The 243,793-nt window shown below is 36.8% G+C and overlaps 1 protein-coding gene across 3 annotated transcripts; it reads left to right on the top strand.

The window, feature by feature from the left end:
* Positions 1-341: 341 nt before the first annotated feature.
* On the top strand, positions 342-216,432 carry CSRNP3 (cysteine and serine rich nuclear protein 3). Of its 3 annotated transcripts, XM_058441538.1 has the most exons (8): positions 342-372; positions 19,666-19,835; positions 43,090-43,178; positions 103,057-103,305; positions 123,336-123,506; positions 185,616-185,875; positions 203,176-203,472; positions 205,626-216,432. In XM_058441538.1, the coding sequence occupies exons 4-8, from the start codon at positions 103,233-103,235 to the stop codon at positions 206,676-206,678; spliced, it is 1,854 nt and encodes a 617-aa protein (XP_058297521.1). In that variant the 5' UTR covers positions 342-372; positions 19,666-19,835; positions 43,090-43,178; positions 103,057-103,232; the 3' UTR covers positions 206,679-216,432. The 3 variants fall into 3 exon arrangements, with proteins under 3 accessions (XP_058297521.1, XP_032611428.1, XP_032611429.1); XM_032755537.2 differs by lacking the exon at positions 103,057-103,305; XM_032755538.2 differs by lacking the exons at positions 342-372; positions 19,666-19,835; positions 43,090-43,178; positions 103,057-103,305 and adding an exon at positions 101,263-101,467.
* The last annotated feature ends 27,361 nt before the right edge of the window (positions 216,433-243,793 follow it).

The following is a 243,793-nucleotide window of genomic DNA, read 5'->3' as shown; positions in this document are numbered from 1 at the left end:
TTTCAGGTAGGTGAGGCATTGATTAACTCTATTTTTCTAAATCCAAAGCAAGACTTTTTACTTTAGCTGAGGTCATCTGCAGACATTTTCCACAGTTTGGAGCTATTTTTTGAAATATCTTGCATCTCTGCTTTTCTCTCCATATTTCTTTTCTCCACTCCCTTCCTCTCTCCCAGCTGCAGGGATTCGTCCTCTAAAAGAGTGGAGGTGGGAGGGAACAAGGAATGGAAGCAAAGCAGGGAGCATGAGCTAGAGAATGCCAGGATCTGGCTTTTGTTATTGGTTGGCTGCCGCCTGATGGATAGACGAGGGAGGAGTGTACTCTCTTCAGTGTGTTCTGACGGAGCCGAAGTACAGAAACCATATTTACAGGTAAGAGCAAAAAATAAAAAAAAAAAAGAAAATTCTTTTTTTATTTAAAAGAGAATGCTTCTCAATTTTTACGGAAACAATTTTATGAGAGGAAAATTATTCTGAGGACGTTTTCCGAAAGTGTGTCCCTTTTATTACTTGAGGAAGCTTTGCAATGAGCTTGCTGTTCTTTCTCTCTGCAAAATCCTTAGCTGATTAAAAACAAAACAAAACAATCACCAGAGGCATGTCTTATCCTAAATAACTTTCTATGCAAGTGTCACTGAGGCCAAATTAATAGATAAAATGAATCATCATGTGTCTCTTTAAAAATGTTTAATTCAAGCTTGTTACTAGGAATCGCAGGAAGGATGAGAAAACCTCGGTAAATTCCACAGGTCCTGAGAAAATGGAGCTTTCTGTGAATATACAATATAAAATTTCATGTGATGGCTTTTAATACTGACAATACAGTAAAAGGCTTAGGAAAACTATTTTTGCAGGTCATAGGCTCTTTTAGCACTAATTTAGAATGAATGATTTGTGTGCATTTAAGCCCTTTTATTTAACTTACTTCTCTTGATAAATCTCATGTTGTTCAATAGTTGCATTATTTTATTCAGTAAACTTTAAGCTTATGTGATAATTAAACAATGATTTGTCTCTATTTGTTAACTTACATGGAGCCATTTTTATTTTAAAGCACAGAAACCTAATTTTGAAGGATTAAACATTGCTGTAAAAAATAGCATCTTAACAGTCACGTTTCCTTGGTAGTTTAATTTATCAATCAAACACATCTAGATAAGAATTCCATCAGAGCATTTATATTGTTGATAGTATCTCTAGGCAATTTTTTTTAACAATTTTACTAGGTGCTTGTATCTCCTAATATGGTCTTTTATATTGCCTTAGGGAAAATAGCTACAAGTTCTAAGTATGTAGAATAAATAACACACTTATAGTAAAAACATACAAAAAAATTGAACTCTCAGTCACTTAATTCTTTATTTTAATTCATAAATATAGGTCATTTAACGATGGTAGAACCTCATTAAAATTGAGCTTTCAAGAATTATGACTGACTTGAGTACACTGGCCATCAATTAATACCTGTTGATTATAATAATAAAATAAAAGTCTTTCAATGAGGTAAATAATTTGTTCATACATATTTTAATACCTTTTTGAATGAATTAAAACTAATAGGAATGACTATATAATTTCTAAATATTTTTTGCTATTGTTTTTCTTTTTGTTTATTGTTTTTCAAATTTTTTTATTTATTGTACTTTTTTTGTTTGAGAGAGAGATTGTGTCTTTGAATAAACAGACACAAATATAATAGTTCTTGTAAAATTAAAATAAGAGTGAGAAAATTGCTGAATATTAGTATGAATTATCTAAATGAATTGAGAATTACCTTAAATTTCCTAAATGTACTAAATATAGTTAATAACATGTTTATATGGTTAAGTGTCATAATGAACTAAGTAAATATTCTGGTATGGTTTATTTTGAACCATTTCTGGATTTCAAAAATTATTACATAATACTGAAATTTTGGCATGTTTCTAATTATTGATGGATCTTTCCAATTTTGTTTTTTTAAGCAAAACAATGGTTGAAATTAATCCACCCCTCACCCCAAGATTGAAATTCAAGGTGATCTATAAGACCAGATATTCATCTCCTAAAATGTATTAGAGGAAATAAATCAATGCAGCTATATTTTTTAGAAATTATAAATTCTGAGTAAAGCTACCTCCAGGAATGAAGGGGAATTGATGAAAATTAGAGAGCAGAGTTCCACATGGTTTTAAATTATTCTGTTTCCTTGGAAACCAGCTGCTGCAGATGCATTTTGCTTTCTTTGGCTAAAAATATCACCCTTTTAATAATCACTAAGGGAGAGGACTGAATAAAACCAGAGTATATTGTTGCTGCTTTTTATAATTTCCTTAATGGTTCACATATTTTGGATGAACAGTAGATAAACCCTTTCTCAATCAGCATTTCCTATCAGCCACTGGCAGACGTCTGCAAGTCTTATAAAAATGAGACAACTGGGATAGCTTTTACTGCAGAGTCCACAGGAAGAGATAGAGAGAGAGAGAGAGAATGTGTGCTGGAGTGGCGACAAGAGAGAAAAAAAAGCATGAAAGAAAACAGTTAAGAGGTTACTGTCCAAGTGAAGGATGAAACAAAGCAAATGAAAACCATGTAAGGGTTTCAGTGAGAAATGGGAAGGCATCACCATTTTTTTTTCCTTTGGTACAAACATTTTTAAGATTTAAATGTAGGTTGTTAAAGGAGCTCACTATATACAACTTTGTCCCCTTTTCACAACACTCTTTCCTTTTTCTCTTTCTGTTTGCAGTGGTTTGCAATATACTGAATAATACAATAAATTAAGAAGTATTTTTTAATGTATCAATCACTTTAATCATAAAAAGAAAAGCTTGATATATGTCCAGGCTATGGATAGTGAGGAGCATTCAATACACATTTTGACATTAGAATGAGAATTTTTTAAACTTAATGTCCAAACCATGTTTCATTAATGCAGTTATTTCCTTATCTTTGTAATCTATTTAATATGTATAAAAATTACACATTCCAACAACCTAAAAGCTATTTGTGTTAATGTTAAGGTAATTAATGTAAAATTTAATATAAATTACTGTAAATGCACACATATCCTTTTTGCTTTATTTGAAACATTTTTGCTTTCTTTGAGAATAAATGTTACTTTTATGTAGCTTTTCTCTATACAAAAAAAATCACAATTATCATCATATTCTACCCTAGGCAATTCCTTAATTTAAAACATTTTTATTATGAAATTACATGCTTCAAAGTCAGCACTGTCATCCCATACACCATTTTTTTCAAATCTCTCAGCTATTTCTTAAGAGGAAAAATCATCATAAAGCTGTTACAGCTTTCCTATTATTTTTATTATAATTCAGATGAGATTCCTAACTCTATTTTCTCTTTACAACTCATTTAAATATTTGCGACATATCATACTTTATTTTCATAATATTAACCTTAGTCTATTAGATTCAATGTTAGCAATGTAGCAAATAAAGCACCACATGCTTAAACTACGTGTTAAAATATTTAATATGTAGCCAACATATTATTTAAAGTTAAATTAATTTGGCATGTCAGTATGTTATTTTCAAAAAAAGCTAGGAAGGTGGGAAGTATTTTGTTTTTATCAATTAACATGAGCAAAATACTTCAGTGACAGCACTTTCAGCATAAACACTGATGACATTAAAAAGCAAGCTAACAGCAAATCAGATAGACTAGTAAATGGATTATGTGACCTGTGTAGACAACCCCTATTTAAGGCACAACCAAAATTATCAGTGCTTGCCAAGATCCTGAAGAGAATGCATTTCATCTCAACTACAGATAATTTAAAAATACAGTTTGTTAGTCATTTCTACTTACTGCTTCATGCTTCTTTCTTTGCTAAAAGTAGCTTGCCAGAATTGTGGGTGGGTTTTCATGGCCTCTTAAAGTCTCACAAAATATATTAAAGAAAACAAAATACTTAATTACTTCCCCTATAATTTAAGTAGAAACTTTACATCTGTAATGGAAATACGCTAGTTTGGCAAATAACCTCTTATTGCTGGAAATGGAGGGGTGGGATTTACAAGAAATGGAAATAACACGAGAGTAAGAAAGCTTGGGTCAGATTTCATAATGTTCAAGTTGTGCTACATACATAAAGTAACACAGTCAAATAAAAAATTACATTAATATTTGTACTATAGTACATCACAACTCAAAGGTATTATTCATCAGATGTTATTTTTGACTAATATATTTAATACCTGATAGTTTAATACAGGGCTTATACAGATATTAAAAGGGGGTTGGTTCAAAGCAGCATTACTGCTTTTTGATTAAGATTTTGTATGAAGAAGCAAGGAATGGATTTATCAAGCTAATTGTCACATTTGGATATTTCACATATCTCAATGAATCAGTTGGGCAGATCATTTGATTTCTCTGTCAATTACTTAGATTTCGGTTATTATAATGGTCTAAATTATTTGAGCTGAAAACGGTTGAATGTGCATGCCCTGAGAAAACACTCAATATAACTTTTAAGGTATTTAATTCAAGATTATAATGATCTAGATAAATATCGGTGCTATTTCTAAGAATTAGGTATAGTAAGGAAATCACTTTGATACAAGATCAACTTCATGATCAACTTCATGATCTCATATCATGGCCTGAAAAGTAGATAAGCATGCATGTGTCTTATTTTCAATAAGCTCTTACACTTTACTTACATCAAGAGCTTAATATATTATTTTCCAATACCACAAAGGGTGGTGCACACAACACATTTCTCCTTATCTCCTGACTTGTGCACATTCATAAAAATGACATTATTTTAAACAAAAATCACCAACACTATCAAATGTAGTTTTTAAATTTATATATATTTTTAATTTTATCTTCTTATTTTATTTTATTTTATTTTATTTTATTTTATTTTATTTTATTATTTTATATTTTAGAGATAGGGCTTTGCTATGTTGCCAGGCTTGAGTGCAGCAGGCTATTCACAGGCAAGATTATAGTGTACTGCAGCCTCAAACTCCTGGGCTCCAATGATTATTCTGCTGCAGCCTCCCAAGTGGCTGGGGGATTGCAGGCTTATGCCACTGTGCCTGGCAAAAGTAATTTTTATGCAAATGTTTATGTCTTTAAACAATATTTACTATAAATTCCTTGGCCAATACTCATTTAATTCATGTACTACCTTTTCATATTTTAGTCTTCTATTGCCCTAGAAACATGGGACTGCCCTATAGAGAGAATTTCTTCCTGGATTCTTCATTTTATGTATGACAAAATTAAGGCACAGAGAGGACAATGATCATATTTAGTGGGAAACTAAGTATTTGCTTATGCAAAATTACAACAGCCAGACACTATGTGTTTGTATTAAATATTAGATGTAGTGCATTAAACACTGGATGAAAGAAAAGCAGAACTTAGAAAGGCTTTGCATGGAGGTGAAAAAGCATGGTGTGGCCAGATGGCCTCTGATGCATAACAACACAGGGTTTTTAGAGTTGCATAGAACTCTCCACTTCAGACCTGCCCCTGATATCCAGTGAGCCTAGTGGCTTTGACCTACTATCACAGTCTCCTTGACTTTTTTAGCTTGCTGTCATGGTCAAAGTGCATTTCAGCTTTGTTTTCTAGCAAATGTGGATACAGTTAGTTGCTGTCATGTTGTGGATATATCACAATATATTTAATAATGAAACAAATAGTTTCCTAAACAGGAATCTTGAATGTATTTACAAAGATTTTCATTTGCTTTCCTCTCCTCAGGTTAGGCTAGCCATGAAAAATCAATATTTGTCATCAATCATTACCCACGTAATACTGGTTGTGATGGTGTCAGCATTTTAAAGCAGAAAGATTCTGGAAAAGGGTTTCAAAAGTGATTTAAAAAAAGACATCTTTGTTCCGTCTAATCAAAATTCCCTTCTCGTTGCTCATGAAACTCATACTTAAAATTTTAAATGATTTGCCCCCTGTACATCCAAATCAGTAAGGGCCCCAAGGGGCTGCTCTCATGCTGCCCACTGAAGTTACCTAGAGCTGACTATTAAATGGAAAACTGATCTTGGGGATGCCATTATAATCTATTTTCAGAGATCTTCCCACAACATACAGGCAGGGCCAAGGAGAGAAGCCGTGGGCCTGGCCTGTGCTCCCTGCCAGAGCTTCTTGGTGTGTGGTCATTACAGCCACTGTGTGATCTCTCAGTACCCTTTTACTCACTATCTAAATTATCGTTCTTGATGACAAGGAGTTTCCTTCATCTCTGCATCAATGCCTAATACAATGCCTGATACACAGTTTGTGCCCCCAGATTGTTTTGCCGACTGAATAATTAAGCAAATTGTCTTGTCAGATAGTCATCTAGCCTCCTCTCAATGGCAGACACTCCTTACATTCTAAGACAGTCTCTTCCTTCCATGTTCTTCTCTGTTAATGCATTCAATGTGACAATGTCCATGTCACCTAAATGTCATTAAGCCATGCAAGGTTTTGTCTTGCAGACTCTTTATTGTCCAAATGCTATCTGTGCTCTCCTACATTAACGGGATTTTATCTGCATGTAGTTCCCATTTCATGCTTTCCTGCTCTGTTTCATTATAATACTGCTCGGTTTCTGATACACACACACAGATTATCATATACTAAATCAATGGGTTAATTGTAAATTAATGTAATTAACTGTAATTGTTATATTAATATATAATACAAGTGTTAATTAATGTTTGTGTAAGAAAATATAGTAGTATATATTTAACCAATCTGAGTGCTCTCATACATCCACTCTTAGTCAATGAATCCCCATTCTCTTGAGTTAAATTTGTTGAACAACATTTGATTAAAGTTAAAATTGTTCAGCAATATTTTTATGCTGCTCTGGGCACACTTTCTGCCATTTGTGTTCTGTTCTGGTGAACAATTCTAAGCCATAATGCCTGGTAAGTGACAATGCTGAATAAGCTACAAAGAAAACAAGTGTGCGTGCTTTCATGCTGTGTGTCACTGGGGTTTACTATGCCTCAGGGTAAAGGTAAGCAGATAATATGGGACTGGTAGAAGTCCTTTGATATAAATATCACCACAACTAGGTAAAAATGACCAAAAGAATAACGAATGAAATATGCTGATGAATTTAATCTGAAGGAAAAGGAGTGCTTACCAATGTACCATAAACGTGTTCATTTACATGGAGCTATACTGTGGTATACATATACCCCTTAAAGGTGTGATTCAGTCATGCGGGCAGCATGCCTATTTCTAGAAATGCATCGTTTGAGCTAATGGGGTACTGTGACTTCGGCTTATCTATCTATTCTTTAGGTAGTGCAGGATAATCATTGATGGGCTTCCTAACTTATTGACTTTGCAATCAAACAGGCATACCCTCTTATTGCCTGTGTAAGTTTGGACCAGTTACTTAAACTATCTGAGCCTTAGTTTTCTTATCCGTAAAATTCAGTTATCTACCTGGGTAGTATTGTGAAGATTGGCAGGTGTACATAGAGGACTTTTCAGTGCAGAATTTGGAGTATAGTAAGCCATTGTGTACAATTTTTAGTTGTTGTTGTCAGTCATGCTTTTCTGTTTACAAGCCAAGAATGGAAGGAGCAAAATAATCCTCAGTATTTGTAATGACTTCCTAAGTATTATTGCTTGCTAGTGGGTGAAAAAAAATCCCTTTTGATTGGCTAGATTTTCTATTTTTTTCATATTAACTACAATTAAATTGCTGGGCATCAGCTGGCAAATTTACTATTGTATGAGAAAGTGCAATTGTGAAAACAAATCCTAGAATTATTAAAGAAGAGCAAAGATAGGACCTTCAAAATATTAATATCAAGCATTTTCAAAATTGGGGGATAGTTCTCAGAAATATAATTGAAGATTTCATAAAAATATTCTATGATTAAATAAATTTAGGGAAACTTGGAGGATATTTAAATAATATCCATTCCTGTTAAGTCTTTTCTATGCTAACGTACACTAAGACTTTTAACAAAGGGTATGTAATATTAAGAAATTGTAGGCCAGGTGCAGTGGTTCATGCCTGTAATCCCAGCACTTTGGGAGGCCGAGGTAGGCAGATCACATGAGGTCAGAAGTTCGAGACCAGCCTGACCAACATGGTGAAATCTTGTCTCTACTAAAAATACAAATATAAATATGTGTATATATATATGTGTATATATATATATATATATATACACATATATATTAGCCAGGTGTGGTGGCAGGCACCTGTAATCCCAGCTACTCAGGAGGCTGAGGCAGGAGAATCACTTGAACCCGGGAGGCGGAGGTGACAATCAGCCAAGATCATGCATGCCACTGCAATCCAGCCTGGGCGACAGAGCCAGACTCCATCTCAAAAAAAAAAAAAAAAAATTGTAGGCCAGTAGGCCAGACATGGTGGCTCACACCTGTAATCCCAGCACTTTGGGAGGCCAAGGCAGGTGGATCACTTGAGGCCAGGAATTTGACACTAGCCTGGCCAACGTGGTGAAACCCTGTCGCTGCAAAAGATACAAAATTTAGCCAGGTGTGCTGATGAGTGCCTTTAGTCCCAGCTACCTAGGAGGCCAAGGCAGGAGAATTGCTTGAACTTGTGAGGTGGAGGTTGCAGTGAGCTGAGGTCACCTCTTGGCACTCCAGCCTGGGTGACAGAGTGAGACTCTGTCAGAAAGAAAGAAGAAAGAAAGAAAGAGAGAGGGAGGGAGGGAGGAAGGGAAGGAAGGAAGGGAGGGAGGGAGGGAGGGAGGGAGGAAAGAAAGAAAGGGAAAGAAAAGGAAAGAAAGGTTAAAAAAAAAGGACATTGTTAAACCTACTTCATCATAGACCCCTTCCCAACACAAAAGTCTCCTACTAAAATCTTGCAGATTGTATTTTGTATATGCAAGCTTCACTAAGCATTTTTAAGACAGATGTATATCTACTGTGTTATTAGAGAGCCTCTAACTCAAAGGCTGAAACGTGGTCTACATTTTATAATTTTCAAACTATAAAAATAGCTCCAGGCCGGGCGCAGTGGCTCACGCTTGTAATCCCAGCACTTTGGGAGGCCGAGGCGGGCGGATCACGAGGTCAGGAGATCAAGACCACGGTGAAACCTCGTCTCTACTAAAAATACAAAAAAAAAAAAAAATTAGCCAGGCGTGGTGGCGGGCGCCTGTAGTCCCAGCTACTCGGAGAGGCCGAGGCAGGAGAATGGCGTGAACCTGGGAGGCGGAGCTTGCAGTGAGCCGAGATTGCGCCACTGCACTCCAGCCTGGGCGACAGAACGAGACTCTGTCTCAAAAAAAAAAAAAAAAAAAGCTCCAATGTTTCTAATACAAAAACACTTCCAAAATTATTGAATTACGTATGTGTTCATTCTTCACCACAGTAATATATTCAATTTTTTAAAATTTTCACTCCTTTTCTCTCCCCCATGTTGTGCTCTTAAACTTCAAAAAAGCAGCACGTGTACATATGTTTAAAAATATTTGCTGTCCAAAGAAGTTTTACTTCCAAAAGCATGATTCCATTTTGTTTAAACTTCTTCTCCATGAGGAAAATCTGGAAACTACTCCTTTTCTCTCATGTTTTGTATTCTATTTACCTTACTTTTCTTCTTCAGAAGTACCTGGTTATTTATTGAACATTTCTTGAATCTTTAAATAAGATCCCATTCTTCAGTTGCTCACAGTCTATTAAGAAATTGAGTAGGAAACCTATGCCAAGTTTTATATAGAAGGGGTGTAGCACGACCTTAAAGAGCACAGTCTATGGAGTCAGGCAAGGTGAGTTTTAATTCCAGCTCAGTTACTTAATTGCATTTGTCAATGTATGTAGGTTACTTCCATCCTAAGCTTCATGTTGCTCCATGATAAAAAACAGAAGCATAATGCTTAATTCAGAATCATTGTAAGGGCAAACAAGATAACATGTTCCCAGAATTTAGTTTCTAACACCCAGTAAAAACTCAAGAACATTATTATCATCTGTTTATCCAAAAGCGAAGCTATTTATTAACTAAAACTAAACAGGACATTATGGACAATATGAAAAATATCCCAAAGAATTCTCATTAAACCCTGTGAAGGCACCTAGTTATAAAGAGTGTTCATAACCTACTTTTTCTGTAAAGATAATTGAAACATACCAAAAATCACAAATGAAATATGTCTTTTTTATAGCTGTTATGAATGTTTATAAACAATATTTATGTATATTTTACCAGGAAGAGGAAAATTAAGTAACGCAGGCACACACATACACACAGAGAAACACATTAAGAATAAAAAGAAAGTATGTGGGAGAAAAAATGTAATTCTAAGTATTCAAAAACAGGACAAAACGATATCAAGCAGTGAGATATCGAAAGTCATGAAAGTCCATGATGATAAAATTATGATTTCAAGTGCCCAAAAGCCTGGGTTTGAATTCTGGCTCTAAAACTACCTGTGTGACCTTGGCCCCATCACCTAACCCCTATATGCTTCAGTTTTTAATCTCTAAATGGTATTATTAATAATAATGCCTATCTTATATGGCTATGAAGATTAAATGAGTTGATATGTATTATACTAATTTTCTATTAACATGTAACAAATTCCCATAAACTTAACAACTTCAAACCACGTTTATTTATCAGCTTATATTACTGTAGGTTAGAAGTCCTGCATAGGCACTTTGGGAGGCCAAGGTGAGAGGTTTGCTCGAGCTCAGGAATTCAAGATGAGCCTGGGCAACATAGTGAGACCCCATCTCTACTAAAAATCAAAAAAATTAGTCAGGCTTGGTGGTACATGCCTATAGTCCTAGCTACTTGGAGACTGAGGCAGGAGGATCCCTTGAACCCATGAGATTGAGGCTGCACTGAGTCATGGTCATGCCACTGCACTCCAGCCTGGGTGAGAGATGAGACCAGTCTCAAAAAAAAAAAAAAAAAAAAAAAAGAGTCCAGCATGGTATGGCTAGGTTCTTTGTTCAGGGCCTCACAAGGCTAGAATAAAGGTGTCACTTGGCTGAACTCTTATCTGGTCACTCTGGGGAAAAATCTACTTCCAAGCTCATTCTTGTTTTTGGCAGAATTCTGCTCCTTGGGCTGATAGAACTGAGGTTTCTGTTTCCTGCTTCCTGTCAGCTGGGTGAAGGCTGCTCTCAGCTCCTGGAAGCTGCACACATGTGCTGTCATGTGACCCTTTCCTACTCCACATCAGCCAGAGAATCCCTCTCTCATCGAATCCCTCTCAACCTTAGTATCTGACCTCTAGACCTTGATTTCAAGGGCTCATGTGATTAGGTCAAGCCCACCTGCATAATCTCCCTATCTGGTTTGGGTCTTTAATTCATGTGCAAAATCCTTTTTGCTATGTAACATAAACATAGCAACATAAACATAACACAATCGCAGGAGTGGTAGCTCACAGTATTCACATGTCTAGGGTTATATGGGAACAGGGTGTATACATTACGTGGTAGGGAATTTTAAGGGCCACTTTAGAATCCTACCTAGTACATATATGAAGTGCTAGAACAGTGCTTGGCACACAGTAAGCACTATATGTGTGTTGACTATAATTATTATCTTGAGTAGCTGACAAATTCATAAACAGTTTTAGAAAATAGCAATATTTTTTGCCACAGTATTGGCAAGAGTGAAGTAATATCCCAATGCACCCTTAAAGAAATGTAAATTGGCAGAAACTTACTGGCAGAACCAAATTGGCAATGTATATGGAAGACTCAATATTTCCACTTCTAGGAATTCATCCTTAAAGGTATAATAAGAGATAAGAGATATGCACAAATATATATTATATATATATAATATATATAATATATAATACAAAATATATAATATAAAATGTATATAATATATATATTTATATATATATATAAATATAATGTTGGCTAGGTGCAGTGGCTCACACTTGTAATCCCCGCACTTTGAGAGGCTGAGGCAGGAAGATTGCTTGAGCCCAGGAATTCAAAACCAGTCTGGACAACATAGTGAGATCCTATGTCTATAAAAATATGAAAAAAATTTAAATAAAAAAGGAAATGCTAATTATACTGTGATTTATAGTAACAAATACTTAAAAATAAACCAAACATGTCCCTTTAGAGGTTTGGTTAAATATCATGGCCTCGTTATTCAATGAAATACAATATATTAGACACAAAACCCAAAATCAAATAAAAGCACATGGTATTGGAAAATATTGAATGAGAAGGTTATATGCTCATGTTATTAGTGGATAAACTGCAGGTGTAAAATTGCACATACTGAGTTAATCAATGCACACCTCTTCCTGCAGTGTGAGGTGGACTCTTGGCGAGCTACGGTCACTTGATGAGGGAGGGAATATACCATGACAAAGCCCCTGAGATTACTGTAGTTCAAACCAGACTGCTGGTGACTACTTAGGGAGCATCAGCCTCTTTCCTGGAGTGTGGGGTGGGCTTTGACAAGACAGGATCACTTAACAAGGGAGTCAATGTGTCCTGACACCAACTGATCACACCCACCCACCAAAACAGCCAGGGCATCCTCAACAGGAAGACTTTGCACCATCTTTTCTAGTTCTCTGTGCTGCCTCTGTTCATTCCTACCTCAAAGTGGAAACGGTGTGGTGTGAGCCCTCATTCCTGATTTATAGTTCTCCTTTATGCTAAACTGGCTAGATTACACACCCAGACAAGATTTTAGAGTATGATTTTTGTTTTTAGCTCTAATACAAGGCATCCTGGAATACAAAATATGTACCAGTGGGATAGGGAGTATGGAAATTAGAACACCTACAACGCACGTTCTGGCATTATGAAATAGCTACGTGGAGGCCATTATCCTAAGCAAACTAACACAGGAACAGAAAACCAAATACCGCATGTTCTCACTTACTAGTGGGAGCTAAATACTGAATACATATGGACACAAAGACGGGAGCAATAGATACTGGGGAGCGCTCGAGGAGACAGTGCAGAAAGGTGGACTGGAAGGCTACCAAGTGAGTACTATGCTCACTACCTTGGAGACTGGACCATGCGTACACCAAGCCCCCGCAACACACAATTTACACATGCAACAAACCTGCACATGTACTCCCTGAACCTAAAATAAACATAGAAGAAAACAATAAAATAAAGTAGCTACTATTAGCCCCATTTGACAGGTAAGAAAACTCAGACTGAGAGAAATTAAATAACTTGCTCAAGAGATCCTATTCAGGATTCACCACTTCCTAAATGGTGAAACTGGGTTTTGAAGCTCTAACCTCTCAGATCTTAAATTTAAGAGATGTGCCCTTTTTTTTTTTGTTTTTGAGATGCAGCCTTGCTCTGTTGCCCAGGCTGGAGTGCAGTGGAATGATCTTGAATCACTGCAACCTCCACCTCCTGTGTCCAAGCGATTCTTGTGCCTCAGCCTCCCAAGTACCTGGGACTACAGGCATGCCCCACTACACTGGGCCAGTTTTTGTATTTTTTGTAGAGACCAGGTTTCACCATGTTGTCCAGGCTGGTCTCAAACTAGTGACCTCAGGTGATCTGCCCGCCTTGGCCTCCCAAAATGCTAGGATTACAGGTGTGAGCCACCATGCCCAGTCAACAGATGTGCTTTTACCTGAGGGATACAGATATCACTACAAATTCGGATTGAAGCAATTCTTCCCATTTACCTTTCAACCCAAAGGGAGATATACCAAAATTCCTAGTTTTTGAAACTATCGTCTACCCATAGACGCTACAACCCAGGCCGGTTTCTTCCACCTCTTGCTTTTCTATGAGTAAACTGATAAAAATCAATGTTCTCATTTAGGAGTTTCCCTCCAGCCTTCTCAGAATTTTTCTCTCGTGTCTCCAAATATACTTTCACCTTATATTCCCAGGACTGTTCAATCTACATTCACTTTTATTCTGTATCCATCTTTACCTTCGAGAATCTGTCCCCATTCTTGTTCTAGGTTTTGCCAGTTAACCTCCTGTAATCAACCTAAGCCCATGATTATATCCAAGCTATTTATTAAGTGTCCTTGCAGTGGCAGGAGAGGGAGAGAGAACATACATATATGTGTGTGTGTATATATATATATATGTATATAAAAATATAGATATAAATAAATTATGTATATATAAATATATAATACAGTTGTGGAGGTTTGCTATTCAGTATACCTAGGCTCTGGGCAGGGCATTCAGGTGCCCTTGTCCATAATCATAAAATCTTAACCATTGGATGTAGTAGTCTGCAAAACTTGCCTGGTAACAACACACATTTAAGGCCCTTGCAGGGGATCCATCTGAGCTCTAAACTATCTGATTTTTAGAAAAATAACTTATATTTGTAGAAAAGTCAATGTAGTCAACATTCATTGCAGTTCTTCCTTCAAAATGGAGATTTTAGATTTTTACCTTTGTATTCTGTAAGTGATCTGTCCTGAGTCAGTAGCTAATACAGTTGTTTCTTGTAACAACAGCATAAAAATCAATAACTTACACTTTTCTACTGTTACTTTTAAATGCTAATAATCTCCTTATATTCTTTTAAGTCTCTAGGTTTGTATAAAATTACTAAACTGTCATTTTGAATATTTTATTTCAAACAGTGATTATTCTATGTCTTAATCTGTTCTGGTTACCACGACAAAATATCATAGACTGGGAGAATTATAAACCACAGAAATTTATTTCCCACAGTTCTGGAGGATGGAAGTCCAAGATCAAGGTGCTGATAGATACCATGTCTGGTGAGGGACTGTTTTCTAGACAGTCATGTTTCTGCTGTAACCTCATGTGGCAGGAAGGCAAGGGATCTCTTCTGGGGTCCCTTATAAGGGCACTAATCCGCCTTCATGACTTACTTATGTCCCCAAAGCTCCAGCCCCTAATAACACCACTTTGGGGGCTAGAATTTCAACATATGAATTTTAGGGAGACCCTAGCATTCTATTGAATAAATATTCAGACCATAGCATTCTACGGAATAAATACAGCAATTGTAACAATTCTTATCTTAGGAATGCTAGTAAGAAAATTGTATTTTATATATGTCTCAAAATGAATTATTGTATATGGAATCAGTAATAATGCAACAATTCCCATTAGAGCAATTTTATTTTATTTTATTATTTTTGAGACAGAGTCCCACTGTCACCCAGGCTATCTTGGCTCACTGCAGCCTCCACCTCTCAGGTTCAAGCAATTTTTCTAATGCCTCAGCCTCCCAAGTAGCTGGTATTACAGGCATGCGCCACCACATTCGGCTAAGTTTTGTATTTTTAGTAGAGATGGGGTTTCACCGTGTTGGCCAGGCTGGTCTCAAACTCCTGGCCTCCAGTGATCCACCTGCCTTGGCCTCCCAAAGTCCTGGGATTACAGGAGATCTATTTTAAAAACCTAATAAGGTATCATCTTTTTGGACCAACAAAGGACTTGTGAGGGGACCTTGGAGTAGAATTGAGGAACTTCTGTCTTCTAACATACACAACAAATATAATTTTTCTGTGCTAGAAAATATAAATCAAGTCATCTGTATTTCCCTCTGTTTGCTAACAGTTTCTTCCAGCCATGTACTGTCAGAAAGAGCATTCTGTATTATAGGGTGTTTTTAAGATATTGTTTATGATCACTTTTGTTTGACTATGTGGATGGGACAAACTCAATAAAGAATGTTCATAATAACTGTCTTTTCCCGTAGTTTTCCTCCCTTCTCGTCTATTACTGCAGACATCTGAAAGGGAGTAGCATCCTATTCTCGCTCACAATTTAGCTTTCTCTGTATGATCTTGCTTCTACTGCCATGGAATCATTACAACATTGCAATTTTGGTAGTACAACCAGAGTGTACTACAGAATTAGATTGGTGAAAACAAACTAGAATAAAACAATTCCTTTCTCTCTCACTCAATCTCTCTCTCTCTCTCTCTCGCTTGCTCTCGCTCTTTCTTTCTCTTTCTGAGTCTCCTAAGCTTTGTTTAAAATTACTAAACTGTCATTTTGAATATTTTAATTCAAACTGATTATTCTGTGTCTTAATCAGTTCTGGTTGCCACAACAAAATATCATAGACTGGGAGAATTATAAACAACAGAAATTTATTTCTCACAGTTCTGGAGGATGGAAGTCCAGGATCAAGGTGCTGATAGATATTGTGTCTATCGGAAACTAAGGTGGAAAATATTTTTTCCACCTTATTTTTGTGTTTGCTTAGATACATAATCATACAATTCAATCTTTCTCTAATGACTTTGTGCAAGTATCTTCAGAGCTTCCAGGGCATAGAAGTATAAATGTGAGCAAATATATCACCTTGACAGAAATTATTTACATTGATTTTATATTAGATAAAGAAATCAATTAAACATCTATATAGTGCAACAATTTCCAAATAGTTTCCTATAACTGATAAACATAAGGTACAACCACATTTTAAAAAATCAACAATAGCTTTCAGTCTTTCAGAACTTTCCTGCAATATTTCTAAAACTGTCAGACATCACTTCAAGACGAGCATCTCTCTAACTAAATAAAGGTTACGTTAGGTCTAAAAGTGAGTTTTTAAGGTGCAGGCTACTTGGCTTTCAAACAGGGTCAACCCAGAGCCAGAGTCCTATAGTCCCTATTGTAGCAGGTAGTGGTGATTCGACTTTCAAAAATTTTGAATAAATAACTTTAGGGAGAATGGTAGATAAAATAGTTATTAACTCCATGCCTCCATCTTCCCATCAATAAATAAATCCTTGAGAATGATCACATATTGCCTTTTCTCTATTGAATTAAAAGAAATATTTCTTTAGAGTGATAAAAGAAAGCTTACATTTTTGTTGTTATTTTGCCACAGTAGCACCACAAGTGGTACAAACTATCTGGATGATTCTTATTTTAAATCTAGTAGGTAAGGTGCCTCCACCATCATCAAATAACTAACAATGCTAGAAACCAGAGATGGTCCTACGTGAAATTAAGTAACCAAATTCTTTTAGGAAATACTTTAACTTTCCCTCCACTTTGTCTTCTTCCTGAATTCTTATTCCCCAACTCCCACCCCAAAGGAACTATTGTCCTCTTTGGCCCTGTGACTTGTCAGATTTTCTGATTGTAACTGCTCATTGGAGCCACTAAATCCTCCCTACTAGGAATTTCCTTTTTCCCATCATTTCTACCTTCTACCTTGTAGACCCTCTGTTTTCTGATGAAATAACAAGCTAATGAGTTGTCCCTTTAAAATGTAAGCCAGATCTTGGCACTATACTACTTAAATTCTATAGTTTTAAATACCTGTAGTGGCTTTCATCTCAGAGAAATAGCCAAAGTCCTTGAAGGCTCTACATAGTCTAGCCCTGAAGACCTGTCTGACCTTATCACCCACTGTGTCTCTCTTGGGCTTTGGCACACACCATTCCTTTGTCCTAGACTGCTTTTCCCTAAGAAGCCCAATTTGTTAGTTCCCTCACCTCCTCCGTGTTATTACCTCTTGGTGGAGTGACATTAGTTCACTGATCAACTGAAAATGAAATGTTATTGCTCAGTCAACCCTATAGTCACCATATCACTTAATGGCTTATTTTCTCAATAGTATTTATCTCCATACGATGTTTATATATTTAATTTATTTTTTCATATTATTATTTGTCCACTCCTTTCCCTAATAACACCCAGTAAGCACTATTAGAGTAAAAAAAAAAAAAAGAAAAAGAAAAGAAAAAAAGAACAAAACAAAATTTGTTGCAATGTTGCTTCTTTGCCACTCCCCAGCATCTAAAATAGTCATTGGAACATAATAAAACTCAGTAGATGTTTACTGAGTAATGAATGGCCCTGAAACAAATGACAGACAAATAGATCTCTTTTCTATAGAACAGCATAAGTGACCAAAGGATGATACTCAAATTCCCTAAAAAAAAAAAAAAAGGAGTCACTGGTGTTCAGCGTAGAGGCCGACAGAATATGATGATACGATAAGGTAGAGGTAAGTCTGTTAGAAGCCAAAGCCATCTATAAGCTGGAAATACGAGAAAGCAGAAAATAAAGAAACAGAGAAAGCCAGTCAACAGAAAGACCTGGAATAAATATGCCCCAAGGAATTTTAGCATTAAAATCAAGGGTGAGCATGATGTCCATGAGTGGCACAAGGAGGGTGGTCAGTCCCTAGTTTGCTACTTTATTAAAAAAAAAAAAAAAGTCACTTCAGTTAGACTTGATTCTTACTACCAGAAAGTTATAGATAGGACCACCATGCTGGCATTTGATGGCTTAAGATGTCACCTCTCCTTGATATCATATATTGTGCAGGTGTCTTTTGTAAAATAAATTTGTTCCCCAAACTGATGCATCTCTAGGCAAGAGGGTTTCAGATAGTGTGTTGAGTTGATGGGGAAGAGACTGTTTTGATTCCCTAGTCTGTTAACCCTTCCAAGTTACTATCCAAACCAATCTTGGGCTATCTTGTAGAGCCAGTTCAAGTTGGGATTTAAATTGCAGTGCAGTCTAAAAATTGCTCCTTTGGCTTTGTAAACAAAATTAATAAGAGAAAGAAAAATGCAGAATCTGCATATGAACAGAGCATTGGCCAGAGTTAGAGGAGATTAAATAAGGAAAGCATAGAGCAAAATGACCTGGACCCAAGTAACAGCTTCACCCTTTGGCCTGAGCATGCTTTCTCTGGCTCTCCACAGGTCACCACTTCTTACTACCTACTGTCTCCTTGAATAAGAGGTCATTTACTATTGTACTTATGCTATCATTTTCCTTCAGGTGAAATATTTCTTGATATCCTTGTTGCAAATAACTGTAGGCAAAAGAGAAGACTAAGATGACTATGGTTCTATTACATATGACCCAACTTACTTATCGAGGTTACCTGCCAGTGTAGGAATTTTTGTTTGCAACCCACAATCACCTTCACTGTTTTTCTACATAGCTATGAAGAAATTACTACTCTCAAGTTTAGTGATTCATCTAAATTGACATAAACAAATTTTAAGAAATGTATCAGGCTACATATGACTGGCTTTCACTGACCATGTTAATACAGAGAGTGAAGAGGTTTAAATTAATATTTTATTCAATAAAATATTTCAGCACTCTGGTTTACCATGTATAAAATCTATTCAGCCAACCTCCTTGACATAGGACTCAAGTATTCCCTGTAGCTCTGCTAAATTGACTGGAAACATGATAAGGCATCTAAATTCTGCAGGTATCGCCATTCCTAGCAACCAATTTGATTTTTGATGGACAAAGAGCCCCAGGAAAATAGATGCCTTTATACCTGAGAAAAAAGAAATCCCAAGCAAGCTAGACATACTCTAATCAGTATGCTCTGGATATGACAGCATGCAAGCGAGTGATCTATTTTGTTCTGAACTCTGGCTCTGTCAATGACAACACACGATTTACTAGAACAAATCAAATAAGTGTATTTGACTCCCATTTTGACATTTCAAAACAGTAAGCCATATCTCCTCATGCAGCAAATATATTCATATTTTTAATTTTTACTTTTTCTTATAAGACACTGTTGTCAGAATGAGAATGAAAATAATGACTTAGGGTAGAATAGTTTTCAGTGCTTTCCAACATTATGGGAAGAATAATTTCTGCATGGATACGATAATGTGGTTCAAAAATTTACAGCCCCCCCCAAATGACTTTGAGACTTTGACTACGCAATCAGCAGCCAAATATTTCAATGCTCCATTGCTCCTGTTCCTGTTACAGGTACATGTGACAGCGCTGCAGCTATGAGTGGAATTTTAAAGGGGAAGTTTGAAGAAGTCAACGGCTCCTCACCCTGCTCTTCAGTGCAGGAATCAGATGATGAAGTTTTCAGCTGTGACAGTACTGAGAGTGTTGATAGTGTCAATCGTTCAGTTTTAATGATTTTACCAGTGAGTATCTAAAGCTCTGTTTCAGTTGTGCTCTAAATTGTGTGCATGGGCCATTCTTGGGGGCTTTAGCTTAATTCACTGGCTTGTATCTGCTCTTAAATTCTTCCTCATACCAAAATATTTGTAAAACATGACATAATTTTGGTTAATTAAACTTCAGCAGTATACTTCTTCTCATTTCTATGGAGTGAGTATATAGGAGGCAGAAATGAGTCTAATTGGAGGTAAGCAGACAGCAACTGGAAATAATTTAATAAGTGTCTTCAGCTTGCTGAAATAAATCTATCTTTTGACATCTAATCAGTTAAGCCATTTTGAACATCTATAGATTGGTCAATGAGTTACAGAATATTTACAGTGCTGAGTGTAACACATTTACTTCCTAGATGAGAAAATGATGTTTATTTTTTAAAAGATTGCTTATGTGAAATCAAGGCCTTGAAAGCCTTGAGATCCTATAGTTGTTTGGACACAGGTAAAACTCAGACTGAAGGCCAAGTTCATGCTCTTGAGTAAGGGCAGCTTTCTTCATGTGTAGACTTTTCCCAAGCAGTTCATGTGAATAATACCATCTAGCTTAGTATGATATGTTCTAACTTAAAAGTCTACCCATTTTCAAATGGCAGTCCTTGTAACAGATGCACATATGAAGGTTGTGAAATAGGTGATCCTTTTCCAACAGCTCTGTGCTCATTCAACCTCAATTTTTAACGGAAAAGGAATCTCAAATTATATTTTAGAAGAGTTAACATGCAAAGCAAAACTAAATGAAGTGAAAGCCCCTTACCTTCACCCACCCCCATGAGATGATAGTGTAACTTCCTTTTAACTTTGTATTCCACAAGTAAAGGTAAAAATTATTCAACATAAAAGAGTATGATTCAGGAGAGGCTGTTTTCACAATAGTTTTTTTCTAGCATTATTTTTCTGGGGTATTTGTATTTGGGGAGTTTAAACTCACCAAAACAGCCTTAATGGGTGTAGCAACCAACGTGACACATGTATACCTATGTAACAAACCTGCACATTGTACACATGTACCCCAGAACTTAAAGTATAATTTAAAAAAAATTACACTAAAGTTCATCCAATGTAGTTCTGTGACCTGAGATCCTAATTTTAATCCTCCTCCCTCTCCCCCAGGATTCAAAATTTTATTTGGTATTCATAATTCTCCATCATTGTTAGAATAATTTTGAATAAAAATGTTTATCTCTTGACTGCAGTAGAACCTATTTTATTTGGAACTTTTAGAAAGCATAAAAAAAGTGAGGAGAATATAAAAACACTTGGGAGAAGGGAAAATAGAAGAGCTGTTCTGAGGATATGATTCTCCAGTTACGTGGAAAAGTTATGGCCAGAGAGTAGAATTTCAGAAGATAGGTTTTGTTTGGGATTTATTTAAAGCCTTTTCACACCTCCCTCCAAGTGACTGTAACCTTGTGGATGGCACTGATATTGCCTTTCCTACTGGGCCGTTACCTAAAATGCCTAGAAGAGTACTGAGCACTGGATGATGCTTGCAGTTTTTTATTGAGTGAATGAATTATTTTCTGACAAATCTTAAAAGCTGGAGAGAATGAGTCCACTCGATATTCTCACCCTTAGACAAGCAATAGTACATATTTACATTCAAGACCCTTGGGAGCACTCTATTCATACCTTTTCTGTGTACTTGGGAGCGCTCTTCTTTTTCAAATCCTAGAGCACTGCAGGAGCTACCTGCTATTTCTCAATCTTTTTTTTCCTTTAGCCACTCCTAAAAATCATCGTCAGTTTAAAACCCTGTATCTTTGAGATGCTTCCTCATCTAGCAGTGCAGTGCAGTGTTTTCCACACCCCTGTGATTTTTTTTTTTTTAATCGTCAGCATGCTTACAACCTCCTAGGTGTCTATGACTTTCCTAAAGTTACAAATTGGCTCTCTCCTGGAAAAATCAATTGCAGGACTTCTCTATGCAAGACACTTATTGATTTCTATAGCTTGTAAGTTCACGAAGTACCTACAATGTTCATTTAAACACCATCAGGCCTTACAATTATGGCTCAAGATGCTTTCCAGATGAAAGTGATGTTCTGGTGGTTTAGGGAGGTTTGAAAAATTATAAGTCAGGCAGTTGTTCTGAGCACCTGAACAGTTCCCTGGAACTGTATGGTTGAGAGTGGTTTTATTTTTTAATAACTATTTTGACGTGTGGCTTTAACTGCTCCACTCCACCACCATTACTCTAGTCTAGAAAGGAGAAAACACATACATATCCACCGTGGTCAGAGGAGAATACTTAGGCTATTAAAGAAGGCAGCGGCAAAGTTCGATGAGTTTTTTCCCCCCTGTAGTGCTGTTGATGTACTTTTCTTTGTGAATTTTCAAGGGTTTTGAGGGAAACATTTGTTGATACTCCTCTGGAAGGGAATGGTGATATGTGTCATTGAACAACTTGTAATTGAGTGTGTAATCAGAACCATGACTTGAGATAAACAGTGGGGAGGAAGGGTAAAGAATAAATAGCAATATGACCTACGGAGGACTATCTATCACTATGGGTTACTCTTAGCCTGATCGCAAACACAAAACTTTATTATTTTATAAAGTTGGGAGAATTGAAGAGGAAAACCCACGTTAGTGTTTTTAAGAGGATCGAATGCTCTGTATATAACTGAGACAAAAACTGACAGTAAAGGGTCAAACACCTCATTTTTAATTCAAAGACTATGAGAACTAGTAGGACCTTTGAGAGTGTCTAGGCTGACTCCCTTATTTTGCAGATGTGGAGACTAAGGTCTAGGGGGAGTAATTTGACAAGAATCAAAATGTGAGCTGGTGGAAGAGGACTTTAATGTAGATCCCTAGAGTGTATCTCTCTACTAGACCACACGGATCTCTGATGGTTCAGTTACAAGCCTGGCTACTAAGTAGAGGGACACAAATCAAGTGAAAGACATGGCTGTATCTTATATGCCAGCATCTCTTATAAATAGAATGAATCTATCTTTTGGTAAATGTAATTGGCTTCTCATTTCTTATTGCCTTTTTGTGGCTTTAGGGCAGTGCTAGTGATGAGTTTAGGAACAAATTCAATGAGCTAAATGAAATAGTGGGCAGATAATTCAATTTGAGTGTGAAAGAACATTTTACTTTCCCTTTCTGTAAGTTAAGTGACAGGGCAGATTGTTGAGACTTTCCTTGTATGTCACTGACATTGATGGAAATATCTTACAGCAAACATGTTGTTTTACATTTACATGAAAGAAATTGGTTTGTCTTGGTGACATAATGCTGCTTGTGATAACGTGAAAATGTTACAATGAAAAGTAGGTGAGATGAAGTATGCAGTGTGAATCTTTAACAGCAGCTAACAAATCAAAGGTTAGTTCATTTACTTTAAAGGTAAAACCTTTGTATATTCCACTTTTGCCAGATGGATGAATGGATATCCTGGACTCCCTGAAAAAAAGATAGTATCTTTCTATCTCTTGAACTCCAGGACCTTGCATTACTTGTTCAATAATTCAAGAATTCAGAAACCCACTTACCCTGCATTTCAATTGGACTCAGTCACAGCTTCTGACTGAATGGAGTAATTATATTCAACTTTACTGGCTAGGGACAGAGTTGGATTTTATATTTGCTTGTTTGTTTTAATTCCCAACAAACTTCATTTAAATTTGGCTTTAAACTCAAAAGCACAATTGGACCAAATTTCAAATAAAATTTTATTTATCTACAACAATGAATCTAGAAAAACAACAATCACTGTGGTTTTAACGCTCAAGTAGCTGTCATGCAAAACTAAATATAAATTTAGTCCTGGTGATGTTAATGGTACTATCGCTCACATCATTTGAAGGATATGGCTTCATTAGCATGAGATCCAAAATACATCATAGAAAACCTCCAAATTTCCCACATCTATTATTTACTCAGGATGTTCATAGGTGGAATTGATAGTGTAGCTACATTTCATAAAGAGCACAAGAATTAAAGTTGCTATTAAATATTAAAGATACCATCTTCACATTAGTGATCAAAACATTTTCATCTGACAGTGTAATTTATTTACAAATAAATCTTAGAGTGTTTGTATTTTATAAACCTCTTGTTAGAGAATCACATCCTTACTTTGGGTCCATCTGGGAGTGGTCACAGGCAATAAATAAGTGATTGCCCAACCGTAAAATATCATGGCTTGAAAAATGCATCCAAACAAATCTAGGTGATTAAAATTCTACTAACCATCTTCAAAGTACCATCATTTTCTAGCTTTGGTTTGAATACCAGAGATTGACTTGCTTTATACTTGCTGTTTATGATGGTGATGATGAAATCAGCGCCTGAAGCAAATGTCCTTGTGTTTCTCGAAAGATTTTGAAATTCACTTTGCAGATCAGGCAGTCTGATGCTTTCTGACAGCTTGGAGGAAGAGTATTTGTGTGCAAGTGAATGCAGGAAGGAATTAAACATGGTCCTGCTTAAAAAAAAAAAAAGAGGGAGAGAGACAGTTGGTGTGATTTCTAAATAGGCTGCAATAATATTTAATCCTTTCACTCTAGGAAGTGCATGTTTGTATATAAAAAGAAATCCTTCTTTTTTGTTTGAGGAATTTGTAAATACGCTGGGAATGTTTTAGGGCCACAGAATTATTGTACCATATGTTTTACATGTTCGGCTACAGTGATCTTGCAGGAACTAGAATAGTTAAGTAAGTCTCAAAAATACTGAATTCCATTGAGAACTGGACTAAGGTTAAAAGCATAGTTTTTAAATGGAAGGAAGAAAGAGCAATCAGAATAAATATAACAAAACCAAAAAGATAACTTGCTTTTCAACCAAAAACCAGCACCTAAAAACTTGGAAAAACATCTTTTTAATGACATTTAATTTTCAGGTAGAAAACTATTTGCAGTGAGTTAAAATTACAATGGACTCTCAGTTTGTTGCATTTGCCTTTATCTCACAAATATTATAATAAGGGAGTAGTAGTAAAGACTGAGTTATATAATTTACAGTTCTAGACATTTGAATAAAATTTTATGAAACTTGATTTATATAGTGAACTCTTAAATCTCTTTACAATCCTTAATGTACAACTGCACCAGTCTTAGCATCACCAAAAAAAAAAAAAAAAACAGAGAAGAAAACACCAAAAACTCAAACTCAATTAAAATAATTTTCAAAAGCAACATGAAAGCTGGTAAAGATTGCTAGATAGAGTGCTAAAAGCACTAGATACTTCCATGGTGAGACCCAGTCTGTGGTGGGTCCCATTAATTGTGTCACGTAGATATGCAAAATACATAAACTGTTACATATTTTTATGCCATTGGATTATAATGTTGGTGGAAATATCATGTGAGATGGAAAATGCACATATTTTACTTACAAATAGTATAAATAAAGAATACATACATATGTATATATGTATATGTATACACACATATATGTATATGTGTATATGTATATATGTATATGTGTATATATGTGTATATGTATATATGTATACGTGTATATATGTGTATATGTATACACATATACATATATACACACACACACGTATATATATATATTTTTTGAGACAGAGTCTCACTCTGTCTTTCAGGCTGGAGTGCAGCGGCACAATCTTGCATTCTTGGCTCACTGCAACCTCCACCTTCGGGGCTCAAGTGATTCTCCTGCCTCAGCCTTCTGAGTAGCTGGGATTACAGGCATGTGCCACTATGCCCGGCTAATTTTTGTATTTTTAGTATAGACGGAGTTTCACCATGTTAGCCAGGCTGGTCTTGAACTCCTGACCTCAGGTAATCCTCCCACCTAGGCCTCTCAAAGTGCTAGGATTACAGATGTGAGCCACCGTGCCTGGCCGTTATTTATATTTGATCTTGAAATTTGTTCTAATGCCTACAACTCCCACATTTTTGAAAATGTATATACTTTAAATTTATCAGAGGCTAGGGTATTTAATTCCATCTTTGAGAACCTTGCTTTGGAAGAAATCATGGAAATTAATATTATATATAATTTTTCCAACATAGCCTGTCCTATTTTATGATTTCCTCCAAAGATGCTGTCCATTATCTTCTTGCTCTGTCAGATCCGACTTTCTGCTGTTTGCTGTTTCTATGACAACCATCATTTTGGCTTGGAGAGATTAGTACATATTCCGGATATATATACATTTATAGATATATATTTCAAGAACTCTTTACTTGCCAAAAGAATTGATGATTAGGCTTCCCATTATAGTGGTCATTAATCAGTTATAGTGAAATGCTATGCTAAGATCATGGTTACATAAGACAGATGTCATACTTTTGGCTGAGATTTTTATAAATAGGCATAAAGCTAGAGAGGCTGCAAAAGGAAACCTAGGGAGTTAACTAAGTAATTCATGAACATTAATAAGAAAAGTTATATGTTTTTAAAATGCCCTTCAATGTCTGATAAACAAATGTTTCATTGAAAAATTAAAGAATGGAGTCCAAAAAGGATAAACACAGCCTACATTAACATTATCATTTTCAACAGAGTAGCTCTTCTGTAGTAGCTTTGTAGTGAGAGTATGGAAATGGTTGAAATTTATAATTACAATTATTTTAAGCTCCTTGATGGCAGGACCTTTGTCCTATATTTTCCCCACATTGCTGAATGAGAGTAATCAGAATAGCAAGTGTTATTGAGCAGTTTATGATTTGGCAGGCATTGTGCTCAATGCTTTAAACAAATTATCTCATTTAATTCTCCTTACTTTAGTTGCTAAATATGTTTATTTTTTATTGGCATGTTCATGACTTTTTACTAAAAAAAGATTCAGTTGATGAAACGTTTTCTTCATCTTAAGTATAACATAAGTCAACTGAAATAGGCCAATTGTATAGCAATTATTAAGATTGTTAAATACAATATAATTAGGGTCTCCTTCAACAGGTCCAGATTTATTGAAAAAAACTTTTCATATCAGATGTTCATGAAGATTCCAATTTATGCGTACACTATTGCCAGTCTGAACTAGGTAACTTCCCAAACTCATCATATATTTTCATTAACCTTTAAATTTATTACTAAATCAGAATTCAGCATTCTCATTTATTAGTAAATTAGAACATTGAAATATTTAGAACTGATGTATTTAACATTTCTTTGTTTCTTTAAAAAGCTGAAATGTAGAAAAAAGTTTTAGCTTTAAAGATGATTTTTGCAGTATTTTTTCTTATGGTGAAAAAGTATACAAAATGTACATACTATGCAATTAGTCGAATAATCTTTGGAAAATCCACATAATTAATTATTATATAATCAACAAAAACAGCTGAATAAATGTATCTATTGACATAAAAATATATTCACATTTATAAAGAAGTTTGCAAAATTATATTAATTTCATCAATTTTTATAAAATCTTAAATATGTGGTATAATAAGATCCAGAAGGAAAAAGAAAAACACACATTTTCTATAGATGGTAATATTCAAAAAGTAGCAGAATTCTGGGTGTTTTTAAAAATCTGTATATATTTTCACAATTTATTTTTATATACTTTATCCTAACTAGATCTATTTTGTTATTAATATAGTTTTCTAGAATTTTCCACCAATATGATTATTGCTGTTTATGACTTACTTATAGATTAATCTTAGAGCAAATCTCTAAAGGTGGAAATCATAGTTAAAAGGGTGTTGTTTTTAATTGCCCTCCAGAAAACTTTACCAATGTATATGCCCACTTCTAATACGTGAGTGCACATTTCCTCAACACCTTACCAAACACCTTAGCAAAACTAGTTAGGTATTTTCTCTCTGTCTTCTGTCTGTCTGAATCTCTCTCTCTCCCCCCTGCCACCAGCTCTCTCTCTCTCCCTCTCTCTGTGTTTGTATAAATACATTCATATATGCACACATTGTAGACCCACACACATACATACATAGATTAATATGATTAGTGAAAACATACCAATGTTCGCACTTGAATTTCTCTGAATTCTAGGAAGCTAATTATTTATGTATTTAATCATTTGCCTTGTGTATGTTTGTGTGTGTATGTGTGTGAATTGCCTATCCAGGTTTTTTATTATGATGGTGATTTTCTTTTTCATTGTTTTATAATATTAAGGATTAGTTATTTGGTGAATGCATACACAATATCTTTCCTATTTTGTCATTTTTCTTCTAACTCTATGTTTGCTAGTGAAATATATTTGTACTGTCAAATATATTATGAATTTAGCTTTAGGAACTGTTTAGGCAAACTTCTACTGCCAAGATCAATTGTACACAAATAATTGCTCCTAGGATTTTCATAAATTTCTATATGTATTTAAACCTTTAGTCCATTTGAAAATTGTATTGGCATATTCTGTGAAATTTAGAGATAATTTTCCTGTTTTCCTAAAATCATGTATTGAATAATATATTATTTGTTATTTATTCGTAATTCTGTTCTTATGCTAAATTATCACATATAGTGTGATCATTGTTTGTGGTTTTCTTTTTATTACATGCTTTGGTTATTTTAAAACCAACATTAGTGTTACATTATGGCTTTGTAGTAGATTTTATTATCTCAGATGAGAGTTCTCAATTTTCCCTAACCCACCACTATTAACAGAAAAACAGTATACTACCATACTCTTAAAGTTTAACATTATCTCACATGATTATTATTTAAATTTTAGAAGAATATTTTAAGCTAATAAATAAACTTGTTATGCCATTGGAATTATATTAAATATGTAGATTAATTTAGGCAACACATTAGATATCTTTTTGTATTTAACTATTATTTTATGCACAGCAGAATTTTATGTTTTTCTTTTTGCAGTGCATATTCCCTGCTAAGTTTTTAACAATTGTTGTGTCTACTATGAATGGGATTTTGTAATTATATGTTCTGAAAGGCTTTTTGGGTACTAGAAAGGGTATATAGTGCTTTAAAAATGGAAATGCCTCTACCATTTCACCTTTAATTTAGTCATAGGATATACTTTGTCCTAAATTAAGGAGATATTCTTCCATTAATTCTTTCTAATTAATAATGAATGTAGAGTTGTATCAGATTCTTAATAGTACATAGCAAGGTAATCCTATTTTGACCTATTAATATGATAAAATGAAAAATATTCTTCCTAATATAAAACTATAATTGCCTTTGACTCTATTTCATTGTAAATTAATTTCTTTAATTTCACATGAGTATCTAATTAATCTGGCAATGTATGTGCATTAAGAGACCTTTAAAAATGTTCAAGATATTCTTAAAATACATTTTTAAACACATTTCAAATTCACATAAAAAAGAGATAATAAGATGAAAGTTATACAAGACAGCACTACCAATAACCCTCTTGCGTCTGATCCTTCATTTTAATGTTGAATGTTTTTGAAACATCATATCATTTAATCCTCACAAAACAACATATGAGTTGAGTAGGAATGGTAGTCCTAGCAGAGTTTATTCTTATGTGAAAGATAAGGAAACTGAGATGCAAAGGGGATAAGTAGCTTATGTAAGTCCACACAGCTTATAAACGCTGGCATTAAAAACTTAAAACCGGCTCAAACTCCAGTGCCCGCACTGTTAACCACTATAGTATGCTATACTTTCTACCAGAAAATAAAAATATTTTTTTCATTTCCATGTCATGTAACAAAACTGTTTTCAAAATCTTTAATTTAAAAAATTCTGGATTAAATACAAGCAGTCCTTTAGTTCTTATCTATAGTATTATTAATTAGAATAAAATGACGGTACCACTGGAAGTGATAGAGATTGAGATTCTGATGAAGTTTAACCATCTATGCTGATTACCATTAAAATTAGTTTTGTAAAATGCTGAGACTCTCATGTCCCTGCTTTTGGTCCCTCACATGACTGAAGAAATACAAATTCTTTACAGATCTCAAGAATTTATTAAAATTCTATTTATGCAAGGGCTAATGGAGCACACCACATGTTAGACTACACTGAAGACGTATTGCTGCGTATGAGCAGACTGAAAAGGATGTTTCTGTCCTAAGGAACTTATACTCTACTTCAGAAGTTCAGACTAATAGACATGACATGTTTTAGCATGCAACCATGCTAAAAAATATAATTGTCAACTAGTACATTGTATGGATTGGAGAAAAATTAACTCTCATTTCCAGAAAACTTCAACCTGGAGAAAGTACATCATTAAATGGAAGCAAATTTTGTGGGATTGGGGTTATAAGTTCATTCTTCAAACAAAATGTTTCTTGACAAGTAAGACCTGATTCTCAGTTTTAGGGAGTCAAAACGAACAAACAAGCAAGCAAAAACTACTAACCAACTTTGGGTTTCCAGTGATTTCTGTCCTATAAAGGAAAACCCATTTATTTCTGTCTATTTTCCACTTAATTGGAGAGTAATAAAAAGATAAAGGCATTGCTTCAAGTAGAAGAAGAAAAAACTCAAAACATTAGATTTCAGGAGGCAAATAGATACAGAAGTTGACTGGGCCTCCTGTACCTTTTTTTTTGCAAATGGGTTAAACAATAAATTATTCACTTACTTTATTTTTAAAAATCCTCAATTATTGAGGTAGGATAAAATAGAACAACACTGCTCTGTTTAGCATCTCATATTCTATAGCTGCAGATGAACTTCAGATTCATTTTTGTTTCTTTGTAATGAATTTTTGTTTTGATAGCCTTCATCTGGCATTAATCTGCATTCTTTTTGTCTGATTACCAGACATGAATCAAGGAATACAACTGGCTCCTCTATCTTAAAAGATAGAGAGGAATTACTTTTGTAACTTCAGGAGGTTTTTTTAATTTAAATTATTTATTTAAGATAAAAGAGAGAGAATTCATTCAGTATTGTGGCAACAAAGGCCTGTCAGCATAACCACATTCATTTAATTTATCTTGCTGGTAATACAAAACCACAAGCATTCTTTAATTTCATTTCTTTTACTGGTAATACATGGCATTTGTCCTAGCATTTCTTTAAAATAGTCAAAGTTAATGATTATGGTTATATTAGTCAAGACTTTTTATTGCAAATGACGAAAGCCCAATACTATCTAACTTAGATAAAACAGAGATATCCTAGCTCATGTAATCGAGATAGTCAGGAGTAGGTCACATTAGGCCAAAATGGATTGGGGGTTCAAATGATACCCTCAATACCTACCCTGTCCACCATGACTTGGATCTCTCTTCACTATGGGAAGGACTCATTTTCTCCTACTGTATATGGGATTATGGGTTCCCCAGATGATCTGCGGAAGATGTCTGTGTACTTATAGACATACACATTGCTCTCTTCTTGAAGACAAGAAGGCATCTCTTCCACCCCTAGCTCCAACAGTTTAGATCTCCAGGATTATTTTAATGTGTCAAGTATGTGTCCATTTGTGCTCAGATAGGATCTCTGTCAAATTGCATTTCCCAACTTCCATGCCTACTCCCTTCCAGATGGGTTCAGCAAATAAGATGCATTGGTGGGAAAATGGAGGGCAGGGGTAAAGGATACACCAGAATATTCTCACCTACCCATCCGTGCCTCAGATGATATATCCAGTGGCTGCCACATCTTCTCATGATTCAGGCCTTGTTGCAATGGCCCAACTTTTATATTCCTATGCCCCATGCAACAACCTCCCCAAGGATTCGGCTCCCAGAAGGCAGCACCCACTCTTGATCTCTGGTGACTTACATCGCCTCTTCCTTTGGGCCTCCAGTCTGAGGGGTGGCGGCATCTACCCACTGTTGCTAATATCTGAGTTTCTTTTTCCTTTTTTATTTGGGGTCTCAGCTCCCTCAAAACCATTGTAACTACTTCCTTGTATGAAATTTCTTCACACAGGAATCATTAGACCACCTGGCACGTACTCTATTTTCTAAACTGGAACCTGACTGACAACCCTAGCTTGGGCCGCATACCCTTCACTGAATCAAACACTGTCACCAGTGGATGAGGTCCTTTGATTGGCTGTCTCATTCATTTCTCCCTTGTAGTGGTAACAAGAAAGGAGACATGGAATATGTTACTAGAAAAAAATAGGAGGAAGAAAAATGTGTTGGGCCACAAATAACAACGGACCCCATATTAGTAATTCACTTTGATGTCGTAGTTCATAAACATGAAAAAAACGAAACTAAATATTTTTTCAAAACAACACTGCAGTAAAATTATTTGTGAGTGAATAGTGGAAATTACTCATAGCCAATTGCTTATTAAACTTATAAATATTCTATCACATTCTGTTCCGTTTTTTAATTTTCTGGTTAATAAAAAAACTAATATATTGAAGATATGTTGTAAGTCCCATGATATAAAAATAAGTAAAATGTTTTACTTATTTTCACTATATAGTATAAAATCAGAGTTCATATGCCCATATGAGAAATGAAGAGACCGATGTTAAGTAATTTGTTAAAAGTCACAGAGGTTAGAAATTTCCAAAATATGGCAACCTCTGTTTTTTGGTACTCCAGAACCTAAGCATCTTTTATTACATCATCACGCCACTAATATTTCTCTCTTGAACAGCGTTGAATCTGCAGTTCTCTAATGATATTTTTAAAAAATCTTCATTTAGGGCTCCTCTGTATTCACCCTATGGTAAAATCACTTTATCATAAAGGCATCTATTGTGATGTCTATTTACAAAGAGACTTCTGTGATAAAATTCCCTCCTGTGATATCCAGAATGGATATCATACATTTTTTCCTTTATTTACACTTTATATTTGACATTGGCATCATGTACTCCATGTTGTTACAAACAGACCAATTGGGGTCAGACTAATTACATGATTATATACCCCTCCTGTCTGCCACAACATGCAATGCTTCTGGGGCGTAATGAAAGCACTTAAACATGTATAAATACTTATTAGGTGCTCAGCACTTTCTACAGGGGACTATTTGGGATACTCCTAACATCTTATTGTGGCAGAAAAGATACGGACATATTATTGTTAGAAAGCTTGTGGTTTGTTTCACATTTTTTAAGAGAATGAATCTTGTCAGGGCAGCCCTAGCAACCATTCAAGAGCTTATTTGGGCATTCTTGTACTCCAGGACAAAAATCGCATGGTTTCCATGCAGGAACATATCCATGATAATACTTAAGGTAGGTGCCATTGACTGTTTGATTAACTAAAAGTTGAGCTAACAAATTCTGTAAAGGTCTCCCTCTTTTATTCCTAACAGTGGATGTCAGTTTTTCTTTTTTTAGAATAGATTTCTATTTTCTGCAGCTGAACATGAAAGTACACTGACTAACATAGTCTGCAGTTTAGCTGTGTTCCCAGGACCATCTGTAAGAATTTATGCATTTACTGGGAATCTGATCAATTCTACCAGCAATTCTGTTTTCTTTGTGAGATTAAGTAACCCTGCAATTAATTTTATATTTAAAAGTTGATGTTTCTTTGAAAAAATTGTGAGCCCCGTGTCCAAAAGCCATTCTGTACTTTAAAATTGACTTCCCTGAATAATTCTCTTTTATGCACACATACAAAGAATTTTATGTTAAAAGCATGGATATCATCATACCACAGACTTCGTTTAATATTTCTTCCTTTCTTTCTTCTTTTTTATTTTTTGGCTTGACTTCTCCATCTTCTTGCCCTCTGTCCTTCATTCTCATCTTTTGCCCCTGTGAGTAACTCTTATTGACAACCTAGTTTATATTCTTTCATGTGTTTTTAAAATATTGAATAATCATAAACATTTACATATTCTAAGAGGAATTTTTACTCAAAAAATGGGCTATATTTTCTATGAGGGTTTTCTGTCAAAAAAAAGATCATATCTATACATTTTTCTTCATCTTGGTTTTCTCATTGGACACCACCTTATGGAAATTCCCCAAGTTATTTGTCATAGCTGTATTTTAGTAACTTTTATTTGTTTAATAATTTCATAATATTACAAGGTATGGACATTTAACAGTTTAGTCTGTCTTTCCCCTGTGGGTGCTCATTTGTTTCAGGTTAGTTTTTATGTTACTATGAACAAGGCTGTAATATATATTCTTTAAAAAATATCCTTATAGACTTGTACTTTACCTTTTATGAGACAGACATTTACGGACTAACACTGACTTAACAGATATTAGCGTATTGCTTTTTCCAAAAGGCAGTAAAATACATACGCCTATCAGCTTTGGATAAGATTATACTTTTTCCCATAAATACCAAATAATAGGTGTTTGTTTATCCATTCAACAAGAGAAAGCCCCTCCCCTCATGATGTCTACATTAGTCATCAAGATGGATAATAACTAAATAGCTACATAATGTCACAAATGTGCTGTGAGGAAAAATAAAATAGGGTTAAGGAATAGGAATGGGGGTAGCTATTTTAAATAAAGATGTTTGTAAAAGGCCACTCCAAAAGGAATATTCTGGGGGCTCAATGAAATGAGGGAGTAGGCCATGCAATATGTGGGGTAGGAGGAGGCTTCCAGGAGAAATAATAACAAATGTAAAATGTCAGAAAAGAGCTTGACACTTGTGTGAAGACTGGATACAAAGTTATTGTCAGGTAGTGGAAGTGAAAGATGTGGGGACTTGGCCTAAGGTGGTAGCCGTGGAGATGCTGAAAAGTGGTCAGATTCGGGATGCATCTTGAAGGCAGAGCTGAAAGGCAATGCTGATTGTTTGGCTGTGGAGTGTGAGAGAAAGAGATGAACATGAATTATTTATAGGATTTTTAAAATAAGCACTTTATTTTCAAATAATGTTAGATTTTCGAAAAAGTTGCAAAAATATCACAGAGAGTTCCCATGCACCCTTTGCCCAGCTTCCCCCAGTGTTAACCTCTTACATAACAATAGCACACTTGTCAAGGTAAGAAATTATCACTCAGTATCATGCTATTAAACAAGGTACAGACTCTTCAGTTTTCACATTTTACCCATAAATATTCTTTTTTTGATACAGGATCCAATCAAGGATACCACATTGAATTTGGTCATCATGTCTCCTTAGTCCCCTTGATCTGTGACAGTGCCTGTCTTTCCTTGTTTTTTATTATCCTGATTTTTTGAAGAGCGTGAGTCAAGTTATTTTAGAATGTTCCTCAATCTTAGTTTTCTCTGATGTTTTCTAATGATTAGACTTTGTGTAAGGATTTTTGGGAAAACACCAGAGAAGTAAAGTACTCTTCATATTGAATCATATCGGGGATATATAATATCAGCATGATGTATCACTGGTAATATTCACATTAGTCAGTTGGTTGAGATAGTGTCTGCCAGATTTATCCACTGTAGCATTACTATTTTTATTTTTTCACGCTCTGTTTTTTTGAAACAACTAATCAAACCCAGCTCACACTCAAGGTCGATGGTGGTGATCAAGCTTTACTTCTTAAGGGATGATCTGTATATGTTCTTTGGAAAACTTTTGTAAGGAACAATTTTTCTCTTCTCTCTCATTTACTTGTTTACTCAGTCATTTATTTAGATCCATATAGACTCATATATATTAATTTTTTCTTGAGATTATAATATAATACTACCATTAATATTTGTTGCCTCAACTATTTCAACTCTGACCATTGAGAGCTCTTTCAAGTTTGCTCTTGTATCCTTTTGACATGCCTTGGTCTATCTTATTTTTCTTCTTCCTTACTTTCTGGTGTTACACAATGTTTCAGGTTCATCTTGTATTTCCTCTTTCCTGGTCCTAAAATCAGCCATTTTCACTAAGGAGCTAGGTTTTAATTGAGCACTTTAGTAAATGATGATGCCATTTCCTGACATAAAGAAGCCCAGAGAGGGTAGAAGCCTGGATTATGTGTCTTCTGTCCTTTGTTCCTTATTACTTATTATTGTTATTTTTTGGACATACTATGTTTGGGAAGCCTATTGGCCATTCAAATGGAGTTGCAGAATAGAGTAAACAGTAGATATGAGTCTAAAGCTCAGAGAAGAGGTTCAGGTTAGAGATCTAAATTTTGGATTCATCAATAAATGGTGCTACTTAAAGACATGGCATTGGGTTTGATTTCCTTGGACAGTGTCAGAGAAGTCACAGAACTGAATCTGCTAAAGGATGTAGAGTTCAGGAAGAATGGAAGAAATCAGGCAAAGGGGTTGAGAAAAGCAACAAATGAGGTGGGAAATAAGCTAGGAGTGTGTGGTATCCTAGAAGCCAAGTGAAGAAATATGTCAAGAAAGGAAAAGTGATTATCAGAGTCAAGTTCTGTTGAGAAATTCAGGAAGATAATGACTGAGAACTTACCATTGGATTTGGCAATATTCAAGTTCACTGCTGACCTCAATAATTGTTATTTCAGTAGAGCTGTGGAAATGAAGCCTAATTGAGAAGAATTCAATGTAGAATTTCAGCTGAGGAATGGAGAATGCACTCTTTAAAAAAGTTTTGTTAAAAAAGCAGAGCAGAGAATTAGGGTGATAGTGAGATGGTGAGCTGATGAAAAAGAAAATAACGATTTTAAGATGGGAGATATTATCACATATTTGCATACAAATGGGCATAATCTAGTAAAACAGAAAAAAACGATGATGTGGAAGAGAGAGGGTATAATTGAAGTCGTGAAAACCTAAGTTGGTGAGAAACGGAATCTAAGTCTTAAGAGAAGGGGTTGGCCTTAGGGAGGAGAAGGACGTTTCTTCATCATAACATGATTGAAGACAGACTACACGATCACAAATGCCAAGTGTATAGAGGATACAGTGATAAAAAAGGGAGGAAGTTTAACTGTGGCTCTTTCCATTTTCTTAGAAGCAGTATCATGAACTGAGAGTGAGGAGGTGGGAAGGAATGTGGGTTGATTGAAGAGGCAAAGGTGCCTCTTTAAGTGATATCATACAGCCAAGCCATGAATTACCAAAGAAAGTGTGATAAGATTGCCAGGCACTACAGGGGACCCGCTTATGTTTATGGTCATATACCAACAGTTATGTCTTATTTTCATATATCCTGCATTTTCTCTAGTTGCAGTCATCTGTTTAGCTTCTAGGGGGGCAGGTTCATAGCAGGAGGAGAACTGAATTTAATCAGGTGGGGTTTTTTGTCACCCTAGTTTGAAGAAGAGAGAGAGAAAGGCCTTGGAGGTGAGTGTATATGCAAGGAAGAGACTACCATGATGAATAATGGTATTTAGTTAAACTCTAAATTCGGTAGGTAAGGAAGTGTGAACATTTGTGGAATGAGTAAAAAATGTGTTCAGGTCAAGAAAATTTTTTATTAGTGAAGTATATCATTTAAGTAATATGGAGACCTACGTTATAAAGCTTCTGTAAGGCTTTATACCCTGTTGATCTTATTTACCTTTTCCAGTGGTAGAACTTGAAACGTGTTTTTCAATCTCTTCTATGGTAATCTGTCTAGTCTAGTTTATACCTCTTCTAGGGCCAGTCTTATCAATTTATAATTTTCTGGAAAATCATCTACTTCCTTAAGTTTTATAATTTTTACCTAAATTGTCAGCTAGATTCTCTTATAATTCTAACAGATTTCCAGAAATTGTAATACCTCTTCCTATGCCTTTAAATAGAGAATTATTACCTGAACAATTTTAGAAAATTGTTTGCACATTTTTGAACACGGGTGATTGAATGGAAGAATCCCATGGTGACCACCTCATCTATAAATAGTCTAAGATTAATTTGGTTATAGAACTCTTGTACACTTTACCGAAATAGAATGACTAAGTACTATTATTCTTTGTTTTTTTTTTTTTTTTTTGAGACAGAGTCTCGCTCTGTCGCCCAGGCTGGAGTGCAGTGGCGCAATCTCGGCTCACTGCAAGCTCTGCCTCCCGGGTTCACGCCATTCTCCTGCCTCAGCCTCTCCGAGTAGCTGGGACTACAGGCGCCCGCCACCACACCCGGCTAATTTTTTTGTATTTTTAGTAGAGACGGGGTTTCACCGTGGTCTCGATCTCCTGACCTCATGATCCGCCCGCCTCGGCCTCCCAAAGTGCTGGGATTACAAGCGTGAGCCACCACGCCCGGCCACTATTATTCTTTTGGAAACATTTTTTGTCATGTAATAATGTTTCTTATATTTCAACATATGTGAAAACAATGGAAATTCATTTTTGTTGTTTGGTAGATGAATCGATTAGGGCTGCAATATTTTTGTTAGCTGTACTTCAACATGTATGTGAAGGTACAGAATTGGAGTGGTATTGATATTTTAAAAAGAATTATAAATAGAATTAACATGACTGTCAGTGAAGTTCCTTCTCTTAAAAAGACAGGGTCAGCCAGGCATGGTGGCTAACGCCTGTAATCCTAGCACTTTGGGAGGCCAAGGAGGGCGGATCACAAGGTCAGGAGATTGAGACAATCCTGGCTAACACAGTGAAACCCCATGTCTACTAAAAATACAAAAATACTAGCCAGGTGTGGTGGCACACGCCTGTAGTCCCAGCTACTTGAGAGGCTGAGGCAGGAAAATCGCTTGAACCCAGGAGGCGGAGGTTGCAGTGAGCCGAGATCCCACCACAGCACTCCAGCCTGAGTGACAGAGCAAGACTCTGTCTCAAAAAGAAAAAAAAAAATAGGGTCAACTCTACATAGAAGATTGCTGTCTCCTGCTAGATTTCTTTGCCCCAGGCCCTTTGCTCTGTCAGGAAGCTGTCCTTCAGAGTAAATCATGCTTGAGCTGGTTGCAGGCATATTCATTATGCAATACTGTATTTTGAGATGCAATTGCAGATGCAATTAAACTATTTCACTGAATTTACAAGTTTTATTATCACTTGAGAACACCAGACAATTACTCCACTTGTGTTCATAGACCATCATTCCCTTTTGACGTATTTGGGCTGTGATGTGTGCCAGGCTTCCAGACATGCAGAAGTCATCAACTTAGAGGTCTCAGATTCTGTGATTCTGACGGGAACAGATTTATTCTCAAAACCCCAGCATTGGCAAAAGAGATGTTTTTAAAGGCAGGAACAAGATGACAGCCTTTCAAACAAGTTCTATTTCTTTATAGCTTATCACTGAATCATCTATTAAAAATATTACAAGCTAATTTTACAGTTTAGTCAATGCTATCATTGGGATATGACCTTCAGTAATCTCAGTGCAGGTTGGCTTGGCTACTGACTGAAACATACCAACAATAGCTATGTGCCTCACTGACCTACCAAAGGTACCCTTTTAGAGAAAATGTTGAAAACATGGAAGAGTGCCTTGACCATTGCCAATCAAGATAGCAGCTGGGATTTGCAGGACAATTTGCAGTGATTTCCATGGGCAACCAGGAAGCCAAAGAGGCTGGAACAAGAAGGTTGTCTTTACTTTCCCCACCAGCATTGCAATATTAAAGGAATTTCCACAAGTTAAAAAACTGGTTCTAGATGACTTTTTCAATTAAGCCCCAAATATTAGAAAAGAGCAGATGTGAATCATAGGAGTTAGATGCACATTTCTAAATGATGATATGGGTTTATGTCAGTTTTATTTTTCATTAAAATTATATTCAGACATCTGACCCTGGGCTTCTTTAAATGAGCATAACAAAGTTGTTTGAAGACAAATGATGTTATATTTATATAAGTATACATTTATCAGTCTTCTACAAGTTTTAAACTCCTCAAACATTTTTCATAGTACCAGGGATGATTATATTTATCTTTGAATCAGCTGTAGAGGACATTTGTCCCCGCTAAGCCCAACCATAGGGTGTGGATCCCACTCACAGGTGGTATGAAAAGGCAATGTTGAGGCTATCCAACTTGGTTGTGATCACCTCATAAAGGCAAGATTCCAGGAAAAATGGCAGTTCCTGTTGATCTTCTATGATGTGCCCGGGGGGCCTGCAAAGGAAGAGTAGCTGCCCCTTAATCTTCCTGAGGTACATTGCATCCCTGGATGATTCCTCTACAAAGTTGCCTCAGGGTGAGCGCTGTAGGTCTTAGCACAACTTTTAAAATTCTGTCTCTCACATGTGTGCACACATACTTTGTTTTAAAACAGTCTTACATAGCCGGTGTCCCCAAGTAACATCCACCCAGCACAGGGGCTAAACTGGAATGGTCACCTGCATCAACTACTGTGCATTGTGCACAGAACAGGCATTAAGCACCAGATCCCCAATACTTGGACCTTTGCATTGAATATGTCATTCTTCCCAACTCCTCCTCCTGCTCCTCCTCCTCCTCCTCCTCCTCCTCAAACATTTTTTTAGAGACTGGTCTTGGATTTCTGGGCTCAAGTGATCCTCCCATCTCAGCCTCCAGAGTAGCTGAGGTTACAAGGTTTGCACCACCACACACAGTAACTCCTTCTTCCTTTTTGATAGACTTCCCCCTAGTGGCTTCACTGCCCTCAGTTAGGGTCAGTTTTATGCATACGATTTATTTTTATATCCTTGACTTTCAAACAGGTTAGAGTTTGAATTCCTTTCTTCTATAGGCCAGGGTACCTTTGCCTCTGTCTAAATTATAGGTTAGTTATAGATACGTGGCCGAGCGCTGTGACTCAGGCCTGTAATCCCGGTGCTTTGGGAGGCTGAGACGGGTGGATCATGAGGTCAGGAGTTTGAGACCAGCCTGGCCAACATGGTGAAACCCTGTCTCTACTAAAGATACAAAAAAAAAATATTAGACAGGTGTGGTGGTGCACGCCTGTAATCCCAGATACTTGGGAGGCTGAGGCAGGAGAATCGCTTGAACCGGGAGGCAGAGGTTGCAGTAAGCCAATTGCGCCATTGCACTCTAGCCTGGGTGACTGGGCAAGACTCCGTCTCAAAAAAAAAAAAATATATATATATATATATATATAAAAAAATATTTAGATCACTAGATTTCTCAATATTTTTGCTTTCCTCAATAGAATATCTTAATGCCTAAAGAAAGACTTTTATTTATTTGGCTGTCAAATACAATTATGTTTTCGAATTTCAACTTTAATAATGGGTAGTCAAAAATACGTAATTTTTTTCTTTAGATTTAGTTACAGATCACAAATACAGTCAGTTTTCTTATTTGTAAAATAGGCAGCTTGAAGGAAATAACGTCCTCATTTTCTTTTTACAGCACAGAAACTTTTATTTCTAGGATGAAATTTTAAATGGTATCTTAATAAGAAATTACATTTAATAGGGGATTTATTTTCACTAACAAGAAAAGTTGACCTTAAATTATGAATGCTATTTATAGACATATTCAACTCAACATCTAATTTAATTATTTTGTTTTAATTGCAAATATGTTTTCCTTTTCCTTTTTTTTTTTTCTTTTTTTTTTTTAGACAGGGTCTTGCTCTGTCACCCAGGCTGGAGTTCAGTGGCATGATCTCGGCTCACTGCAACCTCTGCATCCTAGATTCAAGAAATTCTTGTGCTTCAGCCGCCAAAGTAGCTGGAATTACAGGCGTGCACCACCATGCCCAGCTAATTTTTATATTTTTAGTAGAGATAAAGTTTCACCATGTTGCCCAGGCTGCTCTCAAACTCCTGAGCTGAAATGATCTGCCCACCTTGCCCTCCCAAAGTGCTGGGGTTACAGGCATGAGCCACTGTGCCCTGCCACAAATATTTTATAACTTTTTAAAGTCTATATTTAGTGGACACAGAGATCTGTTTGTATCCTTGCTTGCTGCTTGCTTGTTGGTTTTTAATTTCTTGGATTGTAATCTCAGGATATTCATCTTTAACAGAGAAAACAGGAAAAGCTCCATTGTTAAATGTTCCTCAAAATAAGTGCAAAGGATGATTCAAGTTATGTCTTCGTTGGTCTTCAGTATGCCATCATTTGAATGTGTAATGTTCTCAATAGAATTTTAAGATACTTAAAATTATACCTAAAATTGTACAGCAAGGTGGCTATAGTTAATGATGCTATATCGTATTTTTGAAAAACGTAAACAGAGAGGTTGCTGTATACTCTCACCACAAAAATGATAACTATATGAGGTAGTATAATTTATTAATTAGCTAGAATTAACCATTCCATAATGCATATATACTTCAAAACATGTTGTAAATGATAAAAACATACAGTGTTATCTGTCAATTTTTTAAAAATCTAAAAATCATTAAAAATAATAAAATTGAATTTTGATTGCATTTTTCTGAGGTTTCTTAAGTTCATCTACCAAATCTGGGGTTGCTCAGAACCAAACTGACTCAATAACCTCTATTAGCTCTGTAATTCCAATCACAATTTGATATTTCTGTGCTATTGTTGTATCACAGTTAATCCAGTTTATTCCAAATCTTTATCTCAGCATATCTATGTTGATATTGATAAAGTTTAAAGGAAAAAAGAGAATCCTGGAGGTACAATTTGCCTGTGACAAATTTTTTTCTTAAAGATTGTGGTATTTTGTTTGCTCAAATTACAGCAGAATAAGTTGCTTGTGTAGGGTATGTGTTCATTCAGGTAACATATTTGTAGAATTTCTACACTAGCTATTGTCATTGGCTGTGATCAATGATAGCTCTGTTCTGCCTACTATGGAAACATAATCAACGAACAAGCTTCTCTATCTCATTTTTAAAGAAAATTTTTACATTTTTATGTGGACTTGGTAATATTACCTTGACATACAAGAGTAGAAAATTCATTAGTGGTTTAGAAAATGTGATTATATACATTTTAGTCTGGGTAAATAAAAAGTATATATCATTACTGCCTGGGTTTCATCATCTGTCCAAATGGTTGAACTAATCACTTCTAATTATGGCACTGTAATTTTAAAGAACAACATTTTTGTTAATGTATGTAATTTTAAAGAATATTTTGTATATTTTCTTAAAGCCTAAGTTATCTTAAATCATGAATATATGAATATTTGAGTTAATTTTATAATTAAATAGTTTCCTTTAAGCAAATCAAATAAATCAAGAACTCTAACAAATATTCATTGTGATTTTTATTGACTGTCAAAAGCTACAACATTTTGGTTGATTTCCCTGGATTTTTGTATGCTTCGAAGATATGAATCTCCTAAAGACTAGAAAGTTGCTTAAGCCTAGTGTAATGCAGTTAATAAAATAGATACATCTTTAACTTATTGTCCCAAATAATATTTGTTGATTGAAAACCAGATAAATAAATGAGTTAAACTATGTACGGATTATTAGAAATTTGCTACATTGTTCTAAGAAGAATATTCTTTCTTTGCTAAATTATATACTATATGATTATTCAGTTCTGTATTTAATGCTTTACTTACAGTTTAAGATTTCTATTGATTTTCTCCTATGTAATCACGATGTTGGCACCTTTAGTAAGTTTGCTCTTTGAAAACATAACCTTACATAACATGCTGAAACGTATTTTCTTTTTTAAGGAAAAAATGAGGAAATATCAACAGACTGAAAATATGTTTTCAGAGGCATAGAGTCTTCAGGAAAATACTGAAGTTCCTGAGATCTCAAGGTTAGCAGTTTATACATTATTAGTCTCGTGCTTTTACAGATTGGGGATATAATCTGTGCATCTGTTTCAAGTTTCTAATGTGTAACTGGATAATAAGGAAAAATGGTCTTACTTAAAATACATGTTTTAAACAAAGTCTCCTCAAGATTAAAAAAAAGTCCATTTATATCAGACATACAGTATTTAGTTTCATTAGGGACAATAAAAAGTTGTCTTAATAGAGAACTACTGGTTGTTATAATTTGCTTCATTTTAAAGGGTAGCACTATTAGCATAAAAATAAGTATTTGGCATTTCTATAAATTTTTCTTTCTGATTGTTAAATATAAACCTATTTAGTGAATTTTTCATTTCTTTTGTATCTTTGGCTGCAATATGCACACATATACACGTAGTTTAGAAGGATAGCTAATCAGCAATCCTTCTGAGATTCCTTGAATTCCATTCCCTGACTTTCTTTAACTACGGCCAAATAAATAATGCTATCATTGGAAAATGTGGCTTCGATAAAATGACAATTAATATGAAGGAACAGGAGGATCTTGGGAATCTTTTCTAAGTTGTTTAGGATGATATAACTGGAAAAGAAGAATAAGCCTACCCATTATTAAGCACCTTATTGTAATAACAAATTAATGTACAATATTCATTTAGAAGTTATAAATGTAGGTTAAAGTGGTTTAGTCTAATTGGATACCTTGAAAAAGTAGATGATTTTTGATGTGTTTGTATTGTGGGACCCGATATCAAATATTCATAATTTTAAAAGAAAAAAATGTGATCTTTCATTTTGATTGTCTTGGCCAGGCATGTCTTCAGTAGCTGTATCTATTTCTCATTCTTCCAAGGGTTTATTCATTTATTTAGGACTTAGCATATGCAAAGAAATGGGCTAAACACTTTGGTTCTTTCTAAATGAATAAGATATGGTTCCTGTTCTCAAAAATTTCCCAACCAATATGTTACTTAGAAATTAATTTTACTATGAACTCAAGCAACATATGATTAAAAAGACAAGCCGGATTTTATAAGGGCAGGTAATTAATTCTAAAGCTAAATGGGAATTATTTGGGGATTATTTGTATTTTCACATCACAGCTTCTATTAGCCTAGAATACTGGCAGCTTATACCAATGTGAATGTTGCTCCATTACAACCCACACCCAACTGATTTTTTTATGAAAGTAGCTCTTGAAGTACGACACGAGTAAGAAATATGAGATTCTAGGAAAGAAAAGTCTTGACACAACTGCAAATTTAATGTTATAGAATATAGTTGTGCAATCACCTATGAAAAGAGCAAAGGTGGCATTGCCTACATTTTTTTTAAATTCAAGTACATTGGATTTCCTTACTAAGCTCATCAGAGAATTAAATCGTCTCCCCAGTGACCTAGAAAGACTTGTAGGTTTGAAAGGGATTGAATGCTATAAATCTGTAAGGGATCATATGCAAATAGTAGGTAGGTGAGTACAGGGATTTGAAATGGGTGGGAATGCAGACTTAGCTTGAAATGAAGTTGCACAGCACTGTACTTTTCAAGAAAACGTTTTTAAAAGGGTAGTGACATAAGAAGTTAATGCAAGTAAAGTAATTTAAAATAGTAAACTTCTTTTTTGAAAAACCAGTGAAGAGATTCCTTGCCTCATTATGCCATTAGAGAAGCAGCTAAATTAATTTATATAACAACTATAATCATTCAAAAAATATTTGTCAAGTGCCTACTATGTGCATGGGGGTTTAGGGTGGATTGCCGGGGAGTGACAGCAGTGAATAAAATAAACTATTCTTGCCGGAGTGGAAATTACATTCTAGTGGATGGAAATAGGTAATAAAAAACAAAATTAATTATATCTTGTGTTTGATGGTTATAAGTACCATGGAGAAAAGGGGAAAAAGAAAGGGAATGTAGAGTGTAAGCAGAGGTAGAATTTTTAAATAAATCTAATGACTTTGCACGACATAATTTACACAAAAGAGATAGATGTCACTTCTGTTCACATAGTACCAACTAAAAACAAGGACGATGAAATACAACACCTGATGGTAAGTTTTCCAAATCATTAGTAAGATATATGTTGTAAATGTATGTAAAATCAGTTTCAATTTCACCAGAAAGAAAAAATATTATTTTTTAGAAATGGTGATACAGTTACTACAAGTATATGAAATGAGATAATATTAAAGGACATAGGTCTATCTATGTGCATTTTTATTAGAAAATATATAGAGTTGGAAATTAAATCAATTTTGTGCAATCATTAACAAATGAGTGATCAGGGTTTTTTTATGGTAATATGGTTGGAATATTTTCATTCAATGTTTGGTTCTGAGCACAGGAGTCTGGAAATATTGAAGGCCCAAATACTCCTGCCTGTTTTCTTGAAATCCATCTATAATTTAGAACTCATCATATAAAGTGGTGTTATTTTAAAAGCCATTCAGTCTTGACTTTACTAGTTGGAGTTGAGAGGTTTAGCTGATTTTGTATGCTGAAAAAGTAGTTGAGTCATTTTATTTTCATTGAGAATAAGTCAATGTGAATTAAATACCTGGCCATGCAAATAAATAAAACAAAATTTGGATTAAGAGATTTCAAAATCTTTTAAGTATTGTGTTTTTTTCAGTCTTCCAAAAAGCAGATATTGTAAGCAGTGTATCATCTAAAGGACATGTGTCCAACATTAGATTATTAAAAGAAACACAAAGTAAAGCTCACATTGTTTAGAGGCTCTCTATCTATCTATCTATCTATCTATCTATCTATCTATCTATCTATCTATCTATCTATCTATCATCTATCCATCTATCTATATATCTATATCTATATCATCTATATCTATATATATATTTTTTCTTTAAGGCAAGATCTCTCTCTGTTGCCCAGGCTGGAGCATAGTAGCAGGATCTCGGCTCACTGCAGCCTCAACCTCCTGGGCTCAAGTGATTCTTCTGAGCCTCCCAAGTAGCTGAGACTATAGGCATGCACTACCATACCTGGGTAATTTTTAAAACAAAATTTTTGTAGAGACAAGGTCTTACTTGTTGCTCAGGCTGGAAGAGGCTCTTTCTTAATTAAACCAAAGTAGAGAGTGTTTATTACATGCCGTATGGTGGAAAGAATTGATGGTCAGCTCTGTAAGGTTAACCACAAAGAGACAGCTTGTGTTGTCTGTTATGGCAAAGCCAAAAGAAAAAAAAAAAGAAAAGAAAATTAGAGATGCAGTGGGCTGGTTGAAGGTTATAGGGGAAACAAATACTTCTCATGCAGTTTTTCTCTGTTAGGGATAGATTCTTTCCAAACCAATATTGACCTTTGTTGTACTCATCTGGAAACGTCAATGGAAAGAACTAGAAACTCTGGTTGAGGATAACTGAAACTTGACTATTCAAAAGCAGGCAGAAAATAGCATATGCTTTCTTTAAATTCGCTTGCTTTCATCCTCCCTTCATTTGCTTTACAAAATTGCTAACCCAGGAATCATTTGCAACTCTGTACCACAAATCCAGTTCCCTAGGATTTTTCCAAATAATGATTCTTCCATTCTCTCACAAACCAACATCCACATGAATTTCACATTACCTGGTATGCCCATGCTCTAGGTGGCTCTTTCTTCTCTGACCCTGTCTTCAAGTTCTCCAAGTAATTTCCTAGCATTCTTATTCTTCCATCATTCTGGCAAATAATTTACCTAATACAGGGTTTTTCAACTTTAGCACTATTGAGATTTGGATCCAGATAATTCTTTATTGGGGGAGGGGAGAGAGCTGTCTTTTGCACTGTAGGGCGGTTAGCAGCATTTCTGGTGCTGGATGCCATTGGCACTTCATCTTTAGTTATGACAAACAAAAATGTCTTCAGGCATTGACCCATGTCCCCTCACAGCAAAAATTAGCCCAGATTGAGAAGCGTTAAGCCAGCCCTAACTTCTACAATCTCAGTAAACTTCCATCCACTCTACTACATCAACCACAAAACCTCCTTAGCACCTCCAGCATCTTGTTCTCAATTAAAACAGCTCAACAAGGCCAGGCATGGTGGCTCATGCCTGTAATCCCAGCACTTTGGGAGGTGGAGGCGGGTGAATCACTTGAGTCGAGGAGTTTGAGACCAGCCTGGGCAACATGGCAAAGCCCAATCTCTACAAAAAATACAAAAAAATTAGCTGGGTATAGTGGTGTGTGTCTGTAGTCCCAGCTATTCAAGTGGCTGAGGCATGAGAATCACTTGAACCTGGAAGGTAGAGGTTGTGGTGAGCTGAGGTCATGCCACTGCACTCCAGCCCTCCAGCCTGGGTGACAGAGTGAGACCTTGTCTCAAATAAACAAACAAACAAAAAACAGCTTAACAGATACACTTTAAATATCAGTTTCCCTTGCTAAAGTAAAACTCACCTCTATTTGATCATCTGTATGTTTTTATTTTACTTTTATTTGCTTATACTTGGCCTTGTATCTAAAACATGTTTTACAAAATAATACGACAACATAAAATAAGTGGGAAAACAATGGTAAAGAAGAAATAAAGTAAAAATAGATGAAGTGAAAGGAAAAGAGTTTATTACATATGTAACCTGACTCCACCCCTAATGCAATCATTGGGGTGATTACATTGAGACTGAGCTAGCCCCTCAATAGCATTCACTAATGTAATCAGCGGGGTGAAGTTAGGTTACAAATGATAAACTCTTTTCCTTTCACTTCTTTTGCTTAGAATAAAATTAGACTTTTAGTGCCTTTAATATTTCCATGTTCTGCTAGCTGTGCTTGGAAGTTTGCTTGGAAACTAGCAGCTTACCTCCCACAGCTCTCCAGCCACTCCTTTCTTACACAGTACATGCAAGCATGAACCCGAGCTATAGTGAATCCTTTGTTGTACTCATATTCATGAGTGCTACAGGGGCAATTACACCACTCTGCAGATTTATGGTGTTCTAATCTGAGGTAGCCCCTTAATAGCATTCACTAATCCTTTCATTCTGACTGTGGTTGGCCACTATTTCAAAAGTTCATTACCCCACTCAAGCCACACAATCTCTCCCTTTCACTCTTAGTGCACCTGCTATTTTAACAAGAAAATTGAGGTCATTGTGTGGAAACTACTTGTGAATCTTTGCAATCCCCTCCAGCATCAAATCAACTAGGTCTATAAACATTTTTTCTTTCCTCCAATCTCTAAGAAGGCTCAGGAGTCCTTCCTGCTATTCAAGGCAAAGCCGATGTTTGATTTTACTTCCCATCACTGAGGCTGAGACCTTTTGCCATTAATTATTTCTTTTTTGTCCTTTATCTCCAACTTTTTCTTCCTTGCTGGCCCTTTGCCTTCAGCCATTCACACTCCTATCCAAAAAAGCAAATTGACAAACAAAATCAAACCAACCTCTTTCTTCACCACCATCCAATTTCTGTCCTCTTCGACTCATTCAAGCTCTCCAAGCAGTAGTCTACATTCATTATCTCCAATTTCTAAGATTCAGTTACTCCTCAGCACAGTGCAATCTGATTTCTAACCCCATTTAACAGAGCATGCACTTTCTAAAGGCACAGATGACCCACAGCCCTTATCTTGACTGATTCTCTCATGGGTATTTGACATTGTTAACTACATTTTTCTTCTTTCACTGCTCCCTCTTGGTTTCCCTCACATCTTGTGGATCTTTTTGTAAAGACCCCTCTCACTGGCTCTTCTGTCTCTATTCTTCCATCCAGAAAGTCACAAACCACAAACTCAAACCCCAATAGGTGGCTATAGGTAGTATAAATGAGTGAAGTTGGCTAACTGAAAACAGTAAACACTATAGAGGTCAAACAAGATGCCCACAAAAGTTCTTGATACTTTACTCCTATTCAAATGACAGTGCTCCCTGGAGATGCATCTTCAGTCTATTGCTCTTTGGTTCTTCTTGTTCTTCCTAATCAAGCAAAGCTGTTATTATGACTTTGTTAATGACATAGAGGTCAATGCCTCCAACCCTCTTCTTCAGCTAAGCTACAAAATTATAAGTTATGCTAAATGTCTATGGAGTATCAATGTCTAACAAGGACACACACAAAAGCATACATCAGAGCAATAAAATAAAGAGTCCAAAACCATACATGCGATCATAAAGTGCACTGCCAAAATAATCATAACTCAGTGAAGAAGCTCTCCATGGGAAGTCAATTAACAAACCCAGGTACACACAATTAGTGTCTGATAAAAGAGACAATTCAAATAGGGGGAGGAGAGAAGGACTATGGCTTATTGAGTAGATGGTACTAGAACAATTCTTTAACTACTTGGGGGAAAATAAGATGTGATCTGTGCATTACACAATATTAAAGTAAAATTTAAATAAAGATTTAAAATAATATTTTAAAATATTATTGAACATTGAATAAATTCAATAGCTTATAGGTATTTATGTGACTTTGGCCTAGAAAAGTATTTAAGCAATGCAAGAAAGCCAAGTCGTTTATTTGTTTTTAAACTTATAAACAGTAAAATTCACACTTCTTGGTGTACAGTTTTGTGAGCTTTGACAGTTGTACAGAGTCATGTAACTTTCACAACAATCAAATTACAGAACATTTCCATTACTGTTTCCTGCACTTCCCCTTGTCAACTTATCCTTACCTTCATCCCTGGCAACTAATCTGCTCTAGGTCACTACAGTTTTGCCTTTTCTAGAATATCTTATCAATGGAACACAGAGAATGTAATCTTTACCATCTGACCTCTTTCATAATGCATTGAGATTCGTTCATGCTCTTGCATGTATCAATATTTTTTCCTTAGTATTGTTAAGTAGTATTTATTTGTATGACTGTACCATGGTTTGTTTATTCATCCATCCACTTAAAGATATTTAGGTTGTTTAGTTTTTGGTGGTTTGAATATGCTATAAATATCCACGTAGAAATTTGTGTGAGAACTGAAGTTTTTATTTATCATGGGCTAATACCCTAGAGGGATTGTGTATCACATGATGAGTGTATGTTTAGCTTTCTCAGACTGCAAAATTGTTTCCCAAAATGACAAACCATCCGAAATTTCTACCAGCAAAGGATGAATATTCTCATTGCTCCACGCCTTCACCAACACTTGGTATTATCAGTTTTTATTTTACTTATTTTAACCATTCTAATTATTACTCTGGCTTTAATTTGCATATTCTTAATGAATAACATTGAACATGTTTTCTTCTGCTTATTTGCCATCTGTTTGTTTTCTTTTGTGAAGTGTTTATTCATATATTTTGCCCAAATTATACTAAGTTGTTTTCTATTTTTGAGTTTTGAGAGTTCTTTGTAAATATTCTGCATAAAAATCCTGTAGGAAATATGTGACTTGCAAACATTTTCTCTCTGTCTGTGGTGTGCTTTTTTTTTGTTTTCTTCACCACATCCTTTTAGAGTTTTAAATTTGGTAAAGTCATGATATCAGTTTTTTTCTTCTGTGGATTATGATTTTGATTTTGATGTTATATATTTCTTTTTTTTTCTTCTTGGTTTTTTTTTTTTTTTTTTTGGAGACAGAGTCTTGCTCTGTTGTCCAGGCTGGAGTGCAGTGGTGCGATCTAGGCTCACTACAAACTCCGCCTCCTGGGTTAAGTGATTCTCCTGCCTCAGCCTCCCGAAAAGCTGCGACTACAGGCGTGTGATACCACGCTCAGCTAATTTTTGTATTTTTAGTAGAGACGGGGTTTCACCATCTTGGCAAGGCTGGTCTTGAACTCCTGACCTCAAGTGGCCCACCCGCCTCAGCCTCCCAAAGTGCTGGGATTAACAGGCATGAGCCACCACTCCCAGCCTGATGTTATATCTAAGAGGTCTTTGCTTAACCCAAGGTCACGATGATTTTCAACTATGTTTTCTTCTAAATGTATTATGATTTTATGTTTTGTATTTAGTCATATGATCTATTTGGAGTTAATTTTTGCATATTATGAAAGATTGAAGTTCACTATTTTACTTATGTTTACGGACATCCAATAATTTCATCACTTTTTTATAAAAGACTATTTTTTATCCACTAAATTGACTTTGCATTTTTATCGGAAAATCAATTACATTTGTGCAGGTATATTTCTACTCTCTATTGTGTCCGATTGATGTATATATTTATACTTTTTCTATTATCACACTGTCTTTATTACAGTAGCTTTACAGTAAGTCTTGAAATCAGATAGTGTGAATCCTCTTCTTTTACAAAATTGCTTTGGTATTCTAATTCCTTTGTATTACACTGTGAATTTTAGAGTTAGCTTGTAGATATCTACAAAAAAGCCTGCTGAGATTTTGATTGGAAAATTTATCTATGCACATTAGAAAATCCTCTGAATTCTATTTTCAAAATAAAGCACTTGAAAAAATATTCACTGCATATATGACACAAATGGCCAATATTATTAAAATATGGAGATTACTAGATATCATTAAAAATAAATATGAATCTCGTTAGGATAATTGGCAAAGGCTTGTGAGAGCTTTTCACAAAAAAGTTCTGATGACCTCTAAACTTAAAAATTAAAAGACTCAACATAATTAGGAATCAAAAACATTTGCTTTATAATGGTCATCTGAAAATATAAAGCTTTGGGAAACAATATAGCATATTGAGAGAGCATCACTGGTAAGGTCTTATTGAACTTTGAGTATACCCCTACTGTCCAATTATCTGTGAGGACTTAGGCAAACTGCTGAAACTTTATTGATGTTCAGATACTTCATCAATAAAGTAGGCATAGAGTCTGGCACATTGTAAACACTCAATGTAGGCTATCATAAATACATTCAACACTGATGAGGATGTGGAGAAACAGACCATATCATACTACAGAGATGGGCCAGGAATTTGGTTCAACTTTTCTAGAAGACTATTTGTTGTTATGTATCATAAAATCTTAAAAGTCTGCATGCTCTCTGACTTAGGAATTCCAAATATAAAGAAAAGATTAAGGCAATAATTATAAACACAAAGCAATATGTACAAAGAGGTTTATGAGATAATATTTAAAGTAATAAAATGGGAAACATTTGCATGTCCAAAAATGAAGAAGTCTTTAAATAAATTATTAAATATCTATGCAAAGTAAACCTTCTGAGGTATTAAATAAAGGTGTTTTCACAGCATATTTTATGATTAGGGAGTTATCTGAAATATACACATAAGTGAAAAATAAGTTTATGAAAACCGTATTTAAAGTATGATGCTATTTGTACTTTTTTTTTTTTTTTGAGACAGAGGCTCATTCTGTTGCCCTGGCTGGAGTGCAGTGGAGCTATCTCAGCTCACTGCAAGCTCCGCCTCCCAGGTTCACGGTATTCTCCTGCCTCAGCCTCCTGAGTAGCTGGGACTACAGGTGCCCACCACCACGCCCGGCTAATTTTTTGTATTTTTAGTAGAGACGGGGTTTCACCGTGTTAGCCAGGATAGTCTCGATCTCCTGACCTCGTGATCCGCCCTGCTCGGCCTCCTAAAGTGCTGGGATTACAGGCATGAGCCACCGTGCCCAGCCCACTATTTGTACTCTTAAATGATGTATGTGCATGTAAGAAAGGATAATTATATATGTACACACATATAAATGTCACACACACACATGCATAAATTAAAAGCGGTATGTCTGGATGGTTGGATATAGATTAGATTTATTGCCTTCTTGGTATTTTTCAGTAGGCTCCAAATTTCCTGAAAACATATCTAATTATTATTTTTAAAAATAGGTAAAGTATAGAATATGAAGGGATGGACAATCGTAAACAACATAAAGAGATAAACGGCCAACTACTTAAAGTATGTTTATTTCATAGATGACAGTGGAGTTTGAGTAGCCTTATTATTTAAGGACATCCACAAATTAATGAGAAGATCAACAAGACCCCAGTAGAAAAATGGGCTAAAAGAAAAGAAAGGGCAATAGAAAGAGAGAGAGAGAGAAAGACAGAGAGAGAGAGAGAAAGAAAGAGAAAAGAGAGAGAGAGAGAGAAAGGACAGGGAGAGAAGGAGGAAGAGCTAACAAATAATAAAAACTGTTTATACTGACCAGTAGCCAAAGAAATGGAAAAAAATAATGTAATATTCTGTCTATCAAATTAGCAAAGTTTTTTTTATTACATATTTGTTTCCCCATCATATACTGTTGATAGAAATGTTAAGTCCTTTGCCTATCTTTTAATCAGGTTATTTGTTTTTTAGCTATTGAGTTTTTTGTGTTCCTTATATATTTTGGATATTAACTCCCTATCAGATGTTTTGATTGCAAATATTTTCTCCTAATTTGCAGATTATGTTTTCATCCTATTAATTGCTTCCTTTGCTGTACAAAACTTGTTAGTTTGATATAATTGCCTTTGGCCTACTTTTGCTTTTGTTGCTTGATCTTTTAGAATCAAATCCAAAAAATCATTGCCCAGACCAGTGTCATGTAGTGTTTTCCTATGCTTTCTTCTAGTACAGTTACTGTTTCAGGTCTTAGGTTTAAGTCTTTAATCCATTTTAAGTTGACTTTTGTAACTAATATGAGATAAAAGGATAAAGATTGTTTCATGTTTCTGCATGTGGATATCCAGTTTTCTCAACACTCTTTTTTAAAGAGACTGTCTATTCCCCATTGTGTGCTCTTGGCAGCTTTGTGAAATATTAATTGACCATGGATTTTTAAGTTCATTTCTGGTTTCTCTATTTTATTCCATTGGTCAATTTTTCCATTTTTATGTCAGTATCATACTGTTTTTACTATTATTTCTTTGTAATATACTTTGAAGTCAGATAGTGATGGCAGCAGTGGGTCATCTGGAGTGGCTGCTGCTATCATGCTGGCTACAGCAGGGAGGTGCAGCTGGGCCTGCATGCTCCATGGGTCTGGCAGGAGCTGGAGACAAGTGTGAGCCCCATTCCTTCCAAGCTGGGGCAGGAGCTCTCTGGGTGCCACTGCAGCCACGCAAGTCATAGGTGTGGACTTGGGCATCCCTGTGATCTTGGGGCCAGAGCAGGTGGGAGCCCTGCCCTCCTGGGTGCAGCTGCAGCCGCCCAAACCACGGCTGTGGACCCAGGTGTCCCTGCACTCTGGGGGCCCAGGAAGGCCCCCCTGCCCTCACAGGCTCAGAAATGCCTGCTCCCACTGCTTGGCTTCTCCCTGCTGTCTGTGCCCACTCCAATCTTGGAGCAAAGTCTTGGCCAAGCCCAGGTGCTATCACAGCCTGTCCAGGTGTGCACATACTTGGGTGGAGCTGACACACCAGTCCTCTGCTGCCTTGGTTCTCTCCAGTCTTTGGGCACTGACAAGCAGAGGAGGGAAACTGATGAGGAGCTAAGGGCAGCTTGGTGCTGTCCTGCAGGTGCCCGTTAACACCTACAGCCTGGGCACCATGAACAGCAGCAGGAGGTAGACAGGTTCCTGAGCAGAAGAGGGTGGATCCCCTGTGAAGCCCCACCTTTAAGCCAGGGAGGGCCTGAAGGCTGGGGGACAGGCTGCCAGTCCCATGGACCAGAGTGCCTTTTCCCTGCTGCCCTATGGCCTCCCATGGACCAATCAGCATGCACTTCCCCCACTCTGAGGCCCATATAAGCCCAGGTCTCAGCCAGAGCTGAGCAGATAACTGGATGACCTACCTGCAGAGAGAAGCAAACCACTCTAGGGCCTACTCTCTGCTGAGAGCTGGGAAGACGATGGGACAATCTGCCCGCAGAGAGGAGCTACCTACTTCAGGGCCTACTACCTGCTGAGAGCTGAACACTGGATGTGATGACCTGTCTGGCAGAGAGGAGCTACGCACTCCAGGGCCCCTTCTGAGCTATCCTATCACTCAATAAAGCTCCTTTTTGCCCTGCTCATGCTCCACTTGTCCATGTACCACATTCTTCCTGGACACAAGACAAGAACTTGGGACCCCCAAAATGATGGGTCTAGAAGATCTGTAACACAAACAGGGATAAAACATGCCCCTTCTTCACCATGTCGCAGGCAAAGAGAAGGAGAGAAGAACTGCAGCCCTTCAGGAAGCCTAGACCTGGGAGCTCACAGAGCCAGGGCTGTGACTCCATCTTTGGGGTCTGTGATTTGTGGCATCTCCAAGCTTCTGGGCACCATCACATTCCCAGTGCCAGCCAGGGAAGCTGCTTACAGTGTTCCTGGTCCAGCTATAGCCTTGCAGAGAGCGGTGCCTATGCCGGCACCTGGAGCTGCTCCCCCATTGCAGCAGCCAGTGTCTGACTGCGCAGTGGCCGGACCCCGTGCTTGCTCACACACCCCTCACCACTCCACGCCTGGCTCACCCTTGGCAGGCATGGGATCCAGGTTGGTAGCATGAGCTGAGTGCAGCCTGCCAGGTTGAGTGCATGGAATGAACTCAATGGGCTCAAGCAAAAATCAGGCAAGGGCACTACTGGCCACAGGTTTCCTGCCAGAAAAGTGACACCCCAAGTATCCTGTTAACAGTACTGTGATGTCTCCAGCTTTGGGTTTTTTGTTTGTTTGTTTGTTTTGGTTTTTGTTTTGTTTTTTGTTCAAGATTGTCTTGGCTATTTGGTTTTTGGGTGTGTGTGGTTCCATATGAATTTTGGAATTTTTTTCCTATTTCTGTGAAAAGTGACATTAGAATTTTTATTCCAATACAGGGGATTGCATTAAATCTGTAGATCTCTTTGGGCAGTATGGAAATTTTTAACAATATTTATTCTTCCAATCTATACTCTTCTAGAAAAGTTGAACATAGGATATCTTCTCATTTATTTGTGTCTTCAATTTCTTTCCTCAATGTGTTATAGTTTTCAGTGCACAATCTTTTATCTCCATGTTAATTTATTCCTAAGTTTTTTTGGCACTATTATAATTGAGATTGTTTTCTTGATTTGTTTTTTGAATAGTCTATAAGAATGCTACTAATTTTTGAGTGTTGATCTTTTATCCTATAACTTTACCATATTTGTTTATCAAGTTTAATAGTTTTTTGGTGGAGTCTTTAGAGCTTTCTATGTCATCAGCAAACAGCAACAATTTCACTCCTTCCTTTCCTATTTGGATGCCTTTTATTTCTTGTCTTGCCTAATTGTTCTAGCAAAAACCATCAGTACTATTTGAATAAAGTGGCATGAGTGGAAATCCTTGCCTTGTTCCTGATCTTAGAGAACAAGTTTTCAACTTTTTACCATTAAGTATGATGTTAGCTGTGGGCTTTTTATATATGACCTGTATTGTGTTGTGTACATTGTACATGTATGATGTATTGTGTGCATTCCTTCTATACCTAATTCATAGAGTTTTTATCCTAAATAGACATTTCTTAAGGAAGACATAAAAATGGCCAACAAGCCTATGAAAAAGTATTCTACATTATTAATCACTTTAAAAGTGCAAAAAAAGAAATGCAAACTAAAATCACAATGAGATATTACCTCACACCAGTCAGAATGGCTAATATCAAAAAAATAAAAGATAACAGGTACTGGCAAGGTTGTCAAGAAGATGGAACACTTTTACACTGTTGGTGTAAGTGCAAATTAATGCAGCCATTATGAAGAACTGTATGGAGGTTCCCCAAAACATTAAACATTAAATCTTTTTCTGCCACTGTGCCATGTTCACCATCTCAGTTAAAAGTCGCCAGTCATCTAAATTAGAAAACTGCAAAATAGCTGAGATTATTCCCTCTTACTTACCAGTCACTTAACAGAAAATCACTACCAAATTCTGCTGGTTTCTTTCCTTATGTTACTACTCATCCCCTCCTGGGAGCTGCGTCTTCACTGCCACCACATTAATTCTGTTATTCTTTGTTTCTCAGCTGGATATAGAGCTAGGCTACCAATGAGTTTCCCTGGTGATATTTGCATACTTTCAAATCCATTCCCAATACAGCTGCCTAGAGGCTAATCCAAAACAAATATCTGATCATGACTTTCATTCATCCTCTTAAATTTCTTCAAAGATTTTCCATACCTTGATAAGATCGAAGCTACTTTTTAAAATTAACTTCCCCATTCTTCTTCAACATCATTGCTCCATCTCTGATTCTACATTTCATTAGTCCTGTATTCCTTTATAATCACCCTCTTGTCTTCGCACCATTTTGCTTTTACATAAATTGCTTGTACTGGTTGGAATGTTCGTCTATTCATTCTCTTTCTCCTTTTTTTGTGTTACTAGCTCCTGTTTATATTTAAAGGCTGGGCTCTAGTGTCTCCTTCTCCAGACAGTCTTTTCTGAGCTCTTTCCATGTTTAGCACTGTCTGTTTACTGTTAATCACATAAGTGACAACTTTATTGAAATTATCTGTGTACATGCTATACTCACCTCTATACCAGTGAACTCCGAAGCAGAATGCATGTCACTGATGGAATGAGCCAGAAGATCTTTGGAGGTAAATTTTAGAATATCAATATTTATATTTATATCATATTATCTCTAATTTCTATGTTTATGTATATTGCAAGTTATATAATATGCTTCTTGATATATTTGGCTCTTTGTCCCCACCCAAATCTCATCTTGAAGCTCCCATAATTCCCACGTGTTATGGGAGGGACCCAGTGGGAGATAATTGAATCATGGGGATGGGTCTTTCCTGTGATCGTCTCATGATAGTGAATAATCTGATGGTTTTAAAAATGAGAGTTTTCCTGCACCAAGTTCTCTCTTTGCCTACCACCATCCATGTAAGGTGTGACTTACTCCTCTTTGCCTTCCACCAAGATTGTGAGGCTTCCCCAGCCATGTAAAGCTGTAAATCCATTGAACCTCTTTCTTTGGTAAATTGCCTAGTCCTTGGGTATGTCTTTATCAGCAGTGTGATTTAAAAGTGTAAAACTGATTATTACAGTAAATTGGTACTAGTAGAGTGGGGTACTGCTGAAAAAATAACCAAAAATATGGAAGGAACTTTGGAAATGGGTAACAGGCAGAAGTTGGAACAGTTTGGAGGGCTCAGAAGAAGACAGGAAAATGTAGGAAAGTTTGGAACTTCATGGAGACTTGTTGAATGGCTTTGACCAAAATGCTGATAATTATTTGGACAATGAAATCCAGGCTGAGTAGGTTCCAGATGGACATGAGGAACTTGTTGGGAACTAGAGCAAAGGTGACTCTTGCTCTGTTTTAGCAAAGCAGCTGGCAGCATTTTGCCCCTGCCCTGGAGATTTGTGGAACTTTGAACTTGAGAGAGATGATTTAGGGTATCTGGCGGAAGAAATTTCTAAGCAGCAAAGCATTCGAGAGGTGACTTTGGTGCTGTTAAAGGCATTCAGCTTTAAAAGGGAAACAGAGCATAAAAGTTTGGCAAATTTGCAGACTGACAATGCAATAGAAAAGAAAATCCCATTTTCTGAGGAGAAATTCAAGCCAGCTGCAGGAATTTGCATAAGTAATGAGGAGACAAATGTTAGTCACCAAGGCAGTGGGGAAAATGTCTCCAAGACATGTCAGAGACCTTCATGGCAGCCCTCCCATCACAGGCCCAGAGGCCTAGGAGGAAAAAGTGGTTTCTTGGGCTGGTCCCAGGGTCCCCAGGCTGTGTGCAGCCTAGGGACTTGGTGCCCTGTGTCCCAGCAACTCTGGCCATGCCTGAAAGGGGCCAACATAGAGCTCAGACCATGTCTTCAGAGGGTTCAAGCCACAAGCCCTGGTAGCTTCCACATGGTGTTGAGCCTGCCAGTGCACAGAAGTCAAGAACTGAGGTTTGGGAACCTCTGCTTAGATTTCAGAGGATATATGGAAATGCCTGAAGGTCCAGGCAGAAGTTTGCTGCAGGGTGGGGCTCTCATGGAGAACCTCTGCTAGGGCAATGTTGAAGGGAAATGTGGGGTCAGAGTCCTCACACAGCGTCCCTACTGAGGCACCACTTAGTGGAATTGTGAGAAGATGGCCACCATCCTCCAGATCCCATAATGGTAGATCCACTGACAGCTTGCACTGTGTGCCTGGAACAGCCACAGTCACCCAACACCAGCCCATGAAAGTAGCCGGGAGGGAGGCTGTACCCTGCAAAGCCACAGGGGCAGAGCTGCTCAGGATCATGGGAACCCACCTGTTTCATCAGCATGACCTGGATGTGAGACATGGAGTCAAAGGAGATCATTTTATAACTTTAAAATTTGCCCCACTGGATTTCGGACTTGCATGGGCCCTGTAGCCCCTTTGTTTTGGCCAACGTCTCCCATTTGGAATGGCTGTATTTACCCAATGCGTGTACCCACATTGTATCTGGGAAGTAACTAATTTGCTTTTGATTTTACAGGCTCCTAGGCAGAAGGGACTTGCCTTGTCTCGAATGAGACTTTGGACTGTGGACTTTTGAGTTAATGCTGAAGTGAGTTCAGACTTTTGGGGAACTGTTGGAAAGGCATAATTGGTTTTGAAATATGAGGACATGAGATTTGGGAGGGGCCAGGGGCGAAATGATATGGTCTGACTGTGTCTTCACCCAAATCTCATATTGAAGTCCCAAAGGGACCCTGTGGGAGGTAATTGTATCATGGCAGCAGGTCTTTCCTGTGCTGTTGTTATGATAGCGAATAAGTCTCATGAGATCTGGTGGTTTTAACAACGGGAGTTTCCCTGCCCAAGCTCTCATTCCCTCTGGCCACCACCAGGTAAGAAGTGCCTTTTGCCTTCCGCCATGATTGTGAGGCCTCTCCAACCACATGGAATTGTGTGTCCATTAAACCTATTTTTCTTCCCAGTCTCAGGTATGTCTTTATTGGCAGCATGGAAATGAACTAATTCACTTGTATACTAATACATGTATAAATACATATACACACATGCACAGGAGTGCATGCAGAAACTTTTCTTTTTTTCAAACCAGAGTGGATGTATGAATTAAAATTTAAAATGCTGGAAGACCATTGCTCTGAAGTTTTTCAAGGGCAAGAAATATGCCTTATTTATTCAGAACATATAGCATAGTGTTGGGCACCCAGGTGACTCTGTGGAATTTAACCAAAATTAAAATTTTAGCAAACTCCTATTCCTGTCTATAAAGGTATTTGTGAAGTGTTTAAAGATTTGGATTAGGAGAGAAAATTATCTTGCCTACTAAATTTGATGTGTATGAGAGTTAGAGAGAATTTGAGAAAGAAATGGAAAGTAATAGAGAAGAAAATTAATGCTAAGTGAACTTTCATGATTGCAAATGTTTTTAAAAATCATGAGGAATGCAGTTTTAGCAGATATATCTTTGTAGTTTGCCAAATGTAGCTAAAATGCAACATTGTCATAGACTAGAAGATCTATGAGGATTTATAAAAGGGAGTAGTTATTTTTAAAGCAAATGAAATTTTGAAGGTAAAGTATGTTTGGTAACCTCAATTCTCCAAGCTCAGAACTACAAAAGTCCTCTTAAAATTCCCTTTACAAGGAGCTGCCCCAATTTATATAGTATTTATATATGCCTTGGGGTATCTGTCAATCAGTTTCAATTACTAATCTGAAAAAAGGGGCCAGAAGTCTAAACCAGAGAGAATTCCAATGAAATAAGTGTGATTATCATATAGCAAATGGCTCTCCCAATTTTAATAAAATTGTAACTCCCGTTATTTACAATTCCAGATGAAGAATGCAGAAAAAATGTAAAGAAAAGCCATATTTATGATTTGTGTAAGGATGAATGGATACACAAATGAATAAAGTATTTACAAGCTATATGTATTTTGGCGTTTTCACGGTAGAGTTGAATGTATGTATCTGCATATAACATGAGATAGTTGCAAAGGAATTTTTCCTCTCCTAATTAATTTTTTAAAAAGTCTTCATGACTATGATGAATTTAGGAGGCTCTCTAGCATTTTTTCCTTATAAAATATAATAGTCCTATCTTTTCTGCTGCTTCTGTATTTTAAGCACAGCTGATTCCAATTTAGTTGTTTCTTTAGATTTTTAACATCAAGCCAAAATAAATATCTAAAAATTTGTGTTACTCTTGGACAATTCTTTCCTACTCTAAGGCATATATTTCCTGAAACAAAGTTATTTTTATATCACTCATGATTACCTTTAAAAATCAAAAGAAGAAAATGTATAGTATGAGAGATTTCTCATTAAAAAAATAAAAACTAATGTTTGGGACTGTAATTTAGAACAACTAAAATAATTCCTTAAAATTCTTATTTTCCCTAAAATGATTTTTCAAGGCAGGATAATATGATATATTTTAAACGTGAACATTTGAGAGATTTTCTTCAACAGGGGTTTGATCTCCAATTGTCAACATTGTATAACTTTCTTTTACATCCAGTAGAGTTGGTAGCTTCAACATTTCTGTTAAATAGAAATCAAAAGTATTGAAAAAATGCCTATAGTTTTATGCCTCATTTTATGTGTAGGTGTTTTATTTTTTAAGTCACTGAAGAAAAAAAGATGGCATGAATAACAGTTGTAAATACAAAAGTTCAATTAGAATAACAACTCATTTCCAAACTCACTTTCCTAATCGTTGTCACCCTCCAATCTCAAATTGATGGAGGAGCTATTCTGCTTTGAAAGCCAATCCTCCATTTACACTGTAGCAATGGGAATCCCTTACTTAGCCATCTTTACTGACAATCTCATAAGGTTAAAGGACGTAACAAAGTGCTGAGAAGCCAAGCTGCTCCATGCTCACATTGTGTGCTCTGTGTTGAAACTTCCAGAGGTTTATTGATGCAGTGGGACTAGAAAAATGAGAGCAGAACCAATTTCCTCCATGGCCTTCACCCTTTCTCACAGACCACAGGATAACCACTGTTATCAAAAGGACACAAGAATTTTTCTCTTCTGTTTTTTTGTCAAGCTAAAATAATGATATTTCTTTTTTTCTATTCAAGGATGCTTTGGTAGGTTCAACATAAACCTTAGCAGCATATTGCTTATGTTTAAGACAAGTAATGTATTTTCATATTTTTTTTCTCTATTACTGATACGGGAATAGTAAGAGTATTAAAATAATCTTGTATGTGAGTTTGAAGGCTTTCTAGCAAGTTGATAAGTGTAAGAAAACTGTTTTTATAAGTGGGGAAATATAAGATAATACATTTTACTGTTTTCAACATATCTGTTACAGAAGATTTGTATTGATAAAAATTAATACAACATATAATGAATCCTGTCTAGGAAACAATGAATTCTTCTCATAACTGTAAATTTTGAAGTAAAAGTAAAGAAAGAAAATAAGGTAAAAGTACGATGCATCCAGTGAAATTAATCATCTCATCAAAGGTTGTATTGCTTTCTCAAGTAAAGGAAATTCTGCGCTTTATAAAATCAAAACTGGGTGTATTCCATTAAGACAAGGGCTGAAAACTGGTAGCCTGAGAACTGAAGATGTGTTTGTTTTGGCCCTCATACTATTTACTAAAATTAAATTTGCTGAATTTCTACTACTTCCCATTTTGTACTCTGTGCTAACGCACATTTTTTGGTATCTATCTGTTTCTGAAGTCATCTGAGTTTGTGACATCTGCTTTAGAAAGTTGCTATTGAATGAGTTTAAAAAAGTTGAAAAGTGTGTAGAACAGATTCTTTTATATACTACTGGTGAACATGTAAATTCCTTACAATATTTTTGGAATGTGTTTAGAAATATTTGTTAAAACATTAATTCCTTTGAATCTTCCATATGTCTGCAGCCATTCTACAGAAGGACTCATATGGGTGCATAAAGAATGTTCACTGACACATTGGTTGTGATTAAAAAATTGAAAAACTTCTGAATATCTATCAATAAGGTATTGATTTAATAAATTATAAATTCTTATAAAGAAATATATAGTTCTTTAACAAAAAAATGAAGCGGTTCTAATATACACTGACATGGAAAAACATCAAGTAAATGTTAAGTGAAAAAGGAAAGTGGTGAAATATTTTCATGTTTCTTTAAAAAACAATCCCATAATATTAAAATAATAATATCTTAGTACATTAATAATATGTGTTAAACTGATAATAGAAGTTGTACTTGATTGGATGGGATTATAGTGGGTTTCTTATATTCTAAACCTATATTTCTGTAACATTTAAATTATTAAAGCAAGTATATATGACACATAATAAAAAGTGTAAATGCAGATGTTTAAGTCACCAAAGCTTTCTATAAAAAATTATCAGATGAGAAGCCACTTTTCTATATTATACTTGAGACTTGGCTTGGCTATTGATACTGTAAGAATAATGGTATATAATATAGTCCAAATTTAAATACTTGTTAGATTATGTTTACCAGCTTTTTGATGCTTTTTTGTTTTCTTATTTAAATAAAATGCATTTTTAGAGATATAGGTAAAATTGCTAAATATGACTCATTCTTAGGAGGAAGAAAAATATTTAGATACATATTTTTCATAAACATAAGAAGAGAAATATTTGGAGCTTCATGAAAAGTAGTATGCTGGGGACTGGGTATATTCTAAATACTTTAGCTTGTTCTTCTTTTATTTTCCTTTGACCTACATTTTTAAACTCTGTAATAACCTGTTCTGGAAGGAAAAAAAGAACATATTCCTTCTGCTGCTAGGAAGAAAACCTTGTCATCTCAACCTTAATCACAAACTAGGCAGTGGGTTACAAAATAAGCTTGGCAAAATTTAGATGCCCTTTCCTTGTAGACCATTTGGTCTACAAATGGACAGATGATATACAAGATGGCCTTCCTGTCATCAAGGATAGAATCAAGAATGAGGCAAGCTTACTTGTAGGGAAAGGAATTTGTGTGCTGGCCTTGGCAAATTTTGTGTCTGACCTGATGACAATGGCAGGTTTATTGCTATGATGAGAGAGAATAAAAACCTTGCTGGCCTAGAGAGAAACTTGAAAGTCAAGAGGGGAGCACGGTCTGGAAAATGAGATCATGGCTTGGACTATTGTCATCATTATCAACAGCAAACATATTGAGAACCTGCTAGATGAAAGAAAATAAATTAAGTATGGTGAGGCTGATGTTATAAAATCCACATGGGAAGCTGACAGTATGATATATAGTTACACTGTTGATTTAATGCCATATTTAATCATTCTAGAAACACCAGAATTATTAGGATTTGAAAATTTCTGTTTCCCACGCAACAATGACTTCTCTTCTCAGAAAAATATACACAAAAGTTTGCATGTAAAATCAGAGGTCATTCATCCATAGTTCCCTGGTTCTACTTTAAAATAACGTTCTTAACACTAGAGATATGAAGGACAGTCTGGTTTTGAACTCCAAGCTATATGCACATTTGTGTGCCAATAATATACTTCCAAAACCATTGTAACTAAATCTCAACCAAATATTGTCAACACAACTTTTCTAAGCTTTTTTCAGTTTAAATATAGTAGTGTCTTATGTATGCTATTTGTCATTAGTTCAGTACTGGCAGCCTCAGAGTTTGAAAATGCAGATTCATCTGACCTCAAATTACTCTTGTTAATCTAGCTATAAACATTAACCATGCTTAAACAAGTTTCTTCCAAGTGCATCTGATTATGGTTTTTATTTCTTTCCTAAGAGTTGATTTGACTAAGGTTTCCACAATGTTTCCATAAATTTCAGCTGAATATGGTTTTCACATGATTCTGCCTGTCAGGAAACATGCTAGTACTCAATGACAGCATAAAAACCACACCTTATTATTTAAAGTATTGCTTTTGTCAGGTCACAAGTAAATAACGATGGTCTCTAAGATTTTTATATTCTTCTGGGTGTTTATTGACATCACCTTTATAAAATTACTTTTAGGATTTCTGGAGTGTTTAATGTTAAGCATGTGTCAAGTTCTTCAACTCAGTGCAGTGAACAGAAAATGTATGTAAGATTTTTTTGAATTCTGACTCTGCCATGGAGAGATACTTCTGGCAGAATCTGCTCATTCTTCCAAAAGTAATATTTAATCACAACCCACTATATGTAGTTCTTTCATGTGTGCCAGTTATTGAATACATTAAATGTTATATTGCAGGATAACAAGATTTTAAATTGTGTTTTCAATTAAATAGATGAATAAGATAATATGGATTAACATTAATTAATACATATTAAGATCTGCTATAAGACCACATGCTGCACTAGCTATAGTCATTGTTTCCATATGTATCCTATGTATGGTATTCTCCAAAGGGAAATTGAAAACAGGATACATAAAACAAACACTCAAACAGGAAACTCTGCCTTCCCTTTCCTCCCTTTATCTCTCCAAAAGAACCATCCACAGCAGTCCAGATCTCTATTTTTTGCATCATTCTATTGTCTCTGCTGCCCAGGACAGAAGATAAGTCACCTTCTTTAAATGTCAGGAGAGAAGGATGGTGGCTAACAAACCCAACTGTTACTGACACATTCAACTTCGTGATGTTTTTTCCTGTTTATGGCACAGGGACAAAGGAAGGGTGAAAGAAGCTACTCACTGAATGCCAGTGAGTTTATGGATCCTGACCTGGTGAATACTGAGCTTTACAGATTTGTTGGTAAAGACATTCAGAGAGCGAACCACAGGAGACCTAAAGGCCCTTAACTCCAGGAACCTCACCTTGAATTTTCCAGTGAAAATATCCCTGCATCCTAGGTATATAATGAAGGCTATTTATCCGATCTATCAAATCAATGTCATATTATAAGTAGCTCAAAGAAAAGGTTTTATTATCATCAATTAATATGCCAGTTTTATAAGTGTAAATGGAAAAATTATTATTACCTTTACATTGATTTGTTAAGAATTATTAGCCATTATTCAGAGTGTAACACCTCCTGTCAGAGAGCTCACAATTTTTTTTTAAATTTCATTTATAGTACATCAAAGAAATATCATTATATTGTTCACTCCAAACTTTCTTTTCTGTAACTGTGTCCTTTTCAAGTTATCATACTTCTTTTCTCTTGCTTTTGGGCCTTTCTCCACACCCCCATTTCTATTTTCTTCTCTTTGTATTGATCTTAGAGTTTCTTTACCTTACCTTAATTAAATGTACGACCTAGAATTATCACTTGCCTTCCATTTTCTTTTTGATTTGTTCAATTCAGAAACATTTATTGTCTACCATGTGCACAGGCACTGAGAATCTTAAATGAAGAAGAGGTAGCCCCTGCTTGACGAAACTAGTGAGCTTTTTTTTCCCTTCAGCTCCTGAGGACAGATGAGAAAAGTAAAACTAGAATGTCTGTGGATAAAGAAAGAAAACAGAGTTGGTCTGTACCTTTAGCATTATTAGCAAGGACCCACTGCTCCAGTAGTACCTTCAGCAGTTCACTGGTGGCTACAATTCCTTAAAGAGGCAAGATTATTCATCCCACAACACAGGAATATCTGCATGTAAAAATACCCCAGAGAGAAATCCAGTTAATTAAGCTCTTCTTATGTGCAATTCCCATGACACTTTGTATATTTTATTATTATTAATTATTATTACTACTACATACCACCCTGTCTCTAATTGTGCTATTTTCCCCAAAACTAGTAGGAAAGTGGGACAGGCCATTTTGAGGCTGTGGGATTCTAATTTTCAGTGATACCTTCGTGATTCTCACTAGCTTTCTCCTTCTTTGAAGATTATATCTGCTGCCTCTCTTTTCCCGTATACTTCATGAAGTAGCTAGGTGCATATTCTATCCCATTTACCCAGTGTCCCCACTTCCATCCAGCCTCTCACAACTCATGGCGAAGAAAGGACATATCTCTTTCTTATTTCCATATGGACTGAAAGAGCCATTGTGTGGAATTGCTTTTGAAATGAATTATTGACATTTTCAATGGCATCTTCCCTAGTAACTTACCTTGACATTTCTCCCATTTTTTTCATAGTCACCTCCAGTAATAGAAATAGATATTCTATTCCCTTACTTTCTGTTGAAGTGCCTCCTCCCCCTCTCAATTAAATGATGAAATGATTTATCTTTGCATTGAGTCTTGACATATTTTCTGGCATGTAGCAATACACTTGTGAATACTGTCTTAGAGATACACTTCTCACTTATGAAGGATCTTGCATTTTGCCACTGCTAGGTAGCTGTTTCGCCAATTTTCAAGTGGTAAAAACTATGTTTAACATTTCTATCACCACAAATACAGAGAGAGTTTTCTATTTTCCACATTTGGAAAAGAAATACTCCTAACGATAGCTCATGCTACAGGAAGCATGAGTTATTTTGGAATATGGATTGAAAAGGTAAGATGTTATTTAAGCAACCAAGACAGGCTCAAAATTTTCGTTGAGTCTTACTGTTTTCCTTTAAAATGTATGCAACCCTTTGCATTCAACCCGATGGTATATTTATGTTTGTTGTAATGCAAGATGATATTTTGATTACTTAAAGCATTTTCTCTAAGTATTTTTAGTAAAACTGACAGATCAATATGCGCTGTTTTTACTCTGTGGCTTCATGTAAGTCCAATATGCCTCCTCTCACAGGGAAGCAGGAATAGACAAGAATTTACTTTTTCTTTCACTCTGCCCAACTAGTACACTGAATTTTCATGGCTAACCTACTTGATTTTCTTCCCAGTCATACACACACCTACTTTTCCCCTCACCCCAGAATGAGCTGACTTTTTACCTGACATATAAAAGCTTCCTTTATTGTTTTCCAGTATTTGATTATTTTCCCCTAATGGCTATGTATTTTAAACATTTTTGCATAGCTCCTCTAGATGTTTTTGACTAAGAACTTAAAGAGAACAAAGGCTTTAGTCTGTTCCATAATTTACAGTGTGTCTCGAACAGCTGATGTATAAAAAGATGCTTAAGAAATGCATTTTGATGATGACTTTTTAATTCATTTTCCACTCCTCTCTTTCTGCGACCTTTTTATTTAAATTAACGTGAATTTATATTTGCACTCCAAGTGGCTGCCTGCTAGAGATATGGCTAACAATAAGCAAAATGTCAGAAGTAAGAATAACAGTAATAATTGCTGGTATAAAAGTGGTATAAATTTTCAAAATTAATTCAATTCTGTGCATGAGTTATTTTAATTTTCATGTGAGACTGATTTTTGCTAAGGGTGTTTATTAGCAGCTATGCTGGAGCAAATTGTAAGAAACTAGAGGTGCTGGAAATCCGAATAAATCTACAGGTGAAGACTACTCCTTGAACTTGGGAAAGCATCAGAGTTGCTGCTAATGCACAAAGAAACCCAAAGGATAAACTGCCAGTAGTGATTGACCTGTAGTCTATCTCCAATAAAACGACATGAAATGACAAGACTTTCCAGCCCAAACCTCTAACCTATTACTATTCCTGGATAGCAGAGTGCATGTCTGACTGAGGCAAGGCGTTGGCAGGCAACCAGTTCTCCCTCTCTTTTGCTCTAAAATGCATCGAATAGGCTGTTGAACTTGTTTATATTATTTGCTCCAGTGGCTTGCCTTGGCAAATTACTCCCTGTCTTTATTGTTAAATTCAGTGTACTGGTAGTGTTTTAATTTTGGTTTGCAGCCCAGTGTTTAACATTTCCACTAGTGTAAACAATATTGGATAAGTTGATATTCTCTCTGAGACAGAAGCTTATAAAATTTCTCTTTTCCTCTATTTGGTCGTCTTTTACCCAATAACTTGCAAGTCTTTATTTTTACATTTAAAATTATCTTAATTCTATGAGAAACATAATTAATACCTGTGATCCTGTCTGTGCTCTACTGCTGGGCAAGGCAGTCTGCTCCTTATCTCCTTCAAAAGCTTAACTGTGAAGTCAGCTTCTCTTCACTGTTCTCTGCACACTAAGCCCTGGAGACTCATGCAGACATTCCTTGTGTTCTACAACACACCTCACTGATCTTTCCCATATTATGGCACCAGTTCTTTTTTTTTTTCCCCAGGAATCTCTGCTGGCTTGTCCCTGTAAGATTCTGGTTACATTCTGAATTACCAGTTTAGTCTAAATCTCTAAAGCCTGAACTCTGGGTTCTAGTGACCTAGAGGGGTAATTCACCTGCTTGGCCCTGTCTGGAAAGGACCATCCATCTTCTGTACCTGGTAGTTTGGTAGTCCTTCTGTATTTATCTTTAATATAGTTTCTGTGTAATTTGTGTAATTTATGCATCTAGAAATAACTTCACAGGAACATTTTGTATACATTTGTAAAAATCAAATATTTTTACATGGCGGGGTTTTCTCTGAAAAGTATGGCCTTCCAAAGAAAATTTTACATTATAACGTCTTGTATTGCCCCAACTGCTTGAGCTTAGAGTCAGTATTTTATGTATCACCAAACAATCAACCTCTTTGATTTGAATATTTATCTGAAGGGTCAATTACTCTTTGTAGTTCGAATTCTAGCTCAATCCCCATCTAGAGTTTCTGCCCTTCTCTCTCTACTTGAATAGCTGCTATGTAATCACATCCTCTACACCAAATGCATTTTTTTTAGACAGTGAGGAAGGACTTCCAGGTTCTTTTTTAGTTGGATAATTCACATATTGGATATTATACAAGTTTATAAAGGAAAGACTGTTTTGCTTTATTCTTTACCAGATCACTTTTCATGTGGCTTCTAGAATTCTGTCCCTCAGTGGCTCGTGAGCATTACAGAGGTTGTCCCATAGGACACAGATTGTCCTAAGGCCTCTCTCCTCTGTCTTCAGCTACTTCAAAATGACTTGAAGCTGGAGGTCTCTCTACCACATAACGGGTGGTGCCTGCCTTCAAAGTTTTCTGCGCATGTATAGCACAGGTTCTTCTCTCTCCACTTTAGAGCCCTGAGGGACAGCCAACCCAGGTGACACACATCGTGGGATACAAAGGTGAATTAGATAATCTCTGCCTATAGAGAACACAAATCTAGATGCAATAATGCAATATCTCCTAAACTCTCATGTGACCACTGTAGACCTCACACCCATGATCAGCTCATTCTACTGTTAGAACCTGGTGTCATGATCTGAGCAGTTGTTTCTATCTCTCCTGTCATACACTTAATGAAGGCACAAGCCTTGATCACCCCAGTGTAGGGTGACTGCTCATACTTGCTAAGGTAATGGGGTATACAGCCAACAATTCCCTTCTACAGAGTTTATAGTTTTCTAATTATTTTTATCATGTCCTAAAAATAAGATCACATAGGTAGAGACCAAAATTGCCTTCTTATTAATGAGGAAACTAATCTTAGCCAGGTCTAGAAATTGAAACTCTGTTCACCACAGCACTGTCCATGCTGACAGTAACTAAATGTACTGTCACAACCTTTGAGGAATGATTAGAATTTTCAAACATGGTTTTTCAAATTGCTCATTGACTTCTAGAACTTTTGATACTTCATCCTCACTTACCTAGCACATCCTAATATTCTTAGCATTTCCTTCTCTGGGAAACTAGTTTGCTTAATGCAGAATATCACTGATGGGATTGATCTGTGCTAGTAAATGGCATGGGGAAAGTCAAAAGCTTGAGAACCAGGCCTTTGAGAATTAGATGAAGCTTTCGAAAGAAAAATGCCCATATACAATTTTGTGCGTATTATTTCCTAGTGCTTAGGAATCTCTTAAAACTCACTGTTTAGTGCATACCTTGTCAGCATTGGTGAAGATGCATGTCTGTACGTGTGTACGTATGAGTGTAGGCATATATGTACATAAACATATAATAAACAAAAGGGCTCCAACAATTCATAATATAATGTAAACTACTTCCTTAAGTTGTCAGTAGTTTGTGAACACCTTCACTATATCATGAAAATATCCAATGACCTCATAATTTTAATAGCTGCATAATATTATACTGTATGAATGTATCAAAATGTATGATCAATTCCTTGTTACTGAATAGTAAGGTTTTTATATTTTCCCACTATTAATAGTGATCTGTGAAGTTAAATCTTTAAATACATGTATGATTATTCTCTCTGTATAAATTCCTAAAAATTAATTTTAAGACTTTTGATAAGAAATGCCAAATCAATGGAAATTCATCTTGTATATTCTAATTGCAAGTTATCATAGTATTCTCTCTTAGTGATAGAATTTTTACATTGGAATAGATACGATTATGTAGGAATATTCACAGCTCTCAAGATCTCTGATGTTAAGTCTGTATGAAATATGAAGTAGCAAATCCCAATATTTTTTCTGAATTTACTGAGAATCTGTGGTTTAGTAAGTAGCAGTAGACTCTCATTCTCCTCTGAGATAGATCAAGCAAGCAGTTGGCTCTTATTATCAGTTGAAATATGTCATGTGGCTGTGTCCTTTCCTGAGTAGACTGAGGGTGACAGCTGGCTTGCTGGGATGGCTGAAGTATCCATTGACTCACGCTTAATTTGAGGCCTTGGGATTTTCTTCTACTTTACTAGACCAGGTTGCCTCATCTGTCTTCCTTAACTATACCAGAAATCTAACTGGACTGCAGAGCTCTTCTCTAAGCTCTTCGTGTATTTTTACATTGTTATTCTTTTATTAATGATATTTTTATCTAATTTGTTTACTTTTTTAATTAATAAAAGAAAATTTCTCATAACCATGGCATGCAAGTTAAAAATACATTTAGCTAGTACAGACAGAAACATAGGCTGGGCGCGGTGGCTCACGCCTGTAATCCCAGCACTTTGGGAGGCTGCGACGGGCAGATCACGAGGTCAGGAGATCGAGACCATCCTGGCTAACATGGTGAAACCCTGTCTCTACTAAAAATACAAAAAATTAGCCGGGTGTGGTGGCGGGTGCCTGTAGTCCCAGCTACTCGGGAGGCTGAGGGAGGAGAATGGCGTGAACCCGGGAGGCGGAGCTTGCAGTGAGCCTGAGCCGAGACCGTGCCACTGCACTCCAGCCTGGGCGACAGAGTGAGACTCCACCTCAAAAAAAAAAAAAAAAAAAAAGCAAAAACAAAAAGACAGAAACATAAGAGTTAAACGTATTTACCTACAATCTTATGAACATTTAAATGATATATTAATAAGATTTGAAACTGGATATATAGTTATTACCACATTTCCAATATTATTTAGTTGTAGCTTTTACAGTTCAAATACATTGTTTTCTATCTATTTTTAAAAATTTGGCATGGGAGATGAGGAATAAGACATCTCTATCATCAAACTAAATTCTTTTTTTCAAGATTATGTTAATACTCTTCTAAGAAATGTAGAAGGTGGTTATAATACTAGGATTTAGCTTAGTTTTTAATTTTTAATTTTCATGGGTACATACTAATAGTAGGTGTATACGTTTATAAGGTACATGAGATGTCTCGATACAGGCATACAATGCATAATAATAGCATCATGTAAAATGGGGTATCCATCTCCCCAAAGGATTTAGCTTATTTTGAAGTTGCAATAAAATCAGTGGTTTCCGGTCATTCAATAAATATGACTGAGCTTCTACTATATGCAAAGCACTTTTCTAGGGCCTTGAACACATCAATAAAAAAAGAGATCAAGATACTTGCCCTCCACTATCTTAACTTTCTAGTGATGAGAGATAGACAAGGTTAATGAAATATTATATTATGTTTGTATATTTTATATATATATACACACACTATGTTTGAATATAATATATATTCTGTATATGTAAAATATACAGAATATCATCTAGTATGTTAGAAAGTGATGTGGAATAAAATAAAACCGGAACTAAGTAAGTGGAATCTGAGGTGCAGAGTAGAGGGGCAGAGTGGCTGGACACATTAGGCTTTACTAAGAGAGGAAAAGAATTGAAAGAAATTGAGCAGGTAGCCAAGGAGTCATCTGGAGAAATAGTGCTCCAGGAAAAGGGAAGAATTAAAGCAATGGCTGTCAGGCAGGAGCAAGCCTGCTTCTTCACAGCACAGCAATGAGGCCGTAGGCGGCTAGAAATGGTGATTAAGGGGAGTGCTGTAGGTGATAGTCAGTGGACCTAGTTATATGGTTCTTTTGGCTAATGAAAGACTAATTATTACTCTGATTAAAAGGGAGAACCATTGGAGGGTTTTGAGAAGAGGGTGACATGATCTGACTTAGATATTTAAAAGGATCTACCTTGCAACTGTGTTAAAAATTGACTGTAAAAGAGAAAAAATGTAGGAGATCTTTTCAGGAGGCTTGGACCAGAGTGAGAGAGTAGAGGAGAAGGAAGTGGTTTGATTCTGAATACATTTTGAAGGTAGATCCAACAGGATTTGCTGATCGCTTGTGAGGTGCTAGAAAAGGGTGGAAAGTTAGAAGTTCACGTGAGAACAAAATAAGTTTAAAATATCCATTGTACACTCAGGTGGAGATATCAAGAAAATAGTTGTCCTGGGACATGCAGTTCAGGAGAATAGTCTGGAGGGAATATATAAGCTTGGGAGTGATTGTCATGAAAATGATGTCTAAAACCACGAGAGACCATAAGATCACAAAAAAAGTAAATGTAAATAGAGAAAGGAACCAAGAATTGAGACTTAACCCTCTACAATTTAATGAAAATGTCAGGAAGAAAAGGAGAACCAGCAAAAGAGAAAGAGAAGCACCAATCAGTGAAGTAGGAGGAAACCCAAAAGAATGGGTAGTACGGGCCACAAGTAAAGAGTGTGCATCAATGACAATAAAGCGACTGGTTGTGTCAAGTGTTTCTGATGGATAATAAAAGGGGAACTGAGAATTGACCATTGCATTCAACACCGTGGAGACCACTGGTGGCGTTGACAAGCACAGTTTCAGTGAGCTGGTGGTAGTAAAGGCTAATTTATATGGTTTTATGAGAGAATGGGTGGAGAAGATTTAGAGTGTGTATAAACAATTAATCCCAGGAGTTTTGCTGCAAAGGAGAGCAAAGAAAAGCGGCAGTCACTACAGGAGAAATGGTGTGAGAAGGTTCTTAGTATTATAAGTGGGAAAAATTACACCATGCGTAGGTTGAGAATAATCCAGTAGAGAGTGAAAAATTAATTATGCAGGAAAATAAAAGAATTGCTGGCCCAGTGTCCCTGAGCAGGCAAGTTAGGATGGGATTTGGCACAGAGGAGCAAGGAGCATATTAAATAAATTTGTAATATACATTGACCTTGACAGGGTCATTATGAGCAGTTCAAAAAGTCCAAAATTCCGGTGGAGATGGAAAATATGTAGAGACGTATCTGGGTTATTGTCACTTATTTCAAGGTTATGAATTCTTAACAGGGGCCATGGGGATGTGGACCATATCTGTCTTATTTACTCTGTGTGCCTGGTGCCTAGGATGAGTTCTGGCCCATTAAATAGATATTTAATAAATATTTGCTAACTGATTTGGTGATGGGAATATTTTATTTTCTTCCCTTTTATTTGTGTTTCTTAAATTTAGAAAAATGCATATGTATTACTTTTTAAATTAAATAATAAACATTGCTGATCTTAAAGAGATAAATAGATCCAGGAAGATGCAATTAGTCATTTCAAGTAAAATGTAATATTTGAACGATAATTTACCTCAGGTAATTTGCTAAACACTCTATAATGCAGAATCAAAATAAAAATTGACACTAGATTGCCTGTTATTTGTTATTATTTGTTTCAGTACATAAAGTTAATTATGTGTTATTATCCCCACTTTATAGATGAGGAAACCAAGGCTCAGAAATGTTAAGTGCCTTGCCTGAAATCATAACATGAAGTGGAAGACCTGGACTGCAGCTAGGTCTGTCTAACTCCATGCTCAATACCCTTCTTCACAAATATCTGTCTTCTGTTTGTTTGTTTTTGATTTTTTGTTTTGTTTTATTTTGTTTGGGACAGAGTCTCACTCTGTCGCCCAGGCTGGAGTGCAGTGGCGTAGTCTCAGCTCACTGCAACTTCTGTTCAATTGGGTTCAAGCAATTCTCCTGCCTTAGCCTCCCTAGTAGCTAGGATTACAGGTGCCCGCCACCAGGCCGGGCTAACTTTTATATTTTTGGTATAGATGGGGTTTCACCATGTTGGCCAGGCTGGTCTTGAACTCCTGACCTCGTGATCCACCCGCCTCGGCCTCCCAAAGTGCTGGGATTACAGGCATGAGCCACCAAGCCCAGCCTCTCTGTCTTCTGTAACGCTGGTACTCTACATACAAATGCTAACTAAAAGCTCAATGCCATATTTTCTTCGAGTCAGATTCATTCTAAACAATTTCTTCACCACATAAATTCAGAACTATTTTCTGGGGGTTTTATTTTGACTTAAAGAGCATTTTTAATTAGTAGTCTTTTAAGAAATGTAGAGCACATTTGAATGAGTTCAGAGAATTTTCCTCAAATGATGTAATGTATAACCAGGTTTTTGAAATAATAGGTACATATCGTTATTACCTAGAAGAAAGGAGGGATTTAAACTATGAAAACCTATCTATAATTTGGGATCCTGGAAAATATTACAAATCAGAAAGTGAATTACTTATACTTTTTTCCAAAGATGGATTTACAACTGACTTAGAGAGAAGTACAGAGTTTAAGTCAATTTCAGCTATGTTCTGATTTTCTTAAATTGAAGTACATTAGTAAGCATTGTAAAAATATTTTCAAATTATATTAAATACATTAAGCAAAAAGTGAGTTTCCTTCATATCCTTCTCCAATTTACTCCCTTCTTAATTGATAACCATCGTCAATGTTTTTTGTGCCTGTCTTTAAGTCTTTTTCTGTGGACCGTAAAAAATGCCTTCTTGGTATTCTTTCTGCTTTGAAACATACTGATGAACTTCATTCATTTTTATATGTGTAGACCATCCCTTATTATGATGTCACTATTCATTTAACTATTTCCATAAGGAAGGACACTTGAAATTCTTTTCAAATTTTCAGTATCACAAAGAATGCTACAATAAGCACCTGTGTAATTCTGGAGCGTGTGTTTCTGGACATGGAATTATCGGTCAAAAGTTTTGTGCTTCGAAAAACTTTCACAGACAATGCCAAATTACTGAACAAAAATACTGTATCACCAATGATGTAGACAAGAGCCTGCTTCCCAGTCCCTTGCCAATACTGAATATTGTCAGTGTTAATAACTGCCAGTCTGGTGTGTGTTTGTTTAATTGATATTTCTGGGTTTCAATTCGCGTATCCTTGATTATAGAGAGATTGAGCATCTTTTCATACATATATTGGCAGTTTGAATTTCTTTTTTTTTTTTATTAAGTACCTGCACAGTACGCAAAATGTGCCCAGTTTCTCAATGATTTCTTCTTTCAGGTTTTACTGAAATATTTCAGAGGGTACTCTAATTCCACTAAGGAAATAAGAGTATATTTGTAGTTATTTTCAAACTGGAAATAATTTCTTTTTGCAGGATATTTTCTCTTGACTACAAAAGTAACCATACTAATGGTAAGAAAAAGGATTCAGATATGCAGATAATTATAAATAAAAAAGTATTAAGAACACAATTAAGAAAATTCTGAAAACCACTTGCAATAATGACCTCAAGTTACCCACTGTTAAGGTTTGGGTACTTATACATTTATGCTTTACATGGGTTTTTAGTACATCATCTTACAAAGGTGACAGAGATTCTATGTGTTGTTTTCAAACCTAATTTATTTTGCTTTTATTGTGAAAATAATGCATGCTTCTAGTAAAGCATGCGAATACTAAAATTGTGTGATGTGAAATGCAAAAGTCTCTGCTCCACCCTTCCACTATGAAAACTAATTTGTGGTTTGCTAAATTCCTTCTTCAAAAACTGTCTGCCATTTTGGCATTCAGAACCATTTAGAAGGACTACTTAGGAAATAGTGAGGTGGAAATTCTCTGAAAATGTTTGCTGGAAATAATCAGAATTTTGCATCTCCAAAAATATCATGTTAAAACATGGGATTGGGGGTCTTAACATGATTGGATTCCCATTTCTGCCACTTACTAATAGTAGGATCTTAACTATTATTTCATCCCTCTTCAGCCTCCTCAATTGTAAAATGAGATTAGTGACACATAACTCTCCAAGATACTCTGAGGATTAAATGGCAATACTACCTGACACATGGGAAAGCATCCAGTAAATATTATTTGAATTTGAATTGTGCAAACTACTTTATAGAACTATATTTATCTTACAGCTAGGTTTATACGGGAAATATTATATTGACCTTATTGATTTATATCCAATAGTCTGTGTCTTATCACAAAGATGGCAAACAAGATTTCTTTTTAAGTGTTGTATATAACATAAACACTTCACTAGGTCATAACATTTTCTTTTCAAACAAAAGGAGTCTAAATTGTATGGAAATCATTATGTCCTAAAAATCAAGAGAAACATAACCCTAAATGAGCAAGTACGTAAAATCCACCAGGAACCAGTCTCCTCTTTTTAAGTGACTTATTTAATTCTGGGTATCTCACTATTTCTGTGATGAATCTGTTGTGGACTCAATACTCTTTAAATAGCAGATTTAGCCAGAATTGTGTCAAAAATTAATATGATCCATATTCATGGCATTTTCAGAACTACTCCTTTAGGAATTTCTATTCTAGTCTGGATAAAAAGAATTAACAATTAAAAATATCTTCCCACTGCTTACCTTCCTTTTAACTTCTTTTTTTTAAAATTGTTTTTCTGAGGTAATGTCTTTTTTTTTTTTAAGTAGTAAAGGTTATTATAGCTTACTTGAGGCAATCTGCTTTTGAATTCTTGAATGCTTTAAACCTGGCTAGCTAATCTACTCTTAGCTATATTGAGATTACCCTGAAAAACTGTAAAGGAATAATTTTGAGCTGGTGATTCATATTGTGAAGATGATTTTATTTATAATCTGTGGTAATAGAGACTACCGTGTTAGGGAATCTATACCTCAGAACCCTGTGAAATATGGTAAGGGCCAGAAATAGTTGTCATGTTTTCTAGTATGAAAATATAAATGCTTTTCCAAGATTCACAACTGAAATCTAGACAGTTTGTTGGGAGAGTTGAAAGTCAGGGTAGTAAATGTAAATTTAAATTTGAGACTAATTTGAAAGTTTATACCTGTAGTCAGTTAATACAAGTTAATTGCAACTGGTTACTAAATTAGGCAGATATAGAACTTGGTTTCTCCAGCATAGAAAACACAGGGGTTCCATCCAGTTTTTTACTCTTTTATACCTCTAAGTAACTTACCCAACCCTATTTAAGCCTAAATGTGGTAGCTCTCAATTATATATAACATTATTTTTCTCGATGAACTGTTTCATTTTTATCTATGTCATTTAAATCTTCACAAAATCACTGAAAGACACGTCTCTTCACTAACACTCAAATTGGGAAGAATTGAAGGGGTGGAAAATATGATACAATGTAGCATGGCAAGGAGATAAAGACCATATTTTTTCTACCCATTAAAACCCGGGACAAGGCCATAGAGGCCCTGGAGTAAAATGAAGATTCATTGTATGGCAGCCTGCAGGAGCTTTCAGTCTTGTTGTAGTCCATATGGTGCAGACAACGTGTCCTTTCACATTTGTATTGATGTCTAGAGATAATCATCAAAATGACCTTGAGAATGTGGAGATGAAAAAAAGATATCAGTTCAGTCCTCGGTTTTTCTATAGTCTGTCGCACCTCGCTGAGGAATTATAACATTTTAGAGTGGGAAGCATTTTTTAAATCTTTAGCAATTAAATTGCCATTATACATGTAGGACCTTGAATATTCTAAGGTCTGGCTAAATATCCCTAGCCTTAGCAAGGAATTTCAGATGTAGTGAAATGTTAAACATTCCTCTCAGAACCAGTGCTGATCATTGTTAACGATTTGAGGACAAAAACAAGGACATTAATAAAAAATCCATCACATTTTTAAATGGCAATGGCAATGGCAATGCATGAACAAAAAGATTTTAAAAAGTAAAGGGAAAGATATGGGTGCCAAATGAAAAGAGGCAAAATGTTACTTTGATATTGTATAATATTATTATAAATAAGACTCTATTTTAGGGAGCATTTCAATATATCAGTGAGCCTGTGGATAAATTATAATGTGGTCCTGTGGGAGAAAGAAAAATCAAGGGGAACAGAGTGGACAATTTATTTTGAATAGAGTGGGAATGGTATTAACAGCTCAATTAAGTGCCAACAGTTTAGAATTAGCTAAGAGTCATTGTCTTCCTGGGACAAATAAATTCTAGCTGTTCTAATTTGCCTTATGTTTCACATAAATGTGAACTAAAATATGCTTACGTTGTTCCTGTTGACAACAGAGCAAACCAAAAAAGGCTTCATTTGCTGAGCAGAAATAAAGATTCATTCATCCTTGTTTCCCAGAACACCATCAAGGCACACTATTCTTCAGTTTCTATATTTAGAGCAATGTAGGTATATTTTCACTGGATAAATGGGGCACAATCCATCCTGAATCTTGCCCATTCCTTGCTGTCCTACTTTCTCCCCCTGTCACTTTGCACATGCTCACTGGCTAGTCCTTGGGAGGCTACCATCCTTCCTTGGGCAAGGAATGCTTTCAGAGTCGGTTGTTCTGTGCAAGAATGGCCATTCGGGAAGATGATGGATATAAGCTTTTTCTCAAACGTGGTTTCCCTGCATTTTTAGTTTTACCACATAACCTGCCCTTCTCCACCTCCCCTTCCAAAGATTTACTTTTTTTTTTTCAATTCTGAAATCAACCTCTTAGATCTACTTTCTCTTACCTTTTTTTATCATCTGCCTCCACAACTGGACAGCTTTTATGCCCCTTTCTTATGCTATCATTCTTTGATTCCAAATATTCCCGAGCTTTAGATTTAATTCCAAGGTTGTTCCCACATGGAGTGTTGAAGTTCCTGTTTCACCCCTGCTAACTCAAACTAATACCCCCAGTCATTTCATCTCAATTCAGAGCCCTAGGCTGACATACTGTTACGTGTTCTCCCAACCCCAATATGAGCTCTATAAAACAATGTTGAAACAGACACTGGAAAAGTTCCCACCAGGAGAAAATGAAGTTTCCTTCACACCTTATTTCCATGATGTCTTATTTATTTATTATTTTAGTCTCCCTCAATACCCAAGTGAATAGTGGGAACTGCTGCTGCCCTCTGTCTGCCACTGATCTTTCTTTCTCTGTTGTCCCTTGGTGCTAAATCACAAGTGGAGATGGAGAAATTTTAAAATAAAAACTCTTATATGTGTCTTATGTGTATCCAGTAACAGCAGCAGTCAGTTTCAAAAGCCACTGCAGATCTTGCTAATAGCTATTCCTGTCTAATTCTAGCTGTTCACTGCTAAAATAGAAAGCTGGGAGAACAAAGTTGTATTCCCAGAGGAATTTAAAACTGTGGCACTTCATAACAAGTAAAAATAAATTATGTTTAATAAAGTGCTGATTTGCAAACTGTATGGCTATACCGTGAAACATTGGGTTACCACTCTGCTCCTTTTAGCAAAAAAGAATATACAAATTATTAAAAAAAAAAATCTCAGAACTCCAAACACGTTTAGGCTGTGGTGTCAACCTGTTTTCAAGTGAGCCAGATACATAGAAGGAGAACTTCAGAAAGCATTTTTAGAGTTGCAAAACAAATAAATAAATTCAATAAATATGAAAAGTGTGAAAAAACATTCATATTTATTTTCATTGGGGAATCTAACCTATTAATTATTATGGCACAATGATAAATCATCAAGACTGCTACATTCCTTGCTTAAGAAAACTTTATGAAAAACTTTATCATCACAACATGGGGAACCCAGGCTGCTGAGCAGGCCAGTTGTTCTGACACAGAATCTTGGATCACATTTATCTCTCCATATCTTTCATTTATCAGCATGTTGGTCAGTGTGGCTCAAGTGGAAATTTAATTGAAAGAGAAGAAAGCTATTAGTTTTTCTGCAAACATCTAAATAATGATCTTATGGAATTCTCAATTAATGTAAATGTGTTATATAGTAAAATAGTCTCAAGACAGGATTCCACTTCCTGGTGCTCTTAAGCCACCCACTTGAGACCCTGCAGCTATTTCTTTCAGTAATCTGAACAGAAAACCAACCATGCATTCCAGCACAAAGCTCATCCTCAGGCAATCAGTACAGGGTGAGATATACTTTGGTTTTTGGAAAAGAAGTTAGGTGATTGTCAACTGTGGACACAATAGGATAATAAAAGTTAAAATTTATTGAGTTCACCATGAACCAGGTATCTGATCATCACTTTGTAGTTACATCTCCTTTAACCCTCACAAACCTAAAAGGGGAAAATTATCATTATCTTCTTAAAGAGTCTCCTGAGACCCTCTATCACCTTCTCCTTCCCTGAAAATGTTAGCTCTTGTCTCACTGTTTTCCTCTAATACCATACCTTCAGAATTTTTTTTTGAGATGGAGTCTCACTCTGTCATCCAGGCTGGAGTGTGCAATCTTGGCTCACTGTAACTTCACATCCCGGATTCTAGCGATCCTTCTGCCTCAGCCTCCCAAGTAGCTGGGACTACAGGTGTGTGCCACCATGCCTGGATAATTTTTGTATTTTAGTAGAGACAGAGTTTCACCATGTTGGCCAGGCTGGTCTTGAACGCCTGACCTCAGATGATCTGCCTGCCTCAGCCTCCCACAGTCCTGGGATTACAGGCTTGAGCCAATGTGCCTGGCCATACCTTCATAATTATTTGTAATATCAACGTTCATGTAGATGATTCTTCCAGTGGTAGTTTTGTGATTATGTTCTCCAACCCTGTTACATTTCATTTTTTTCCTATGTATGTACCATAGACATTTTTATGACCAGTAACTGTAGTCTTTTCATTATCTCAATCTCAAGCAGTCGTTGTCTAGCCTCTACCTCCTGTCTTTCTAGCTTTCTTCTTCCAGCAATCAGAATCCTATAGCTCTTCGACCTCACTGGGACCTACCCTGCATTGATCCCACCACCTGTCCAAGTCCATCCTTCTTTACTAAAATAACCTAAATTTCATGGTCTATCATTGTAATCACTTCCTTAAGTTTACTTTCAATTCCCTTTGCCCATCTCTCTTGCTTTATAGTATATGCCTGGTATGACCCCATATTCTATACCTATTTTCGTACAGCCAAACATGGCTGGAGAAAGTGCACAACTGTGCTAAGGTGTTTCCATTTAAATTCATAACCACTAATTTCAGCTGAATGTAGGTGGTAGCCACCAATTCTTATTGCCCAGATCCACTCATTTCCTCCCTATCCAGAAGATTTCTTTCTTTTCTTACTGCAAAACTTCAGTTTCTCTCCGCCCTCATCTTCATGATCTTGTTTCCCATTTCACTGATAAAATAAAAGTAGAATAGAACTTCCATAGCCTTTTCCACAAAATTTCTACCTTCCATTTGTCATTGTGGATGTTTATGTTTCTATCCAAAGCCAGCTATTCAACTGGTGCAGTAGGTCTCATTTCTTGGTGGCTACCCAAAGACACTGCTCCCTGCAGATGCCTCACTGTCCTACATCATCATCTCCTTCTACTATATCATTTCTATCAGCATATAAATGTACTGGCTTTTTAAAAAATTTACAAATGAAAAGTTTTTTTTCCCCCATGTCACCTTCCATCTACTGCCCCATTTCTTCCCCATCTGCTTAGCAAAACTCCTTCAAAGAGCTATTTATCCTCTGATCAGGCGTTGTCTTTACAACTTCATCAAAACTGCTTGTGAAGATCACAGTGCCTTTCGCGTTTCTAAGTCTAATTGCAAATTTTCAGCCATCCACTTACTTGACCCCTCAGTAGTTGTAGAGAGTTGATCACTCCCTCATGCCCTCATGCATACTACACAATCCCCCTTACTCCTCATTTTTTAAAGATGCTCTTTACTGCCAGGAAATCACACTCCTGTTTTTTCTCCTATCACATTTTCTGCCTCTTATATTCCTGTGCTGGTTCTTCCTCATTTTCTCAATCACTAAACATTGGAGTACACAGGACTTAGTCCTTAGACTCCCTCTTTTTCCTACCTAGGCTTTAAATATTATCTGTTCACTGGAAAGTTTTTATCTTTAGCTTGAAATCCTTCCATGAACTTCAACTTTTATATAGAGAGATAGATAGAACTACCTATTTGACATCTCCACTTGAGTAATAGACATCTCAAAGTTAATTTGAACTAACCTAATCTCTTGTTCTTACCCATCATTCTGAAAACCTTTGCAGACTTTCCCAGAACAAACTGCTAACATCATTGTTGTAATTGCACAGGTGAGGATCCTTGGACTCAGGTTTGTGTCCTCTCTTTTTCCTCACCCAAACATTTAGCAAATTCTTTTGGCTTTACTCCAGCAGATATTCAGAATAAATCATTTTTTTACTACCGTGTGATCCAAGCCACCATCATCTATTATCTGGAAGTTTGCAATAGCCTCCTAATGAGGCCCCTGATTCCACCTTGCTCTCCTTTCAAACAGCCAGAGTCATCTGCAACCTCGTGCAGATCATTTATTCCTCTGCTCAGGACTCTCCACTGACTTTGTTTCACTCAGAGTAAAAGTCAAAGTTCTTACAATTGCCTGCAAATTATAACACTGTCTGCTGATTTTCTCACTTCCCCGATCACATCACCCCCATCTGACTTCATCTCCTCACTCCCTCACTTGCTCACTCGTCTTCAACACTCTGGCATCCTCGTTAGTCGCTGAACATCTCAGATCCTTTGCATTTGCTATTTCTTCTTTCTGGAATTCTCTCTACCCCAGATATTCTCTTGGCTTCCCTCCTCACCTCCTTCAGGTCTTTGTTCAAATATTGCTTCTCAATGCACACTTCCCTAATCAGAAAAAAAATTGCTTACCACCCCCTGCAACACAAGACTCTACTTCCTTCTCCAATGCACTTACCACTATCTGATATACTGTATATTTTAGTTAGTTTCTTTTTGCCTACTTATTTTCTTTGTCCCCTTTTTCTTCCACTTCCACCAGAATGAAAGCTCCTTGAGGGTAAGACTTTTTGTGTGTGCCTAGAATAATACCTGTAATATAGATAGCATGTGCTTAATAGATACTTTTTCATGAATGAATTGAGTTTTCATTTTACAGATGAGGAAACTGGCTTCAAAAGTACAAAGCCCAAAACCATAGAGCAAGTAAGCTGTGCCACTAAGAATGGAATGCGAGCAATATGACTCCTGTGGCATATTTTCTGATCCTTTTCTCCTAGCAGCCTCTAAATGGCTTGCCAAGTCATTCAGCCTCTTCTTTTGGGCCTGTTTGCCAGATACTGGACTACGAGCTGGGTAGTCAATGACTAACCTACCATACTTTGCCTACTCATTGATGGTGAAGCTGAGATGGTTACATAGGCGAGAAGGACCACTTTCAATACAACTGGGCAAATAAAATGGAAACAATGACAAAAGGCTCTTATCCCAGTTTTGTGAATTTGGAGGCTGAATCTTAATATGTGAGTAGGCGTTAGTCAGATGAAGAAAAGATGAGCTATTTTAGATAATAGGAAGAGCATGTGCAATGTCATGAAGGCATAAGGTTGCATTTTATGTTCAGCTTCTATTATTGGGGAATAAAAAACAACATAGGATATGATCAAAGATAAGACTGAGACAGGAAGTGGAGTCCAGATGGTGGAGGGACTTGTTGCCATGCCTAGTATCTTCACAGTGTGTCCCTCAGGAGTTTAGCAGGGGACTTCCTTGGTTTAGATTTGTGTTTTAGATTGCCTACCTGGTAACACTGTGAAAAGGGGCACCAGTGACTAGACTGGTGCCGTGGTCTCTTTAGGGGAAGACAGCAGTAGCAGGGATGCTGCTGAAGGTGCAGAACTGAGAAACATTTGGAGGAAAAGTCAGTGATTATTAGTAACTAAATAAGTCAAATTAGGGGTAGGGAAGGAAAGCATTGAGGGTAATTCCAGGTTTCTTGGATTCAGCAACTGGGATAGTGTTATCGGACTAAGATACGAGATGCAAGAGGAGAGGGATGTATGATGGCGATGACTATAGGTTCACTGTTTGACACACTGACTTTGCGATTTCTGAGGCAAATCCAAGTGGTGAAACAAGTTTGAAGGTCTAAAGAGATGTCAAGGTTAGAGATGTAGATATGGAGGTCATCTACAAAAAAATAAAAGTCAAACCCTGAGAATGGATTAGATTGCCAAGGCAAACAGAAAGGGAGCAGGAAGTAGTGGGTCAAGAACTTTGGGGACCTCCAAGTGGGAATGGTTGCAGGAGAGAAGATTGGATGAAGAGGGACCTGCATGGCAACCAAGAATCAAAAGTCAGAGAGGTGGAAGAAAACTAGGAGAATGTAATGTGAGTGACAAAAATAGAACATTTCCAAAGGTCTGAGAAAAATAAGAAAAAGAAAATCTGTACTGAAAAGGTCAGTTTGAAAAGATCGGTGGGAGTAGATTCATTGAATCTGAGTGAGAGATGAGAAAGTAGAATAATTCTCAAAAATATTGGACATAAAATGATGGTGGAACAATATCAATATAGCAATGCAGGAAGAGCTTCTCTTGTTTTGGCTTTTGAATAAAATGACAGGGTGTGATCTGAACTGATAGTTAGCCTGAACACACTGAAATTACCCAATAGTTGTTTACAGCTGGTACCAGCTCTAATTGACTAACTTATCTATTTGGATTAGTTAGAAACCAGAGTCATTGCTAAATATCTTTAATATTCTCCTCAGTGTGATTATAGGCTGAGGGGAAGTCGAAAAGGAAGGGTGGCAAAAGTGGCAATCTTGTATAGCAAGGGTCAGCAAACTATGGCCTGTTGTACAAATCTGCCTCACTACCTGTTTGTGTATGGCCTTTAAATAGTGGTTTACATTTTTAAGTGATTGAAAAAAAGAAAGAAAAGAACACTTCATGACACATTAAAATTTTATTAAACTGAAATTTTTATGTCTACGTATAAAGTTTTATTGGAACATAGACACATTCATTTGTTTACATACATTTATGTATTTGTTTATCTACAGCTGCTTTCGCGTTAAAACAACGGAGTTGAGTACTTGTGACAGCAACCATATGTTTTGCAAAAGCCTGAAATATTTACTGTGTGGCTTATTACAGAAAGAACTTGTTAACTCCCGGTTTATAGTATCATATCTGTGAAGAAAGAGGGAGAGGGAGTTTGAGAGAGGGAGAAAATGGGATCAAGGGCATATAAGGAAAGATTGGCCTTGAAAAGAATAAAAGGATACTTCATCTTGTAAAACTGGGGGAAAGGATGATAGGACTGTGCAAATATAGACCAGTTTGTTGGTGCTGGAGGAGAAAGACGAGGGAGCTCCCACCACAACCATATATACCCCACACTCTAAGTTAAATGTGTTGGCTGCCATTGATCATGACATTTTAGAGGACAAAAACTGTGTCGTATTCATCTCTGCCTCCCGCACAGCTTTCAGCACAGTGCCTTCCTTTCAGCCATTCTCACTAAATATTTAATTGAATCCCAGGTGAAACTCTATTATAAGCACATTCCTAGAAACCTCTGCCCTTAGGGGCTTGCATTTAATTCTCTTACTATGTAGCCTGCATTTATTAAAGTTTGATGTTATGTTTAGAGGTGTGAAGAAAATGGAATCTGGTTTCTTATTTAATTTTCACTTTGCTAAATGGAGTCAATATTGTTAGAGAGAGTTAATATTCTTATTAATATTGGCCATTTTTCCCTTTTTTCAATCTGAATAGTTCCATAAGTTACTAAGGGAATTTTGAGAATAAACACTATCCAAAGAGAAGGTATTCATGCAGATTTTTTATAAGCCACTAATAATGTAAAAAGAAAATCAGGACCACAGGGAGAGTTGAAAAATTAAGGGGGGAAACAAAACTATTGTGGAGTAGAGAATATGGCAACACTTGTTTATTTTATTTGGCCAGCATGGTGGATTTTAAGAGTCTGAATATCAATGTCCTTGGGTATACTCTACTCATTCACTGCCATTGTCACAGTTGCTGGTGCCTTATACCTGCTCATACAAATATACTGCCAGCCTGGATCTTAAAAGAATTTAAATGTATAATTGCTGATGAAGGGTTATCTGAAAGCACAAGAGCAGTCCACATGACCAGCTTGAGGTTTACCTTTTATCATGGCATGTATGTTTTCAAAGGTTTTACATGAGTTAGTGAGCAATTTTCTCTGCCTTTTGGGAGGACCATATCTGTATCACTTAAATTGCTATTTCCATTTAAAAACCATTTGTAGAAAAGAAATCCATCATTCCACCATTAAACAAGGTGAAAATGTTCAGGTAAGATAAGAAAAGAGTTTGTAAGACACACACACACACACACACACATTTACATGAATATACACATATTTACTCTGATTAGCCAAATCACCAGATCCCTCTTGTTTACTATGTAGCCACAATAATTACAAATTTAAAAAATTAAAGTAAACAGCATGCATGTGAAAGTGTCAATGATTTTACCTATTACTCAATTTATAGCGAATGGGAAAATTAATTTTGCCAGCACTCAGTTATCTAATGTTCTTTAGTTCCCACAATCAATCTTTGCATCTCTAAAGGGAGCTGTACACGTGATGACCTATAATGACATTCATCTTGCCATGATTATTCTCATTATTAATCTTCCAATAGGCATAGATTGCTGAAAGGGATACTCTAATGTGACTGATGACAGTGGTATAGTTCCCAGCTAACCAAATCTACAAACTCATCTAAATCATCTATGGTACAGCATAGACTAGAGGGCAGCATAGGCTTCAATAAGGTGATGTGTCAGAGACTACTGAGAGACAGAGAGAGAGACAGAAATATGCAAAGAAGAAAAAAAGCAAATTAGTTTGCCTGTTAATCATATAGAAATTGGAATATAGGAGTTTTTATTTCTTCTGACTATTTTCATTATATTCAAAATTTTAGCTCTTTGGTACTTTGCCACTTTTGTTAATAAATCTCTCTGGTACTAGAAAAAGAGCTTGGTGTGTGAAGGTGAGAAATACAATTAATACAGTCTCTCAACTGTTGATCTCTACTGCTGAAAGTGTCCCCTTTAAGATCACTTGTTCTACATGGTATAATACTCCTCATAGATAAAGGCTAAGTGAAATAGGATATGGTCTTCAGTTGAACAAGCTTTTTACTATCTTAATTTTTAGCTTTCTAACTGATAAACCTTTAAGTACACTAGACCAAGATAAATGCTGGGAAATTGACATTTTTAAAAAAATGAACAAAAAATAATTTATTAATAGACTTTATAGAAGGAGTCCCAGAGTCATTCACAAATAAATAAAAGAAAAGGGATGTGTAATGAAACTAATAGTGGTACTAATGAGGAAAATCAGGCTCCATTGTCACCATTTAGCTTTGACACATTAGAATGTAAAATAATACAATTAAGAGATCTATAAAAACAAATATTAAACGTATTGTGCACTTTAAGTATCTTCCTATTCTATTTGTCCCAATTTACTCTGAATGTAATATTTTTCTTTGTTTTTTTTTTTTTTTTTTGAGACGGAGTCTTGCTCTGTCTCCCAGGCTGGAGTGCAGTGGCACGATCTCGGCTCACTGCAAGCTCTGCCTCCTGGGTTCATGGCATTCTCCTGTCTCAGCCTCCTGAGTAGCTGGGACTACAAGTGCCCTCCACCACGCCTGACTAATTTTTTGCATTTTTAGTAGAGACGGTGTTTCACCAAGTTAGCTAGGATGGTCTCGATCTCCTGACCTTGTGATCCACCCCCCTCAGCCTCCCAAAGTGCTGGGATTACAGATGTGAGCAAAAATTTTTCTTAAACTGACAGATCATTTTGTACTCCTTATCCAAAGACAAAGATTACAATTCGTTTTTATTGCTTTCCTTAGGGAGCTCACAATGTTCTTATTATTTTACCAGGAAATTTTCCCCTTGTTGTATGGTGGAATGATGGACTTCTTTCCTAAAAATGTTTATTGAATGGGAATATCAATGTAAATAGTATAGATATAGCCATCCCTAGAAGCAGAAGAAATTGCTCAGTGACTTTTGTAAAGCCATTTTGAAAATTACCCATGTCACTAGCCTGTGCAGGAAGAGAATTGAGTAGTTACTACCTTTTGCTAGCAATCACCTCAACCACAACTTTTATAATGATCATGAACAATCCTTATTCATCTATCTCTTTTCCTGCACCCTCTTCTGTCGTGATACTCTGTAGCTAACCCAAGCTTTACACTGTCTTTTCTCTCTGCCCTTAAGCCATCTGGTTCCCACTGAGTGAGTCTCTCTATTCCCTACAGCCATCTTATCTACTCTGATTGTGTCCACCTAAACCACAGGAAGCATAACTGCAGTTTTGTAGCATTTGCTACCAAATGCAGTTTGAGTTATTCAAATCATTCTGTTTTAGGTAGGAAGCAAAGCAATTCAGTAATCAGGTGTACTCTCTAAAAGCAAAGCTCAAAATATCTATGTATAATTTTGTTAACTGCTTGATCAGATGTGAAATGCAGATCCTTATGGTAAACCAGACTTTTTCCGTTTATGTACTTGGCTTGCAGATCTAGTCTTTTAGTGGTATGTCTTTAATCGCTTTAAACTGTTTGTTTCACTAGTGTTCATGATTTGATTTGGCTCAGTGGAGCTTACATTTGAGAAGCAAAAAAATGCTATTACTTTTATATTTAGTGATAGCTGTCCACTTTTGCATAGTGGATTTAGGGCCAGAAAACATGCCTTTAAATACTATCTGTCTTACATACCAAAGGAAATACTTTAATTCCTTATATTAGTTAGTAAGGACTACTACTTGTCAAATTCTGCCTTTGAATAAAATTTAAATTTTTCTGCAGTTAAATAATAAAAAGTCAGAATACTTGAGTCGAAAAGAGCATTAGTCTAAACTAGGAAAGTGGCCACTTGAAATCTTTATGCCTTACATTTGCTGTCAGTAAAACTGAGGTAAGTGGTCCTTCTACCTTTCATGTCTACCTAACGATGAAAGCAAATGTTTAAAACTTCTCAGGAGAAAATTTGAGTCCATCAAAAGTTGAATATATTCAGGTTAGGACACAGGAACCCCCTAAAAGACCATATGAAATTGAGCTCAAAAAATGAGAATGTTTAATTTTTTTTTCTCTTCTTCAAGAGTAATTTCTTACTTTTTCAATTCAGTAATGATTCTTCTGTTTGTTCTGGTTTCTTGATATTCTACAAAATGTCATTTTAGCGTTGGTAATTTATTCACTGAATCCAAAATGGACTGCTCATTTGGATTGTATTCTCTCTGCAAATATTACATTTACTCCCTCTTCAGTGAATTTAATGCCAATGTTTACAAAATTGCTGCAATACAGTTCACATTGTAATTTCTTTTGTCTTAGGAAATTCTCCACAACAAGCTGAAATTTTAGTATTTGCTACCCCACAGTATGTTCTTTCTCTTAAATGGAAAGAATAGACAGTTGTGATAGGCAAAAAGCCAGTAATGAATTTCTATTTTGTAAGCCCTTTTTCTTTCTGGTCTGTTTGTTGTAGGTTTAACTGGGATGGGCAGGGAGGGATTCTCATTATTAATCAATGTCTCAATAAGTATTTCTTATGTTAAATACGAATAAAGTCCAGTGAAATTAATTCTGAATGAATATACATGGAAATTCCTTTTATATGTAATATTAATTAACACATGAACATTTTATTCTAACTTCGATTTTTATTTAACACACGGCCATGAGTTGACAGAAAGCTTTTGTTGACAGAAGTAGTATTATGTATTTGCTGATGTGTTGATCCAAAATGTAAAAATGTTTACAAAGGGCCATTAGAAAAGCCCGAACACCCCCTGATGTACAAGTGTCCCTATTTTAAAAGAAATCTCCCTGTGACTCCAAAGAGACTATGTTAGATAACTGTGTGCAAAATCACAGAACTGGTCTTGGACAGACATACAGACAGGTTGAAGCACATCTCTTCTGCATTTGAAAGAAAAAGAGGGAAAGGAGAAAAGTCATTGACAATGGGGATGATAATGATGATTGGTGCTTGAGAGAAGGGCCCAAGAAGTTTTATCAGTAGGAGAAATTTTTAACAAGGCTGAAAATGTGTTACCAGCTGTGGAACAGCTGCAACTGGGGACAAATTGCAAAACATTTTGTCTGATCCAATTCTCATAACCCTGTTGTTGGGGGAGAAAGTGTATGCAGTATCTCCAGCTTTTCATCTGGTTCATTTAGACAAGCTCGAAAAACACAAACTGGAAGTAAGTGTTAAACAATAATTCTGTCCTCTGAACAATTTGAATCTTACCAGCACATTCTAAAGATAGCTGTCTCAAAGCTTGTGTCCACTTTATGTCTATATTCTAAAAGCACTTTCACAAAAACTTTTTCAATAGTGTTGAGCATTTCTCATGGTAAAGGTTTGTGGTGGACTCTAAAGATATAAATATGAATAAGACAAGGGCTTTGTTCTTGAGATTGTAGTTTATTAATATCTTTCTAGAAATACAAACACATTAACAAGGCATAGTGTTATAAAATTTATAGTAGAATAATAAAGAGATATGAAAGAGAGTGAAAGGGACAAGTTTTTTCACTCCATGTAAAAGGATATGGGAAGAGGCTCTAAAGAGGGGCCCTTTAGAGCTGAGCCTTCAAGAGGGTGAGAGAGTTAACTTGATGAAGGAGAGAAGACAGTGTGAGAAGTCAGAGGATGATGTTAACATTACTGCTGTGCTATAGACTGAAAATGTGCTTCTATACCAGACTCTCCTATTTGTAGCCAAAGATTTATTGGGCAATACAAATTAAAAGCTACCTCTCAAATTGTTGCCTGGGAAACACTATGTAATGATTGGTTCTCTTTTAGTACACAATTGTTACAGCAAACTAAATATGGCTGAGAAGGACCCCATACTTCTATATGTGAATCCTGGTGGAGGAGTGGATGGACTGTAAGCTAGCTTAATAGTCAGACAAAATTGAAAACCTAACTTAGGAGTATGCACCTGTAACAATAACTGAGTGTTGGGCAACCCAGTGGCCATACTTCAACCACCAATAGACTGCTAAGTGTTCAAACTGTGTTCAAATAAGGTAAACGCCAACCTGTAACCAACCCAGCTGTTTCTGTACCTCATTTCCCTTTTTTTGTCTATAAATCTTATCCCACCATGTGGCTGCACTGGAGTCTCTGTGAATTTGCTGTGATTCTGGGGGCTACCCAATTCGCGAATTGTTCATTGCTCAATTAAACTCCTTTAAATCTAATTTGGCTGAAGTTTTTCTTTTATCACAATTAATAACCATAACAAAATTCAGTGACAATATGCTTAGGTTCAGAAAACTTCAGCACCAGATCTCTCTGGGATAGCAAGAAAGCACGAGTTCAGCTGCTGGACTTTTGTCTTCCAGGCACCCTCTGAGCATAACAGAGACATAGCATTAAGACACTAATATTTTTCCAATTAGACACATGTGCCACAGGCCTTCTCTGATGTTTCTGCTGTTAAATTTCATGTGAAACTACATAATGCCAGCTACAAATTTTTGTAGCTTCTGAAGATCTTCCTCCAACTTAAACAAGTACCACATCCCTGTAGTGCCCTTGTAATTTTTCATGAAAATAAAATCTCCCCCACTCCCCCCAGACAAGTAAACTAATTTATCATCACGTAGGGTTTGGCAGCTGGCTCTGTGGTGTCACTCCCTGACACCTAAATGTGCCACCTCTAATCACCCCTTTTGGTCTATTGCCACCTAGGGAAAGAATGGAAACAGTTACGTGAACCCCCTTGCAGTACCTGGGAAGCAAATTTAGAAGAGCAGCATAGTGTGTGATTTCTTACAGAAAATTTCCAAAGAAATCTGTTCATCAATCAAAGCAATCAAGTCTTCAGGGATCCTAGAATGGTATCAAGTTTCAAATTCAGCCTATGAGTGGAGAGTGGTAGCAAAGATCAATTTCCTTGAGATCTAAAAGCTTAAACATACGAGCAGTTGCAATTATTTAAACAATTTTCCTTTAAAAAAATGCTTTTCTTCTTATTAAAATAATTTTAAAACAACTAATTCCATTACAATAATAATTCTAATATTAAATTTGGCATTGTATTAATAACAGAAAGATGGAAAATATAGAAAAAGCCAAGTAGAAAATTAGAATGACCTATTATGTAATTCTAAGAGATTTTACAATTTTGATTATATTTCTCCTATTATTTTATGTTCATGTATATTTAAAACACTGAGATCACAGTGTGCATATTGTTTTATACTAGCACACAATCCCTTAAATTTTTTATATTTCTCCCTAGTCTTTTTCTATTCCTATTAGTTGTCATCGTATTTGTTTATATTCCTGGCCAATTTTTTCACTAATTATTATTTTGTAAACATTCTTATTGTTTTTACAAAATCATAATGACTGATTTTAATTGCTATCTGATATCCTACTATATATAGTAAATACGTATATATCCTACTATATATAAATATCTATTAAATATATGTGGGTGATTTAAAGCTTTAATTATTATAAATGTGGTTTCTTAAGATTATTTTGTATTTAAAAGCTGCATTCTTCTTGTTGCTACCTGGTTCCACAGTGGCCACAGAATATAGTAAATTGGAGCGATGTAGCCATAGGCTTCCTAGGGCAAATAAATATTGTATAAATATGATGTAGGCCGGGCGCGGTGGCTCACGCTTGTAATCCCAGCACTTTGGGAGGCCGAGGCGGGCGGATCACGAGGTCAGGAGATCGAGACCACGGTGAAACCCCGTCTCTACTAAAAATACAAAAAATTAGCCGGGCGTGGTGGCGGGCACCTGTAGTCCCAGCTACTCGGAGAGGCTGAGGCAGGAGAATGGCGTGAACCCGGGAGGCGGAGCTTGCAGTGAGCCGAGATTGCGCCACTGCACTCCAGCCTGGGCGACAGCAAGACTCCGTCTCAAAAAAATAAAAAAATAAATAAATAAATAAATATGATGTAATGAATATATAGCGACAACTTTAAAGCACCTCACTGTGAGTGACTGGGAAACAGTAGCAGTATAACGCCCAATTTTGTCGCAGCTATCGTAATTGCATGTTCCATAGATAATCATCAGTAATTAAAGAGGCAAAGATCCAAATCATGCTATGGCCTACAAAGAGTAGCGGTTGCTGTAGTATCCACGGTTGTCAGCTAAAGTTATCAGGGGCCATAATATTCCAATAAAATGTGTTTATACTTCTCTCTGTACTTAATACCACATAGTTGGCTATTCACATAAGAAAGTCTTAGAATATCTAAGTAGAGTTTATTGAGATTGTTATCAAAATAACTTGTTTTTACTAGTTTGTTTACAAGGCTAAGTGCTTTTCTTGAATGAAATGTTGATGTTCTAAACTAATAAAGGTGTGAAAAGAATATCTGTCCTTTAGTAAGACCATGAGAATTAAATGCCACTACCTTCTAATATGAAGGAACACATGTGTACTACAACAACATGTGTATATAACAGTCATACTCCAGTGTAAGAAGACTGTATAATTCCCTTCCTTCCATAAATAAAAAACAGAGCCAAATATGTTTGGATCATGGTTTCATGTAATAGTGCTCTTTGATAAAAATAGACATGAATAATGAATACTAAATAGGAAGCTGACTATATGAACAAGAAAGAAAATGCATGCCTCATATCAAAGAAGCCAGCCACTAGCATTAATAGCAAGCCATGGAATTAAGCTCATTAAAACATTTGCCTAAAGGAGAAATTTAATTTATTTCTTGTATTTATTCGAGTTGTAGGATTAATAGAATGTATGGAGGTGGATTTCCTGATCAGGAGCATGATTTTAATCTGCTCAGAATACTTTTATATAATTTTCTTACATGAGCATTACAATTAAGTTCAATTGATGGTATTCAAGATAAATTCAATTGAAGTTTTATTGTAAACAAAGTAAGCACTCTTTGTTCTTTCTTAACCTTTAATCGGGCCACTGAGGGAAATTCTGTGCTTTTAAAAGTTAACTGTGACAGACAGAATTGTCTATCTGGGTTCATAGACAAAAATCTGTGAATCTCCCATCTTCCAAACCCTCTGTCAATTTCATTCTTTTAAGAGACTCCTGAGTTATTTGATAAAACTCAGTTGTAATCAAACCAGTCAAATACCTTGTATGACTACAGACAGACTCTAAGATGCATTTCAAACATCCCAGCATTACAAATGCACAATCCTATCGAGATAAAAAAAATCTTAGCATTTTCAGAGTGATTTTTAGTTTCCTTCACACATACATTAGTCATGCCTCAATATCTGTGTACATTCTAGCCCTTCTGCCTAGAATACCCTTATTTTCCATAAAAGAACTCCTACTCATTCCTGAAGATTTATTTCCCATGTCACCTCTGCTGCAAAGCCCACCATGACTACCTTAGATAAGATGTCACAGTAGAGCCATACTGGGTTAAAACCACACTACCTGGGTTGGATTACAGTCTCTATCACTTGATGCCTCAATGGTTTCATCTGTAAAATGGAGATAGTAAAAGTAGCTACCTCATAGGCTTGTTGTGACGGTTATACAAGTTAATTAATACATGCAGAGCCCTTTGGATTTTGTAAATTCTTGATAACTATTAGCTATTTTTAGATAGTATCTTGCACATCACCACATCCAACTGATTTTTAAATTTTTTTGTGGAGACAGGGGCTCACTGCATTGCCCAGGCTGTATATTCTTATATATTCTTCAATTATAGAACTCGTTTCATTATGCTGTAACATCTCTTTGTATCTGTCCCTGCCTCTAGATGGAGAGCCACTTAGCTTGCAGACTCCATCTCCCTAACATAGCGGAACAACGAACTTGGTTCCAAGAGTATAGAACTCAGTGAATGTAAAATGGATAAATGTATGAATTAATGCATAAATCAATAAATGAACCCAGATGATTAATATGCCAAAGTTGTTTCTGTATATCTCTGTGATACAAATAAACGTATGCTCATTCTATTAGCCAAGTACTTGTGGATTTGTATTGGTGAAATAAAATATAGAAAACTCTTTTTCTTATGCCTTGACCCCAAAGGCAGTGTCATAACCCTTTTACTTATGGTGCAACCAATAATAGGACTGATGGAAAAACCATCAGTCCTGTTTTTTTTTAAACCTGCTCAGTTCATATTTGACTTCAGCGTATGCTATTTTACTCCATGTTTTATTTTGTCACAGGTTAGACATCTAATTCAGCAAAAGAAGAAATCATTACAGTCAACATTTATGGTCACTAAGAAATAAATGTATCTTTCGTGTTCTCTGAGAGAAGATTTGCTTCATTCTTTTCTCTCGATAAATGCTGTTTTCTAATGCCTTTGTAATGATAGAGACTTAAGGGTGGGGAAAAAATCTGGATACTTTCTTCTCTGTGTCACTTTGTATAAAGACTTCTTTACAGCCATGTTCAAATGATTTATGTACATATTGTAGATGCAGTAGCAGCAATTATAGAGCTATCCCTACCACTTAACCTGCAACATTCTGAATGGCCATTCACTGGCCACTGAAGCTAACATCTGCTGCTTTGGTAGTCTAATATCCAAATAGAATGCAAAATTGAAAGGATAAAACTCCAGTAGGCTTGTTTACTTCAATAGGTAATGGTGGCGTGTGTGTGTATGTATGTGTGTGTGTGTTTTAAGTCTTAGTTTGCATTATCCAAAATTATCTGTTTTTTATCTTTGCGTAACTAAACACATTTGTCTTTTCCACACGTTTTTTTTCCTAAATTGGAAATCAGACACAAGAAAAAAATATAAACACTGTCCACTGTGTACTTTATTTAAGGGAGGTCCTATTGTTCTACAGTTACTCTCAGCCTCCCAAACAGAACATTAACCATGTTTGATACTAATAATTTTTCACAGTGCTGGAAAGTTTAACCAACTGAGGCAAATACAAATAAAAATACTTGTGAAATTACTGAATCTATGTAACAAAACTAGTTTAATTAATGCTCTTTTGGGTCTAATTGGCAGCTTAATCATTGAACCATTGACTTTTAAGGCTATCAATAAGATCAGAGACCAGTTTATCTAAACAATTTTAAATATGTCATCATTCTTTCTGATGGATTCCTTTCTTCTCCTTCCTCTGTCACTGCCTTTATTTCATGCCCCCATTGTTTCTCCCTGATTCTTCATCAGATCCCAGCTGCTGCCCCAGTGCTCCACCAGGCTAGCCTCTCCTCAACTGCCAAAATTGTCTTCTTTACTCATTACTTTGCCCATACCTCTTATCTTATCCCCTGGTGACTTTACAATGTCCTGCATATTGCAAACATCTTCTCACCCTCAGCTTCAGAAGGATCTAAGAGAGAGCACCAGACATCCCCCTTCAAAGTCCCAATACATGCCTAAATCTCCTGTCACCCAAGTCTCTTCAAAGTCCGTCTTATTATAGTTAGTAAAGCTCTTGCCTTTGTTTCTGGGCTTTTCCCAAAGTACCACTTACTACTAGGAACTCCCTTTTCTCCCAGAATGCCTATATGTGATTTTTCCAGCATGACAGCCTCAGGGTAGTGAATCCTCTTACATGGCAGCTCAGAGTTCTTGGACAGTGTTTCAAGAGGCTCAAGTGGAAGCCACAGGGTTTCTTAGGACCTAGACTTGGACTTTGCAGAGCATCACTGCTGCAGCCTCTACAGGTTAAGCAAATCACTCAGACCAACTAAGAATAAAGGTGGAGGAAATTAGACTCCACCTCTTGCTGGAAAGAATTGCAAAGAATTTGTAGCCATTATTTTTATTTTATTTAAAATATCTTATTATTAAGTTTTGTCTCTTCTAAATTATAATATCCAAAAGGAACAGGATAAATTACAATTTGACATTTGATAAATTATTTTTAATTACAAAAAGAATTTTTCTGATTTTAGCAGACACATTGAAAATAAATAAATATATACATAAAATACATATTCACTCAATAAAATATGCAAACTTTTGAAAAAGTACCATTTAACACTTTCACATAACATGCTCAGCACGTTTTTTTAATTTTAAGCTAAAGAGACTATGATCTCCTTGAGAACAGTGTATATTTCATTTTTATATCCCTAGCAACTGTCTCAGAGCTTGGTACATGGTATCTTCTCAATAAATGCTTGTTAAATTGAATTGAATTAGTCCTGGATTTTGAGGTTGACGTAGCCAATGTATTGACTTCTCTGAATGTGTTGTGAAGGAGAAGAAAATATAGCAAGAAAATCCAGCCTCATCAAGGGAGAATCTAATAGTAGGAAGTGGTATACATACCAGTTAATATGGTTCCAGGAAACACAGGTGATGGTGTTAGTAAACCTTTCTTCATGCAGTAGAATGTTCAAGAGATCGTCCAGTTAGCATAAGTTCATGTCTAAATTACTGCAAGAACTGGATAGCAAATATTTTGGATTACTTCTCATAAGGTTTGGTTATTTTGTAGGAAAGGGGAGTAAATAAAAGAATTCTATGAGGCCTATTTGTCTTTAGAGAAAAAACAAGCTAATAAAGAGTCAATTGTAAGAGCTGACATAATTTTTTTCCAATTCACAGCTTTTAATATGCCAAAGTAAATTAAAACATCCTTTTAATCTTGGATGGAATTTGCTTCTTAAAGCTATGATCTTGTGTTTCTTTGTTAGTTTCATATTTAAAAAATTCTTGGCCCATAAAATTGTTTTATAAGCAGAGCCACCATTGTTCATTGTGTAATTTGAGAATCTCTGGGGCTATCCTCTTGCCATCTCACTGATTCCAGAGTTTTGATTAGAAGGATGGGCATATTTTGTAATTTGTTTTTATCCTGAGGCAATTTTATGAGATTTCAAATTATAGTACTTCTTAAATTTAATTCTATTTTTTTCTGCATGTATTAGAAAAAAAAAATCACCTCTTACTTCCAAAAGTCCTATCTACTTATTATACTTGTTTGTCTGTGTTGTTAGAATAATTTATTTAAAAATTCTTTTAAGCAATCATTAGATTTTATATCATATCTTTCCATTTTACTAATATTAGTTGACAATACTTGGTTAAAGCCAATTTAAGGAACTGAAGTACAAATTATTGCTGTAGGTTTCCATGATATACTTTCCAGAGACTTTTCTGTTCCTGGTGTGCAGACTTGAAAACTAAGGCATAAGATGCTGGAATAACTCACCAAGGTCATCTATGACAATAGCTGACCTGGAGAGATCATTACCATCCCATGATTCATTCTATCTCTTTCTAGTTCTGATGCCCACCTTTAAATATCTTTTTCAACATGAATAAATTGTCAGTTCTTATATTTAATACCATACACTATAGACTTCACATTGTAGACTCACAATTTTACTGGTAATTTGTTTTAATTGCTAGCTATTTTCATATTCCTTGTATTTATTTATAGTTCTTTCATATTGTTAAATTATTCCTTTGCATATATACACACAAATTTCACATATATGTGGATTTTTTTTCCAATTTCCCAACTCTTGTTCTCTCACTCTCACTTTCTAAAAACTTGCACGTAACTTAGTTTTCTGCTGATTCTTTCCTTCCATTGGGCAACCTTTTTATTTCATTGTTTTTGAAGTTATGCAGTAAGAAAAAAAATGGCTGCCTTTTGTTTACTTCCTTGTACATTAGCATGGGTGACATGATCAAATACATTAACTAGGATGTACATATCTTAAGAACCCAGAAGTATACTATAAGCTCTTTTCTTTTAATGCCCCCAAGTTTTGCAGCTTTAGCATAGCTCTAATGCTGTGCTAAAAATGAACATGAACATTTTGGGACAAATGCATTAAAATGGTGGTATCTAAAACATATCTGAATATTTCTTTCAATGTTAAGAAAAACCCATCAAAAGGTATTTATTTAAGTCATAAACATTTATTTAAGTCATAAACATTCTAGATCAATGCTAACCCTACAAATAATATTATAAAGAAAGGTATTAACTCATTGTATTTAAAAGCTAAGCTACTTAACCATACTTACCTATTCTGGTTTTAAATTATTTTTAAAACTTTCAGCTGACACACAAAAAATTTTGAGTTATAATATTTTTTGCCCCAAAAGAATTTCTTATTAATGGAAGGCTTAAGCAAATATACATATACATGTATATTCACTTTTTAATTACTGAATTATTTATAAGTGCCATTAAATTACTGTATATGTAACTATTCAGAAAATTTATTTTCTCATCTGTATTTACAGTGCTTCTGACTTTTCCTTCTGTGTGTGCTCTTTGTTGCACTTCGCATGTATTTGTCATAAGATTTTCACTGAGACTTTAAAGTAACAAGCTTTCAAACATCATTTTAATTTAGACAGTCATTAAAGAGATAAGAAATCGATTTTTAAAAATAAGTTCCAATAACTAAATAGTTCTGTATTTGGAAATCCAAATTCCATTTTCAGTTTTTGAGAAATAATTTTATATATTTAAAAAATATTTTTAGAAAGACAATCTGACTACACACACATACACACACATATTTGTATATATACTAATGTAATATTTGTGCAGTGGAAAATTCCTGTAAATGTTGAATAGTTTTCCCTGAAACTACTTGTTAACATTGAAATCAGATAAGGTAAATTGTATGCTTTATTGAGGTAAACTGTCTAAAATAAGTTACTACAATTTTAAAAATTAATAAAAACCATATGTCCTTTAGAACTTGTATTGAAATCTGCATTGTTCCTTTAAGTCAGCTGTTCTAGGAATGTGTCATCTTTTGAAAAGATAAATTAATCATCTACTTCATTTATATACATCAATAAAAAAGATTCACCCTCTCATCTGCTTTATCAAAAGTAATTAGTATATCTATTTTTATTCACATATAGTATCTTTTAGTGATTGAGACTTTAATTGAGGATATTTTGAAGGAAACAGCAATTATCTTTTTACAAAAAACAAAACACCAAGAAAAGGAAATGCCAGCCATCTAATGGTTAAAACATATTGCCAAATCATTCAGTAGCACAAGGCTCTTTAATGACATTCGTACAAAAGTACTTTCAGAAAATATGAGATAGGAAATGGCTTTTTGCAAGTTCTCCTTCCTTAAATTATTATTCAGCCTCTTATTAAAATAAAATCTAGTTAACTTCTTCGGGAGCTTGCTCAAACATTTTCTATAATAAAAAAAAAATCTTGTGAAGGGATTTCCATAAGTTGTGCTGCATTAATGACTTAGAGCAGCTTCCTTATCTGTTATTCCTTCCTCCTAGTAGACCTCAGATGATAAAAATATCCATAGACACAGTGAAGTCAGTGGCACGCCTGGCTCTCTGAGACAAAACTCCATGTGATCACATATAGGCAGCCTCAGTGAGGCTGATGCCGTGCAGCAAGCAGTAGGTAATGAGTCTTTGTGCAGAGTGAAGCTCTTGTTGCTGAACAATAAAGCATATGGTACAAGCAATAAAACACAAGGCTGGGAAATTTAAGAAGATTCCTCTGAACCAGGAAGAACTGTGTCTTCGGTGATGCTGACACATATTATAAAGTGATCATTTATTTTGGATCCTAATGAATAAAGAGTGCAAGGACTAAGACTACAGCTATTTGAACAGGTTGGTGATTTTATAAATTACTCCAACACTTACTTGTGTTTGACTGTATTTAAATTAGAATGGGCTGGTGTGTTTTGCCTTAAACAAAAACTTTGCAAGATATTCGTAGTGTATAATATTAAGGATGCACTTGAATTGACCCAATGCAATTAAATTGTCGATGTAGTCAGATGTGACAGAGAAATGTTGGTATCATTATATTAAACTGAAAAGTTATTTAGTCTATTTTAAAAATTTATGGGTAAGAAATAAATTCATCCAATAATTTTTAATCTTCTATGTATGCAGAAATAATATAAAAGAGAATACTACTAACAAATAGCTCACTTAAAAAGCTTCAGAATTATTTTTCCAGTGTTAAAACAATCTGTATTGCAATAGTTTACATGTCTTATAAATTAGATAATATATCATTCAAAATTTGTTGATGTGTGTTGGTATACTGCAAAAGGAAGGTTTGGAATATTTAATTATTTGAATTAAAAAATTTAAAAACAAGGAAATTTTGAAATGTAAATAACACTATTAGAACAATGTATTTTATACTTTAGTAATACATATCTGTATTTATTTGTTGTGTGCTTTTAATTTTTCATGTTATATTTCTTTTGACAAATGGAAAAGATTATTGCACAAAACCTTTTATTTTATAAATTTATTCATTGATATTTAGAGAAAAACAAATTTGCTTAATTTTTAAGAGATTATTTGATGATGCATATTTTCATTGGTTTACCATTTAGAAAGATTATGTGTCTTTATGTATATTTATAAAATATATACACACATGACCTTTTCTATGTAGAAAATAACCACTTCTTGCATTTATGAGCAATAGAGAGGTTTATGTTTCAAATAGAGAGATTGTTGTGTGTAGCAAAATAAGAGAAGAAATAACTAGCAAATAATAGCACAACACTGAATATCTTTGCCAAAGACAGACAAGCATTGCTGCTATATGAATCTTTAGATTTAAATACATAGTTTAACTTTGCTCTACATTTTTACTGCTGTATTGTTTTAAAGGCATCCTGGGACCTAAATTCTTTACAATTAATTTTTGGACACCACTTAGGATGATAGTCTCTAAGACACTTGGGCACATTTAACATTTTACAGAATTACTATAGTGACCTCATGTATTTGTGTAGAGACTAATATAAACTTATGCCTGTAAGATGCTGTTTAAACCACAGCAACAAAAAGAAATACCCCATGTGCCTGATTATACGTGCAATATGTATTTGAATTTTTTTAAAAAGCTGTGTTTCAAAAACAAGAGAAGTTAATGAAAATTTAAAATTGGCCTTCCACACGTATTTAAATGAAGCATTTGACTATTTGGGTTTCCTTGGTTACCATAGTCGCTGCTGACAGCTTCTCTTGGTGGGGAGGGAGTAAGCAGTGAGAATGGGACTCTAAAACAAAGCGTTAAAATCGTTTATCCATTAATAGACACGGGGAAATGTGATGCTGACAGCCCAGTAAAACCCGTGCCCACTCCCCATCGCGTGTTCCTGCTCTCCCGTGATTCAGGTAGCCTAGCAGAACCGCAGTTCCACAATTCCTTACCCAGCATTCCGTTTCAGCTGCTGGAGGACTGCCTGAGCCTTATGCAAATGAGACCAGCTCGGAGGCTTTGACTGCAGAAGCGAGAGGAGGGGGCAGAAGGGAGTTCAAAGGTCACAGGGCTGGTGGAAAGCTGGATCAGTTGCCTGAAAAAAACGTACTGGGGTTCTCTGCAGCAGTGTTTTGCAGCAGTTAAATGAAGTGTGCTTTATTTCTGAGAGTGAAGATTTTACAGCGTGTGTGCCGTAGTCCTTATATAGTGCACGCAGGTATGGTGATATTTCATGATGTGCCTGATTTTATTTGTATTAAAGACACTGATGGGCATTGGCTATTTTAATTCATAGTGGCAATTGGCAGGGTGTTCCTGGTTTTCAGGATTCCCTTAACTAGTTTATTTTTCAATTTTCTTCTTCGTATTTCTCTACTTGCAACATGGGTGTTTTGTTCCAATAGAATAATTTCATGTGAGAAAAAACTGGGTTTAGGCTTCTAAATAATTCCATTTCGGGGGTAAGTTCTTTATTGAAGAGAGATCTCTGAGTTGAAACATCTAGAAAAATATTGAGGCTTACAACTTTTAGAGGATTTTCACATTTTTTAAAGAAATGTATTAAAATAAGATCCGAGTTCCTAGCCTAAGATTCTTGTGATGTATCTGGTATTAAATAATGGAGTTCTTTTGTTCATATCTCACACAATCGCATAAGGACAATTTTAATAAGTATATTTTCATTCCATTTGAAGCGTTTTGGTTTTGAGAGTTTTTGTTCTATATTTTATTGCCAAATATCTTCTCAGGGCAATAATTTCTTCTATTGGGGCTAGATCCTTTAAACCCTTCTTTGATTTTTCTAATTGTTATAAATTCTCTTTGGGACTTTTTGGATAATGCTATTTGAATTTAACATGTTCAACTTCCTATGACTTTTCCTTTCAGTTAAGTCTGCATTGTAAAGTGATCCTTATAAATGTCACAGACAGGACAAAAGTCTTTCCATGCACGAAATATCACACTTTTGTAAAATGTGTGATTACATCATAGGAAAGTCTGTCCTGCACCAAATAAATGTGTACTCACTTTTATTGTTCATATTTTTTATTTCTAAAACATATTTTCAAACAAACTTAATTAAAACAGTACAATCAAACTGTTTATTCCTATCATTAAAGCACTTAAGTATATCAATTCAGCAGTTACAATGTTGATTAAAAAATGTTATTTTCATTTGCATCAACTGTGCATCTGTCTGTATTACAGGTTGTATGTGTATGAAAATATGTTGGAAAAGATGAAGAGGCAAAAATAGCTTTTAGCCATGAAATGACTGCTTTATGTTTTTATATTTGCATAAGATATTTAAAAATGACTTTTATGAAGCTTACATACAAAGAGCTAGTACATATTTAGTTAAACTTAATTACTTTCTTTGCCCTGAAAAGAGGGAGTTAATTTTATTATAATGATTAAGATGAGGTATTTTGGCAACAATATGTTTTATTGTAAAATAGAGGGGGGCTTGAGGAGGAACCAAAACAGGAGGATAGCTATTTAAAACAGTGAAGGACAATTATTTCAAATATTTATGAAATTCACTTAGTGGTTATTCAGGGCCAGATTCTCACCCTTTATCACTCTATGGGGACATTATGACATTTATCCAGGATCCTGAGATTAATTTAGGAAAAGGAATTCATGTTTTGTATGAGCTTTTAAAAAATTCAAAAACTGACATTTTCTTCTAAAGTGTTTCTCTTTTGAAACTTTCAATAATGACTTTAGGTAAAAGGGTTATTTTTTAAATTAGCTGTTTTCTTTTTATGTTGGTCAGAATATGCTGTCCTCTGGTCCAAACAATATTTACAGGCTTTGCTTTTATACATACATATATATATAATTGTTTTATATATGTATAAAACAATAAATATATATATAATTGTTTTATATATGTGTAAAACAATAAATATACATATACACACACATATATGTGTAACAATATATGTATGTTATACATATTATTGCATATATTATGTATATACACACACACACATATATATATATATATTTCAGGCAGCCAAAGAAAATATTTTCAGTGGTAAATCATATTTAATTCAACAGTTTTTTCTTAAAATGTTTAATTTTATATTTAATTCAGTAGCGCCTGTAGTTTGTGTCTACTAATCCCTGTGTGTGTTGTAGGCAGAGAGGGAGAAAAGAACCAAGTTTAACATTCATTTAGGTAGTCCAGTACTTTTAACTTTGTAAATGCAACTGCTACCACAGAGCATGTCTGAATATGGAAATAAAAACAGTGTGGGCAAAGAAGGAAAGCCCATGAAGATTCTTGGAGAAAACGTGATAATAGACAAATGTGAAATAAAGAGAATTGCTGTGATTCTGTGAGCCACGAGAGAGCTATATATGTCCTGCAGCTAATTTATGGCTTTGAATATCCTGGATAATTTATGTCTCTATGCAGATTCACTCAAAACTTTGAAGTCTTTTGCAATAGCTCGAGCCATACTACTTCCATACAAATCTCAGCAGCATATACACAGTAAGTCTGTGGTCTGAATATCTAAATGTATATAGAAAAAATGCATTTTTGTAAATACAATTCAAATCAAATTTGAGAAGTAAAAGAATAAATAGAGTAATCTAAAAACAAATCTTTAGGGATATGCACTTAGTCTACTTAAAGAGATAGTGTTATGTCAGACTTCAAAGGAATCTTTGAGGATTTTTCAAAAATGAATTTCCTGCTCTTTGATTACCAGTCTGTCTTTGTCATCACTTGAAACTAGAGACCATATTGTAGGCTTGGAAAAGATTTCAGGGCAAACATGTTCTACTCAGTCTAGCAGTGTGGAACACAGTCTAAAATCTACAAATAACTGTTGTCATCTCAAAATCACATGTGTAGGTTTTAAGTTTTATTATTGCTATATTTGTTCTCCTGAAATTCTGGAGCCTATGAAATAGAAAAAAAAAAAAAAACTAAATTACTGAAACATGTAGAAGAAAAATGCTCAAAATAACTGAGTATTCAAAACAATCACATTTCTCTATTTTAATATAATATTTTAAAAGAAGCAATCAAAACAATTGTCTTTTTATTGCCTATTCTAGAATTTACATAAAATTCATCAATTTTATTAAAAGTTATAAAAACAATAAAATTGTAAAATGATTTTAAAGATCTCATTAGACCTATAGTAATGCTATGGTAATACCTTGTCTAGTAGAGTTGGAAAATAATCTGTATGATATAAACTGATTTTCCAAGTAGCTAAAGTTTATGACTACAAAGGCCAGTTCTCAAAAATGCTAATAGCTGTCATGAAACAAAAATATAGTACACATCATACTGCCTTGTAGAGAAAAGTGAAAGTCAGTTTAGGTTTTTTTTCATGACATAATAATTATTAGTCTAATCATTATATTCACTTACTGCAAAAGACAAAACTATTCCCAACTGTTCTCCAACACCAAATAGACTCTTACTATTATATACTTTTTATATATAATTTTATATGCTTTTTATAATTTTATTGTCTCTTTTTAAATGTTAATATGTATTATTTTTAACATAGTTAATAATTGTCCTTTGAGAGCAATTCAGAAATCAATTTTGAACTTTGCTTTACATTCAATTCTAAATCACTTTGACTTTCCTGGACAGAGAAAGAGAGAAACCTTCCTCCGTATTTCTCCTATGTACTGAACTCCTGACAGATACATACATATAGTATAAGAACATAAAAAATAAGCAAAATTTATTGTTAGTTTGTCTTCTGTTCAGAATGTTGAAAATCATTTGAATTCCAAATAAATGAAAAATTTCTTTTGTTAGTACAATGAGAATCTATAATATGAAACTATCTACAGAAATTTGAACTTACTTTATATCAAATGGGAAAATGAGGAATCTCTAACAGGTATACAAAAGAAAACACAGAGACCAATTTTTTGGTTGCCTTTGACTAATCATTGGTGCCATATACTTCTTGCCAATTTTGGGACTTGAGGTCCATCTCATTTTCAAATCCTGGCATTAAATTCACCACCTTTCACCACAATGCTAGATGGGAAGAATTTTTGCTTGCTCAATTCTTTATCTCCATGCAAGCTTATGAATCCACATATTCATTGAGAAATGCATTTAGCCACATGTGTTCATGCTCATGTCTTACACTCTCCCCAATCATAAATAAGGAATGTAAGACAACTGAACCGTCAACCACCACTTCTTTGAAATCTCACTAATATAATATGTTAAGATCCACAAAGCAGCTAATACCATTTTAATAGGTGTTCTCATATACTGTGAAGAACTTGATCTAAAGGAGTGTTGGTTCCATGAACCTAGTATCAAAAGACTCTGTAAGAATGAGATCTAGTCCAACATATTTGGAGAACAGCTTCTCATTCTGGTCCTCTTTTGCACACTAGCATATTAAAAGGCCTGAGGATTCTTACTTTAACAAACCTGGGTAACTTTATTTAATACAATAAAACCTTATAAATTTAGGTCAATTTATGAACAAAGAAAAAAACCCAGAAAAATGTTGTATATTGTTTTCTTGATAGGAAAAGCTTTTATTGTGTTGTATATTATGTGTAATTTCAAGCTGTATCATGGAATGTGAAGAGGCTGAATAAGGGAATGGTTAAGAATTTAAGTTCAAGTCCCAACCCCGGAGTTGTTTACACAATGTACTCTGACATTTACAAGCCATGTGGCCTTGACATGGTACTTGAAACCTGTAAGCCTCATCTTCTTCATTGGCAAAGTGGTAATATTAGTCTCTATATCAAGGGATTTTTATGAAAGGGGAATGACATGATACATACCTGGCACATAATAGGAATATTATAGATGATAGCTAACATTAACATTTTTCAACCCACACAAGTTGATTCCGTGGTGCTGATCAGGCAAGTTCAGCTTAAACTCATAGTTACGGAAAATCCTCATGGAACATCTTAGGTTTCAATGGATGAGGAAAAGATGTGTTTTCCAAAAATAGAAACCTACCAGGATTTTATTGGAGGTTATCCTAGGTAATACTGAGCAGTTAATGGTTAGAATTTGAATGGGGCAAGTAGAGAAGGCAATCAGCGTGGTCATCAAGGTTCAAACTATATGTGGCTTAATAGATATGTACCTTGAATCATTCCAGCTAGAAGTATGGTCTCCACAAAATCCCCAGGTATGATGTGGCAATATGTGCTTTTCTGAGCTCCCTTTTTTTATATCCTTTAAGCCTTTTCAAATTTCCATCTTTGTGCCTCTGCTCTACTATTTTTCCATTCTGACTTTATGCAATTAAGGCAGTAGTTATTCATCTCTGCTCCATCCAGAGTTTCTGTCTCATCTATAGACTGTAAGTTTTTCAATTACAAGGGGAGCCTGGCACATAGAAAGTGTCCAAGAAATGTTTGCTGAGCCAATGTATTATGGGGCATAAAGCACCTAATTCTACCTAATGACATAAAGGTGCTAATTTGTGTGAATCATGAAGTGATCACTTTGTTACAAATTAATTGCTATTTTAAATTTCCTGAATATCATATTGGTGTTTAGAAATATTGAATCAACTGATTTAGTCACAACGTTTTCCAAAAGAAATTTAGAAAAATATATCTACATTTTTACTTAAAAACTTTTTTTAATACTAGCATACCTAGAAGTGCTTTTTGGTAAATATACATTAGTAACCAGTTCAGAATAGATTGCAGGAATATCATGACTCTACTTTTGTGAAGCTTGTTTAAAGGGTGAATCTGCTCTAAACAGTGAATGTCCAAGTTTCAAAAGATTGTATGACTATGGTGCAACTTATTTCTATTGTGAACAAGTTTTACATTTCCATAGAACATTTGCTGAGACTTGAAAATCCAGGTAATTTTACAGTATATATTATTTTTTTACTAATTGCTGCTTAATGCAAAGTCAGCTTCAGGCTGAACAACTATTGTTCGCTGTCCCTGCCTTAAATAGTAAAAATCTATATTGTGCCTAAGGTGGTGATTTAATCTGAAGAATGTCGAAGGTATTTTTTTCTACTTGTTGTAATTTTAAAAATCTCCTTTATTTTTTGTGCAGTATCTTTGGCAGGATCCCAGTGCTTGGATGGGTATAGTTCTAAAGCTTGCCCATATTTTATTCTGATGTCTATTTTAGTGTACTTTATGAGGAAAATGTTTTTTTAAAGTCCCTTTTCCTTCACACTATTCAGATGATTCCTCTAAAGGAAAAGGATATCATTATCTTAAATAGCCTTTGATTTACATTGCCTCATCTGTTTTGTTATTCAATCAGAAACTTTCTAAAGGACAAAGGGAAACTTTTTAAGTGCTAAGAAGAAAAAAAAAATGCTATCTTCCAGTGATACAATAATAATAACTTTTAATTCTTTTAGATCCATGTGTGTTTTTTTTTCCTCAATGTGGTAAGTCTTGCAAATTGTCCAAGGAATTAGGCTAAGTATTATTCTTTAGTCTTAATGGCAAGCATGTAAAATAAATTTTTCATAAACTTCACTTGGTACTTTTGTTGTTACGGAGGGAAAAGTAGGCTTATACTAGGCACTTGATCAAATTTCAACAGTTTTAAAAGCCTTATCGTGTTCTTGGTTGTTTCCTCTGTTTTTGATAACTAAAACACCATCTTAAAAGTTAACCTTAGGGAAGAACTTTTGACTTTCAAACTAGTGTATTCCACTATACCATTTTGCCAAATGCCAAATGATGATCAATGTTTAGAGCCAAGAGGCATTCAAAACCAGGTTCTGGCCATCTTGTATGAATACTAATCACAATAGCACACAAGTACAGGTAACATGGAAAGCTTCCTGAGTACCTCCCAGCCAGAGAGGGTCATGGAAAACCTCTTTGTAATTATTAGTAAATGGAATAGCCGTCCCTCTCTTTATCAGGAGGACATAAGTCAATTTAGCCATTGGGGTGAAGGAAGCGGGTATGAACAATTTAGAGGCATCAGTCTTTGCATAGAGGTCACGGCTTTTGTCATTTATTCTCAGGTACTGGGGTCTGCTTTGTATCAGAGCCTGTGTTTTACTAGTTATGCCCTGCACACCTCTCCCACTCTCACCTTTTTTTTTGAGACAGAGGCTCACTCTGTCACCCAGGCTGGACTACAGTGGCGCTATCTCAGCTCACTGCAACCTCTGCCTCCTGGGTTCAAGCAAATCTCCTGCCTCAGCCTCCCGAGCAGCTGGGATTACAAGAATGCATCACCATGCCCAGCTAATTTTTGTAATTTTAGTAGAGATGGGGTTTCACCATGTTGGCCAGGCTGGTCTCGAACTACCGACCTCAGGCAATCCACCCACCTCTGCCTCTCAAAGTGCTAGGATTACAGGCATGAGCCACTGTGCCTGGCCCCCTTCTTTAGATAGAAGTGCAAACTGAGACCCAGAGAAATAATCTTCCTACTTAAAATTATGCCACCTGTTAGTAGCTGGTCCAGGATTCAGACTCCAAATTTATGTTCATTCATTTACTGAGCAGGCACTGGAATACCTATTCAGTCTCCACAAAGTGTTTTATAATCAAGTTTGAGAAAAACATTGGGTTGAACGGGGATTATAATAGGGTCTAATAAGTACTGATAAATGCATAGACCAGGTGGTGTGAATGCAGAGAAGCCACTTAACCACAGTGTGGTACTGGTCCAGGAATACTTTTCAGAGAAGGACTGCATCAGGCATAAACCTTGAGCAAGTGTTCTAGACTTTTGAAACTTCAGTTTCCTTTGTTAAAACTACCTCGTAGAATGTGGTGGAAGGTTACAGAGAATGGTTACAAAGCATCTGGCCCATAGTAGGTGCTCACTAAATGCTAACTGGAGTTATTATAAATGGAATGAGGCTATCTAACCACCTTTTAGGAAAGACAGGTACTGTCTAGGAAAGTGTACCTTAACCTAGAACCATTCCTGTGAAGTATTCCTCAAGCCACAAAGTTGCAGATGAGGCCAGTTTTGGGTAGTTGTTTGAGTAATATGTGGCAGCCCAGATGACAGTTAAGAAATCCCCTGGAAATGTCTCCAGCAGATGCAGTAGGTCCTTTGGCACAAATGCCAGAAGAAACTGAAGGAGCTGGAAAGAGCCCTGTCCTAGGAAGTGGGTGACCCTGATGGTAAAAGGAATGTTGGCAACAGATTTATAAACTTCTTTTATACTTGAAATAATGTGCTCCCAGTGAATCATCTCTCCAAGTTCTGGATTCCCACCAAAGCTGGGGAAATGGTACAAACACCAGAGCAGAGGATTTTATCCTGGGAGTCCATAATAAATGGCATGCATTTCTGCTATGTGCACTTTTTTCTGGGGAAAGTGTTCATTTCTTAATCAAGTTCTCAAACTGCAAATCATCAAACTGCAGAAATGTTGTGATCCACCGCATATAAAGTAACTCAGTCCTTTAGTTCAAGGTCACAAACAATTCTGGCATAAAGAATTCATACATAGTTTGGGAACCCCACAATTATTATTTCTCCAACGAAAATATTTATTAGCCAGGAGTGCTCCCAGGGTTCTTGGCTTAAGCAGACACTTGGACAAGTGAAGTACATTTGGCCAACTTGTGCTTCTCACATTGGCAAGCCACCAGCAGCATTTTTCACATTGGTAGTGCCCCATGGAAACACCTTGTGGGATTTTACCTTGTAAAATCATTGCCAGATTCCTCTTGTTTTGGCGGCAGATATGCTAATTTCTTGCCAAGTGGGTTTAGGCAGAAATGACTCTAGTATTGTAGAAATATATATCCTTTTTTTTATTTTAGAAAAATGCATAACTATTCTCAGAATGTATGAAGTGATAAATGTTCAAGGCACTTTTTGCTTACTCAGGGGTAATTGTTTGAATGACCTAAAAGTCATGCCTTCCAACAAACAATTACATTCAATATGGCTTTGAAAGGAGCATTCCCCCAACATGCATGTGCACTTTTTTAAAAATTAAAAATATTATGCATTGTAGTTACCATCTGTGATTTGCTGGAAAAGACCCCAGTGGGAGGAAACATAGTATAGATGTATTGACTTCTAATCCTGGCTTGTTAAGAAACTTTAACAAAGTAGTTAATCTCTCTGCAACTTGGTTTCTTTAACTGTAAAATGAGGGTAACATGGCAAGATTGTTGTAGAGATTCAGTAAGATAAAGATTGTAAAGTAACTGGCACATAGTAGATCTATTTAAGTCCTCTTCCTCTTCTCATATTTCTTTACATAATGGTCTCCTGCCTTGCACTTCCCCTGGTCTTCATGTCTTACACTAGTAAATAATAATAATGATAAGTATGACATAAATGACATTAAGTTAAACCTTGGGAACAAATAATAGAACAAATTAAACAAACACAAGCATATACAACTGTTACAGGAAAGGAGTCTCTGTCCAGACTCCAAGAGAGGGTTCTTGGATCTCACACAAGAAAGAATTCAGGTTGAGTCCACAGTGCAAAGCAAAAGAAAGTAAAGTGGTGAAAGAATAGCTACTCATAGACAGGGTAGGGCTTCCGAAAGTAAGAGGAGGAACGCGTCCACCTTAGGTACAATGCTTGTATGAATAGGATGAAAAAAAGATCATGGGGAGATGTGCTCTGCTACAAGGGTTTGTGATAAAGGATTAATTTTCTTAATTACTATATTTTTCATGAATCAATATTATCTTTAAAGCAAAATTAGGAATGCTTTTGTTCTTAAGATATCAGGATATTAGGACACTCCCAAGTCTGAGTCTATTTAGTAAACATTATCAATCTGTTCCCTTAACTGTAAACACCTAGAGGCTAAGAATACCTAGCTTTCTGGGAATGCAGCCCACCAAGTCCTAGCCTTATTTTTCTAGCTCTCACTCAAGATGGGGTCGCTCTGGTTTGAACCCCTCTGACACAACTTCTCTGCTGGGTTTGAAGCACCCTTACGGAAAGCAGCTGAGGCTAGGATCACATGACTGAAACAAAGAGCTAGGTAGTAGCAAAGAGAGGGCCTTCTAAGTGACACTTGGAATTTATTTCCATTATGGGTGATGTCAGTGAAATATGATGTCACATAGTAGTCAGCTTTGAAGAGGTGGCCTTTTTCTTCTTCTATCCCAACTCTACAGGCTCCTGTGCAAAGAATATGAGAGTGTAATGAGTAAGAAGAAAAAGAAAAGGAAGGAAGAGAATTTGTTTAAACATTGAACAACAAAAAGCTTATAGAATGAGTCAAAAGCCTGCAAAAAATTCGGAGTTGCACTGATTTTATGAAACCTACTAAAGAAGTCATTTCTTTTAGAAGGGCAACTGCTTAAAATGATGATTAGTTTATTTAGCAAAGAGTTTAGACCAGGGATGTCCAATCTTTTGGCTTCCATGGGCCATATTAGAAAAGAAGAATTGTCTTGTGCCACACGTAAAATACACTAACACTAAGGATAGATGATGAGCTAAAACAAAAAAAAACAAAAAAAAAATCATAATGTTTTAAGAAAGCTTACAAATTTGTGTTGGGCCGCATTCAAAGCTGTCCTGGGCCACATTACAGCCTGTGGATCGCTGGTTGGACAAGTTTGGTTTAGACTATATTCACTGTTTGATTAACATAATAGTATAAGGACAGAACATTATAGATTACTCAAAATCATAGTTTAAAAAGTTGGGAATGAAAATGATTTAATTTAAACTAACAGATAAACATTTATTCAGGTGTTTAGGAACATTTGGTTAACTAAAGCTATTTCTCAAAATTATAAAAGTATCATAGCATAATGTGTTGTTTTTTTTTTTAACTGAGTTCTCTTTTCTTGAATATTGTAATAAAACCTATATACCATCAATTGAGCCACTGTCCTCTTCATCCTCTATCTGGCCCAGTAGACCATCTGGTTGATAATTTGACGTTGTGAATATTCTTACTTTTGCCAGCTAATCTCTTTCTACCTGCTCTCACAGATGAGCCACTCACAGGTATTATCATCAACTTGTTTACAATGTCTCTCACTTCACCATTTGAATTTGGTGAAGCAATCAGAAGAAACAGCAAAATTACTTTCCTTTCTGAGTAAAGCTAAAGAAGAAAAGCTTCTTTTCCTATGCAACTCAATACAGACACTGGTGTTTCTTGGGCCCTCAGCCCATTGCTGATTGAAGCAAGCACCCTTACCTTATTAAGTTCTTTAGAATAGAACTTTATCATAGTTTCTTGGTGTTTTGTGCTTGCTGGAAGAATTTACTGGAAGAATGCACAATAGATTATTTTGCACTTTCACAAATCACGAAAAATCCCTCATCTCATGCTACCTTGTAATGCAAGTTGTTTAACGTGCCTGTTGATTTAAAATCTTCCACCTTTGCTAAATTACAAAGGTGGAAGAATCTTTGTTAATGATCCTTGCAGTTAAACGTTACTCTCACTTTGCTTAAATACAAAATCAGCAATGCAAAGGATAAACCCAATCTCCCAAGTAAAAGTGAACAGAGGGGCTCTTGATGCCTCCTATTGTTCCTGATAGGATACCCCCTAAGGCTCATGCACTACACAGTGTGATGGAATAAGGATCCTACACATGAAATGAACCCAGGACTCACAGCTCACCTTCCTTTCATTTTCCAGCCAGGAAAGAAATAACATCTCATTAAAGCGAACATCTCATTACCATATAAGAAAATTATTGCCATGCCAGAGTTACTTCCTGTCAAGTTCATTTCTTCCTACATCAGTGGTAGGCAGGCGTGTGCTTAATCTATTAACCATCACTCAGCACTCAAATGTTTTCAGATTGTTTGGTAAATTCATGATTCACCCCAATGACTTTACATGTTTTATTTACTGGGTTTCAAGAGCAGGAATTTTCATGTACGTGGTTCCAATCTAGATGGATTTTCGTATTTAGATGTTTTAGTTGATTGTACAGTCATTTACTTTCTCACCAAGAGCATGAATGAAGGTTGTCAGATTAACAAAAAACAACAAAAAAGTAGATTTCTCAGTTAAGGTTGAATTTCAGATAAATTTTAGTGTAAGTATGTCCTAAATGTCATTTTTTTAATCTGAAATTTAAATTTAACTGGATGTCCTGTATTTTTATTTGCTAAATCCGACAACCCTAAGAGGTTCTTCTGCAAATCGTGTTACCTGCTCCTCAGACATGGGGATTTATGGTGTTCTTAAGACATATTTTCTGTGGTCATTTCCTTATGATAGATAACAGAACAGGAAGTAAGGGCAAAATATAAGAAGAAAAAAAGGATTAAACAGTAGATGAATATCAGTGGGATAGTAAGAGCTCAATGAGTTATCTATGAAAGCCGTAGAATTTTTAGACTGTCAAAAGAGAGTAAAATAAACAAGATTTCAAGATATACCCAAAGGTTCATTTCAGCCATTCTTCCACAGGCATTAAAATGTATGTTTTTATCTGTCCTCTTGATTTGACATTTTTAGTCAAACCCTCCCCCTAACATGCTTCTGGCTTGTGATATTTTTCCCTTTGAACTCACCATTAACTTTGCCTTCCCAATAGGACAGAAATATATTAAATGAAACAACTGTACTTATAATCACAGAAAATCTAGTGTTGTTTCTTTATTAGTTTTTTCTTGCAGAGAGAGATGGAAACATTTACACTTTTCTGGTACTTTTTCATAAATGTGCTCACAAGCTTCTGAGCAATGGTCATATCTAATGTAAATACTAAATAAATAGTATATGTTAGTGAAGAATAACAGATTTCTGAGATCATAATATGCTTATTTAATGTTTTAAAATAAAGTAGTTCTTACTTAAATTTTGCAATAGACAGGGAGGTGTGGGTGCAGGGAAAGGGGAATCCCTAACTGAGAATGTGGCCAAGACGTGAATTCATGGATTATACTGATAAATGCACAAAAAAGATAAATGGGTGACAGATGAGGAAATGACACTGGCTTTGAAATGCAATTGAGTCTCTGGAGTAGTACCCAGCCAGGTGGCCCCCTGTTCACAATGTCTCCCTCTCTGCCTAATGGCCATGTCGTTGAATGATCAAGGGGCAGACACCTGACCCAAGATAGGTCAAAAAGTTGCTCAGCCTTTGGAACATTACAGTTGAACTGTGACACAGAGAGAAGTTGCTGGAGCTTAAACCTGGTAATTGCAGAGCTCCAGAGAAAGAATTTTTATAGCCATAACCCCAGAAGCTGCCCCAGTTCCTGTTTCCTGAGTTTTGGTTTCAAGCTGTATCGTAGATTGCATGAACTAGTCCAGTGTTTTCCCAACAGAAGTCTTTTGCTTAAGTTAGTCTAGAATTGACTTTTCTGTTGCTTGTGAGCAAAAAAAAATTATATGATGCTTTGGGCTCAGTTTCATCTCTCATTTTCATTCTCATTCAACCAAATATGTTCTTAGGGGAGTTAGAGTGGTAAATGAGATGAATAGGATTTCTGACTTCATGGAGCTTTCAGTCTAGCAGAAAAAATGGATATTAAAGTATGGAAATTAAAGGCTTATATTAATTCACTGAACAAATATGTATTGAGGCACCTATTATATACAAGGCATTGTTCTAGGCACTTGAAACATTTGTAAAGAAAACAAAGATCCCCGCTCTTGTATTTTTTTATCAGGAGATGAAAACAGTAAGTAATAAGCATAGAAATACATAAATAAATAATACGGATTTAGAAGGTGGTAAATGCGATGAAAATCAATTAAAAAGTAGATCAGAAGGAATGGTATATCAAATGTCCTAAAGACCAGAGAGAAATTGCAAGTTGGGGTAACTGCAAGATTATTAGAGCTGAAATATCAATGACAAGGCCAGTGGCTCAAATGAGGATGAAGAGGTTAGACAAGCTAGATTGTTAAGGACTTTATAAGCCATCTTGAGGATTTTGAACTTTATCCTAAGGCAATCTGAAGCTACTTAAGAGTTTTAAGCCATAGACTGACATGATCAGATTTGCATTTTAAATTTATCATTCTGCCTGCAACCTTGAAAATGCATTGAAAGCTAGCAGCAGTGGATGCGAGAGAATAATTGGGAGGCCCTTGGCCTAGTCTAAGTGAGAAATGGTGGTGCCCTTGACTAGCATGTGTTTCATGAATTGGATGATAGCTGTGATAAAACGGCTGTTTTCTACACTTAGACTTTCAGCTCATCGTATTTAGAATAGATTGATGCCTGTCCAACTTTATCTCTGTTCTTTGGGCTTTGGTGCTATAAAAGCCAACTTTAGGGCCAGGCGTGGTGGCTGATGGCTGCAATTCCAGCACTCTGGGGGGTTGAGGTGAGAGGGTTGCTTGAGGCCAGGGGTTGGAGACCAGCCTGGGCAACATAGTAAGGCCCTATCTCTACAAAAAATTTTTTTGAAAACTTAGCTGGGCATGGTGGTGGTGAATGCTTTTAGTTTCAGCTACTGGTGAGGCAGAGGTGGGAGGATCCCTTGAGCTCAGGAGGTTGAGACTACAGTGAGCCATGATCATGCCACTGCACTCCAGACTAGGTGACAGAGACCCTGTCTCTAAAAACTAACAAATAAAAATAAATTAATTAAATAAAGCCAATTTGTAATGTTTGGCACATTTTCATTGGCTGTATACTACCTAGTTTAATTTGGCCCCATCTTTAGGAACAAAAATATAATATGTAGGTATTTAAGGAGTACAGCAGCTAAGGGATAGGTATTAATTATCCTCACCTGGCTCTGTATCTAGTCAGTCATACATTGCAATCCTCCAACACAGTATAAACAAATCGGATATACAACACTTTTTTAATAGGGCCTTCTTACTAAATCCTTATATTCTTTTCTTTCCTGGAAAGATAATGTAGGTGATATAGAAGAAAACCACATCTCCCTTTAACACTCCACTATTAAGTCTAGATTAAGGGTTACATACTGGTAACAATGGACCATTTGGCCTTCAAATTTTGTTGTGACATTTTGTTATATTCGCATAGGGAATTTTTTTAAAGGCAATGAAATTGGACAGGTACGTTGCTACACAAAGCAATTTTGTACTTAACAGGTGTTTCGTGGGTGTAGGTATATATTAAGAATATGACTCCCAGTAATTATATGAATGTAATTGTTAGCTTAAATACTGATCACACTCTTAGCAAACAGTTCCTTACTTCCTTTGACCTGAATGTAGTTTAGTCTCTTTCCATTTTAAAGACCTAGACAGAACTTACATGAACCTGTAACTCCATTTCTTCAGATCTTGACAACCCCAAATTTAACTAAAAGGAAAAAAGAGACTTTTAAATTATCTTATTATCTCTTCAAAAATTTTCCTCTCATTCTTGAGGAGGTGAGAAAGGAAAAGAAGAGTACCAAGTACCACCTTTTGTAATGTTGGGACATGCATCCCTGTAGCCCAATCAAGTGTCCTTGATTCTTGAGAAGTCTACCTTTCCTAAAGAAGCTGGGAGAGTGTAGGGGGAAGAAGAACATGGTTTCTAACTGCTCCCATTGCAATATCTTATTATAAAAATGTACTTTTTAAACATAGGTTTCCATCTTGTATTACTTTGTGTCTTGGAGTCTCTCCCTTATGAATTACTTTGCATCTTGTTTGAAGTGAACCATTTTAAAATTTATATCCTGTCCTACTTTTATTTCAAGACTTTACTTAAAATATCTTTTTTTCTCTTCGCCCTACTCAGATATGCATGAACATTTTATGCATTTCACACTCTTTAAGATGGAGAAAATAATATGCTAATCTGAATAGTGGTAAAATCTGAGTAGAAATAGAGATTTTATTTTCAAAAGAGTGGACAATGGTGTATCTTCCTATTGCTGTCAGTTCTCTCCATTGTTAATATAACATTCATGCAGAAAGATACAGATTAATAAAGCAATTGAGTAGAACATGAATTAGGGAGTATTCTTAATTTGATGGAGCCCAGCATAGTGAATGTTTGCTTCTTGGGGGCAGGTAACCATCTAACTTTCTTTTGTATCCCCTATTCCACTCAAGGAGTCAAACACATATACAATAGTTACTAAATGTATGCTTAGATGAATGAAGTAAGTTGAAATTAGTAATAAATACTTATGAAACACCCAACACTGATATGGTTTGGCTGTGTTCCCACCCAAATCTCATCTTGAATTGTAGTTCCCATAATCCCCACATGTCATGGGATGGACCCGGTGGGAGATAATTGAATCATGGGGGCAGTTACCTTCATGCTGTTCTTGTGACAGTGAGTGAGTTCTCATGAGATCTGATGGTTTTGTAAGGGGCTTTTCCCCCTTTATTTGGCACTTTTCTCTTCTGCAGCCATGTGAAGAAGGACGTGTTTGCTTCCCCTTCTGCCATAATTGTAAGTTTCCTAAGGCCTACCCAGCCATGTGGAACTGTGAATCAATTAAACCTCCTTTCTTTATAAATTACCTAGTCTCAGGTATTTCTTCATAGCAGCATGAGACTGGACTAATACAGTAAATTTGTATCACAGGGAGTAGGGTGCTGCTATAAAGATACTGAAACTGTGGAAGTGACTTTGGAGCCGGGTAACAGGCAGAGGTTGCAACAGTTTGGAGGGCTCAGAAGAAGATAGGAAAATGTGAGAAAGTTTAGAACTCCTCGAGACTTGGAGAGCTCAAAGACAGGAAGATATGGGAAAGTTTGGAACTTCCTAGAGACTTGTTGAACACTTTGGCCAAATTGCTGATAGTGATATGGACAATGAAGCCCAGCCTCAGGAGGACTCTGATGGAGATGGGGAACTTGTTGGGAACTGGAGTAAAGGTCACTCTTGCTATGCAAAGAGACTGGCAGCATTTTGTCACTGCTCCAGTGATCTGTGGAACTTTGAACTTGAGAGAGATGATTTAGGATATCTGGCAGAAGAAATTTCTGAGTGGCAAAACATTCAAAGGGAAGCCGAGCATAAAGTTTAGAAAACTTGAAGCCTGATGATGTGATAGAAAAGAAAAACCCATTTACTGGGGAGAAATTCAATCCTGGTGCAGAAATTTGCATAAGTAATGAGGAGCCGAATGTTAATCACCAAGACAATGGGGAGAATGTTTCCAGGGCATGTCAGAGACCTTCAGGGAAGCTCCTCCCATCACAAGCCCAGAGGCCTAGGAGGAAAAAATGGTTTCCTGAGGTGGGCCCAGGGACCCCCTGCTCTGTGCAGCCTGGGAACATGGTCCCCTGTGTCCCAGCTGCTTCAGCTCCAGCCTTGGCTAAAAGAGGCCAAGGTACAGCTCAGGCCATTATTTTAGAGGGTGCAAGCCCAAAGCCATGGTGGTTTCCACATGGTGTTGAGCCTGTGGGTGCCCACAAGTCAAGAATTGAGGCTTGGGAACCTCTGCCTAGGGTTTACAGGATATATGGAAATGCCTCTTTGTCCAGGCAGAAGTCTGTTGCTGGGGCAAAGCTCTCATGAATACCCTCTGTTAGGGCAATGCAGAAGGGAAGTTTGGGGTTGGAGCCCCCACACAGAGTCCCCACTGGGGCACTGCCTAGTGGAACTGTGAGAACAGGGCTGCTGTCTTCCAGACCCCAAAATGGAAGATTCACTGACAGCTTGTACCATGCACCTGGAAAAGCCACAGACACTCAATGTCAGCCCATAAAAGCAGACAGGAGGGGAGCTGTACCCTGCAAAGCCAAAGGGGCAGAGCCACCCAAGGCTGTGGGAGACCACCTCTTGCATTAGCATGCCCTGGATGTGAGACATGGAGTCAAATGAGATAATTTTGGAACTTTAAGGCTTAATGGTTACCCTATTGTATTTTGGACTTTAAGATTTAAGTACTACCTTGTTGGATTTCAGACTTGCATGGGCCTGTAGCCCCTTTGTTTTGGCCAATTTCTCCCATTTGGAACAGGTGTATTTACCCAATGCCTGTAGCCCCATTGTATTTTACAGGCTCATAAGCAGAAGGAACCTGCCTTGCCTCAGATGAGATGTTGAACTTCAACTTTTGGGTTAATGCTGGAATGAGCTAAGACTTTAGGGGGCCATTGGAAAGCCATGATTGTGTTTTGAAATGTGAGGACATGAGATTTGGGAGGGGTCACAGGCAGAATGATTGTTTGGCTGTATCCCCACCCAAATCTCATCTTGAATTGTAGTTCCCATAGTACCCACATGTCATGGGAGGGATGTGATGGGGGGTAATTGAATCATGGGGGCAGTTACCCTCATGCTGTTCTCCTGACAGTGAGTTTTCACAAGTTCTCTAATGGTTTTATAAGGGGCTTTTTCCCTTTTCCTTGGAACTTCTGTCTTCTGCCATATGAAGAAGAATGTGTTTTCTTCCCCTTCTGCCGTGATTGTAAGTTTCTTGAGGCCTCCCCAGCCATGTGTAACTGTGAGTCAATTAAACCTCTTTTCTTCATACATTACCCAGTCTTGGATGTTTCTTCATAGCAGCATGAGAACAGACTAATAAAACTCTAAATTTTACTAGGAATTACACTAGGAAAGGTCAAAGAAGAGATATTTGACTAGGAATTCAGTGCTGGTTTATGTGCCTATCTAGGGCTGATGTGTGGCCACATCCAAGAAAGAGCCATGTTTATGAATGAAGAGGCTGAAAAGCATATTAAATCACACAAGTGATCCTCGATTTTCAGTGTGCTGCAAAATCACCCAGTTTGGGGCTTCATAAAGTAAAGAGTGCTGGGCCCTACTTCCTGGGAATTTCTGATTTGTAGATCTGGGATGGGAGCTAGGGATTTGCATTTCTAACCATCTCACTCCCAGGTAATGCTACTGCTGCTCATTCTGGTAGCACACTTTGCAAAATACTGACTTAGACCTTCACCTTCCTTGGAGAGTTGTTCCCGCTCAGGGAATCTGAACACGCTGCTTGTTCTGTGATCTGCACAGAAAAGAAGCGATTTCAGAGATTTCCAAGAGCAGTACGGAGATAATGTAACTAAGGGGGTCTCAGAATAGTGTTAAGGGTCTTGCTTCGCCCTGATTTATAAGACTGACTATACTGTGGCAGAAACAGGAGACAATGTCTTTAATACCTCAGATGTAAGTTAGAATCAACGGAAATAAATTAAGTGGAATATAGAATGCATGGAATTGCCTTATTAATAAAGGTTGGACATCCCTAATCTGAAAATCTGAAATCTAAAATGCTCTAAAATTCCAAACTTTTTGAGCACCTACGTGATGCCACAAGTGAAAATTTTCATACCTGACCGTATCTGATGGGTCACAGTCAAAACAGAGTCAAAACTTTGTTTTGTTCACAAAATTATCAAAGATACTGTAGGAAATTGCCTTCAGGTTATATGAATAAGATATACATAAATGAATTTTGTCTTTAGACTTGGGTACCATCCGCACGGTACCTCATTATGTAGGTGCAAATATTTCAAAATCCAAAAAAAATTCAAAATTCAGAACACTTCTTATCCCAACCATTTTGGATAACGGATATTTAACCTTTCAGTTAAATACTGTGCTTTCAGTTAAGTTAATGTAATTTAGCAATTTAAGATCATATACATATATCTAAGATAATTTATAAAATGTTTATAACCTAAAATATCTTTACTTCTGCAAAGAAAGTTTGTGCTCCTTACTTGACGGTGCCAGTTCATGGTAAAATGGAGAAGATGGAGAAAGGTCAGCCCAGGGAAAGGGGAAAGTCCATTGACTCAAGATAAATGATTTAGAAGAAACCATATCCATTCTCTACCCATAGGCCTTTCAATTCAATTATTGCTATCTCCCACGTAAATAGCCTTAGGAAATTTCTGAAAAAGTGGCAAGGGCTTCAGCAAGCAGGTAGCATGGGGACACATGTCACCCATTGCAATACTGAAATGGAAACTACCTAAAATTTAGAACTGTTTTTATATGCCTCATTGTGCTCAGCTAATTAGGTTTCTTGAATTTTAGAACTTGAGTACAAAGGTCGTGCATACTTTTTTGTGTTCCAGCTGAATTTCATATAATGTTGTAATCAAGGACTTCAGGAGACATTGGCATTATTTTTCTTTACAGATTGTCTTGGACTCAGGTGGATTTTCTCAATTTGCCAATAAAAAGGAATAATGATATTACATTAAAATGAACTATGTCTCAAAATATAAAACCTTTTGGTAATCAAGTGGTTAAATACTCATATTTAATTTAATCTTATTTTCGTTAATTTGAAAATAGAAAAAAAAATCTGCTAAAGATCCTTTCAAGGGAAAACTACAGCTCAGCTCATGTATAAAAAGCCACATAAAAATGACTCTGGAGACCTTGGCTACACGTTCAGCGGTCAAATATTTCAATGCTCTGTTGCTCTCGTTCCTGTTACAGGTACATGTGACAGCGCTGCAGCTATGAGTGGAATTTTAAAGAGGAAGTTTGAAGAAGTTGACGGCTCCTCACCCTGCTCCTCTGTGAGGGAATCAGATGATGAAGTTTCCAGCAGTGAAAGTGCTGACAGTGGGGACAGTGTCAATCCATCCACTTCTAGTCATTTTACCCGTGAGTACTGAAATCAGAACCGAAGTCAATTGTCTGGTTCTACAGCAAAACTAGTTGTGTCATTTTTATTTTTACCTTTAATGCTAGCTATATATATTTTCCCATCAACCAAATACAAAGAACATTTACCCAAAAATGAAATATTTTTCAGGTGACTCAGTAGATTCTTTTATTTAGAATACTTTTTTGCAGTGGATTATTTGGTTGTGTTAATTAACTAATTTAATTTAAAGATCACATTACATTATTAATACTTTTCCAAGTCAACACCTGGTACAATGGGAATAGATGAGGGAAGACAAAGAATAAATCCAGTTTCAAAAAAAGTATCCTTTCATAATTGAAATGATGTTCTGGGAGAAAACATTTTAAAAGGCATTATGAAGGAATGGAGAGTCTAGATTATGATGAGAAGGAGTTTAGGCAGCCAGGGATTAAGAAGAAATGTGAAGGCAGCAAGTCTCTCCCAAATGTGCAAGTGTGTACAGTCTAATCGCTCTTTCCTAGTAATTGCTCTAGTCTCTCTTCTCCAGTATTTAAAGCCCAACAAGAAAAACAAACCTATGCTTTATTTATTGTATTTTTAAGGTTTTTTTTTTTTTTTTGAGATAGAGTCTCACTCTGTCGCCCAGGCTGGAGTGCAGTGGCATGAACTGGGCTCACTGCAACCCCCTCCTCCCAAGTTCAAGTGATTCTCCTGTCTCAGCCACCAGAGTAGCTGGGACTGCAGGTGCATGGCACCACACCTGGCTAATTATATTATTTTATTTTATTTTTTGTATTTTTTTGTATTTTTTGTACTTTTTGTATTTTTTGTATAGATGGCGTTTCACCATATTGGTCAGGCTGATCTCAAACTCCTGACCTCAGGTGATCCACCACCTCAGCCTCCCAAAGTGCTGGGATTATGGGCATGAGCCACCGCATCCAGCCTATGCTTTCTTTTTGATTTTTTTTTTTTTTTTTTTTTGCCACATTGAAATGTCAGCCCTTCTGTCAGACAAGATAAAGGGAGGTTTGAGGGACTGATATGAAAAATTCTTAAGGTAATGTAATCTATAGTCTAAAGGAAACTGACTAGCAATAGTTAAATAATCTTTTTAAAATTTATGTTTCTTAAACAAGAAGATTTTAATATGTCTTAATATCATGACAGATAACTGGTCTTGGTTTTTTACTTTCCAATTAGTTAATGTTATTAATATATGATTCTATAACAAAGAATTGACTTTGGCAATGTAGCAACTCAAACAACTAAAGGATTTAAACATATTTTTAAGAGGTAATAAGGAACACAATAGCTGTTGAACATGAAATAAATATAGTAAAATCAATAGCATTCCATTAAGCAAGCACAACTAATTAGACAATATGATGAAAAGATGATTACAATTATTATAGCAGAAAAATTTATAAAATATTCAGGGACAAAGTTATTGTGTGATGTAGGTGGTCTACAAATACATTTACACATATCATGATGGTATGAAATGAGCTTGTGCTTTTGACTCAAAAGAAGAGGTTTATTTATGTTTTGGGTCTTAATACTAGTAGTGATAATAACATTATCTCACAGGGTACTGCAGAGATCAAACAGAGCAAGTGAGTTAATATACATGAAAAAAACATTGTAAAATGTCAAGTACTAAGCACGTGTTAAACTAAAAATTATGATCATAGCTAACATTTATTGGATACAGGCTGTGCTCCAATAGCTTTATATACATTATCCATACTCCTTACAGCAATTCTGAAAGTAAGTAGTACTACCTCCAATTTACAAAGGAAACAACTGAGGCTCAGAGAGGCTAAGCATCTGGCACAAGATCACACAGGAGTTGAGCCTAGATATATATACATCTAGGCTACCTACCACATAGCCTCTACCTTTTGCATGGTTTATTCTGCCCCCTTAATTATATAACATTGGACATATCTTTAAAATGTTATTTCTCGTGAGTTATAAAGGAAGATTTAATTAGCGAAGAGGCAGATTATGTTTCTGGATATAAAGGTCTGGACATTAATGGTTTCAACATTAATTTCTAAATATAAGAGTAAAACCAAAACAAAATCTTCAACTGGCATTTCTAGGGCGCCCAGGCATTTCTAATGTGCCCAATCTAGGAACGCATAGAAAATCCGAACATGTTATGTATAAAAATTTTATATATAAGAAAAGAACATTATAAGACAATGAGAAAGGGAAAGACTATTTAAGAAATGGTTGTGGTATTAGGAAATTTGAAAAAGAAGAGATTTAGATTCACATCTCACAACATATGCCAAAATACCAGATAGATTACATGGATAATTTTTTTTAATAATGAGGAAAGTTACATTTTGCCAGATGTTTAGTAGAATCACTATATGAACTTTGATATGAGAAGAAGAAATAATCACATTGAAGAATACTTAGTGTATTTAATGATGTAAAAGTATTAAACTTATCTGCTATTAAAAAAAAGCCCAAAGTAAAACAGTTTATATTGGAAAAAATATTTACATTATTTTCTGCATAGAGTATAGCAAAAGTACATGTAATTTCTTGAGATAAACATGAAGACACACATCTCCAAAGAAAATCCACATAGTAGGACATATAATTAACAAATGTTTTAAAGCATTTAACAACAATAGTAACAAAGAGGCAGATTAAAAAATGCTAATGAGATTTCATCCGTATGAAATCACAGAGATTTCATCCCTTGAAATCGGTACTCATTTCTCCAATAAAAAATACTAATACCTAAGTGCTGGTGAAGGTTGCAGTACAAATTGTAGGCACACACGTTGCTATTAATGGCAGTGATATTTAGAAAGCACTTCGGAAATACAAGAGCCATAAAAGCATTCATAAGTCTCTACTTTAGAGAATGTATCCGAAGAGAGAAACATTAAAAACAAGGTGAAAACTATATAAATGAAAATATTTGTGGTTGATAGTAGTCCCAAAAAAGAGGGGTTGGGGAGGGGAGAGAGAAAGGTAACCTAAGAGTGAGGAAATGATCCAGTAAGTTATGGTAACTCATTCAATTAATTTATTTTCATGATAGTTATGAAGACCTTTTGGCAATATGTACAATGTTTGTGAAATAATGATAAGTAAGAAAAGCAGAAGACAGTATTTTATCTATACTGTCAGGCAAAATCTAAGTCTGTGCATGCACAAAGCTAAAGAATGATAAGGTGTCCTAAAAATTGGAAACAATTTGATTTGTTGAGGAATTAAAATGATGGATGAATTTTTATGTTTATTAATTTTTATTTCTGTTAATTTTATATGTATTCTCACAACAAAGTGTCCAACTTAAACTGCTAAAAATTATAACTGTAGTTCACATTGTGTTTATGTTTGCAAAACAGCAGATTGAAATGGCATGGTGAGCTAAGATATACATTAGTCAGCAAATATAGGCTTTGTTATAAGTTATGTTCAGCCAAGATTATTTTTTTCATTGAAGAAAGTAGACTTATTTTATGATGTCTAAGAAATCACTAAAATGTTTCAGCACATCATTTAATATCAGTGGTAGTGGCAATGGTTAGTTTACTAACATGCTGTTTTAGCTTTGTATTAAATATAATCTGGCAGATATTTTTCTTGCTTTTAAAAATAAAGAAATGATTTAATAAAAAGTGCCCTTTTCACTTAATAGTGCTTTTTTCACTATATTCACATTATGAAGAGAGACATAAAGTGAGAAAAAATAGTAAAGAATCAAAAGACAAAATTTCTACCTGGAATATTTGTTGTAGAAAAGATCTGAGAGGTTGAGCACAGTAGCTCATGACTATAATCCCAGCACTTTGGGAGGGTGAGGCAGGAGGATTGCTTGAGCCCAGGCATTTGAGACCAGCATGGGTCTCAAATTAAAAACAAGGTGAAAACTATATAAATGAAAATATTTGTGGTTGATAGTAGTCCCAAAAAAGAGGGATTGGGGAGGGGAGAGAGAAAGGTAACCTAAGAGTGAGGAAATTATCCAGTAAGTTATGGTAACTCATTTGAGACCAGCATGGGTCTCAAATCCCCATCTCAAAAAAAATTAAAAAGAAAAATAGTCAAGTATGGTGGTGCATGCCTGTGGTCCCAGCTACTTGGGAGAATCACTTGAGCCCAGGAGGTTGATTGCACCACTGCACTCAAGCCTGGGTGACAGAGCAAGACACTGTCTCAAAACAAAACAAAAACAAAACAAAACAAAACAGAACAAAACAAAACAAAAACAAAAAACAAAAAGAAAGAAAGAAAAAGAGAGAAAGAAAGAAAGAGAGAGAGAGGAAAGAAAGAAAGAAAGAAAGAAAGAAAGAAAGAAAGAAAGAAAGAAAGAAAGAAAGAAAGGAAAGAAAGAAACAGAAAGACGAAAGAAAGAGTAAAGAAAAGATCCGAGGTTTTATTGTTTGTTTGTTTGTTTTGAGACAGGGTCTCACTGTCACCCAGGTACCTGGGACCACAGGTGCACACCACAACACCAGGCCAATTCTTGTATTTTTTTGTAGAGATAGGGTTTCATCATGTTGCCCAGACTGGTCTCAAACTACTGGGCTCTGACAATCCCCCTGCCTCCGCCTCCCAAAGTGTCAGGATTACAGGCGAGAGCCACCGTGCCCGTCCTGTGATCTAAGCATTTTAGCCAGTGTGAGAGGAGTAGCTAAAAGAGTTTCTTGTTTCTAGAAATGTATTTCAGATTATTTGCTAGTCCAAAAATTGATATATAAATTTTTAGGACATTTTTTATTTATTATGCTGTCTAGATTAAGGTATGGGCTTCTCTGCAATGGTTTTGTTGGATGTGAATCAATGGTTATAAACTTTCAGAAATATTATTATTGATAAATCCTATTTCTTTAATTTTTTTTACTTAAAATCATTACTTGTCTTATAGTAAAGAAGGATTTTTGAAGATTATCAAATTTGTGTAGCATTAACAAATAATTTAATTTCACACTGGGATTCTTTAAAATGTGGTTGCCCTTATTTAAATCTCACTCATCATCGGCTAATCTTTCAAATTTAAAATATCTCATGTACCCAGTGTTTTATAAGCACTAACATATTGTGTAACATAACATTTTGTTGTCATTACAAATACAGAAATTGATAAGATTGTTTGGTGTGTGTCAACAGCTATGGTAGTAGAAAATTCCATGCTATTGTAAGCTTTCTGTTAAAATATCCAATTTGTAGCACACCACATTATGGTAATAAAAGCTTCAAAATATAAATCAATAAGGTCATTATGGCTTTTTCCTTGGACTTCTGAATTTTGCTAGGCAACAAGCATACTTACCAGTCATCAACCAAGGTCATATCTTGTACTTCCCTTGAGATAGAAACAGCAGTCTGTATTGCTGTGAAACGCTTTGTTTCATCAAATCCCTATGGCTCTATAGCCAATCAGCCTGTACTTGAGCACTGTCAAGAGGAGAGCTACAGAGAAACTAAAGAGGAATGATTTTTTTTCTGCCCTCTCAAGGTTCCTGGCACTTCACATAAGTAATGAGAAGCTATGTGCTGAGCCATAGTCTCAAAAGGAACACATTATGTCTCTTGAAACAGAGTGTTTCTACAAATAAATGTATAGTATTTAAGAAGTGAAAATATCAAGAAGTAAAAGGATACACATTCTAAATTGCACATGAATGCAAGCAGTGGATGTCCTATAATAGAATTAAGATTTTTTAAATTTATGAAACACTTTCACATTCTTGAGTTCATTTAATAGCCAAAAAGTGTTGTGTGATTAGGAGCCAATTATCATGCCCTTTTATAAAAGTAGAAATTAACATTCATACATGTACTTATACTTTACCCAAGAGCTAAGATACAATCTGTTTGCTTCCTTCCTTCCTTCCTTCCTTCTTTCCTTCCTTCCTTCCTTCCTTCCTTCCTTCCTTCCTTCCTTCCTTCCTTCCTTCCTTCCTTCCTTCCTTCCTTCCTTCCTTCCTTCCTTCCTTCCTTCCTTGTCTCCCTCCCTCTCTCCTTCCCTCCCTCCCTTTTCTCTCTGAATACACAAGGCAAAAATATGCCATCATGTGCACCCAAAGTCAGTCTTTCCCCAGTGTGATTTCCCTACTACTGGCTCCACATTTCATAATGGGATTAGACATAAAGAATCAATAGAAAACAGATTTGACATTAAACTTTATGAGAAGTATGACTGGAACATGCCTGTTCTCTTTACTAAGCAGTTAAAATGCATTGAAGATTTAGATTTAATTTCAACAAACACGGTATCTTATGTTATAGGCTCTGAGCTAGGACCTTTCAAACCTGTCAAAGTGATATATTCCAAACAGTAAATACAACTTGGCAGTATATTGATAAATTATGTCTACCCAGCATTGTAGTATTAGTTTGAGAACTAACTTTAGCAAAGACATATGTCACAATCTACCCCGACTCAATGCTTTTGTAAACAATGGAGGAGTGTTCAGGCCAAGCTGAACATAAGAGTTTTAGAAGAAGTCTTTGCTTAAGCAGGAGGTAGGACATCGTGACGCTCAAAAGATCCTTTCTAGTCTGTAATAATATGCTTCTAAGAAACAGGATCCAAAATAGGCATCATAAGTTAGAGTCAAGGCCAAGCAGGAAAGGAAGCAGCATAGATAAAGGTGCCTCTGAAAATCTACTATTAAATTAAGAGGTTCCCAGACTCTTCACACCCACTTATGCCTGGAAAACAACCAATTAGCTTTGGCTTGGGGGACACGATCTGGGACCAGCTGCAGATCACATGTAGAAACATGCAGATCATAAATAGGTCATGTTCAGACATGGGCCAGTTGAATCATAGGTGTTTATCGTTGGAGATAAAGGAGTTAAGTAAATTATGAGTGGAGGAAGATATTTATGAGCTAGTAGTCCTCTGGAAAATAGTCACTTGGATATGCAATAAGGCCTGTTGACTGATACAATAGAATTGTTATCAGATCATCTGTCTGCAAGCTTGTGGACTCCAGTAATTATAAATCAGAAATAGTTAACCACTGCTACTTCTTCTGGTCTTACTGAGACCATCCTTCAAACTGAAATATCTTTTTTTCCTCCCAATTCTGACTATTTAAGTTCTATACCTGCTACAAGGTTCATATCAAATATTTCTTTCTTCATGAAAACTTCACCAAGTCTCTCATTTGACACATCCTCTTTGCCGTCTCCTCAGAATCTCCTGATGTTTCACCAACATTCACAAACTTTGGCAATGGTTTTCCTTCTTCTTTCCATCCTAGTATTTTCCACCAAGCTGAGTGATGCCAGTAACTGTGTGATGGCTCATAGAACTGATCAGCCTCGTGTTTCCTTGACCACTCTGACCTGGATTCCTTACTTCAATTCCATTCATGTCTTTTACCACCACTCCATTTAGCACCTAATGTCTGCAACCTCACCCACAAGACTTTTGCAAACCAGACCAATTCTCCTTCTGAAATACTCAATTCCAGTATTACAAATCCAGATCATAACCTCTTTTCCTTCCACTTCCTTCCTCTCCTCATCCACTTTTTTTTTAACCTCATCTCTTGTTTTCCGCAGTGTAGCACTCACCGCTTGGCTTTATATATGTTCCCATGCCACACCAATTGCTCCATTATTTCAGTATTTTATTTTATTTAAAGGCCAGGACTCTTTACCACTTTCCTGCCATGTTCTTCACTCCATATCCATTTTTTATTCAAAACACTCGAAAACTTTTTTAAAAGTTTTGAAGAAAATGACAGAACTGTGTTTTCAAATTCAGCTACTCGTTAATGCCACACAAGCATCCCACCAGGTGGGTTTTCTGGCCATCTCAAAGCACACAATATCATGTCTCCTCCAATCACTTTTCCCTCACCTCCTATTTCATGTACAGCAGAGCTTGCTTTCTCGCCGTCTTGCACCCTTCGTTCATATTTGTTATTACCCACATGTCTTTACCCTAATAGGCAGGGCTCTCAAAATGAGTTTTGAAGGAATTAATGTAAGCTTATTAAAAGCAGGAATGTATGCTTATCATCTGATCAGTACATGATAAGCATTTATATCAATGGATGAATGAATGGACATTTATTAGGTATTTGAAACTTATCATTCACTGCACTAGTATTAGGAGGTGGAAATATAAAAGTAAACAAGACATGATCCAGTTTCTGCAGAAACTCACAATCTAACAGTATTTTAGCATTTCTCTAACACTTACTGTATTCTGTTTTACATTGGAGTTATTTATGCACACATCTTATCTTTTCTCGGGATTTATAGAACTTAACTGTGTATACTTCTTGCTACCTGGTGCTGGTTCAATTACCGTTAAATGCTTAATAATATTTAGCTTTGTAAAGACTTGTCTTCTTTAGTACAACTAAGCCTTATAAAGTAAAAAAAAAAAAAAAGAGATGCATTCATTAGAAGACTTCATAATGGCACAAACATTAGTGGAAATAAATACCAATTTACAAGCTAACTATAATTTATAATTTTGATGAGTGTCATTGTGATATATCAGGATCTTGATTTATTACTTATCATATCTGAATACATGTAATGATGAACTGTGTTTTAAATAGGGTCTCACTATAATTATGCATTCTTAACATGTACCTTTCTGGTTTCATTTGCTTATATATAGCTTTACCAGGCAGAAACATCACTGTTTAATTGGATGCTGTGCAGCTATTTATGCAGGAGCTGTATAACACACTTGAGGGAGTCTGAGTTGTTTTCACCTTCACCATCCTTTGAATCGGCTCGGAAAAAAGGGCATTACTAAGTCAGATCACTAACATCATATAAATACAGTTCATTTAGTTCTTGTTTGATTTGTTTTAAATTCAGGATCAGGACCTCACATTTAGCCTTAAAAATAGTAACATTTGATTTAGCTCTTTATTTCAGCCTACTGAGATTTTTAAAAATTATTTCTGTCTTCTTATATATTTGCTTTTTCTTCCACAGTCATGTCTTATATAAATATATCTGAAATCTGTCTACTTATCTCCATTTGTTTTGTACCATATCACCATCCTCTTTCTCCTGGACTGCTGCAGGAAAGAGCCTTCCAGATGCCCTCTCTGCTTCCTCTCTTGTTCAAGCCTCAGCCTCTTCTCTATGCTGGCATCTTTCAATCATTTTCAATTCATCAATCACTTTCAATTGAACTCATTACTGTGGCTTCCAGAATCCTGTACTCCCTTTCTATGCTTGAGCCTTCACTCTCCTGCCTTCTCTCCATCTCCAAACTCCAGCCACATTGATCTTTACTCAGTTCTTTGAACATGACAAATTTCCTTACCCTAAAATTCTGCTCGGAACAATGTTCCCATGACTGACTCCTCATATTTCAGGTTTCAGCTTAAATACCATTTCTTTAGTGTAGCCATCCCTGGTCACCTCCATCTAAAGTATGTAGGCCCAAAGTCCTCATCTCTTAGAGAAATACATGAAAGTTTTTTTTTGTTTGTTTGTTTGTTTTTTTTTTTTTGAGACAGAGTCTTGCTCTGTCGCCCAGGCTGGAGTGCAGTGGAGCGATCTCGGCTCACTGCAACCTCCGCCTCCCGGGTTCACGCCATTCTCCTGCCTCAGCCTCTCCGAGTAGCTGGGACTACAGGCGCCCGCCACCACGCCCGGCTAATTTTTTGTATTTTTTTTAGTAGAGACGGGGTTTCACCGTGGTCTCGATCTCCTGACCTCGTGATCCGCCCGCCTCGGCCTCCCAAAGTGCTGGGATTACAAGCGTGAGCCACCGCGCCCGGCTACATGAAAGTTTTGACAGAAAAAAAATGATAGATATATTGAAGCTGCTTTCAAATAACCCAGAAAAATAGAGAGATAGATGAAATGAGACTGAAAAAATATTGAAGCTTGGGGCTTACTATTCTACTGTTTACATTCATATATAATTAAAGTTTTCCACAATACATTTTAAGAATATAGATGCATATGTTTGCCACCGTACTACAGCCTGGATGACAATGAGAATATGTTTCTAAATAAATAAAAATTTAAAAAATTTATAGGTCCAACTTATCCTAAAATTTTCTGAAAGAGCCAGGGAATATGGCCAAGTATATTATAGTATATATTATATGGCCAAGTACATTCAAAATTATTCTTCTGAAAAAGAATAAGGAAGAGGTGAGGAGTATGCTTAGCCTAACAGATCTCAATACTTGAAAAGCTGAAATGGTTTAAAACCCATGGAATTAGTTCAAGAGTCTGCACATGGAACAAATAGGGAGCATAGAATCAGAACCACATTTAAATGGCAACATGGTATGTGACAGAGGAGACATTGCAAATGAGTTGAGAAGTAAGAGTCTGTTCCAGTAAATGGCTTTTTTAACAAAAAAGATAAAATTAGATCCCTACCTCATGCTATATATGAAAATAAATTCCCAATGAACTAAAAATCTAAATATTTTTTAAAAATTATAAAATATACAGAAAAAATATAGGAAAATATATGTATGTCAGAGTAACATACTGTAGCATGAACTGTAAAAATTATTATATATTTGGGTACATTAAAATAAAACTGAATATATAACCAAATATCCCACCAAGAAAGTGAAAAGACAAGCTACAGACGAAAAGGAGATATTTGTAAATCATTAACTGACAAGGAATTAGTATTTGAATATAAAAGAACTGCAAAAATAAGGAAGAGCTAATGCAGCAAAAAGAAAAAAAAAAAGTAGACATAGAACCTGAGCAGATAATACACAGAAGAAAGGCTAACACAATTATGAACAGCTGTGTAACTCTATTAGGAACCAGGGAAATTAAAATTGAAAGAAGACATCATTTCGCGTATGTCATATCATCAGATCAGCAAAATTTTAAGGGTTTGAAAATACCATGTATTGACAAGCATGTGCTGAAGAAGGAACTCTCCTAACACTTGCATGAGTATCAGGTGATTAAATTACTAAGGAAACCCAGTAGTGAAAAGTGAAAACATGGAATAATTGTCCATTTGAATAGGATTGCATAAGGTGCAGTTGGTTCATATTATGATAAATTGGAAAATAAGTTGAATTGAATAGCCAGATGTACATGTATATACAGTTAAGTGAAATATACAAGTTGCAAAACTCTACAGTATGATAGTATTTATGTAAATAAAACATGCACAGAGAGCAGCACTATTTTTTATGGAAGTAAAAATATAACATAGGAAGGGATAATACACAAAAATGTGAGGCTTAGAACCTCTAGGGGTGAAGAGTAGAATGGATGGGAGTGCCTTAGCTACACTCTCTTAACTTTTTTTTATATATTAAGAAAACCAATCTGAGATAAATATAGCAAAATATTAGCATCCATAAATATGAGTATTAAGCACGTGTTATTTTCTAGAAGCTTGAAATAGTTTATAGTTTTTAAATACGTTTTATATATATACACCTTTCAATTGGGATGAAAGTCCATAGATTACCTGACCACCCCTTCGCACCATTATTTTCTCTTTCAGTAACTCCCCCCTTTTTTTCCTTCATAGGACATATCACAATTTGCAACTATTTTATAGTATACTGGTTTTCTTTTGTGTATCTGTCTTATTTTGTATTCCTATTAGGAAAGGGCAGAAGAAACTTGTAGCACCATATTAGAAACTTCCAGGCCAAACTTGGCCATCAATTAGAACTAAATTTTAACAAATCCATTCAGAGCATTTATCTTGTTCACAGTGATAACCAAGTGACACTGTCACATATTTTCTTGAGATCCTTTCATACATATTTATTACCAAGTCTTAAAAGTAGGGACCCATATCTTCCCCAGGTGTTCAGCTCCAGTCCCCACAGTGACATTTAGAAAAATCACCCATGGAAATTGCTTCTGTGCTATAAATACACTGTCACTGTCACACTGTATGTACAGTTATATGTTCCACATAACATTTTTCCCCTGAGGTATTAAAACAGAATATTATTTCTTTAGTTGATCATCGGTAAAGTAGTTGTCTTGTGTTTGGGAACCACTGTGAAAGAAAAATATGTAGGTTTGCTCTGATGTTTCTTTCCCTAGTGCATCAGTTGAACTTATGAGAATGGACTTCACTGCAAACTCATTCCATTTGTTGTAACTGAAAAAGCCACAGCCAAGGAGCCAGAATATTCTCACTTTAGGTTTAGTTCTGTTACAGTTTACTCTGACTTTGGTTAAATCATTTAACCTGTTTCTTCTTTCGCAAAATGTGAGAATAGATTGGTCTTCAAAGTATTACAATTTGCATCAGATTCTAGTAATCCCTCTTCCCTCCAAATATAGTATGCCTCCAATAGTCCCTTTTGCTTGAGTTATTTCTAGTATTATATTTGATGACATCTTTGTGTTTTCAAAGTTTATGCTTGTGTACTATTATTTACCCACATATATATATTTTATATATATATAAGTTTAATAGAATATTTTATTATAGCTTGTAGATCCCACCAAAATGAAAATCGTGAATTATTTTATTGGATTTTGTTTGGGGGCTGGCTTAATTAAACAGATAATGCACTCAAAGTATCGTACATTAGAACTGTGGAAAAGACAGTTTAAAAACTAGAGCTTAGTAAAAATAGGAAATGATGGTTGGAAAAGGGAGTTGTATGTGTATGTTGTTCCACTGACAATGAAAAAAATTTATGTACTTAATGATTTTTAACAACTATCTTCAAAGCTGCCTTTCACCGGCATAAGTAAATGTTAACTTTGGAATGGTTCATGAACACAGAGGAATATTCTAACTGGAATTTTTAAAAGAAAGTAACAAAAGAATTAAGAGCTGGAAGGAATGATTTACCTGGAACATTTTTAAAAACAGATAGTCATCTGATATCACGAAATGTTATTTATAAACCTTAATATCTACATTTGTCTCATGTATGTGCTAATTGTGGTGAGCTTAACCCTACTTGTCAACAGAATATGCAGGCATGTAGACAGTATATTTTAAAACGCTTTACCTGTCTTAAAATATCTTCTACCATATGACTGAAATTCCCACCATTAATGTGATCCCTTTGGGATGGTTGCTTCGTGATGACTATTAAAATCCCCATATAGATAGCAGCCTGGTAGTTAAAAATGTAAAAAAAGTTTAAAAAAAAAAAAAAAAAAGGGTTAAAAAAGTGCCTGGCCAGGTACGGTGGCTCACGCCTGTAATCCCAGCACTTTGGGAGGCCGAGGCGGGCAGATCACGAGGTCAGGAGATCGAGACTATCCTGGCTAACACAGTGAAACCCGGTCTCTACTAAAAATACACACACACAAAAAAAAATTAGCCGGGCGTGGTGGCGGGCGCCTGTAGTCCCAGCTACTTAAGAGGCTAAGGCAGGAGAATGGCGTGAACCTGGGAGGCGGGGCTTGCAGTGAGCCGAGATCGCGCCACTGCACTCCAGCCTGGGCGACAGAGCAAGACTCCATCTCAAAAAAAAAAAAAAATGTAGTGTCTGGAGTCAGATTACCTAAATTCTCATAAAAGATGTTCTACTTAGAGGCTGGGCGCAGTGGCTCACGCCTGTAATCCCTGCACTTTGGGAGGCCGAGGCAGGAGGATCACGAGATCAGGAGATCGAGACCATCCTGGCTAACAAGGTGAAACTCCGTCTCTACTAAAAAAATACAAAAAATTAGCCGGGCACGGTGGTGGGCGCTGTAGTCCCAGCTACTCAGGAGGCTGAGGCAGGAGAATGGCATGAACCCGGGAGGTGGAGCTGGCAGTGGGCCGAGATGGCACCACTGCACTCCAGCCTGGGCGACAGAGTGAGACTCCGTCTCAAAAAATAAATAAATAAATAAATAAAGAGGCAACTAATGTAATATCCCCCACCTTTGGTTTTCTTATCTATAAATACTGATAAAAAAAAAAAGTACACTGTCTGCCTTATGAGCTAAAATGAGTGAATACAGGCAAAATGCTTTACATATTACTTTACGTTTACTAAGCACCCAGAAAATGTTAACTATGATGACAATTATCATGATGATGATATTGATATTTTCAAGGAGGGACATCATACATTTTATTAATAGTTATTCAGCAATTCTAACTAAACAGGGAGTAGGTCTCCAGACAAAAGAGACATGTGACAGTTATGCTTTTGGAAGAGTGGGAGAGAAGCCTGGAAAAGATCGAGATGAGAGATGCAAATATTAATATCTTTAGATGCAGGCAGATCATGTAACTATGAGAAGCAGCCAGGTGTATGACAAGAGGGATGAATCACAGCCGCTATGGAAGTAAGAGTTCCCAGTATTTATTCTTTCTATTCTTGCTGGCATTAGTCCTAAAATATCATGAGTTGAGAATAATAATCACAGCAGTAATAATTGGCATTTATCGAACTTTCATTAAACATTCAATGGGAGGAACTGCACTGACATTTTATGTGCATTATCTTACTTACTTAGCGCAACCTATGAGGCATCTGAAGCTTGGAAAGATTTTAAGTAGCTGCCTTTTTACGAAGCCAGTAAGCAGTCAGGCAAGCATTTGATTCTACGTTAGTCTGACTCTGGGTCTTGTGCTTTAATGTCATTATATTGTATTGTTTCCCACAATGAGTGTTGAAAACAGCATAATCAATCTTTCTTAATCTAGCATCTCTTTCCAAATTTCTGAAAACATAACATTTTGCATCCAACTCAGAAAATATAGTAAGGTGTACTGCTAATTAATAAAACAGCACATAGACTCCATTTTAAATGAGAGAAGCTCTACAAATATTAGACAGTCTGGGTTCAAACACCCTGTATTTGCTTACTAATTCTTTTATGTATAAAACTTTTTGTACTGGCATCATGCATCTTTCTCTTCTGATGCCATGGCTAATAGTCAGAACTTTGGCGTCTTGGGTTTTTCTGAAACTGAACCACCTCAGTCTTCATTTGTATTTATTTATTTGAGTGGTATTTTCATTTCCTTTGAGTAAAAGGAGAAAGGAAGAAGAGTTGCTGACACTGTCATGACTGAAGGGGTAAGATTGGGCATTGTGGCACCTCTCAGCCAGGGCTGCTTCCTTACAGGAAATGCTTCAGAGCTGCGGAGATGGGAGTGATTTGGCAGCTGCCGCCCCTTTGATTGACCGCATCAGGCTTTAAAAATATCAATGGATTCATTAGCATCAACCCTTTGCAGAACTCTCTTGAAGACTATCTTAATGGAAACATGTGAGAGCTTTTATGAGTGCACTCCAAGATATGATTTATGGGAATAGTTGCAACAAGTGTTTGCTTGAATTCTGTTGGACTCATTCCTCTGAACTCTAGGCACTATCAGAACATCAATACAGCGTGAATTTTTAGTAAAGACCAAGGCAGATAAATAAGTATTGGCATTGGAATTTCTGGAAATTTTTCTGGAACATTTATCAAGGACAATTTGCTAGAAGAAATGGATAGTAACCTGATGCTTAAAAGTTGAAGAGGAAGGGAGGGAGGAGGGAAGGAAGAGATAATGCATTTGACTGGATTGAAAATGTATATTTACATGCTCAGAATATGGGATTAGGAAAAGAAAAAGTGCAGTAAGCAAGGGGAAGTATTGCAGAACGGAGATTTGTGCTTGGCTCAGGCATGTAGACAGCAAGCAAGTGGGGGGATAAATGAGAACACCGAAGATGATAACTATGTGAGGCAACACAATTGTTAATTAGCTAGATTTAGCCATTTCACTATATATGTGTGTGTGTGTGTATATATATATACACACACACACACATACATATACATATATTGTGGAAGCATATACATATATATGTATATACTTTGAAACATTATGTTGTACATGATAAATACATACAATGTTGTCTGTCAAATTAAAAAAATAAAAGAATAAAAATTATAAAACCAATTTCTACTGTACCAGATATCACCTCTTAGTTTCTAGTTACTTTTCATTTCAACCTCATGATAAGGGTGGGTTTCCTTTCCAGTGGTAAAAAAAAATGTGAGCTTTAAAAATGATGCTTATTCTTACACTTTACATAAATTAACATATTTTAGTTCTCACTGCAATTCTGTGAAATAGGTTCTATTTTTAATCTTAATTTTACAGATGATGAAACTGGAATGTCAAGTTCAATAACTTTCCAAAGGATCTTACTGTTAGTAAAGTTGTGAAGCCAGATTTAAACCCAGACCACTCTCAGTTCAGTGTTTGAACTCTTAATATAATGCCTGTCTGTAGACGCTTCGAAGTTTCTACTTAATGATATATAATTCTTAATCTAACTTGATTTTAACATATGCAGAATTCTCTATGCGTGTAGTTTAATTTTCCAAGTATAAGATAAAATCGTTGTAATTTACTTAAAGTCTTTATCATATAGCTTTATTTATAGTGCCCCAAAAGTAAAAACATTTATAATTTAACACATTTGCTCTTGCCTTTATCTTTTTTTCTATAAAAGTTACCTTTACATTGTTTAGGTAATATTTACAAAGCCACAAGATGCTTGCCAAAGTACTAAATGCTTTTTGCTAGATACAAAGATGTTCTTTGAAACATTATTTTTGTTGCTATTCTTGGTAGTCAATTAATTCTCTAATTTTCAAAATTGTATTATGTCTATAGTAACAAGATTAGTTACCTTATAATTTCTGAATAATAAACTATGCGTGTGTAAAGCAGTGTGCAAAAGAGTACTATATGACCTGCATTAATTTTACTAACATTTGGGGAAAAGTATCAGTTATAACCACCTAAATCAACATACAAATATCAGTAGTGTGTCTATACTTCAGTAATGAACTAGAAATGATCATTTCTTTGTGTTGTGAACATTCAAAATCCTATCTTGTAGCTTTCTGAAAATATAAACTAAGTTATTGTTAGCCATTTTCACCCTACAGGGCCACAGAACACTAGAATTATTCCGCCCATCTAGCTATAACTTTTTATCTATTCATCAACGTCTTCCTGTCCTCCCCCTTCCCCTACAATTCCCAGCCTCTAATAATCACAGTTCTACTCTCTACTTTTACTAGCCCAAATATTTTTTAGCTCTCACATATAAATGCGAACATGAGTGGTATTTGTCTTCCCGTGTCTGACTTATTTTATTTAACATAATGTCCTCCAGGCTCATTCATGTAGCCATGAATGACAGGATTATATTATTTCATGGGTGAAAAATATTCTATTGTGTATATATACCAAATTTTCTTTATCCATTCATCTGTTGATGGACAATTAGGTTGATTCTATATATTGGCTATTGTGAATAGTGCTGCAGTAAAGTTGGTATCTCTTCAATATACTGATTTCCTTCCTTTTGGATAAATATCCATTAGTGGAATTGCTGGATCATGTGGTAGTCATATTTGTAGTTTTTTAAAAGATACCTCCATACTGTATTCCATAATGGCCGTACTAATTTACATTCTTACCAACAGTGTATTCGTGCCACCTTTTCTCCACATTTTTTGAAGCACTTGTTTTTTTTTGTCTTTTTTATGAAAGCCATTCTAGTTGGAGTGACATGATGTCTGATTGTGGCTTTGATTTGCATTTCTCTGATGATTAGTGATGCCAAGCATTTTTTTTATAATACTTGTTGGCTATTTATATGTCTTCTTTAGAAAAATATCTATTCCGATCCTCTGACCATTTTTAATTGGATTGGTTTTTTGTTCCTGAGTTGTTTGAATTCCTCATATATTCTGGATATTAGTCTCTTGTCAGATGAATAGTTTGAAAATATTTTCTTCACTCTGTTGATTGTTTCCTTTGTTGTGCACAAGCTTTTTATCCTGATATAGTCCCATGTATCTATTTTTGTTTCTGTTGCCTACGCTTTTGAAGTCTTACCCATGAACTCTTTCCTTAGACCAATGAGCTGAAGAATTTCCCCTGTGTTTTCTTCTGGGAGTTTTATAGTTTTGAGCCTTATGTTTAAGTCTTTAATTCATTTGGAATTGATTTTTTTTACAGTGAGAGATAGGGGTCTGGTTTACTTTTTCTGCATATAGATATTCAGTTCTCACCAAACCACTTATTGAAAAGACTATCCTTCCCCCATTGTCTGTTCTTGGCACCTTTGTTGAAAACAGGTTAGCTGTAAATGCATGGATTTCTGTTTGGGTCTTCTGTTCTGTTCCAGTGGTCTATGTGTGTGTTTTGATGCCAGTACCACACTATTTTGGTTACTACAGCTTTGTAGTGGATTTCGAAGTCAGATAGTGTGATGCCTCCAGCTTTGTTCTTTTTGCTCAGAATTGCTTTGGCTATTCAGGGTCTTTTGTAGTTCCATGTGACTTTTAGAGTTGTTTTTTTTTTTTTTCTGTGAAGAATGTCACTGGTGTTTGACAGAGATTGCGTAGATTTGTAGATTGCTTTGAGTAGTATGGTCATTTTAACAACATGAATTCTTCCAGTCTGTGAGCATGGATGTCTATTTTTTGTGTCCTCTTCAATGTCTTTCATCAGACATTTCTTCAGTGTCATTTCATCACACCGCTATGCCTCGCTAAGGTTTGTAATGCTCATTGTAAGATCTTTCCTACAATGTGTTAGATTTATTCACAGGTTTTTTTTTTATTTGTAGCTGTTTTAAATTGATTGATTTATTTCTTTTTCAACTAGTTCATTATTGAAGTATAGAAACACTACTGATATTTGTATGTTGATTATGTATCCTGCAATTTTACTGTTAATTTATTTATCAGTTCTAACATCCTTTTGGTGGACTCTTCAGGTTTTTCTACATATAAAATCATATCATCTGCAAAGAAGGAAAACTTGACTTACTTTTACGATTTGGATGCCCTTTATTTATTTCTCTTGCCCAATTGCTATGATCAAGACTTCTAGAACTATGTTGAATAAGAGTGGTGAAAGTGGGCATCCTTGTCTTTTTACAGTTTTTAGAGTAAAGGCTTTCAGCTTTTCCCCATTCAGTATGATGTTAGCTGTGGGTTTCTCATATATGGCCTTTATTGTGTTGATCTATGTTCTTTCTATATCTAATTTCTTGACAGTTTTTAATCATGAATGATTGTAAGATTTTATCAAATGCTTTTTCTACATCTATTAAGATAATAACATGGTTTTGGCCTTTATTTTGTTGATGAGTTGTAACACATGTATTGATTTGTGTGCACTGATGTGTTTACATTTTCATTCATTTCAATAAAATTTTTTAAACTTCCATCTTTATTTCTTCACTGACCTAATAAATGGTTAGGAGCATGTTATTTAATGTTCATGTATTTTTATACTTTCTAAAGTTCTTTTATTATTGATTTCTAGTTTCATTTCATTGTAGACTGAGAAGATACTTTACATGACTTTGATATTTTTCTATTTGTTAAGATTTGTTTTGTGGCCTAAAATATGGTCTATCCTGGAGGATGTTCCATGTGCTGATGAAAAGAAAGTATATTCTTCAGCCATTGGATTTAATGATCTGTAAATGTCTGTTAAAGTCATTTGGTCTATAGTGAAGTTAAGTTCTATGTTTCTTTGTTGACTTTTGTCTAAATCATCTCTCCAATGCTGAAATGTGGTGGTGAAGTCCTATTATAGCTTTTGTGCCTCTCTTTAATAATATTTGCTTTATATATCTGAATGCTCCAGTGTTAGTTGCTATATATACTTAGAATAGTTATATCCTTGGCTGGGTGTGGTGGCTTACCCCTGTAATCCCAGCACTTTGGGAGGCTGAGTGGGGCAGATCACAAGACCAGCAGATCAAGACCATTCTGGCTAACATGGTGAAACCCCATGTCTACTAAAAATACAAAACATTAGCCGGGTGTGGTGGCGGGTGCAGTCCCAGATACTCGGGAGGTTGAGGCAGGAGAATGGTGTGAACCTGGGAGGCGGAGCTTGCAGTGAGCCAAGATTGCACCACTGCACTCCAGCCTGGGTGACGGAGCAAGACTCCATCTAAAAAAAAAAAAAAAAAAAAAAAATTATGAAAGAATTGTTATTTCCTCTTGCTGAGTCAATCCCTTAATTATTGTATATAATGTTTTTGTCTCTTTTCATTTTTTAACTTAAAATCTATTTTGTCTGATGTAATTATAGCTATTTCTGCATGTTTTTGTTTTCTGTTTACATGGAATATCTTTTTTTCATCCCTTCACTTTTATTTATTTATTTTTTTTGAGACAGGGTCTCTCTCTGTCACCCAGGCTAAAGTGCACTGGTACAATCACAGCTCACTGCAGCATCAACCTCCTGGGCTCCTGAGAATCTGGCACTATAGGCACATACTACCATATCTGGCTAATTTTTGTGGTTTTTTTGTTTGTTTGTTTACAGATTGGGTCTCACTATGTTGTCCAGGCTGTTCTTGAACTCCTGGGCTCAAGTGATCCTCCTGCCTCAGCCTCCTGGGTCATTGGGATTACAGGCATGAGCCATCATGCCCAGCTTCCATCCCTTCACTGTTATTCTTTGTGTATCTTTGCAGATGAAGTGAGTTTCTTGTGGACAACATATAATTGGGTTTTGTGTTTTTATCCATTCATCCAGTCCATATTTTTTAACTGAAAAATTTAAACTGTTTACATTTAAGTTTGTTATTTATAAGTGAGGACTTACTCCTATCATTTTGTAAATTAGTTTTTGATTGTTTTTGTGTACACTTTGTTCCTTTCTTACTTTCTTATTGTACATATTTGTTTTTTGGTGGTTTTCCGTAATGATAACATTTAATTTGTTTCTCGTTTGTTTCTTTCTCATTTGTGTATCTGCTCTACCAGTACATTTTATATTTTTATGTATTTTTATGATGGTAGATATCATTTTTTACTTCCAGATGTTAGACTTCCTGAAGCATTTCCCATAGGACCAGACTAATGGCAATTAATTCACTCAGGTTCACCTCTCTGGCAAATAATTTATTGCTCTTTCATTTTGAAGCATAGCTTTGCTGAGTTATTTTTAACTAACTTTTTAAAAAAACACTTTGAATATATTATCCCCTTCTCTCCTGACCTGTAGATTTCTGCTCAGAAATCTGCTGTTAATGTGAGAGAGATTCCCTTATACATAAATTGATGCTTTTCTGTTACTGTTTTAAAAATTATCTATCTTTGACTTTTGATGGTTTGACTATGTCTCTTGGAGAGAATCTTTTTGAATTAAATATATGTTGGATTGTTTGAGCTTCCTGTGTTTGGATGTCTAATATCTCTTCCAATATTTGGTCATTTGATATTTTCCCACATTTTTCCATTCTTTAAATTTGTTTTTTTGTTTTTTGTTTTTTGGTTTTTTTTTGGTCTGACTGGGTTATTTCAAAAGACCTATCTTCAAGTTTAGAAATTCTTACTTCTGCTTGAGCTAGGCTATTGTTGAAGCTCTCAATTGTATTTCGTATTTTATTCATTGAATTCTTCAGTTCAAGGATCAGTTTGGTTCCTTTTTATATCTAATTCTCTCGAATTTCCCGTTCAGATCATGAATTATTTTCTAATTTTTTTTATTATCTATCTGTGTTCTCTTGCATCTCACTGAGTTTCTTTAAGACCATCATTTTGAATTACTTATCAAGCATTTCATGGGTTTCCTTTTCTGTGAGGTCTGTTGCTGGAGAATTATGGTTTTTGTTTGGAAGTGTCATGTTTCCATGCTTTTTCATGTTTCTGTGTCATTACATGATAGCTGCACATCTGGCATAATAATTGCTTCTTCCAGTTTTATGGAGGCAGCTTTCATATGGAAAGAATTTTTCTTGTAGATGTATCTATAGTGTAAATTGGATAGGGTACTTTGGTTTTGGTTTTGGGTGGGCATTGTAGCATAGTGTCCATATGATTTCCTTGGCTGTAGTCAGTGACAGTAATGTCTACCTTCCTCAGTGGCTTAGGCAGCAGTTGTTTGTGAAGGCTGTGGTGAGGCTTTGCTGGAGACTGTGGTGCCAGGCAGGACAATCCTCAGGCCCCTAGGTGGGACATGTGTGGACACTGGCTGTGGTGATGATGGGCTGGGCAGGCTGGTCCTTGGATCCCTGGTTGGTGCATGCAGGCACTAGCAGTGGTTATAGCAACCCAGAAGGGCTGTGTTTCCTATCCCTAGATGATATGTATACGCAGGTGTGTGGTGGTCCCACAACTGCAGGGGATGGTCGTAGCAATGGTAGTCCCAGACATGTGACTTTCAGGCTCTGTTAGCCCATTCTTCAGCTCCCTATGTCCTGTGCGTGGCCCACATAATGTGCTTGACCAATTGTTCCTAGGGATGTAGGGCACTGCACGGGCTTGGGTGCTGGAGATGCAGCTGAAGCACTGGGTCCAGCTGGTGTCACAATGCTGTAGCATGCTTAGTGGATGTGGAGATATGTTGGCAGGACCCCAAGGATGTCAACATGCAGCGGTTATTGGGCCCCAGGGCAGGGTGTAGTCTGAATGTTGGCTCTGCTTTTAAAATGGTGTCATGCTGCAGCAGCTTGAGTCCTGGGGAGTGGGTAGGACCAAGCATGAATTTTCTCTCTAGAACAATGTAGTAATGTGAACTACATGCGGCTTCCTGTACTTGGCTAGGGCCTGTGAGAAGCAAGAGGCTCTTTTGTAGCTAGGATTGCAGGTATCTGTGATGGGAATATGGTTTACTGAGGATCTCTCACTTACATTTTTCCTGCAGTGGGAACTCCATCCTGGCTTTGAGCCAATCCTGGCTGGCTGCTTTGCTTCCCTCTCTGTGCTGCCATCTCAAGTTTCTGTGCTTCGGAGGGTCCCTGTCACTTCCCTGCTGAATTCCAGTGTTCTCCCTCAGACACTGTATTTGACATGTTACCTACAAACAGTTCTAGTTCTTCTCTGTGAAGCATGTTATCTTATTAACATAGCTGTCATTGTCATCAATATTTGCTAATACAGACTACCCAAATAGTACTGTCATTTAATTGGGCTCTATGCATTTCATAAAGTTGGGCACCCTTGCTATTGAGGAGCAATAGCAAAAGAAAGATCATATGAACCAAAAGCTAAACAAATTGAACATTTACACATATTACACCATTTCATAGAACTATGTAGCCAGCATTAGGAAATATTTGCTATCGTTTCACCTCTTCTTCTTGTCCAGAGCCCACACAGAGCAAATCATATATGTGGAAGGATTATAGAGCACTAGAAATAATAGCCTTCATGGGGATGAGAAATGCTCTAAGGTGAAATATGAAGACTATATTAGGAGAAAATATTTTGAGTTGGTCTTAAAGGATGACTCAGTAATATACTAGAGGTTGGTTGGAGAAAGTAGTATATACCAGTATTATGCTAGATTATCCTTATGAATGTTTTAATTATGTGGCGTGAATTTGAAAAGCTGTTCAAACATTCGGTAACATGCTGGGAATACACTTCTTTTCATTTAGACATACCCTTCCTATTCTTTCTTCAGGGATGCTTAAATAGTTGATAGCACTTTAAAGTCATAAAACTGTCAGTCATGAATTAGTTAGTGTGAGTGCCTTTGTCTCTAAAAGAAGTTACATGTGGGGGTCCCAGTGTTGTGGGTATCTTATTATAGGAGAACTAAAGTAAAATAGAGAAAAAGAGCAACCAACAGGTAAACTAAAGCTAAATTTCTTAGGTAAATACTTTTACCTACAATTGTTCCTAGAAGACGACAGAGTAAATGGGGATTTAGTATAGGTAAATCTCTTCTTCTATGTCCTAATTTTTCATTTATTGACTTGTAACATTTAAAAATTACAGGATATTTGTGTTCCTACCTAAATTCCTTCTGATTCAAATTCATACAATCCGAAAACTACAACTATGGAGTCATATTGGCTGTTTTTGCTACCAGAAAGTATTTTATTAGTGGTGAGGCTAAGGAACAAACAGTGTTTCTCAGGGGTTAGTTTGTTGGGGGCCACCTATGCATTTTTTCATCCCCTATTGTACCTCATAGCTGCTGGCAAAGTCAAGAAAGTGGCAGAAATCTATAGAGAGAATGTGTCTTTTACAAAATCAATTATAAAGTTCTACACACACATACACACACACACACACACACACACACTCACACAAAATGGAAGACACTATCAAAAGGTGAAGAATTAGAGGCTCAAATTCTTGCCTGATATCCTAGCATTTATCCAGTGACAAATATCCTAATATAAGGAGGTTTTAACCTGGTATATTTCCCTGGTAGTCAGTCTGGCAAAGATAATGGATTAAATATATAACCACCTAAGTCAGAGGACTTTTTATCTTTAAGATTTCTAAACTTGAAATTCCAGGTATAAAAAGTTAAGAGTTTTTTCAAATTTATTAGGGCAGCCATTCATCTAGTTAATTAAGTTAAACTTGCTACTCAGGTTGGGGGTACATATTCTTAGTAAGAGCAAGACTTGGAAACAAAAGGAAAATTCTGAGGCGAAGGGTCTAAATCTGAAGTGGACACCCAAAGAAAATGCATTTCTCCTCTTATTCCTAGGGAACTGATATATCACAGAAGCAAAAATACTTAGTTGCAAAATTTTTAAAAAGTAGAAATAAAGTCAGTCTTCTAGTTAAAATACTACATGGTTTTCCATAATTGTTGCAAGACAAAGCATATAAGCATGATAAATTTTTACACAGTTTTTCTTTGTGATCAATGTGATATAGCCAGAGCTTATGGCCATATAAACCTTCCAAAAATTATCCAAGAAATCTAATAATCTGCCATGCAAAGAAAAAGGAAGAAAGAATCCAACATTGCCTGGAAAGTGAATAAATAATATGTTTAAGTGTATATATTTTTAAAATCTATGTGACTGATTTTGTAATGAAATAAAACATATCCACTTAATTACAGGTCCAAAATGGCTTTTTTCCATGTATTTTTCCAGTTAAAAGATGATGTGAGGAATAATTTTGATATTAAAAAGGAACCTCAGTCTTGAAAATATTAAAAAACCATTGCCACCAGATGCTAAAATGTGATTTACTTAGAAATAAGGAAATGTCTAACAGGGCTGGAAAGGTAGACCATTCAGCATTTATTAGCGTCTCACAGATGTCTTTGTCATTTACAAATAGCTTGCTTTGTTAAAATCAACAGTACAAAAATGTTCATTTTGTGGCTGATTTTCCATTATATTCTATAATGTAAACCAGTAGTAGGTCATATTAGTACTGGTAGCCCATAAATGCAGTGGCTGATACCTTACATGTGGTATTTGTAAGTTGCCTCCTAATTTAGTGAATCCACACATATTTTCATAGAAGAAGTTTATCTGTAGGATATTATATTATAATTCCTTTACTACAACCAAAATGTCAATGTTGCCTATGGATTAAGAGGCCTCAAGTTTTCCTTTCCATCTCTGAATTACATTTTTATCCTTATATATTATAATATTATCATTATGTTTTATCCTTTATATATAAAACTAATTATTTAACTGACCTTTTTCTAGTCTGCTTTTCTTCAAAATTACACTTTAGGAGAGAAATGACCATCATATAGGTAACCTGGCCTCTCTTATCTTATTTTAATTTCTTTCCTGATTGTAAAAGAACATAAATATATGATCACATTAAGATTTTTCTTAAGCTCAAAGTCAGAATCCAAACTAAACAAATCACAGTCCCCGGTAAGCAGTCATGGGTCATTGTAGTCCCGGGCATCGTATTGAGTACTATCTGACCACAGCTGTTCTTGGCAGCTTTTTCTGCAGGTGTCCTACCAAATTATTATTATTTGTGTTCTGCTTGCCTCCTTCAGTCCTTTTTTTTTTTTTTTTTTTTTTTTTTGAAATACCATTGATGCCAACTCTGGCTTTTCATCTCACTTTCCTCCCACCGGACACAATTTTCCTCAAGTATTCTTCTATTTGATATGCTAAGAATGGAAGATACAGAACAAAGAAATGAAATATGGCCTGGCCCTCAAGGAACTCCTAGTTTTACCGGTGAGAAAAGGAGACATGATTTCCAGTGGAGCATGGAATGAGTCAGCAGAAGCAATAAAAAGTACGTGAAGTAGCACAGAAGCAGAATATTACTTTTTAAAAGGAGTGTGGACCAGGAATGTCTTACAGAGAAGAGGATGTTTAGCTGTTTTGTTTTGTTTTTTGTAGAAAAAATATCGTTTTATTAAAGAGAATTTAGTTCAAGTTATCATTATCCCTTTCTATTTGTTGTTGTTCTTGATAGAGTTTGTACCCCTGGAGGAAAAACATGGCTTGTTTTAAACACTTTTGTTACATTTTAGTCCTGATACCTTCAACACACGATTTACAAACATGCTTTTTCTCCCTTTCTCTACTGCCTTGGTCTTATTTAGTCCTTACCTCTTATTATTTTGATTTCCCACTTGATATTTCTACCTATGTGTGCTATTAAATGTTTCTACAGATGAGAATGTTTATTTTATTCTTTAGCGCATTCAGCTTTACCACTTAGAGAATTTTCTTCAGATCATTTAACACATTTCCCTACTCTCACAAATGGCAGGCAGAGCTTTCTTCTTTGAGCTGGTCTCTTTATTCTATTTTGAAACATCTCCTTTCTAAAAGGCATCTTACTCTATTCTGACATATATTTCACATTAAAAAAGATAACTTCTGAGATTACCGTGGCATTTGGAAAAGAGTACCTCTGAATTTGAATTTTTAAAGTTATTTTTCTTTACAGGTAAGTATTTTTAATTCTAGCAGCCTGTTTCCCTTCTTTCATAAATGTATTGTTCATCATGCTATTAGGCAGCCAATTCTCTCTAATTTTTGTTTGGCTTTATAAATCTTTTGATCGGTTAGTTCTTGATATACACGTTTTTGTAGGCATCAAAATATTTGTGTTTCTAAAAATAATATACTAAAGAAGCCTACATTTAAATACCGTTTTTGATATCTATGTATTAGTTTAACTGCTGCAACAAAATAATAATAGCTTTAGTTACATTGTATAGTTTATGTTTAAGCATGTTATGTAGCTTAAACAAAATAGAAGTTTGGTTCTCTCCACATAAACCTCTAATCATAAGTAGTCTACTGCTGCTATGAAAGCTCAGTGGGTTTGAGAACTCATGATTCTTCTATCTTGTTGATCCACCATATTGAACACCATTTCTATCTTGTGTTTGAAGTTGGCTACGTCAGATCCTGCCACTATGTTCCCATTTCTTCAGTGGGAAGGAGACAAGAAAGGAATGATAGAAAAGATACTCTTTTAAAAACAAAACCAAAGTTGCCATATACTGTCCTTACTCATACTCATTAGTCAGAAGTAAGTCACAGGATCCCACTTAACTGCAAGGAAGGCTGGATCACTAGCTTAAAATTATATTACTAGAGGAGAAATACAGATATTGGAGAAAGAGCTACTAGTCTCTATTACAGTCTATACTCACTCGTAACACTTTCTTCTCCTCCAACCCAGACATTGTGTTTTTAGGAATTTGTACTGTACCTGTATGAGGCGTCTCCATATCTAGGCTTTTTGGTATGCAGTAGGCTGCCTGTATCTGCGGGTTCTGCAGCCACAGATTCGAACAGCCTTGGGTTGAAAATATTTTTTTAAAAAAATAACAATTTTTAAAAGGATACAGTATAACAACTATTTACATGGTATTTATATTGTATTAGGTATTATAAGTAATCTACAGATGATTTAAAGCAGGGGTGCCCAACCCCTGGGCCATGGACTGGTACCTGTCTATGGCCTGTTAGGAACCAGGCCGCACAGCAAGAGATGAGAGGCAGGCGAGCAAGCATTACCGCCTGAGCTACACCTCCTGTCAGATCAGCAGGGGCATTAGATTCTCGTAGGAGCACAGATCCTGTTGTGAACCGCTCATGCTCAGGATCTAGGTTGCGTGCTCCTTATGAGAATCTAATGAGAAATGTAATGCACTTGAATCATCCTGAAACCATCCCTCCCCAGTCCGTGGAAAAATTATCTTGCGCAAAACCAGTCCCTGATGCCAAAAAGATTGGGGACCACTAATATAAAATATATGGAAGGATGTGCATAAGTTCAATGCAAATACTACACCATTTTATATCAGGAACTTGAGCATTCATGGATTTTGGTAACAGTGGGGATCCTAGAACGAATCCCCCATGGATACTAAGGGAACACTGTAATCATGCTTTTGTGCTATATTTACATACTGACTTTTTAATACCCCTAGGCAGCAACATCTACAGCCATAAGATATTTTGACAGTGTATAGTCACTGAGGACTCTCCCTCCTTCCTGAATTCCTACTTCTGAAACTTGGATTCTACTTATAGGTAGCTGTTGTCTAGGCTTTTTGTCTCCTACTGTTACTTTTTCTAACTCTCTTCCTTTCCCTTTTAGAGCAGCCGCAAGGGAGGCAACTGTTGCCTACCTTCTCTCCACAAAAAGGGAGTATCTCCTCATCTGGCTTTTCTTGTCATAGCAGCACATGGAGTCTATTAGCCTCATTCTTCCATTCGTCTTTGAAGTTTTCTCTTATCGCTCCCACCCCTACAACCAACAACAAAAGAGTCCTAGCCACCTTGAACTGTCTCTTGCTTAATTACCTTGTTTCTTCTTTCATCCTCGTCTGTAAAGCAGGTCCAGGGAGAACATTCTAGAATTTTGAAGGGAAGGAAGGAAAAATAGTTTTCATTTTATATAATTTGGACTTTTTAATAAAAGAATGTTATTTAATATTTTTAATTATTTTAAGCTTTCTTATGTGCATTCTGAAGCTAAAGGTAAAATAGACTCAGATTTTAGATTCTGAATATATGCACCCCACCCAGGTTACATGTGGCCTCCTGAAGGGAATGGATAAAGGCTTCATGCCTGCTCTATAGAATCGCCAAAGAGGGCTTCCGTCAGGCCAGTCCTTTTTTCTTCCTGAAACATTCTCTTAAATCACTCTTTTTATTTTTCTTTGATGTAAGCTCACAATTTCCTCACTTTCGGGGATTTAAATTACTACAAATATCCTGTGGGTTTATCCATTTTGAGGTACCCTGGTACCTACACAGTCCCTTGCTGGCCAGCTGCTCTCATCCATTGTTACACTGGTGCCTCATAAATTTCCCCTGAGAGGTCCCTCTTCTACACAAAAGCTGCCTGGGTTTTCTTCTCTTAACTAAGAAGCCTTCTTTTCATCCTACAGCTCACGAAGAAAGCAAAGCACACTGAGGTTCTCACCCTTACTTCCCCTGCCTCTCCCTATTTCCTCCTCCTTCCCATCACCTCTTTCCTTTATTTATTCTTTCACTTCAGCAGTCTCAGCTGGCATGCATGAGGAGTCTGTTAGGTGCCACACATTGTATTGTTCATCTCTACAACCAGTGAGGTGGGTTTTCTCATTTCACAAAGAGGAAACAGGCAGAGAGAGGGGAAGAAGCCCGAGGAAACTGGGAAACTAAATAATGGCCTAGCCAGGATTGGAGTCCCAGTCTGACTGTGAAGCCAGCAACTGCATCACACTGCCCCTCAGATATATGTGCCACATTGTGTTTTTAGAGAAGTCATGCAGAACAACTGAAACAATGTGACAGTCCAAGAGATCTCATTTCAAATTGTGACTCCCATCATTTTGGTTGTGTCCTAGGCAGGTTACTAAACGAGCTCATTTCCTCATCTGCAAAATGGGACCAGTGAGCCTTTCTTTCATTCAGTAAGTATTTACTGAGCACTTCCTATGTGCCTGGCATACTTCTAGGTATTGGATATGGCAGGGAGTGAGACAGACACTACCTGGTTCTCAAAGAACCAACATTTGAGTAAGGAGACAGGTAACAAATATACATATCATGTAGTTGTAAGTGCTCTTTTAAAAAAAAAGTGCCAGTCACGGTGGCTCATGCCTGTAATCCCAGCACTTTGGGAGGCCAAGGTGGGTGGATCATCTGAGGTCAGAAATTCGAGACCAGCCTGGCAGCATGGCAAAACCCTGTCTCTAATAAAAAAAAAAAAAATGGAAAAGTCAGCTGAGCGTGGTGGCAGGTGCTTGTAATCCCAGCTACTTGGGAAGCTGAGACAGGAGAATTGCTTGAACCCGGGAGGCAGAGGTTGCAGTGAGCTGAGATCATGCCATTGCACTCCCACCTCAGCAACAGAGCGAGATTCTGTCAAAAAAAAAAAAAAGAAAAAAGAAACGAAAAATATGAGGCCAGGCATGGTGGCTCACACCTGCAATCCTAGCACTTTGGGAGGCTGAGGTCAGGAGTTCGAGACCATCCTGGCCAACATGGTGAAACGTTGTCTCTACTAAAAATACAAAAATTAGCCTGGTGCAGTGGCAGGCACCTATAATCCCAGCTACTCGGCAGGCTGAGGCAGGAGAATCGCTTGAACTCAGGGGGCAGAGGTTGCAGTGAGCCGAGATCACGCCACTGCACTCCAAAACTCCATCTCAAAAAAAAAAAAAAAAAGAAAAGAAAAGAAAAAAATGACTGGGCACAGTGACTCACATCTGTAATCCTAGCACTTTGGGAGGCTGAGGTGAGTGGATCGCCTGAGGTCAGGAGTCCGAGACCAGCCTGGCCAACTTAGTGAAACCCTATCTCTCCTAAAATTACAAAAATTCGCCGAGCATGGTGGTGGGCACCTATAATCCCAGCTCCTTGGGAGGCTGAGGCAGGAGAATTGCTTGAACTCAGGGGGCAGAGGTTGCAGTGAGCCGAGATCATGCCACTTCACTCCAGCCTGGGCAAAAGAGTGAAACTTCTTCTCAAAAAAAAAAAAAAAAAGAGAGAGAGAGAGAAGAGGAGATAGTGAAAGAAGTGAGGGTAAGAAAAGGCTTTGCCAGTAAGGTGAAACTTAAACAGAGACTCAAATGAAGTAAGGGAAGGAGCCAGATGGACATCTAAGGTAAGAATATTCCAGGCAAAAGGGCAAATACAAATACAAAGGTCCAAAGGCTGGATATAATAACTAGCTCAACAGCTTGTAATAAGTTAATCCTTACAGTGTATATGGATTGGTGTACTGCAGGTACATAAACACCTTATTTCCCCCTTCAAAGTATTGCTAACACTCTGTATTTTCTTGTCCAAAGCATGAGATAAATATTTGAGAGCAGAGCATTTCTAAAAGCTTACTGTTTTGCCTCATTGCTATAACATGCAGTTTCTTTTGCCACTCTCCAAGCAGGTCAGTACAGACTGCCTGTTGCTGTTACCTCGCGTTCTGCCACCTTTCATGGCTGCTGCCCTCTCCTCTTGGTACCCAGTGGCCAAGTGACTTCACCCCAGTGTGGACCAGCCTTTCTCATAGGTGAAAGCTCTTGACTCTTCCATACTTTTAAATGTAAGGATAAAATTACTTATATTCTTCCCAAACCAAGAAATATCCACACGCCTACCTATGGTTTTCCATATTCTCAATTACCTCTCATTTTCTCAAGAACGCAATGAACAGATCCTTCTCCCTTTCTGTAGCTGAACTTCCTTCACCATCCTGTAGCCTTGCTCCTGGCCTCCTTTCTCATGGGATACACGTTGCTTACTCCAGCTCTGTGCTTTTATTTACTTTAAATAAGGTTAGTTCTTCATGGCTGCCTTTGAACTCCTTCACTCTCCATTTGATTGTTCTCTTTGGTCCCTGCTGGTTATCTCAGATTTTCTATTAATGCATCCCCTTTTCCCACTCAATATTTGACTACTATGGAAACCTTGTGGAGAGCTGCACAACTAAGCTTGTTGTCTCCGCTCAATATTCTTCTCCCTCTGGCCTGAGAATACCTTTACCTCTGAAGCATGCCTACTCATATCCTCTTTATAGCAGGTACAGTAATTTTCCTGCCATTTTCTTGACTTCTCTATTGTCTCTGCTGGGTAGTTTGTTTTTCTTTGCCTTGTTCTTCTTTCCATCACCTGAAATCCTTTGCAATTTCCCCTGGAAGCTCTTCTGCACTGATTGCTCTTTCTATTATAGCCACAGGCAGCTTTTCTGAGTTCTTTTCTCTTTCGTTCTGGGCCCTTGAAGTAGGCATAGCTTACTTTTACTGGGAAATAATTTGTGGCAGTCTGCTAGAAATAGCCTTTTCTGCCTCTTTAAAAGAACACACTGATACTCTGTCGTCATTGAATCCACTCTTCTCCCCTCACATTGCACTGATTGCATGAGTCATACGCAAACCATGTTTCTGGTGCCCTCCACTGCTAGATATAACTCACTTCTACCTAAACAAAACTCTCTGTCCACTGCATCACACTTCTTCCTCTTGTCACATGACCTTACTTTCACAATTGACTCCCCCCACCATTAGTAACTATGGTTGAAAAGATGTCCTTATTTGTTCTTCACCACCTAGAGACATGGTCAGGGCATGCATTTTTCTCATTCATGAATGAGGAACTATGCTCAGAGATGTTACACATGTTCCTCCCACCGTACACAGTCAATAAATGGAGAGCTACCTCTTGAACCCATTCTTCAGTGGACTGGTTTTCTCTCCAGTGCTCCGCTATATATATCCCAGCAAATTGTACTGGAGCTGCTAATGCTTCAAAATGTTTGCTAAAACAAGCAAAAAATTCCCTTGAAGCCATAGTTGAATTCCTGAAGAGAATGGTTAGTTTTTAGCCCCAGCCTGTCCAGTGGAATTGCCACAGAATTATCCTACCAGCCCTACTCTGGCATGATTTTATACCAAATCATATCCAAACCTTATATTTCATTGCTTACTCTTGTTTAGTATGTTCTTATTACAAATGAACCCTGAGGGATAGGCTCCAGAGATTCCCCAACCCCTACTACAAACATACTCTTCGTTTAGATTTACTCTTCCTTGATACACCATTTTGTGCCTTTTTCCCTCTTTTCTACTTCTTGTGTCTTCTTTTGCACACCAGTGTATCACAGGTTTTCAATCGCTTTCTGTACTTACTATCTCCAACATTTCTTCTCACAGACTAGTGGTTCTCAAAGTATAGACCTGAAATAAAAACATCAGTATTGGCCGGCCACAGTGGCTCACATCTGTAATCCCAGCACTTTGGGAGGCCAAGGGTGGCAGATTACCTGAGGTCAGGAGTTCAAGGCCAGCCTGGCCAACATGGTGAAATCCCATCTCTACTAAAAATACAAAAATTAGCTGGGCGTGGTGGTGGGCACCTATAAACCCAGATACTCTGGAGGCTGCGGCAGGAGAATCGCTTGAACCTGGGAGGCGGAGGTTGCAGTGAGCCGAGATCGTGCCATCACACTCCAACCTGGGCAATGAGAGCAAAACTCCGTCTCCAAAAAAAATAAATCAGCATCCTGTGGGAACCACCAAATCAGAAACACCAGGGATGAGGGGGCCGGGCACAGTGGCTAGCGCCTGTAATCCCAGCTTTTAGGAGGCCAAGGCAGGAGGATTGCTTGAGCGCAGGAGTTTCAGACCAGCCTGGGCAACATAGTGAGATCCCATCTCTATTAAAAAAAATTCCAAGAAAGAAAAAGAAACACTAAGGATGGGGCCTAAAAATCTGTGCTTTTAAACAAGTCTTTCAGGTGGTACAATTTTGGAACCAGGTAGTGCAGGCTCTTTATCTCCTCCCTAAATCTGTGGAAGAAAAATTGGTCACGGTGGGAATATTTACACTATGGAAATTGACAAACACTACAAATCAGGGTAAGAGCCATGTGTTAAACATTTTCCAGCATGTGACTGCTGCCGGCAATTCTGTTACAAAGTTTGAGAACATTTTCACAGATAATCTCTGAAACTCACCCTGCTCAAGGGAAATAATCTGTGCTCCACTTCCACAGACTCCCACCAAGTTGTTCTCCTGACATTACTCCCTCTTTCCTGCTTCAGGTTCTGCGTACAGATAGAGGACAAGAATGCATCCTCACTGTTTGCCTCTTTCTGCCTCATTATATAATATTCAACAACAGCGCATTCTGCAGCCCTGAAACTCTCCTATAACCATGTCACTCGCAGTAGCTTTGCTTTCTTATGCTCCAGTTTGTGCATCTCATTCACGGAGGTAAAGCTCCTATGGTTTTTCTCCAAAATGCCATAAATCCAGGAGTACAGTTATGATGCCTTTTTTTGTTTTGTTTTGTTTTCGGTGAGGCAGCTGAGGCATCACAGGTATGTGACTTGTCCCAGGTCATTTGGTTACTTGTTGGACCAGAAGAGAGACCTAAATCAGAGGCAGAGTGAAATGTTTTCCCTCCAGGATCATTCACGAAATATTCTACCAAGTGAGAAATGAAGATATCTCGAAATATTTGATTCAGAAATTAAATTAGTAAATGTTAAACCCCAGAACCATCAGTAAACTGTGAAAATCCGAAGTGGTGGCCTAGCATTAATCCTGTTTGATCTCCCTTCCTTTTTTTCCCTTTAAAAGTTTTCGTCTTTATTTATCTTCATTTTGCACTCTACCTTTCATTGATTCCTCCTTTTATTTCTGGCTGCCCTGCCTGCTGCATTCAGCAAGCCATTCCTTCTCTCAGATCTAGAGGACCCCAAGCTGATATCCTGTGGTTCACTTCTAACCACTTAAAAGAAAGGTTGCAGCATTATCTTTTGTCCTCAGGTGAATTTGATTGTTTAAAACAAGCTTGCTTTCAAAGACTCTCAACAGACTGTACAAAAGCTTAATCATCCTATCTGTATGTAGACTAAAATAAGACCTAGGGTGCATCATCCAAGGCTGTCTATTCTTTGATTTTTGAAGATGTAAAAAAGCTCCTTTTTTGCCTCCTTTTCTGCCTGAAAAATTAAATTCTAGCGTTCTTAGGAAACAATGCATTAATCCTAAAAGTGTGTATGTGTATTTTGAATCAGTCTTTTCATTTTCTACTAAGACAGCATTTAGAATTGCCATTTTTATTTCTTGTATACCTAAGACTGACTCCTTTTCCTTCAAGATTTTATTTAGTCCCTCTGATTTATTGCCTTTCCCTCTTTTCCTGTGGTGTTACCCATTTATAATGCCTTCTCTTTGATCACTTTGAAATCCACCATATATGTTTTCCTGTTTGCTATCTCTCGACTTCCCCGTGGCATTAACTGCAGTGAGTGGTGGACTCCTTGTCAGGACCCATGACAGCTGCCATGGATCTTTGTTCCTTCAGCTGGACAGCAACAACTTCTCCAGCCTGGGTCTCCAGGATCCTCTCCAGAACTGCTTTCAGTATCTCTTTCTCTCCCAGTTATCAAATGAAAGACAAAGTAATCATTTTACATTTACTCCATACATGGATATATCTCTTACAGTGAATTTCAGCACTATTTTAGGAAACACTGTCCTCGTACAGCCATCCTCTAGTGGGAGTTTTATCAGAAATTATTGTGTTTCTCATATAATAAAATTGATGACATTTGGCATGTTCAAAGTTAGCTCTTTGATTATTCAGAGTTAGTGGAGCAAAAGTCTATTGCCTTCATTTATTTAACAAACATTTATTAAAAGCCTACTAAGAGACATACAGAGACATGTGAATGAATACCCCAGGGAGGCTAATTATTTGTTAACGTTTCTTATTAGGGCCAAGGTTTCTAATTATTTGTATAGCTTTTTCATTATGTTCAAAATAAGAGATTTATTACCTGCACTAAACATTATATAACATTATAACTTAATCATAATTGCCTTATTATTGCAATATTCTGAGCCAGATAACTTCCGAGGAGGTATATTAGAGGGTTTTAAATTTCAATGTTAAAATAAATCACTGGTTCTTGGTAAACAGCAGTTATGCCATGCATTATACACATTCAGAATTTCGGCTCCCTGTGACCATGACTTCAGGCAATTGACTAGGGGCTAGAGACAATGTGTGTGTGTATGTGTGGGTGCAGGAAATTGGCTCTGCCTGTAAATTACAAGGGGCAGCTTGATGTGCAGGCCATGAGTGTCCTCAACAGAGATGAGTGGTGCCAATGAAGGCATTTTTATATTCTCACTCTAGGGAGCTGTTTACTTTGGTGGGAACAAGACCAATATACAAATTGCCTGTCTTCTGTGGAAATCTAATTTTACTGACACATATATTTTATTTATTCCATTGATATTCTGTAAGCTCTTATGGATGCTCTCATAGCAGCCAATGGCCAGCTCTCCTGCCTTTAACGTACTATGGATATTAAGAAAAAGCATGATTTTCTCCATGCCTTAAAAGACCTCAGTCTATTAGAAGAGGCAGAAGTGGAAACAGATAAGTTACACAGATCAGTAAGCAAACAATCAGAACATGTCACTATGCTTAAATTATATTTTTATAGCCATACCTGTTCTATAAATCAGAAGTTAGCAAACTACAGCCTTGCAGGCCAAACCCACTCTTTCACCAGTTGTTATAAATAAAATTTTATTGGAAAACAACTACTCTCATTCATCTACCTATTGTCTGTGGCTGCTTTTGCACTATAATGGCAGAGTCAATAGTTTCAAGAGACTGGCTCACAAAGCCAAGTGGTTAATATCTGGCCCTTTAAAGAAAAGATTAATATCTGGCAATCAAATATGTGTGAACGTGTTTCAAAGGGATGGGTTTAAATACTATTAATATTTAGAACATCAACCTAACTCAAGACTTGTTTGCAGAATTTTTACAGTTTCTGTGCTGCATGGCCAGGCCTAGAAATGATAACAAAATATGACTATCATCACACTAAAGTCAATAGAAAATTATTAAACATTTTATGAGTGCTTAGAATATAGCGTGGGTATTAATTGTGAATTTAGTGTGAACGTGTTCTTTTTATTCTTTTATCAATGTCACAAGACTGTCATTGTATTAGGAAAATAAAGTGAAGTGCCAGGCATGGTAGCTCACACCTGTAATCCTACTACTTTGGGAGGCTGAGGCAGGAGGATTGCTTGATGCCAGGAGTTCAAGACCAGCCTGGGCAACAGAGCAAGACACTGTCTTTACAGAAAATTTAAAAATTAGCATGTGTCTGTGGTCCCATCTACTTGAGAGGCTGAGATGGGAGAATTGCTTGAGCCCAGGAGTTTGAAGTTGCAGTGAGCTATAATCGCAGCATTGCACTCCAGTCAGAGTGACAGAGCAAGACCCTGTCTCTTTAAAAAAAAATGACAAAAATAAGGAAACCGAATGTTATTCTCTCTCCCCATGAATGTTCTATCCCTGCAATGGGACTTTACAGCTTTACAGTTACATTTTTAAAAGCTAAACCTAGAAATCAACAAATCTAACCATTTTATGTTTAAATAGAGTCTCCATAAGAATACTTTATTTTGATTCATAAAAAGGAACTTAAATGAGTATTTCTTTACGAGACATTTAAATAATTATGGCATGCCCCATGATTCACCTATATCTTTATTTCATTACTGTTTTATCAGAACTTTGCATCATCAAGTTGAGTTGAAACAACATGGGCTACATGACTCACCAGCTATCAATTTTCCTTTCCTATCTGCAAAGTAGAAATCCGTTATATCATTTCTAAGGCTATTCCAGAAGTGAATAAAGCCTGAAAAACACTTAGCACCGTGGTAGACATGTGAAAAATGTTATCTTCCTTACCTTCTTTTTGATATATTCTGTAATATTTGAACATTTTCTTATGTCATACTTTATGCAAATACAGTATTTCTGTCACGTTAAACTTAGCAAAAAAACCACCTAAGTGAACTATACACTGATTGTGCAGTTAAGCTTGTTTAGTATCTCTTAAAACATTCATCTGTTGTTACCTGAAAATACCAATTTAGGAGATTTAAGTCTAGTGATGCCCTATTCCAAAGGACTTAATAATGTAATGTTATTGCTAAAAGGAAGGCAGCCAAGATTGTCTTTTATTGTTTATTTCTATCACTTAAATCACCTACAACTATGTTGGCATAAGGATCACTAAAGTCCTAGAGTAAGCGGATTTATAGTCTCTGTCTTTAAGAAAGAAAGTAATGGCCTATTGTGAAGCCTCGAATTCTGGCATCGATAATATTTTGATTTTGTTATTTTTCTAGGATTTCTTATGAACCTGTGTGGAAAATATTTAGGTGTGTTTTAATTACAAAATGAAAGCAATTTCTTCGAAGATCGCAGCTTCTTTCGTCTTGCTTTGTTCAGCATTCTAATGCCTTTCTTTGTTTTCCACATAAGAACTTCAATCTCCCAGCTCACAAGCTTTCCAAGACTCCCCACTGAGCACAGAACAAAATCCAGTCTCCTGATCCTAAGATTTAAGCTTGAAACCATGCTAGCCTATTCAGCTATTACATGTCGAATACCAGGGCTGCATCTCACTGCTTTGCTCATTTCCTCCTTGCCGAGAACAATGCCTGGCACATAGTAGTTGCTCCATAAATATCTGTTAAATATAACTAGTTACTAAAGTATAGACAGAACCTCCTCTGCAATCATTCACTATTTGTGGCTCCCTGAATGTGTTCTTCCCCTTACAACCTCTGGGCACTTTCTGAACTGTTGAAATCCTGTCCACACTTCCAAGGCCCTGCTACACAAAGCCTCTCATGATCTTTCTGTAGTCAAAATTAATTTCTTCATTGGGTTTTCATAACACTCCTTATGTCTCTTATGCTATTAAACCAATTCATTTATTCTACAAATATTTATTCACAGACTATCTTTGTAAAACATTATTTGAGGTCCGGCCCCGTGGCTCACACCTGCAATCCCAACACTTTGGGAGGCCGAGGCAGGCGGATCTCTTGAGCTCAGGAGTTCGAGACCAGCCTGAGTAACATGGCAAAACCCCATCTCTACTAAAAATACAAAAAATTAGCCAGGCATGATGGTGTGTGCCTGTAATCCCAGGTACTCAGGAGGCTGAGATGGGAGAATCATCTGAACCTGGGAAGTCAAGGCTGCAGTGAGCTGAGTTCGCACCACTGCACTCCAGCCTGGGCAATGGGAATGAGATCCTGTCCGAAAAAAAAAAAAAAAAAAATCACACACAGAAAAACATTATTTGAAAAACATACAAAAAACACATATTGAGCACCTGTTCTGTCTGCCAGGAAATATTCCAGGAACGCAGCATACAGTTGTAAATAAGACCGGCGAAGGGCCCTGTTCTTACAAAGGTTACATTCTGGTGGTCAAGATGGATAAGAAACCGACATATGCATAACACAAAGTAGTGACACAGACTCAAGAAAAATGAAACAGAGAAAGGAAACAAAGAAGATGGATGAGGAAATAGCTTAGAGAAGTTAAGGAAAGGATCTCAGAGAAAGGGATATGAATAGCAACCTAGATTACATTAGGAAGTACCGAGGCCCTGTGCTGGGTGCTGAGAATTTAAAGACCAGTGAAGCATGTTCCTTGCTCACAACCTGGTGAAGAAACCTACCTGGAGGTGACAACAATTACACTCTAGTGTCTAGGAGGTACTCCAGTACATCCTGCAGAGGAAAGTCATTCTCACACTGGTATGGTTGCCTTGCTATTTGATGTGCATTTGTGTGCCTTACTTTACTGCTATCTCGTCCAGGAAGGAGCATGTGTTGTTCACTTTGGTATTTCCCCAGAGTGCTAACAGTCCCTGATGCATTCTAGGCCCAGCAGGCTATTGAATCCAGCCAGTGCAGTCCTGAGGAGAGTGTTCCCAGACTTACACTGCAGCTGGGGAAGAGCCAGCCTGGAGCTGCTGGCTTGGTGTTCTCAGCTGAGGGAGCTGATTGCTCTCCCTCTGTGAATTGCTGTACACACTGAGAAGCCCTGCAGCAGCGGATCTGATGAGTGGGAGAGCTGCCAAAGTGTGCAGCCAGGCTGGGCCCCTGGGGTGCCCGTGAGGGCATCTTCTTATTTTCTGTTTGAAAAGCTGACTGAGATCATAGTGGAGACAAGTGGGGAGAACCTAGACAAAACTCATTCTTTTCTCTGTATATTTATAAAAAATGTACCTCAACACCACATAGGACAATTTGATTCCTTTTGATGACAAAAGCCTGCCTCCATTTTACTCCCGGGAAAAGAAGGCGCTTTAAAGGAAAACTTTAAATTCCAAACTCGTTGGAAACCCATACCCTCATTCCCAGGGGTACATTTGAAACTACAGTCTCTGGGCTAATCAGGTGCTTTAATAAAGAGGTTAGCATTTGGAGAGGGCAAATGAGACAGAAAAAGGATTATTTGTGTTCAAGTAAGAACATGGTATCGTAGGATGTTTATGCACACAGGACAAATAGAAATGTCGATACCCTATTTTATTTATTGTATTGTTTTCGTATGATATAATATTGCCTTGTCTAAAGGCAGTATCTTACCTGATGGTAAAACCAATCTAGACTTGTTTAGTCTTTGTGTTAAAGGGACAGTAAGCTTGTAGATGCTTTAGTCATAGGCCAGTACAGCTCACGAGGGCTGTAGGCCAGAACTACAAAATTCTATAGGATTAAACATCTATTTGAGAGTTGCAGGTAGTCAGTGCATGACAAACATGCAACTTTCCCTCCATCTCTTTGGTTCTACCCTTCCTTGCTCCATACCCATTATCTCTTTCCCTCCTCAGTTGTTCCTCCGGAGAATTGTAGAGTCACCTCCCACCATGATGCAGAGCGCTTCACCTCCCCACCAGCTTCTGCTTCAAAGCTCACATATCCAAACACACCATGGGGAGTAAGAAATACACCCAAGGATAAAGAAACCTGTTTATTACTATAACCCAGTTTCTTAAACTTATGTAAATGAATGCTACTGTTTCAATAGTATTCCTATTAGTGTTAAGAGAAACAATCTCTTCCATTGGCTCAAATGACCTTTCGTGCTCTTATTAGCTATGGCCAGCGACACATTCCTATGTAAGCAGATTGGTAACTTACACAGAAGCTACTTAGAAATTGCCTGGATTCTAGGTGCTTAATATATATTTATTCAGTGAATAAATAAATATGAATGCATGTGTGCATAATTGGATGAATGAATGGATAATTTGGGAGTTTATAGGTAAGATTCTCTTTGAGTGAATAACATAGGAAGATGATCTGTATATTTTCAGAGGCCTGTATATGAGGATAACTGTACTAATTCCATCAATAAGACACTTGTCTTGAGATATTTTCCCAGTAATATTGATATATTTGTGTTTTCCTGATCCATCCTCTCCCATTAAATTCTCATAACCCATAGCATCAACATTCAAGACAGGACAAGTAATCATTATTGCCATGTCTAACTTTGGCTTCACTAGAACTAAATGAACAAATTAATCTCATATACTTAACATAAGTAGGTGTGTAACTATAAAAACATACATATGTAATATTTGTATATGTAAGTCATATGCATATTTTAATTCTAGCAAAACTTAATTCTAACAAAAATGTGATTATTGTTTCCATCCATTCTAAAATTTCATCATGCTAATGCTACTGCAATTTTATTTTTTTTAAATAATTAGAGTATTAAGCATTAATTAGTTCATTTACTACTTTTTTTTAACAATGCTAGAGCAAAACACAGAGATGTGGTTTATGACTGGTGGCTTGGCAATGAGGGCAGTCACTGGGCAGTAGGGTTGACCTCTATGGAAGACAACCAGCATTCCTATTCACAATATCCCAGGTGTCATGGCATACTCAGTTCTGATCCAGATAGGTTTGGTTGGCTTGTTTTGTTGTTTTGTTTTTGTTTTAGCTAAAATTTATGATAGAATAGCACAAAGTATGGCAGAAGGTATTGCTGGATCAAGGCAACAGGTGAGTCACAGAACTATAATTCTAGATTGATTCAACAAGGCTATAGCAAGAACTCATAAAATAGCTTGAAATTAAAGGAAAAAGTCAATATCCTGAACAGAAGGAAAGTCTTTAACAAGACTAGGCCTGTCACTAGGAAAGCTTGAGTTCTAACAAGCAAATGGAACGTGAATCCAGAAGCAAGAATGAGGCTACATCTTAAATTGTCTGGGTCTTTATATAGAGATTTGGTGGAAACGCTACCACCCAGTGGGTGTGAGTATGCCCTGAGATGGGGAAACAGATTAATTTTATACCTGGCATCACTAATGGAGATGGAGCTATTAGTGTATTTTCAGGCTCATTATCATTGGCTCAGAATTAGGTGGTATTAGTACTCACAGCTGGTCGTGATTGGGATAGGAAAGGAGCACCACATTTATGACCATTACTGAGTGGTTTCTGCTCTGCAACATACTTTATGGATCTCTGTGAATAAGTGTGAATAAGTACCAGTGCTCATGCTTAATGGAGTTTTGAAAATGTAAAACATATGGTCATAAGTGCCAGAGTATAAGATGACTCATTTATAGCAATGCCATTTCATGAATGCATTAAACAATTTCATTGTCTTCAATTCAGAAAACTATAGTAGAAGTGTTTCTTAATGTACAAAATGGAGAATTTACAGTCTTTGTAAATCTACGTTTTGTGAATGTTCATTGTGTAAAAGTTGGAAAGTTCAAAACAGTCTGCAGATACAGATTCATTACTCTAATACAACCAGTATTCGCATTGTATTAACCCAGCATTTTTTAAAATGTACTATTATATAGTTGCTACATATTGTTAAACCTTTTTTAATGACCCTTTTTCACTGAATACTATATCAGGCATTTTCTAATACTATTGAAATACCTATAAAATCTTATTAATTTTTATTGGCTACAAAAATATCCCAATATATGTAGTACAAGAAACAGTCATTTTACTCAACCATTTCTATGAAGTCAGGCATTTAGGTGTTTTTTCAATATTTTATTATTATATTTAACTTAGTGATGAACACATTTTGACATAAATCATCTTCCAGGCTGGGAGTGGTGGCTCACGCCTATAATCCCAGCACTTTGGGAGGCCAAGGCAGGTAGATCACTGGAGATCAGGATTTCAAGACCAACCTGACCAACACGGTGAAACCCCATCCCTACTAAAAATACAAAATAAACTGGGCATGGTGGCACATGCCTGTAATCCCAGCTACTCAGGAGGCTGAGGCAGGAGAATTGCTTGAACCCAGGAGGCGGATATTACAGTGAGCTGAGATCCTGCCATTGAACTCCAGCCTGGGCAACAAAAGCGAAACTCTATCTCAAAAAAAAAAAAAAAAAATCATTTTGTAAATTTCTGATTATATCCTTAATACTGATTCCTATATTTAGAACTATTTATTTTATATTTTTTTAAAAGATAAAGATTTTCCAAGATTCTTGTTATACACTGAGGAATTGCTTTCTGAAAACGTTGTGCCAACCAGTAGTATAGAAAAGTACCTATCTCTTTATACTCTTGCCACAACTGAAAATTTTTATAATTTTGCATTATTTGCTAGACAGAAACAATTATATTTTGATTTTCATTTTTTTTTGACCACTGAAGTTGAACACTTTCTTAAATATATTTTTAATATTTGAATGTTATTTTTTGTCAGCTTTGTATTCTTAAATTTTGCTCATCAATTGTTGGGAAATGTCCTATGACAGAGAAGAAGTACAGTTGATTCTCAATATTCATGACAGTTATGTTCTATGAGGTTTCAGGGAAGACTGACTTAGTAAATACAGAGCTGTTGCTCCTAAGGGAAATACAGGGTTAGGTACCTGTTGAGCCTCTGGCCATAACATTTTCATCCACCAATCAATACATAATCTTGTTTTGTTTGTTTCCGTTTAATGACACCTTATTAAGTATATGTTGTTGATTGATTAACATTAAACTCATGACCAACAACACTGTAACTGATGCCTGAAAAAAGCAGGTCTTGTCACGTATTTTCTCTATATGACACATCACTGCTTTCTTGCACTTAGGAATAGTAGACAGCACTTGTACTTGGGGGCCTTTTCAAACAGCAAAATTACCTACAAAAAGCACAAAACGTGCAAATAATGTGGCACTAAGCACCATATGAAGGACACTTGTTTACAGTAGGAGAGCTGAAATAGGAAGGCAAAAGTCACCTTGTTCAGCCTCAACTGGGAACATACACATGGGACAACTCAATTTTTCATTGTTCTGCGAGGTCTGTGAATGTGTATTGATTTGGAGTTACAAATAAATTCAGAGTCTACAAATAATGAGAATCAACTGTTTCTTCATATCTTAGTGATCTGGCCACAACGTGCATGGTTATATGCATGGCTGAGTAAAGAAGTTAATGAGTGGATGGATAAATATAAATCTGTTCATTTTAAAGGGAACAAGTCAAAAGGCGTCCTTTAAATTCCATGATTTTGAAATATACACAGGAGTTGCCATACCCAACAGCAAAGAAAGGACAAATCTGAGAATGACAAAGTCAGTGTTTTGACACCTGAGGAGATACAGCAGACAGGGAAATGGAAAGGGCATTGCTGTGAAGCCAGGCAGAGTTGGATGTGAGACTCATTTTCCAGGCTTATGACCTTGGAGGAGAGCCACTTGGAGCCTCTAATTCCTCCTTCAGAAAATCAAGATTAAAATATCCATCTTAGACTGTCTCTTACAGATAACTTTTGTCTCTCATTCATAATTATGACCCTAGGACTTAGCATTATTCCTGATATATTTGTCAATTACCTGTCAGAAATATATCAGTTATTCAGTGTCCATTACCTTTATGTGCCAAAAACAAATATCGGACCCCAAAAAAAGATTTAAATTCCAGAATGCTATACATTTAAAGTACAGAACAGAGCATTTTAATTGTAAAACCCTCATTATGTGGGGCTAGTTGCCTCCAATAAATAGTTCATACATACTGATTCTCCGTGTCAGGCACTCTACTGCTTCACATAAATGATTTATGTGAATTCAAATTATATAAATGATTTTTGATTTCTTTACTTTTATTTAACAAACACTTATATAGTACTTACTATGTGCCAAACTTTGTTTAATGTGTTACAAATATTTATTTAATCCTCATAACAGCACTATGTGGTATTATTATTAAAACCATTTATACATGAGGTGACCGAGACAGAAAGATTAATTTGCCCTAGCTCACCCAGCAAGTAAATGACAGAGCAGGATATGAACTAAGTGCTTTTTGTCCACTGTTCATGTTTATCCCATTACTTCACCACTGCCCCAGGAGATTCCAGATAAGGAATGGGTGCAATAGCTGACCTAAGGTGGCAATGAACCTACTGGTATGTTTCACTCCAAAGCCTGCATCATCAGGATTGATAGCTTCAGGCCGCTAGCAGTCTGGTACTGCAAAGGCTTACAGGGGCTTACTACTTAGGTTGCTTCTAGCTGCTTCTAAGATGCAGGTAGCTTCCTCTCCCCATTTGCTGAATAATGTAGCTAGATTATTATTGCTTAATTCTAGAGTTTGGATCCTGGGAGCAGCTGTTCATAAGATATAACCAGGAAGAAGAAAGAGTATGAGACCATTCCAGAACTAATAAAGGAAGGCAATATAGTGTCAAGATTAACAGCTTGAGCTTGAGCTTGACACTGTCTGCATTCAAATAGGCTTCTGTGTTACCAGCTGTAAGGTTTTGGTAAATTATTTCACCTCTCTGCACCTCAGTTTCATTTACGAAATTGGTATAGTTTTACCTATTTAAACTATGATCGTGCTGCTGTGAGGATTCAGTGAATTCATGCCGACAAAGCAATAAGAAAGGTCCTTGACACATGGTAAGCATACAAATAAAACATCACTAATAGAAGCAACATTTGAAAACAATCCATTTATCTTTTACATAGTTCCATCTCCTGTGTCCTAGTAGGTTTCCAAACTTTTGTGGTTACACACCTCTATTATTAAAATGTTTAAACATGCATACCAATATCTTTATTTTATGTATAAATAATGGAAACCTATTGCTGTAGTAATAGACTGCTTGCAATTTTAAACCAGACCACAACAATGGTTCACCAGTTCTAGTTTACCTTTCTCTAATACCCTTGAGCTGCCCTGGGGCACCCCTGCATTGTCAGTGCTTAGACCTCCCATCCCTGAAGAGTTCCTTACTGAAAGCTATCTCTCACCTCCTCCAGTCTTTCTCAATTCCTAAGACTTACTAAAGACAAAAGGGTAACTTCTTCTGTTGAAGGAAAGTAATTAAATTCATTATCATCTGGGAACAGTAATAGTCCTTTAACTCTCCCAGGATTATTCACATACTCAAAAAATGTCCTGTGTTATCCTTACTGAATCGTTAATCAAAGGTCAGGAGTCTGGGAACCACAGCAGGCGAGTCTACCTTAAAAGAATTCTGCTTCTCACTTTTTCCTTTTTTCCAACTCTAAAGTCCAAGAGACCCTTTGGGGAGTGAATTGGTCTCTGGCAGGGATCAGAGATGAAAATTTTGCTCATATAAATCACTTAAAAATTAAATTTAGAGTTGTTGAAGCCTGTGTACATGAGACAGAGGTCAGAGGAACTGGTTAGTAGATAATACTGAGAACAAAAATTTGGAATTTTAGTTTGCTCCAAATGATAAAGGAAACACAGAAATTTTTTGAGAAGTGCTCTTCAAAGAGAAAAGAGATTAGATCCTGCTTTTATAAAATACAGTATAAGCATTCTTCTGCTCTTTTGTTTTTCTTCTATCCAAGGAAATATAAACTCTTAAAATGCAGAGGGGAAGCAAACCTCTTTATACCTTCCTTTTTACAGTCCAAGTCTGAGGTTACGTTTGGCTTTGGAAAGAATATTTCTTGTAGCAAATAGCCCATATGTCATGAGAGTAGCACAGATAAAAGACAAACATAGACTCTTTGGGGTGTTTCTATGCATCCAGTAGTACCTGAGAATATGCACACACACACACACACACACACACACACACACACACACACAGTATAATGTATGTATTGCCCTATGCACCCTGTAGATGTGAAAGCAGAGCTGTAGCTAATACACTCTTTGGGGCTGCCAAAATGATTCCAAAGAGCTTTATACTGATTCTCTCCTCTGGCAAGATGCTTGCAAAGGGAAATATCTGTGAGTTCTGAGGAGACCTAGAGGAAAAATATATTTCACAGGAATAAAAACACTTCATTAAGCATTCCTTAGGAAACCTTTCAGTTTTAGACTCTTCATAGGGAAAGATTGTTTCTTCAGGTGATTTGAATTTTGCTTTCACATACTATATGATAGCTATGATATATTTACTTGTGAGATTATTTTTTGCAAGAATTGCAGTGTTTAATAAGAGTAGAAGTGGCATTGATAAAATTTCTGGGAAATCTAAAAATGGTTATGCATATTCTTTTTTTTTTTTTTTTTTTTTTTTTGAGATTTAGTTTTGCTCTTTGTTGCCCAGGCTGGAGTGCAATGGTGTGATCTCAGCTCACTGCAACCTCCGCCTCCCAGGTTCAAGAGATTCTCCTGCCTGAGACTCCCAAGTAGCTGGGATTACAGGCATGCATCACCATGCCCGGCTAATTATGTATTTTTAGTAGAGATGGGGTTTTGCCATGCTGGCCAGGCTGGTCTTGAACTCCTGACCTCAGGTGATTTGCCCATCTCAGCCTCCCAAAGTGCTGGGATTATAGGCGTGAGCCACCGCGCCCAGCTTGCATATTCTTTATGACCTTATTTTTCAAATTTGCTCTGTGCTGTATTCTGTCATTTAGAAACTCCGATAAAGACTGTTGGAGCTACATGCAGGAAAAAGAGAGGGGAGAAAAAGAGAAAGAAAGAGAGATACAGAGAAGATTACAGAGCGATTCTATTATTCCATGGGTATTTTAGAGGATTCTTTAATAACATAAAACTGCTAGATGATGCAGTATGAGCTAAATTACAAAATTTTAACCTATAAACCCCACTCATTCATTTCACACATGTGTATTGAATATCTACTGTATGCCAGATGCTTGGAATCTATGAATGAAAAAATAAATCAAAACCGTGTTGGAAAACATTCCTCCAAGTGTCTTACACTCTTCTACATCTTTCTGAGGATAAAAAGAATGCACTTCCCTGACCTGTCCTTACTTGGACCATTTCTCAATGTTGTGTTTGTAGCAAGCAAGCTTGAGGGATGAGGAAAAGTCTTCCTCTGGAACAAAGAACAGTCTTGCTTACTGCTTGCTAAAAATGAGTAGGTTACCAAGCTTACTGAGCCTTTGGTACAGTACAAACCCACTATGTGCATAGCATCTGTTTGGCCTCTCCACATTGCCCCTGTAGAATTTGGGGATCAATACTCTTGTTGCTCCCTGTGCCGTGAGTAATAAGATTCTTTGTTTTTGACCCTGGAGTCTCATGTCTTTTGCCACCATCTGTGAACATTAATAGGATGACTTTAAATCAGTCTCAGACATGCCAAAACCCTGCCCTCATTCAACTTATATTCTAGACCATAATGTTTCAGTTCTATCATGATTTCATATTTTCATAAAATTTAAAATCATCCTTGCTTATTTCTGCTCCTTCTCTCATGATCTCATCAACTAGGCCTTCTACTTATGTCTCATCACCATTACCCCTACAAAATTGAATTATCTGTCTTAGAACACATGCCTGTATATTATAAAATTTCACAGGAAATTAATAAATCTTAAGCAATATGATTTTTTTATAGGAAAGTCACTCCTCTAAGGCACAGATGACAATTTAAGTACTAAGAGGCAGAATCATTTTGTAAAACCATCACTAATGGACTGCTAATGGCAGGGACTTCAGTCATGTGTTTTTGCTAGAGGTCAATACCAATTAGTGATACATTATCAGCAGGATTTCTCTTTCAAAATCATTTATAATATTCAGGTAACTCTTCCCCAACCAGCTACTTGCTTTTTAGAGATGAGTTTACAAACTCATTATCGTTGGATTGTTTAGAGATTATGGAGCCAGGGTTAGTTTGTCACGTTAGGTCTTCTGATATGTAAAATATAGCATATTTCAAATGGTTTCTAATGCAAAAATTATGTGTACCCTCAAGCCATGAAAGTCATGTATCCTTGCTTCAATACATAATTTTTTCTTTGAAAAATACCCCAGGAAAACAGGTAAAGTGACTAGAAATTATTGAAGAAGAAAGACATGTTGAGCATGAGGCTTCAGGGGAAAACTGTTGAATGTCATCTTACCATTCAGAATTAAAGAAAATATATTTAGGAAATATAAATGCTTACGTATTTAGCCCATTGCTTAATTATTCATTCATTTAGTTTAAACAAACATGTATAAATGAGTTTTAGTGTCCAGCAGTGTGCTGTACTCTGAGGGTTCCATAGTAAGATATAGTCCTTGCAACCCAAGGCCTGAGTAGAGGAGAGAGACACACACACACACTCACATTTTTATTATCAGTATCAAAGCAAACATGCTTTGGAAATGTGTGGAAAGAACAGTTACTTCATCCTATGGACTCTGTGGAAGGCTTCCTAGTGGTGACATTTGAGCTGAGTCTCAATTTTATTTTTCTGGTAGATATCGAGTGATAATTCTATGCCAGACATTGTGCTCAGGTAATTCTTCTATCCATAGTTTTGAAAATGATTAGATATTGACTTAGTCCATTTTGGCTGCTGTAACAAAATACCATAAACCGGGTAACTTATAAACAGCAGAAATTTATTTCTCACAGTTCTAGAAGCTGGGAAGTCCAAGTTCAAGGGCACCAGTAGATCTGGTGTCTGGTAAGGGTCCATTTCCTCACAGATGGCACCTCCTTGCTGTGTCCTCATATGGTTGAAGGGATCACGGTCTCTCTGGGGTCTCTTTATAAAGAGGGCACTAAGGCCAGGCACAGTGGCTCACACTTGTAATTACAGCACTTTGAGAGGCCCAGGCAGGTGGATCACTTGAGACCAGGAGTTCAAGAACAGCCTGGTCAACATGGTGAAACCCCATCTCTGCTAAAAATATAAGAATTAGCTGGGTGTGGTGACATGCATCTGTAATCCCAGCTTCTTGGAAGGCTGAGGCATGAGAATTGCTTGAACCTGGTAAATGGAGGCTTCAGTGAGCTGAGATCGTGCCACTGCACTCCAGCCTGGGAGCCAGAGTGAGATTCTGTCTCAAAAAAATAAAAATAAATAAATAAATAAAAAGGGCACTAATCTCATTCATGAGAGTGCCACCCCCAAAACCTAACAACCTCCCAAATGCTCCACTATCTGATACCATCACCTTGGGGGTTAGAATTTCAACATATAAATTTTGGAAGAACACGAACAAACATTCAGACCTTAGCAGATATTGAGAAGATTAAGAAAATTTGAAGTGCAAGCCCAATTTTAAAATGTGATCTATCTATGGAAAAATCACAGTTACAGTAAAATTTTCCCTTTGTTTTTGATATTTGCAACCCTCCCAAATCACTCACTGACAGCCAGCAAACAGAGGGTACCCAAGTAAACCCAACTGGCCCTCTCCTAGCTGCCCTTATGACCTCTGCTTTAATCCCAATTCTGCAGCCCTGTATCTCCATTTTATTTGTTTATTTATTTTTGAGACAGGGTTTTACTCCTTTCACCTAAGCTACGGTGCAATGGCAAGATCTCTGCTCACTGCAACCTCTGCCTCCCAGGCTCAAGTGATTTTTCTGCCTCAGCCTTGTGGGTTTTGTTTTGTTTTGTGGGTTTTTTTTGTTTTTTTGGAGAGACAGGGTTTCACCATATTGCCCAGGCTGGTCTCGAACTCCTGAACTCAAGTGATCCACCTGCATTGGCCTCCCAAAGTGCTGGGATAACAGGCATGAGCCATTGCACCCAGCCTGGATCTTTATTTTAAATGTAGAATTTCAGACATATGGGTCCAGTAAAACAGCGTAGAGTAAATTCCTCCTTTGTTTTTTAATGACTTAGATTTTTATTCAGGATAAGTAGAGTAAAGGCTTTTATAGATTTAATGGCATTTTTTTTAAGCATGCATCAAGATTTCATCCTTCTCAGCAAAGTTAAAAGTTCAAATGTGTGGTTTTGGGCCCAGTCTTGCTCTCCAGAATAATTTTTAAGAGATTTTAGAATTTTTTTGTTGCTGTTGAGGATTTGTTTTGTTTTGTTTCTTTGTTGTTATTTTCAAGTGATGTCCTGACCTGGATTATCATGATATATTAGGCTTGACAGGGTTGAATTGTTGGACCAGATGAAATACTGCTTGAGAAGTCACTGAGCAGGTGGAAAATGCTATTTAATCCTTGTAGCAGGAGAGGCTCACGGTGGTATTGAGAAAATGTAAAACGCAGCAAACAGGTTAGTAGAGCTGAAGAATAGCAAATGTTTCCTTCTGTCATTGTGTCAGAATGCCTCATGTGGCTTTATTTTGCACTGAGATATTCCATGTCCCCAAAATATTTCTCCGGTGGTGGTAATGAATTGCATTGCCCTCTTGGTTGTAAGAGCGCCGGTATTCTGCTGAGGAGCCATATGGTTCCCATTTATTTTAATGTGTCTTTGACATCAGGAGAATTGCTGAGACAGCAGAGGGAAGTGCTTACACCTTGGACTGCAGCCAGAACTGTGATTATTTATGTTTAGTAACAACTACCTTTTTTTCCCAATAAAAAAATGATATAATCTGAAGATGTTATTCATGTTGATATTTTAATAACACTAGAGTATAGGTTTATATATTTTGGAAATAACTGTTACTTTAGTGGCAGTGAAATTTATTTCTTAAGCGTGAAGTTTTAGTGTTTAATTGCACATATGAGAGATTAAGGAAACAAGCTGGGAAGTAGGTGGTACTTGTTTTCTCCCTGATAATAAAGGAACACACTTTTTATTTGGTTTAACAGCATCACCGAGATAGTACTCTGCATATGTAATGCTTTCCATCTGTGGTTCGTAAGGTCTTTTACAAATGTAATTATTTCTTACACTATTCCTGTGAGGTAGATAAACATAATTCTGAAAATATTAATGGAGAAACTAAGAAATGCAGATACTCATTAATATAACTTGTATAATGGATTTTAGCAAGTATTAAAATTCAGATTTTAAATAGATTACATTATTTGACAATTTATTATTTTGCAGACATTGGGATAGGAAAATATTTTCTCTAATTCATTAGCAATATGACATGCTTACAATAAAAAAAAAAAAAAAACAGCCTTTAAAAGTGAAAAGGCAGATACCTCAATAATGTATGTTCCATATGTAAATGTTAATACTGGCTGTGTGGAAATCTTTCAAATTTCCTGGAAAATATTAATGTTATCTAAAAAAATATAGATAGTGTGGAAAGAGAAAAGGGCTGATAACATTGATCAAAATTCTGTAAAATTGTTCTCAACAGTAATAACGTCAGGTGCTAGCTGAGTACAGATATTCCCTGACTCCTTAATGCTGGTTGGACTTATGTTTTTTGATTTTACAATGGTGAGAAAGCAGTAGGCATTCAGTAGAAACCGTACTTTGAGTACCCACACAACCATTCTGTTTTTCAGTTTCAGTACAGTATTCAGTAAATTACATAAGATATTCAATGCTTTGTTATAAACTGGCTTTTCATTAGATGATTTGGGCCCCTGTAGACTGATGTAAGGTATTCTGAGCATGTGTAAGCTAGGCTAAGCTAAGTTATGATGTTCTGTAGGTTAGGTGTATTAAATGTATTTTGACTTACAATATTTTCAACTTATGATGGGTTTCTTGGAAAGTAACCCCACTGAAAGTTAAAAAGGAGCATCTGTGTATTATATAGAACAGGGGGGAAAAACTCCTAATTTTTGGTCTGCTTTGGTTAGAGCTGAGCAAAATTCAATGCCTATATTTAGCAAAACATTAATATTACATTGTGTTTCCAATATTTTGCTCAAGGATTTTAAGATATAATTTTTAAAGTGATTTGTCGTGTAAGAACAAAATCGAACCAAAAGGAAGACTGATTGTGAAATGTAGAATTGGAACACCAAAATTCATGATGCCTAGTGCTATAAATTTGATTGATTTATTGATGCAAAAGGAAAATCATACATCTAAATTAGAGCAAAAATTAGTAGATCACTCAGTGATACAATTTTACATATAATTTAATCTAAACTTTTAGTTTAACAATTCACCATCCCCAATATTAATTGCATTTTATGTTGATGGCTAGGGTGTTCTGCAGTTACATTACATTTTCGGTGGGTTATTAGTTCTGTGTAAGCAAGAGGATCAGTGTTAAGTCAATTAGATATAAAAATTATTTATAAAAGATAAAATAATTTTTTAAAAAATATTTTTGTTTTCTTGATCTGCAGTCCAATGCTCTACCTTTGAGTTGTACCCCCTCTTAAATTTTTGCTTTTTTAATTTCAAGTTTATAACTTTAAAATATAGTATGTCTTGCCTTTGTCCTAACAAACAAAGTGCTGTTTGTTGTTGTTGTTGTTGTTTTTTGTAGATTACTCACAAGAATTGGGGGGAAGAGGAAGGGGCATCCTTAAAAAATAAAATGTGTGGATGAACAATTGCTAGTTTTGCTAAGTGATCATCTTTTGTGAGTTAATCATATTAATTATTTATGACATGAAGGCTGGAAGGTCAAAGTGTGTATTAAATTTTCATATGCAGCTTTCAGAATTTACATCAAAATCTTGGGCAATAAGCCTTACTTTTTTCCAACCTGAGAATTTTCAGTAGATGAGTACTTGATCAAACCAACCCTATGAAGTCAAATTCAGCTTGGGCTGTGCCTGTCAGGAGAGACTGGGAAAAGAGCTGGTTCCCTTCATGCATATCTCTTGCTTGCTTGTGTGGATGTAACTGACAGACTGAATGGATGACGACGTGACATGCATGTTCATGATCCAAAACAAAGCTTTAGTCAATCAGCTTCAAGGGTCATCTTTTTATATTATTTCTGTTCCTGCTATTTTGTTCTTGTTGTTTAAATGCATATGCAGTATTTGCACATATCTTGATAGAATACTTATTATGTCACTTAGTCTCAGATGAGAGGGTTTTTTTCTTTGTAAACTAGCAATTTAAACAAAAGAGCCTTGCCTTGAATTATTTCACTCAGAAGCTGCAATGCGCAAAAGACATTATTAGTCTTGAGGGTAATCCATTGTGAATATTTTCAATTTCATATAAGAATGGGAAATATTTACAGCTAAATGGATAAGCTACCTAATCCTATCTATGAATTATAAACCTAGTTCTCCTCTACCAAAGGATTGATATCAGAATGACAACTGGTTCCTATATGTGTCTATCATATTTTATATGGTCTAGTCTACTTGCTGTTTTACTAATACATAAGGTGGTTGGTTGGTTAGAAATAGGGAAGAGTGGAATTTAAGGACTGAGGAGAGACATGCACTACAATTTTAATAGCACTTAGAGCTATTAGTCGTAATACAGGGAACCAAATATATCAGCAAGAAATAGACTTGGACTAAAAATGATGAGCATCACCTAAGTGGAGGCTACTTTTTCTTGATTTTTATCTTTGAATGCTACTTTCATAGTAATAAGCAATAGTAAAAAAGGAAAAAAAATAAGACCCCTGACTTGTTGTCCTTTTGGTACATTAAGATACTTTTTTACATTTACTGCCTCTGTTTCAGTTCTGATTATTCTTTTGGGAAGAAAAATAACTTAATTCCAAAACATTGGGTAATTAAAAATATTTCCCTACATCACGCCCATTGTTTAAGGTGGGTTTTTTTTCTTTTGTTTGTGATTGTTAGTATGTGTTTTAAACTCTTTATACCTGAATGTAAAATAACAGATCAGCTTATATTACATACTTAAGGTAATTTGGATTTTGTTCATGGTAAGAAAGAAAATAGTCCCCATTAGTCTTTATTGTCATTTTGCCTCTCATTCACCCATGATACTTCTTTAGTATAAGTCTTTTGGAGTTTTATCCACTTAAACAATGTATTACTAAATACCTTATTTGAGCAAATTAAATTTAAAAAGACAACTGGGGCAAGTATATTCAGGAAACAAGAATGTGACTGGAATAAAAAGGGACAATTAGAACAAGGAAAGATTGCTTTTAATACCAAACTAGACTTCATTTTCAAAGGAATTACTCCTATAGTTCTTAGTTGCTAGACCCATTTTTACTTGGTTAAGATGAGATCATGTAGGTAACACAATTATCAAGAGAAGCCAGCCTTGGCTATCATGTCAAGTTGAAGAAGCTCTGAGCATATGATCACAGGAAATTTACAGAAGTCATTTGTAAATGTTAAGTTAATCTTAATAACTTCAATCATTGGAAATTGATTTAATATTCAATCTGTTATGCTAATTTCTATACAAAATAATTTCTGATGAAACTGGATCTTCTGTTTTTAAGTTAAGCTTCCTGGTTTGATAACAGATTTAGTCTTTATTTGTTATTCAAAAGGTAAGAAGCAACACACACATCTTCGGAGCCCCTGATCAATTTGGTCTGTATGATTTAAAAACATAAATTTTCATTGCCCAGGGCTTACCAAGAAAAACAAGTTGATTTTGGCAATCTCACTTCGCTTCTACTAAGTTTCATCTAAATAAATAAATTCAAAACCATAGACTTGCAAATTATCTGTCATTTTCCTTTTGATCAACTTAAGAGAGATAAGATTATTATTGACTTTACACCCAAATGGTAGAATTAACATCTTCCACAATTCTCCTCTCATTTAACATGAAACTAGACCATAAACTTTGAACCTCCATGTGCCAAAATACGTAACTCTGTTTACTGCTTTCTGCCTTTCTAGCAGGACTTTGCTGATAGGTGTTGGCATAAAAAACAAGTGTACTTAAAGAGGATGACCAGCTCATTGCTCAAGAATTCACTCCAGAGTGGTTGCCCTGTGGTGGAATTGGTAGTCCAGAACCTGGTCTTCAATTTTACAGGCCCAGATACCTGATTGTCTGTGTGCATGCAGAGATGGCCAGACTCAAGTGGAATGATACACTAATAATGTTTACAAATGGCTAAAGCACAAATCAAAAAGCAAACTTATTTTCAATAAGAAATAAAACTGACAAGTCAGGCAGATAATCTGGTAAACTTGAAGATTTATTCCATATCATATAAACAGATTGATTTGTGAGTGTGGAAAGAGAAAAATTGGTTGAATTTTCCTAGAGCCTAGTGTGAATCAGCTGTGATACTTGATATACTCATCCCCTGTAGGGATCAGAATATTCAGATTATTTATTTCATCAGAGTACTTGCTTACCTGGATGATACTGCAAACATGCTGAATGATTCTTAGTTTTTGGTTTCCATTTTTAATCTGTTCTTTTCACGAGTTCTTTCTTTATATAATTCATAGTACAGATTATTTTATGTGCCTATATTCTTACCCTGGCATTGTGGATTAGTCAGTTTTCCAATTCTTTTCTCCATTCATTTTGAAAGCTTTTTTTTTTTATTGACAGAGTTTTGCTCTGTCGCCCAGGCTGGAGGGCAAAGGCGTGATCTCAGCTCACTGCAACCTCTGCCTCCCGGGTTCAAGCGATTCTCCTGCCTCAGCCTCCCGAGTAGCTGGGATTACAGGCACCTGCCATCACGCCCAGCTAATTTTTGTATTTTTAGTAGAGACAGGATTTCACCATGCTGGCCATGCTGGTGTTGAACTCCCGACCTCAGGTGATCTGCCTGCCTCGGCCTCTCAAAGTGCTGGGATTACAGGCGTGAGCCACTGCGCCCCGCCTGAAAGCATTCTTTTAAGGATAGGTAGCTTCTGGAGATAGTGAATATCAGTAACTGTGTGTTTATTCATTTAATTTATAAAGATCAGTATTATCTCTACTATATGTGAACATTTTACAGTAACACCAATATGGCCAGATATGCTGAACATAATGGTGTTCCCAAGACCTGGGCAGTGTATACAGTAGTGTTGCATTTAGACACTTTTACTTCAGGCTGGTATTATGGTTGGGATAAAAGAAAAGGAGCTGAAAGTCACTTTAAAAATAGTGTCAAGGCTGGGCACAGTGACTCACGCCTGTAATCCCAGCATTTTGGGAGGCTGAGGCAGGTGGATCATGAGGTCAGGAGATTGAGATCATCCTGGCCAACAAGGTGAAACCCCCTCTCTACTAAAATACAAAGTGTGGTGGTGCACACCTGTAGTCCCAGCTACTCGGGAGGCTGAGGCAGGGGAATCCCTTGAACCCAGGAGGCGGAGGTTGCAGTGAGCTGAGATGGTGCCACTGCACTCTAGCCTGGTAACAGAGCAAGACTCCATCTCAAAAAAAAAAAAAAAAATGGTGTCAAGTATGAAAACAGACTAATTATTTTTATTCATTTATTTATTTAAACTGGAGTCTCACTCTGTCACCCAGACTGGAGTGCGGTAGTGTAATCTCAGCTCCCCACAACCTCTGCCTCCTGGGCTCAAGTGACGATCATGCCTCAGCCTCCCGACTAGCTGGGACTACAGGCACACGCCACCACACCCAGCTAAGTTTTTGTATTTTTGGCAGAGATGGGGTTTCACTGTGTTGCTCAGGCTGGTCTCGAACTCCTGAGCTCAAGGGATCCACCTGCCTCAGCCTCCGAAAATGCTGAGATTACAGGTGTGAGTCACCACGCTGGCCAAAAACAGACTAATTAATTTTCAAAGCTCTCGTGAAAGCCACATTCTCCTCCCTCCTTTTCTTGCTCTTGCAGTATTGGCTATAGTAAAGCCAATACTGAACTCTGTAGAGACACAAAGTAGAGCTTAGTCTTCTTGGAAAGGGCACAAATTACTGGGTAGGTATATCAGGGAGGTTTCAGATTCCCTACGGCAGATGTGCTGGGTGAATTTAGTCTGCTTCTCCCAGGCTCAAAGGGCAGAGACTCTTTTTTATGACTTCATTTTGTGATGTTAGTCAAATTGAGGCCTGGAGGCAGGAGATAGCCCATAAAGGCTCATGTTAGTGCTCTGATTCAATCATCGGAAGAGAGACTTGGGTGGCTTTTAACTTCAGGAAAGCCATACTTAAAATATTCCCTATAAGGCTGATCTTGTAGTATTTTGAAGACTTCCTTTTAAATAGATTCCATAGGCTTTTGAATCATTGTTCTCACAATGTTATGTATAATATGCAAATGCTAAAGTAAACATAAACACGTTTGAATTATAAACCCTAATAGATAGGAGGAAGCACTATTCCTAATTCCTTTTGACAGTGTCAGCACTGCCAGGGGCCCAGCTGAAGGCCTTCTGCTCCCTGACACTATTGTCGTCTTCAAGGCCTTAGAAAATCACTTCCAAACTCTAGCTTTTAGGGAAAAGGTAATTTGGCTTTTCTGGGAAAGCATGTACAATAGATTCATCCAGAAGGGTGAAGAATTCTTATAATCTAAAACTGTAGGTGGAGATCTAAATACATTTAGAAAGGAAATTTGTTGAGAGTGCCACCAATTGTCTAAAAAGTAAGTACTAAAATTACCAGAGGTGGCTGGGCACAGTGGCTCACACCTATAATCCCAGAACTTTGGGAGGCCGAAGTGGGTGGATCACCTGAGGTCAGGAGTTCGAGAATAGCCTGGCCAACATGATGAAACCCTGTCTTTACTAAAAATACAAAAATTAGCTGGGCGTGGTGGCAAACACCTGTAATCCCAGCTACTCAGGAGGCTAAGGAAGGAGAATCGTTTGAACCCAGGAGGCAGAGGTTGCAGTGAACCGAGATCATGCCACCACACTCCAGTCTGGGCAACAAGAGCTAAGCTCTATCACAAAAAAAAAAAAAAAAAATTACCAGAGGTGTGTATAATAATTATTTTAAATGAGTACATTCAAACCTTTTTCCTTATCTATAAATGTATGGCCTTGAAGAATAATGCCTTTAGGGCATCATTTTTATGATATCAAGAGCAAAAAAGATAGAAAGTTATCATCACAAAACCAGAAGCTCTAGCCTGCTGTAAGGGGTGAAGTGTGAGGTTGTCGGGTTTGATAGCAGATTACTGGGCAGATTGTTAAATTTGCCTTCTCTGGTGATCTTTTACATTTTGACAAATTCTTCCTTGTTTTGAGATGATTTAAAGATATGGTTATGAAACAGAACAGAACTTTTAAATCAAAGTTGGAAGTTTTCTTTACTGCCTGGAGTACAGGTGTGTTACAATGAATATATACATAAATAAATGGAAAATTATGCAGAAGTTGGAAAGCATTCACTTTCTGGCAATATCTTCTGGAGAAGCAAAACAATGGAGAAGAGGAAAGTTGGGAAAGCCAAATTTCTGTGCTAAGGTCATAATTGTCTTACTCTCTAATCTTCTGAGTCTCTCCATTGTGTCGGAGTTTCTCAACACTGGAATGGAAGCTCCACACAGGCAGGGATCATCATCTGTGTATTTATTTTTTGTTTATTTATTCTTTTTACTTTTTGAGATGCAGTGTCTCTCTGTCACCCAGGCTGGAGTGCAGTGGTGTTATTTCGGCTCACTGCAACCTCCACCTCTCAGGTTCCAGCAATTCTTCTGCCTCAGCCTCCTGCGTAGCTGGGATTGCAGGCATGAGCCACCCTGCCTGGTTACTTTTTGTATTTTTAGTAGAGACGGGATTTCACTGTGTTGGCCAGGATGGTCTCGAATTCCTGACCTCAGGTGATCCGCCTGTCTTGGCCTCCCAAAGTGTTGGGATTACAGGCGTGAGCCTCACCTGGAATCATCTGTGTTTTTAACTGATGTATCCCAATCATCTAGAAAGTGGCTAGCTCATAGTAGGCTCTCAATTTATACTTACTGATTAAACAAATCCATAACATGATATTAATCATAGCAGCCTCTATATATTTGGCTTGAATGTTTCATGGGGGAAAAATGAGACAAAGGAGCTTGAACCTCCTTGGAAGAAGATTCTTACCTAAATCCAATTAGAGTCAATTTTTTTTTATTGCTTACACAGGCTTCCAAATCAAAATCATCTTGAAGCCAGCAGCAGTTGACATCTTCCAGAGGTAGTATAATGCCAAATCCCAGCCTTGCTCACCTCCCTTAGTGTGGCCTCAGCTGTATGCTGAAATATGGTAGTGAAAAGACTGGGATATAAATAACAGATCCCACTTTTTTCATTAGTTATAGGACCTTGGCTATGTTTTTTAACCTTTGATAATTTGGTTTCCTAACAATGGGGACATGAGTAATATTAACCAGGGAGCTCTAAGGATAAAATGAGATAATTCATGTAAAGTGCCCCGCATAGTACAGCACATGGGAAACACTCCATAAATGTTAAATTATAGCATTTTGCCATCAGGGAATTTCTTCTCAGTTCATTTTCTTCTCAGTTCATTTTCTTCTGTTCATTTTTCTGCTTGAGCACTTGTATCGGTTTCCTTGGGCTGCCATAAAAATGACGACAGACAAGATGACTTACAACAGCAGAAATTGCTCACAGTTCGGGAGGCTAGATGACCAAGGTGTTGGGAGGGCCGGACTCCCTCTGAAACCTTTGGGAAACGATCTTTCCTTGCATATTTCAGTTTCTGGTAGCCCCCGACATTCTTGGCTTGTGGTGGAGAATCCCCATCTCCATGTCAGTCTTCACATGGTGTTCTTCCTGTGTCTCTTCACATCATCTTCCCTTTACGCGTGTCTGTGTCCAAATTTTAACTTTTATAAACACACCAGTCATCTTGGATAAGGGCCCACCCTGGTGACCTCATTTTAATTTGTTCACTTCTTTAAAGTCCCTATTTCCAAAAGAGACTACATTCTGAGGTACTCGGGATTAAGACTTTAGCATATTTGGTGGAGAGGGACAAAATTCAACCCCTAATAGAAAAGCAGACAGGAAAAAAGTAATGAACTGAGAAGAAATCCTCAGCTAGCAAAATAATAACATGATTATTTCTTCTCAACTAAGCGTGTCCTTCCTTCCCCAGTGGGGGTGGATCATATAATTGGCAGCGAATTAGGAGCTTTTAAGTTTAGGCTTACGTGTCTCACTAACAGTCTACATCAAAAAAAGTCACTCAAATTCTACAGACCTAGGTTACTTCAATGTAAAATGAAGGGACTGAACCACATGATTCTACCGTGTCTTCCAATTTCAAAAGGCCATGTTTACAAAGTGTGGCCCTCTTCTTCTCAACTACAGTCAGTGTCTACATCTCCTGGATTCTCTGTGTATCTTGATGTTCCTGTAACTAATAATAAAGGCTCCCATCATTACCACAAAAAAAAATATGTGAGATAATTGATATGTTAATTAGTTTGAGCAGTTTCACAATACATACATATATCAAAGCATCACTCTGGGCATCATAAATATATATAATTTTCATTTGTCAATTAAAAAAATAAGAAGAAGAATAAGTAGTTCTGATATATCCCAGGCAATTTCATTTGTCCCAATGTATACTTGCATTAGAATCCCATTGTTCATAATGCTATTTAATGAGAACACTGCTCTTTTCAAATGAAAGTTTTATTGGAGTTAGACTGATAAAATATCTAAATAGTGCCAGTGAGCCTTTTTGTGTGTGTTTTTATTGCTTTTTGAAATTTTCTAAAATTTGTAGACATTTGTTTTAATGTCAAACACCCTCCACACAGAAATAAGATCCGAGGTATGAGGGTTTGTACTATGTGTCTTTTTTGATTATAGTATAATACAACTCCTGTGAAAGTCATAAAACCAAAATTCAAAGGATTAGAGGAAATGAGAAATTATAGTTGTCCCTGGTTATCTGCAGTTTTAATTTCCCCAGTTTCAATTATCTGTGGTCAAGCACAATCCAAAAATATTAAATGAAAATATCCTGAAATAAACCATTTTTAGTTTTAAATTGCAGGCTGTTGGGAGTAGTGTGATGAAATCTCACACTGTCCCATTCCCATTCCCCAATGATTTGAATCTTCTCTTTGTCCAGCACATCAGTGCTGTCTGTGCTACTGGCCCATTAGTTACATAGTAGCCATCTCGGTTATCAGATCAACTGCCATGGGTATCCCAGTGCTTATGTTCAAGGAACCCTTATTTTACCTAATAATGGCCCCAAAGTGCAAGAGTTGTGATGTTCGTATATTATTATAATTGCTTTATTTTACTATTAGCTATTGTAATTGATTTCTTACTGTGCCTTATCTTAGGTATGTATGTATAGGAAAAAAACATAGTATATATAGGGCTCAATACTGTCCATGATTTCAGGCATCCACAGGAGGTCTGAGAACATATCCTCTAAAGACAAGGGGGGACTACTATAAATGCTGCCACAGATTCACAGGCTGTTGACAACTTTCCTGAAAGTTTGCTTAGATTATCATTATACTTAAAAGTACAGACTACCATTATACTTAAAAGAAGTCTACTCTGCTGCAGCTAGAAGAAAATTTAAGAAAGAAAATAAGAACTCTATGCCAACTCCGGGATATAACAGTTTTAGAGTGCCCTAGCCAACAAGGGTCGACCACAGATAGATTCAAGACCACCAACTGGCATTTTCTTGTCCTTGTCTGAGTACTGCTGCCCCAAGTGTTCACAGGATTGTTTCTTTCTCTTTCAGCTTCCTCCATTCTCAAAAGGGAGAAGCGACTGAGGACAAAGAATGTACATTTTAGTTGTGTCACCGTGTACTACTTCACCAGGAGGCAAGGCTTCACGAGTGTGCCCAGTCAAGGGGGAAGCACCCTGGGGATGTCCAGCCGCCATAACAGCGTGCGCCAGTACACTCTTGGCGAGTTTGCAAGGGAGCAGGAGAGGCTCCACCGAGAGATGTTGAGAGAACACCTTAGGGAGGAAAAACTGAACTCCTTAAAACTAAAGGTAAAAAACAAACTCATTTTCTGCAGTCTCTTATCCTTACAGCAATTTGATTGAGTTAACTGTTTTCATATTTATAATCACGAACCAAACTGGGCATTTTACATAACAGACTGCTTGCTGACATTTTTTTAAAGCAAAACAATATAGTCTGTTTACTGAAAGCAATGTGGGAAACTTACCTGACATAATTTATTCATTCATTCCACCAATATTTACTATTGAATATTGTGAGATCATATGCCCTGTGCTTGGGCTAAAGCTAGTAGGAGACCAAAAATAGATGTGGTCCTCTCTCTATAGGAACTTACAGAATAATAGAAAATAAAAATATTAATAAAAGTGCTAAACAAAATAAAAGCACAACTTCATTGAGTGCAATGTAGAAGAGTTGCAAGGTATTATGAAAGTTTATAACAAGGAATTGATGTGGTCAAAGAGGTCAGGGAAAGCTTTCTCAAGGAAGTGAAATGAAAATCTGAAGAGGTGACTAGGCAAAGAGGATTGGCAAGAGCATTTCAGATATCAGGAAAGCCAGAACTACTGTATTAGTCTGTTTTCACCCTGCTGATAAAGACACACCCGGGACTAGGTAATTTATAAAGGAAAAGAGGTTTAATGAACTCAGTTCCACATGGCTGAGGAGGCCTCACAATCATGGCGGAAGGCAAAAGGCCCTTATTACATGGTGGCAGCAAGAGGGAAAGTGAGAGACAAGTGAAAAAGGAAACTCCTTATAAAACCATCAGATCTCATGAGACTTATCACTACCATGAGAACGCTATGGGGGAACCGCCCCCCTGATTCAATTATCCCCCACTGGGTCCCTCCCACAACACATGGGAATAATGGGAGTTACAATTCAAGATGAGATTTGGGTGAGGACACAGCCAAACCATATCAGCTACCTTGTGCCAGGAGAGAGCACAGTGAGTCCACAACGGCTCGTGTGGCTGGAGCAGAGGCAAGAAGAATGAAGTAACGTGAAGGAGGCAGGAATGAGGCTTTGTAAACCATATTAAGGTATTTTTTCCTCTTCTTCCTAAGGCCATTAAAAGTCATCAAGAGTTTTAAGCTGAGTTGGAGTGGCAGGATATGATCCAGCTCATGAAATGGTGGGAGAAAAAGTTATGGGTAGGGTAAGTGATGTTGAGACGGGATGGAATATATGAAGTTAGACCAGTTAGAAGGCTGTTACCACAGTCAGGGAGAGAGGTGACAGTAGGTTATATTAGACTGATGATGGTAGGGGAGTTGGAGAGAGATGAATAGAGGGAGAAATTTAGCAAACAAAATCAACGGTGTTTAATGACAGGTTGGATTTAGGAGGAAGAGAAGGAGATTGTCAGGAATGACCCCTAAATTTCTGGCTTGCAAAACTGAATGGGTTGTAGGTGATAATACTGTTTTGCTATGACAAGGAACACAGGAAGGGGACAGGCTGGGGGGGGGATGTGCATAGTGAAATCATTTTTGGACATACTGAGTTTGAGGGGCTTTTGAGCCAAGAGATATCAGGAAGGTATCCAAGTGGAAAAACTTATTTTTGTGCCACTTTAGAGATTAAATGGAGAGAAATACGACACTGAAAATGTCTTTTGTCAACTAAAGACACTCTTCCGTTGGATTATCACCTTATCAATTGATAGGAAATATTTTTCCATCATTATCTAATGACAACGAAAATTTTTCTTAGGTCATCCAGGGTACTTAACGTAAATGGTCATTTGTTAAATACCTGAAGCACCATAAGCACAGCTGGGTTAGCATTACTTTTAGTTTTCAGAATAAAGTCAGTCAGCAGGGGTGTGATGTGTGTTTCAAAACATCTTGTTTTCATGTACTTTGCAATGTATATATGTGCCACGTTCCCAATTGCATGGCAAAGCAGTCACTTAAATTAAGCTGGATACAAGCTAGCTTAGAGCATGTCTCTTACTTTGGCAGTATTTTTGGCAGGTTTCACTGAAAGTCTCAGGTCTCATTAAAAGTTTTGTCAGTAGCAATCCTCTATTATTGTTGTTTTTTATGCTTGCTCTGCGTGTAGCTTAATTTAGTAAAAATTCTCAAATTTGCTTCTCTTCTGAAATCCACCCTCTGCCTTTGTCACCCACAGCAAACCAACTCTACCCTCTACCCAAAGAGTGAAGTCGTTCTCCAAATTCAAGTATTGGTAGCACAATAGTAATGGCTACCAATTATTAAGTGATTTTATTTGCCAGGTACTTTATGAACATGATTTAATGTAATCCTCAGGAAGACCCAGTGGAATTGGTAAATTATTAGAACATGTTTACAACTGAGAAATAAAAGAAGCACAGAGATGTTAAGTTGGCTCATCCAAATAGAAAACAGATTCTATTATCTTATTACTTCCTATTCTTAAATTAATTGATTAGCTCCTATAGGTGTTGAGAAAGACAATCTTTGTACCTTTGGGGAGTCATCCTGTCTGGGGTTTGCTACTGTGTGCAGTGGTTTTTAACAGCTGGGGGACTGACATGCTGTCTGAGAACCAAAAGATTTATTGTGGTGAACTTTGAGGCACGTGATACATGTGATGAATGTTCGGGGAAGCCACAAACCTACAGCAGCCTTCTCCCATGTGCTATGTACTATAATTTGTATCCAGCTACTTCCATACATTTTTTTAAACAAGCTGGATGAGAAAAGAAGGAGCAAAAAGACCACTCTATTACTAATTTGTTTTTTAAAATTCTGCATAGTGTTGGATGTTGGAGAGGCAATCATCTGAGCGAGTGTCAGGTATCGGTTTGTTATTCGTAAGTGGAAACACAGTTTTCCCATTTGGTGAAATGTAAACAAAAGGCATTTGGTTATCATCACTACTTCCATATAAATGCCAACCTAAAAGATAATGAGATTTTGAGGTGATCCAATCTTAACCTCACTCTGCTTAAAGTATTCAGAAACACATGTCACACAAAGCTAAAAGATCACAGCAATGTGAACCAGGTTTTTAAAACTCTGAGGAGAATTAATGGAGAAAAACTTGTGTATATTTTCATTGTAATTCCTCTAGTATATGAACTTCTATGATTTTTAAAATATTATTGACTATGGTTTAGCTATCCAAAGCCAACTACCCCAAAACATAGCTATTCAAAAATTTCACTCTGATACTTGAAATTTCACTTTTAATGTGGTATTTGTTTGAAATATAAACACCTCTGGTGTAAGTAACAAGATATAGATGCCCCTCAATTTGCAGTGGAATTATCTCCTGATAAACCCATCGTAAATTTAAAATATCATTAAGTTGAAAAATGCATTTAATACACCTAACCTACTGAACGTTATGGCTTAACCTAGCCCACCTTAAACATGCTCAGAACACTTACATTGGCCTACCGGAGAGGAAGATCATCTGGCCACACATTTTGCCATTGGGTAGCAGTTGTTCATCCTCATGATTGCATGGCTGACAGAGCTGTCCCAATATCCTGCATCGTGCAAGGATATTGCTAGCCCAGCAAAAGATCAAAATTCAAAATTCAAAGCCTAGTTTCTACTGAATGTATATTGCTTTTGCACCATCATAAAATCATAAAAACCAAACCGTCATAAACCAGGGACCTTTTGTAAATGTGGCTAAATTGATTTCATTATTTTGACTGGCACAGCAGAAGGGTCATTGGTACGGAAGAGCATTCCAAAAAGAAAAGTAAGGATTGTTAAAGACAAACTTTGCTCACTGTGAGTTGGCCTGAGTTGGTCCTTTGTGATTGGCAGTGAATTGCCTGCTGAATAAGGAGTGGGGAAAGGAAGCATCTGACAAGACAGACATTTTCCAAAGCTATCATTATGGAGACACGTAATACACCATGGGAAACTCATTGAACTCAGAGCTAGATAGTTTCCTTCTACTTCTTTGAGAACCAACAGCCCCAAAACAGGAAGGAGAAGCTCCTCTTTCCACTGTGCCTCTGTGTCTTTTCAGGGTGTCTTTGCTGAGTTCCAAATAGAGAACGCATTTATATAATGGCACCTCTCATAATGGGGCTTTAATAGAGAAATATGAGAAAAAGAAATACATGCATATACACTTCTAGACATTATAATACATCTACAGATGTTATAATACATCTATAGATGTTATTTTGGAAACAAAATAAAGATGTTATTTTGAAAACAAAATGAAAGTAGAAATGTATGTTTTGATCATAAAATTGCTCCTAATTTAGTAATTCATCTTCCAATCAAATTATGATTTTAGATATATCAAAAAATAATATGTATGTATTACCTTAGTAGAACAAATCCAATTCTATTTGGGGGAGTTCAAGTGTGTATTTTTTTGTTAGTGGTACTGGTCTTTCAAACATTGTCTATAAACAACTAATAGAGAAAGCTGATTGAATAAAATGCATTTCTAGAAGAAATAAGTAGCTTTAGATTTCTAAATTACAGAGCACAGTTCTTCTTTGTCAAGCCCATTCAAACATGTCGTAGTCTTCACAGTAATCAATGCAGTCATCTTAATACTATACACTTTTCCAAATTAAGTGCTTAGATTTCATCATCTGTACCACATTGTTGAACAATTACATTAGCCTTTATTCCCAATTCACATGTATCTGTAAAATGCATTAGGCAGCCATTTGTAAAAGAACATTGGTGTCCCAATTGCCTCTGGGTTCTGTCATACTGGATTCTGCTACCTTGTTCTAAGAAATTTAATTTAGCTTTCACAGCTTTGGCTTGCCTTTTTATTTTTTCAACCCAAGTTGTTCCTCTTATTTCTGAGATCCAAGGGTCTATCTTCATTCTTGCTGCCATTTCTAATTGCTTTTCAGAATTATGTAATTTTCTCAATTTTTCAGTCATATGTTCCTTGAGTAATGCGTGGCTGTTACTTGCCCTCCTTCCCTCATTTAAAAAACAAACAAAAAAAAGTTGTCAGATGGTAACTCTTCCTTTAATGATTAACCTTTAAAAAAACTCTACATAAATTTTTTCATCCCAAATCTCAGATTTATGACTGTGCTTTACCCATTTAGTGACTTACCAGTGCGATATTATCGTTCTCCACTTCACCTCCAGCCCTTCGCTTTGTATCCCCTCGAAAGTCTTATGATTTATCTTCCAGATAAGGGCCTTAAATGTCCTGATAGACAGAAGAGATTAGAGGCTTTTGAGAAAGAGTTGAACTATATCAATCATCAACATTTTTGGATGTGTTATTAACTATTTCCCCATACTCTGATTCTTTATTAGATGTGTCAGAACCTGCCGGTCATGATATGTTTGAACTCCATTTATCCTCACAGAATTTCTGTTAGATTGTAGAGATTATGCTACAGCATACTTAGTGTCAGAGCTTCCGGAATGCATCCCCAAATGGAGGCCCACTTTAACATCAAATGGAAAACTTTGATGTGCCAAATACCTGCTCTGTCACATACACAACCTATTTTGACAGAGAAAATAAACCTAAACAAAGTGATGGAGACTAAAAGGGTGCACTGCAGCCCTGGGCAAATGCCATACATTTAAGAATATGTTCTTTCAAAATATTGTTGGTGTTTTAGTTTAAATGGAACAACTAAGCATATGTAATCAAATCTTTAGTTTCTTTCTCTGCAACAACCATTGGACTGTTAATTTAGGGAAGTCAATTGCACTGATTCTCCTGATTAAAATGTGGGGTATATTCAGTGATGTGCTGGAGCCAGCTTGTTAAAGTTGCTCACTAAAGTGGATTGTGTACTTCTCTTCCCAACGGTAGCTTGAAATCAGCTATGATGGGTGTATTTAAACCATGAGATTTGGCAAACATGACAAATTAGAATTTTTTTCCAGAGTGTCAGTTGTTAAATATTTACTAGCATGCTACTAGATCCGTCTGGCTTATTAGCTACCACTGAAAGAAGCGATGTTGGTCTAAATCAGAGGGTAGGAGAAAAAAATTTGAGAGGAAATTTTCATATGTCTTGTATGTTGATACTAGCATCATCCCTCCTGGTGACTGTGTGGTAATATGTATTCCAAGGTCCTATTGTGACTTCAGGTTGTTGAAATTCTCATAAGCTAACAAAACAACCAAACATTCCTAGTTCTTCGAGGGTATAATTAAATTGGTTCCAGTTTGCCATCTGCAATTAACAGCTAATGAGCTAAAGAACTATATTATAAGATGTGACTCAATATCCAAATGATATACATATTTTCCTTTAGTTTTCCAGAGACTTTATAGACTAGGTCACTGTCCAACTCATACTACAAAACCAGGAATTTATTGTATTAAATACATATCCTATGCTTTCTAGCCTCTCATTGAACAATTCTGGTGATCCAGAGCACACAGCTTTTTGAAGTAGCCCATTTCATTTTGCAGCTTTAATTGTTAGAAAGCTCTTCCTCACATTGAGCAACCTGCTACCATGTGATTGCAAACTTTTGACCCGAATTCTGCTCCATAGGTACACAGAGTAAATCTTCCCTATTTTCTGAATTCTGGCTGTTTGAAAGCAATGGTGATGGACATGCAAATATTTGAAGAAAGCTTATGGGCTCTATATGTTTCTGTTCTGTAGGATTAAACATCCTTGGTTCTTTCCACTGATCCTCCTGGGGCATGGCTTTTAGGTTCTTTGTTGCCCTGGTTTCCTTCCTCTGGATACAGTGCTATTTATGTCTCCTTCATAATATGGTACTTGATCTGGACATGGTGCTCCAGGAATATGTTACGTTATCTTCTCCCAAGTTCTGGATGTTCTTTCCATAGAATACACTAAGGATATAGTGGCTCTCGGACTGTGATCAATTTTTTTTGTTCTTAGTAAGCTGGTGGTAAGCAAAAAACAAACAATAAATAAACTAAACTAAACAAAGAACAAGCAAACAAAACCCAGGTCTTTTAAGCCAACTCTGCATTATGATATAAATCAAAATTTTGTAACATCTCCATGACAAAAGCCCTCTTTAGTGCTAGACATGGCCTGTAAAGAGTGATCAATAAAGTTTTGTCACATTTAATTTCAATAAACTTGGTCTTGTCATCTGTAGATGTGATAAGCTTGCCTTTTAGGTCTTCATCCAAGTTATGGACTTAAAACTGCATTTAACAAAACAGGGCCAAGTTTAGGATATCCTCTCAAGGTAGCTATCCTCAAGAGTAAAAGGAGAAGCACCCCACCATGACCCCCACAGACAAACATTGCCAGGGTGTGCCATTGCTACTGATAGGATGTATAAATGCCGTATCCTTCATTCCTGGCCTCCTTGGTGGTACAAAAGAGGCTAAGCATCACTGGTCTTAGAGGCATTTTTACTGCTCAGCTAACTAAAAAGTCATATATGCAACCATATTCTTATTAATCAGATTACATTCCATTTTCCACATGAAGAGCATAAGAAATTCTGTCAGAGTGAAAGAATAGGAAATTCTCAGAACTATATTCTTGTCTTAGAGACAAAATAAGAAATTCTCTGGCCTGGCAGGGTGGCTCACACCTGTAATCCCAGCACTTTGGGAGGTAGAGGCTGGAGAATTGCTGGAGGCCGGGAGTTAAAGACCAGCCTGGGAAACATAGTGAGATCCCTTCTCTACAAAATAATTTTAAATTTAGCTGGGCAGTTGCATGTTCCTATAGTCCCAGCTACTTGGAAGGTTGTGATGAGAGCATCACTTGGGCCCTGGAGTTCAAGGTTGCAGTGAGCTATGATTGTGCCATTGTACTGTAGCCTGGGTCCCAGGTGACAGAGTGAGATTCTGAGAAAGAAAAGAGAAAGAAGAAAGAAAGAAAGAAGAAGACGAAGAAGAAGAAGAAGAAGAAGAAGAAGAAGAAGAAGAAGAAGAAGAAGAAGAAGAAGAAGAAGAAGAAGAAGAAGAAGAGGAAGAAGAAGAAGAAGAAGAAGAAGGAGGAGGAGGAGGAGGAGGAAGGAAGGCGAAAGAAAGAAAGAAAGAAAGAAAGAAAGAAAGAAAGAAAGAAAGAAAGAAAAAGAAAGAAAGAGAAAGAAAGAGGAAGGAAGGAAGGAAGGAGAAAGAAAGAAAGAAAGAGAAAGAAAGAGAGGAAAGAAAGAAATAAAGAAAGAGAAAGAAAGAAAAAGAAAAAGAAAGAAAGGGAGAAAGAGAAAGAAAGAGGAAGGAAGGAAGGAAGGAAGGAAGGAAGGAAGGAAGGAAGGAAGGAAGGAAGGAAGGAAAGGAAAGAAAGAAAGAAAAAGAAATTTTCAGGACTAGAGCACTGGTTTTCCAACTGTGATCCATGGGGTCTGAGATTGGGGCCAGGGCAGAAAGCCCAAGACACAGATCTCATTCTCACTTTTATCTTCCATATGTTAATGTTCTGCACGGAATTTTAATTGAAAAATGGACACTTTCCCCATAGTAAACTTAGGCAATAGTCTAATAATTACTGCTCTTTTTTGTCACATGTACAGAGACCATCTTTTTAAGTATTTTTTTCTAGAATATTGTTATTCAGAACTAGCTTTTTTTTAAAAAAATTGTTCCCACTTTGATTATCTTGTAATTCTTTACTCCATGACTCTTCAAAACTGTTACACTGCACAACCATAACTTCAAGCTTTTTCATTGCCTTAAAGCATAAATTGTCTGGGCCTGGAGATTCTTCCATAAAACAGCGGAGTCCTCTTTCACTGTCTCCTCACTCCTTTTTGCTTTAAATCCTTCCTGACATGCCTGTTCTCGCATTTTTGGTTTGAAGGTTTTTCTTTTTGAAAATGACTATGGAATCTGAATAGGAAGTAAATAATTCTCTTTGTGACTTTGTACCTAGCCTTCCTTTTCATGTCTATTCTCTCTTCCTCCCCACCACTTCAATAACTTGCACATATATTTTGTGTTCTTACCACATTATATCATATTTATTACAAGGTCATCTCCCCCAGCAGACTGGAACCTCCTTATATGGCAGAACTGTTGTACATCTATAAAACCCCATACCTATTACAGTGCTTGGCAATATGCCATAGTGATTAAGAATATTCATTTATTCATTTTAAAAATGTATTAATCAATTACTATGGGACTGGCAATTAACAAGGTGCAAAGGATACACTGGTAAACAAGACAGATGTCATCTCTGCTCTCAACATGCTCACAGTATGATAGGGGAGATAAACATTAAATCAATCACCAAAGCTAATATAGTCTTACAACACTAGACCACAGGCTATACAGATTTCTCAGGCCAGGATAAATAAGTTAAAAGTCAGCTGAGAAAATCAAAAGAGTAATACATTAGCTCAACCAGCTTCAATCAGCTTTATCTGATGTCCTCTCCATTAGAAAGGCCACCTCCACATGCCCAAAAAGTAGGACCCAAAGGAAATACTAACTGGTGAGATGTTATATCTTTGGTTTGCTCTCTGTTTTCTTCTTTCCTGAGCTCTTGCTTTCTGTGTCTGAATCATATCCTTTCTTTCTTTCTTTTTTCTTTTTTTTTTTGAGACAGAGTCTCGCTGTCGCCCAGCCTGGAGTGCAGTGGTGTGATCTCAGCTCACTGCAACCTCCACCTCCTGGATTCAAGCAATTCCCTTGCCTCACCTTCCCAAATAGCTGGGACTACAGGTGCCTGCCATCAATCCTGGCTAGTTTTTGTATTTTTAGTAGAGACAGGGTTTCACCATGTTGGCCAGTCTGGTCTTGAACTCCTGAGCTCGCTATCTGCCCGCCTCAGCCTCCCAAAGTGCTGGGATTACACGTGTTAGCCACCACGCCCTGCCCATATCCTTTATTTCTGAGTGAGCTATTTCTAGAGAAGCTTATTCTGCTCTTTTGTCTCTTGCCCCACAGCACTGAGATCAGCTCTTAGAGTGTACTGCAACGTTATCTTTTTTTTGTTTCCTTTTGTTCAGTTTTTCTACCATTGCTCTAAAGAATTTTTACTCCAACTGGTCTTGAAAGCATGGCTCAAGCTTTGGAGTCAAATAAACCTAAGTATGATCTTCAACATCATCACTAATTGGCTATTTAGCTAGACTTTGGCAAATTATATTCTCTGAGCTTCAATTTTCTCAACTAAAAAAAATTTTACTTTATAAGACTGTCATGCAAATTAGGTGAGATAATTTATATACAGTATGGACCTTAATGGCTAGTATTTACTATATGGCAGCTTAGGTCATTCTCAACATCATCATCTTTATTACAATATGCAGTGATCAGTGTCTGTGAAGTTGAATTTGTTTTTCACATTCTTGTTTCTGGAAATCACTCTCTTTTTCACACATGTGAATAATTCAGTAATGACCAGAAAATTTTATTAGTAAACATACCTTTGAAGTGCTAAAAAGAAGTGTTTTTATTTTTGTTGTTTGTTTTATTTTGTTTTGCCTTGGCATTTTAGTCAATCTATACTTTTAGTATTGTTTTCTTCTTCTAATCATTTTATTAGTTGAATTGAATTGGGTGTTTGGGGGCCCTTGATGGCACCAAAAATTTTATCTCATTAAAATTTATGGAAGAACTCATTCATAACATGATATGGTAAAAACAAAACAAAAAGCTGCGCCTTGATTTTTATTTGGGATCCGTATATTTGACTCAAAGCTGTCTGAGAATCACTCCACTGATTCTGACAGTAATGTGTCCCATCCCTCAGGTGTGTTTAGATGGGCAAAATGATTTATTCTATAGGGCTTTGGGAATGGTTTTCTCACAGTTATCAGTGCATACAAATCTGCAAAATTAAGATGTTTGGTTTCCATCTGTCAAAAAAAAGTTATAGTGGTTTTATTTGTAGTGAGTCTGAACAAGTTTACACAGTGGCTTAAGAACTAAGTCCATCGTAAGTGTCATCATTGAAACAAAGCAAGCATACACACATATGCATGCATGCCCACTCACACATGCCCACCCCACACATATATACACACAAGGGCCTTGACCTGGAGATCCTAACAGTACAACATAGATACATGCATACAGAGATAGGATAAGCATAAAATAAAGATGATTAAGTCAAATCATAAATTAAGTCAGTATTCATCACCTGTAAACTAGCTAAGCCAAATGGCAAAGAAGAATTTCTCTCTGAATAACTGCTATTTATCTACTTTTAGGTCTTCAGTTATGGACCAAGACAGGGAGTGATCCCATGCAAGTTCAATCATCTGGATAATTTATAGGTCAATGACTGTATCATGCTCTGTCCTATCTCAGGCCTTTGAAACTATTGTTGCTCAGCATGGAATGCCTTCTGTCACCACTGTTCATTTGACTGCTGCTCTATTTTCAGATTTGAACACTGAAGTCTTCCCACTTCACCCCACTGCCAGCCCCACCTGTAGGTGCCTCTCCTACATAACCCTCAAATGCCCCGTGTTCACCCTAAGCCAGGAAATCCTTATGAACTGGGTTAAAATTACTAGACTCTTGTCTCTTTACTCCAGTTCATTGGGATCAAGGGCTGTATGTTGTGCACCAGTACACCTAATGCCTGATTCCAAATAATCATAAAAGACTGTTCAGTACCTGTTAAGTGTATTAAAAGAATAGATATATGTAATTATTATTACTTTTAAGAGCACAAGCTGTAGAGTCACATAGTAGGGTCGTAACTTCGTGCACATCCTCATTACTTGTAATCTTGGACAAATTATTTAACACTCCTGTGCCTCATTTTCCTCATCAGTTAAATGAATACAATGATAGTATTTGCCTCATGAGATGTATGTGATCCTAAATGAGCTAATGCAGGTACAGTGTTTAGAACAGTGCCTGGCACACAGATCCAAAAGCTGTTATCAATATTATGTCATATCTGCTTCTACCACTTCTTTAATCCCCACCTGCAATTTCTCTTTCTTTCACACTCAAGGAAACACAGAAATAAAAACAGATTTAAGAGTCAAGGCTATTTGGTAATCTCTTTAAATCACATTTTTTGCAGACTTGCTTTGAGCTCTTGGGGAGGCAACATTATTTTTTTGAAAAAAAAAAAAAAAAAAAAGAAAACACTACAGGAGAAATGATCCAAGTCCCACATTGGTGGTATCTACTTGAGAAGAGAGCATTCATTTGAAAGTGCTGGTTATCCTATGAATAGAATAGCTTTTAGACACATTGTGTTTAATTCCATGTTAAATTTCCAGCTTTGTCTTGAGTACCATAGAAAACTCATAATCTATCTGTGAGATATAAAGAAAAGCATACTGAAAGAGGAGTCAGGAAATTGGGCTCTGTAAGTATGTCTTAGAGAAGTTATAATTAATTTAAGCTTCATTAATGCATGAAATAAGGATGTTGCATTTGACTAAAGTCTGAACATTTAATGATTCTATTTGAGATAGGAAAAAAAGATATTTAAAGGTAGCATCATGTCAAGAGGAAAAAAATGGACAAAGTGAATATCACTGTGAATGAAGATGGGTTGTATTAATAAAGAAAAAGAGGTTTAATGGACTCACAGTTCCATTTGGCTAGGAGGCCTCTCAATCATGGCAGAAGGTCAAAGGCATATCTTACAAAGGAAGCTGTCAAGGCTTGGGGCTTGCACCCTCTGAAGCCATGCCCTGAGCTGTAGCTTCACGCCTTTTAGCCATGGCTGGAGCAGCTGAGACACAAGGCACCACATCCTTAGGCTGGACATAGCAGGGGGGCCCTGGGCCAGGCCCAGGAAACCATTTTTTTCCTCCTAGGCCTCTGGGACTATAATGGCAGGGGCTGCTGTGAGGGTCTCCAACATGCCCTGGAGACATTTTCCCCATTGCCTTGGTGATTAACATTCAGCTCTTTGTTACTTATGCAAATTTCTGTGTCAGGCTTGATTTCTCCCCAGGAAATGGGTTTTTCTCTTCTATTGCATTGTCAGGCTGCACATTTTTCAAACTTTTATGCTCTGCTTCCTCTTGAATGTTTTGCCACTTTGAAATTTCTTCCACTAGATAACCCAAATCATCTCTCTCAATTTCAAAGTTCCACATATCTCTAGAGCAGGGCAAAAAATCCACCAGCCTCTTTGTTAAAGCACAGCAAGAGTCACCTTTGCTCCAGTTCCCAACAGGTTCCTCATCTTCATCTCAGCCCTCCTCAGCCTGAACTTGATTGTCCATATCACTATCAGTATTTTGGTCAAAGCCATTCAACAAGTCTCTAGGAAATTCCAAACTTTCCCACATTTTCCTGTCTTCTGAGCCCTCCACATCTCTAGGAAGTTCCAAACTTTCCCACATTTTTTTGTCTTCTTCTGAGCTCTCCAAACTGTTCCAACCTCTGCCTATTACCCAGTTCCAAAGTTGCTTCCACATTTTCGGGTACCTTTACATCATCACCCTACTCCTGGTACCAGTTTACTGTGTTAGTCTGTTCTCATGCTGTTGGCAAAGACATACCTGAGACTGGGTAATTTATAAAGAAAAGGAGGTTTAATGGACTCACAGTTCCACGTGGCTGGGGAGGCCTCACAATCATGGCAGAAGATAAAAGGCACGTCTTACATGGCAGCAGGTGAATAGGGAATGAGAACCAAGCTAAAAGGGTTTCCCCTTATGAAACCATCAGGTCTCATGAGACTTATTCACTGTGGTGAGAAAAGTATGGGAAAAACCATCCCCATGATTCAATTATTTCCTACTGGGTCCCTCCCACAACATGTGGGAATTATGGGAGCTACAGTTCAAGACGAGATTTGGTTGGGGACACAGCCAAAGCATATCATGCATCATGGAGGAAAGGAGTCAGCAAGAGTAAGTGAGGCAATCCTGGCTGACTGCCTCCATTTATTTGCACTAGCTCTTGAGAAGGTAATCGATGTGAGTGGGTGGACAAAATTAGGGAGCTCATTGACTTTTTCCCATAAAATGCATTTGGAAATAATCTATGTAGTGCTCTGATTTTAAAGAGCATTTGAACTCAGTAGTTTTGGCCTGGTTTTTAAAGAAGCAAATGGGCACAGACTGGAAGAAAAGACTGGGGAAGGACTTCAAGGGGAGAGCAGGGAATAGGAATATGTCTCGAAGGCTACACACCAAACCAGAAACTGTGAGGAGGAGAGGATAGGCCAGTGACCAGCCTAAGCTAGAGTATCTCCAGTCTTTATTAGAAATGATAGAGATGATATTGAGATGATGAAGAGAAAACCCTGCCAGCTCACTTCAATGTTAATGTCAGATTTTGAAAATCTAGATTAGAAAACTTATAGTTTATTAAGCAAGAGTGAAACAGTATGTAGCTCTTTTAGTTTTTTTTTTTTTTTTGAGACACGGCATCACTCTGTCACTCAGGCTATAGTATAATGGTACGATCTCGGCTCACTGCAACCTTTGCCTCCCAGGTTCAAGCGATTCTTGTGCCTCAGCCACATGAGTAGCTGTGATTACAGGTGTACCCCTCCATGCCTGGCTAATTTTTGTATTTTTAGTAGAGATGTGGTTTTGCCATGTTGCCCAGGCTGGCCTTGAACTCCTGACCTCAAGTGATCTGCCTGCCTCCATCTCCCAAACTGCTGTGATTACAGGCATGAGCCACCGCAGCTGGCCAGATTCTTAATTAAATTTTTATTTTGAAATGAAATTCCTTATTGTAATTTTAGTATGCGGGAATAAGAGATGCAAATTTTACTTCTAAGGGCACTTATATTTGGAGTAAACTGAATCTGCAGTTCATATGACATACAGTTGTTTGTTTTTTAATTCTTAGGCACCAATTGGTTATTCATGTTGTCCTAAAAATTTTTATATGTTTTTAAATGTTTGCTAAAATCTTACTACATGTTGACTTTCAGATTTCATATATTATCTGATAACAACCACTTTTTTAAAATTAGGCTGATAACAACCATTTAAAAAAAATAGAGGTGGCTCATGCCTGTAATCCCAGCACTTTGGGAGGCCAAGGCAGGTGGATCACCTGAGGTGAGGAGTTCGAGACCAGCCTGACCAACAGGGTGAAACCCCATCTCTACTAAAAATACAAAAATTAGCTGGGCATGGTGGCAGGCGTCTGTAATCCCAGCTACTCAGGAGGCTGAGGCAGGAGAATCACTTGAACCTGGGAGGCTGAGGTTGCAACTAGCTGAGATTGTGCCATTGCACTCCAGCCTGGGAAACAGAGCTAGACTCCATCTCAAAAATAATAATAAATGTAAAATAAAATAAAAATAAATCAATCTCTGTTGATATAAAACGGAGATTTTGTTGTTGTAATGTTACCAACTGCACAAGTAAGCATAAATATTACAGAACGTGGAGATTAAGTAGGAAGTATTAAAAGGAATCATGCTACCCAAGTCCTGGGTGTGCTACATGTGCTGAGGAGTCAGGAGCTTGCTGAGGTTCACAGAGACAAGCCAAGACTTAATGAAAACAAACCAAAGTGCCATACAGTGGTAAGATGTAAAAGGGAACACTTCCTTTCTGTTACTACAGCTTTACCTACCACAGAAGATTGAGTGTATGTTAGGCAATTATAACTTGAATTCCTTAAAAAATCAGATCTTTACAGCTAAAAACATGTAGCTTGTTACAAATAACAATTAACAAAAATGATAAACACAACCAGTCGACGTGACATCCTACTAGTGGCTATCACAGTTTAAACAATACATATGTGAAGAAATGCCAAGGAAGGAAATAAATTTTAGATTATACCAAGAGACAAAACCCAATAAAGAGGAATGTGTACCTTTGCATGATCACAGATTTTAGCTCTGAAACACTCAGAAGTATATATATATGTATGTATTTATACCTTATAAAGTATTTATATATATAAATACTTCTGAATATATATATAATATATTATATATTGTATATATAATATATAATATATATAGTGCAATCATGGCTCACTGCAGCCTTGACCTCCCGGGATCAAGTGATCCTTGCACCTCCCAAGCACCTCTCAAGCGGTTGGGACTACAGGCACCCACCACCATGCCCAGCTAATTTTTGTGGTTTTTTGATAGAGATGGGGTTTCATCATGTTGCCCAAGCTGGTCTTGAACTCTTGGCCTCAAGCGATCTGCCCACCTTGGACTCCCAAAGTCCTGGGATTACAAGCACGAGCCACTGCACCTGGCCTTTGTGATATATTTAATATATACGCTTGCTAGTGTGTTATTTCCTCTATGAAAGTTTCTCTGCTTGAGGACAAAGTCCAATCTTCTATTTGTTTTTTAATACATTCAGAGTTTTCCAGTTTGAGGACTTTTTCCAAAAAAATTCTTATCTAAATGTTAGACTTTTTCCTGTAAAGGTGAGACAATGATGTCTGATGTTGCAAGTATTTTAACTGTGTGATAGATGAACTGTTGTTAAGCTCACCAAGCATAGTAATAATTATAATTAATGAATTTTAGGAAGTAATAAATTTAAATATGAAAGAATTAAAATCCCTTCTGTATTTAGAACTTCCATGATTTTTCTCACGGAGTTTTTGCATTAATTCTATGCTGCTCCTCAGGATAGATATCTCGCTCATATTCAGAGAAAACTTCTTTTTCTAAATACATTTTATGAAGGAAACATAATGTGATATAATAGTAAGAAATGAAGTACTTATTCAGGGCTTACTGATGGATGAGATTAATTTAGAGAAGAAATATAAATAGAAGCAGACTAATCATGGGTATGTGAGACAGTTTCCACATGAGCTATTATGCAGAAGGTACCATTTTGGGTGAGGGTTTGTGTGAACTCCTCTGAGGGCAGAGTTTATTTCAGTTGTTGGTTGCTGAGAGCTTGAGGGCCCTGCCCTCTGTTCTTTGTCTTACTAAGAGCATGCTGACTTGACTGATTACTTCATATCAAGCCCTCATTCTTGGAATGTTCTGTAGAATAATCGTATTTGTAATCCCTATAGCACAGTGCAGCACACCTTTATTTCCTGGTGCACGGTTTTGCTGGAGCTCAAAAGACAGAGTTGTTATTTCAAGGACAACATATTTGCTGAGTTAGATGGTGATGGCTTCTACAAGGATGCTATTACCTCTGAACAAGGACACATTTATTCCAACATTGGAGCTGCCTATCATGAACCGAGTCTAAAGATAGCTTTCACTGATGAGCATTTGTAACCTTTGGTGTTTTTCACATGGCACTCTCTAAAAGCTCCAGCAACTGTAGCTCCTAACATTAGGAGGTTATGAGTTCCAATTAACAGTCTTCTGTTACCCGTACATTTAAAAGCCTAACATTTTGATGCCTTTATTTTCCTTTCTGTGATTTCTCCTAAAGATTAAAAAAAATGATCTAACAAACATTTGTTGATCACGGGGACATGATGATATATAATAGTTCATTCTCACCTAGTACAAACATAGAGATTTTGTACCCTGCCCTTAATGAGTCTCTTATTTGCTGCTTTGTGTTTTTAGATGACTAAGAATGGCACAGTAGAATCAGAAGAAGCCAGCACTCTTACACTGGATGACATTTCTGATGATGACATTGACCTGGACAACACAGAGGTAGATGAGTACTTCTTCCTACAACCTTTGCCAACAAAAAAACGAAGAGCTCTGCTGCGTGCCTCTGGAGTGAAAAAGATTGACGTGGAAGAAAAGCATGAACTCCGAGCCATCCGCCTCTCACGAGAGGACTGTGGCTGTGATTGCCGAGTGTTCTGTGATCCAGACACGTGCACCTGCAGCCTGGCTGGCATTAAGTGCCAGGTAAGGGTTGGGATTTCAGGGCATCCAAAGACAAGACACTGTCTACCACCCCCTAAGGAGGCAGTCATGGTACCTGTAATGAAGCTTCCCACATGTAAAAGAAAATGTTGTGGCAAGGCAAGACATGTAATTCAGGAAGAGAGAAAGACATAATTCAGGAAGAGAGAAAGACATAATTCAGAAAGAGAGAAAGACATAATTCAGGAAGAGAGAAAGACATAATTCAGGAAGAGAGAAAGACTAATTTAAGGACATGCATGGGAATACAAAAAATGCTTATACATAAAAGATATAATCTGAAAGACAACCCAAGTAGCAGCTGAGTTAATTAAAATTATTTTATCCTGGATTCTTGTATTATGTCACCTTATTTCAGCTTTTTACCAATATTGAAGGAGATCACGATGTCCCTAACACTGGAGTGTGTATTTTCTGATCCATCCATGGGATATAAAATGATGACTGATTAAAGGTGGTTGGATTAGTGGAAAAATTACCAGATTGAGACTGCAGAAAACAAAATTGTACTTCCACCTTTGCTGTTTGCCAACTATATGAAATTGGCAAGTCAAGCCCTCTGGGTTACTTTCTTTATCTCTAAAATGAAGGAACCGAACTAGGTCGGGGTTGGCAACCTGTAAGTTCGCAGGCCAAATCCGTCCTTGCCACATGATTTTATAAATAAAGTTTTATTGGATCACAGCCACATTTTTTTGTTTACATATTGCCTATGACTGCTTTCTTGCTCCTACAGCAGAATTGAGTATTGTGGTTGCCACAGAACCCATATGGCCCACAAAGCATAAAATATTTACTCTTTTGACCTCTGCAAATAAAAAGTTTACCAACCCTTGATGATTGGCAATCAGATAATTTCCTGGTCCCCCTTCATTTATAATTTCATTGGTGCCCTATGATTAGTGTCACTATTTTATGCAGAAACTTGGCTTTTTCAATAAGGAAAGCAACTCAGGTAGGCAAAAGAAGGGGGCAGTGCCTATCTGCTAAACAGTTGCTTAAGATGGATTCACAGAAAAGAGATTCATGAGTAAAAAAAAAAAAAAATGCAGATACAAATTCTGGCTCTAATATCTGCTATACCTTTTACTGGGGCCAAGATGATTGTATTAGAATAGTTTGCCTTCTCTTCTTTAGCATAGGAAATTCCCTGGCAGGATAAGGTGACAAGCAGAGCAAGTTTTTTTCTCTTGCCTATATTCTGGTCTGCATACAGATTAATCTGTGGAATCTGAGACAATTGGCAAATCTCTCATGAATACCCTTGGATTGTCCAGAACTCCACCTCTCACCTGAATGAAGAGGTCAGCCCAACACTTGTTGAACCCAAACACTCTATCTCCAGTGTCCAATCACCAAAATAGTTTTGGAATATTGATGAAACGTACATGCCCTTCCTTCAAGAAGATTGTATCTGATGGAATGGGGAGGGAAGGGGGGATTCAGGACCTAAACACGTGAGTCCACCAGTCGTAGTCATGAATGTTCATATCCATTGCAGTACTGCGGTACAGTACACACACATGCACCCATGTACCAAGCACCCCAAACAATAAGAAGGTAAGCAAACAAGAGCAAATTGTGAGGTTGCATGATGCTAAGTCGTGTAAGCCCATTTTATAATAAGCAAAGGGAAAACCACCTTTATAATAAGCAAAAGCAAAAGGAAAAGTTAGCATGGGGTACATCATATTAATAGCATGTGGACAGGAGTACAGTATGTTTGCTTGTTTAAAATCAGGCACAAGAGCTGGGGTGCAGCAGAAAGAAAAGGAACTTGGTGGAAAGACAGGAGCATTGAAAATATGGGAGCAAAATTAAAGAAGTGGAGGGAAGGGAAAGTGGGGAATAGAGAAAAAAGGGGAGAAAGCAATGGAGTGGGTCAGTGAACTGAAAATACACACTTATGCCCATAACCCATTTTTATTTTGAATATAGGTATAAGAAGCAGTTAACTCTTATGTTTTAAGCCCTCACTTTCCCCTTTTCATTTCTATTTGAAGTTTGGTTGTCATTTGCTCTGGCATATGTGGAATTAAGTGGATTACTTAATTCAAAGAAGTTGCAGAAAGGTTCTGGGCGTTTATTTGGTTTGTAATATTTCCATGGTGCTAATCTGTGTTCTTCCTTCCAAGGTGGATCGTATGTCTTTCCCGTGTGGCTGCACTAAAGAAGGATGTAGTAACACAGCAGGTAGAATTGAATTTAATCCTATCCGTGTTCGGACTCACTTTTTGCACACAATAATGAAACTTGAACTGGAGAAAAACCGAGAGCAGCAAATCCCCACGCTGAATGGCTGCCACAGTGAGATAAGTGCTCACAGTAGTTCTATGGGCCCTGTTGCTCACTCCGTAGAATATTCAATCACAGACAGTTTTGAGATTGAAACTGAACCCCAGGCTGCAGTGCTGCACCTGCAGTCGGCTGAAGAATTAGATTGCCAAGGAGAGGAGGAGGAAGAAGAGGAGGATGGGAGCAGCTTTTGCAGCGGAGTCACAGATTCTAGCACGCAAAGCTTGGCACCTAGTGAGTCAGACGAGGAGGAGGAGGAAGAAGAAGAGGAAGAGGAGGAGGAGGATGACGATGATGACAAAGGAGATGGCTTCGTGGAAGGTTTGGGCACCCATGCCGAAGTTGTCCCTCTTCCTTCAGTTCTTTGTTATTCTGATGGCACCGCCGTTCACGAAAGCCATGCAAAGAATGCTTCTTTTTATGCCAACTCTTCAACTCTGTATTACCAAATAGATAGCCACATTCCAGGAACTCCAAATCAGATCTCTGAGAACTACTCTGAAAGAGACACTGTCAAAAACGGTACCCTTTCGCTGGTGCCTTACACTATGACCCCGGAGCAATTCGTTGACTATGCCCGACAAGCAGAAGAGGCCTATGGTGCCTCCCACTACCCAGCTGCCAACCCCTCTGTAATCGTTTGCTGCTCCTCTTCCGAAAATGATAGCGGTGTGCCCTGCAATAGTTTATATCCCGAACACAGGTCCAATCACCCTCAAGTGGAATTTCACTCATACTTGAAAGGCCCCTCCCAGGAAGGGTTTGTCTCTACATTGAATGGTGACAGTCACATTTCAGAGCATCCTGCTGAAAATTCTTTGAGCCTTGCAGAAAAGAGCATATTGCATGAAGAGTGCATCAAATCACCCGTGGTTGAGACAGTCCCTGTTTAGTAGCTTATTCTAGGACCAACTCTTCTCCTTTTTAAGGCACTGTATTTAATTGGATTTCCTGGGCTCATCATTGTTTAAACTGAAGACCAAGAAAACTTGGACGGTGGTTAATCTTCCAGACTGTATTTTGTTTTTTCCTTTCTAGCCACATGACTGTGGCATTGCACAAATACAGTCTCTGTAGGGATTTTAAAAGATTTCAGACTGTTTTGATAGAAAATGCTAAATTTTAAAATGCATATCTCACAGTTGCCTACCTGTCAAACTGTGTGAAACCTGCCAATCTGTGTAGATCAGAGCTCCAAACTTTGGATTATCGGGCCTGTGCAAGACTGTTAACTAAGGCTGGGAAATAATAAGATTTAGAGTCCTAATTTTCGATATATCTGAAGATAATGGTGACTTTTTAATGTAAAAGTAATTATTGTAAGAAAAAGATTTAATTGTTCCATGTGTATTTTATTTATGGTAGTGTAGAAGTCATGTTTTGATGAAAATGAACAGCCGCATGTTCATTCAAGCTGAAGATGCATAGCTAGTTCCACAGAGCATGCCCACATGGATTGCATCTGGAATCCATTCACATTTTTATGATCATGACTGATCAGATTTGCAAATTCTTAAGGGTGAAATAGGCCTATTTTTGCTATTTTGGACAAATAAATGATTCTATATGTGCGGGTCCTTACACAGTTTTCTCTAAAGTTAAGAGTTAGGACAATCCTCTGGGGAGAGTCTAGTTTACTGCCCTCCCTCAACTGACTCCAGAGATGGAGGTAGAAGGAATTGCCTTTCTTTTTTAAACAGCATCATCTTGGTTCTTAGCTTGGACAGCACCTTTAAGCTCTACCCCCTACATCAAAATGCACTTTAGTGCCCCTTCACGGTACCTCGTGTGGGGTGGGGACTGAGAACTCTTTGAGATGAAAAAATTTAAAAAAAAATTAAAAAGATCTTTAACTATTATAAGGTTCATAGAATTAATATAGAGGAATCATCCAATGATACTTATGAAGGGAAAATGACCTATTTTTCCTTCACCACTCTGAGGACCTAACTCAATAAATGCAGAGGAGGCTGAGGAAACATGGAAGAGACACGACCTCAGCAACCAGCCTTTTCTGCAGCGTGATCAATCCATCTCTACAAAATCAGTGTATAATGAGATTTCCACTTAGTGACTAGCTGATTGAAGGGGGGCCTCTACCCAAATACTCAACTAGGCCTTTCTTTTCTGAAGCATTTTGATTTGTCTTGCCTGGGACAACTAGCAGAACAGTCCAGAATGCATTGCATACTTTCTAATTACCTCACATTCTCTTATTAAAGAGAACAGATAGAAATAAAACATGCACTCCCCACCTTTAGATTACCTGCACTTGGTTCGTCGGAGGACTTCTAGGATCCCGTTTCCCTGTAAATTAATTTAGGTAACTAAATAGTGTAATTCTGCCTTTTTTTTTTCCAATGCAATATGACTATGCTAAACCTGTTTCACATTTTTGACCTTCTATTGTTATATCACTTCACATGTTTTATAACTATTTGAAATGTGGACATGACTTGCTATTCAGTGACTGCATCGCTACTTATTTTTTATGTCTTTTAGACTTGGGTGTTTAGAATTATGGATATAAACATATTGTAGATCTCAATTTCTAAAAAAAATTTTATTTAATTGAACTCAAAAATGCTTGATCTAGAGAAAGTCCTCCAGTGGAAAAGTTTCTACTAAAATTTGTTTTGGGGAAAAAATGTTTACTTGGCAGCTCTTCCACTGTGCAGTTGGTTTCTGCCCCTTCTCTTCCCCCTTCCATTGGGCCAAATTTATAACCATTAATATTAACATTAAAAGAGCTTTGGGCTTGTCTTTATGTAAGTTGCAGTAATGAGAGCAGGGTTGTTCCTTTTAAATGGCCTTTGGGCTAATCAGAATGAGGATTTGTTGAAATCTCAAATACATATATATATATGTATATGTGTGTGTATGTGTATATATATATATATATATATATATATATATATCCCACGTTGTCTGCAAAGTGACAGTTTTTAGTGCTTAATCTCCAAAATTTTCCCCCTACTGATACAATCTAAACAGCACAGGCCCAAAGAGAAAATGACAAGGGGCTATTGTTCCTTCATTCAAGCACATGAAAGGATCATGTGTACTGTATTTGCTGGACCATTACAAGCTCTTGAAGGATCTGCTTGTGAAGTACTCTGAGGTTATTCTTGGAACACAGAGTGTGGGAGAGTGGGGAAGAGCCAGCTCCAGCCTGAGCAAAGCTGAAGGGTAGAATGACAGTCCAGTTTCTGAAAAGAGATATTTTAATTTTAGTTCAGCTTTATTTTCCTAAGACGATATGAAGCCTGCTTTTTTATTTTTGGCTAGGTCTTTGTTTCCTAGCTTTGTTTCCAAAAGGATGCTTAATAAAACAGAGGTTTTTTTCCCCTCTCCATTCGTCCGGGGTAGAAAGTCACTGCCCTGTGAGAAGAATTAACCTTCCAATCATGACAGCTTCTATTCCAACTTTTCATATACCTGACTAACCTGTAAACATCTCCCACAAACCACATACACAGGCTACCTATTAAAACTCTCCCATATACCTAACACATACACATGTGCACACATACAAAATATATGCATATCACACACTTAGAGAATGACAGATTTCAGGCAATGGCCAGTAGTCAGTATTGAGTTTTTCTGACCCCAGAATCTGGTTGGGCTTTATGATCTAAAAAAATGTGGTTTAGAAAAGAGGATAATTTGTAAAGCTGTAGTTTGAAAATATCAGGTCAAAGTTGCAAACATACTTATGATGGAATCATTTCATTGTTAGTTCCTTTCCCAGAAAAGCTGAGAGAGCACACTGTTCCATCTGACTTTTTTTTCCATTAATAGCCGTTCTATTCAACAAAGAACTGCCCACATGCCAGGAAAGTGCTACAGTCCTTCTAAGCTTTTAAAAATGGGGATCAAGCTACATGCAGCCAGTTGGAATACTTAAGATCTTTATGCCAAGACACAATAACCTGACTGGCAGCTGTTGTATTGCCTCCATAGTATATCTAGCCAAACTGTAGTCTTCTTTGACACACAACTTTTTAGTCATTCACTATCAATTGCAAAGCTTCATGCTCCAGCCCTGGCTATTCTAGTACCAGTCCTATACCTTTAAATGGGACTTAATTCCCAGTTATAATCCTGGCCAAATTGATTTGAAAGACAAGTGGCTGAAGCAGCTTGCATCTCCTTTGTCATTCCCAATTTCCTTTGGGAGAAAGAAGTCAATGAAAGAGATTTACTTAAGTTTTTCCTCCTTATCTCTTGATCATTAATTATTAAGACACGGGTAAAATTCATTTGTCTCATGTCTTTTGGTTGATTGAATAATATAGTTACTTTTTGAAAGCCCATCATTTCTTTGTGATAAAATCATTTTCTCAACGTGACAGCCACATGTAAAATGTGAAACTAATGTTTCTTAGTATGTTTAAAATCTTCACAATCATATATGGCCCTGCAATACTCCCTGAATCCCTCCCCTCCAAAAAAAAAGCTATGAGTTGCAAAAACACTAGTTACAAATTAATCAAGAAGCAAAGAGATTATGTTAAGTGGCTATGTTCTTTAAAATTTTACACTCTAATGGATGACTTCTAGGCAAAATTTTGGTATGATTATCATTAAACAGGAAAACATACCATGATTTACTTTCTATAACTTGCTAATCACTGTTTCTTTTATTTCAATTTTCGACATTGTTGCACAAGTTTATGACTCTTTGGTCTTTATATTCAAAATTTATTAAGTATCAATTCTTTCTTTCAACAAATATGTACTGAACACATGCTGTGTTAGAACAATTGTCTTGGGTAGTAAAAAGAGGAGAACACTACAAATTCTAATGGATAATGTTAATGAAGTGTGGCATGAAATAATCAAGCTTTCTCAAATCCTCTTAATATGTGATTTTATCAAGTCATGTTAGAAAAACTGACATCGGTTCTTGTCTAATTATATGTGAGCTGCAACTAAAAGATGCTTCCTTTTCCTAAATTAATAGAACTTACTGGATCATCCTTCATCTCTCTCCCTCCATCAGAAATGTATGAATTAAATCTGGACTCAGCTAGGACTGAATCAAATGAAAAAGAAATTTTCGATTAATTGCTTCTTCACTGTTAGACCTATATAAGTGATGCTAAATTTACACCAGCAAACTCCTATCAGACAGTTTCAAGGAGGATTTAACTCATGCATAACCCAGGAAACATTTCAGGAAACTTTTAAGACAACAGTGTGGAACACAATCACTCTTACTTCTGTTTATAAAAAGCTTATCAAAATAGCAAAATCCTGTTGCAAATTCCAAAGACATCACTTTGCAGCAGGTGGAAAACAGAGAGGTTGTTAGACTCCATCACTTTCAGCTGGAGTTACAAACCATCAAATTAGCAGGTGGGAAATTTATATTCTCAGAAGCCAACAGGAGACTGCCTTTTTTAAAGGTGTCATGAAGCCTTCTATTTCCCCAAATATAACTCAATATTTCTCTTTAAAATGGCATCTCTGCTCCTTATTCTCTTGATGACAGTTTGCAGTGCCATTATAGCCAGTGTATTAAATACCAAGCTTTAATGGGAAGCACCTTTGTGCTTTCAAAGGCAAGACTTGTCTGTAATTTTAAATTAGAACTGTTGGTTGTATTCTTACCACAACCAAAACCCAAAGTTTAAAGGCTTGATTACTCTATATTAGATCTAATATTCATATTAGGTCTAATATGAATTTTCAGCTTCTGATTGCATTACTTTTTCTGAAATCTAACTAGTGCTGGAATAACAAAAATGCCTAAGCCAAAATGCTGTAGCTCTGCACCAACAGCACAGCTCATCAGATGTTTTCTACAGTAGTAAAGAATTTGATTGACTTAATTGAATATCAGCAATTTAAATATCCACTAGAATTATGGAAGTATCAGAGTGGAAGTGAAGATGCAATAAAAGCTTAATAAATGGTGGTGTCTTCCAGGAATTATAAAAAAAAAATGCACAGCAGAGCTAAGCTAGATCTTATTACATCATAAAGACTAGAGTTACAAATGGCAGCCCCAAACCTAGAAGGGGCAGTTACAAGGTGGACACGCTTTCAGCCCAGTTGGTGCTCACATCTGCTGACCAACATTCATATCAATTACATTTTTACTGTCTATAAGTCATTTGATGCTTTAGAAAATAAAAACACACACCTACAGCATTCTAAAGAAACTATTTTGTTAAAAAATTTAAACACATTTTATATTAAAATAAGTGATCAATGACTTTCATGATTGTCAAAAGTAAAAAGTGCAGACATTTAGAAAAGCTCTTCTTTCACATTTTACCTAACAAATCTAGATATTCAATGTGAGTCCTTGAAACAGTCACTTCTAAATTTTATTTTGACTCCTTTCTTGGCTTTTTCAAACTGGACCATGAGACCCCCTTCCTAAACAACGCAGATGTTTTGTTTTATTCTTTTTTTCCAGAAATTCAAGCTGAAACATTTGATATGACCTGTGTTTTACCTGGTGATCAGTTCTCAGGCTAGTCTAAGTCTGTGCTGTCTTGGCATGCCTTGGGTTTCCTATCCTGAGAGTGGTAATGCCAATAGAATGATGGGAACCAGGAGAGTGAATATGACCAGATTCAAAGCCTAAAACAGTATGTTTCAGTTTACTTTTATATGTAGATTTTTAAAATATTCACATCTAGTCTGGAATTTTAGTAAATACAGATACTTGTTGTATCCATGGGAAATGAAGTCATTTCAAAGATGTAAGTCACATTGGTGACTACTTTCTTTTACTTGTGATAAATATATCACTATACAGGGTAATTGCTTTTATAAATTTGATCCTTTGCATTGGCTTATAATTCAAGAAATGTCAACTTCACTGTGCCATCTTATGTCATCTCTCATAAAAGTTTCTGGCAGGACTAAAGTTTCAAAGGAATGTGATAGAATTTATTTTGGATAACATTTGTATTCAGCATGCTAATGATGTAATTCCTCTCTTTATCATTACCACGGTGATAGTTAAGTTCATTCGTTAACTCATTTTAGTGACATGTGAGGCCATTTAAATATTTTTAAGATAATGTATATTGATTAGAAAGAGTTAGAAGGAGATAAATTTATGGTAGAAATTAGCCTTGCCATCGTCTAAGTTAATTTATGTGAGCTGGTTGAGCAGTTTTAGTTGTAACTTTAGAGTAACTTCTTTGTTAGAGTATCTCTTTCCTTTCTCTTTTGGTTTTCTCCCAATATTTTTATCTGTCTTGGGATTATCTTAAAAGGTATTTATTAATGAGCATTTGGAAGAAAATTGACTTAGAAAATGTCTCTTTTAAATTTATCTAGGTACTTGTATCACCAGAGACCTTCATCAAGTCCTACTGCCACACTGGATAAGGCCACTACCCCCCACCCTTCTTGTCAGGGACATGGCTTCCTAATAATGGTTTTGCTGTTGTCTCTACATAGGGGACCTATGGAAAAGGAGTTTGAAATTTCTACCTTTGTAGTACATGATATCCAATTTTGTTTTGCTCCTCCTTTTCATGTGGTCACCAAGCTTTTTTCCTTAGCCATTAAGAAAGCCACCCCTCTTTAAAACAAATTTAAAGATCTATATACATTTTTGCAACTTTATTTAATAAAAAAGAGAAGAAAAAATAAAATCTAAATCTCAATTATCCTAAAGTGGAAAAACCTAAGTATCTAACCTAGGAACTTATTGCCTGGTTGTTGTTGTTGTTGTTGTTTAATTTATTTAATGTTGATCCTTGAGTTATTTAATGGTATCCAAATGATATCTGAAAGTGATTGATTTTAAGATGTAATAGTTGTCAAAGTCATTTCATTTGGGTCTCAAACAAATAAAGCCCACTGCCATGGGTTACCATCTGAACCCTGATTCATTAGGCACTCATCATGCCAAATGGGGATCTCAGAATAGTTTAATCTTTTCAAAGATACTCACAATGGCCAACTGTGTGTGAATAATGGAAAGTCTGAGATTCTTCTGTATTCTTCAAATTTTATGGTCCTGAGACTAGGAGGGATCTCCAGAGGTCATATGGCTCATCGATCTACCACCAGGGAAGACTGTCACTTAGGCATGCCCAACAGGAGACATCGCCACCTATTCTTAACATCTCTAGGGAAGGCAGTTTCCTTGGCAACACAATTCAGCTCTCTTAGGTTTTCTCACAATAAGAAAATATCTTGGCCAGTCTTTGAGGGTTAGGCACCTGGCAACAGTTGTGATGATTTGGGCCATCGTACTAGGGGATTCAAGGGAAGTTGGGTTTCCCCCTACATTTGGTGATTATTACGTTAATACGTGATCATTCCGTAAGTCTCCTAAGAAATCAGATTTTTCAAGAAAGACATGGATTCAGAGACAATGGTCTGTAACATGACCAGCTTTTGACAAATATGGCTGTACTAGGTTTTCATTTTTGCTGTTGTTGTTGTTTGTTTTTGTGATTGCTCTTATGTCAGTAGGTAATGTCAGGAAAAGTGACTGTTTCAGATCCCCAGTGACAAACATCAGAACTAGGATCAAATGACTTGACTTTAAAGCTGTTCCATTTTCTAAGAAGTTACAATTACAAAAAATAAGCATTTTCTACATTCTTACTTCTAAGTAATGACCTTCTCATTAATCTTTCCTTGGCTTAAAATGACAAATAAGAATCCAAAGTTTTTCCACTCCTCCTGTGGGAGATAGGAGTAGTTGTGAAGAGTCTGATGGAATAAAATGACTCCAGAGATTTACACAGCCACCATTTGATCCCAGCCTTTGTCCCTGTGTTATTTAAACAATGGCTTCCTGCTTTCTCAGGGGTCAGGAAAACGATTTAAAAATTTGTCTTCTTGACAAGGCCTGAAAACGAAGGGAGGTCTCCTGGAGAATGGTGATTTTTCTGGTTACATCACTTGATTCAAGCACTCCCTGGAGCTTTCAGAGCCTTTTTTATCTGCTCAGAGTTGACACCCAACTCAGAGTCAGAACTCACCAGAAGATGAGGAGCACCCCCGAAATCAATGTTTCCTTTCTCCATGGGATTTTTTTCAATCTTGGTACAGCTGCATATCTCCCAAACTCGGATGCTCTTGTGAAATGACAGCCACATCAGTGTGGTTACTCCCTACAAATAACACTAGGGGGAAATGACCTTTTTTATTTAAAAAAAAAAAAAAAGGCTAATGCTATAGAATGATCATGTAAAGAATGTTGAATAAAATTTGGCCCATGTTTTAATTGACTCTAGGCACCTCTATTGAAATAAGTCTGAGGCATAGTTTGTGAAACATGTTTCAAAAGTGTTTGATGTATAATAAATGCTAGAAATTTACAGTACAGAAATAGTAAAAAAATAAAATAAAAATAAACCTGTAGATTACAGCTCTGTTCCTAAGAACCTCAGCCTTTATTGTGTCTTAGTAAAGTTGATCTGCTTTATTTTTAGTTTATTGAATTTCTGGTGTACTAGCCTCTTAAGATAGAACTATTAATACATATGTACTGGTTAATGCCTGTTTATGCAGAAAATGGCACTTTGTTCTTTCAGTGTGTTTCCCTCAGTGTCACAGGGTATATCAATCTGATAGATCATTTGACATTCGTCAAAAATACATGTTTCCCATTTAAAAAATATGTATAATTGGTTGCATAGACATATGTCACTTTTTGCAGTGTCTTCATCTTGATCATAGTTTTAGACATCAACTATGTCTCACTTTCCAACTGCCATAGAAATTTGGTACATTTGCAAATTCTGGTGGAATCTAGTGAGCTGAATGTATTGGTAGATCAAATGATCCAAAGGACTTGGGTGTTATCCTTCAGTCTGTGTTGAACCATTCAGATATTGGGAATGGTCCTTACACAAGGGAAGTCTTTTGAGAATATTTGTTTTCTTATTTTTTGTTTGTTTGTTGCTGGCAAAAAAAAAAGTGACTTTAAAAACTCAGAAAAGCCACTGAACTGTATTTTGTGACGTTATGATTAGTTTTATCTTTCAACTGATTTTTATTGTTACTTTTACTCAATATCAACAGTACTTCAATAAATATTTATTAATTATGTTCAATCTAATGACTTAAAACAGTTGAAAAGGAGGAAAATCAACTCCAGTCCACACATACAGTCATGTTACACTAAGATGTCATGTTGTATGTCACACAGTTTCTAGATTGATTTCTCTTGTGTATAAGTTATAACATCAAAAATGCCAAAGGGTATATAAAATAAGCTACAATAATATTCAACAGAACTTAACCTGGACCTTATGTTGTAATAATTTATTCATATTAGCTGTAGTCTTCTGTATTTATATTTTCAGTATTTATTATGAATGATATGGAAATTCGTGTATTTATTGTGGCTTTTTATTGCAGTGTGTATATATATATAACAAATAAGCATTTTTAAGTCTTATCCTTAAGCTTCTTTTATTAGTGGCACTTGTATTATGCTGTACTTTTTATTACATATTGTACAATATCTTGTCCATTTGTTTGCAGCAGAGTAAAACCGGTTTCTAAGTTGTAGCTACTGTTGCATTTCTGTTGCCTGTTGTGTAAAACCTTTGTTCTTACATCCTGAGCTGCAATCCGTTATGCTGTCCCAGCACACACAAGGATACCTCCCTTCCACTGTGTAACAGATAAGATTCTTGAAAAGTTGTGTGTGAAGCCACTTCCTGTGAAATGGTTCATTACACTGTCATTTCAAACATGTGTTAACTTTATTAGGATTTATCCCTAAGTGAAGATGCTTATAGCACTTTATTTTCTCAGCTATTCAACCCCTTCATCAAGCGATGTGTAAACAAACACAGGGGCCAGAGGAGAACTCTTTATGTAAATGAAACTTGGAGGCTATTTTTACAAGGACAAATTCAATCTCTTGTAAGTAGTATCCTTTCACTTAACTGCTTAGTAGTATTTTTGTTTTGCTTTGCTTAAAGCAGAATCTGTGTGATTTGATGTTTAGAATATATGCGTATGCATGGTACGTATATGTGCCCATCTGTTTAAAGCTACTGGCTTAAGGTAACTAAAACTTAACTTTTATTTGCAGTAGGATGAGGAAAAAAAATTGCATTTTTTTAAATCTCCTATCACATCCAAGACACCTTCTTCCAACAACTTGTTTTGTATTTAGAGACTGGATCTATATTTTTAAAAGCAAATAATAATATGTGATTGTGTGATCATCCTGAAACTCAAATTTGAACATGTTATTCACTGAATTAAACATATTTTGTGGTGTTTCCTCACTGCCAACAAAACAAAATTCCAACTCCTTGGAATGCCTCACAAGGTCGCCTGAGATCTGGGTACAAGCTCTCCCTTTACCTCCCATGTCTTCTGCTGCCCACAAGAGCGGTTCCTTAGATTTCACCTGCTAGTCCAGTTTTCCCTGCTTCTGTTCAGCTTGTCTCTTCTGCCAAGAATACACACCCCACAAACCTATCCTGACAGCACAATTCTAATGACCATCTATTTATTTTTCAAAACGCAAATATTCCTTCCTTTATGTTGCCCTTCCAATACTCCTGAAAATCGATTGCCTGTTGTTTTATGCAAAGCAGACATGTATTAGAGCCCTTTCGAGTCTCACTGCACTAGCTTATTTATGCATCTACTCCCCCTCAGCACTTCCTGAGAACAGAAAACACTTCTCATTACTCTCTGTCTTCTCAGCATTCAGCTTAGTGTTTAAAACATGGTAGAGGCTTAAAATACATTTACTGATGTATGCAAAGTACAAAAATGAGTGATGCAAAGTCCACTCCTGTATAGGAGTTCAGATGAGGGAAAGATGGTTGGCTGAAACAGTGGAAAAAGGGTCAGATTCAGAGAGAGGGAGAATTTCAGCTAGCAGGGGACCCCCATAGTCCACATTATGGAACAATTTGAAGAAAGGCTGATCAGAACAACGTCACTCTTCTGGTGGGGGCAGAAGGACCTGGTTAAGAACAGATAATTTACTATCAGGAACAAACGACAAATCAGGTTAGGAGAGTGCATTTAGATAGTGCAAAGCTTTAAAGACAAACCCAAGGAATCTGGCTTATATCCTTAGGGAAATAAGGATATTTCCTTCAGGAAATCCTGAAGATTTTAGAAAAGGAAAATCAATCAAGAGTGATTTGCAGTATGGAATATCAGTGTGGCTGCAGTGCACAGACAGTTTGGGAGGATGGAAATGCCAGAGTAAAAATCTTTGCAGTAGCCATTACAGTCAGTATTCATTAGAAAAAATAAGAGTTGAGAACCTACTCTGATTTAGGATACTGTGCAAGAATGTGCTACAATGAAGAGGCAGTGGGGGAAAAGACAGGCAGAGTCCCTCTAGACAAGCAAGTAAAAAGATGTGGGTAATTACAGTAGAGAAAAAGTCAGCTATTTGAAAGCTGTGATGTGAGAGATTAAAGGTAACAAAATAATTATGAGCCTAAAATACCATAGGTAGAATATGGGGAAGGACAAAAGAAGACAGACATCAGCAACATAAATTAGAATGTTACAAGGAGGAAGAGATGTGTTCGTTTTGGACAGCTTGAATTGATGCTGGGATACTCAGTGAAAATAACAAATGGACGGAAGGAAATGTAAGTCTAGAGCTTAGACAAAGATGTAAGATTTGCAGCGAATGAGAATTTTAAGGAGAGCATATATATATATATATATATATATATATATATATATAGAAGGAACTAAATAACAGAGAGGACTGAAGCTTTAGAAAGGCTAGTGTTTCAGGTTGTGTTTGCTGTAAGCACGCAACTCTGAGACGGAGTTTAGCATGCAGGATTTCCATGAGGAATCAATTCTTGTGGGAGCCAGCGGGACGAAGCAGATTAGGCAAAGACAGAAATCAGGCTGTGATGCAGCCCGACCCCACTGGAGTGCTCTAGAGGATAAGGGATCCTCTGAGTCGTCCCCTCGCAAGCTGAAATGGCTGGGCCTTTATAGCCACGCCACAGTCAGTCTCTGGATGTCTTCCGCCCCAGAAAGGGAGTGCTCTCAGATGAGTTGGCATCCTGCAGTGAGGAGAAAGCCTGAAAACAGCTGAAAGCTGGAGGATGATTTTCTGCCAGCGCTCTTAGGACCTGGGACAAGTCCTTCCTTGAAAGGGAATTTTTGAAGGTGGAACAGCTGCTCTGTGTCTTCCACATCCATCCTTCAGGTCCTCAGATTTCATGTCATCACTTAAATTTCAGGGAACAGCTCCTTCAGGATTCTGGTGGGCCTCTCTCCCTGGGGAAAACTTAAAGGAGCAAGCTTAGTAAACTAAATTACAGTTCCTGCCACTCTGGCTGATCCTAAAGCCACAACTAAAACTGACCATCTCCCTCTCCCACTAGTAATTCTACATTCTTCTCAGCTTCAGCCAACACAGTTGCTAGCCTCAATGGCTTACTTGGTGGTGTGACCCAGAGCCAAAAGACACCTAAGTGAATATTACTTCCCGCTTCTATTATGTAACAGTAGGCCCATCTCTTCCTGAGGATCAAGGCCAAATACCTCTACCAAGATGGTGAGGTATTTTTTCTCCTTGCCTAAAAATCCTAGGATGTAGCAATAGCTTAAGTCCAATGGGACTCTTTAGTCCGCTGATAAAAGGGTGACCTCTTTGGGGACTAGGACCTTTAAGACTGCAAAGACATTTAACCCTATAGAGCTGTGGAATAGGAAGCACAGTTTCCTCCAGTGCATCATGTTAAGTAGAGACATTCCTGCTTCCACTCAGTGGAGTTTGGACCCATGTGTTCTTCCTATGGGGGACATATTATTATGTAAAGGTTTTTGATTCAGTCTGTATACTGGATCCTGGAGGATAGTAACCAATTCTTGCAGAACGTCATCTCCAAACTTACACTTCAACTGCACCTTCTACAGGCCAGTCAGTGCTCTGTCAGGCCGGGAGCTTTGAAGTCTGTGGTATAATCAGTGGGTCTCATGGTCATGTGCCCATGCTCTGATATGATGTTATGTGGGACCCCATGTGAGCAGATCAAATATACTGTTAGTCCTTGAATAACGGTGTTTGCCAAGGCCCTGCAGGTAAGAATGGCAAACTTATACTTGGAATATATGTCTATTTTTATTTAAAACAAACAACAGCAAAAAATCTCTGGCCCTTTTAAGATGGAAGGGGCCCAATGTAATCAATCTGCCAACAAGTGTCTGGTTAGGCTCCACAAGAATAATGCCATATGGAGGGCTCAGCATCAGTCTCTGTTGCTGGCAGACTGTACATTTGGCAGCAGCAGGAGCTTTATCAGTCTTGGTAAGTGGCAGGCCATGCTCATGGACCCAAGAAGAGCCTTCGTGGCTCCCACTGCCACCCAATCCATGTACCTATCACAGCAGCCCTGGAGTACCCAATAACTGAGGCTGGCTGCTTGCTGCCAACCAGCCAAGTTATTCTGTCTATATCAATACTATCAAAAAATATATATAATGTGAGCTACAAATGTGAGCTGCATATGTAATTTTCAGTGTTCTCATAGCGACCTTAAAAAGAGTTAACAAAAAGATAAAATTAATTTAATAATATATTTCACTTAACCCAATATATAAAAAATTTCAGCATGTAATGAATATAAAAATTATTAGTAATATTTTACATTCTTTTTGGAAGACTAAGTCTTTGAAATCCAGTGTGTGTTTTGCAATTACAGCACATTTCAATTTGGAGTAGCCACGTGTGGCTAGTGCATACAATATTTGACAACACAGGTCCACACTGTTGTTTAATGTGTCTTCTGCGGTGGGTGCTCTCTAGTTGATAGGTGTTAACATGTGACACAAAGATCTTCACAGTTTGTGTCCACTCTCACATGTCATTCACATGCTTATACTCCAAGCCTCCTATTCCCCAATATTCTGATATCTCTGCTTTCAGCATCCTGAGCCAGGCTATTCACTTCTACCCATCAGTCCGTATATATTCTAACAGAGCTCCTATTTATTCTTCCACACAAAGAGAATGACCAGGTGGATCTTAAAGCTCTGCCTATTTTAAGGATTTTTCTCTAGCCCCATGAGCTACTCCTGAACAAGGCTGCAGTATAGCTGCCATGCATTTTTGGCTTGTTTGGCATCCGCCTACTAAACCAGCCCATCTATAAACCAAATCTGAAGGCTTTTTCCTCCTCCAGCAGTGAGCCATGTGGCATCCTCCATATGGAGTGAGGGATGAGCTGTGGAAGAGGTTCAGGGACAACAGTGGCAAACGACATGGAAGATGGGACTGTCTTGTCATGCAGCTTTTTTTGTGTCTTCCAGTCCTATTTATGCTCGATCCAAGTTTTCTACTTCTAGAATCCATCTCTTAAAGTTCTGCTAGCCCTGCCTTAAGATACATGGTTCTACAGGTGCAGTGCCTTGGTGTCCCATAGCAGGCACGTAATCTCTATGAGGCTTCAGTAATATATCAGGAGTTGTTTCTCAAAAGGCATACAAATTACTGCTACAAATGGCAAAGCTTTAATCCCATAGACAATGTTGGGATTCTACCACTGGCACTTGACATAACCTCCACACAGCATCTTTTCCCACCACTGCTACCACTAATATCACGGTGTCTGCTGGCCTACATGACCCAACAACAGGGCTTGGTGGACTGCAACCAATACCTCCTGCTGAGATTTTTCCTGCTCTACGTCTCACTCAAAGCTGGCAGCCTTTTACATTGCCCAACATACGGGTCAGAGCAGTATTCCTGAATGAGAAATATGTTGTCACATCTAGAACCTAAAGAAGCTTACCAAGTGTTGTGCTTCTCTTCTCATGGTGGGAGTTGCAGCATGTGAAATGTATCTTTTCTATGCAAGAGACAACCTGAACTCCCCACACCACAAAATCCCTAAAGACTGTATTAGTGTGGCAGGCTCCTAACTCTTCAAAGGGTTTATCTCCTATCCTCCATTTTGTGTGTGTTTCACCAGTGCCACCAGCATGCTGACAAGTTATTGCTCATCTGGTCTAATTAGCATAATATCATAAAGGAGTGGTATTCTGTTGGAAATCTAGAGAGTTGAGATCTCTTTGTGCTATATTATGACAGAATACAAAACTAAATATATATTGTTGACCATTCCATGCACATGCAAACAATTTCTGATCCTCTTTTTCTAGTTGGAATAGAAAGAAACACATTTGCCATTCACATGACCTCATCCATGTTACTGAGGTTGGTTAACCCACTCTAGCAAAGATACTACATCTGGCACAGCAACTGCAGTTGAGGCCACCAATTAATTGAATTTGCAATAATCTACTCTCATTTCCCAAGATCTCTGTGTTCTGCAAGAGCAAGTCACTGCATCAAGATAACTTAAGTGGGGATATGACAGCAACCACCACCCCTATGTCTTTTAGGTTCCTAGAGGTACTAATAATTTCCACTATTCTCCCTGCGATACAACTTGTATTTTATTTACTACCTTGATTTGGGTGGGGGATACGAACAGTTTCAGAAACATCCACTTGGCTCTCCCCACTTCTATAGCCTCTGTCCCACTCACTAGAGGTTCAATGTTGGGATTGCATATATTCCAAACATGAGAACTTCAATTATGTACTTGCAGCCAGGGAAAATGACCACTGTGTAGGTCCTCAGACCTAGTGGACTTACTGCAAGCCAGATCTCTGCCAGGAGTCTGTTTATTACCTGGTTCTTATACGCTCCCACTTTAGAATAGGAGGTCCCCATGGTAAGACTTCAGTTCTCCAGGTATCAATGTCCACTCAGACCCAGTGTCAAACAGTACTAAAATGTTTTGAGTGTTCCCCTTTCCCTTGTACATAGTCACCCGAGTAAACAGTTGTAGGTACTTTTAAAGATGGACTTGGGGAACCATCATCATATATACTGGCATTGTGTAGCTGGGTCTTTCTTCCTAGGGACCTGGCCATTTCTTTAGTCAGTGGGTCCTGGGTCTGAAAACTAACTCAGATCTGGAAAGTGGGCAAAAGACTACAACATCTTATTGGCATGACTACCTTATTGGAGTGAGTTCCTTCAATAATTGGGGCTTCTAATTATTTACCCTAATTTCTAGTGATGGTATAAACCAAAGTATCCTTGTTGGCTGCCCATCTATTTAGTCCCTAGGGTTATGAGTTTCTATTAACCATCTCTATGACTCTCTGTGGGTCAGGCCCCATTGGCTGCCACTCTGGCTCTGCTGCTCATTATGATAATTGCATCCACCTGCTTTTCAGCAGTTATGTGGCACCTCCTGTTCTCTGTTGTTTCAGGGTCTTTTCATATCCATTGGATTATTTGTGTCTCAGTACCATCAGTGATGGAGTCCACATTACTAGCCAAGTAACAAATGATAAAGATTCAAAATTTATCTTATCAACTTCATTTTTGGACCATTCTGATACCAAATGTCAGATTGGGTTTTTAAAGACTCTAAAATGGAGTTGGACTTGCAAGATATTTATTAAGTTTCAACAGCTGTGAAAGCCAGGAGGAGGAAGCAATCAACAGACAAGTTGAATTATGAAGCAGGCATGACAGAGCCTGAGCTCAACCCTCAGAGAACTCCAGAGCCACATGACCCTTTGGAGTTGTCCCCTAGTGAGCCAAAATTTTCAGATCTTTATATGTCCTCCATGGTCAGTCATTGAATGTGGATAGCTAAGGAAGGTTGGGCTTTTGAACAAGGCATCACTCTGCAACTGAGGTCATCTCTGAAAAAGAAGTAACAAGTCAGCCCTGAAAGAAACCTGAGTGGTGCATCTCCATATCCATCACAGCCAGATTTGGGATTCAAAAGAAGGAAATAAAGACATGATTTTGTATCGAAGAGAATCCAGAGTAGCAGTTAAGAGAGAAATGGAAAGTCTTGAGCTCAGATTTTAAAAAGAAATGTGTATTTACCAGGACACAAATCAGATCCTGAAAATCAGATCACACATGGAATACCAAGTTCAATTATGGCTACTGCAGTTTAAAAGGAATATCCACTTACTGAAATGTGTTCAGAGGAGAATGATCAGAATAACAAAGGAGCTAAAAAACACAACATAGGGCTAGTTAAAAGAATGAATGTTTACACAGAATATAAGTTTTCTTTAGACGGCTAAAGGGGCTTGAAATTATTCCCTGTGGAGTCAAGAGAGAAAAGTGTAGGAAAACAGAAGTTAGAAGTCTAGGAAGACAGAATATAGGGAAGATAATTTTAATAAAACCAAATGAAAAAGTACTGTAGATATAAATTAGCCAGACGAAGGGGAAAAGAGGCATTTTGGATCAAAGCAGCCATCATAGGCAACTGTGAAAAGTTCAGACTGGCCAAATATAAGACCAATAGCAAGTGGCCGGAAGGGAAAATGACTACGAAGTCAATGTCAGATCATCAAGTTCCTTGTATCTCATACTTAGGACTTTGGCTATTATGCAGTGAAGTAGTGCCTGGCTTGGCACTTCAAAAGGTGAATCTGACAGCAAGGAAGATAACGGATTAGGGGAGAGGTATGAGATAGAAAGCAGGTAAACCAATTAAGAGTAGCTGTGATCAGTAGCATTCATGTCTGTCTTTCCGCTCATTGTATTTGCAGTACCTGGCATTGAACCTTCATATAAAAGACCCTCAATAAATATCAAATAGATGAATGTTCAAGGAAAGTACCAATGGTCGTCTGAACTAAGACAATGGCTATGGGAATACAGAGGGGTTAACATTCAAAAGATCTGTAGAAGGTGGAATGGAAATTAAAGGAGAGGAAGAAGTCAAGGATAATAGATTTGTTGATTTGTTCCTAGTGGCATACCTGCTCTGGACCTGAAATACTGAAGGAAAGGTGGTTGGTGGGCAGGTGAAGGGAAGGAAAAAAAGATTGCTAAAGGTCTCATTTATCATCCATGATCAGGCTCTATCTGTTGTTGAAATTTCTCAACAAAGTCTCTACTAATATGCTTTCTCATCGATGTTTTCTATGCACAAGTTCCCCGTGATTACCAGCACCCTGTCAATATAGAACAGCCTGTTTCTTTGCTTTTCTCTGGTAAAGCAAAGCAGCAAGCCAATTACCGAGATCATTCAGATGAAAATTTTACTTTTGCCTGAATTAGCCAGAGAACTGAAGCATAAATGGACCTTTTCACTTGACTGATTGAGATAATTGCCTCACTTTTCTAGGGGAGACCTATAGCTGGGAGGCTGTATTTGGTCACCAAAACATGTTTGTAATATACATTATTGACTTTTCTTGAAACAACTCTGGTTGGCTAGGTGCCACACTCAAAACACTGGCCCTCATCTTTTTAGGTATTTGAAACAATACAGAGAAATACCATTCCTGGGAAACTCAGTGTTGAATTATTTCATTCTTGGGCAGCCTTTAAACACATCAGCTCAGGCCTCCAGAAGAGGTAAAGTGGCATCTAGGGGAGTCTGGGAGAAGGCGGCAGGGCAGGAGCTTGGTTCAGTGGATAAAATGCAAGAAGTGAGAATTAGCTCCAGGTGCATGGGAACAAATGGCTTTTCCTGAAAGAATTGGGTAGGTAGACTTGAAAGAAACATGTAATTTACATTTATTATTGGGAGGGGTGAGAGGAGTTAATAAAGAGAGCTGAGTAGGGGCAGACAATTAAAGCAGCAGCAGGGCTCAGATCAGAGCCTTTTGGCCTGGATCTTGGGTAATAGAAGCTTTTTCTAACAGCATGAGACATGGGAAAAGAAGGCTTCTAAAGAAACCGCACAGCATCTGAGCTTTTCTGCAGCTTTTGCTATCTGGTGGCCTGCTATGACAGCCTGGGCGTGTACAGACAATGTGTGGTCAGTACTGACCTACAAGATTCACTGAAAAGCATGATGTGTATTAGAAAAACCCGTACAAACTTCAAGTCTATGAGGAAAGGTTGTCATGTAAATACGTCTGTAATTACTTTGTGATGGCTCCCCTTACTGGCCAACAGGCAGAACGTCCTAGATCCTGAAGAGAAGTAGGAGGAGGTAATGCTGAGGCAACCTGGTTAATTTCTAAATTTCATGTATTAAAATATGTATGTGTGTGTGTGTGTGTGTGCTGCTAAAATAAATGTTTTATTTTCTGACTATCAAATAAAAATAGAAATCCCAGCCATGACATTTATAAAATCCACCAGGATTATTTTTTAATTTTTTGTTTAGAGTCTGCATATGGTTTTGTGATTATAAAAAACTGTTTTAATTTTTCAATTTTTAAACTTTTATATTACATATAATTTCAAAAGCAATTTGAGGTGATGGATGAGACATACCCACACATCAGGATTGATATATCCAAACAAGCTGCATTTTGGGGAGAGATTATATGCTTACAATAAGGAGGTTCTCATTGCTTAAAGCAACCTTGATTTTTTTTTGCATTGTTTCATTGTTTGGAATATTGCTTTAACTGTGGCAAATAGATATACATTAAAAGTATATTCAACATCTGGAATATCCACAGATCATTCAGAATCAACTATGTTGAACTAGTTGAACTAGTAAAGTTAAAATGTTGTATCCAAAATAATAAAAATGATGCACATATCTTCCAAACTTTTCCCCAGGATTCCCAAAGAATAATCTTAAAAATGTCAAATAATGTTCCCACAGGCTATGTATGTTGCCATTTATTTAAATATAAGTACTGGAATATTTTATTTTAAAAATGTTTTGTTTGTTAATATCTCTTTATAGGCGTCATAAATATTTTTATGTGTATAAAAATTGGTCTAAGAGGACCAATTGAATTGCTAGTATCAGACCAATTTTTTGCTTTAATATAAACCCAGACTGACATATCTTGTTTACAAACAAATAATATTGGCATGAAAAAAGTCACATCATTACACAGATTTTTTATTTAAGCTGATCTTGCAATAGATAGGATACTCTGAAATTAGCAGTTTACATTAAAATAATTAATTTTCTTCTTTTTTTATTCTTTCTGTACTTTTTTTCATATATGCACAGTATTAGAATATTCTAAATTTGTTGCTGTAGTAACAAAAACCCCTCCAAACCTCAATGGCTTAAAACATGGTTTCACTCCGGGTCCATCTTCGGTGGGTGAGGTACTCCATCATCCTTTTTCAGATGCTTAGACTGATGGAGCCTCCACCGTCTGCAACATTGCAGGAAGGGGAGGAAATCAGCTTCTTGTGCCCTGTTTCTTAAAGGTTTCTAACTGGAAATAACACATGTCACTTCCGCTCACATTGCACTGGCCAAAATTAAGTTACATGAACAGAAATAGAACTGCATTTTACTTCCTTTTGTCTTAATTGAGCCCATCAAAGATGCTTTAATCTTTCATAGAAAAAAAAGAAGTTTGGGTCATGCTGTCCTACAATGTGTTTGGAAGGAGAACAGAAACATTGCTGAACAGCACCAATAACTCCCACATTCACCCTAACTGAGGAACTTTATCTTAATGCAGGGAAAGGGGACAGTGCTTTCACAGCTGAGAATCCAAAATAGTGATAGGATGTAGGGAAATTTATATTTTGATTTCTTTTTTAACAGAAAGAGGCCTAACATTATATTTGCTGGTTAGGTTTAATGTCTGAACTTCTTTTCAAGTCTTACTTTTTACTAAAATAAATTGTGCTTAAATTGAGCTCTCTGGGGATTCCACAGGGATTGATCGATTTGCCTGGTTAGGGCTTTTCAGGATGGATGTCAGGAGTGGGGCAATGGCATGAGAACAGCTGTTTTCAGGGCTCTGGCCTCAATCTTGAGCGTTGCCATAGTGACAGCTGCCCGCAGGAACCCACTGGGAGCCCAGTAGGAGCACTGGCTGCCAGAGCTTTGTATCAGTGTGCCATCCCCAGCCTTTCAGAAACAAGCATAATGAACTCTTTAGCCAGGGTGTTTCTGCCTACTAACCTAAGGGACAGTTTATTCTTGCTTGAATTGTCAACTGCCAGATGTCAGTTCAGGCAAATCAACTATATTCTCTCTTTCCTCCCGTACCCTTTCTCTCAGCTTATTTTCATATCAAATTTCACTTTTCCCCATTTTATAGCTACATAATTAACAGCTATTAATAGAGCAAATTCAATTTATAAATTTAGATATAACAAAAAATCCAAAGATATAAAGTCCTCTAACACAGCACTGCCCAACAGAATTTTCTGTGATGATGTAAATGTTTCATATCGCTGTTCAATACAGTAGCCACTGGTCACCAAGTGGCAACTCAGCATTTGAAATGTGGCCAGTGCAACTGAGTAGCCAAATTATTTAACTGATTTAATTCGAGTTCATTTTAATTTTAAATAGCTACACGTGGCTAGGACTAATGTATTGAGCAACACGGTTCTAGAATCATATTCAAATCCAGGGAGTGGTACCAGCTAGAGCTGGCCGGGGAGGAGCCACAGCTGGCAGCATTCTCTCATTCAAAGTAGCATGTTTATTATCTGCTCTAGAGCATATTATTATTATCGCTGTATAAGGTGTGCCTTGGCCTGCCCTAACTGGCTGTTGTAAATTTAATTATGTAGCTAAAGAAGAGGAAATGGAGGCATGATTATCTGGGCCGTTGCAGGCAATAATCCTCTAGAAGCAAGACTGAAAGGGGAAAGGTGTCACTATTTCTGAATAATATATCAGCCATATTACAGTGATTCTATAAAAGAATTGTATTCTAACTGGAAGTAATCAATTCTAGTCCCAGATTTTATGCTAGTAAATTGTATTACTTAGGAAGGACACTCATCAGGAGGCTTGTGTGTGTGTGTTTGTGTGTGTGTGTGTGTGTGTGGCTTTATTTATTCATTTTTGCCTAAATTCCTCCTCTGTGTAAAAGGGAGCATAATATTATTTTCTGTGTGCTTATTAATATGACAGGGGCTTTATGTAAGTCTCCTTTATTCTTTTTAAGAAATCCATAAATTAGGGATTTTTATGCAGATTATATAGATGAGGAAACTGAAGCTTAGCAGAGTTAAGTGCCTAAGATTTCCCAGCTAATAATCGGAAGAATAAAAATTCATTCAAACTCAAGTCTGTCTGTCTCCAAAACCCAATTTCTTTCTACTAAATCCCATTAGAATGTTTCTAAAATCCCTTCTAACTCTTAATCATCACTAAGTGAGTGCCATGTAATAAATATATTGAATGAGTTTTGCGTACAACCCAAAATAGGATTCTTAACTGTATTCCATTTTTTAAAACATGGTAACAACTGTAACTACTAGTTATTTCCTAACCTGGAAACACTTAAGATTTCCTAATCAGTGGCTTTCACCCCTGGCTTTGCGTTAAAATTATTTGGAGAGTTTTTTAAAAATACTGATACCAGGTATTCTTCTCAAATGACTTAAATCACAATCTGCAGGAATGGGGCCTAGAGACAGTTTTTTTCTTGGTTGTTTTTTGTTTGTTTTTGAGGAGTTTTTTGTTTTGTTTTGTTTTGTTTTGTTTTGTTTTGTTTTGCTTTGCTTGAGACAGGGTCTCACTCCATCAGCCAGGCTGGAGTGCAGTGGCATGATCATAGCTCACTGCAGCCTCGGCCTGCTGGGCTCAAGCAATCCTCCCATGTCAGCCTCCCGAGTAGCTAGGACTACAGGCATGTACCACCATGCTCAGCTAATTTTAAAATTTGCTAGAGATGGCTTCTCACTCTGCTGCTAAGGCTGGTCTCAAACTTCTGGCCTCCAGAAATCCTCCCACCTTGGCCTCCCAAAGTCCTGGAATTACAGATGTGAGCCACCATATCCAGCCAGGATAGTTTGTTTTTAAGTCTCTCATATGATCTCAAAGTGCAGGTTGTGCTGAGAAAAATTTCCTAATGTAAGGTGTAGAAATCTACTTTTCTGTTGAGCCACCTGCTAGGACTCTAGGACCCTGCCTCCAGGAGGAAGCCCCCTGATAGCTTGGTTGACTTTATCTTACGAGTTTATGTTAGGGGAAACTGCCAAATTGAAATAAGAAAGCCATCTCCCACAAGCAAGCCTCTCCTCCTAAAGACTAACCATAATGCAAGAGAAATTTTCCATTTCTCTCAGGAATCAAAATCGTTTGCCACATGCACAACTGGAAGGAAAGTAGTAGAAATAGGAGGATCCTTACCTGATGGGAGAAGGGAGATCTTGCCATTCAGGACTTTGCTTTGAATCTCTTTCCACCTGCATGGGTGCTGTCACAGTGCATGTGACAGGCTGCAACAGGGTTTGAGAGGGTTCCTTGCTTGAAGGCAATGTATAGGAAAATAGATTTTATGAAGCAGTGATTCCCCCAAGGAGCAAAGGAGTTGAATAAATAGGATAGTTCCTAGACTAGAAGAGCAGGCTTGCCTACGCTCTCACACCCAAACCAACTGCCTTCTGTTGTTCTTTTTTTGACCCAAATTATATGCAGAATCTTCTCTTATCAAAATAAATAAATAATGACTGCAAACAAAAAAGCTCAGTAGCTCCCAATATTACTTAACTTTTGCATGATTTTAATGTGTCAATGCTTATCTTAAAGCACTGTTTTACTAATTTCGTTCCTATACTTATCCTAAAAGATCTTTAGTGACATGCCTTTTCTCACAGCAGGGCACTTCAAACTTGGGGAAGCTTATTTAAAATGTCTTTTTCTGGACTCCATTCCTGGAGGTCTAGAATGGGATGCATTCATAATATATATGTTAAGTGTTCCAGGAAATCAATAGGTGATTGGGATAGGCTAAATAATGGTCCCCCAAAAATGTCCTCATTGCTGTCCCCAGAACCTGTGAACATGTTACCTTCAATGACAAAAGGGACTTTGCAGATGTGATGAAGGATCTTGAGCAGGAAGGTTATTTTGGTTATGCAGGTGGTCACAATGTTATCATAAGAACCCTTATGAGAGGGAAGCAAGAGGATCAAAATCAGAAAAAGATGTGATGATAAAGCCAGAGGTAAGATTGATGCACTTTGAAGGTGGAGGAGAGAGCCACTAGTCAAAGGATGCAGGCAACATCTAGAAGATAGAAAAGGCAAGGAGACAAATTCTCAGATGGTTTCTAACACCCTCAAAAAGAATGCTGCTCTGCAACATCTTGATGTTAGACTTCTGACCACCAGAACTATAAAATAATAGAGTTGTGTTGTTTTAAGTCACTAAGTTGGTGGTAATTTGTTACAGTAATAATTGGAAACTTGTATAGTTACTCATGAAAAAGAGCATTACCCCAAATAAAACACTTTCTATAGAAATCAACTTCAATATCTCTTATTATTGTAAAGGATCCTGGAGCACTAGGAGAGAAGTAAATTGTTCAACTTCACTAAGGGACTTAGAGAAAATCCAGGACAAAAGTGGAATTATCTTAGTTTGGCTCTATCTCTTTATCCTGGCATTCAAGGTAGCTTCCCCTAGTCTAGGCCAACCTTTCCCACATTATCCTATTATTTCTATATCCTTACTTCTATAAGCAAGCAAAATGGTGGATATATTTTCCCCCTGAATAAGTCCCATTAATTTCTGTTTCACTACCTTGATACATAGACTTCCCTCTTCCTGAAGTCCTTCCATTCTTGAATGTTAGGTTTCACTAAAGATCAGGTCCTGACTCTTCCTTAGCTATCCAGCATTAGGTGAGTACTGACCTTGGAACTCTTATGGTGTCAGCACGGCTGCTCTTTAAAGATCATGATGAAGAATCCCTAGTCTATTTCTTCCTCAGTATGATGATCTGATTGGCTCTGAGGCTTGTGGATACTTCCTAAAGCAATATTGAAGAAAGAATGAATGACTAAAGACCTTAATCCAAGTCAAGTGCCTAGATTTTCAAGTTCCCTCTCTTTATGAACTGTATTTCACTTATTTCCACAAAGTTTTAAAAATAAATACCCAATAAACTTAAAAGAAATTTGTAGAGATGAGTGTCTTGCTTTGTTGCCCAGGCTGGTCTTGAACTCATGGCTGCAATCCTCCCACCTCAGCCTCCCAAAGTGCTGGGATTATAGCCATAAGCCACCACACCAGCTGCAAAAAAATTTCAATTACATGTTCTGCTAGTATACATAGATATCTTCCTAGTTTAACGGTAAAAATCTTCTCAGTTACTTGACTAATAGATGACAACTCAATATTTACATCTCATTCGGGTAACACAACATTTTAAAACATATTTCTTATTGGCATATACTTCACATACCATAAAATTCACAGTCTTAAAGTGTGGTATTCAGTGGTTTTTAGTATATTCACAGAGTTGTCTGACCATTACCATTATCTAATTCCAAATATTTTAATTACCCCCATAAAGAAAACTGTTAACCATTAGTAGACATTCACCATTCTCCCTCCTTTCTCTAAGCCACCGGCAACTACTAAGCCACTTTCTCAGTCTATGGATTTGCCTGTTTTGAACACTTCATGTCAATTAATCATACAATAATCAAGTGGTCTTTTATGGCTGGCTTCTTTCACTTCACACAATGTTTTCAAGGTTCATTAATGTTGTAGTATGTATCAGAATCTCATTTCTTTTTATGGCTGAATAATATTACATTGAATGGATATACCACATTTGTAATCCCTTCATCACTGACAGACATTTGGGTCGTTTCCACCTTTTAGCTAATACGAATAATGTTATTTGTGCAACAATTTTTGGTTTCTGTAGGTATTTGTGAAAATATGTTTTCAATTCTATAAGGCATATATGCCTCTAGGAGTAGAACTGTTAGGTCATAAATCATATGTATAACTTTTTGAGGTACTGACAGATTGCTTTCCACCTTTTCAGTGGCTGCATCATTTAACATTCCCACAAGTAATGTATAAGGATTGCAATTTCTCCACAACCTTGCCAACAGTTGTTATTTTCCATTTTTTTTATAGTTATGCTTGTAGGCATAAAGTAATATACCTCGTTGTGGTTTTTCGTTTACTAACGGATAATGATGCTCAACATCTTTATTGGCCATGTGCATATCTTTTTTGGAAAAAATGGCCATTTAAATCTTTTGCCCATTTTTTAAGTTTTTTTTTTTGTAATTGTAGAGAACATAGCCTTTTAAATTAAAATAAGAGTCCAGAAGTTGGGTTATATTTCCCAGGTGTTAGCTAGTATCTTGTCGCCTTTTCATAGATTTATTTGTGTATCTCAGTTTATCAGCCCCACTATAGATCTCCTCCCTCACGGCAATCAAACTTAGGACTTCATCCGGAAATGGGTGGAGAGACCACTCTCACAGCTCCAAAAATGCTTACTGGGATGGTCAACGACTGCCTCCTTCTTGTCACTCAGCTCTCTGAGAGTCCTTGGCTGGCCGTGCAGTTTGCTGCACCCAGTTACTTTCTCTCTCTCTCTCTCTCTGTCTCTCTTTTTCTTTTTGAGACAGAATCTGATTCTGTCACCCAGGCTGGAGTACAGTGGCACAAACACAGCTCACTGCACCTTGGACCTCCCAGACTCAAGCGACCCTCCCACCTTAGCCCCCCAAATAGCTGGGACTACAGGCGCTTCACCACACGTGGCTAATTTTGGCATTTTGGAAGAGATGGAGTTTCACCATGTTGCCCAGGCTGGTCTTGAGCTCCTGAGCTCAAGAGATCCTCCCGCCTGGGCCTCCCAAAGTTCTGGGATTACAGGTGTTGGCCACGGCACCCGGCCCACTCAGTTACTTTCTATTGTATTGCCTGTTACCTTATTTTATAGCTTTCATAATACTCATCATCCGATGTTTCTCATTTGTTTGTTTGTTGATTATCTCTTCCTTTTGGGAGCATGAATTCCATGAGGCCAAGACATTGCCTGTCATGACCGATTGTGTGACTGAGGCTGACACAGTGCCTGTCACATGGTAGACTGGGGCTGAGGTTCAGTTCCCAGGGGTCTGGCTCCTCAGGAAGTAGCATGTGTCAAGGGAAAATGTGTGACATGGGGAAGAACTTTCTAGAGGAGTTACCAGGTCCTCCAGTATCAGACCCCTTTATTTTACTTTTTAAAAGTGTTTTAAAGAAAATCTAACAAACTACAAGCATACTCATTTTAATAGCAATTGTCAGAAGCAAGTCTAGATTCCAGAAACTAATTTAACTCAATGAATGTGTTAAACTAGTTCAAGATTAATCAGAAACCCTTAGATGTCTTTATCTTTCCTGCAATACTAAATGAAACATAATAAACACTTTATGCTAAATTTTTGCATAGTTTTAAGCTCTTCATTTGCATAGCGGTCTCACTGCTACCACAGATAGAAAAGATAAGGTCTGAATCTATATTGCTCCCCAGGAAACTACATTTTAGCAGCACTTACCGAGTAGTCACACCCATCTAAATTCAAATCCTAGCTCTGCTACTCACCTTCAGGAAAAACTCGGCCAAGATATTTGACTTATCTGAGTCTCTCTCATGTCTCACTGAGGCTTTCCTAAGTGGGGAAATGGAGCCAGTAATATAGGCCTACAGAGCTGTTTGAAGATTATAAACAAAACATTGCCCACAATAAGGGATCAATAAATGTTAGCTGACTTTTCTCTCTTTAAATTTCTGTTTCAGCTACAACTCTGTTATGGGTAGGTGTGAGGGAAAGAAATTAGGTAAAAAAATTATCTAAAGAAAATAACATTGGGAAAATAAAATAAGAATTCTCATTTAGTCGGATAACAGTTCATGAAGGTTTTTCACTGCATGATTGACTTAAGGATTCAGCATCATTTGGGATTTCCTCTTGGCTAGAAGTTGGATTTCTATAAAATTTCCTTTTTCTGTGGGCAGTGTTCCCCAAACTTAGCTGGATAAAGATGTTATTTGAGAATACAGATTCTGGAATGCACTTCAGATCTCCAGGTCAGAACCTTGGAAACTTGGTCTTCAAGGATCTTTGTGATTGCCCAAATATAGAAAAACAATGCTGTATTTTTTCATTCTTTGCCAGAAACTAGATAACTTTTTATTTCTTTTCCAGGAAGACCAAAAAATAAGCATGAAAGATAGTTAGAATATATTTGGCTTGACTACAGAGATAGAAATGACGCTAAATAATTTAACAGGAAACTTAGTCAGGACCATTAAGAATAAGCTACTAAAGAACATTATGTCAAGCACAAAGAAGGTAAGGACTTGCTTGAGATACATTTGGTCAAATGCTGTAGGCGTATGAGAAATGAAACTTAAGATTCTCAATTTCCTCTTGTATCAAGATCAACTTTCCTCTTGTACGGCTGTACCTAATTTAGTATGTGCACTACTGAAAGATGTGTTGATTCAAAGTGACATGTGCACAATGCATTTCTTAGTTTGCAGTCTTTGTTTATAAAATTATCTCTAAAGTAGTTGCTCAGAGCCATATAAATATATTCTAGGAGATGTAGTAAGTGGTTGAAATGGTTAATATGCTTTTAGATTTTTATGATTTAAAAAATCTATTTGAAATAACAGTAGAACAGTTCAAATAGTCGTATCTTAAATTCTGGAAGTAGAGGCCAGGCTCGGTGGCTCACGCCTGTAATCCCAGCACCTTGGGAGGCAGAGGTGGGCGGATCACGAAGTCAGGAGATGGAGACCATCCTGGCCAACATGGTGAAACCTCATCTTTACTAAAAATACAAAAATTAGCCAGGCGTGGTGGTGGGAGCTTGTAGTCCCAGCTACTCGGGAGGCTGAGGCGGGAGAATGGCATGAACCCGGGAGGTGGAGGCTGCAGTGAGCTGAGATTGCGCCACTGCACTCCAGCCCAGTGACAGAGAAAGAATCCATCTCAAAAAAAAAAAAAAAAATTCTAGGAATAGAAACTCATGGGGAGAAGGAAGGAAGACTGCGCCAAAAGAAGAAACAAACGGGTCCTACGTTTCCTGAACATAGAGCAGTCTAAGAAAAACGCTTTTGCACGTTTCATTGTCTTTTTTCCAACTCTCATTGTTTTTTCCATCCTTTTCCTCTGGACTATAGCACCCTCACAGATACAGTACAAGTAGGCCAGCCACATCCCAACCAAAACTCTCCTCCACTTAACAAATGAATCTTTTATTTCCTCAAAACAGTGCAAAAATCTCAACTAAGTTTAGAAAAAAGGCTGTATCTCATTCATAACTTTTTTTTTTTTTTGAGACAGAGTCTCGCTCTGTCGCCCAGGCTGGAGTGCAGTGGCACAATCTCGGCTCACTGCAAGCTCCGCCTCCCGGGTTCACGCCATTCTCCTGCCTCAGCCTCTCCAAGTAGCTGGGACTACAGGGGCCCGCCACCACGCCCGGCTAATTTTTTTGTATTTTTAGTAGAGACGGGGTTTCACCATGGTCTCGATCTTCTGACCTCATGATCCGCCCGCCTCGGCCTCCCAAAGTGCTGGGATTACAAGCGTGAGCCACCGCGCCCAGCCTCATTCATAACTTTTTATCATCTCAATGATATCTATCTTATTTTATGATGGAAGCTATAACTCAAGATACATATAAAATTTAGGGAATGTTAGGCAGTATAAAAAAACTAAAGAACAAATCAAGCTATAGATAGGAATGCCAGAGACTCTAATATTATCCCACTTTTTAAAAGAACTTGAAGGGCACTACCTCTTACAGTATTCATGGTTGTCTGAAACATGAAATTGAATATCAAGTCCTAAAAAACTCAAATTCCCTTTCTTCATGCAATCCCAATTCCCCTAAATAGGAAGCACTTAAAAATAATTTGTAACCAAAAAAATCTCAATAATGCCCAGGTTTCAGTAATATGCCAGATCAGAGAGAGGTGGATCCATTCCTTTATTTAAATTGAGTTTGTGTCATGGTATCTTCATTGTACTAAGGGAAAAGTAAGGTTTAAAAATAGAAATTCATGATTTTATTTTTGTTTTGTTTTTAGCTGTAGCTGTTGTTTGCTCTCCATGTTTTATTTTTACATACTTTCAAATTTACAGAAAAGTTGTAAGAGTGCTGTCATGGATGGGACGTTTGTATCCCTTCCAAATTCATATGTTGAAATTCTAATCCCCAATGTAATGTATTAGGGAGTAGGGCTTTGGGGAGGCAATGAGGTCATCAGGGTGGAGCCCTCATAAGTAGGATTAGTGCAGTTATATATGGGACCCCAGAGAGCTCTCTTGACCTCTTTTGCCACATGAGGATACAATGAGAAGATGGCAGCCTGCCCCTTAGAAGAGGATGCTTGCCACAACCCAACCATGCTGGCACCCTGATCTTAAGCTCCCAGACTCCATAACTGTGAGAAATACATTTCTATTATTCGTAAGTCCCCTAATCTATGGTGTGTGTATATGTATTCTTTTAATATACTAGCCCAAGCTGATTAAGTAGTACAGAAAATTTTCAAAAGCCCTTCACTCAAATCCCCCAAATATTACATTTTACCTTGTTTGCTTTATCTCTCAAACATCTTTTACCCTGAATCATTTGAGCCTATGGTCTGGAAATGATGCCCTTCACCACTAAATCCTCCAAATCACCATGGATCCAAACCCTGCTAGCTGGGTGAGTCCCAGACCCTCTGAAGGATAAAGGCTCATAACAGCTCTCCCTGGGCTTTCAGATCAACATTTGGTTCCAGTTTCTAATAGCTGGAACATCTCCTTAGAAATTTGGAGCAGCTTCTGGACTTCTCTGAAAACAAGAACAGAGTAACTATTGTCCACTCCACCAGAGCCTTTGCTTTCTAATGCTTTTCAACATTTAAAGCCACTCCAGTATTTTAAAAAATACAGCTCTTCTTCTACCTTAGCTGCTGACCTAATTTAGCTGAACACATTTTATTAAATATTTATTAAACATCATTTCATGGAAGCACTGTATCAAATGGGTACACAAGGGCAATGCCCACTGGGCAGGTTTCCAGCTCATCAAAAAGCACAGCTCTGAATTAAAAGGGTGGCTGAGGCTCTGAAAGGAATAAGGGCGACAGTGAACTTGACTATTTGAAAAAATGTTCTGTGATAATAGTACTAAATAAAAAAAGATGGGTTAAAGAAGCAGAACCAGAAACATGATAAACACAGCATAAGATCAGCTATATTTCATCTTCCTGTGTAGGTACTGGAATATTATCTTTTCATTTAATATTTGCAATTGTTTATTTTCTTGACAACCAAAGGCAGATCCAAGTGTTGTGGAGGTTGAAGATTGTAAAATTTGGGAGTTTCTCATTAAAAAAAAAATGAGAACACAAAATAAAGTGTACAAATAAATACTTAAAATGATCATTTAATCTCAGCAAATACATTTTGAAATCTGAAAAATGTCACAAAAGTTAATAAAAATAACAATTGGCCAGACACAGTGGCTCATGCTTTTAATCCCATCACTTTGGTAGGCACAGGCAGGAGGATCACTTGAGCCCAGGAGTTCAAAACCAGCCTGGTCAACATGGTGAGACCCCATCTCTACAAAAATAAAGCAAAAATTAGCCAGGCATAGTGACATGTGCCTATAGTCCCAGATACTTGGGAGGCTGAGGCAGGAGGATTGCTTGAGCCCAGGAGGCCGAGGCTGCTGTGAGCCACGATTGTACCACTATACTTCAGCTTGGGCAACAGAGCAAGATCCTGTCTCAAAAAATGTAATAGTAATTTTGTTAATTAACTGACATGTCTCTATAATTTTTTTCTGCATTATTTAGCTGGATGCTCTCTTCATATAACAAGCACTTTCTACATAGAGAATATAAAAAATAATTCCATCTTACCTCAGCATAATTGGATACAATTTTTATCAATAATAAATAAATTGACTCCATCATTAGAGCCAATTTAAACAATTCTTTAAATTTCCCCCTGTAATTATATCCTTGATCTTGACAGTACAGGCAAAATTTTCCTGCAATTAACAATGAGAGGGTCAAGTCCCCTCTTGGAGGAATTTATCAGAGTCTTTCCAAATGTGGAACCTTTTGTCAGAGTGAGTGTAAAAGAACAAGAGGACCTCAGGACATGGGAGAGAAAGAAGGACAATGAAAATAAACAATAGCCTTAAAAATAGAAGCAGAAAACAGAGCTAGGTGAGAAGATGCTGAAACTATCTTTACTGAACACTGATTCTTCAGGCTTTTGGTAACTTTTTCTCTTCTCCCATCACAAAATAAATTTGAATGCCAAAGGGCAGGCACACGTCCACTGTTGAGAGAAACAGATCTAAAAATAAGTAGCAAGCAGACAAGAACAAGCAATGGACATGATGAGAACCATGGTGTCTACTTTTAGGTTAACTATGGAGGCATGTAGGCACAGATGGAGGAAGTTAGTTTATCTTTGCTCTGCACTTAAAAAATAAAAACCAAAAATATAAATGCCATCAAAATGTTGACTCTTCTCTAACCAAAATTTTTGGTTTTATATTTAAGGCCAAGCCCATTTAGAAGAAAAGCACATTCATTTGGGTTTTGTGGTTTGGAGAAAGGACTGCCAGAGAGGAGGTGAAAGCCACAGTGGAGCATTCCTGGACGATCCATTGCAGGCTTGGGAGATCATGCAGGCAGCTCCTGCTCCATAATAGTCAAAATAGCAACATGACCACAAATAATTCAAAGGCTGAAACATTTTGTTCCCACCAGTTCAAACTCTCCTGCTTCTGTCAAATGGCTGGTAATCCTATCTCCTCTGCTAAGCCTTTCCTAAATGAAACAGTGGCAACTCCTTTTCAATTCTACTATTTATTACATAAACACACAATTCCCGTGGTTCCCTTATCACTCCATTAAATGCACTTGCCCTCTGATTGAAACACAGTACAAATCCTTTTATGCTACATTTGTTCAATGCTTGTTGCCTTGACTGTATATAGCCTTGATATCCGGTAGGTGCTTCTAACTTATTGTAAGTTCCACATCTAATTCACAAAGTATTTTGCTTAGCAATGCCTCTTATGATGCAAATAAACTAGTATTTATCATGAATGTTTTAGGATACAGACAAGAAGACTATTTTAGAGAAAATAAGAATTAAATAATTCTTATTTAATTTAAGGAAAGCAAACCACCCCTGCGACGTGCATGCCCTCCACCACCCCCCCTTTTCCCTCCCTGGATGGTGTCTCACTCTCCACCTCCTTTTTGTCACTTGTCCTCGGTCACACATCAATCTGCCCTCAGCCCTCCAGAGAAAACTTATTCTTCCTGCCTAAAATGTTGTTTCTGCCTTCTTCATCTAACCTTGTTCCTTTTCATTATTAAGTGCTTTATATATACAGAAGACTACACAAATTATGTCTTTACGTTAAATAATAGTAATACAATGAACACCTGTGCATCCACTTTAAGAAAGAGTGTATCTTTGAAGTCTTTGTGTGTACTGTCATGCTCGTGTCCTTCCACATTCCAAGGTAACCATATTCCTAGTTTAGTGTTAATCACTGTCTTGTGGGTTAGTCCAAGTCTAATTATTCTTTAGAGTTTTACTACCTATTTCTCCCTAACAATACATAGATTTAGTTTGAAAAAAACTCAGAGCAATCGCAAGCCTAGTGGAGTAAGAGAAAGATCAACATTGACACCAAGAGAGGACACATCCCAGAAGATGAGCTGACAGTCTGTCCATTACAGCATGGCTTCAGTTTCCCTGGGAGTTTGCAAAAGTCATTTGCAGGGAAGTCAGAAGGACAGAGACTGGGATGTGGGGCTCTCTAAGGCAGGGCATTGGGGTGGTCTGTGAATGTGAGTCTGGAGCTGGAGGTCTCCAACCATAAGGACAGGAGAGGTGGCAGCGCTGCCTTCTTCACTTCTGAGTTCACCACAGCCCACCTCCTGCTCTTCAGAGTAGGTGGAAGATCACCCTCTTTTGCTCATCTGAAGAAGAAACTCCAGATTACTAATGGGAAGCTGAAGGGCAGTCAGCCAGGCTGACTCTAAGTTGTCCTTCAAAATGTAGCTCAGGGTTTCCTCTTCCAGCAGAACTTTTCTGACACCCACATGCAATGACCAGGGTCAACCTTTTAACCCCCTGTGCACTCTGTGCTAACCCCTATCAACAGCTCTCCCTCCTACTGTGATCATAGCTTCAGCTGTCCCTCTTCCTTATTAAACTGGATGTTCTTCAAGGGAATAAATTATCTTATCAATTTTACTAGTAATAGTATCATCTGATATTTGTTTTATTTTATAAATGTGAACAAACCTCATTAACATTAAATACCAAGATTTAAAAATTGTAAGGCAGAATATGTGTTGTTGTTACTCCGAATTTATTGGAAATAAAGAATTTTGAGTGTCTCTTCTATTAAAGAAGTTCTGTGAGTGCTCCTTGCATTCTTCTTTCTTCAGGCATGCCTCACCTCACAACATTTCAGTTACTGTGTCATTTGCACAGGTGAGGAGACCTTTCCACATGGATACATGTGAAATAAAGGTGTTACAGAAAGTAGTATTTTCCACTTTACTTTGTGCCTAAAAACAAACACATGTGTATGGTACTACATAAATTAAAAATATGATTTAATTATCTTCTACTTTTTATAACAAGACTGGAAATTGTTTTTACTTTTATAATTAGGAGGTGAACAGCAGGTCTACAAAATATTAACAGAAAAAGCTAATACCTTTTAATTAACCTGTTCTAACTATAACTTTCAAGATAAGTACCTATACCGTTTTAAAGTAAGCTATAAAATTAAAGTTAGTAAAAAGAAAAAAAAAGATATTAAAATATCAGACATTACCTCACCATCCAGAATTAACCAGGTTATAATGCTGCGTATCCTCCCTGATATCATGTATTTTTAAATAAAATCATTCTGAATATTCTGGTCTTTACCTGATTTATTTCATTCAACATATCCTGGGTATCTCCCCATTTCAATAAATACACTTCTAAAGCCATAATATTTAATGTCCGTATATGAATCTCTAAGCATGTAGTAAAATCATAATGCAAAATAAATAAAAATAAACACAAAATTCAGAAGACTGGGTGTTTTTTTAATGAGAGAATTGGATTTGTTAAGGGTTTAGCCATGATTCCAAACACACACATATTTTTCATTATTTTTATACCATACATGTTTTATATCTAAAAATTTCCATATGAATATTATATTATTTCATAATATATGAAAAAAGCAGTCTCATTCCAATAAGTGTTTGTATTTTTTTCCATGTTTCACTAAACAAACCCTTTACAAATATTCTTCTATTAAAATGTTGCAAATATCCTCTTTTTTATCCTAGGATAAATTTCTAGAAACAGAATTGCTGAGCAAAACGGTTTGTACAATTTTAAGGCCATTAATATATATTATTAAACTGCCACCCAGCAAAGTAACGTCAATTTCTATTCCCACCAGCAATGAATGAGTGTCATTTTCTCTCATTCTTTGCCGACACTGAACACAATGAAGAAGAAAAAAAATCTCTGCCAATTTGATCAGTGAAAATTTGTGTTTCATATTTTCTCTAACTTGTATTTCTTTAACTACTAGTGTGATTAAACCTTTTTAAAGTTTTTACCCATTTTCTACTTTTTCTTTTATTAATTGCTTATTAATGGTTTTTTTTCTGTTAGGGTATTATCATTCTTATGTATTTATAAGGTTATATAATTAAAGATTGCAAACTTTTGTCTGTCTAACTTGTGGTAGGCAGAATAAGCCTTCCCCCAAATATCCACATCTTAGTCCTCATAAGCCTCCGAACATCTTATGTTACATGACAAAAGGGAATGGAGGTTATAGATGGAACTGAGGTTGCTAATCAACTGACCTAAAATAGGGAGATTATCTTGGATTATCCAGCGGACTAAATGGAATTACAAGGTTCTTAGAAGTAGGAGAGAGGTGGAGGAGGGATCAGAGTCAGAGAGAGGCTTGAAGGTGCTGTACTGCTGGCTTAAAGATGGAGGAATGGAGCCACAAACCAAGAAATGCTGGGGGGTTCTAGAAGCTGGAAAAGGCAAAGAAATAGATGCGCTCTTGGAGCTTGCAGAAGAACACAGCTCTGCCAGCATCTTGATTTTTGTCAAATGAGACTCATTTCAGACTTCTGATCTCCAGAACTGTAAGATAAATAGATTTGGGTTGCTTTAAGCCACCTATTGTGTGATAATTTGTTGTAATGGAAATGGGAAACTGATTCACAAGTTGCAAATGTTTTCCCGATTTTTATATACATAATCTTTACAAAGCAATCAAAATGTCCCTTATATTTAGTGCCATTTTAAAATGTATTCAGTATACCTCTTCTATGTTCAACTACAGTGAAGCAGATAAAATTTGACCAAAAATACAATTTTTATTTTTTTCTTTAAAAAAGGAGGGTGTTTCCTCTTCACGCTTTCTTTCTCCTTTTCTCTTCCCTTTGCTTGGAGGTGGCTGGGGGCTGAGGAAGCTAGAAGAACACGGAGAAAATGGCTGAGGAGATAGTCCTGGGGTCAGGAGCCAAAAAAAGCTGATGACATAGTAAGTAGATTGGTTACATGCAGGCGGATTAAGGAAATAAGCAAATATTGAAGATAGTGAGAGCCAGGTTTCTCACTGTCAGAGAAGGGATTTATAAAAATGCAAATGAGCCAGTGCTTTGACTCATGCCTATAATCCCAGCACTTCAGGAGGGCAAGGCGGGTGGATCACTTGAGGTAAGGAGTTCCAGACCAGCCTGGCCAACATGGCGAAATGCCGTCTCTACTAAAAATACAAAAATTAGCCTAGTGTTGTGTCACGTGCCTGTAATCCCAGCTACTTGGGAGGCTGAGGGAGGAAAATTGCTTGAACCCTGGAGGCAGAGGCTACAGCAAGCCGAGATCTCATCACTGTACTCCAGCCTGGGTGACAGAGCAAGACTGTCTCAGAAAAAAATATATATGAAAATGGAGAAGGCTAAGGTATTACGTTGTCATTGAGAAAGAGAAGGAGGGAGGGAGAGAGGTACAGATGAAACAGATATATATATATACACACACACATTTTTATAATTAGATGGATATATAGAGAGAGATAGATGACATATAAATACAGCTCTGTCGGCCTGGTAGTAATGAGTATACTAAGCACCCAGATCTGGATTTATAAATGCCTCTACCAAAAGGAATCAGACTGCAGAGAAAAATAGTTGATTCTAAGGTTGAGACATGGAAAGTACAAAATTAGCCTGAAAGTATGGAAATATTCTAAGAATAATGGAAACACGC

Source organism: Hylobates moloch, unplaced genomic scaffold (genome assembly GCF_009828535.3).
Source record: "Hylobates moloch isolate HMO894 unplaced genomic scaffold, HMol_V3 SCAFFOLD_1, whole genome shotgun sequence".
Classification (NCBI taxonomy): domain Eukaryota; kingdom Metazoa; phylum Chordata; class Mammalia; order Primates; family Hylobatidae; genus Hylobates; species Hylobates moloch.
This window is presented reverse-complemented; position numbering and strand designations above follow the sequence as displayed.

What these genes read in the sequence shown, in the direction of transcription:
- CSRNP3 (XM_058441538.1), top strand. Translation starts at nt 103,233, where the DNA reads ATGAAGTGTGCTTTATTTCTGAGAGTGAAGATTTTACAGCGTGTGTGC. An exon ending in TCCTTATATAGTGCACGCAG is followed by an intron (nt 103,306 to 123,335) that starts GTATGGTGATAT and finishes TTCCTGTTACAG; the next exon opens with GTACATGTGACAGCGCTGCA. An exon ending in CACTTCTAGTCATTTTACCC is followed by an intron (nt 123,507 to 185,615) that starts GTGAGTACTGAA and finishes TTTCTCTTTCAG; the next exon opens with CTTCCTCCATTCTCAAAAGG.